The following is a 288,358-nucleotide window of genomic DNA, read 5'->3' as shown; positions in this document are numbered from 1 at the left end:
AAAATAGGAGCATGGCTTCTTTTTTTTTTTTTCCTTTTGTTTTTTTTTTTTTTTTTTATTGAGATTCTGATTTGTTACCTTTTTAGAAAAAAAATCAAAATGTATGAACAAATTCTTTAAACCAGACCTGGGTCTGCAGAGTGATCAAAGGGAATCTAAAGCAGTCATCACCTTAAGTAGTTTATGGTTTTGTTTTGTTTAGAGGATTTTAAATTTGGGCTTAAAATGGTACCAGAGAAAAAGTATAAGCAGCAACCCCCAATAAGCTTGAATCTATAAAGGTAATCCACGACAACTGTAATATAGTCCATTCACAATTTTTTTGTATGAATACAATTTCACAAAGAGTGGGAAAAAAAATGGAAGTTAACAGAGGAAACCAGACCTGGTTTAGGATAAGGTGTTTTACTGGATAAGATGTTTATAATGAATGCAAATTTTGCATTTCATCAATATTAAACTAAGTATTGCTAACCTGTTGTGTATTTGTGTACACCTGAATTAGTGATGATGAACACAGTTTAACTGCCTGCATTTAAACAAAAGCCTCAAAGGCTTGAGAGGGGTACTTAATCTCTGAACAGCAAATTCTGACAGTATTTACTGTGATTCAAAATCACGTGCACTAAAATATCATAGAATCGTTAAGGTTGGAAAGGCCCTTAAGACCATCGAGTCCAACCGTTAACCTAGCACTGCCAAATCCACTGTTAAACCATGTCCTCAAGCACCACGTCTACCCATCTTTTAAATACTTCCAGGGATGGAGACTCAACCACTTCCCTGGGCAGCCTGGTCTAATGCCTGACCACCCTTTCGGTGAAGAATTTTTTCCTAGTACCTAACCTAAGCCTCCCCTGGCGCAGCTTGAGGCCATTTCCTCTCGTCCTATCGCTTGTTACTTGGGAGAAGAGACCGACCCCCACCTGGCTCCAGCCTCCTTTCAGGCAGCTGTAGAGAGTGATAAGGTCTCCCTTCAGCCTCCTCTTCTCCAGACTAAACAGCCCCAGTTCTCTCAGCCTCTCCTAATAAGACTTGTGCTCTAGACCCTTCGCCAACTTCATTGCCCTTCTCTGGCCACGCGCCAGCACCTCGATGTCCTTCTTGGAGTGAGGGGCCCAACACTGAACACAGGATTCGAGGTGCGGCCTCACCAGTGCCGAGTACAGGGGCACTCTCACCTCCCTGGTCCTGCTGGCCACACTATTCCTGATACAAGCCAGGATGCCATTGGCCCTCTTGGCCACCTGGGCACACTGCTGGCTCATGTTCAGGTGGCTGTCAACCAACACCCCCAGGTCCTTTTCCACCAGGCAGCTCTCGAGCCGCTCCTCCTCAAAGGCCCAGGACACAGAAGAGGGGCGACAGAGCCCCGAGGGCCTGGCACTCACCACAGCTCTCGTTCGCAGCGCTGCCAGGAGAATTGGCCAGTTCAGCTGCTTCTTTATCCTTCTCTCCTCCTCTTCTGTAACTCCGGTCACTTAGCTGTCCTCCACCTAAGAGCACCAGGCCCCACTGACCCATCTACCTGAAAGTTTTCACAGGAAAATTGTCTTGCTGCTTTTAATGCACAGTCAATTTTGGTGAATTTTGTGTATTTTTTTCGTCAAAGTTGAGCCAGACAACACTGGAAGAGTCAGGACAAGGACAGTTTTATGGGTACAAGTTCTTCCAACTACTTAATTTGCCTTGCCCTAAGATGATCCCTGTTGCTTATTTTTAGTGAAATTGTCCTGTTTTTCAGGAAGCCAAACTCCTTTATGACTGTTTGGAAGAGTCTGACCAGTCTTCTCAGAAGATCTGTCCTGCTTTGGAAAGCTCATCCGAGCAGCTTTGGGCGTTTCAGTCACAAGAAATCTCTGCCACTAACGGATCTGAAACAGCTCATATATTTGGAGGCTGTTGACATTGCTTTCTTGTGTTACTAGTTTGTTATGGAACCTTAATTTCTTCACCTTGGTATGTTTTAGGTAGCATTTAGTCTTCTGCGTTGGAACCTGTGTGTGAATCAATGGTGACAAACAAATCATGTTCACAAGAGATGCCCATCACAGGATACAGTAAAAGTTCAGTAAATACAACCATGGCAGTATTTTCTCATCTCATGATTTTGCAATAGTAACAACCCATTATACAATAAAGTACATTATATGGTTTTTCCAACTACCTCGTTTGTCTTTTCAGTGCTGAATCTACCACTAGGATCCTGTAAACTCCTCGTCTGTTATATAGCATTTTTTAACCTACGGATTTCAGAGAATTTGCTATAGGAACACAGAAATCACCCTCACTTTACTGACAGGTAAGCACAGGAGAAAAAAGGAAGTGACTTGCCCACACAGCAGCTCAGGGGCTGAGCAAGGTATAGAAACCAAACCTCCTGCCTCCTCCTGCCAGGAAAGGCTGGGCATTGCTTTTGAGATTATGCAGTCAACAGTCCTGAGGAGAAACCTTCCTATGGTAAGTTGTTTATTGACATCTGCTCAACTTTACCTCCTATCCTGTTATACGCAACCTAGATAAGTTAGTTCAACCTTTCAGATGAAATTGCACTGTGCTGTAGGCAGAAACTAAGCACCGCACCAGGAGCGCTCCTCCAGCCCCTTTCATTAGCTTCATGTCTGACTGACTTAAAACATTTGTAACAATTTTCCTGGAATCTTAAAGTTTAATTTGGAAGACAGTCACGGTAAAAACATTCTGCTGGGTACATAATGTGAAAATATGATCGCTAATAAAAGATGCTGATTTACGAGCAAGAAGAGATGACAGCTTCTGCTTTAAAAACAAACGAACAAACAAATCCATCAACAAACACTAATGATTCTACAATGTTTCCACTCAATTTGAATTCATGCTCTGGACTTCACTTGATAGCATGGGACAAAGTGAGTCCTTGCGGCATCATGCCAAATGCGCTTTAAACTCTCCATTAAGTGGTCTGTAAACAATATTTAAAGTTAACCGTATTCCTTATAGATATCAGTCACAACTGCCACTGGAAAGTTTGTTTTATTCTGGGACCAGCAGTGTTGAACACAGAAGTAATTTGCTGCCTCATAGAAGGGAGCGGTGAAGGTTGCCTGGTTCTGAACATCTTGCTAGGAGACCATGCAGAAATGGAGAACGTTATAGACATGAATTTAGCTTTCTTTGTAACTACCGATATCCATTAAAAAAATAACAGATCAAGCTATTATTTATGTCTAGAAATGTCACCAGAATGTGTGACTAAGGACACATTAGAGCGATCACTCTCTATCAATTAGCAGCACGGGAAATATTTTTAGTGTATCCATGTCTGCATTTTTCTGCTTTGGGTAGATAACTTGCCTGATATTACAAAAGACTGCTTGATGAAAGTCTTTACTGAAGGAATCACTAGTGCTGGGAAGTTCAGAAATGATTTTCAGAAACTGAAATCTGATCACAATAAAATCTGCGTTCAGCTCTCAGACAGACAGCGGTAAAATGATGTTTTCATGAAAGCGCTTCTAAGTGGGAAGGAGATCAGGAAGCCATTTGGCAAAACTCACATGCAGGGTTTCAGCAGGGGTCTTCGAAAGAAATAACTCTGTTAAACAAAAGGACCAGAAATGCTGAATTTCACTGTGTGCATTGTCTTAGAAAACAGCCCTTTGTACTTTGAAAAGAACTGCAGTGGACAATGATTAAACTGTGTAACCAGGGGGAGATAGCAGTGAAAACCTTGGGGCATGTATACACCCCGCTGTGCCCACACGATATGACGGCAGAAAGCAAGTCCGCTCTGAGTTGGGAGCTGGGTGACCCTGATAGTGCAACACCACGTCTGAAGCAACCAGCCTTGCGCGGGGGTCAGAGCTGGCTGGCGTCCAGCAGCTCTCCAGCTTCGACACACAGAAACGCCCCCAGCTTGACTTCATGATGAATGGCTAGAAGCTGAAGCTAGACTAATTCAATCTGGAAATACAGCACACGGGTTTTTAGCAGAAGCTGTAATTTTAAATGTGACTCTTAGTCTGGAGAGGGCATCTAAGAGATGACCTCCTGCCTAACCAGCAACCATGGGGCAGATGCAGAATCACGTGGCCTCTTGGAAGACAAGCTGGCTTTTCTACCTTAAGAATTCATGTATATCAAATATGAACTTCATTTTTATCCTTTCACACTGTCCAGAGATGTCAGAAAACAGTTTAATTGCGTAGACTGTCAAGACTCCCTGGGAATTATGTCTATTTTCTCTTTCTCTCTCTCATACAGAATCCATCTTTGCTCTGAATAATTACTGCCAGAGCTGAATCAGAACCTGCCAAAGTTGCAGAAAAGAATCCAACCCTTTTCTGCAAACTTTCAAAGCAAATATGAATTTGCTTTGCTGGGTTTTTTTGGTTGTGTTTTTTTCTTTTTTTTTTTTTTTTTTACATGCACTGTCATTTGATTCTCTTTGAATAACAGCATGAATAAATTCAGTGAAGGCGTGGTACGTAAGAAATCTTTGGGCAGATCCTCATCTAGTATACAACCGGCTTCAGAAAAGCTATGCTCAGTTATATCCTGAAGATGCATCACTGTGAATTTGAAAAGCTCTCTTGGAGATTATTCACCTCATGTGGATGCAACTTTCCCCATCAGCTATCTCATTTTAAGGATTTTGGCTATTGAGTCAGAGGGCAGACAATAGTATGGGATTGAGCCCAAGCTATTAACTCTTCAGTCAGTTTTATTACCGAATCCTGAACTGGACTCCCACAGAGAACCTGTAACACTGTTAGTCAAAGAAAACAGAGCAAAATTTTAAATAATTAGAAATTTGGAAGACAAAATTAAACAGCAGCCCATGATTTGCACATAGAACATTTTTAAAAAACACAAAACCAAAAGGACATTAATTGAAACCTTTAATCCCAACAAAGTGTTCATTCTGAGATAATTACTGCCATAAAATCCTCTGCCACAGAGAGACTGACAAGAAAACCATCTTCAAAAGTTACAGACGTAAGCAGCATGGAACTTGAGAAAAGAGTTGGCAAGGATGAAACCCTACAGAGACGTGAAGAGAAGGAAAGATTTTGGAGGGTATTGAGCGTTTCAGCATAAGTCATCCCTCTGTGAAAACGCGTTAACGCTTAGAAGACTCTGAACCGGGAAAAGGGTAAGGAAGATTTGCTAGCAGAAAGCCAGTTCCTCTTATAAATAAGAAACCAGTGGGTAAAAAAAATGAATAGCAACAAACTGGATCTTGAAAAACAGTTGAGTCAACTGTCAGCAATACAGGTGATTACAACTGAAATCATACAGTTTCTTACTCATGGTGCATGAAGTGCTATAATCTAAACAAAAAAAAAAAAAAAAAAAAGGAAGGTCGTCTGCTGCTGGGATTCCTCCGTTCTTTCCAGCTACAGCAGTTTCTGAGATGCACAACATTAAAACTGTCACTGTCCTTTGCTGCAGTCATGCTTATTTTGGCACTTAGCCAAGGATGATAGCAACTCTTGGAGCAAAGCAACGATGTTCAGTCCTTGCCATAGCCATGCTTCATAAATGTTGGGTTTGGTTTGTATTAGTGGGGAAACGACACGTGCTTTTTAATATGAACAAGGTTGGCCAATATCTTAAATCACTTTCTCACTCTCTATGTGCTGGCTAAGAAGCTTTAGACTGACAAATAAATACACTGGCAAAGATCTCTGAAGTGCTCTTTTCCTCAATAGCAATATTGCTACAAGCCCCCAAGGAGCCGTGTCCATCGGTACAGTATGTTGTGCCAACCGCTGTCCCAGGAAAACGCTCCAGTCCATGCACTATGGTTCTTTCCTACTGCTTACTCCTATATATGTTCAGATAAATATGTCCTTGATCTAAGTTTTTACTGAAAATTCTGTATGGCAAAGGGATATACTCATCATGGATAATTTTGTTGATATATTTTTAAATGTTTTTAACAGTTGCATAGCTAGTCAAACATCTCTATAAACAAATGTAATTGTTGACATTTCGAAACAAAACAATTTGGGCTTTTTTCCCTTTTTTCTCATCGAGTCTAACTTTATACTTTGGAAGACAGATATGTGGTCCTCTAAAAGTTACATTTAGTTGCTGTGAAAAATATTCTTACTCTAGTAAGGCCAAAAATACATACAATATAGAAAATGTTAGCAGATTTTTTTTTCTTTTTTTCATTTTGCTGACTCTCAGTATTCTGAATATTATGCCAAGGTACATGGGTAGGTCCAGAATTTGGTAGTCATTCCCATGAATTTAATGCAAACCACCACACAGCTGCACTGCACATTATAACAAATAATTGCATACATCTTACATACATGGACCCTTTCAGAAGCCTACCTAAAGAGGCAAGGTGTTCAACTACCAGCATTGCTCTGAACATCCATCATGAGGAGGGCTAGGGAACAAAGACAAAAGTTACTTTAAGCCCTAAAGAAAATTCCTTCAGCTTCCTCTGCCACAGGCTTAGAGACATGGAGACTGAGCAGGTAAAATCAGGAGGTAAAACCATTCCCTAGCTTTCATTTCTTACTACTGCTGATGCTGGGGAACTGCCCTGGTTCCCTATCTGCAGACAGTCCTGCTTCTGCTACCCACAGCTCCCCGGGTGTTTCACTGTCCGGGCTGTTCTGCAGAGACAAGGGTTGCAGTCCCAGTCAATATGTGCGTGCATTAGACACAGTGTTCAAGCAGTGTTCAAGTGTCCATGCATCAAGCATTAGATACAGTGTTCAAGCTTGGTTTAATTAGTTTTGTGGAAGTCTCAGTAAACTGGTTTTTAATCAGGCTGCTTGTCTTCATGACCATCCCAGCCTTCCCAGCAGTCAAGGATGAATTGTGACTTTTATACTTAACCTGTGAATAAATCTGCTGAAAGGCCTCTTTGGAAGTTCTCACCAACAGAGCAAGAAGCCATCAGAAATATATATTTTAAAAAGAAAATGAAACGGACTCTTTCAGAGCAGATATTCCTGATTCATATAAGAGTAAATGACAAAACCCCAGAAACAGCCAGACCTATAAGCACAGATCAGAGGAATCGATGTCGCCCTGCCAGCAGTGCCCCAACTTTGCTGCTGGGCTGAGAGAGGGGAAATTCATTTCTCAGATCCCTTGTAACAGGAGAGCTAAGCACAGACTGCATCAGTGAACCCAGAATTGCTTTTGGGAGGCAGTTTCCCTGACATCACCAGTGTTTACATCATCTTTATTTATGTAAGCAATTTATCACTCTCCTGGGGTGCAACTGCTGTCAGTCTGAGCTGGCTTCCAACTAGACCTGCAAGTGAAAGATTCAGTAATGCTCATTACTCAGAGCATCTTACTACCTCCTCAAACTCCTGGGCAAACAAGTCCAAAGTGAGCACAGCTCCCAAGAGTCGAGAGAAAGCAGCCCCCAAACCTGTGGCGAAGGGGACACCTTTCCTTCCTCCCCACGCTGACAAACCAGCCTCCCGCGGACAAGTGATGCTCGCACACACTGCCATCCCCCGGTCCCTCGGGCAGACACCAAACAGGACCCCAGCGTGAATTAAAAGCTGCGAGGAGGCCAATTCAATAAGGACTACGAGCTCTGTGTATATATAATAATTATTTCTTAACTCCTTAGATTCAGGGTGTGAGCATGAGCAGGTCCATGCTTTAAAATAGAATTACTTGCTTCATAAAATAAATCATTTGTATTCAAAGAAGGCATTAGCCAGTACTTACCTTCATGTTCATCACGAACACTTCTTGTATAAGGACACAGCACAGGATGTGTCTTCAGGCTTTTTGGTGCATTTTCTTCCTGGTAAGTTACGCTCTTTTCTGAGAAACGGTGTGAACGACATGCAAGGTACAAATATCCTTCCTTGGTCCCCAACCCGTATAATTCATGAGTCTGCAATATGAAAAGAGCAAGGAAATGAAAGGGTTCTGAAGAGGTCAGAAGATGGCACAAGCTCCTTGGAGATGCTGCCAGGGTAAAGGTGAGAGTCCTTTCAATATCAGATTCATCACTGCCCTTGTTCTGCTACTGCTTTTGACCACGTTAGCTGAAGAACTGTATCTAGCAAGCGAGACGCTTTGCTTTAAGCACAAGAGCAAGCCTCCCCGTACCTGCCATCCACTTAAAGCTCCATGGGGATACGCACACAGTTCGAACAAGACCATGGCCTTTGCAGAGCTGGGCCTCAAGAATCAGCACCATTATGGACTCTCATCACTAGTTATGACTATTAGATGCTTCTACCAAATAATAAACCTGTTTCTGTGTTGGTTTTCCAGCTGAAAATGCAGGGGTTACTTCCTGCTGAACTAAAACTGCTCTGGCCTCAGAATTATCTCATGCAGGGCTTTAAGCACCGTTACAAGTCGGCACATTGAAAGAGCAATAGTTCAGTTCGGTTTCCCTTCAAAGGGGATGCTGTGAAGCCCATAGGAGTGTTCAGTGTGTGATGCAAGAGTTAATAAGCTTTAATAACAATAATAAAAGATTATTTCAGCATATCTGTTGTCCAAAACACACTGGTGCCTCTGGTCGGTTGAGCTTCCAGTACTTTTTAGTTTACTTAAATATGCTAAAATCATCCTAAAATTCACAGACAACAATTCGCTGCTCACCAGAAACACCCACACCAGCAAGTGCTGAGGTATATCTCTTCGAAAACCATCAGAGAGAACTTTTCCTGTCGTAAATTTTCTCTGCTCCTTTCTTCTTCCTACATATACACACAAAAAAGAAGCTACCGTGATCTCTGCTGGTACGCAGGCATGCTGCCAGCAATTTACTGTGGGTTATTGGCACAAGCATCCTCTGATCCTCCAGGTAAATGCAGAAACACTTTACTTTTGTCACTTGAACAGAGGCTACACTTGTTGCAATTTCTGTGCGCATCAAATCTGCTCTCACTGTTTTCTAGAAAGCAAATCTCCCCTTTATTGTAAATAATTAAGAGGCAATCCTTCAACATGGAAATAGACTGAGCTAGACTTGACCACAACCAGCCACCAAGTTTTAAAGCAAACCCTACCTTTCCTGCATTAGATGCAAAATAATGTTTTAAATCGTACTTATTCATGCATTTTTCAAGCATTTCTTACTTGCCAAATCAACACAGATTTCAAATGAGGTGTGGCCTCGTGTTTAATAACAACCCTAGCTCCCACTTCTTATTGCCTTATAAGAAAACTGGATACTCTCGATGTCCTCCTTTCCTTTCCAAATAGCCTGCAGCCATTTCTAAATGACACTAAAAGCCATAACCGAGATTGCTCCTGCTTGGCTGGTGCCTTGGAGCTGCCACTCTTTAAAACCGAATATAAGGAAGGAAAAACCCCAACCCCTTTGGTTCCCGTTGTTTCACTGTGCGAGTGACTGTCCCCCCGGCCTCTGCATTTGCTGATCTCTGCTGCCCTCTCCTGCAGGAGCTGGAAACTCTCCGTCGAGGATTTTAATGAAATAACACGTTATTAAGGCTGTTAATGGTGACTTGGTTTAACCCAGAGGGGATGGGGCAGGAGTTTTAGGATTAGGGAAAACTGAAGGTGAAACGGGAAAGCGCTCATGATACCTTACTGAATGGATTAAGGGACAAAATAATAATAAAAAAATAATAATAATAAATGAAATAATAAGAAATATATCCAGATACTGATGTGTATTTGAAGTCTCTGCTAGGGAGATATCCAGCAAGAGAACAGAAAACTTAAAAGTGGTAAACTTTTTATGTGTATATAAGGAGGTAAACGCTCTGTTGCTCACATGAGAAGCAGAGTAGCTGGTTTTCTGCTTTGACTTTCTACGGTAGCCACAGAGTCAGGCCGAGCGCAGCCCAGCGCCGTGCCCTGGCCTGCCAAGGCAGCCCGGTGCTTGGGGAGCAGGGTGCTCCGCTGTGCTGAGCTCCCCGTCGGGCAGCCACCGCCTCAGAGATTCTCCAGCTACGGCTCAGAAATGAAGCAGCCCGGTCTTCACGCTGCCTTCAGGTGGTGGAAGATGAGTTCTGTAGCTCCTTCGGTTTACAGAAAAAAACATCCATCTTATTCTGCATACAGAATCTGTGGACATCTCTCTCCTCTCCTGCAGAGTCTGAGCTTCTCCTTTCTTTCTCCCCTCCAGTCTCCGCATTTCATCATTCACTGACTTGCACTGTACATGTGGTGCTAAGGGACATGGTTTAGAGGTGGACCAGGCAGTTAGGTTAACGGTTAGCCTTGATGATCTCAGAGGTCCTTTCCAACCTTAATGATTCTATGATTCTACATATTGTGGTTTGGTTTGTTTGGTTTTTTCATTCTGTCTACCTTTTCTGTTATTATTTAACTCATTCAGCATTTCTTTGAGTACAACCTGAGGAATACTAAGAACTAGATTGCCTATGGGATCTTCTTGGGATAATAATTTGTAAGAAAGACTGATTTCACACTCTCTCTTGGGTTTTAAAGCTGAAGTCACATAAGCTACTATCACAAAGCACTGGAATTTCACAGAAACACAAACATTTTAAGAGTTCATCAAAAATGAAAATGTGGTGGAACAGGAAAGAGAAAAATGTACTTTGCAAATAATTTTGTGGCTGAGGAATTTGCCTGCAAAGCAGTCAGAAAGGACAGATTATTTCGGTTCGGTTCAAAGAATGTGTCTTGGCTTTTTGATGAGATGGTTGTGGCATAAAACAATAATAAAACCCCCTGCACATTGGCTTAGTCCTACTGGGAGAAAAAACTGCTACCAGAAAACATCACATCCAGGACCAGGCAATCACTGACAAATTACCTTCCTGCTCTCTTTTCATATTAGCAAGGCTGCTTTTTCTTGCAATGCATTAATCTGCCTTTCAGCTTGCTTTTAATCAAAAACAGGCTTAACTTTGGAGAGTGGAAAAAGAAATCAGATGCTGAGGTAAACCACAGGATAGAACTGGGAGAAACAGTCAGAAAGAAAAGTCTCTTTGGCTTGATAAGTATTTAAGAACTATTTTTCTAGAGGGAAGGGAGAAAGAAAATACTCCATTTTGTTCCAGGTTGGAAAAATGGCTATGCCTGCCTTTTTTTCCCAAATGTAGGAAGAATGAGCTGGTTTGTCCAGTATTTTGCACACGACTGCTCCTATGTAGTTGTGTAACACACAAAAAGCAAAAAAGTCATGTTGATAATTTGCAAAACAGTCCTCTCAGATTGTGGAAATAAAATTTTTGGGTTGTCAGGAATTAAAAACCAAGCAAACAAGTGCTCCAAATTAATCGGTTATTCAATGGGCTAGAGAGGGATTGTGTGCAAGCAACCAGAAGTCAAGATACAGTACTTCAGTTACTGTAGATACCACTTAGAATGTCAGATGCAAGAAATAACTGAAATAAAAACATGGTAAGGTAGAAAAGACTTCAATATTTACAGCTTCATACCTTTTGTTTGTTTGTGTTTTGGGTTCTTTTCCTTTTAATGATTTCCAGCTACTGATGGTACCCACCATGAACATCTGATGTATGCTACCTCCAATGCAAACAATTGCATTGGTAACTTCAAATGCAGGTGTCATAAGTCAATTTTGTAATTCAAAACAAAAACCAAACCCCTCACATATTTCTCTCTCCCCAGAGGTTTCAAATCAAGAGCGCAGTTTCACGTCTGCACAGGCAACCTGAAACCAGACTGCCCAAACTCCAAACCCTCCCATCTGCATTCACCTCTCTGTGCCTTAGTAAGCGTATGGTGAACCAGGCCAGGGAACTGATCCAGCAAAACGTTAATCTAAAAAAACCCCACAAAGACCTTAAAACAAACAAAACCCATTATTTTCCAGCCAGTTCAGCTTCCAGACTTCTTGTGACTCTGCCACATAAGCATCAGCGCAAAGTGAGCGAGAAAACGAGGAGAGGCGCGTGGGTGCAAGGGAGGTGAACACAGGCACGAGAGCACATCATTTACGGATCCAGCTCACCGGGGTCTGACTTGGCCCTGTGCTTGCACGACTACATAGCTCCTGGCTGAGAAGATGGACAGTGCACGCTCCTTTATTCCTGAAAAAGACATTGGACATATAAATTAAGATCAGAACAGAAGATGCATTTGGGGGAGTTCTCCTATCAGTCAAGGGAAAAAGACTAATTAATACTATTTATATTCAAGAGAACTGGCTTATCTGAATTTGTTCAGGAGAAACTGCAGAGTAATGACAGGGTGTTCTTGGCTCAGCGGAGATGTGGATGCTCAGAGAAAGCTTTCTACAGCACGTGGCTTTGGCTTTAGGTTGAAATGCTTCCAGCCAGGGCGGTTCTTGCCAAGTCTCCTCTCTCCAGCCAAAAAGCATGTGCTAACACCACAGCTCACAGCTCAGCCCTGTTTGTCTTCGGCCCCAAACTAGGGAGCAGAGCAACAGATACGTAGCAAGAGAAGCATCAAAAGCCACTGACCTCTTTAATTAGAAAAACCCTGCCTTGTCCTGAGAGGCCCAGAAAAGACTTTCTGATTTTGTTTTCAGTCCGCAAAGGCCAAAAACAATTCAGAAGTTGTAAGGGTGCTTCTGATTATGAGGAAAGATCAAATTATTCTTAAAACATGAACTTATGTCCATCTGACTCTCGACATGCATAATTCTCTGGTTTCAAAGATACTTCCTCTGGCAGGACAAGGAGTGGAAACCCTGGGCAAAAAGGAGTATAAAGCTGCTGTGTTCATAGCTGTGTACTGGTGCCCAGGACGCCTTTATCACCCAGAAATTAATTTGAAACAGCTTCTTCGCAAGTATTTTCTCAGGCAAATGGAATTCTGTTAAAGTGGACAAATAACTTATTATTTATTAAACCATATTTTCCACCCCCAAAGATTCCCAGTTGTTCTCCAAACATTAGGGCCATTGCTTTAATACGTGTCCTCTTGTTCCCAGGGCCATTTTCTTCTGCAACAGAAAGGTGGCTGGTTACCAGACCACCAAGTAGTACACAAGGAAAAAGTTCATCTAGGTGCCACAGGAGAAGAAAACTCATCAAGAAGATTGCATAAAATCTGTTCTGATAAAAAAGGATCAGAAGAGTTTCTTTTAGCCCAGATTATGAGTTTAGGAAAACTTGCGAATCTACAGTGCAACGGCCAGTGTGGAACTTGACTGATGGTCTAAGTCAATGTGCTTTAAGAAGTCTTGTATTTTATAGCTGGAGGTTACGAGTGCTGAACCACCCTCTCTTCTATGTACAAAACGAACCACCACGGTAATGGCAGAGCAGCGTCCTCAGCAGAAACAGAGCATGCCCAGGTGGGGAGAAAGACAAAGAAGCCCATGGTGCTCCCAGGCAGAGCCAGGTTTGCATCGCCTCCTCCTCCTCCTCCTCATCTCCACAGCATAAGACTGGAGCTTTTATTGTCATAGCACCATGCTACAGGTCCAACTTGGCTTAGGAGGCAGTTGCTTTGCTTTATTTACTGCTGCCATTTCTGGGCTTCTGTATCACGGCTTAGTAGTAGGAAGGAAAGGAAAAATGGGAGGGTAGCACAGAGGCTGAGCTAAGACAGAACAGCCTGTTCCCAGGGTCATTTTGCTGCCATTCATCTGTCCATAACTTCGTACTTTGCTCTTCATCTGAAAAACAGCTTCTTTGTAAAAAAAGGAAAAAAAAAGAAAAGAGTACTTTCTCCCAAACATAAGAAAACAACATCAAAAACCACAAAAAACAAAACAACTGTTCAGAGGTGGAGTCCTGGGAACTGGGACTGGAAGATAAGACCAACTTTTTGACATGGTGAATAAGGAGCGCAAGAGCAGAGTGATGTGATCAAAGCTGTGGTCTTGGAAAATGACACCTGCAGCAGCAATCTCGCTAGTTTTCTGTAACACAAGATAATGCTAGGGCTGAAACAAGGGAAAAGAATTACACAGTAAATCCAGACAAGAGATACAGAGCCTGGAGAAGATGCATTATATGGAAACCATCAACAAAACTTCCTGACATAGCTTGGATGTAAAGACTAGATAGTAGTCCTGCAAGTAATATAAAACACCAGATTAATTTCCTGCTTATATAAAGCATTACTAAAGACAGAAACCAAAAAGGGTAAAATAAGATGTGCCTAAATAAGTGGCAGATGTAGAAACTTAGAAAACACAGGTACTTAACAATCACTGTTACCTGGCATACTAAAAAAAAAAAAAAAATCTGTCTCAGCAGCAGAATACCCTGAGTATTTGGAAATGCGCTGAAATGAGTCAATATTTTATTTCTATTTAAGTATTATGCCTCCAAACCTGCATGTGTTATACTGCACTTTGCAGTGAAAATATGTTTAAAACTTGCTCTAACTCCCAGATGATGCAGCGACCATGTTATACAGATTCTCCGCGAGATCCAGGCGACATGCTGCAGAGACATCTCACACCTTCTGTACAGACTGAAATTTGAGATGCCATACCAGAATGAAGAAGACAACCCGAAAGGCTAGCAGTTTCACCAAGAGGGGATTATGAATATTGGAATCATAGAATTGTTTAGGTTGGAAAAGACCCTTAAGATTATCAGGTCCAACCGTTAACCCAGCACTGCCAAGGCCACCACTAAACCATGTCCCTAAGCACCACATCTACGTGGCTTTTAAATACCTCCAGGGGCGGGGACTCCACCGCTTCCCTGGGCAGCCCGTGCCAGTGCCTGACTTTATGCTTTATATTATTATTCATTATACTACCAAGGAACAGCGATCTGTGAAGACATACACTGTACATTTTTTTGAGTCAAGATCCGTGACTGCTTGTTACAGGCTACTGTAAAATTTCATTCACAAACAACAGTGCAAAAACTATTTTCAAAGGGACAACAAAACAATATGATTCATGAGTCCATGGTCGGATTCAAAAAGCAGGCCTCAGAGCAATGAAAGATTGACTCACTAGGGCCATAACTATGAAACAAGTGTCTGAAAAAAATGACCACTCACAAAAAAAAAAAAGCACAAAGACAACCTTTTTGCAAGTGAAATATGTTGCCTGTCATTTTTTATTAGTTACAGCAAGTGAAATAGGAGCCAGACAAGTCTAATATAACTGTATTATCTCCTGCTACTGTAAGGTGAAAAGGAATGACAAAACACTGCTTTTTTTTTATTTTTTAAAAGTACCTCTTGGCATCTGGTTTGAACAATACATAATGCTATCACTCAGTAACCCTCTGGAAAGCAGCCACTGAAATGGAGTTTGTCAGTGGGAACCACACTGAACTACAGTCCTTATTTGCCAAATGAAGTAGCTGTGACAACGACGTGGAAAATAAAGTATTTTCAACTTATGGACCTGAATCCCAGAAAGAAAACCATTAAACTGGGCCAATAGAGTCACTTAGAGGAAGTATTCATATGCTCATGCCTTTACCACCTGCCGAGTTTGGAGTCTAACAGACACCCCTCGCTTCAGCCCCAGCATCTGCTGCCCTGCTCACGAGCCACTCCGTAACGCGGGTGATTGCAATCCCTTCCCATCATCCACGATTCCTCCTTCCGCTGCTGCATTAATAGGGAAGGAGGGGAAAATAGGAAAGTGAAGGGGGAAGTTTAATATGTGAAAGGGGACTGACAATTTCAATGAATACCATGGAAATAAAGCTAGTATCATATAATTGATTATCTCAGGTTTTCAAGCCTGAAATCAAACTCCAATTTTCCTTCCTCCAGCAGGCATCGGGGGGCACCACTTACCTTCTGTAATTGCATTTTTAATATGTTAGCTGGTTCCCTTCTCTGGGTAAATATATTTTTCCTTTTCTTCGAGAATTATTGTGTCCAAGCTGGAAAGCCATCTAACACAAACAAAACAAACAAATAGCAAGTTAAACAACACAAATAAATCTAGAATATTCAAAGAATTAAAAATAAAATCTAGATGTTCTATTTCAGATATATTTACATGTTTTCTATTGTTATTCTGCCAGAGCAGATGGAATCAGAAGGATGAAGTACCAGTTGTAATCCCCCATAAGGTGTACCTACAGCCTACGCCACGATGTTTGTTACATTTTACCCTTTTTAGTATTTCACATTTTAGTTGCCCGGTCATTCCATTCCCAGCTCATTACAACTTCATTTGTTCAGGCGGACTGAGGAGACAGCAAAATAACAGAGAGCTCTGAAAAGTCAATGTTTTCTATTACAGAAGGTTGGAAGCCGCCTGGTAGTTGATTCTTTAAAACAGACTGTATCTATGCATTTCCAGGCTCTCCGCAATGTTTGTTATTGTTAAAATTTGCAGGAAGTAAATCAGTGTCTTCCATTTAAATTGTCAGTATGTCCTTTCCTAGGATCTTTTAATTCCCTACACATAATAAGTACTTGCCAGAAGCAAGGCATTTTTAAAAAGGTAGACCTTGTCTTTTGATCAAAGGAGAAAAATAAAATACTTTACACATGGACAGCAAAGTTTAACCGTATGTATTGCCAACACCTGCCCATCCTTTAGCAGAGCTAGGTTTCAGATCTGCAAAGAAAGTTTGTACACGGGTTCCAGCGAAAATAACTTCAGTGTGCCCAAATCTACCAGCCTGCTTCAAAGAAAATTAATTTCGGATCTTATTAAGGTCCCTCTTCTCCCTTTGAATCAACAGGTATGGACAAAAGGCATTCTGCCTCGGGGGGTAGCTTCCTATTTCTACGAGATCCCACCTACACAAAGCAATGTAGGACATGCCAGCAACTCATGCAAGTAGGTATGAAGGTGGGAACGACTCTGAGTTATTTTTGTAGCTTCTCTTTGGGAAATGAACACATACTGACTTTGCTATTTCATTTTTTACTACAACCTTTGGAGTTCAGTTCCGCTGAACCTCTTTATGAATATACCTGTATTAAATCTGTCACTTTTAAGCAAGATGTTTATGCCTTGAGGATCTGCAAATACAGCATCAGCATCCATCCCTTGATTTTGTTTTGCCATTCTCCCATTCCTACGCTTTAACAAAAGCCTTTTAAATCACTCTTTTCCCCAGACATTAAGAAAAAGGACTTTCAAAGACTTTTCCTCTCCAGTTCGATTTAAGAATTGTCAAGTTCTCCTCCTTTCCCCAATTTCTGTTAGTTTTTCTCATTCTTCTTGGAAACTTATGCTGAGCTTTGATAGCTGTCTTTATTGAGTAAGGAGGCAGAGACTGCTCTTTCTACAGCATCGTCTCTGCGCAGTAAATTGCTGCCGTATCCTCTCACTTATGAATATAGCTCCATGTGCGAAAAATCTTGATAAGGCCTAAGCACACCCAGTTCCAGCCTGTATGTTTTCCTCCTCTCTGATTTTTCTCGCTTAATACAGGAATTTGCGGTGCCCATTTTTACTAGTCCTCATATAGTGGAATGACGAAACAACATGTCATCTTCAGGAAACTATGTTACATGCCAACGCCTTCTAATCTTGGCTCTTTCCTTTTTAATTCTGCTTAACGTTGCTGCCTTGCAGCAAAACCAGAGAAGATATTGAGAAACTATCACAGCTGTGGCTCATATCTTCAGTGTTTAAGTAGGAACCGACCAACTTACTGTCACAAAGTCCCAATTCAAAAATACTAATGCGTCAGTATCAGCATCGTTAAAGAATTTTATGCCACTACTTAGATTGATGGATACGAAATTCTTACCCTGAACTCATTAATGAATTCTCTTACCGGGTTCACATTAATATCAAACTTGTGCTGAATTCTTCTCAGAAAGTAAAAAATAAAATAATTATTAAAAAAAAAAAATAGCCCTTACTCTTTGCCAAGCTGTTATTATTTTACTGCTTACCAGCAACTACATTTTTAGTTGAGCTTTTAGAATAAAATTTTGGGCAGCTAGTGATCATCCAAACCAAGCCTTTTCCCGCTAAAGGATCTGTGATCATCCTTGTTTTCTCTCTCTAGGATCAACTGCTGCAAAACATCATCTCCTAGATTATTTACTCAGACACTGAACACATCGACATTCCAGACCAGGTTTCCTTGATGTATAATATATGCCTCTATAAGGCTGCAAAGTCTCTAAATTGGCAGACTGTTTGCATTTTAATGAAAGTAAATTATAAATAAGTTACAATATAGTGCTAATCATTTTTACACTGCAATACACCAATTTTGTCACTTTCCACAGATTATTCCCCCTGAATCAAATATATGTATATGTGTGTGTATCTATACACACACACACACACACACAATGTAACTACAATTTTGGAGAAGTACATCAGAAACTGACCCAAGTTCGGCAATTTTAGACGCTGATAATCAATATGATTGATTCACAGAGACTGCCTTTATTGTGAGGCACACCATGCTCTAATTAAACTCTAATTAGGGCTTGGTTATACTGAAACTAAGTTGCTAGACTATTTTCTAGACTTTTTATTTACAGCTAGAACAAGTACATCCATTACGATAAAACCAAAATAATTTGGGACTTTAAGAATCACATCAGGAATTGAATAAAAAAAAAACCAACCCCATTTTGATAATTAAGTAGTACCACAAAAGTCCCATGATAATATTTACCATAAGCTTCTCTCAGGTTGTAAAACCAGTAGTTGAATGCGAGCACACAGATCTAGAAAAAAAAAGTCTGCAGGACTGAAGGAGCTTCACACAGCAGGTGTACAAATTTCAGAATGCTTCGCTGAAATGAAGACAGCTTATGCATCCCTGTAGACTCAATCGTATGCATGGGTTTTGTTGGTCATACAAGTCCAAAATGATTCATATAATACAACGAAAGGGGTAACCATCACTAGTTATGCTATAGATGTTCTCCATCTGGAAGTTCTCCATCTAGACAACCCAAATGTCCAAAAAACCTCCTTATTTAGGGACGAAGGACCTGGCCTTTTGCAAATGAATCTCAAAATATCTACCGAGTAATCTGCTCTGATAATCAAACATCATGCTTAATTAATAGAAGACTCGTGTTCAAAGACAGAACGAATAATGAATCTCTATACACTGGCTTGCGAACCCAAGTTCTCTTACCACTTCTTCATTGCCAAGAACGGCCAAACGCAGGCTCCAGAGCTATGGCTGCGTTACAGACTTCGCTGTTGACAGAAGCTTCAAAATGCAAAACCTAGCACATACAGATTCTAAACTTCAGCTGCTACTTGAACTAGTCACAGTGGTTTGAGGAAGGAATTCTCAAAGGGATTGAAGGGGTTAGAATTATATTTATTGGAAACTTTTTAAAATTCATTCAGTTCACTTTCTATGTTCCAAACTCTCAGGTTTGTCCTTCAAACGCACAAGCGAGAAGCTTCTCACATTTCATTCTGTACAAGCCAATTACATGTCAGATATTGATCTGTATTTTTTTAAACAATGTCTAAGCCAAAGTGACAAAAGCACCCTAAGAGCCAAGAGGAAAGTTACGTGAACTAGGAAGGAGAAAAAGACGACTTCACTGACATGGACTTCAGCATTGCTGAATGCATGTCATATTTTTGAGAAGCTGATTATCTACATTGACGTTAAGTGTACCTGCCTGCTAGACAAAACCGAGATGTGCAATGCTTGCTGGCATCAGCTGAGAAGCAAGAAAGTCTTGCATTATTGTCTGCGGGGTAGCGTGAAAACAGAAAGGATGTGTTTTACTTTCATCGCTTATTTCCGTGCTTTTAAAAATCAGAAAGCACAGGCAATGTCCTGCTCTAATTTAACCTGTACAAATTTTATGTTTGCTACTAAAGGTTGGGAATTAATACTGCTCAAACTCAACATTTCATTAGTACTAATATGGAAAATGTGACTAATATGTATAAAGGGTAATCACTTCCTCTACTAAAACCAGCCCTGAGCGTTGTGCCAGTCCAGAAGGAAAAATGACAACAATTACACAATCAGCACTCAATCCCAGTGCAACAGATGACATTTTAAATAAAGACACACAGAGATTTTAGAAGTTTGGTTTTATTATTGTAGTGTGACCACATTATTATCTAAATAAACTTTTCAGTCACTTTTACACTCTATTTTCATCATAAAGGTTTCAATAGGGAATGCCACACAGTAGTCTGCAACCTTCACATTTAAAAGTATATAGAAACATTCAGTATTAAAAGGCCTTTGCAATGTGTTTCTTTTAAAAGAACATTAGATTTATAAATCCAAGTGTATATTAAAGCAGTTTTTTTTCCAGAGACCCATTGACAAACAATTCTACGTGATCTGTCAAAGAACAAGTTTGCGCGTGCTTACGTTAACTCTGCAGTAACCTTGTCTGTGAGTACTGCTACCAAAACCAAGAGCAGGAGTGGCGGAGTGTTGCAGTAGTCAATGTGAGCCAGAATTTAGCCCGTTGTTAATGACAGTTAATTTTGCTCAACTCTGTTGCTCACCAGTTAAAGCTTAAGGCGTATTTCATTGTGTACTTATTTTCCCATGCTAAAGTAACTATATAAGCATTGTTCGTAATACATCGAACAGAAAATATTTTATGGTGTGTGTAAGATGTGGCAAGAAGAAATAAGATACATTGCAGTTAAAACATTTACTTTTCCATTTAGAGCAACGAAACTCACATTTCACAATTTGTATAAAAAACTTCATTATTGAAAAGCCTAACCTTTCAAATTTTATCAGAAATGCTACTTTAGATTTGAATTAAAAGTTTTATGGAATTAAAGAGATATCCCAAAGCTGGTGCTCCTCTAGGAAGGAGCATAGAATACGTATCCACAAATACTTGAACATAAGGGGAATCCAATGGACTATTACTTTAAGTAGACAAGCCCTGAATTACATTCAAATGAGAGATCTTTTATACGATATGATTCTTTTCACTACTGCGTACTAAACTTCGGTAGCTCCAACAAACTGGTAAAAAGAATAATTTTGTTTTTTAGCCAAGACTAATTTTCACATGCCGCAGTCTTCAATTTGCAAGGGCAATTTAACATCAGCATCCACTCCTCGGTTGTAAAATCTCTCAGTCAACCAGTAATAAATAGAAAAGATATATCTGACATAAGAAACAATAATGAAAACAAGTACTTATATACTCAAATACTGGCACAAAAATGAGAAAAGATGTTACTGGTGGCATCCTTAAGTATCTGGCCGATAAGCTGTGTTAGCATAAAAAGTATCTTATTAAAAAGCCAACATTTTGGCTTTCTCTACCTATTGTTAATCACACATTCAAATAACAAACAAGACAATAACTGAGGAGACAGCGTTAGCAGTCTCCTGAATATTCTGCAGGAGCCTACCTTGCTGCTTTTGAGGTAGGATCTTCTCCCATCCTTTGATCCCATGAACCAGTCAACACAAGACAGAATTTAGTCCCTAAGGTGTGCGGGGAGTGCACACTTAAGAATAACACGGAATATAACAATACTTTAATTGAAAAAAAGGACGTTTCATTGATTTTTGGAATGTTAGGAAACTTTCATAAGTAAACATGTTAAAGATTCCATTCCAGACAGTTATGAAAATGATGATACAGTGAACTGATTTAAAATAACAGTAATTTTAAACAGAAATATTGGACTGAGAAAACACAATGTTCCAGGAAAGAACTGTGTGTTTTGTGATCTATATTTATTCTTTAAATATATTTATATTTTTATAGTACAGATTGAATCATTTATACATATAAATACAACAGTAGTGAAGAACTACAAAGATTTGATTATTAGAAGTAAATGGAGTAGACTTTTACACAGGTATAGAACTTCTTCTCCACATTTTAAAATTTGATTTCTGCTACAGTTGAAAAAGTTGGAAATGTTCTTGTATAATTTTATGATAGGCTTCGTTCCCCTCTTGTGAAAGTGAAGACAATGTTAACATAAAAATAAACATAAAACAGTTCTTAATCTTGCCTCCACACACATTTAACAATATTTGCTCAAATCACACATATCAGCTATTACAGTGATTCAAGAGAAAAAATGTATTTTCACACAGTGGAATCTCAGTCTCACAGACAAGCCAAATCTCCTCATAAACATAAAGTTCTTACTCTTGTGTCACCTCATCTTTAGGCTGTTTGAGCTCCATCAGTAACTCTTTACCAGTTTCTCCTGCTTTTGAGGCAAAGAGAATAGCTCCCTGTTTAAAGCCCAGGAGCTTCAAGCTTCTGGCATAATCTGCATACACAGCATGGATCAATTTATGTAAATGAAGCATTAAGGAAAACACAAATAAATAGCAAAATGAAAAAACTCAGAATCTTTTTTCTTTCTCCTCACTCCTTAGCCCTCCCAAGCTGAAAATGCTGAACACTGCTGCCAATTGTGCTAATCCAATATTTTTCAGCGCAAATAAAGACAAAAAAGTTGCTTTAAATTCTACTATTGAATGCATATTAGCATTTATCAGGCAACATGCAGAGTGCTATAAACTAAAACATACATTTCAGATACACATAAGTACCTACCATAATACCATGTCATAACTTGCAAAAGAAATTAAGAAATTGTAAGGTCATACTACAAGATTTGTTCGTTAATTCGAACTGGAGTTATCTACGTAACTTATTAACCTTTAATTTCCTTTGTTTTCACTGTCTCAAAACTGACTCCTTCATAAAGGTCTTCAACCACTAACACAGTATGCTGGTGCATAGAGGGGTTCAACGCAGGATTTTTTCCCTGAGATACAGTGCTTAAAAGATAACTGAACCACTGATTTCACTAGACAGTCTGCAGTAATAATTTCCAAGTTCTGCTAAGACCATTTTATCATTTGTTCTTTTCTCTCCTATGTTTATTTTTTTTCACTTTTAGTTTGTTTTCCAGTTCCACTGGCCTCGCAGAGCATCAGGAGGAGGTAATGTTATAGATTTATGCAAATGACTCCTTTTCACTTGTTTCCTCATACTTCCTTCAAATTACACAACCTGAAAAATAAAAATAGGAACTCCTGTTCCTGTGCAGACTAGTTCATTTAACATTGGCTCACACATACTCACTGTCTATGAGTACACAGATGCAAAAACAGGATTTCGGAAAAAGGATATTTGTATCATCATTAACTTCAAATACCCCGTACTTCAGACAAGCTTCAACAAATAAAGCCGCTCTATCGAAGTACCTCATACTGTTAAATGGAAAAAAAAAAAAAGAATAATCCGTTAGGACAGGAAAATAGAAAAGTATTCCAAGACATTGCATCAAAACACTTGCACACAGGCTTTCTAAAATTTTGTACCTAGGTCTGGAGTGGTAAATCTCTTCTGCACTGAGGGCTGAACAAGGCTTTCAAACACCACCAAGGTTAAACAGTATCACCATTTAGCTGCCACATATTCACACTCTCACATCACACACTGCTCTCAGTTTCCAATGTTGCTCTCCCTTGCTCTCTGCACCTTCATGCTTCGTAGGCCTTGAGTGTTCGCTACATCACAACAGCGCTGAGTGCTTTCCTCATGGCAGTGAATGCTGCTACCCTGCTCCCAGGCGGTACGTAGGAATAAGTCATACTGCTCCCACGTGCTGCCTCCTGCTCCTCTTGCACCCTTTACTCTGGCACTGCCCTCTCCCCAAGCTGCTTACGTCCCCCCCTTCCTCCTTGCACTCAAGGAACTGACATTTGATGCAAAATTTTTGGAAGATGAAGGCTTAACTTACTCAGAAATAATCATAGGTACTATAAATTGTTACTGCTTGGTCAATGGCTTCTAAGAATCTTAAAGCCTGCAGTAAATTTAAGTTCCAGTATATTTCCTAAAATTGCAACAAAAACATCAGTTCCAGCACGCAGAAATGACGCACTCCTGAGGATAAAGTTAATTAAAGAAAAACATGCTAAAAAAGAAACAAATGTCAGAAATCAAACTGCAGACCTCCTCCTTCCCCCTTGACTTCTGTGTCACAAGTGCTTAAATAACAATTTTGGACAAGACAAAATACAGATTGTGCTGTTTCAGCTTTACCTGTGCAACATCTCTGCAACTTTCGTAAAGCATCCAAGTGACAAGAGGACAAGAATGGCTTTAGACTTCTGGTTGACTTGTGGAGAGCAAAGGTGATCTACCCAACGCTTTAACACATCAGCACACTCCTCTGAGTTCAAACGAACCTTTAAGAGATGGGAAAGCCAGTTACAAATTCTTGGCTGCTAATTAAAGAGAGCATTCTGCTTTGGCTTCACTTTTTTCAGTGAGAAACTTTGGACAGCAGTAAAAGCATTTGAAGTTACCAATTTTGTTATAGAAAGTACACTACTAATCCTTTGAACGAATACAATATAAAGAAAAAGAGAAATACACAGATACAAAAAACCTCCACTCTGGTCACTCCACATTTACATGTCATTAACATTATTTTTACCACACGGCTTTACTAAAACCTCAAGTATCAAGACGTTAGAAATCTTTATCCTTTGCTGAAAACTTAAGGACATAGCATCTTTATTTTTCTTACGAGTGGGATTCATCCATTTAGAAAATCTGAGTGTGACTTTTTCCATACTTTCTGCAGGAAACATAACAGAAACTTTACTTGGAGACACTGAAAGATCATCCTTACTGACTCCTGTCCATTACAATATGGAGAATTAATGCCATGTCTTGGTGCTTTTACTGTAATAACGTCTGCATACCGAAACAGAAGTTGGTGCAAATTTATGTGGTTGGTGCTAACTTTAAAATCCACACAGAAGCTACATGAAGCTCAGCACAAAGTCACTTAATTGCCTAATTACTTATCCACTTCCAAGAGTGGTTTTTTGTAGTTTATTATGAGCTCTGTACTGCTGTAGCTATATGCAACTTCACAAATCACTGCTCAGAAATTAGAAAATTGAATATTCTAACCAATTTTAGGCCCCAATCCTGTCACTTGGATGACCAGGGCAGACCTTTGTAGTCAAAAGGCTGAAGAAGAACCTGTCAACACTGACTGAACGGACTGGCTTGTTATAGCTTAACACATGGAAAAGAACTGATGATGATATTTCAAACTGATTTTTCAGTTTTTTAATCTTGGAGAACTTTAGGACCCTTATCAGCCTTCGTACCTCCATAGAGTAAGGAGGTCATTTGTGTTAGCAGACTGAAAATTAAGAAATTCCCTACCTTTGCAAGCCATGCTGCACGATTCCATTCGCCGTAAGTTTGCAAGTAGCGACAGGCATCAGCAGCCTTATCGATCAGACACAGTAACTGCACACCCTCTGGAAAATAAAAAGCACACTATATAATAAGTTAAGCAAAAAAAGAGTTGCTACAGAAGTGTGAGCAGATCTTTCATCCCCAGGAAAAGGATCTCTCTTACATCCTTCTTAGCATATGAAGATGTTGAAAAACCCTAATTTCTACCACCTGGCTCTCCACATAACCGGGTGTCAGTTATCACATCTTTTTCTTGGGCTACAGAGCTTAGAAGGACCTCACAAAAGCTCTCATTTATCTTTGTCCTAAATACAAATGACAAGGAGTTCACTGGACTTCTCATCACAAAGAGATAACGATCTTTGTAAGTGAAATAAACAGATTTCATAAATAATTCTTTATTTCAATTTAATGTTGTCCATAGTGTAATTATTAACAGTGAAGCATTAATTGTCCACAGAGTGGAAAGTATTTTTTCCAGACAAGCACAGACATTTGTACTTTATCTGCACGTCTTCGAATATTTCAGTCAATCATCATATTGTGAACATCTTTTGCATTACACAAAATTAACCTGTACATGTAAGAAAACACACTTTTTGAAACAAGTTCTGAACTGGAAAGGAAACTAAGTCTGTATTTCAACTTCAGTAATAAGAAACCATTTTTTAATTAATTCTTTAATTAGGAAAGTGGAAAATACGTAGTTTTATGTGCTCAGCCTCTTTTAGTGCAAACAACTGCTAAGAGAATTACTCTAGAAATACATTTTCCAATGAAAATGAATCAGAACAAGTTGAGCTTTATAACTGAGTTACTGACCATTTTTGTGTTAACTAGTGTAGGTAGTGCATACTATCACATATGCAACACATAGGATCTATTACAATCTTCTGCTCTCTCAACTCCATCAGCAGCCTTAAGATCAGAACTACCAGCTTATAAGCAAACATAAAATTAAAGTCACATTTTACCTGCGAGCTTTCCATTGGCTATCATGTTGGTTGCTACCAGTTTAATGGTACTTTGAGATGGACCTGATGAAGTGACAGTTGTGACCAAGCAAGCTTTCAGTGAATCGCAGTAATAATGTGCATTCTCTGAACTTGTTTCTAACAATAGTTGTACTGCTCTGTCAGTCTGGCAAGACAAAAAAAAAACATATGAATTTGACCACAAGATATTCCCGTTTAACAAAAGTCTTCATATTTTTACCCTTTTTAAGACATGGAACAAACAACAATGAAAGTTATTCTAAAACAGACTACAAAAATATCTACCAGCATAGTAATAATTAAGGTTCTATTTCAGCAAAACATCCTTAGTAAGGATAGCATTTAAACATCCAACATGAACATAACGTTTATTCACAGCCTAAAATTTCTAGAAGATACCAAAGAAAAGTTTAATTCAGAACATTTATTTCCTTGTTTCCATAATCTTTTGAAGAGTTCTAAAAGAAGACAAGCATTTAAAATAAGCAGAGAAGAAATAAAATTGTAAAGATGCAGAAACTGGCCAGGATCTCAAGGACTGATTAAATACCTGATATTTTAAAACAAAGGTAGAATTCATCCATTTAAAATGTTAGATACAGCGGAGCACCTAACCAATGGGACTCATTATACCGGCGGCAGACACCTGTCTCCGAATCAAACGAATTACTGCAGGCATGTCATCTCTGCCTGTTATTAAAATGAGATGCCTAACTTTTAGAGAGGTCAGTTTGGTGAGGTCAGTCAAGCTGATGGCTTAGATAATTACAGAAATAATGAAAAGCCACATTAAATACATATTGAAATACACTGATTCAATAAACTGGTACTTTTAAACTTCCATAATCTGGCATTTTAAACAGGCTGTCTACTGACAAAATATTTCTGGCATCTTTTACTGGTAACATTTGTTGATGTGCTCAGTGGCATAGAAATCATTTAAGTTCGAGCTACTAACACCAAAGCTATTTTTGGAAATGGATGCAGCACAACCGCATTAGTAGGGAACAGCTCATGATATATACTGTACAAATGCAACAATATTCTTATCAGGGCATCAGTGAGCAGCTCTGTACAGTGTTTCACTGCTCAGTACAGATCTGCCAAAAGCTTAGACATGTCCTTTGTTACCAAAACCGAGAGTACTAAGCGCAGACTTAGTTATCCCAAAGATGTTGTTTTTAAGTTATTTCTGAGAAACTCAAAATGTGATTTTTCTTTTCTAGTCACCATATGGAAAGAAAGATTTTTATAGGGTTCCCAGAAAAATTAAACATTCTGAAGCAGATAATACCAAACATTACCATATACCATGTCATTACATTGATTCTGTAGTGTAATAATGTATTAAGACAGCAAAAACTATCCACTGGGTGAATAAAAGTATGAAATAACACCCATGAGTTAGACAAACCTTTCATTGAATAGGTTAAGTACATAAAATGGACAAGGAAGAAGAACAAAAAATTAAAATATTACCCACAAACCTGGCCCAAGAGAAGAAGCTGATCAGCACATTTCCTGGTATGATCATATGTCGATCTCTTCACCTCCTGGAGATTTACCCTTTCAAGCTGGAATTTCTGCATGAAGAAGGAAAAATATTGTAAACATAAGACTACCTTAAGAAGTAAAAATAAGCATTTAAAAAATATGGAAGTATTTTGGGAGTTCCAAAAATCTCCCTATTTTTGAAATAAGAGGGAGTCTTTTATTCCAGAGTTGTATGTTACTAGTAAAAGGGAAATATGTATGGTGAAAAGCTCTAAGATAAAAAGGTTACAATGCAGAGCTTTTAATGTTCTGATCACATTCTTATTAAATATATTTTTGAACTCTTTGAAATACCTGGAAGTAATAATTTTCACAGAGTATATCATAGCATATATCCAATGGATTAACCAACTGTTCTTGAAGGATAGCTGTGTCTGTTGGTTTTGCAGGCTTTTGCTGGGATAAGCTGTGCAAATAGTGGGCAGCAATAGTCCAGAAATGCAGCTCAGATTCATCCCCATACAGTCTGAGAAGATACAAATCAAGATGTGAAATAAGTTTGTATTTTTTCATATATCACATAAAAATACGACACATTTTAAATATCTTTTTACAAAGACCATGCATTAGTGCGGGCACCACAAGTACTTTGCATTATCAATGGGACAAACTACAAGAAAAGATTAAGGAATGACATTAAGCAAGCTAGGTAAGTAAGAGGTTGGCCAGAAGACTTACAATAGCAATTAAACTCAGTGAAGGTTCAGCATATTAACATGTGGCAATTGATATTTTATTATTATTTTACACTTAATCACTAATATCGTCTTTCTATGACAAGAAAGTTACTAAGTTTGAAAAATATCTTTGAATATAGACAGACTAAAATTAGCTACAGTTTAGGTAGAAGAACAACAGAACAAATACATTTGAAATAAAAACCAGGCCTTCCTCTGTTTGCACATAATCTATTGCGTGTTGTGTGTTCTGAAATACATTTTTGGGCATTGTACAACTAAATGCAATGTAGTTACCAGAACTGCATTTATGAAAGTACCACCAAGACTGAAGGAAGTTCTCTACATCCAGCAAGCAAATAAAACTAAGTGTTTCAGTAAGGTAACATGTCCATTCTCAGTCCTGAAAACACTCTAATACGTGGGTAACAAAGGACTTTAGGAATTGCACTGAGTTAAAGGAGAATTAGCTGAGTACTTAACTTCAGCACATTCATACGCATTAATAGGATCAAGATTTTATTAGGAAACATTTGATATAGTTATCTGAATCTCTACTACCTGGCAACTAGGAGACATCTTTGCAACAGAGTAAAATCCGGATCAAGCAGAAGTTTCTTTATGTCACTGCAAAAAGAGAAAGGCATAAATAATTTGTAAAATGCTGTCCAAGTTTGTTTGTTTTTGAATACAAATAGGATATATCACCTACAAATTGAAAAAAAATCAAACCAAAAAATACACAATTTGTTTTCTGAACTGAGAAAATGCATCTGTCAAAACAACTACACCAGGAAGTATACATCATTTGAAATATAGCTGATCTCAAGGAGCAAGTCACTCTACCAGTTTAAATACAAATAGTGAATCTGTCAGGAATCCCTTATTCTTATAATAAAAGGAACAACCACAAGGGTGTAGACAAAGCTATAAATTAGTCTGCAGTGATTCTGCAAATTACAATACTAATTTAATTACAAATAATAATTTTGCAACTATGTAGTGCCATAGCATAAGAGATCCACATGCATGAATTTAGGTTTTCTACATATGTTTCAGACTGGATAAAAATATGCTAAGTTATCTTTTACATCCTACTAAGTGAAAGGACAAAAGGAAAAGGGAAGAACTTCTGTTTACTAGCTTCAAATATTATTTTCATAGTTTAAATGGAATGTCAAAACCTGTTTTTGGTGTAAGCAGAGCAATGTGCATGAACATTACTCTGGAAGAGTATCTTCAATAAAAGATTTTTAGAATTGTTTGTCTTTTCTTCCTCAGAGCTTAAATATCTCAACTAACATTGGAGTATTTAAGTAGCAGTGTCCAATACAGTCTGGGCCAACATCAAAGAACCAAACACCACCGAGAAGTATTGCATAAAAAAATTACAAATGCTCACTGGTCAATTACAAATTATACACTAACCCTAATCAATATCTTTAAAACTCTTGTTGTCAGCCATTACTACGGTAAGTCAATGTTAAAAATTCAACACTGACTTCCATCACACTTCATATATTCAGAACGGTACATTTTGACTGTTGAGTCAGTATTTAACAAACTACTTTGAGATAGTTTGCTTATTTTAAAAAATATTTTTGAGATTGTATTATGGTTTACTAGAAAACATAGAAATAAAAATTTAAAATCTTCAATGAAATTAATAAAGCACCACCTTTAGGAGTTACATTAAAAAAATTAACCGTTTAAAATAAAAGCTGTCATTACTCAAGCTTATCTTTAGAGAGGCAAAAAGCATTTTTTCTTCATTAAATTGCCTCAAATGTCTTTTTTTTTGCCTTCTCTGAATTCATTAGCTTACTCAAATATTAATAGAAAAATTCTTACTTGGACAATGAATTCAACTGCTCTTGAAGAAGGTTTTTAATATTTTCATTCTCTGGATAATCACTGGATTAAAAAAAAAGAAAAAAGAAAAAGGTTTCCTGTATTACCAAAATGACAGAATTATCTGAAATGGAAGAGTATTACTCGTAGTAGAAAAAAACAAGAACATCTGTGAAACAGTCTTTCATAGTCTTATGGTAAGCCATTCATGCAAGATTCTTTGTCTAGTTACTAATTCCAAAATAGTAATGAACAATTGTTTTCGCTTTCTCTCAACCTCAGAGTCAGTGCCACCCATCCTTCTTTTCTCACTTTTCTTCATTAACCTTGAAAGCAATGAAAATGACAATGCCTAGCCCATCATTATGTGACCACCAACAGTACACAAACACAATGAAGGACACAGAAAGGTGCTCCTACTATGATGTGAACTATGGCTCGCTAAAAGTAAAGACATGCCTGTTAGACTACCAGAATATCACTTTCAGTTACACTTTAGGAACCAACTCTGACTATTCTTACATTAACTTCTTGAACAAAGAGAACACACAGTTGTCCTCCGAAGTAATATAACCTGTAAATGACAGCAAAATATTGCCCGTATCTTAAAGTAGAGAGCAGTTTTCAATAGCCAAGGGCTACTGGAAGTCAAAAGAAACAAAATACTTGACCCTAAAGCTGTTTCTATTTATTAGTTTTAGTAATAAAGAGTGAAGCTATCATCTTTTTGACTATCCCAAAGTGAGAAAACTTATATGTCTAACAGTTATTTGCACAGAAAGACTACTAAAAGATGTAGAATTTAGAAGATAACAATATATTATATAAAGATATATATTTCTCCTTACATGTTTATAACATCTAGAGAATATTTCTCATTCCATGGCTGATGCAACAAGAATGCTTTTAAAGCTAATGAAGCCCTTGGAACAAGCAGATAGGGACACCATGCAGGTTCTGAAACAAAAAGAAAAGATTCATTGTTGAGTGGCTAATGTGCAATAACACTGCGTTCAGTAATCATAAAATGTACCACCTTGTTTGCAAGCACCAGAAGAAAACTATAAATCGCAGGCTTTTTGTATACGCAGCATGGGTTACTAGACATAAAAGCTTATCTTTACACTCAAGCAAAAACGTTTCATAGAAGGTACAGGGTTATCAACCATGCTCAAATGAGGATTTTGGGACATTCCATATTGAATTTAGCCATAGACTCCTGGAATACATTCTACTGGCATTAAGTAGAGCTGTCTATGATGATTATTGCTACTACAAGGACGTACTGGAAAAAGTACATCACGGTACATTTTGGTATAGCTGTATGTTTTAGTTTTACTTTGCAATCGTAGTTTCTACAGTATAATACAAGGATTAATCCCCATCATCCCAAAGGGATGTTGTGAAGTTTAATACACATCTATATTAGCACAGAAATAAGATGAAAATTATAGTACTCTCTGTTGTCATACAAATTTAAAAGTCAGTATGTCTGTATTCAGTACAAGGCTTGGATGCTAAGCAGTAAATGCTACCCAGTGACCCTTGAGTAAAACAAGTACCAACCAGCTATATTACTACACATTCAGCAATTCCCTGTACTTCATATGCACTGGATGATGTAGGAATCTTGTACATGTGATTTTGTAATTAAAAGATTAGCACAGCGTAGAGGCAGGACAGCTAAATCACAGGCAACCTTAACCACGGCGTATCCGAATTTCGGTGTGCTTGGTTTTAGAACATTAATTTTTATAGCTTAATATTACAGAACATTCATTTGATAGTAAAAATAGCTGTGATAAATTATGTGTTTTCTCAAACATCCCACACCACAGCTCCTCACGTCACAATTTTGTTTATTACGTATGTCTTAGTCAGAACCCACAGGTTTTAAGGAAACTGTATGAGTAAAGGCAGGATTGACCAAAAAGACCAAAACAAAAGCAGTTATTTGGAACACCAGTAATAAAAAAATAGAAAAATGTAGCTTAGTTAACTATTTAAATAGCTAAATATTTAAATTCTTAAACATATGGCAAAAAAAGTCAAACAGCACTAATATTACTATTTTAGAGTTCAGTGGGAAAAATCTACTTTGAAAAGCAATGAATCAGTCTACAAACCATCTTAGATACCTGGAAATACCAGAAAAGACTTTTTCACACATTAACAAATGTTTCAAAATTATGTAATGAATAGCAGTCACGTAGGTACTGATACCCAACTGACGTACCAATCCTTTTTAGGTCAACTTGCTAGACATCTGTACAAAAAGGTCTTATTTTGTTAATTTATATTCCAATTAAGATATTAAAAAAGTATAGTTTATTTAGGAGATTTAACTTGTACAAAAAACCATCCACATGCCCTAAGACTAAAAAATTTATCTGCATCTATGAAAACCACTATAGGGACACCTAATCTTCTACATATGACAATTCTGTTCTAACAGAAGTCCCGAACATTTTTATAGTCCACTTTCAAAACGGAATATCTGGCAGCCAACGGCAAAAAAGAAATCAACATACCTATTAAGTCCTGCTCATCCATTCTAAAACACGACGGTTTCATGGACAAGTCTAGAACTCTAATGCACCCATCATCTGATGCCAAGACCACTTTGTCTGACGTGCACCAGTCCACATCCAGGATTCGAAAATTGACGTTTCTTCCACTTCTTAAACTGCTCACCATTTGTACCTTGAAAAGTTGAGTTATTTTTCATTTTTAGTAGGCTCTCCATCACACAGTGTAAGACTCTGTCACACACCCAAGAGGCATACCACAAAATTTCCAATAAAAGGTGAAGTTAGTCATAAATCATTTTAATGATAGTGTCTTCTGGAGCGTAGGGAATTTAGAAATCTTGGAGTAGGGCACATGGTTGCCCTGAAACAACACTTTTTCCCAATTGAGAGCCGAGAAAACATCCTTTTGAGCACAGCTATACAGCTGTCTTTTTGTTATCTTTTCTGACATAAAATTTCTATGGTCAACTGGTGGAAATTTACATTCCCTCTTTAACTCCAGTCCCTGAGCTAGCACACATGCATCAAGGCAGAAGTAAGGTTCTCATTAATTAACTCATGCTCTTCATAAACATATACTTTCTTGATAAATACTGAACTTGTCTAGAAATACATTTAGACAATCTACTAATGTAACATCATGGGAATCGGATGTTTTATTATCCACAAACAATACACAGATAAGCAAAACCTTCTAAACTGCACTTTTAACCACAGGTCAGTAGTTAGACATTTTGTAACCCAATTAACAATTACAATAGTTAATATAAGGAAATATTCATAAAGCCTCCGCTGCAATCAACATTCTGCTGCTTCCTTTCACTTGTTCTAGAGCAAAGCATAGAGTTAGAGAGGTGTAAGCTACAACAGCTCTAGAGCATGATTACTCTTAGGACTGAGAGAATTAGAGGAAAATGTGGAAATATCCGATAACTGGTTATAGGCAAAGGTGAAGTTCTAAGGAGAGGATTATACGGATAATAAGACTGAGACTATAAAATATTTCTACAGATATTCTGAAAGATTTTCAGCTGAAAATGTGAATTAATTTTAAGAATGCTTTCATGTAGGAAACTCTTTCGCTTGTCCCAGAAAAAGAGCACGAACAGCTATAGGGGGAATATCCCATGGCATCAAAACTATTCAAATGTTCTTCAAGGAGAGACTTATGGGATAGTATTCTGCTCTGCCCACAGAATTCACCGTTGTTGGTCATATCTGCTGTGCAACTCCTGTCATCAAGGGAGAGTTTAATATTGCTCAAATTAAGTGCCTGATTTCGGACTTGGTGCTCGCTACAAAGTGAACAGAAAAAAATTAAAATTCCTGTTTCATACCCTCATAACTTGAACTTACTCCTGAGGGCTAAGTTAGAACAGTACAATTATCTTTCCTTCCTCATGGTACTATAATCCCCTGAAAGACCTATGAAGCAAACCCCTGAAGAATTCTGAACATTACTACAGAATTTTTTAATAAGATGAGAAGCTAGACAACGTTAATTAACAAGTGTCTAACTTTCTGGTATTCCCTAACAAATTAAATCCATGCATTGAAGAATACATACTCTTGAATATGCACAGAAGTTAAGAAACCTGTGGTGAAAATACTCTCTTATACATAGATTAAATTCTAAGATTGAGGACCCCCCCCTTAAATTTTCAATGTCTGCCTTAAAAACACTAGAAGAGAATGACAAAGAGTATCTCAGAGACATCGTCAGCTTTATGAGTGAAAGGTACTTTTCATTGATGACAGCTTAAAAATGCTTTATAGGAACTAAAAGTCTTCTGAGAAAAGCCATACAACTTTATTATACAACTGTCAGCAAGAAATCATGACTAAGTAAAACTTAATGCCCGACTCATCCCGATTTTCAGAAGTAATATGTGCATTTTGCGAAGAAGCACATATCAAAACAACAGACGCTTACTTCTTTTGAATCCCAAATTTCTACTCCATCGTTGTACATTGCAAGAAGTTTTTGATTTCCTTTCCCTGGGGCAAAACGTATCTTTTTCACCCAGCTTCGGTGTGTAGGAATCCCCCTAAGAAAAGAATAGCACAAGATTAGTATCAATCTTTCTATACCTGATATTGTGGGTAGTTAAATCCTTTCCGTGAACGTTGCAGATCATATTGTACAGATTGAGGAGAACAATATACACACACACACACACGCACGCATACAAAGATGGCTATCCAAATTATCTTGAAAACTAAAAAGACTAAATGCTTGAAATAAATACTACAATACTTAACATTTTATCAGAAGCCATTGCAGATTTAACATAAGAAAGATATCTAGCTGTTTTAAACACTTTGATAAAAAGTTACTCCATCTGAAAACACAAAAGATGAAATTGTAACACAGTAGGCATTTTCTGAAATTTTATTTCAAAATACTTGCATTTTGCAAACACCCCAGAGGACCTCCTACAGCGAAGAACAAAAATGAAGGGGGAAAAAACATTCTAACACTCATTATCTCATGTTTATCAGACTTAATTTGCATTCATACCTGGATACTCTAGCTTTCAAATCCCAGAAGTTTAAGTTTCCGTCAACGTCTCCAAGAACAAGGATATCCCCTTTCCAGGCAATACATGTAATGCTACCCATACTTCCCTGGAAATATTTAAGCAGCAGAAGAAAATCTTGTGATTAATAGAGCCAAACATAGGAACAAACATTTCAACATTAGTATTTCATTTTCTTTAAATATTATATGACATGACAGACCAAATTCTACTCAGTTAAAACAGAAACAATTCTACTGAATACAAGCATTTATCAAGTCAGTCATATTTGCTTCAATATGCTTCAAAAGATGTTTCCTTGTAAGAAATTTTGGGTTTAAAAGCAATGGAAATCACTTCTCTGTCTCTTGTTGCAAGGAAACACCAACATGACAGACCTCATTAAACATAACACTAGCATATACTAAAGTAGGAAACAAAAATAAAAGAATTCCTATTTATAAGTTCAATTTATCAAAGTCTTCAAGAATAACTAAAAAAAGATTGTTCTTCAGAGTAACTGGGGGAGGTGGGGAATCAAACTTAAAACTCACAAAGAGTTCTCTGGCCCACTCAAGCCGTCCTCATGATGAAAGATAAAATCCCTTGACAGAGCATAGTCATGTTTCAGTAACATCCTCTTTGTTATTCAAGCTTTTTGTATATGCTTTACTAAAATTCTTAAAAATATGTCATGTAATTTATTCAGAAAGCAAGTCAGGGCCTATGAAGATTCTAAATTGTAAAAAAAAAAAAAAAAAAAAAAAAAAATCACGTATTTCAACAGGGTTTTCAACAGAAAAACTAAGATTGTGAAAACAGAATTGCTACTGTTTTTGCAGTTGGAATTTTTATTTCATATTTCAAACTACTGCATTAATGACCACTTTCCACTACAAGGCATATCCCTGATTTTTTTTCTGGCAATCATATCCAAGAAAAAAATAAAAGTATTAACAATATAGAAAATTGGAACTCACATCAGGAGGAATTCTTGCACTGTCTTTTACTGAGTTTCCTTCTACTGTGAGATGATAAACTTGCCCATCAGCACCTGTAAACACAAAGTGCTCTCTGGCAGAAATGTTCTGGCTCAGCTCCGATTTACTTTCAGCTTCCTGTAACAAGCTTTAAAGAAAAAACAGAATGAGACACAAGTATTTCTTTCTGGAAATTAGAATTGCAAGGCAAATTCTCCTCCCCCAGGCAGCACAAAAATGCATATAACCTTCAAAACAATTTATCCAGAAGCAATGGTTAACTCATTTATAAACTTGTGGAAAAGTTCAGGGGCAAGTAAGAGTTTTACTTCAAGAACCAGGTAACTAATGGACTGCTACAGACACACCTGAGAGAAACAGGTACACTGTTTCTCTCATTCAGCAGCAGATCAAAGTTCCACATCTCAAAGCTAAAGGGAGGCCCATAAAGTTGCTTTGCCTGGTACGTACTGAAGAATCAGTTCCAAAATATTCTGTTCTATAGAACAATGGCACACGATGGAAAAACAACAACTGATGCAGAACAGCATGATATCAGAATGAGAAATACCTGATCACAGAAGATTCTACGCTACTAACTTCAGTGTCTGATGCAACCGTCTGCCGGGCCATGGCCTCACGGGCTGCTAACTGCTTCTTCCTTAGGCTTTTTAAATTATGAGAAGGTGACCACTCCTGTGAAAAATTGTCCAGGAAAAATGGAAAAGACAAATGTTTACTCCCTGAATTTACTGGAGATTTTGCTGTTAATTATAATGATTTCAAGGAAAATTGCTTTCTATGGTACCTCCCTCCATCACCCAAGGAGCAGACCAGATTTTTCCACTAGCACCTCCTTTTTTCTTGCCTCTATTTGATGACAGATGAAAACGGAAGAGTGAAAGCACTTATCTGTACACTACAGATCCAGTAACATTTTGCTGCAAAACTGTTCATAGATTTTTATACTGTCTCAACATATTACATTTAATAAATAGTAAGTATCAGATTTTATTCCTTACCAAAGCAGTTGCTGTAGGGAAGTTTTTAGACATTTCTCTGAGCAGAGTGCATGTTCTGACATCCCAGATCTCCAGTGGTTTGTCTTTAAATACTACAGCTAGATACTGCCTAAAACAAGTAAGAATTTACTACATCAAAAGTAATCATTCCATTTCAATCCGAGCATTTTACTTCACACGTGTTGTTTCTATCAGCACTCTGGAAACCCTCAAAAACTAAGAGAAAGCAGAGTAAATTAATTTGTCTCAAATCCCACTCCGAAGCTTGTGATTTCCTTGATTTACTCAGGTGCAAAAGACTGTCTGAAAAAGCATCCTCCTTCAAAGCTAAAAGAATTAGAAATCTCTGTCAGGTACTGCTCAATTACTGTAAAGGAGACAAGGGAAGGAATTCAGAGAAAGCAGCAACACCTCTAATCTAGCCATATTCAGCCCAAATTGATGACTGCACCAGATATCAGAAAGACATACCAAGCCTTTAGGTTGGAGAGATTTTTTTTCTCTACTCCAGGTGCATGTCAGTTCCCTAATCCAGTGATAAATGAACATAAAATCCTCTTACACTAAACCACTTGTCAGTCATGTCTTCAGAGCTTTCATCTGTGGAGCTAGATGAGTAAAACACCTTCAATCTACCACTTTTCACATGTAACTCGAAAATACAGAGAGGCTCTGCAGCTATATGTATTCTTCTCAACTGCATTAATTTCTATTCAAATGAACTATCCTTTCTTGTTCTCACTTAACATTCTAGTCTCTTCATCTAAGCCCATGGATGTTCTTAATTTTTAATGTATTAATAAGACCATTATATGGTTGAACTCTTCCAAATTCTCTGGAACACATACATACTTCCAAAAATATTCCTATGCAAGCTGGAGAACATTAATTTTTTCCTTCCACTGTAAAGAAAAAAACTTCTAAAGTTCAGAGATAATGCCTTATTAAATTCAATGCTACTTTAATTTCATTTATACAGGAAACTAAAGCAATCTCACAGAGTAATACTGTTGTTATTTTTGACCAGGGCCTCCTGTCACAGGCCTGATCTCAAAATAAGCAGGATTTCATGGTGAAAAATCATCCCGCTTTTAATGCCAACCTTCCACTTTTAAGCAAGTCTTAAGTTAGAGAAAGAGGAACTAACTCATAACATAATCAAAGTTGACAGAAACTGTTCAGCACTTTTACTCTCCTTAATATTATCAAAATGTCTGTTCAGTGAACACAATTCTTAAAAGAACTAAAATATTAACAACTGACCTTGCAATGTGATTGGATCCTCAAGTGACAAAGTCAACCACAGAAACATTCACAGCTTTTGCACTTTGAACTAATATCCTAAAGTATTTTTCTCTTGATGCTGTTGTACATTTGTCTATACTCTCTGTGCTTTTTTCCTGGCATTTCTATTATTTTTATTAAGTCGTGAGGATCTGCATGCAGTACAGTAAAATTTATAAACTTCACAAAGCTAATCTACTTACTTCAAATGAGACACCTTTATCATTTCAATAGCTGGCTCGTCATTGCCTCGCTCCCCACGAAATGCAATGCTCCTGCCTGGAACACAACAACATGGGAGAAAACAGAAATAGTTACTAAACTATATGTAAATATAGAAATAGTTTATAAACTATTCTGTTTATAAACAGAAATAGTTTACAAACTAAACTAGAACATCTCCGAGTAACCTGCCTTATCTTACATCACTCTTGTCGTTGTCGAAGTTTTAGTGCATTTCAAAGGACTAAATATAATGTTAACTCTACTGTCCAATGTAATACCTGACTGGCTTCCAGAGCACAACGACTGAAATTGATGCATAATCAGCACTATGTACATACAGAAAGAGAGTTCAGAGAATTATTATTTTCCACTCAAAGCCAATGAGGTATACTCTTGATTCCCCAAGGAGGAAATTCATGAGTACATTTCAGGTTTTGTAACATAAATTAACTCTGCCATAAACTAACATTATATTTAGAAGTCTGAAAGTATTTCCATGCTGAAGTATTAACTCATTCTACATTTAGCAGAACTATTCTTTCTCTCCAGCTAAAAGAATGAACACTGCTGAAAAGCCATAAGAACTTCTAATCTTATCCCCAACAAAATTTTGACCCACCTGTAGGAAGTGTTGCAGAATTAAAGGCGTTACACATATCACTAAAATAAATAATGATTGACAAACACCAGGATATTGCAGCATCTCCTATGCAAGTTTCAAAGACAGTTAGCTTTCAAGGAAAATTCAAGTTTCCAAACTTCAGCCACTCCTGTGGCTACTCATAGCTAAAATACTTATGCCAATTACGTGAATAAATCTAGTTATCAACAACACTAGTTAGAGCTCTCGTGTCAGAGGCCAGCCTGCAGGAAACCTTCCAGATCTATTTCCTTCATTGGTGATCAGACACCATAGGAATTTTTTGCCTTATTGTTGTTCAGAAACATAAATGAGAATTTTGTCAAAGTGTTCATGAAGTAAATACAAATCAGCACAGCCTTCCTAGAACTGAAATAGAAAGTTGGGCTAATTAGTGATGGAAGACCCAACGATCAAACAGTTAAGTAGCTATGCCTTTCTTGTAAGTTTTAAAAGGGGAAAAGTAACATTTTTTTTAAGCAAAACATACATTAAGGTGTCAGGTATTCACATTTACTTGGAACTTGGTTGCCTGCAGAAATACTAAGCCTTTTATCAGTTATATTTATAAACGCTTCAATACTGATTTAGAAGTGAAAAATCAAAATCCCATTTTACCTGAAATTAATTTTTAAAAATGTATCTTTTCTATTTTGATTTTAAACAAATGAACAAAAGACATTATCAGGAAAAAAAATAGAATATTGTTACGTTAAAAGAATAGCCTCTTTGTGCAGCACCCTGTAAATGCAAAAATTGAGACTTTTCCATAAGCTTAATTAAAAAAAAAAATCACTTTATGCTACATAAAGCAATTCAGAATTAGCCATGAGTTACAAGACTCGGGCTCTTCAATTAGAAATTAAATCGCTCCAGGTTTTCCCGTTCAAAAATAATTTAAAAATATTGAAGTGCTTCCTATTTTGGGCTGTCTAATCTTCCAAATTATAACTCCTCATATTGTGCAAATATTGAACTCAATCACAAATATAATTGTCATCCATTATAAGGCCAGAGTGGCTGAAAAACACACACAATCTGACTGTTAGTTTTGCTATCGACTGTATCTTTTTAAAAGTTATTTATTTTTTAACCCTTCCAATTCTTCATAGAAGTATACCCACTTTACATTCAGACACACACTCAAATTCTGGCCATGCGCCTGGCCTACTTTGAAAAATTATCTGTTGCTGATACAAAGCACAATAAATGGTTGAACACTATTTCAGGTGCACATGAAACAATGGGTGTAGACTATGACAAAACACATTTGAAAATGTATGCATTTTGTGAACAAAATATACCACTAATACCCAATACTGTGTGAATGCTTCTAAACCTCCTGCTGACGCATATTCATTCTTTTAATAAATCAAACCACAGACATCTTTGTGAAGGTGTTGTTTCAAGTCTGTCTGTAGAGCAATAGATAGAACACATTACGTGGCTTCACAAGGACAGAAGAGCAGAACCAGTTAAAAATCCTCTTTATTATTTTATTTTGTTGTGACAACAGAAGGAAAAAAAAATGGTAGTAAGAACTTCTATTTGTCACTCCCCAGCAAGTCTGTTAGCCTCTTGTAGAGATTTCTCAGGAAATACTAACCTGTTGGTAGGTCCACCAGCTGCAGCTCATTCCTTACTAGCCCCATATTGTTAGGTGTTGATGTGGCAAAGGAAATAAACCCAGTCAAGCTTATCCACTCAATTCCCCTGTCATCAGAAGAGAGCACACGGAGCATGTTAGCCGAAACATGTGAATGGCTAGAATAGCCTGGACTGAAGTACAGTAATTTTTTTTCATATATGTTCTTCAATTTGAAAACAGCACAGAAGTAATTTTCTACATCCCATGGAAACACTACATTTAAGCATGAAAAGAACCTACGCATTTACAACTATGATGTAAATATAAAGTTACCAAATTAAATGAAAGAGCAGCTTTCTTTTCAGACTACACTGGTTCTTGTTTGGTTAAAGCAAAAATTTCAGTTAGAAACACTGGTAACTTCTGTGAAAATCCCTCACAGATACTCAGCACCAGAGTGGACTAAAATCAGTGGTTTACCAGATGGGAAGAACTATCAAATAACTCCAATTTGCCAGCATAAAGAAAGAGCAAAATACTCATATGGATAATAGGGTGCAGAGATGTGATTCTTTCAGGCCAGAGAGAGGAGAAACAAAGATGATAGAATAAGAGAGGCCCTGTAGAGATTTCAAAGGCTATCACAAAAGAACTGAGCAACCTGATTTTTTTTTTTTCTCTTTTAGATCATGCCAAGGCAGCCACAAACCAAATTACCTTGAAGTCTTGCAAGGATGTAAAGTTACACAGTATATAACATATTGTCAGCACATATGGATTCTAAGCAAATTCTTGAGATATACCACAGGCCACAAGAAGATAGAAAGCGGCACTAGGTGGTACTGTTCCAAATCAAGATAGTCCTCCCGTCCCCATTTCCCACACACACTTTATGCCAGCATAAATAGTTGAGTCCTTTATCTGTGAAATAAATCAAGGAACTAATCTAAAAGAAAATTTAGACTGTTCTAATACATACATATGCCTGAGTTCATTTTAACATGGATAAAAGGATTTAGGTTTTCCTCAACTCCTTCAAACACAGATTACTTAAGAACTATTTCCAGGACAACTAAGTTTTCTGTTACATCAATTGTAAAATCATAGTCTGTTTTGCAAGGATATATGCAAAATGTGAAAAAGATAAATAACAGTATTTATGATTTACTGTCAGTAAATCCAACTCACATTGTATTAAGTAGAAGTTTTCCTAAATGCAATGTAGATGGTGAAAGCAAAAAGCACTTCCATAATATTTTGCACATACAAGCTACAGCCATATTTATCTTTATTTTTTTAGTTCGAGCTTTAAAAAAAAAAAAAAAAAAAAGAAGCTTTATTCCTAAGTCCTCAAGTAAAGTTAAAAATTTAGGACCCAGTCCTTCTCCCACCAGGACCTATGAAAGTTGAACCTATAATTTCAATGGAAATGAGTAGTATCCAATTATTAATTGAAACATATATGTGTGACATTGCAAGTCTTCAAAGGGTCATAAATACAGGGAGCTTTCTGAAATGGAAGAAATATGAATTCAGACACTTTTCTAATTGTTATCTATTATTCTACTATGCTTTTTGGAAAAAGCACAGAATACTTGTAATGGATTGTTATTGCCAGTAGTTATTCACCATTCTCATTCAAAGACCTGAAGCATTTTCTGTACTTCTTTCATCAGCTCAGATTTAACAGGACAAGTCCTTTTTCTTTGCTGCCAGCTGCCCATCTGTCAATACCAATAAAATTCTACAGAAACCCAAGACACTCATAATCAAAAGGAAACCTTAGCTTAGCTAACTGCTTGCACCTGAAACAATATAATTTTTGTTATTGTCATACATGTAAATTGAGAATCTGAAGACAGTGGTTCAAGTTCTAACGAAGGAAACAAGTAATGCCTTCCCTATTGAAATATGTCCATTTGCAAAATTTCCTAATAAAGGACATCTTTGTCTACTAGAATTAAGGGTTACATTCAGCTGTAAACTATTTCTCAGACTGGATCCACTCTTTTAAAATATGAAACTCAGAGATTCTGTACATTCAACTTGTCTCAGTTAGTGCAGGGGTAAGATTCAGTTGTTTTGATTAATATTTCCAATGCAACCACATTACAGAGTGTACTGAAGCGGATAAAACCACAAATGACTCTTCCAGTTGGGAATGGATTGTTTTGACTTTATGACAAGGCAGCTGCTACTCAAATTAATTATAAGAATTTTAAGAAAAAGGTAAAATTGGAAATAAAACCATATCTTAAAGAAAACTGTATTAAAATCTCAATCATATTATCAGAAAATACTCTCAGCCTCAAATTTTATTACTTAAAAAGAATTTTCCTTGTACTTCAAAAGTATTTGTATGGTCTACATGTTCAAAAGTGAACGTCAGCAATGGAACAAATTTTTCCTTTTTAAGAGATAGGTTAAGAAAAAAAAATTACGATTAAGTGCTGAACATGGTACATCCGAGATAATTGTACATCCTGTAATGGAGACTTCTGAATTCCATTCCGAATACACAGGATTTCATTGCAACACTGCTCACGCTTGTCAGGCAATGCGTGTTTACTAACGCACAGAAATAAATCGAGCACACCAACACCCGTATGACAGAAGTGGTAGGTAGTTTTTCATTCATCTTTCTCTACGCGAGGAAAGTTTCTTTAAGGTGGTGATGAATATTTGCAAAGCAGTCTCCCAAAGGGGAGCCAGCTTCAATTCAACTGCTAAAATTTGGATGTAATGCAGTAATTTCCAAGTTTGCCTGCAGGCCGTACCCATTCTTGTTACAGTCAGTGAGATTTTAATTATAAAAATTAAAACTGTTGCAATCTTGAACTTGCTGAACTTCAGCGAAAACAAATGAGAAGCACTGCTCTGGTCATAGTTATCTATCTATCAGAATAAGCGAAAGTAGCAGTGAGAGGCATTGCAAATGCACCACTTCCACTGAGCTCGAAGCTACATTGCAGGCATTTTATTTATGTCTCAAATATATTCTCCTCTGCATTGAAGATGTACTATCATCTCCTATCTTACCACAATAGCTTAGATTGCTCCACTTAAAAGACAGAACAGGTATGAGGCTTAGTCAATTCATGGTTCTTCTAATTCCTCTTGGTAATAAGAATTAATTGCATTTCTTTGTATCCTGAAGGAAGACAGACTGACCTCCTGCTTGCAGCTTCTTTCAGCCAGCACACATGCTATAGTGACCCTTTGTTTTTTCCCCTCACGCACGCTCCTAGCAGCAGCCTGATTGCCTTTTCCTCTCTGTGTGCTCTGAAGCATTTCTGCTGCTTCTTGCCTCAGTCTCCTAATAAAAACCAAATTAAACTCAAAGGAAAAGTATTTACTCACATAATTCTAAATAGTGAAATAGCTAAGTAATAATCACAGACAAAATGAATATTGAAGGTTACTCACAAGGATGAACTATCTTAAATGGAAGAAAGAAAAACAATTCGCCCTACTCCTAACCACAATACAGAACTGCAAAGTTTAAAAATAATTTAAAAAAAAAAAAACAGTATGCGACTATATATGTAGCTTCTAACAAAGAACACTTTAATCTCAAGAAAAAGTCAATTGCTAGCACCTAGACAACTCAGAGGCCACTATTTTAGCACAGCTGATATGTAAAGGACAGTTGCCATTCCAAAGACCTCAGTTTTATTACATTCTTTTCTTAAACTTACAAGGCACTGAAAACTCTGCTGGCCTTGAGTTACAATTTCAGGGTATTATCAATTACATACTAAAATAATGATGTTCCCTAAAGGTGTATTTTCAGTTAAAACTGAAATAGAGGCGTTATCCAATCTATCTTCATTTTACAGGTAAAGTAAGAATTCCCACTGAAAGAGACACTGTTGCACTCCATGAATATTAATTAAAAAAAAAAGCTACTGTGCCTTATTCTACATTGCTTAAAGCACTCCTTTGAACTTGTAAGACTTATGCAGACAGTCACTAAGACCATTAAGAGTGGGACTGAGGAAATTAAAAAAAATATTTAAAAAACTTACCCAGGTAATAGCTTATGACTAAATAAAATTCAGAGTCATTTTAATTTTGTTCTAAAAACACTATTTGTGCAAGGACAGTTCCTAGAAAGACAACGTATTCAAAAGTTGCAAAACCTTTGCAAAGTGAAAAGCCCAAACTAACTAAACTTCCAATAAGCCTAAATAAAAGATAAAGAAATATTTTTTTCAAAAGCATATTTCCTCCTGTCTCCCCGTCTTCTTTTTTTTGTTTGTTTGTTTCTTTAATCTGTGAAATGTTAGTAGTGGTTTTAATTTTGAATTCTATAATTACCTAATGAGAAAAAAAAGCAGTATTCGCTTGTGCTGCATAACAGAACATAAAATGAAAATAATTTTGTAAGTAGTTAATGGTATGAAACAAAAACTCAAATGGTTTAGAACAGAAAGAAAAATTCTATTCTTACAGTGCCTACTAATCACACCATAAACGTAAATATACTTACGTGATTTTGGTGGTAGATTCAAAGCAGGTTTACGTAATGAATTCTTAGAGCTATCTATGCTCAGACACCTGTATTTTTCTTATCTTTTTGTAGAATGAACAGTAAAACGAAGACCTTACACTGATGAAGGCTTCATGCCACAACTCTGGTACAAACTTTTACTAATATTACTACTAAAAATAAATATTTTATTTTCCATGCTTAAATCTGTCTAGAAATATGTATCCAGCAAGCACCATCTTGAATATCTTTGCCTTTAGTTATCCAAAAAGTTATGTCATTGTGTACACAAAAACACACAGTACAACAGCGTTAAAACTTACTCTGATCCTTACTTAGGATTGATAAATACTGAGTCTTTAAAATCTTGTAACGATAAAATTATTTTTACTTCAGTTAGGACTAGAACTGTCTCAATAGTAATTTCAGCCCCAAGGTGGCAAAGTAAATAAATCCTGATGTACAAACCAGAATTATTTCAAAGGACACAACCTGTGAGTCACGACAGTTATATAAATGAGACACTGTAATAAAGTTTCTTGTCCTAAAAAGTCTTCTCTGTACTACAATGCACTAAAGAAACTGGAAGTAGCTGATATGCATCCTAGATCAGCAGGCACAGATACAATTCAAATATTTAGTTCAATGTAATTTTCACTCTAATTTTTACATACTTACTTATGTTACTGCTTATACATAACAAAGATACTGTTAAGGTAGACTACTTAACAGGCAATTTTCTTGAGCATCATTAACAAGGAAAGGAGACACGCACATTGCTGGTACAACATTAGTTAGATGTTTTAACGTTTGTCTCCCAGAAGGATTATAGTAGGAATTAAAATTAAAATTAAAATCTTACCTGACTTCACAGGAATGGATGCTTAACTCTTTGTGTAAGAGTCCACTTGTAAGATGAAACACCAGGACAGAGCCATTACTTGTACCTACAAAGAGTGATTTTAAAAAAAAAAAAAAAAAAAAAAAAAAAAAAGTAGTCTTGTTTTATTCTCCTCTTCCATACTTTAGTGAAAATGCAGGATTTACAGCTATTCATCTCTTTTTTTTTTTTTTAAACACCTGTAACGTATATTTCATAATTTTAGAAAAGGTATTTTGATTTCTAGTGCTTAAACCCCAAATATTAAACCCTGTAAGGTTGCCTGCAGCCAGTGAAATCCATTTGGATCAAGGCATTTTCCTGAACCTACATGTAGAGCCTGTAGAAAGTCTGTTCATTCTTCTTGCATTTTCACAACATACCCAGTAGCAGAAGAAAGGAATGTTTCTTTTTGTTTTGATTACTCAAGGTGAGGAAATGCTTCAAGGAGGAGTATTAACTGTTATCCACCAATAACCCCAGGGAAGAATCATGGGTAGATTTTACCAAATCATTAACGTAATTCTGTTTCCTCAACCCTGAAATAATGACCTCTTTCAAATTACACATCAATAACTTAGTAGCTATTAGCTTCAATCAGATCAAGTACCTTTTGAAACACTGAAAGTTACCATTTTCTATTAGACACTGGGAAGACTTACTTTTCCTTCTCTTTTTTCTTTATACTCATAGCAATTTTATTAAATACAACAACGCATACCTAAAGAGCCATTCAGGTACCTTAAGTCTAGAATGCTGCAGACCTTGCTCTAAATGCACTTTAAACCTACCTATTAGTTTCCTAACTTTTATATTTCACCTGTTTTAACAGCTACAGCTTATATAAAAATCAAAAGTTAAGTTTTAGTAGCATCACATCATGTAATGATAGCTTGCCTCCATTTCAGAGCACAACTATTGATGGTACTTTTAGCTTAGTAATAACAGGAGTATTACGAGAACTGCACACATACGTACATGCATTATTATGGCATTTTCATTACTGGAGTGAGATCCTCCTTGTACGCTGCTGCGTAACATTCACCTTCGCAATCCACCCCCAGCCTGGTCCAAAAACCTAAGGCTCTATAGCACAGGCAACCTTAAGCATAACAAAAAACTCCCAAGTCTGACTTGTGACAGGCACAGCCTTGCCAGGGCAGCCAAGAATCAACTGGTATCTTAGATATACCAAGAGCACATTTGAACGACCCAAATCTGGAGGTGTAATTGTACAACCTATTACAATCTTTAAATTACAGCTGACTGCAGAGAAAGACAGCAGCCTGTGTCAATACATTGTGAAATCCCTCATGTGGTCTGAAAGAGCATGCCAGAAAAATCACATTTAAATAGGATGAACTCAGAGTTAATAAATCAAATAAAGTGCTCACTGGCAACTATTGTAATATCTAGATGAGTTAACTACATTTGTAATAAGACAGAATAGATTCATTCAGGAAAAATAACATGATTTAAGTGTATTTTTAGGTACTTACATCATAACAAAAGTACAGTCTCTGTTAAGTTAATTTAGTTATACTAGGAATGCAGTGCTGCAGAAGTCCCTATTTAGTGATATTTAGAATGAAGAGAGCGCAGCATGTAAAATGCTGAGCATATCAATGGACCAATATAGTAAATGAAGGACAAATACCAGCTAATATACTGCAATTTTTCAGGTAGCAATATTGAAGCCCAATGCAGTAAAAAAAGAATCCAAAGACTATCATGGATGCAAACTAGTACAAGGGTCGCTACTTGTGGTGAGTTACACAGGATGAAAACATAGAATCTTTTTCTGTATTAGTAACTATATTTGTATTTAATCTAGAGTTTAGTATTTTCAGAGCAACCAATAAACTGTTCAAGACACTTACCAACAGCAAGGATTGGCTCATACTGTTTAATGTTTTTTGTTGTAAGAGGTGGGCACATGCGGATAGCAAATGGAGGCAAAGGAAGTCCTGAAAGAAGTCCAGTCAGCAGAAATTTGAGGTGCACTTCTTGCAGAAAAGAACTTTTTAACTGTTCTTCTCCAGCAATTGTGCCTTGCCCTGCTTAAAAACAAAAGCTCTTGTTAGTATTCAATTATAATCTTAGATGTTACAGAAAGTTATCAGACCCAAGAGTTTATAAAATAAAAATTACAAATAACCTAACATATATGTTAGCAATGTTTATTTAAAGAGGCATTCCTTCCTGTTGAACTCTGTATGATAAAACTTTTTGGAAGACTGCACTTCAGCTAATTTCTCCGATATTAGCTTTCTTTCCTAACACTAAGAAGGAAAAAAAAAAAAAAGAAAGGAAGAGGGGGGGAAAAAGTAAGTGCAACCATTTCAGTCTTCCAGAATTCAAGGGTAGTTTCTATTTTTTTTCCTCCTTTTTTTTAAAGTTAGTTACAAATTTTTAAAATTATTAGACCAATTCAAAGACTTATGGAGCTATAACGCCAAACAGTAAAAACTGAGTGCAATCCACTGCTAGAAATATAGTGAATTTGCTCAGATTCAGCAATAAAGTCGGGTACAAAAAAGATATAATTCCACTGCTGTATCCCTTCTGCAGTCAGCTGTACCAGTCCGAGTGATGTGAGGTACAAAATAACAATAGCTATGATGTCAATGACTACAAGAAATACAGATAAGAGAAAAATCATGCCCTAAATGCCATCTTTAAACACATGAGATAAAGTGCAAAAGGACCTCCCACGGTGGTAAGCTGCCTGCACCTAACAATATGGACAACTTTTACCAAACCAAATCCAAATCTGCACCTTTGTATCTCTGAGTAGCACTAGTCGCTTTTCCAATAAAAATTAGTTTTAAAACATAAAGGCAACCATCTTTATGGAACATTTCTCAATACTGAAGTGTTGGTTGCTATCTAGATTTCACAAAGATGGATGTGTCAGATAAATAATCTTCATCTGTTTAAGATTACTTTTTAAAAAAATGAAGGAGTTTTGGCCAAATTCCATTTTAAATTACTTTTTTTTCCTCAGAGAAAATGAACTTCGAACATTGGTCCTCAACATAAAATCCTCAAAAAGATTAATTTGATAATTTCTTTAGCAAACAGGAATTCTTTTCTTTCAGAATTACTACTTCAATTGCACAGAAAATAATTTTAACATATGTAGTTCTTAAGTAAGCTAAGACGTACAATGATTCAAAAATCCTAGAAATGAGTAGCAGTGATACTAGTGGGAGAAATTCTTACCAATCATGTTGTCTAATGAGAGGTCTGGAAGTTTATTTTGGAATGCTCCTACAGGAATTCCACAGAATGAGACTGGGGAATACAAAGGTGACGCACTTGAACTGCTGTAAAAGAAATGAAAACAAGTTCCTAACACAAACTGGATCACCTGTTGACTTAGGTCCTCGATTTCCTTTTTTCCCCAGGTTGTTTTTTCAGTATTCCTACCACTTACTAGTTGCAGAGTATTTTGAGAAGGTTATTCCCAACGTCAACTTCCATGAACAACTCTACCAGGAGATAATGCACACAAAAATGTACAGAATTTAAAATAACTTTCATCTTCCTTACAGAGATATTTACAAGTAACAGAAAAATGGACAGACGTATTCCTTGTTCTGAAGTGTACCTAAGCACTGAATGGAAGCTTTTAAGTATATTGTGTATTTATATATAGAGCTATGTTAATGAATACAGCTAAGGAACCATCATAAATATTTCGACATTTAATAAAAGATTCCCAAACTTGGGGAATGGCTTTTGTTAACCTATATAAACTTCTTATATAGGTTCCAGATGACAAAACCCATAACTAAAGGAATGCCTTTCACCTAACATAGGAAACACAATTGCTTTTGCATATACAAAGCTACAGCAGAAATTTACAGCATTACCTATGTTTACAGTCTTGTGAGATATCTATGCATCAGGTTTTTGTGTTATTTTTTCCCCAGTGACTGGGTTCCAGCGCAATCTCCATCTAAAAGGGACTCAAACAGCCCCTGCAGCCTTGGCAATCATATCTGGCTGGGCTGAGGACAGGTCTATATCATGAGCAAAGACCAAAGGCTACTGACTGCACCCAGCTGTATGTAAAAATGCAGTTTAAGGCATGTACAAAGCCTTTTTTTTTTAAAAAAAAAAAAATCACTTCAACAGACTTCGAATTCAAATTTTAATTAAGACCATCAAGTCCAGCAGGATCAAGAGCTAACGGAGGAAGACACCTTCAAAATCCATTAAAGACTCTGTGCCAACTAGAACTATGCTTTACTTTTCAGTACAATCCAACCACATCCAGAATCCTCTAGGCTCAGTGGTTCTTATATTATTATTACATTTTTCCTGGTTATATAATCATGACAAAAATCAGTGTTTTAGAAATGAGCCTAAGAATCCAAGAAGTAAAACCCAGCAACACATGGATCCTAAACAGCTCTCTTGGATATGCATCACAAAGAATCCATCTAACAGTATTTCTGAGAACACCAAGAATAAAAATATTAAATCATTGATGAACAACAAAAGGATCTATGCTGAAAATCTGGTACTTCTGACAGTTAAAAGTGTACTAAGAATTCTGTTTTTCTTTTATGGCAGTAAGTTATTTATTTTATTCAATAGTACTTTAAAAGTTTATTGCAGCAGAATGACCTTAATACACTGAATGTTTAAAGAACTATACTACTTCATACAGTATTTTTAGAGACTGGTCAAAATCTAAAACTCTAAAGGCTTTGTATATAAGAATATTGTTATACCACTGTATTCCAGCCACCTGCTGTGCAGCCTTATATTGCTCTGTGTCAAATTCACAGAAATTTAACAGAAAACCATTCCCCTACTAAAAATGTAGCTCTTTCCAGACTCATTTTGCAGTCCTTTCATGTGATTGAAAGCGAGGGATTCATTCCTGAAGAAAATTATAGTCTGAAGAAAGCCAAATGAGAAGAAAATGTTCCCCCAAAATAATGTGAATATTCATTCCTAACTTTTGTTTCCTTATTCCAACCACTTAGCACGGAATTATTTTTTTAAAGAAAGAAGAGTAAATACAGTTCCTTCACTTCCGCAAAGCAAGGGAACTAATCTATTTGGATGATCTATTTTGTTCCTCCGCCTTTCATCATACACATGTATAGCACAGGTCACGCTACCATACACACAAGGACATCACTGTTGCTTTTAGAATATAATTAAATACTACATATCACTTGTAAGTGTAACAGATGGAAGCTTTGATAAGAAAAATAAATGCCATTACCTGTTACGCACATTTCTGCCAGAAATACTTGATTTTAATTCCCAGATCATTACCCTGCCATCACTGACTATGAGAGCTGCAGAATTCTCATTCACTGGGCAACACACCATACTGAAGGGTCGAACTGTTTTTGTTACCCTGATTGCATCACACTGACTTCTTAAATCATAAATCAGCTCCTGAACTGGGTCTGGATCTGTAACATCAATGTCCCACAGAGGACAAACAATCAGAATGGAAAACATACTATGTGATCAATCAACAGAGGTAAATTTGCAGAATGATTGAGCTCCTTGGTTGAAATCCACATGCCTCCTGTGCAACAATTAGCAAAAATAATCAGAAACTACATACTGTTGATCTTGCTGTACATAACACAGCTTTGAGAAATTCTCCAAAATGTAACTGTGTCTTTAAAATACCTTACTCCACACGAATCTTGTAAAATCTAAAAAATTACTGTTTCATATCTGGGTAGAAAGTGCATCTGCTCTCCACAATCCAAGACTCATTTGGTTTATTGGTAAACCTGGAAGCAAGTAATGTACCTCACTAGAAATTACCAAATTGCCAAAACCAAACCAAACCAAACAAACAAACTGTAACAAAAAAAATAACTTATTTACATTTACAGAACTATGTTTTCCCTTCTTTTTTCCAGTCTCCTTCATTACATTTAAAAGGCCATTCTTACTAACATTTCCTAAAAAAGACAAAGGTTTAATAATTTAGATTTTAATCTAAATTTAAGCCCATGCCTTAGTTCTAAAATCGATTCTTCCAATTGACCAAATGACTTCCAAAACCTTGTGTTTGCCTGAAAAATATGTTTTTTCTTAACGATAAAAAGAACAAACTAATCATCCTTTATCTAAAACTTTCTTGTATATGTGGCATTCTTGTATATGTGTATATGTTAAGCCACTTCATAATTAAAGTATTATTTAGTGCTAAAAGGATTTTCAGGATATTAGTATCTCACTTTGCACTAAATTTCAGGGAAGTCAGAAACACTTATGGGAGAATGCAGCATAAATTTAAATTTAAACTTAATGTATAAGAAAAAACAAACACTAGAAGGGCTGTAATTCACTATCCCATATGAGGTGTGATGGTTAATATTGGTGTTAAAGTATTAATTAAAATGCCTCAAAGTTCATTTCTGGACATTATTGACACAAAACTTACCTGGCTCTTCATTTGGAGTTCCAGTTATACTGCAGTTAGATCTGCGAACTCTTAAAGTTATACAGCCATTTTCATGTAGGCAAAATAACCCATCACGCTGAAAACAAGGAATTACCTAGGTAAAGAGATACCACATTAAATTAGGTCATGAAAATCTTATCCTTTGCAAAGTACACTGATGTATCCTGATGTATAAGCAAGTCACTAAAAATGTTATCATTAATGTAAAACTTCAATGAATTTCTTTAGCTACAGTACTTGTGACTAAGGAAGTCAATTAATTTGAGAAGCTAATTGAAAGTTTTTGTTTGAATTGTTTGCTGGTTTGGTTTTTCTTTTTTTTTTTTTTTTAAACATTAATGTACTCATATATGTTCTTTTTAGCTTTCACTTTTTAAAAAAACAACTTTCTTTTTTAGTATCAGAATTCATGATTCCAAAAGAATAAAGATGCTTCAATAAGACCTTGGATTAGACTTAGCTGTCTAATTAAGCAAAGGCAGATGCTCAGAGAACTAGTATTAACTTGTGTGTAAGCAGCTTCACCACCAGAGAACAAAATGTCCTTTTTCCACAGCACTATTTCCACACTGGTAACTTTTGTAACACTGCAAAATGAGGTTGGTTTGCTGCAGACTTCAGCAAACTAAATTAAGCAATGCTTGGTTCAGACGACATTTTTCCCCCTGGTGAGCTAACTCCTTTTCATCCTCCAGAACTAATCAAAACACAACTGTCAGTGGGTCATGAACTTACGTATGATCTTAATGAACTATTACAATGATAGAAACCAATCAAATTTTCATTACCTGTAGGAAAGGCACACCTGTTCTTTCAATTGCAATTACACCCACTGTCTGATTCACTTCCAAGTCAAGAATCAAAATTTCTCTGGGATACAATAACAGCATGTAGTTTCTTTTGGAAGGCAAATACGACAACTGAAGACAGTCGTTGAGTGTTACAGATTCAGCACTGCAAAACATCAGATATAATCAAGTTTAGTATCAACAAATACTTCAAAAACAAAATTACCAGTATAAATCTTCCTGCAGCTGCATTTTTTCAAGTATTCCCTATTTTCATCACTAGGGAACGGTACGTTTCCATTTAATTGGTACAGCAGTGCAAAGCATCACTGACCTTTAAAAGACACACACTCTGTTGTCTTTTGTCTAAATACGATTATAGAGTAATTTTTAAAATAATATGTAATTCAAGTGGAACAAGTGTAATTCTTGCACATCTCAAATACAAAGCAATTCAATTATGAACAGTGCTAGCTGCTATGACATTTACTGGTATGCACGGGAAATTACCCTTAAACATACTGCTTACTTCGATTTTTATGTTATTATGCATATTATTTTATTTTGAAATGAACAGAACTAGCCTATCAAGAATATCAGTCTTCAAACTCAAAGAAAGTAGCAAAGAACAGGAATGTTTGTCATGTTGTTGATTGTCAATGGGAGATTGGCTGCAAGGTAAAGAAGTTCATTTGGTACCTGCAATCCAATGAACTGTATTTAAGTCACATTGAAGAAAAACATCCTCATACTGTGCTCAGGTTTGAAGGTCTCTTAACTGATTTAATGTATCATCCCTCTGAGGGGTTTTGTTTGGTTTTAATCTCCTCATTCTACCACACACTAAACCCCCTTTACACTCCTCTTGCACCTCATTCCTTGCTTCAGCAGTATTATTCACCTTTTCTCTGCAATCACTTTCCTGACAATCTCCTGCTCTTCTTCCCTCAAAAGTTTCCCTAAACTAATATAAAACCAGGTAAACCGTTGCTGCTACAATTTTTTCTTCCCCTTTTCCCATTCTACTCTTTTTCAGGGTTTCTGGATGGAAAAGGAGGGAGAAAGAAGACTTATCATATCCTTAGCAATATTCATATATAACTTAAAATGTAATCAGAAGAATGCAAAAAAGATGGTATCTCTGCTGAGTTGCTGTAATTACAGAGCATACACAAGGCTGCAGCAGCATATGTACTGCCTCAGTATTTGCAAACCAGGTGTTCTGTCCGATGCAGCACAAACTAGGCATTACAAAACACAAAATGACAAGATCATGCCCTTTAACTTCATACAAAAAAAAAAAAATCACAATTTCTTAAATGATTATCAGAGGAAGTATCATCAAGGCTTCTCCCCAGCCTGCAATTTAAACACCTTATTAAAACAGAGTATAAATTTCACATCTGCACTAAATTTTGGTGTCAAGTGTTAACTGATAATAAAGTCTGACCAGTTTGTTCTCAAATTGGCTAGACACTTGAGAAATACTTTCATTACTCAAACAGAAAGTACAAAAGGAAAAAAAGAATTACACCACACAAAAGAAAGTGGTCTACAGAATTTCTAATAAAAAAACCCAATATGCAACACCTTCAGTTTTAAAAGGTCAGAAAACAGACAAATGTATAAATTCTAATTTTATTTATACACTATTAACTTACAAAATGCCTCCTGCTGCAGTATCATGTACAATATCAGAATGACAACTCTTCTCAGGTATCAGTACTTACAGAATTTTTATTCTCTTATTATATCCCTTCTCATTCCACAATTGAAATGAATTACGTTAGCCCATTTCCATCTTTTTTTTTCCCCTAAGAAAGATGTTTCTGAATTTACACCTGCATGAAAATCTGTTAGCGAAGGGAGAACATTATGTCATTAACTTCTGTAAAATATGCTGGGATGATATGGCTGTTTTTATGAACAGAACTGGATGAATGACTGTCAGTGTTATATCCTTACATAACGTCCTCATATAGGACACCCAACCATCTGCCTACCCCAATGAATTTTCTTTTTTAAAACTAATTATCTCACAGGCTTTAATGTAATTATATCTATAAAATATACAGGTACACAAAACATTATCTAAGAAGAAATATTTGCAACCTACCTTGGTTTTTCATTACTGATTAAGATTTTTACTTTATCAAGGGCCTTTTTGGCCCCGGTAGCAGCAGCCAGCTTGTTGTGGGAAGGACTGGAATGCGGACTAGAGATGTAAACTTTCTTCCCTGAGCTGGCAGGAGCTTTGGAAGGAGAGAAGTCGGAGATGAACACTATTCCTTCACTGGTGAGCACTGTACCAAGAAAAACAATTTTTATTATAGCAAAATACAATCTGCAACTTGGTTGTGGTGTTCCATTTTAGTGAAATTTTGGTGGGGAGAAATGCTACTAACTTTAGTAATACTGTATTAGGTAGAAAACCCACAATTCTAGACAACAGGCACCTTCTACTGAAAGAGCTGCAGATGGTCCATTACAATTAATTATATCCACAAAACTCAATTTTTCAAAATTAAGTCTGTACTAAAAAAATACTGTGGGGATTACTGGGAGAAACCTCTTGTTTCTTGAGTATAAGAGTTATTCTCTCTCATCGGCTATTTTTCTTTAAGCTTCACAATGCAAACAGAAGGCAGGGTTGCCCACATTGGCTATATCACCATTTTTTGTTCTCATGCAAAGCATGGCTCAAAGAATCATTAACTCACATTATTTATGTTGCAGCATAAAGATTCAGCTAAGCTGTAAAGATGTAGCTAAGATTTTACTACATGTTTATACAAAAAAAAAAGTTCCTTTTTTTAGGTTGAATGGTATGGCAGATAAAAAAAAAAAAAAAAGACAAGCACAAAGCCTGGAAACTGTCTCATTATAGATCAGGAGCAATCAAGCTAAATTAAAGAATAAAATGGTGACTCTCTTATTTCTCTTAATTTCTTTCTGGTAAAATGTCAATAAATCTGCTTTACATCCCCCTGGACACTGGAATTGCTTCTGAAACTGATGCTCACACTCTATTCCTTTAAAAAAAATTCCTTTCTGTTGAAAATACCATTTATTCTTGGTCTACTCATCTCACTGGTTTCTCCCTCAGCACCCATCCTTTTATAGCTTTTTATGTCAGTTCAACAGTGCTCTCTACTTGGCTTCCTCCAGCTCCCTATCTACGTGCCTTCCACCTTCTTTATAAAGCCCCAAATATTTATTTGCAGATCTCTAACTTCTCTACTCATGCCTACTTTTCCCCTCCCCTCACACAATGGCATCTTATTTTAGAAGATTCCACATTGACCAAAGACTCCCCTGTCTTTGTTTTCAGACTTCTTCTTGGCATTAATGACATTATTCTCTCCAATCCATTACTTTAATCTCAATATTAACATCTTAGTTTAACTTTTTTCCTGGTCTACCCATATTCACGTCACACTATTTTATACATGCAAACTTACAAGCTAAGCGTGATGGATCAAAGGGGTCAAATGAAAAAGACAGAATATTTTCAGCGTAACTTTTCTTCCAAAGCTTGGTGCCTGTGTCTGCATTCCACAGTACAATATAGTTAGGTGGATGAACAGCAAGCAGTAAATCCCTAGAAGCATCTTGATTCCACAACCACTGCATGTCTGTGAAAAGAAATAAGGAACAACAAACAGTGAAATTAATTGTCAAAAAAAGTTTGTTCTATTTTAAAACTACTTTTCTTCTGTAATACCTCATCTTTAAAGAAATTAATAGTGACTTGTAAGTGACAAGATGTTTCTACTTCATAATTCTAAAAAATAAGTTCCTTTTACGGCCTGAATTTATGTTTTTAACAAGCAGCAATACACTGGGTTACACACGTCCACACACATGCACAAAACCCACATCAGATCTGAAGAAGCCAGATCTTTTCATCCAGTGAATTCCTACCTGAAACAACATATTGTATTGTACAGAGCCAGTGCAGAGTCAAAATGAAAAGAACCATACAACATCCCAACTAACATCTGCAATGACACCATGAACCATACACCATCCCAAATTAATGTTTGAGATTGTATCAGCATTGGACCTGGAAACAAATGCCTTCTCCACTTCAAATGCTTTTTAACAGAGAGTCTTAAGTTTAAGAGTAAAACGAAACTGACTGTAACACACAACCAAGAATACAAGTACAGTACTTAAATGCTAAGGTCAATCTGAAGAAGTATGGCTGCCAGTCATCACAGCCAGGCACCACTTAAACATTCAAGAAAAAACAGACACAAAAGACTATGTTTTCTGTCAATAAGAACAGAGAGCCACCTCAGTTACTAGAAAGGAGCTGTATTAGAGCTACCTACATGCTCCATGGGGCAGTGTTTTAGACAATAGAATGGGTCAGGCAGGCAATGAAGTCCCCCCGGTCCAGCTCCTACCACTCACTGCACGACCTCACCAAGTCACAGCTTCTCTACAGCATGTTCATACAATGTCATGTTCATAATATGTCGTAACAGCATGTTCATAAGATGTCAAAACAACTTCCTTCCTCAGCCATTCTTCTGTTTTATCAATTCAGCTTTTTCAGAGCTGATAAGTGCTTCTCACTGAGTTTCAGAGGAAAAAAAATGCAGCCATGTGTGTCCTGATCAGTTACACTGTAAGTTAACAAATGGTTAACTCCTTCCCCAGGTGAATGCAGACTTTGGATCAAATAGAGTGCCTCACATGGAAGCACCACTTTTCTCCTTATTGAAACAGTGAGGCTCCAGCTGTTATCCTACAAAGCTCTTGCAGATAACACCCAGAGAACCGGCAGGTCACTCTCTGCTCAGTCTCTGTATTTGCACCATTTTCTACAGGTTTGTACAAGACAGCCAGAAGCCTCAGAAACAGATGGAAAGGAAAAGAAACTGCTTTTGTTAGAGGTAATTGCTGAATCAAATCAGGGACTGAGGACAGAAAAGAATTAAAATTCTGTTGCTTATTAACTTTTTTTCTTGCCCAGCGGATTGGAAAGCCTTCACTAGGTCTGAAAATCTGGAGAAAACTTCAAATGGCATGGTCAAAACTCCACCAGTCAGTAAAACAGTGTCAGGAGTAAATAAAATGCAATTTATAAAACACACACAAAAAAAGAAATAAAACTAATAAAATTAACTGCAGTCAATAGAATAAATTTTCAGTGTCCCACTGTCAGACTTACAATATTGTATCTACTTTCACAGGATTTATAAGAACAGAACGATAACAAAACCCAAACAAGCTAATTTCATAAGTGGGCTTTCATATAATAGAATTCAAAATAAAAAACAGATATAACACAAGCCTCATTACAAGTTTTTAAAATAGTCCAAATAAATTATAAATTATAAATTATTCTTAGAAACTCATTATGGTAGTTTCTCGGCCGGGGAGGAGTGTTCTAAATTTTACTTCAGAAATAATTTGTAGACATATTGCTAGCGTGGACAGCAGTAGCAATAAACAGAAACGCAAAACACGCAGCAGAGCATGTAGATGCTGCTGTACTTGCAGAGCTCTCTCTCCCAGCTAATTCTGAAAGCACCCGTCGGATGCTGGAAGCAGTCCGCTCCCAGCATCAGCTCAGGTACTGGAAGCAGTCCAGCCATAGTAGCGCAGCCACAAAGCTAACCAGATTCCAGTGCTCCAGCCAGCTCCCGGTCAGCTCTGTTAGGAGTGGTTCCGATACACAGAAAAGCGCCTACTACAAGTGATTAGAATGAAAAAAACCAAGTTTTACAATAGCAGGAGAGTACTACTATCAACAACAAACCGCACCAATTAAAGCAATAGAAAAATGATATTGAGAGTGTGATGCAACAAGGAATGAAGTCTAGATCTTTTGATTCCCTTTTTTGAGTTGTAACCACTACCTTAACTTTTTCACTGATGAAGTACAAGATGCTAACTAACAAAAGGGAGCATTTGATGGATGACACCTTACTAACAGATGAGCACAAAAAGAAGGAAGGAAAAAGATGCTATTATTCCTTTCCAATACATTCTCTTAATGGTGTTATACCTGGCCAGTGGTTACATTTGCTGTTCTCTATCCTTCATCAGACCAATTAAGATAGTACTGTCCTCTATGCCAGGCTTCTAGACATTTCTGTCTCTAGCACAAGCAAGTATAAATCTTCCATAGCTTACAACATCATAAATCCATAGCTCCTTTTTCCAGGGTTTTTGTTTGTTTGTTTGGGTTCTTTCTGTGGGCTTTTGTTTGTTTGGTTGGTTTTTGCTTTTGTTTTTACTTCCCCCAGAGACCTGTGAAAGCCCTAAATGAGATAATTTTTTTTTTTTTTCCTAGTAATGGGATAAAGAATCTTCAAACATCCAGCTGCCCACAACTGTTCAGGTAGAGTTTATTGGGTATTTTTCAGACCTTCCCAGCTGTATTGGGCTACCACCCACAGAACAGAAACAAAAGTAGCAAACGCCACCGCTAAACGGTCTTCTCAAATGAAAGCCAGAACCAGTTATTTATACCATCTCAAAATTTCCTCTTTCTCTTGACTGTTTGTATTAATCCTTACCATTTACATCCACTTAGTTACACTTGAAACCTAATTCAAACATGACATACTCAGTTTCAAGACTTCCTACAGCTAACTCCAACTATGTCCGAAACCGTCCTTATGTACAACTGTCTTCTGTGCTACAATTTACACAATATCTTGTCTTTTCTTCATTTCACTTTTCACATCTTACTATTGCTATCAATGCACAGAAAAGCCTCTCTGCTCCTATGAATCAGACAACTGCATAGATGCTCAAAAAAACCTTCTCTCTAGTTACATTGCAAACATATGTTGTAGTGCTAATATATTTGACCAGAAGTAGCTATATAATGAACTATCTAAATAATTGTCAAAGTATATGTGCACAAAATTCTTAACTTACAGCAATGTAATACTGTTAACGTACTACAGCATTATGCATGACATTAACATTCAGGTGCAATGCGAACTGCACTAGATCCCCAATTCAAAAGCAGGAAGATGTACTCGACACTGTAAATACTATTATTTCAATCAATAACGTTAATTAAAATAGATGGTAACTTTTTTTCAGAAGATATTGGAAAATATTACCATAATGAATTAAATCTCACAGCATCCGTCTGGGAGAGGGTAAGTCTTATATTTACACAGAAAATGAGTAGACAAACATAGAGAAGGCTAGTAATCCCAACAGTAAAATTCAATGGCAGAACTGAGCATAGTTTGCAAAACCTCAGTGATGGATTTGTACACAATCCTCCATTAAATAACTTCCACACAAACATCATGCACTATCATTACCTTGAATTGGTTTCGCATGTTCTTGTATTTCGCAACGAGCTGTTCCTGTTGCCACATCCCATACAATTATTTTTCCAGTAACATCAGCAGAAGCTAAACGTAAAGAATACGGAGAGCCAATATTGTGATGGTAATTTTCTTTAGCCCACTTAACCTGAAGATACAGATGAAAAAAGTCAAAGGAGGCAAACATATATAACAAAGACGCCATACTTCATATTTTTCAGATGGATAAACCAGTAATAAACAACTCAACAAAAAAGCATAGTAATAGTTAACGTTAATAACATCTGCGTAAGCATAACTATAAGCTACCATCAGTTTTGCAACATACCTTAAATTTGCACCTGTGCTGCATGACTGCATGGTTGCTATTTTCAAATTACATAAATCAACAATCCTTGTTCCTGAAGGTAACTACAACAATCCATAAATATATGCTATGTATATAAAAAGTTTACTCAAATATTTAGAAGAAACTAAACGGCAACGTTTAAGGTTCTGTGGGCATCTACAAACCTATACCCACTGATTTCCAGACAAATGAAAGTTGAAAATTTACCATTCAACTTTTACACACACTCTAAAACACGTCATTTTCCTCATCTGTCAAATATATTATGGTATTGGGGAGGAAGGACAGTTAGTCTTTCATCTATATGTTTTCTCATGTCAAGCTATTGCTGACATTTGCTATCTTTTTGGTCCTTTTCAGCATGTTGCCACCACTCATTTCCACATACCACCTTCTGGTTTGGGATTTCAAGCTGCATGGGCTTGCAAGTTGGCAATACTTGCGAAAACTACGTGTCTTGAAATTTGAAACATTCTGTCTACAAGTCTTCTGAGATTATACGGAGATAACACTGACTCCTTCCTTATCTATTCAATATGGACTTGTTTTGCTATCTGCTTTAAAGGCGAACTTCTGTCCCTAAGAGAGACTGAAGACACTAACAGAATAAAGAAATCTTAATGCTAAGCTAATGGGAGTTTACGTACTACAAAAATGTTGCTGTAGCTAACTAGCTGTGTGCTGTCACAGTACCTGACAGAAAGGGTGAGGCCAAACACAACACTTTTTGCAGATACTGAAAGCATGACATTAAAAAAATAGAATTATCATTAGGCACCGCTAACTTTGTAACATGAATTAGATTTATAACAGCATTCAGATGACTGTAGCCACCTTTGTGCTACCCCTTTCAGAGGTGTGATCAGGATGCATCTCAAAAGCCTAGCTGAATAAATTAAACAAACATTACACATGCACAGCAAGCAATCTTCAAAGAGCTCCAGCTATAAACCCAAAGTGTGTTTCTACCAGAATAACAAAGAATTCTTGGGAGACTCTCCTCTACCTGCAAATTTCAGTGTCGCAATTCCTGCTTCCCTGCTGTTCAAAAAAATTACCTGCATGTAGCTATGTAGCTATTAAAAAAAAGTAATTATAGAAACCTGCAAAGCTGTTTCTTCCTCAGTTAAAAATGTAATACTTTGAAGCAAATTCCAAGTCTGGAAAGCATCGTTTCCCACGGGACGAGCTGTCACCAAGTTATGAACAACAAAAAGGAGAACTTCACACAATCAGTCTCAACCAGAGCTCATGAGGCTCTCTAACACTGTAAGCCCTCTTTTCTCATTGTAGTCGCACTCCTCCAACAAAGTCCCCACACATGACCTGATCTTCTGCTAAAAGCAATTATTTTCTTACTGTATTGGTCACTGCCTCTCTACCCTGACTTGAAAATATATCAGCGTTGGTCAGAAACAGGAATCAGAGGTGAAGTTTGGGTTTTTTTTCAATTTTCACAATTTATCTCACCTGATTTAAAGAACTTTATTATCACTGTTTATTAACATATCAGAACAGACACAAATGTAATTTCAATCCTCCTATTTTTTGACAGATCAAAAAATTGTGCCTTTAATTACATTTCCTTTCGTAAAAGTACTCTTTCAAGTACTCTTTGTAAAGGTACGAAAAAAAAGTCAGATATAATCCACTCCACACAAAGTTATCAGTCTCCCACAAACACCATATGAACGTACGGACCAATTCTCAGTGAAACCATGACCTATTCCAGACACAGTTATGACAGCCAAAGGCCAGGAAGTATTTAAAGAAAAATAGTTAAACAGACTGCAGAAGGATTATGAAACAATCACTTTTCTCTTTGCTTTTTTATTGCAGGTAGTGGTGTGTTTTGAAATTTTTCAGATCTGAAGCATAGGTTTTGGGAGAGAAGATCCCCTGTAGACTGAGTTGCTGGTGTGAACCTCTACTACAAAGAGTTTGAGTCAGGCATATACAGCAGACTTCTTACAGATCCCCTCCAGCTTATTTACGCTCTTAGCATTTACAAACAAAAAAAGTCAGTTAGGAATTGAAGAAAATTTCTTACAAATGCACATAAAGGTATCTGCAATGATCATGGCCTCATCATAATTTCTCATCTAATGTCTACTTGTTAAAGCAGAACAGAATTTCTCTTCATTCTTCCTCCTCACCAATTAGTCATTTTCTTATGGTCTATTTCTGTTAATAAAGCACTAGAGAGTGGTTTTGAAAAATTATCTCATAAATTATATAAAAACTATTTGGACTTCAGCATTTGGTTTCCTATTGAAATAACGTTACTTCTCAAAGCTAGTGAATGTAACTGAAGCACATTAAAATGCTATCACTACATGGATCAAAAACTAATTTTGCTACAACTTATTACCTAAGCTAAGTGGAAATTTTAAAGCAGTCATCATTATAGCTGCTACCTCTGTACCACTTACATTTTCTATTTTTTACACAATTATAGATATTGGAACTGATTTGTTCATTTTAAAGGGTGGCCTGAAGACAACTGAGGCTAAGTGTATGCTTACCCACACAGGCTGCCAAAAGGCAAGCAAACGTATTGATTCACAGAGTGCCACTTACTCCATGGTTGCTGTCATGTACATACCTTTGCTCTAAGATAGCTGAGAAATAACCTCTCCGTACTTAGAGTCAGGTACATTGCCTCACATTTATCACCAGAGAGATTATTCAGATCAGCAGCACACGCTCTAAGCTGACAGCAATGTTTGGGCAACCCTGACAATCCTCAAAATTCAGTGAAAGATTTGTGCAGCTATACAAACATAGAGTCATAGAATCATAGAATCGTTAAGGTTGGAAAAGACCCTTAAGATCATCAAGTCCAACCGTTAACCCAGCACTGCCAAGGCCACCACTAAACCATGTCCCTAAGCACCACGTCTACCCGGCTTTTAAATACCTCCAGGGATGGGGACTCAACCACTTCCCTGGGCAGCCTGTGCCAGGGCCTGACTGCCCTTTCGGTGAAGAAGCTTTTCCTAATATCCAACCTAAACCTCCCCTGGCGCAGCTTGAGGCCATTTTCTCTCATCCTATTGCTTGTTACTTGGGAGAAGAGACCGATATGCTGGCAGAAATCAGTTTTCGGTCCTTTGTGGCATTTTAGCATTATTTTTAAACATGTCACAGCACACAAGTCTCAAGAAATGCCATAAACTATCTATTTTGAAACCTAACCCTTCTACATTCCTTTTTGCCAGTCAGTTTCAAAATTCTCTCTAATCAAGCAAAATGAATTCCTGAACCTTACAACCATTTTTAAAAGCTACAATGTCATTATCTGTATGGCTCTTAGCCAAGATCTTGTATGGATCTGTATCAGTTTTGCCCTAGCCAGTATTTTCACCCAGGATTTGAACAGTTTATTATTATAAAAAAAAGCGCACTTAATTGGACCCTGTAGCACAGAAATACATTGTACTATACGAAGATATAGAAACACCACCACCTGTGTAACTACTGAATATACTGGAATTTCAAAACCACTCACCAAAAATTTGAAGCTCTTTAGTGTGCAGAAAGACATCATCAGAACATGATGGCTCAGGAGTCAGTAAATTATCAAACCCAAAGACAAAATAATTGTGTTTAATTTTAAAATATCAGAGCGGCCATATCAGATAGAGTATTAGTGTATCTACATGAAGATGGTCTATTTAAAGAAAATCACACACGGGAAAAAAATAGTGTGCAATTTCCAGAAGGCACATTCAAACTTTTTCTTTTACTACAGAAATCACCAAAATCCCCCTATCTAAAAATCTGTTTTTCTTCATAAATTACTGACTGCCTTCTAATACAGCATTTGAGCCAAGGACTATCAAACATTACATCTGCCAGCCAAACATTCCTCTAAACCCTGACTGAATCTGTCATTTTCCACAGTCAAAGAAATGATGTATCAAAGAAATACATCCTGTTCCACACTTGACCCAAAGTCAAACGCTCTGCAATTTCAAGTCAAGGACCTTCAAAGGAAAGTACAGGTACCCGACGCTTAAGTTTAAATTTTAGCCATTTTTTACCGCCAAAATAAATGTTCAGTTTTGTCTGTTATTGTTCCTTTTATACAAGAAAGAACAGGAGTAATAACTTAAAAGTAGCTTTCTAGTCGAATGGTGCACTGGTTACCCCCACAATGGGAAAGATCAGCAAAGGCATCAAAAAAGAGATTCATTTGATATTTTGTAACATTCATTTGAAATTCTGTCATGTTAAGAGCTTTCTTAGAAACATTTCTATGTTCTATAACACTACCAAATGTTTCTATATATTCTATACATTCTCTCTACATCTTCTTTATATTCTATACCTTTTATAAAGGTATACCATCAACCTCAGCTCAAATTTCAGCATGTATGGTTTGATTTAGCTGTAAAAGACATCATGTAAAATACGCATATTTTACAATAGATTTTATGTGAAAATTAAGTGCAATATAATGTCAAATATATACAGCAATTTAGAAAAATAATAAATACACCAGAATCAAGTAATATACCTTAAAACATGTATGTCTCACCTTGACAACACTAGCTTTGTGTCTTTCCAAAACCTGTAAAGTCTGAGCAGTATTGGCATCAACTATCAGCACAATAGAATGACATCCATATGCAATCAAACCTTGCCAGCCCCTAGGAAAGCATATATCATCATCAAACAAGCAAAAAAAACCAAACAGCACTTCACATCAAGAACGAGGCTTTTTTTTGTAAGTTGAGTGCATCCTACTAGACAAAAACATCAAACAGTAGAAACTATTTAATAACATAAAACTCAAAAGCATTATAAAATGCCACTGCCGCACTGTCTGCTGAGCCATTTGCTGCTAGAACCCTAAGCCACCGCAAAGCACTTCTTGGTGTCCATCTATAAAAATCCTCTTCTGTAAATTTAAGACATCACATAGGAACTCATGAAGAGCATTCCCAAATTTTACATATAAGCACACAGGTAAGCAATATATTGCAATTATAAAGTTAATTGCATCTTTTTTTTTTTTTGAGACAAAAAAGGAGTATGTGAACAATGATTACAGTAACAGTGAAAATCTGCTGAGGCCTGTCTGACTTCAGGAGAGGTTAATGAGGCCACCAATGACAATTATAAAGATATAGCGAACCCCAGCAAGTGGAAACAGTCAAAGGAGAAACACAAAGTTTCAAACTAAGAACTTCAATATTCATTGCTTTGCAAGCTGACAAACATAAAGGCCAAAGTTTTCAAAAATCACTTGCCTCAGCTACTTCGTTTTGTTTTCGCTCCCTAAGATTCAGCAGTATTAGGTTAATGCTTTTCAGCACAGCTGGGCGAAGTCACTGCTCAGAAAAATGAGTACAAAACCCAATATACCTACTGGCTTTGTACATCAACTCTCAAAAAAATAACAGAAATAGAAACCAGAAGAAGCTGCTCTGATCTCTACAGTTTGTCGCACCAACGAGACCTCTGCCCAAAGAAGCAAATGTCATTGCCAGAAGGGACTGGCCCATGTTCTTCTGTGACCATGGCTTTGTTCTTGCTTGAGAGCTGAACAGCGGCAACTCCACAGAGCTCCCTGCCTGCGCTCTGCCAGCCTCTCCAGCTAGGAAAGCGGAGAGGACGGGGATGTCAGCAGCTTGCACGGTGCCCAGCAGAAGGAGGCTTGCCTTGGACACAACAGCATACCATGCTCGTCTCCACAAACAAAAAAAAGGACCCGAGTATTTGCGGTGACCACCTTGGCCAAGGCGGCTGGTAACGATTCCCTCGCAGGAGGCCACAGCCAGCCTCCAAAGGGATCCCTACCACCGCTTTACTGCACACCCGGCAGCGGCCGGCGCTGGCTGAGCCTCGGCCCTGGACGCGGGACTCCATGAACGCCCCGGCTGAAAGCGCGGCCCCCAGGGCTGGCGGCGGGCGGGAGGAGGCAGACCCGGGGCGGGCAGCGTGGGGCACGGCCCGCCGCCTTCCCCAGGCACCCAGCCGCGAAGCTCAACCCGCGGCTGGGGAGAGGCGAGGGGGAGGCCCGGGCCACCTCAGCCGCCCCTCCCCGAGCCCGGCAGACCATCCCCGCTCTCCCGCGGCCCGGCCCCTCACCAGTCCGCCGCCCCCCTGTTCGGCGCGCTGAGGGCGCCCGTCAGGGTCCGCGCCGGCAGCTTGATGTTCACCGTGAAGCGCTGCATGGCGAGGCCGGGGAGCGCCGGACCCGGCGGGGCCACCCGAGCGCCGGCAGCCGCTGGCCGAGCGTCCCGCGGCCCTGCCCAGCACCGCCACGGCCGCCGCCGCGCAGGAAGCACCGCCCGGTCCGTGCCGCCGGGGTCCGCCGGGGCCCCGCGGCTCGGGAACGGCAGTTCCGGGGCCGGCCACGCCCGCCACCGCTCGGCGGTCCTGCGCTGGGCCGCGGCGGCCGGCCTGCCCCGCGCCGGGGCCCTCAGCGCGGCGGTTGCCGCCTCCCGCCATCTCCGGCCGCGGTGTCCAGGCCGCCCCGGGGTGCCTCCGGGCAGCCCCAGAACAGCCACCCCCGCCTGGGGAGGCGGGTGCTGCCTCGCCGGCTGTGAATGACACAGCCCGGACGGAAAGCAGGCCGCGGGGGTGGGAGAGGCCCGTCTGCCTGGGCTGAACGGCCCCGGGGAAACTGGGGCTTGTTGGCAGTCTGCGGCTGGGGCACCTGAAGTCACCTCAGCACGCAGAGGGCTCCTGTCAGATCTCCGGGTGCATGAATGCTGCAGGACCCGCTACTAGATCCAGCTGATTTCTTTCACCATGGTCATTTCTGCTCCAAAGTTACCTCTTAAATGGCAAAATGCAACAGTGACAGCCCTCTTGCCGTAACCACTGTGTTGCTGCTCCATCCCTCAATAGCACCATAAGGCAGCAAGTCCTGCCTAATGCAGCCTGTCCTCCAGCCTGTCCCCAAGCCGTCGCTCGTGCTTGGCAAAGCCACCCAGGCTGGCACATCCGCGTCCAAGAACACTGCATTTGCACTGGAGCACACCAGGCTGCAGAGCTTTGAGACACCCAGAGGGTTTTTCTGTGCCACAGCGTTCATAAGATGGCCAGAATCATGTAGCTCCTGGCACGTTACTTGACATGCATGCACTGTTTGGGGGTTTGTTTCTCCTCCAAATAGAGATGGCTAGTAATTGTTTATTTGTTATTTTTCATAGTGAAAAAGATGCCACTAGATGGCCAAAGTTGGCAAGATTGCAATGCCAGCCACACATTTTCGTATTGCCGCAGTGTCACTTTGTCACAGAAGGTGCAATATGTGCTGTTCCTCCTTTTTGTTTTTTTTTCCTTTTCTTTTTAATCACAGTTGAATTTGTGCAAGTGGGAACTCAAGAAACAACCTGCAGCTGATGTCTTTTCCAACTCTCTTCTAAAGAAATCTGCTCATGAAACATAGTACGTTGCTCAATACCATTTTTCGGTCACTTTAATATTGGAACTTCTCAAAACCTCCTTCTCCCAAAATCTCTCTCTTTACCCTTAAAAGCTGAAAAATCATTTTTTTCTAGAAGTAGAGGAATTTTTTGTTCCTTTTTCTTTTCTACCCTTTGAGAACAGTATGATCTACACCTCCAGAGATCAATTTTGCAGGAGCATGGGCAGCAACTAACTTCATTAATTTTAGTTATTTTTTGCTAATTCTGTTTTTTTTTCTCTGTGTCCTTGGACAGCCTGCTGCTATTCATGTCTTCAGAGGGCTTTGGTTGTTTGCTTGGTTTGTTGGATTGGGGTTTTGTGAGAAGGGTGCTTTGGAACTTTTTTTGCACAACCGAGACAGAGGCTCTTCTTGACAATTTTCCATCCATTTTTCTTGACATCAGAAAACCAAGGGGTAAATTAAATGCTTAAAAGAAATAGATACTTCAAGGTAGTTGAAGATAAGGACAAAGGTACCAGCAGAAGGGAAAAAAAGGAGGAAGTGAGGGCTGTGTCGCCAAATGACAGGTTGAAAAATTAAGAATCTAAGAGTGGTGTTCAGGGTCAGATAGCAGGCTGAAAATCAGCGTGCATCAGCCAGACGAATACATACTGACTATTTGTCAGAGGGATAGAGAGGAGATGAGGAAGAGGTGTGTGCACAATGATAAGGATTATTGGAAGAGCTGAAAGGAACAGGAATTTTCTGAGATGTTAGAGTGAAAGAAGAGCTGTGGACTGGCTGAACTACGTGTGATTCCTGGAGTCCATCTGTAGCTACTCACCAACACAGAGGCTGATGCACTGCAAATGGTTGTGAACTAACACCAGAGATGCTAACTTTGTCTTTGAGGTGGTTAACAGTATGCACTCTTTTATATCTGATTTTTCATTTAAATCATTGCTAATCAAGAACGCAAAATACTCATGTCAAGGCACTCAGTCTTGTCATTCATCTGTAAATACAATGATACACTTTTGATTGCTATACAAAATAAATGTCAAACTTTAAGCTGTTTAGCTGCATAGTCAATAATTCTAGTAGACCCACTAAAACCTCTGGGACTAGCAAACGTCCAAGATATGATGCTTAGTGGGAGAGACTTCATTCCAGACAGCTTGGGGTCCAGTTGTCCTCACAAAGTACATATGGAGAATGAGGGTGTAGGTGATCATAAAAAACAATACAGCAAAAACCTTCAGATTAAATAAATAATGAGAACTATGGTTTTACGTAGCTTTCGGCTCATGATTCTAAATAAGTTTTCTGTGACTTTGAACAAGAAAAAGTGGGACCAAGGTAGAGATATGTGCACAGTCTCCCTCTTTTAGGTTTCTCTTTTATATAATAATTACTGCAGGAATAATCCCATGAAAGCTTCCGGGACTTCTTTAATTTCCATGGCCTTAAGGTAGAGCTCCAGAAGCTCCCGGGATCCACCAGTGAGCCACCACAATTCAAGAATGTGCTGTGTTGCATTCCGTTATACAAAACCCACCTTGAAATCAGGGCATGTAACTAATTCATATATGCTATCGGGCAGAGTTATATTTGCCTTACAAATTATGTTGTTATTGCCTTAATGTTATCAGTTCTACTCCATGCATTTAAGACTTTTTAAATTCTCTCCTGGTTAAGTGTCCCTTGTTGAACGGGGGCTGACAGTGAAAACTATGCACAGAACTGACGCCATTCTCTTTATCAGGACTCATGCACAGAGCACGAGACTTGCACAGTTGTCCCTTGCCTTGTACAGCCTCACAGCTATGCGTATTCCTTACACATCCCTAGCTCCGTGCCGTGTCCTCTGCCCTCACGACTGGAACCTCCTCAGACGGCAAACAGCTCATCTGAAACAAGCTGTCCTGCATCTGCAGCTTGAGATCACTGAGTATAAAGGCAGATATGGTACAGCCATGTCCCATCACAGGCTCTGCGTTCAAGGAAGCACTACAGGAAGGCAGTTCCCTTGAGAAGACATGTTCCCCATCACTTGACCTGACATGACACTGTCTTTTCTCAAGAAGACAGCTGAGAGGTCTGCGTTCAGACTCAGCAGAGAATTACATCCTCTTTCAGCAACGCGCTCCTCTCCAACAAAGAATCGTGAGCAATCACATCCTTATTCAGCAAAGCATGCTGTGCAACAAAACGCTTCAGGTATTTCTAAAGCTGCACTAAAGAAAGGGGATGGAAACATCTCAAGGCATCCCTGAATACCGGTGGAATTCAATATGCCCTCCCTTGCTTTGAGTGTTAGTGTGGATAACTTTGTTATTTAAAATCAAGCAAAAAAAAATTTTTTTTGCAAAGGGAATACATCTGAAGTCAAGATTCATTTAATCAGCACCTAGCTCTATGACCCTAATAGGGATCTTTGTATTTCATTTTGTGTTTCCAGAAAAAAGATTAAATCAAAGGTATTGCTGAAAGAGATTCTATTTCTGGGACTTCAGAGTTCTGCTAAAATTAACATAAAAATAAAATCAATATATGAATTTCAGAGTGTGAAGTATTTGGCACCTGGAATCCTATCACCTTTATGCCAAACTAGATGTTTTTGACCAAAGGCTCAACTACTTGTCTCCCTTCCCAAATGTTTTCAGCTCAAAAGCTCAAGAATTATCAGAAATTCTCCTCCAAGTGAGCATGTGTGGTCTGATCCAGAAACTCTCCTCTGTGTGGTCTAATCCAGTTCCACTGAACTTGCTGGATGTGTAAATGTAAACTTTCAAAGGCAGTGGAGCAAACTATGAAGAGAGCTCTAATGACTGCCTGCAGTATCACTTCGTTTTGACTAAGTGTCATCAAAGGAAAAACTTATTAAGCAGCCTGCTGTTTTTCCCCAAAAATAATTTCCTTAGCCTTAAGCATTTCTTTTTTTCCCAGGGTCCAAAAAAATGATGAAATGTAGAACAAATTATTATTTTATTCACAAATTAAACTTAATTTCTATGGTGCCAGTTTTGTTCCATTTCTTTCTGATTTCATCCTAGCCTCAAGTACCCGTGACTGCTCTAATACAGGCACTGAGAGGCTCTGGCCCTTATGTTTCCTTTTGTGTCCTTTCTTTGAATACTTCTGCTGATGAACATTCACCCACCTCCCTGAAATACATTGCTATAACTGAGTTCATGGCTGGGGTAGATTTGCAATCTGCCATTGTTAAAGAGAATTTTCATTAAATTTAACTGTTTGGGTTTCAGGTGTGATTTCAGGAAATCTCATTTAGGGACAGCTATTAAGAGAACAATCCTCTGACCAGCGATGCGCCTCTTGTGTCTGGTAAGAGTGATGCTGGCAGCCTCTGTCAAGGCTTCATTTAGCCCTTTTGGGGCAGAAATCTCACCCCACCTGTGTCTGTTCTCAGTGTACAGCTCAGTATGTGTCTGAGGAGACCTGGAATGAGAGAGGGCACCTGGTCAACGTAAGAAGAGCATGTTGAGCAGAGGACAGGATGAGCTTCCTTCTGCCGTATTGCTGGTGGTTCTGTGTGACTCACACCGCCAGCGGTTGCTGGAGATACTGTGCGTAAAAGCAACGAATTGTGTCCTCTAACTCTTTTAAATGTGGACATCTGTATTTTCCTCTTCTCTCTGGCTTTAGTAGACTTTTGTGAAGGGAAACTCAAAAACTATTTAGGAGTTGGAACCATACAGTGTAATGATGCAGGACCACAATATCAGGGTGGCTTAATCCTCTGAATGAGGGATGAAATGGATCATAAAAGTTTTAAAGCTTTTGTAATAAGATTATTCTGTTACCCAGGCAACATCTCTTCCACGTATTGGTGCCATGAAATAATTAACTGGAATAATCCCGAACAGGTGAATTACTGCTGCATCAACCTTGACTGTCATAATAGTTTGTTAAATATTTTGAAACACAGCATCAGAGAAGTCATAAATAAAACAAAGAGAGGGCTAATGAATAGGACAGAGACCTCAGTCTAATTCTGCCACAAACTTGCCAATCTTTAAATCATGCCACCTTATCTAATGCCGACTGATGCAGTGCTATGCATTAGACAGTACCCAAGGAGAGAGAGTTTATCAGAATCTACATCCCTCTGTCTCGTTTCCCACCCAGTACAAGATAAAGAAGCACTTTTTTCCTTCCACTTTTCTCTCGTCTGTTCAGTTTATGAGGTCTTGAGACAGGATTTGTCTGTTACTCTGCATTTGTACAGCATCTCGTGTGCTCGGAACTCATGGAAGTTCTGAGTTAAATTGCAGCCTAAAGGCTCTACATGAAAATAGTAAGGCAAAAGAATAACAGTGTACCCATCAATCTTTGAATATCCTGTACACTGACAATGTAAAAAAATCTCCTGAGAAATACATCAGATAAACAGACACAGATCTGAAATATGGGTGTAATCACTCACAGACACAAAGAGGGAACAAGAATGCTAATCCCAGATACCCACATGCAATGCCCATTTGATTGATTTGGACTTCAAAAAATAGTTTTTTTCCTATGAACAAAAAGGAAAATTTCCACTAACATAACCCTGAGCTTTTTTAGTGGTGACTAGTGTTAGAGTTCAGACACTGGCTCTTGTGCACACATGGTAAGCATGGAAGTTTTCTGCCTGGGATGCCAGGCACTGTGCAGTAGATATCCATGCCCCTAAATGATCCAGTGAATGGGTAAAAGGAGAGAAGCTTGGAATATTTCAGAGCTTTGGAAACATCCTAGCAATCTGAGAAAGCATTTGGTTACTATTTTATTAGGTATGTACATAAAGTAATATTTTTGTAGCTAATAAGCAATTACCAGCATCGGTGCATTTTACTCTAAGATACAGGGTAAGAGTCACAGTGAAGTGGGGATTTGAAATCTATGTGAAACAGTGCAGTATACTCAAGACTGATAAATCAATCACTGTTCCTGACAACCCGATGTTCCATGACATAAATGTTTAAGGAAGAAGAAATCTCTAAGAAGACATGCTTCATGAAAAAATCATGGAAAATGATGTAAAGACTGATTTTAAGAGCCATCTGCAACTCCATGACTACAGCTAATGAAAATGTGAATGTAGTAATTTATTGAATTTGATAAAGTGTATATTGAGCAATAAAAGTGTCCTCATGTATATTGCATATTAAATGGGTGGAAAAAGTTTTAGTCCATGTTATTAATGTTTTGGATTGTGCATTTTTTTTAAAACTAAATTCAGAAATTCAAATGTCCAGAAACCGTGGTAACCATGTATATCCCATAAAGTGTTACTAATTGCTGCATGCAGTATATCCTGTGCACCAATATTTAGGTTGGATACAGCCCACAAATGATTCTTATGAGAGCATAAACCTTCAGTTATTTCATAATGTATAACATTTTCATTAAATGGTTTTCACATTCTTCAGAAAACTGTTTATTAGGACTTGTCTGATTCCAATGTCCAGTGAAGTTTGGCAGCAGATGTCAAACTATGGCCCTGCTTCAAGGGTTTAGATGGAAGACATCCATGAAAAATCTTGATATGGTGCAAAATAACTGTGTATAATTCAATATGTGACAGTGCAATCTGCATGTGGCAAGGAAACGACGAGCCTAGCATATCAACCACTTGAACCATGATGATTCCTTTACCGGTGTCTCTCCTCCACAAAATGGGATGTGAATTCTGTCATCTGGACTGGTTTATGACTAAGCAATACTGTGGAGCTTTGAGCCTCTGAACCTCTTATAAGCTCAAGGGAAACTAAGGATGCTTAAAGCTTGGTAAGGTAATACAATATAAAGAATCAAATAAAAGGCTAAGATGGCCTGTGGAAGATAAAATCCCTGTTTAAACACAAACAGCATTAGCAAGCAGACAGTGATATTACTTAAAGTAAGGTTTTGTTCACCACATTTGATGGGCCTCCAGTCCTCCTGGCAGTTACTCAGCTGTCAGTTGATACTATGAGTGACCTCTGCTATCACAGGTTATGGATGTATTCCCACCAGTTCCTCTGAGAGGTATCAGTGGCTTTAGGTCGTAGTTTCTCATAAGGCATTACATATTCAATCTCAGTAGCAACTTTGTAATGGCTCATTTTTTTTCTAATAAAATAACTTTTAAGAGTGTTACACAATGTTTTGCTATGGGGTTCAGGTTCTTTGATGAACCTTACTGCTCTTTTTTTGAAAAGCGTCCTGGAAAATGCTCTGATCTCTTTGATGTACTGATACATACTAGGTGGAGGACCAAAGTCTTGCAGGTAAACAGAAGTGAAAAATAGAAGTTCCAGGAAAATTCTGGAAATATGATGCACAAAGCTTCCTTTCCTTTTTACTCGGCACAGTGATGACCTGTGACTCCTCTCTAACTGTGCCGTGATTTCTTTTTTCCTCTGGAGTAATTACAAATTGATCACAAGCAGAAAGAAAAGATACAGTTTTTGGAACACAAGGTGTAAGTGCATCAGAGTTCCCGGTCAACTTGATTTGGGATTTGTCACTTTTCCAGTTCAAATAAAACAAAGAAGGAAACCTAGGAACCAGTCTGTAAGAATTAGAAAACCATGCAGCACTCTGGCAGAACAAAATTATAAACTACGCAATTTGTGTATTAGTAGCAGAACAAAATACCCACATTTGTGACAGTCAGAGAGACTCTAATTCTACACAGGTGCTGGAATTCAAATATTAAATAAACATGTTTAAAAAATCAGCTTCTGAAGTTGGTTCACTGATGATGCTTTACAGGCCACTTCACAGGTTGTGGCTCTTGGGCATGCATAGGAAGGACACTGCTGCGTCCTGGAGGAAGGAACAGCAAATGTCCTTTGAGGTTTGCTTAAAGGATGAAAGAAAACTCTGGAAAAGGGTCTGAAAGCAAACCGGCGTGGTGAACAGCACAGAAGCGTGTCCATGGGAAGCTGTGCCATTTGGATGGCCTCCACCTCATCAGAGGGGAATGCGTCTGTCCGTGCGGCAGACTGGCCAGAGCAGGTAGAAGGCAGCTCTGCAGAAACATCACACTTGTGAGAAGTGGAAAGAAGTGGAAGTTGATAGCAATTAGTTTAAATTAGAGTCTGGGAACCATGGGAAAGAGGGAAATATGTAATCAGTGGAGTGAAGGCAGGTCACAAGAGCTTTTCCTTCAATAAGGCTGACTCCTGCACTGGCTGTTTTTCACATTTTAAACTGCTTTCTCATGCGGCATTAAGTTACTGAAAGAAACCAAGTGATTCTTAGTAGTTTTTCTATGGTGGTGTATTACTGTTCAGATTTCAGGTTTTAAAGAGCTTATGTAAATGTTTCCCATAAGTACAGTAATTATTTGGTCTGACTTTGAAATAGTGCTGAAAAAGCAAGTTTTATGATCACTGATAAAGGTAATGTAGAGGTAAAAATCCTCACAAGACCCATCACATTTGACATATAAAGTGTCCTGTTCTTATAAATGTCTGCAGGGTAGGAAATGGCTTGACTGAAATATCGTATCTATTAATAGACAAATACCATGTATTCATATATATGAAAATCATCCTCTGAAGAGTCCATTTAAAAAAATACTAACATTGTAGTACAGATCAGAGCCCTGCCTCACCAGCTATGAATAAAATGTATTCCTTCACAGTCCTGTTTGAGCTGTATATGCTGGTTTATATTCTGTGGCATCAGCAGTATTCATCTATTTTTCCCCTTCAGTGAAAGTAGGAGAGAAAGTTGTGTCTTTGCTTTATTGGTGATTTTCCAAAATGTTCACATCCTCTTCTTTAAAGACGGTTCTTTAAAATGTAAAATTGTTCTCCCAACATGCAGTGGATGTCAGACAAATAATAATCGCTGCTGTTTTAGTTCATTCTCATATATGTAAGAGGCAGTCTGACTGGCTTCAGCCATGTGATAAATTGACTTCAAGGCCATCCATACTGTGACAACATTCCCATACTTGATTTTCTTTACCTTTCCATTTTTGATTTTTCTCTCTTCAGCACAGAAGAAAAACAAAGGCAGATAAATAAAAAAAAAAAAAACAAAACCAACCCAAAACCACAAAATACACGCATAAAAAAAAACCCAAACAAAAAACTCCAGAAATTGTTCTTAGGAGTTTTATCAGTTAAAGATGACTCATGCCTCAGAAGTATGATCTCTGTTCAAGTGGGAATTACCACAAAATGCAGGACTAAGAAATCTCTGAAATCTATGACTTCTACAAGGATACAGAGTGTTCCAGGCCTCATTAAGCTTACCTGAAATGACCCTATCAGTGTTGAAAAAGTTCAGAAAAGATAAACTACTTGAGATTTTTTTTTTTAACTTCACTCACTGTAGGGTTATAGAGCAGAGCTATAAGAAATGCATGTGGGAACTTAAATTTACAGGGCAATTTATAGAGGAATGCACAAAAGTGTAGTGTTTTTTTTCACACAAGTAATATTTGGAAGCATCTGAAAACTGCTTTTTCAGGACAAACTTATGTGGAAATAATCTTTAAAAGCAACATTGCATAAGGTAATTTAAGAAGTCAGATTTTTACAGAGTGGAATGTGGCTGGGGGATTTAAAATCTATGGCATTAAGTGGGATTTTGTTACTTGTGAAAATGTACCTCTATCTCTTTCTTGCAAAACATTTTCAGATTGTTGCCTTGAAACTCTGCCATAAAGGAGTTGCTATATTCCTGTAATGCAAATACTGGGGATGATTTCAGTTTTCCGTTGTTTCTCCTCTCAAAAGTAGGACTCCCATGAGATCAGGAAGGAAAGAATATATTCAGTGTGAAGCCAGTTCTCTCAGACCATATTTACAATAATATACTTGATGACTGGCATTCTTAATGGGACATAAATTGTGAGAGTAAGAAACTTTATTTCCAAATATTGTTATATGTAACTATTTCTTCTTTTTTTCCTATAAAACAATAAAACAAATTTCACTCTAAGCCAAATCTTCAATTCTGACAGTGCTGAGTGATAAAGAAAGTACTTCTTTCCATTAAAATTACATCTGAACTTTTGCTTCTGTATTGATAACTTCTGTATATATAATCTTAGAGAAAGTACTCATTGTGCTCCATGTTTTTGGGTTGGCACAAAGAAGGACCCCACTCTTGAGATCCCTACCACTGGAGCCTGCCCATCCAGCTTCCAGTTGGATTTCCTAAATTATGAAAGTGCTGACAGTAGGTTGAAGACAAAGCAAAACTGTTTATCTTCCTCTATGGACTAAGGGGATAATTCCCTATGTCAACAAATACACAGTTCACTTATGTCACCTTTTGTCTCACTTTGTGATGCATTTGTCTGCAAACTTTACCAGACCTGGCAAGTTTAGATAAAATATTTTGATAGTTCATTATGCTAAAACTCCCCATATTCTTTATAATGTTTTTTTCCCAGTATCTGCAATATAGAAAGCAAAAATATTCTTTTACTAGGGACATGACATGTATTCATCTTCCCTTGAGAAGGAAGTAATTGAAAATAACTACTGCCAAAATTAGTATAGTTTAAGGACTATCTGTTCCTTCATTCTTAATGGATATCATTTGATAAGTATACGTATTGGTGACCTTGTGGCATCAGTATACTTGAGGGTTTCCGTATGGGAGAAATGACTTTTCCAAGACTGTTAGTGCTCTTGGTGATTGTTGGAAGAAGAATATTTCTTGAACCCACTTCGGGAAAAGCCAGCGAGTTTCAAGGCTTGCTTGTCTGTACTAAACGCACGGTATCTGATGTCATCAAAGCTCCCATCTTCAAAACTTTAATGTGCAGCAGATATAAACAGGTGGCTGCTTGTGGTAGCAATGGAGAGAATTACACTTCTGCATGCTGCCTGTGATGTATATACTCATATACTCATATCTCATATATTTTTAACAAGCAGAAACTCATATACTCATATCTCATATACTTTTAACAAGCAGAGACTACTTCAATCACTTCTCCTCTTTGACAATGTGTACAAAGCATGAAAGAAAGGAAGTTCAATGGATTTGAGAAGCACCAAACTGCAGAGCATACAAATGAAAAAAAAACCCCATCTGTTCATATTTTATCACACATTCTGTTATCTTTTATCAACAATCGAAAAAATATTTGATAAATGAAAATAAATGACATACATATCGGAATGCTTGTGCCTCCTACATACTGTGGGAAAATGATGAGTTCTCTCCAGTCCTGGGATGATGTTTCTCCACATGATGTCATTTGGGATTCATGGAGTGCCCTAACTCTTCAAAGTCAATGGCCTGCATTTCTCTCTGAATGTACTGCTGGCCAAACAAATGGCATCAACCCTGGTTTAAGCAAAGATCAGTTGTATGAATTTTTTGACAAAGTAAAAAGCAGATTATTGCAGTATCAGAATAAGGGTATGATTCCCTAGTCCGCAGAAATGCTCGTGCTCTCTCTCTGCCAAGGAAGCTATCATTCTCATTTCAATAGGGAGCTAGTTCCCTATAGCCTAACATTTCCCTTCGATCATCATTTCTTTACCAAAAAAGACTGATGTCGTGGTCCATAGTTAGAACTTTGCACTCGGAGCTCAACAAGCCAAGCTCCACAACCCAAGGTCTGAAGAAGTTACTGAAGTATCAGACAAGAGACAGCAGGGAAATTCAAAAGATGAAGGACTACAAGAAGGCAATGAAGCAATGCTGATCAACATGACTAAGAGCTCAGCCGCTACCAAACCAGAGGAAACATGAGTCTGTGGTAAACATAACTTTTGCAGGCTAAGTCTTCAGCTACTCTTGAAAGGCTTCCTTCATTTTGTTTCCTATTCCCCTGAAAACTGTTTCTTCCAGCAAATTTGGAATTTCTGCTATGAGAAGAGAAGATCTGATATTCAGTTTTAATACAAATTAAACAGCCACTTTTTCACTGACAAGATCTAAAACTGTGAGCCCAAAGCACCTTTTCCCTGCTTATCAATTCTGTTCCATCTTCATCCGTGTATTTTCATGTTCCTTCTTTTTATCTCTCTTTGCTACATTTTGCGCATACTGGGGAATACAGATGTTTTTCATATAGTGGATTATTGTAGATGAGTTTTCCATGATAAAACAGTTCTCTAGGTCCCTATTCTCCTCAGAAGTCTAAATAAAATATCCCTGATTTGAAGACAGAATGATCAATCTGAATCACATCCCAGACATAAAAGCTTCAGAGCAAAAAATATAAAAAAAAAAATTAAATATTTAGCACGAGTTATACAATATTGAAACCAAAGGAGATTTGAAGTCAGAGTGGTGCTATTTACAAAGCATTCTTGATTTTGATTCCAAAAAATGTTTAACCTTTTAACAAATAATTTCTCAAATAAAACCACAAGTTCCTATATCTAACTTTCTAACTTTTTGTAGAATATACCTCTGAAATTTTAAAATGTACTGCTCAAAACTTCTGACTTGCATTTGGACAGGTTAAAACACATTTTACATTTAAGCTTCTTTTCTTGATAAATATGAGTATTCTGACTTTTTAGGGCTTTCTAATAATAAACCTTTTTTTAATATCAAATATAATACTGAGAGTCCTTGCAGGGTCATTTGCAGCCTAGTGGGAGCCACAGTCCTCCTGTCCCTAGCAATCAGCCTGTCGATGCTTGCTTACCCACCAGTGGGTGCTGAGGTTTCTGCCTCAGAAAGCTCAGGTGCAAAGACCATTCGCTCCATTATCTCTTCAGTAGAACGAGAATTGCTTTCTCTCTGCAAGAGGAAAGGCAGCCAAGGTAGGTTGCCTTCCATCTCCAGGAAAGGAGGAGAAACCTTGCAGAAAGACAGAACGTACTACCACAAGTTAATCCTCCTCTTATTTGGCCTGAATATTAGAACCTTTCGTGCACGCTATGCATGCAATATTGTTGAGCACACAACGTGTGCTATAGAAATTAGGCAGACATAAATCCATAAGATTTTGTATTTGTCAAAATGTTTTAAGTAAATTCCAGAATATTTTAAGTCCCCTGACTTTCCAGGGTATAGAAATGCTGATTGGCAGGTAAAAGTCAACAAATTGGATAGATGCAGATGATTTGCATGGCCAACAGTCATGATTTCTTGCACAATTTTAAGGAAGAAAGCCAGTTTTGAAACATAATCTTGTATTTTGCAGTCCTTTGTGAAGTAATTTAAACACAAGTAATCCCAAAGGCTTGGTTTTTACATGGTATCGACAAGCATGTCTAATCCATTGTGCTACAATTTACTAAGGGATAATTGCTCATTTACAGAGAAAAAAACCCACAAAAAACCTTAGCCATTTTTCCCCCTCTAAATGATATCACGTTTCTTCAATTTTGGCTTTATTTTCCATGTTTTTAAAACTTGGAAGGACTAGTTATGCAACTCAAGAAATTATTTTTGCAACAGATGAGACTAATTATGCTGGCACTGTGAACATTTATGCTGTTCTAGCCCTCGTCATATCCTTATTTATGCATTAAACATTGGACAGTAATTTAACAATTATTTTAGCAAGATTAGAAATTACACAAGGATGGTGGCAGGGAGGAATAAGAAGACAACCAAATAGAAACCCGATTATTTCAGATATTACCATTGGGATCATATAATTAAGTGCATTCCTCATTTCATTACAAAGTTCAATGAAAAGAACAACTGCATTATTCTTAACAGTCAGCAACCTTTTTTTTCCGATTTTCCTGTTGATCTCCTCAGTCCTCAAAAGGGCTACCGGGCAAAATGAGTTCTTGCATCTTTGATTAGGTTGAAAGCAATCTGATTTGCAATTTTTCAATATCTGTTCTCTTCAGTTGAGTGAGTCACTGTCTGAGACACCTTAGTGTACAACAAGATTTAGCAATAGGCAACACTGTCAGATTGCAGATAGGTCACAAAGTGCTAGTAAATATGTGGGAGGTGGAAAAGTGATGGCTTTGCTTGTAAGTAGCTCTGAAGCAGGAACAGAAAAACTGTGCTACCCCTACACTGTGTTTTCCAGTAAAGGAAGCCTTTACTGGTCAAAACTCAGCAGTACCCTAGATACCAACAAGTTTGCCTTTGGTTAATTGTGATTCCTTACATGATACAAAGTGGTAACCACAGTGGCAATTAGTCCTGTTAAGTGTTTGCTGCTGATGTCCATCGGTGTTAGTGGCCTGGTAAGGCATTCACAGGAAGGGATCAACAACAGGCATTTGCTTTAAAAAGAAAAGGTTTATCTTCTTATAATTGAAATAAGAATACTTATGTGTTATAGCGCACTTGACATTCCTCACCACACACCTTCTAAAGGAAAGAAGTATCATGATGCTTATTTTGCTGTAGGAAAAACTGTCTCACGGGAAGATGAAGAGGCTCATCCAGGTCATCAAACAAACTGATGGCACAGCTAGGAAAAATGTGAGTCTCTTATGTCCCAGTCTGATGCCCTATCCATGTTCCCTCAAATAAAAAGATTCACAAACAGCTGGAGCCTGTGTAGCAAAACCTCCTCATTAACTGATGCATTGTGGATTTCATATCAGCTCTTCTTTGAAAAAAATCACTGTTTAGCTGTAAGTAACCCAGGCATTTCCCATAAAAGTACTTGTAACACTGAAACCACTTGCAGCTACTGGGATAACAAAGTGCATCTGTCAAAAGAAAATCCTCATTAATAAAGTATGAGAATTCTGGGTCTTTTACAAAGCCTTAATGTGACACAAAACTCCTTCTCACTGCTTGTGATAATTTTGCCTTTGAAAAGAATGAAGTTTTCTAATGTGAGCTCACATCAGTGGATTTACTGCAAGGATGAATTTGATCTGTTCTTTTCTCTCCTAATAGCAATGAAGAAAGCAGGTGCAATGAGAAGAAATACTTGCAAAAGACACGTGAAAGCAAACACGCTGTTCTAGCTCTTCTGTTTTTTTGCACAGACCGTGGAAGTGGAGCCAGCGCTGTGCAGACTGGGATGTGATCTCTCTTGCCATGCACATTTGGCCAATCACTCTCTCGGTGAAAGGGATGCTGCCTGGAACCAGCATTTGATTCATTTGCTCATGGCTTACCAAAATGCAGCCTACATGTTCATATTTATCATATTAAGTAACTTCAGCCTTGATATTCTGCTGAAAAAATATGAAAGCAGCAAATTAATTTTCAGTGAAAAATTTTGCCTTTTCAACAAAGCTTCCAAATTTCCACAACAGCAACTGGTATGAAACTTGAGGCATTTACATTTTTAATTTTCCCTTGCCATAACTGGTTTTAATTAACAAAAATTACAGTGGCAGTGACTGGCACAGATAGATGCTGGAACTAATTACTAAGATGGCATGAGTTAGGATTTAAAATGCAGATTTAATTTTGGAAAAGAACAATATAAAAAAAAAATCAACCCTGCAGCCTTTATAAAGATAACAGATTGCACCAGTGAGATGACCTCTCTCTTCAACTCACTTACAGGAAAGTGGATTTTGTCAGCGTATTTTCATGCAATACTCTACCATATTTACTGTAGCCTTTCCCAAAGGCAATTGCACATACATTTGCAATTCCTATCCATCTCTTTGATTAAACAATTGAACCCCCTTGTAGCTTTTCTATTTTTACATATTTTGATCCAACTGATCACTATAGGGATATGTTTTCAAAGCTGTCTACAAGCAGGCAAAGGCTTTTGAAATTGTGATTGTACCACCTGGAGTCCTCAAATGCAATGACATCTTCTAATTAACAAATGGTTCTGAGCATATTAAAAACATATCCCCACAAGTTCATGGTTGAGAAAAAAAGACTTAGAAATTAACCTGACTTGGTTCTTGTTATGCTTTATTGCTCTCATGTTCTAATACAGTAAGTTTTTTCCAAAAGTCAAAGAATAGGGAAAAAAAAGACCAGAAATGGGATGCAAAGTGGAAATGGAAAGAAAAAGAACAGAGAAAGGATGAGAGAATGCGATTTCAGTCACATCTAATAGTGATAAATACATGGTTTCCAGAAAGCTAGGTTGAATATGTCTGTTGTTTTCCCCTGCTATATTTTACCCATACAGTCAGCAAGTGGCTGACTATTTTTCTGTGTAATCAGTGTAAATCATTTGGGTAACAGTCCTGTTTTGTGGACTAGCCATCTGTTACTATTTCTTAATACCTTAGAGTTAGAAAGTTTGGATATTAAAGTCTCTTCTTTTTGTTGAGTTTAAATATATATTCTGCTTATATATTTTGCAACACATTGCAAAATGTTAATTTTGTATTCATGATTTTTAATTCATTTTCTGTGTTCCATAGATAACTTTTTTAGTAATGTCCCTTTTAACTCAGTCTTTGAAATAGTTGCTTTTTTAAAGTGCAAGTAGCAGATTCCCCAAATTTCTTCTGTTTCTAGCTATGTTTAAGGTCCATGAGGGACGAAGGGATGTGCTTCATCACACTCTCAAGCCACGAGACTTCTTAGCCCTAAGGCTAAAGACTGGATTAAGTCACAAGTCAGAATGATGGAGACTCCAGACTTTGTTTTGAATGCAAACTAAACCTCTCTCTTCTTAGCACCTCAGAAGAGAGTTTTCTTTAAAATGATGGAAAAGTAGCCAGGATAGCCTTCAGGGCATGAACTATTTTAGAAAGTGTCATTCTAATATTGCCCAAAGCACTAAGAGTAAAGGCTCCCCTCTGGATTAAAGGGCATCTTTGATTAATTTTAACCAATATCTCCATTTCATTACACTGAAAAATATAACATTTAGATTAACACCTATCATTATCATAAGTTTCCCAAAAGTCAGAAATTATGCCAGCAATTTCAAACTTCTGACAATTAACTTTATATTTGAGATATATGTAAAAGCACTAGGTTTAATAAAAAAATTCTAGTCTAGCTGTAAAAGAAGGATGCAATCAGCATGAAGCATGACTTTATGTTCTTTTTGGCTTAGCATGATTTCACCTATTTACTGGGATGCATGAAAGATAATAACCAAAACGTCACCTACTCATTTCAGGTGGAATGTAATCAATGACCTAATGGTAGGTCTCTGGCAGTTCTCAAGTGTCTCTATGGACTTCAGGGACAGAGGAGCTCAGGCTCCTGATCCATAGTGCGGCAAATGTGCATTCGTTCGTTGACCCATTCATATATATCCTGCTATTGCCTAATACTGGGATAGTATTTCCATAAGGACCTTGTGAGAAGGAATTAATCAATGATACTGTGGGGGTGACACATGCATCTAAACTGATCAACAGTGTAAAGCTATAATTGATAGGATTAAGCAATCAAAAGGCGATCAATCTTTTAGACCATAGACAGGTTATATAGTAATGTATTGCAAATTCCAGAGGTTTTCTGAGTAGTTTGGTTCTCTGTCAGTTTGGACTAATAAAACCTACCATTTTTTAAGGAGAGTGAGGAAAATATATTACTTATTATAATACTATCTATTATGAAAAAAATACAGAACATACTTATTCTTACTGTCAGTAAAAGAAATTGCCTTAATTCTACAGACCCTAAATGAAATTGTAGGAAGAAATGACTGTCTGCTCATGAAAACCATCAGGCAGAGGAAACAACCTGCAGCTCACTGTAACAGTACCCCGCAATCTCTTTATTAATATTACTGTTGTAATAATAATGCATATAATAAGTCTTTTCAGCCAGAGAGAATTTGATGAACTGATGCTTACATAGTGTAAAATGATGATCCTCTACTGAAATGAACGCTGAGTCATAGATGAAGTATAAATTAGGTGATTATTGAGAAAGTGGGAAAAGAGAAACAACGGTGGCGTTTTGGACAGACAGAAATTGCTCAGATTTGAGGGATGCTAAGTTTAAGACTCCAGCATGTGCAAAAAGTGAAAACCAATCTTTCTTAACCACAGCCCCCCATGAACTTGACTGATGCCTCACACAAATGAAGACACTTGCTAAATCACGTTAAATCATTGCCTTGGAGCGGGAAGGAGAGTGAAGGGTGCCGCCCCAGACCTGACCCCAGCGTTAATGACAGTATATTTCCCCAGAAGTCACCCGTCACATTTTAACTTCAGAAACTGGCTGCAAATGCCTTGCTCTGCCAGGCAAATTGCACTTTTGGGGTTGAGACAGTCTTTAAGTAGGAGTGTTTATAGCCTTCTCGGTTAGGGACCACTAGGCACTACTGGAGAGCTATAAGACATAGAAGCTTAGGAAGCTCAGGATATCTTTAAAACCACATTTTTTTGCCTAGAAAGTAAATCCCTGTGAAGGATATTTGCTCAGTCAGACATCCTCTCTGCCGGCATCCTCTTCTCCTCTGCAGGCAGAGCTCACAGTGATAATGAGGACTACAGCCAACCCTCTAACTCTCTTTAGGCAAAAAACTGAATTTCCCACTGTTGTGAGATACAGCAGAAACTTGTACCATTCACCCACCCCTTGACTGGAAGAGAAGTAAATTTTCCTTTTGGTTTCCAAGTATTCCCAAACTTCTTTATTTGCCTTAAAGAATCCCCTGTGAAATGGCAGTCTGTACACTCATGTTAGTCTTTGTCATTTCTTGAACACCTGCAATGAGGATAGACATCAACTGGATTATTTTTATATATACAGATATATATTTATATCTGTGTATGGTTACAGATTATATGTTCATATAATACATGTTCATTAAAATGTCATTCCTTACTGACTCTCTTAAGGTGTACAAGTCTGTTCACCAGTGCAAACTCTGCCATTATCTTCATTTATAATTTGCAAAATATTTTAACTTTCACCACAGAGTTGAAAAACAACATCTGTCTGGCAAATTCAGTTGAAACATCCCGTTTTCCTTCCAAGAACCCAGTTCTCTCCTCAAACTGCTGAAGCTGTATTGCAGTGGGGAATAAATTATAGAAAGTGCTAAGAACAGCCAACAGACAGCACCAAAACCTTGCAAGCCCATCCTCTTACAGATGGAGATCTGAAACTCCTCCAAAACAATAAATAGAAACAGCATTCACACTGCAAATTTTAATCATCTCAGAAAACTAACTAATTTCAAGATTTTTGGAGGTGTTTTGCACTGCATTTGCATTTGTTACTATTCCTGAGGAGTAGTTGCTCCCCAGTTGCAATCCACCAATAAAAATCCACTCAGAGACATTGTTGGTAGAATACAGAATTTTGGTTAAGAAAATAAGTTGACTTAAATCAAAATACATTGCTATAGCTCATCGAGTTTGTTTTAATATGCTAATAGAAATTCAGCTGGTGCACAGTGCTTTTTTGTTGTTGTGATTTTCAAACCAAATCAAGCATAAACTTCATAACAGCATATTTAGTTCCTAGTCCGTGTAATTTGCTGAACTTAAAATTTGGGTGAAGAAACTGTACTGAGAACTGCTGCTTTTCATTTCACAAAGGCCTCCTGTAAGACCTTCATAATTTTGTACAGCTCAGGACTGTCAGCCCTGACACTGATGACAGCATGAACAAACCTTGCAAGTGAGGATGATCACGTTCCCACGGAGTGCTGTGCTGCTGCAGCGTGCACCCAGGTGATTTTGTTCCTCTTTTTATCTTTTCCTCTGCTCCTTGCTACCAACTGAAAGAGCAGCTGTTCGGGCTGGTTTGCCTAGTTAAGTGCTCGAATCCACACCTGATTCCTGAATTCAAATGACCTGATTTTCCCACACATTAAAAGATACTGTGTTTGCTTAGTGCCTTTGGAAAACAGACCATCCTGACACAGTGTGTATTTATAGGTCTTCAGTACACAAGTCTGAAAAATGTTGCCTTCCTTCCTTGGCTGAAAACTGGGTTAATTATGAGAAGTATCTGCCAGTCTTGAGAGCACAATTCTGTAGTCCTGTCCATGTGGCACACGTCATTAAAGACATAAAATCCAACAATTTAAATTAGGAAGAATATTAGGGGAAAAGTTATTTAATTAAAACAAGGATTTCAAGAAAAATCTTCTCTCTTTCTTTCTGAGATGAGCTGCTGAAGGTCTCAGGACATTATTTGCAGGACACAGAGGGTAATTCAGGTGAACTGGCTAAGATTCCCTCTCTGTGTCACTACCAGACCAGAGATTCCCAGCCAGTAGGTAGGATGAACGACAACCACCCTAGGCTGGATGCCCCTGCAGTTTGACTTCTGCCACTTCTGATGATCAAAGCAATCAGAGGCCTCACTCTCCAGGTCCCACTCCTGCACTGAGGGCACGAAATACCAAGAAAGCAATGGCACAGGAACAACGACAGCCTACGGTTTTCCTTACTCGAGGTCTGTGCAAACAGGGAACATATGAAGAAGAGATGACGCTGATAAATTAAAACTGTGAACAGTAATGCACACTCTACATAGGGGTGGGCATTTGAAGCCCCCATCTCTTTCTGTTTCCTCTCCTGCAAATTTATAGCACAGTTCAAGGGACAGCTCTCTAAACTGACAACTCCAAAACCCCAGCATTTTGTTTTATAAGGGATGAGCATCAATGTGCAAATAAGTTTTTTAAGTTCTCTAGAAATGCTTCATAACCTTTCAGCAAAAGAACAGTTGTACATCCCCAAGCAGCATGGGCTTCTTTATTAAATTGCTTGGTTGAAGTTTTGGAAAAAATCAATCTATTCCTTCTGAAAGATACTGCATTGACAATTTGGCCAATAACTTGGTGAGCTTCTCTGCTCTGTCATGTCTCAGCTTTGTGCTGGAAGCAATGGTAGAGATGGGAGAAGTCTTCTGTTTAATCTCAACAGACTGAAGACAATACGTACTCAGTGTGTATAGTGCTAGTTTTTTGCTAAACGATCACCAGTTTTAAATTCATTTTAAAAATGGTGACGCAGAATAATTTACATATAAAGAGTATGAATTTAAGATCTCCAATTTCATCCCATGATGTCCAGCAGGTCCTAAATGGTTTCTGGGAAACTTATTTTCTGAAAACATTTGCAAATGCTTTTGAAAGGTAGAATAACCTATTTGTAGGACATCATCCATAAACATGAATGCAAAATGAAAACCTTTGCAGAAGGGACAACATCAGGAAAAAGATTAACAGGTGAAAAATATCATTCAAAATATTGACTAAAACCCATTGGTGATGTACCGATATCTTGAATTTGTATCCACTGTAATTTCATCTCAGTCTGAATATTCAAGAGAAGTCCATTTTTAAAAAACCAAACAGCAGGTTTAGATTTCTGAAACAATTCAGATTCAAACTGAGTTGCAACTTTTTCATGCTTAAGCATTTTATTTTTTATTCTGCTAGCTAGGCAGGAATTCATGGGGTGGGTGGAAAGGCAGGGGTGGCAAGGGGAATTTACTACAGCTAGTATTTCTTTATACAGCCTGCCTCAGGGGACTTCATGGTGCCTGAAATGGTAGAAGACATGTAGAAGCTGCAGCTAATGTACAACATTTTCCAGGTACGCTGTAGCAGTGCCATACTGTGCTATTAACATGTAGAGTAAATGTTAACCAGTTCATTGGGATTACCCTTTCTTTAAATAATGAAAGGAGCTCTTTAATAGCTACTGAAGCAGTCCCAAGGAGCAAATATAGACAGCTCTGCTTAATTAATTCGTATCTTTTCCACTATGAGTCTTAACCTCCCTATAATAAAATGTAATAAGATTAAACTATGCCTTAATTCTTTGCTGAAACATATAGTATTGGTAGAAAGATGCTATTGGAATAAATTGTAGTCCCAAGAGGTTACAAAGTGAAAAAAACAAAACAGAACTACTAGCATGATGATTTTGCTAGAGGGCTATCATCATTTAGGTGCTTATTCCTTTTCTAACCATTTCGTTTCCTCCTTACCAGTGACATGTGTTAAACACACACCGTCCTGAAATGTGGAAGGAGGTTGGGACAGGGTGGGGGGTGGAACTGCAACAGTAAATAATTTATGACAGAAAATTTCCCAGCTTCATGCTGTGGGCAAAATTAGAGTTAGTGGGAAACAAACATCCGTATGGGTAAAATTAAAACTATTTTCCACCACCAAAAAAAACATATGCTGTTGGAGCACTGACAGACGCTGGCAAAGCTTTGTTTCAAAGATGATTATTTTGGCAGGATTTTAATTGTGCCCGTTATCTGTGGGTGTGTGTAGCCTAACAAACCGTATATGATAGCTGCATGAATGTTTCTTGAAAGTCTTCATTAACTGATGACATTAAGCTAATGATAAAATAATGGCCTGTGCAGGACTAATGTTTTTACTGTAATTTAATAACCCAAGAAGAGTATATTTTGGATCACTTTGTTATTTCCTTTAAATAATTTCTAAAACTCAGATTTTTGCTAGGCTATTTTCTTCTCCCAGAATGTCCAGTGAAAGCAAATACCATAGCATCTTGCCTTTCCAGTGTGCAATGTACTGTGCTTTGATAAATAGCTAGTTGTGATGACATTTATGGTAGTAAACCTCATCCATTTTTCAAAAGCCTGAGGCTTGAAGGGGCCTTCCCGCACCAGTTACATGTTCACTTTACAAGCTGCAGTAGAACTGGACCCTGTGAGATGCTGAGTGCCAGAAATTTCCTGAGTGTTTAGAGACAGGCACCAGGGGGACACAAAGCTTTTACAGCATCCTGAGACCATGGGTAGGTATGGAAAAATCCTAGTGCACTCCAGAAACATGAGAAATTCATCCTGCCATAATCTTTGGCTTTCCTCAGCCCTTCCAGAGGCTGTATGTGCCCCACTGATGCTGAGCCTAAGTCTTTCCTTTGAAGTCCAGGAGAGCCAAGCAACCCAAGCTGCAGGGACTGAGACAGGGCAACTTCCCCAAATGTCCACCAGGTCCATAGCTGGGCAAGAAGTAATCAACCTCATCTTCAGTGTCTGCAAGTCTCTCAGCTACCAACCTCTTCATACTCTCTGCCAATGCTTCCTTTAAGCTTTTCTGATCTTCCTAATCCAACAGTCCTCCACCTATCTCTTCCTTATCAAAACAGGCAAAACATTAGACAGACAGTGTCACTGTAACTCCCTTCCATCATTTTCTCATCCCGCTAGCTACCCACTTAGGAGAGCAGTTGGGCCCAGGCTGAATCTTTTTGCATACCCAAGTTTGCCTTGCTGCAGGCTTGGCTTGTTTCAGGGCAGTTTTCTATAAAATACTTCGTTTACAGACCTAGGTAAAGCTCCCTGCCTTGGATGCCCTGGTAGTGAGCTGTAGATAAGTCATTAGAGCTAGATAGAACAAAACAAGTAAAATATTTTCCATGATTCAAGGCATATGCAACGAATTATTCATATACCCTTCACAAGGGTCACAGGACACTGAACGTAGCAAATAATTAAGAACACTTAAAAATAGTAGCTGCGTTTTTCTGGGTAGGCTGAGTACTTTGAATGCATTCACTCTTTGAAGAGAGTCCTTAATTACACGAACTAACTTATGTTTTAAAAAGTAACTGAGTAATCCAGACGTGAAAATTCTGGGATGGTTCAAGGAGGGAATGAACATAAATATAAACGGTTTAAGACAGTCAAAGTCATTCATGCAATATAAGCCAATTTTAGCTCTTACTCAGCTTTTATTGACTCAGTGTGTTCAGTGAGCCAAAGGATGCTCTCAGCTGCCACATGGCAAAGTTGTTAGACTCCACATTTCCAACAAAGCAGAACAAGTTATTGCGATTGACTCCTGTGGGTAGTTTCTCTAATTATATGTCAGAGAAAGATGCAGTAATGACCTAGAATTTGGTAGCAGATATTTATTCCGCTTCCATATCCTGTACAAAAGCTAACTAAATTAGCAGGAAGAATTTCCATTAAGTAATAGGCTCCGTATTCAGATTTTCATATGCTCGTTATCTAAACGTACTGTTTGGAAAAATGATTTATTGCAGGTCAGCCTTTACTTATTCTTATGTATTTGCAGCATGATTTGTTACTTCCCTACTCAAGTGAAACATATGATCACGCAATGCTACAGATTTCTTACAGAAAGATTCACTTTTCTTAGCAGAGCCTGAACATATCAGAGAAGGAAACTCATTCGAATGCTATGCTTCAAATCACAGGGGTGAATGAAGAACATGAATTATTTTACATTACGTCTCAAGAGAGTTATAAATAATGAATCCTCTAACGCAGGGTCTCTGCTATTTCTGTTTTTCACTGTAGGATGATGGCAAAAAACATTTTTCTTCCTATGTATTCTCTCTCTCTCTCACACCACCATCAGAAATTCAGCTTTTGCCTAAATAACAGCAATCATCCTTCCTTATATAATTCTGCTTTTTTCACAGCGAAGATTGTTCTCCACAGTTTGGTGGTGACTGACTGGATCTTTGGTGCCTTTTCCTCAAGATTCCTTGTTAATCCCTAAAGGCATTCTCCAGTGTTCTTTCATCTTCTACCACCTCTTTGATCTTCAGGACTCTTTTCTTTATCTGTTTTGAAGCTTATAAGACAAATTTTCAGAATTAAAGCTGAAACTGCAAAGGACAGCATGGAATAAAAGATGTGTATTGTTAGCTCTGACCATGCTGGAATACAAAGTAAAAAATCTCAACCAAACAAAAATACACTACAGAACAGGACAACAGAAAATAACCTAAGTAGCTGAAATAACACATTACTCCAAACACTGGGATTTTTCTGCTGAGCCGCACTACACATGAGCACTCGCTGCCTGGATATTTTTTGTAGATAGCCCCTCTTTAATGGTATCCAGCTATGATGGGAAACTGTGTCCTTAAATGTCTTTCAACAAAAACGGATCTTAAAGATTGATATCCGTATAGTAAATAAAAGTTTCTAAGAACTTTGCTTGATGAGGAGTTTTTTAAGTTAGTTGCAGTTTGCCATATGATTCAAAGTCTGCCTTGGGAGCTGGCAACATTGATGTTGGAAATGTAAATGCTGTTGGAAGTGCGATCCAATTAATGGAAAGTTCTGTACTCCTTGTTATGGATCAGGAGACAATCAATTGCTGCTCATCAATGGTCTTTTGCTGTTCAGTTCTACAGATGACAAATAAAGTCAAGAGAAGAGGTGTGGAGGAAATAAGTACCACAAGTAAGACAGACAGAAGAGTTGCAGAAAGACTTGGAGAAGGAGGAGAACCCCCTGGAGCAACAGCAGCTACAGGAGAAGAGTTGGAGGGCTGGTAAAGTGCAGAAGACTTACACGTCTGTGAGGCGTAGAGGCAGTATTGGTTTTCCTTTTCCAGCCCAGAAGAAGCCAGAACACAGATCTGTTCATTTACTGTTGTAAGGACTCAGGGCATGGGCTATACCCAAGCTCTCCAAATTGCTAATAACATTTCTGATTATCCAGCCTGAAGCCACTTAAAAAGCCTGATTTTCAGAGGATGAATTTTCTGCATCTTCGGGCCCTCTAATGTCTCTCCGTGTGCAAAAAGCTGAGGCATCCAAACCAGCTGATACACTCTTGGTCAGTTGTCTTTCCTGTTGCTTGCAACAGAAGGGCAAGGAACTCTAAATAGGTGACAGGAGAAATGGCAGGAATTCCAGCAGCTGGGGAGAACAGAGACCTTATTAGAGCCTCACAGAGATAAGGGAGGTGGGGCTCAGCCCTTATCTCTGTCCCGGAGAGGCAAGGAGGCAGTTGGACCAGACGCATCTAAACCAGCCAAGCAAGCCAGTCTCAGAGAAGGGAGGGAACTGGGGCCATTAGGAAGCAGGGAGAGGTATTTGGACAAGAGGGAAGAAGGTGGAAGCTTTTCTGCAGTACGATCTGAAAAGGAGAGTGAATAGCTTGAAGAAAAATTGAGACAGCTTTTGGAAAAGAGGAAGCTAGTGAGCTTTGTTCACTATTTTAGTGGAAAATCCATATGCATATCTGTATGCTTTGTTAGTCTGTCCTCTCACTTTTTTCAGAAACTGGCTGGATGTCCTTTTTCCTTCCGCTGGGCAGAAGGAGAGTCATGCACAGAGGGAAACCCACTGCAGAACAGCACGGCGAAGCTGAACCTGGTGCCTGCGTGACCGCCTGGGCGCCTCTTGGTGCGTGCCCTTCGCTCCCCGCTTTTTTGAATGTTTCCAAACTGGCTGCCTTTTTATACAGTCTGAAAACCTATATTTATAGCTACTCACAGAGAAGTTGGCTACTTCCTAGACTCATAATAAATTGCCTTAGTTAATAACTTTTTTCACAAGAATTATAGCCTCCAATTTATGATAGAGTCATAAAAGCATAACTTGAACTCTGTTGCTTTCACTGTAAAGCAGAGAGATCTGGAAAGATTTAATAATTTATAAGACTTTTTGGACTGTAATAAACAAGATTTTTTTTAATCAACTTTTTATGCTTGGTAGATTAAAAGAATATATATATTCTTTTATACATATATACACACTTTTTATTCATATATGTATGAATGGACATATATGTATGCATGGACTGCAAAACAGTAATATAAAAACATTAAAAAGAATTATAAACTAGACAAAGACAGTGAAAAATATACTTATAGGTTAAGGGATTCTGATAAGCATATTATTAGATTTCGTAATATGATGAGCATCCTAAAATGAGATGTTACAGCAAAATCAATGCTCACTGCTCAGTATGCAAGTGTTTAATATGGAGAAGTAAAACTTGTGAATATCCTAACCAGTTCTCAGCAATATCCCTGTGACTATAATAAATTACACAAAGTCAGTCATGCAGGAAATTACTCAGAGATTGTTATGGATCTCAGTTCTCCAGAATGTCTCTTGTATTAACAAGTAACTATACAGAGGTATCACTAATAAAAGGCACTAGACTGTGAGTTTTGGAAGTAAGAGTTTGCTAGCCATAAGACAAGTACAAAACAGCTACTAATAATGAAACCCATCCCATTTTTCCTCTGATACACCTCAGCTGTCATGTAGAGGGACTACATAAAATGAGCAAGTAATGCAGCTTCCAGTCCTGGGTTCTCTGTGGCGATTGCTCCAGAGTGCTGCTGATTTATTTTATCTGTCTGTGCATGTGTGTAATAATGAAGGGTTGGAAGGTAAGCACATGGTCATCGGTGGCATTTCCTATTTCATAACCAGATATGATGCTCCGCAAACAAGCAGGAATCTCTCTGGAAGCTCACTGTCCCCTTGCACAGCATCTTGCTCTGGACTAGATACTTCCATGGCCACCCCCAGTTTCTCTTTAGAGCTTGGAGGTCAAGGGTGGCCTGCAGTGCGGTGGCCTTTCTGGCATGAGGACCAGAGACATGGTCTTCATGAGACATCTTTGGGAAATTCTGCAGGAGAATGAAGATCAGGCAACTGCAGGTCATGCAATGGACAAACCTACGTGTGAGCTGAATGGATCTGCACAACCTCAATTTTACAGCAGGACAAAACCTGCAGGGATAAAGCCATGATACTGGGCCAGAACTATTTTCATGGTAGGAGTCATACTAACTACTGACAGCCTATGGTAACCTGGGAGGATTAGCTACCACCTTCACTTCTACTCATTGATTTTTTCACGTAGTTTTAGTTCAAATTTAAAAACTCCCCTGATGTAAGTTACAGCCACAGCTAGTTAAAGAAAAGGAGAAAAAGAAAACATCCATGACAGTATTGGGATTTCTTGACATTACTCCCAGGCCTGTCTGTTTGGATAAAATTTGAAATTTAAAAGTAAAATGTTCAGAATATTCAAAAATATTTTCATGTTACAAGCAGACAGGGACATTTTCTGTTACCTAAGAACCTTCCCACAGCCTTCCTAGCTCAGACTTTTTCTCAAAGACGTGCTTTATTTGCTGTCATTTTTACAGGGCTAGCACCAGCACAATTCTCTATGTATCAACACTGATCTCTTTTTCTTTCTCAGTCCAATTATTCAAATCATTAACAGTTAGTACTTAATGAAATTTCTTGCTTCCAACCACATTAGAAGTCAATATCATTTGTCATCCAGGTCAACATTCCGTGCATTTTCTAATTAACAAAACTCATGCCCATAATATCTTAGGTGGAATTCTGCTTAACAGAAATATTGAATATATATTCACTGCAGAGGTAAACACTGACCAACACATTGCTTTTTCCCCAGAGAGGGAAGAAACTCTGACACTTCCAACATAATCAAACTTTGAAGACATCCACATAAAAAAAGTTTGCATTTAGGATTGCTACAGGCAGCAAGGACTGCACAAATGACATCTGAGAAGTGGCAGAAATTGAATATTGAGTTACGTAGCAGAAAGGGAGAAAGCACACACATTTCCACCACCCCTCAGTCTAACATAATATCTATTAGCGTGGTGCTTAACTGAGGCAATTAACCTTGTCCTTGCAGCTATGCCTTTTCACAAAAGCACTTTCATGTCTGCTGGGTTGGGGATGTCATAACACTATACTCATGAGTGGGCTTAAAAGTGCTCATAAAGCACGGGGTGCTCTGTGGTTCATCTGCTTCCCCACTGCAGAGCTGATTTTTTTTACACAGCTTTGACAGCACTGGCGAACTAGCAGTAGGTAGAGTTGTGCCCAATATCTAAAAGCCTACTAAGTTGCTGATGAATGAGCACTTGAGAGCCCATACTATATGTGAGAACAGCCATCATCCATGCCTGGAGTCAGCCTTGCTGGCTGTATGGACAGCAAAGATAGCCTTGTGGCTGCCCTCCTCAAGCAATGTAAGCATACGGTGTTGGACTTTCAAGTCTCAGTTGAGAGTTAAGCAATTAGTGTTTTAAATGAGGCTGATTTTTCTGAATCTGGCTTGCAGAGTAAGCCGCACTAAGAATCAAACACCCAAAAGTATTAGACTTCATCCCCAAAAGATACCAGCTGAGGACCCAGCTCAAGTGAGTCTCATCTGATGCCTACTGAACACATCCATTCACTGTAGAGTGCTTTAGATCAGCTTGTAAATATACATAAAAGAGCTGAGAAATCCTTATTTAGTAAACAGGAAAAAAAATTAAAATATGCTTCTGCATCAAGAAATCAGTACCCACGCAATAGAACACTGGCTACAAACATCCTTACTCCATCAGTCTCAAGCCAGATCCAAACACCGTGATTGTTACAATATTTTAACATGCTACAGCTCTCTTACATACAACATTTATTATAAATACCACCAGTTATTCATAAATGATGTATTTTTGTCATTTCCTCCAGGGCAATTTGCTTAAAACAATGTATTCTTTCAACCTTAAAACATTGTCTTGCTCTGCAGGCTGATGTATTACTTTGTAATTTCAGACACACGTGACCTTTACTACTATAGTTTCCTTTAATCCCTATTACTGTTATTATTTATGCAGCTCCCAATAGCACACAAGACATTTGTTAATATTCTGTGCTTTGAAGTGCTGAATGTAAAACAGGTTACCCATAGGAATTTATTACTTTAGCTTCCTATTTCATCATATCATTATGATATCTGGTATTTTTATAACACGATTCCCTGAATTACAGATTCATGGGGGATTATGTGGCTGTAAAGTAGTTTCCACATAGAATGGCTTTTTCAGGTAATAACTCTTAAAACTCCAGAACTACTGTGATGAGAACTTAAAGGTACCAACCCATGCACAGCATCAATGCCCTGTCTGAGTTGTCATTTTGGTCAGGACTGCAAAGCTGTGGCCGATTCGCAATGGCCAGCCAGCCTTCCTGGCAGCAGGGTTCAGAAACAGAATAGGCCCAGTGGGGAGATTTTTTGTAGTTTGCTGTGGAAGGGCAAGCAGATGGCCCCACCAGACCCAATATGTCAGATTAGTTTTTCAAAGGTACAGCCCAAAGTACAAATACTGATTTACAGAAGTGTCAAAATCATACTCTTTTTCAAACTGGCAACCCAAGTGGGGTCCCCCAGGGATAAATATTGGGGCCAACGCTATTCAATATCTTCCTAAGTGAAATGGATGATGGGATCAAGTGTACACTGATGAAGTTTGCTGATGACACCAAATTGAGTGAGGAAGAAGATGCTCTGGAAGGGAGAGCCACCCTGCAGGAAGATCTGGATAGGCTGGAAGAGTGGGCTAACAAGAACCTTATGAAGTTTAACAAAGACGAGTGTAAGGTCTTGTACCTGGGAAAACATAATCCAGGAGTGCAGCTCAGACTGGGATCCACCTGGCTGGAGAGCAGCTCCGTGGAAAGGGACCTGGGGGTCCTGGTGGACAGGAAGCTCAACATGAGTGAACAGTGTGCTGCTGCGGCCAAGGCGGCCAATAGGATGCTGGGTTGCATCAACAAGGTCATCACCAGCAGAGATAAAGAAGTCATTATCCCTCTCTACTCAGCGCTTGTCAGGCTACACCTGGAATACTGTGTACAGTTCTGGTCCCCGTTATACAAAAAAGATGTGGCCAGGCTGGAGGGGGTCCAGAGAAGGGCCACCAAGATGATCAAGGGTCTGGGAAGCCTGCCGTATGAGGATAGGCTGAGAGAGCTGGGTTTGTTCAGCCTTAAGAAAAGGAGGCTGAGAGGGGATCTCATCACCATGTACCAGTACTTAAAGGGGAGCTACAAAGAAGATGTAGGCTCCCTTTTTACAAGGAGTCACATGGTGAAGACAAGTGGTAACGGGTACAAGATACTCCCAGGGAGATTCCGATTGGACACAAGAGGTAAATTTTTCACAATGAGAACAGTCAATCATTGGAATAATCTTCCCAGGGAAGTGGTTGACTCCGCTATGCTGAACACATTTAAGACTCAGCTGGACATGGTGCTGGGCCATCTTGTCTAGATTGTGCTAGAAAGGTTGGACCAGATGATCCTTGAGGTCCCTTCCAACCTATGATTCTATGATACTTTCAGGCTCCTCTATTTTTGTCTTCTTTGGATCAAAATATTTCTTGCATTCCAACTTTAGTTAATGACTTCACTGGAGAGTCTTTAATAAGAGAATGTCTGCAATCACTTAAATGAAGTTTGAGCCGTTTCCTGAGCCAAATACTACTTCTTACCCACATCAGATACAGTAAGTACACAGGACAGGTCGCATGAGCCTTCGAGCTTACTAGAAGGGAAATGTTTGAGGTCTCTTGGGGCAGCACCACACTCTTTCATGCAACCTGGTCAGGCTGGATGAAGAACAGGCATGAAGCCTTGTCCCTAATTGATATCCTGAGCTGACTTCTTAAGACGGTATGGAGGCTTTAAACCCAACCTATAAGTCTTTTCAGCCACTATTTTGTACAGAAAAATGTGTTGCTCAGGAAATAGCTTCCCCTGGACACTGCTCTTTACATGACTGTCCACGCAGCCCAAGAAGCTCTGTGAGACTTTGGTCATGTTCAAATTCATATCAGACCAAACTAGGAAGCCTGAAGAACACCATTTACTTGTAAGCTCAATATCTGATTCAGGTCAGGTGCTTTCTTTTGCACAGAGTCTGTAGTTTCATTAGCAAGTAGTATCATGAAGTGGGAGACAATCACCAGAGCAGAACGTTTGGTCTGAAGATCTGATGTACTCACTCTACACTTCGCTATGTGTTTTGAACTGGTCTGGTCCAATGGCCTGGACACCCATTAGTGGTAGGAAAGCATCTTCTGATTTAGTTTCTTCATAAAGGATTCAACTGTGAACTCCAAGACCACTCCACAACACAAAAGTGGTGAGGGGGCATAAGTGAGTCGCTCCAAAAGCTCACTCCTGACCTGAACTAAAATGATGATGACCTGCCTATAGAAAAAATGAGCAGCAACTATAGAAAGTTTGCCTTTTGCTGGTAGAGATTGTTCCACTGTTACTAATTTTCTGGACTATTTACTCTACATCAAACTCTCTGAAATGGGAAACATCGATGCATTACAATCTGAGTGAGGGAGAATTGGTTTAACAAAAGGTCAGCCTCAAAGGGTAACTGTCAGCTTTCAGTGAGTGATACTATTAGTGGCCTTTTTCATAGCGGCTGAATGGCATGAGCGGTGCTGCAGATTTGTAATTTTAACAGGACAATCTAACTCCAGCTGTAGTGATTTTTTTTTTTTCTTTTTAAATCTCTTTCTTACTTCCCCCACCCCCCCTATGCTCACTTTCTCCCTGACCTTGGAGAAATCAGCACTGACTGTATCTTTATTTTCTCTCCTTTTAAGAAAGTGGTAATAATACTTATCTAACTACAGCCTTAGCTTTCTGCTGAAAGCCTTGACAAGCAGATATCATAGGGATATGAATATTAAAGAAGAATCACAAGGTAATAAATATAAAAGCTACACTTCCACCATTGACACAGAAGAGTAAGTACCAAAAGTGCTGAAATGCTTGCTATATAGCAAAGAATAATCAAAGAAGAAATTGCTGTTCAGAAGAGCTTCACAGAGCTGATTAGGATGGAGGACTTTCAGATTCCAGTACATTCCATTGACAGAACCAGACAATTTTAAAGTTCCCGCAAGTTAAATCCCTAAATATTGTCTTTGAAGATGTTTCCAGTAATTTTCACTGAAGTAGTGTAAAAAAAAAAAAAAAAAAGCAAGCACAATAGAGGATCTTCGTGTTTACCTGATTGTAAATGGACTTTTATACAAAAAATATTCTCAGTCCTTGTTTCAGCCCCCTGACATTCAGTATGACATGGAACCTCCTAGTGGGAAGTACAACTCCGCATTGTTCAGCTCTGACTAAAATCAAGAATCTTGTACTCCAGCTACGTAGTGATGAGAACTGCCATATTTGCTCTCCTTGACAAATATCCTGGTCCTGTACAGTGCACAACAAACCAACACAGACTGCCTGTCTACCCGCCAACAAGAATCCTTCTTTCTTTTCTGATAGTTAAAGCCAAAGTGTGGGTGTTGCCCTTCCCATGTGAAAAAAGTTGGAGCTGTTTCTGTTACAGCACTCCCCCAGTCTCAAACCTTTCAGAAAGGGGGGTACTTTCCATATGGGTGGTTGTTCAGTAGGGAGCAGCATAGCCAATTTACCATCATTTTTCCTTTGATCATGAAAACATTCCTGAGGAACACACTTGAAATAGGGTTTTTCTTTTTTTTTTTTTTTGGTCACCAGAAATCCCCACAGAAAACACAACCTGATGATGCTTGTGATAGTGTGGCTTAATTTGAACTTCCAGTGCAGAAGGTGTCAAGATGCTTGAGGATAAAGATTGTCATGCAGATAGCCGTAAGCTTAGGATCTCGTCAGCCTCTTTGAGATCTGGGTTTAAGATTTGGGTTCGCCTGTGGGCTACGCAGGGAATATCTGTGGCAGCTTGTCAAACACCACAATCTGACCACATTGGTAAAGACACAACCACATCACATTTCAAATAACACAGTGAAGGACAGGCTGACTGATGCCCAAATTACATACATTAAAAAGAAAGAACAAAGTGGAATGGCTTTTCGCATCACATAGGAATATCTGCAACAAGGTAACTGAGGACAATTGATCACCATAGATGTCTCACAGCCTAAGGTGACATTTATAAAGCAGGTAGAGCTCTCTAAAAGAAGAATCTGATCGACATTTTCACAGGAAAAAAAACCCCTATCACACACCACAAAATTGCTTAGTTTGATACGAGCCCTGGCTTCTACTAGAAGCCATGTATTCACATTACTGACTCATGCGATATCACAAGGAACCAATCCTGAGATGCTCCATCTTGGAAACTTGCTCAGAGACACTTTGTCATTGTTTTCAGTAAAGCCAAGATCAGAACTTTGGTCAGATTTTGAAAATCAAAATAATCACGTCATCACTTCTTCGAGATCAGACCAAAACTGTTTCTTTGATTTTAGGATATCGAGTCTGCATCTGGATCCTTAAGCTTGCTTTGCTACATATCAGACCACCCTTATTCATCAGCCGTATTTTACAGCAGCCAGGAGAAACCTGGATCTAGCTCTAAGAAAGATATACTGTTCTTTTTACAATTAAGGCTAACATATTGAATGCAAAAGATTTCTTCTCCCACACTCTGTACCTGCAACATTATGTTTCAGGCTGTTGGCTAACCAATCCTTACTGGTTTAAAAAAGACAACACAACTGTCATTTGTCCACAATTTCTACAGTTTTTTTTTCCCCTTTTTCCCCTCCTTCCAGGGTAATTTAGAGTCTCAACAGCCGTAATCTCATGAATGGCCTTAACTAGGTGCCACGCAAGTTCCTCTCCATTTGAGGAACTGCTCCTCCTGCTTTGAGGCAGAGAGAGACAGAGATGAAGCGTGCTTTAGATTATAAGGATACCAAAGTATCCTTTAGCTAGAAAATAGTTATCTTCCTTGTTAATCATAGCATAGGACAAATATAAGGACAGAAAATAGAAAAAGGAGGTGGAATTCAAAATAATTTTTAGATTATTGAATGCAGTTTCCATCTAAGATGACCACGATGCATAATGAAAGAACATGGGAGTTACCTGACTGCAAAGAAAGGAGATAAATTAGGTGTAGACAAAACAAAATTAATCACATGGCGGGGGGGCAGTGGGAGAAGAAAAGGACAGAAGGGTGATGCTAGAGTTAGGGGGTGAGAAAAATATAAGTTACATGGACAAAAGCATGCTTAGTAGAGTGCAGAGAGGAAAAGGGAGGGGATCTAGACTGGAAGCCTAAAAATGACCATAAAAAAAAAAATCTCATTAAAGAAGGAAGAGGAAATACTTGAAAGGAAAAATAGCTGCTAAAAGGAGATGAAAATCACAAGAGAAATCATATGTACTTGAAAGATTGTGAAAAGAGATGATGAAATACAGAATGTACAAAAATAGCCTGAGGGAGAAATTAGACTGAAAAAGAGAATTGGAAAGTAAAACAACAGAAAGTGTTCAAGCAGAGAAAAAAAGATCAAACACACGGACAAGGAGAACAGAGTGTGTTGTACTGTTTTATGAAGGGATGAAGCATACTTACCACTTTCAAGGTTTACCGCTTTCTCAGTCTGAAAAGATTAAACTAAACTCGATATAAGCAGTTTCCTGGAGCCTGATCATGGACTCCTGTTTTACAAGGAAGTAATTCCTCCTATTTATTTTTCTATTTCCAGATGTTACCCCTTTCCATTACCTTAATACCAGCCCCACTGAATCCCAAAGCAGCTGACTTCCCAACACCAGCTCCTATTCACAGCATCTGTCTTCATGGAAAACAGCGAAGATAAAATATTGCCCAGATAGAGTTGTTAGCAAAGCATCCATTTCTGGTCTGACTCCCAGCACCACTTGCTGCAAATCTCACTTCACTACCTTCAATTAGGTTTTTGGGCTTTAAGCATTAAAGGGTATGCATGATTTTATTTTCAAATTAATGTGTGGAGTTACTGTAATTAAGCAATAAATAAAATTTAAAAAAAAAAAAAAACAAAACCAACAAGTTTCAGCCTTCACTGGTGCTAGTAAGAACCAGGTGTAGCTGCAGTGGTGTTATTCCAATATCAGATGGCAACTGAAAGCAAGTCACATGCAATTTGTTCTTGACTACCAGACGCAGTGCCAAGGACATATGAAAATAATTGGCTTTAAGGTTTAAAAAGGTACTTTATTTACTTTTAAAGGAATATCTTTGCTTATTTCAAATATTCTTTTTCACTATTTACTTCAAGAAAATAAAAACAGCAGTCTGTTCTTTCACAGACGTGCACAATGTGCAGGGATATTAAACCTGGGGTGATCAAATAGCAGGAGAGTCATAGAAGTACCAAGACAAGGAAAAAGCTGCATTTTAATTACCAGTCATTGGTGATTATCAGTTTAACAATTGTATTTCCTGAAACAGAGATGATTTTCAGCATATCTTGAATGTAAAGAACGAGAGGAAACGGCCTCAAGCTGCACCAGGGGAGGTTTAGGTTAAACATTAGGAAAAACTTCTTCATCGAGAGGGTGGTCAAGCATAGGAACAGGCTGCCCAGGGAAGTGGTTGAGTCTCCATCCCTGGAGGTGTTTAAAGAAAGGATAGATACGGTGCTTGAAGACATGGTATAGATGGACTTGGCAGTGATAGGTTGACGGTTGGACTCGATGACCTTAAGGGTCTTTTCCAACCTTGACGATCCTATGATTCTATGATTCTAAACATGCTGAAGTCTGATGGAGGCCAAAATTGACACAAGCAGGTATAGGAATGCTCTGCCGAGGGATTTTATAATCTGGTGTACATAGATTCAGAACTGTAAATACAATTATTTCATAACTCCTTTACTTGTTAAAATTGATAGCAAAAGAATGCATGAGTTGCTTTATAGCTGCAACACGCAGTGGATCCAATAAATGATATAAAGCAGAGCCATATTTTATGTTCAAGCTTGCATAACATCCTGTATCAAAGAAGTTGTTTGGCATCTTCACAGTCCTCAGACACATGCACACACCTCTGCAAGGAGATATTTTGGACTACTAGATAAATGGAATCGTTAGCAACACACACAAAAATAACCCACAGATGGTTGTAGGCTCATTATGAATAGGGTTTCTGGTTTTTTGTTTGTTTCTTTTTTTTTTCTAAGTTTAAATCCATCAAAGCCAATAAACTGATGGATGTGTCTAAAGCGTTGTTCATAGGAAATATGATTTACTTGATTCTTTATCAGGAAAAAAATAAATAAAAGAAGGGCAGTCATAGTAGGGTTTAGTGGCAGAGTTAAAGCTTTTAGTCTCTCCTGAATCTCCTGCAGGCATCCATTTTTTTAAAAAGCATCTTTTAAGCTGTGTGATTAGGACTTTGGTTTATTTATTCTCTGGGTATCACAGATTTTCCTGTGATGGCTCATTTACTCTAGGAGAATTATTTTCTGGGCTTCAGATATTCCAACCCAGTGTCCACAGCTCATGGTGGGGGACACGGGAAGGAGTTCAATGGTAAAACGGTTTTAGCAGTGCATGGTTCTGTAATCTTAACTACTTCTACAATTTAAAATGGATAAGAAGCAACATTTCCTCTGTACTATAACCCCACTCTTCCAGGGAGGCAGAACAGATTAGTAAATATCCCCTCCCTGACTTTCGGCCATCAGTGCCCCATGGAAACATTGGAGATGGGAGCACAAGGGTTGCCTTTGCTTCACTCTGAGGTAGCCCCACGAGAAGGATGCCATCACAGACATTTTTCAAAGTTCATGTAAAAATATTTTCTCTGATTTAGCTACCAGTGTCTTACTAGCCTGCGCTCTTCATTGCCCTCCGCTGCTTCAAACAGCCACAGTTCCCCAATTTTGATGCAACACAGCAAAGTTTAATCATATCCCGTCCCTGCTGTTCCCCAGTTATTTGGCTCTGGAAAACTATAAACTCACTCTAAGTGACTTTGATATTTTAATTGCATTTGGAATATTTCCCTTCCAATGCGTTCTGACTGTGGCAGAGAAGCCATTCCCATGGCTAATTAATGCATTTACATGCCCCTTGTCATTATGCAGTAAAATATGCTTTTCAGAAAAAGACACGTTCACGGTGGATTACTGGGAATCACTGATAAAGAGCTTTTCCCTTTTTGAACAGCATTGAACAAGCCAAATTCAACATTTCGTACACAGCACTCATAACCACCTTCGAGATTTTCTGAATATTGTTTGATTGCTCCTCATCAGAGTATGTATTTCTATGGTTCATTTTCTCCAAGATATAGCTTTTGTTAATGATGATGGGCTTTCACTTTAAACAAACTGAGAGTTTCCATTCTTGGGTACCAATGCAATTCATTACAAGCTGCCTGTCACAGAAAGCAAATGCTGAGGCTGTGCATGGATGAAATCCAACAGCACACACCTATCTACAACAAAAAGAAAAATGCTCGAGACAAAAAGCCCCGTGTCATTGTCTCAGTCTGTGTTTGTTTGAATAACCATTCACATAGCACTGCCTGAGGCTCCCGTGCCATCATTTTGTAACCCTCTGACAAGGACCATTTGGATTTTTAATGTCTTCCCTATGGAAAGTAATTAAGGCGGATGAAAAACTTTGTGCTGCAATGGTTTGGGGCTTTTCTTTTGCTACTAATTATTTTGATTGAAAAGGAAACCTTTGGTGCAGCTCTTGGTACAGTCAGGTGTTTTATAGCTTTTCCTCTATAGCTGTTCTGAACATTCATATTGTCTGGACTAAGTCCCACAGCTGACGATTGCCATTATACTGCAGGAGAAGCACTTCAGCAGCAAAGGAGAGCTGCCCTGACATTCCTTTCTTTTTGTCTTGCCTGCCTACATCTCCTACCACAGCTCGTGGCTATCTTAGGCAATATTATTGGGAAAGCTAATATAAGGAACCTTTTGGCCAGTTGGAGAGGTCAAAAAATGGAACAGAAATTTTTTTCTTTTTTTAAATACTTCATTGCACTTTCCAGTCACCTGGTTGTCCTTAATATATTGATATATGAATATTAAATTTTCTAAGCAGGGCCTTTCTGTACAGCTATCAGGCTGTTGTTTCCATCCACCAGCCAATTAAAATTAGTCATTTCATCTGACAAAAAATAAAATGCTTTCCAGAAGGTACTGGAAGGAAACAATTAACAGATGATCTTCCATGACTGCTTTTGACAACAGTATACATTTCATTATTGTTTGTCATCTCTTGTCTTCAGTACATAAGCAGAGAACGATTTTCCCAGGGGTACATCTATGTCGGCATGTGGTGCTATACTGACAGGTTCAAATTAGTAGTTGACATGAATTACCATAAAACTTGGCATCTTTCCTCTTCATCACTGAAAAAGAAATTTAATTGAGGAAAGCAGCGGCAGGTGGAATTAAAGCTTGTCCATTTAGAGCTCTAGTGATAAATACTGGAGATTTAGAAAATTAATACTGAGTTTAGAGAAGAGCTAGTGTGGAAGAAGAAAAGATTGGAACAGCAATTGGAGAACCCAGATAATGGAAGAGTCCAGTGTTTTAACTATAGAGATGGGTATGAGACAACAGCAGACAAAGTGCTTGGCTGAAAGCTAAAGACGACTTTTTAGCATGGTGAAAAAGGATGGAAGAAAGACTTGACATTCAAATGGAGAAGAATAAGGTAGGGTAAAATGGTTTAGGCAAAAAATAGCTGGTGAAAAAACATTGACCAAAACTTGGCTGGCAACAGAAAGGATATGAATAGTTTGGATACAAACCATTCATTTTTATTTCAAGAGAGGAAAGATTCTCTATCTCGAAAGCAGGAGGCAAAGTGCTTGGAGATCTGTGCTCATTTCCCTCTTCTGCCATGAGCTTTTTGTGTGCCCTTGAGCCAGCCACTTGTGCCAACATTTTCAAATGCAATTGTCCTAATTAGACCATGACTTTTAGATGGTCCATTGAGCATCCGCAACATCTACAGCAATAGAGACACTTGTAGCAAGGAAAACTCATTAAACCCAGAAAAAACACTGAAGAAATCTACTTTCCTGAGCTATCTGTTAATTAAGAAGATTAGATGCAGAGCTGCAAACAAGCAAACTCTGTCTTTCTTTTTTAGGATTGTTTTAGTTTGTGTGGATGGTAAAACCCTGAAATTTTCCCAAACTTATGCATGCAAATTGAAAAATAAAACTTCAAAAGAAGTTCAAATAGGATTACCCAGGCTAAATCTCATTCTTTAATACTCAGTTCTTTCTTGATACATGTAGAACACTGCCTGTTGATAATGGCTGGGCAGACGGTACACAAACCCTTAGTCTCCAAAAAATCGTGTTAGCACAGCTTCATTTAAGAGGCTAGAAGTGTTTGGTCTGCATTTTCATACCCTAAAACTTAATCTCTTTAACATGGCTAGAAGAAAAACATTTTCCCCTCTGCATTCAGAGTAACTTTCCATGACAAACGCTGCCGAAAAGGTTTAAATAAGTCATGAAGAACTGGTGGGTTTTTTTCCCCTAGCTTGTTCCTTTTTCATATTCCACCAAGCACCTCTGCTACAGAGTTCCCAGATTAAGCTGGGCAAATCATACATGCATTTTCACTGCCCACTCCTCATTTTGTTGGTTCTCAGCTTGGGAGTGAGATTTGCAGAGATGCCACCACTTGCTCTGTACAAAGGTTCCTGGAGGAGTTGTGGGAGTCTCATCTGAGTCACAGCCAGCGCTGCTGAAACCCGCTCTATTGACAAGCAATATCTGCTGCTAAAGGAATGCGTAATGGTAAAGTTTTTCTGTTTATTTCTTGTAAAGGTATAAAATTTATCATGCAGTGAATCTACTTATTGTCTTGTGTGCTTAACACTATCAATTAAGCAAATATCCTGGTCGCTCTTTCTCACATTCTTCTTCACTGTACTTCAGACAGTGCCACTGAGCTGTAGCTTCACATTTCTGTGATCCTTCAGTTTGGCTGAGGATTTCTTTAGCAAATTCTTTCTCACCATTTTCACAGAAGGACTGAAACACTGTGGCCCAAGTCAGATCTTTTTCCTTAGCATAAAACATAAGCCACTTTGCTTTGCTCTTATTTTTTGTTTTGTATTAAGAAAGAGCAACTCAGGCCATTATTGATGAAGATATCAAAGTGCAACTGGCAGGACAAATGGGGTGACTCCACGCCATGTCACACAGACCCACAGTTCCACCATCATTACATTAGACAATTCTCAACAGAAAAGGCACACAGGTTGAACTTTCAGTGCAATGCAGCGCAGGTATTGCAGCCGCACGCTGTCCATGACAACTGAAGGAAGTTAAATGGTGTCATTCCCTTGTAGCGTATCCAAAATCTCATCTTTTAAGTATTGATGTCCTGTATACTTGTCTCAGGGGTGACTGATGAGAATTAGGTAGCTGCCAGTGGTGGCTCAGTTGATAAATTGGTTCACATCTGAGGCACTACACCATGAGATCAGGTGGCCTCAGACTGGCATTGCACTCCTCTTAATTAGCCTGGCAGCTTGCTGGATTAGCTAGTCAGCACGCACAGGAAAGAGAGCCACTTCCCAATGGGAAAGGAAAGGGAAATGTCTGGAAGGACAATACTGAAAATCAGCACAAGAAGGAAACTGGTGGGAACGTCTGCTGAATCAATAGGCAGGCTCAAAAGTAGACCAAGGGAAGCAGATAAGTGAGAGCATGGAGCGTTTTCCATCCTCCATTCCAGTATTTTACCCAAACCGGTCTACTTGCCATTACAAAGGTTTCAGATACTTCTGTTGATAAAACAGCTCTGTAAATCACAATAAAAAGCTTGGTGCAACAGTCAGTGCTATTTTTATGCTTGTAAACTACCTTCAAAAAAAAAAAGTAAATTTTAAGTCAAACCCAGGACGCCAGTGTGGTGAGTTTTACCCTTCTAAAACGGAATGCAATGTGAAAATAGGATGGATCCTTTTGTAGCTCAGTTATTTTATTTTCCTTCTAAGTAATGGCTAATCCAGCCATCATCTGCTGGCTTTCAGGTATGGAGCTCCCCAGCTCTCCTGTGCCAATGACTCCAGCCAGATCATTAACAGCAAAATTGACAGTATGCTCCTCTAACTGGTACTTGGACTTACACCAGAGGAATCCTTATGCCCAATCATGAGTAGCTCACATAATATCAGACAGCTTTAACTTACTTTGTTTCTAATAAAACGTTAGCCATTAAGTCCAATGATGGAAGCCAACTCTGTGTTTTCTCAGCCCACTATTTCTCCTTCGTTTTTTCATTTCATCCATTATCTGTGCTAATATTTTGATTAGAATCAAAACAACTATGTAATAGCTATTATTACATTTTCTACTATAATTATTTCTGACTGCCATAGCCAGGATTTTGATGTCCAAGACACTGTGAGCTATATTCTGACAGTATAATTTCTGTACAAGCCCCTAAGCCTACAATTTTATATAAGGTAAGAGACACTGAAGAGCTGGGGCCAGCCAATAAATAGGGTGTGATCACAGAGTCACTGTTGAGGGTCCTAGAAGAAAACTCCAGAAATTGTGAAGAAAAGAGAAAGAAGAGACAAAGTTAATTGAAGCCATTAACCATGAACCTTTCTGACCAGCCTGAGCTGGCTGATGGCTTTGCAAGAGGTTGGGGTATCGGCCTATTCCCCCTGGCATAGCACTAGCCAGCCACATATTGATTCTTCAGATCCAAATCTACAGCAGCTGTAAAATCACCTATTTCCACCAAGGTGAACACAGCAATCCTTTGGACCCGGCCAGCTTCTCAGCTCCATTACTTTGCTTGCACTCAAGGTAAATACACTCACTGCTCCCGTAATAGCGTACGCAATAATGAATAACAGGGCTTGGCTTGTTTTTTAATCAAATAAGGCTGTCCCCATTAAGCTGAATTGTTTGTATTTCAGTGTAACTGTTTCATTTTACTTTAACGTTTTCCCCATTTAAGATAATTTTACAGATCTTGTTTTCCATTTATTTTCAGTTCCTTAATATTTTCCTTTACCTAGTGAATGGGAATTATCTCAGAGTCCTATAACATCTATGTTCTTCCAGCAATGCTCATTTAGAGGGTACACAAACACTTCCACATGTTGATATTTTGAAATCTGGAGTTAATTACAGTAATTTCTATTCAAACAGGCCTATCAAGAATAAAGCAAGAGGAGGCTGGATTTCTTGGTGTACTGCCTGAAGATGTGCGTTAATTAAAGACATAAGGAGCCTATTTTTTCTTTTTATTGTTTTCTTCTTCAGATATCCTTAGAATACTAAAGCAAAGCAGAGTTCGTAGGAAAATGCAATAACTTTTATTGCACCAACTGGTACATCCAAAAGAAACACACACACACTCTTGGGCACATAAGAGTGAGCGTGGCAGCTGAAGACCAGGTATTTATTTGCCTAGCTGGGGCTGAGTGGCCTCAGTCAAGGACAGCATGGATTTCCTCAGATATCCTCCCAGGCACCAGTCCCCCTCCTAACGGGGAGGGATCGCACAAAGGACAGCAGCAGAGTCCTCCCACAAGGACAGGTGTCAGTCTCCGTCTACCTCCACGTAAGAGGAGTGATGAAGCTCTGCCCACGCTGTGTCCAGCTCTGGGTATATCCATCATGAGTCTCATAGTGGTTTTTTTTCCTGAACAGTTTTTAAGCTACAGAAAGCCCAGGGTGAGTGAAGGCTGATGAATGAATTAGCTCTGACTGTTTCTCCCCACCCCAATACAGGAAAAAGTGCAATGGCAAAGAAATTGCAGAAAGCGTATGTTCAGGAGTAAAACAACCACGAAAACAAAACCCCCCAAAACCCACCCCCAAACCCCCACAAACACAACAACAAATAACCCAAAACAACCACCACCACGGGGTAGAATTTTGACTCTAAGTCCCCAATAGTCCCACTGAGTTCTGAGGCATTAGGAAGACATCTAGGACCAACAAATGTGGCATTTTACCATTCAGAATAATCCCCTGACACTAGAAATAAGAGATTTGAGGCAGCTCATGGCATTGGTGCCACTATGTTTTCACTAGACACTCACTAGCTCTTTCATTGTACACAAACTTGTTGAGCTACTGCAGCTCTCGGTCATTAACTACTAATTAAAAATATTTACTTCACTTTCCAATCTCTTATTTAACATGCCACAGCAGACCTCAGCCATATTGAATAGTCTCACTAGCCATTGCCAGCAAACATTGATTAAACGAAACAACAAGCTCCAGGCTCTGATCTCAGCTGTGTACAGATATCGCTATGCACTCTGCTCAAAAGTGCTCTATCATAGAGGGGCAGGAGCAGATTATATTTTAGAATGAGGATGCAGCAACCCAGAACAAGCATTTGGAAGCATCTGACTCCTCCCAAGTGTTCAGCAAATGCAGAAGCGAGCAGGTATAGTCTCTCAACCTCCCATAGTTTGTAGATGAGAGCAGGCTAGTGAGATATACGGAGGAGGTAGCTCAGGATACAACGCTGTGGTGGGATCTTACTCACACACCCAACACAGAGGCCACAGAATAAGGCATAAATCTGCTGTCTGTGCATTGATGGAAGGAATTTCACAATATCTTATGGGAAGACGATAGGCTGTCCAATCATCCCTGACACTAAAAACATTCCTGTGACTAAGGCATGCCTTCAAGAGCAGGTGTACACGGGCAATCCATACATAACCAATGATAAATTGCTTGACATAGCATGTATTTCAGAAAGACTCTCCCCATAGGTATATGTACCAATATGACCAGAGATTTGAGAGTGCCAATAGTTTCTTTTCCAAGAAGGTTTTTTTTGGGTTGTTTTTTTTTTTCCATTTTATAACCACAACCAAATCATACAGCTCTTTACCTATGTAAAGGGATTGCCAAGCCCACTTGTAAAAAGATGTGCAACCCAGCACAATATTTCCTGGTTATATTAGATCTCAGACAAATCTGTCACCAACCTGAGCTCACAAGTTTCCAATATTCTCATCATACTCAGTGGAAACTAAGATTTTAAGCATGCATTAAGGAGTAACAGTTACACAGATCTTACATCTCAAGAACTTTAAACATCCACATACACACGGAACAGTTAAGGATAAATTTACTTAAACCCTTAAAACCGTGGAAATGTGAAGCATCTGCAACCACATACTAACTTTACTCCAAGGAAAAAATATGCAGAGAAACAAAAATAATTTAAAAAAAATGCTTAATTAGGGCTAGTTTTCCAAGTAGACAATTAAGTTTTCCACTGCTTTTCATTCCTTAGGATTCTTAGAAGAGCTTCATATTCATCACTGAGCAAGCTCAGGTTTTCACTTTAGCTTTTCCCCATTTTGCTCCACAGCTTCTGATCTTATCAGTTGCAAGTGCTGCAGACTTAAATCACATTCAGTATCTGCTGACACCAGTACCCATAATGAGCAAAGCAAAAGTTACAGGATAAGTCGGAATTCCTTGATTTGAAGAAAATAGAAACTCAGTGGGTGTGGGGGATAGAAGTGTTGAAGTGAAGTGTATGGAGAAAAGCAACTTATTTCTTCACAAGTTCATAGAATTTATATAAAGAAAAAAAAATATTTCCTTTTTCTCTGTTCAGTTCTTACACAAGTCACAAGTATAACATTTAAAAATTAATAACTAGCTTATAAAATTTAATTTCCTTTGCCTCTGACAGAACTTTCTTTCCCCCAGAAAATTCACAAGATTCCATAAAAGCAGTTGCAGAAAGGCAGTGTTTTTTAAGCTAACATCAACATACACAATATTAAAACCACTAAGATTTTTTTTCTTTTTTAACATAAGAAAAAGAGTTATTTTTTAACACATGCAGAGCTCAGTAAAAAACCAAATACCATCCCTGATGCTTTCAGATTATGTATATGTGGAATTAAAATGAACTTACATTTTTTTTTCTACTACTGCATCAAAGTTGCGTTTTTAGACACGGCCTTAAAGGAAGCAGGAGGATGTACTATTGTGCTGGTTTCAGCATAAGCAAGAATAGTGCTAAGGCTAATCAAAAGAACATATTTTAAAACAAAACCAAAACAAATCAACCCAACACTAAATTGTTCTAATTAAAGGAAAAAAAAGAAAAACATAAAAAAACACCCCAAAAAACAAATAAACAAATAGAGCTAAGAACTCTTTCCATGTAAACCATATCTTTGAAGAGCAATACCTGCTAAAGAGCTCTTTATATCCCCATTCTGCATGCTCTTTGGCACAGGTGGGCTCCTATTGATTTCAGCTGCCCATTTTCACAGCAGCTGCTTCCTGCACTCCGCATTGCAAGCGTGCCTCTGCTTTGGGAGTTTTTATCCCTCCTTCCTGGGCATGGTTTATGAGCTGTGTGAGAAATTAAGAAATTAAGAGGGGAAAAAAGATGAAATCCTAAATGTAGCTTTCTGTGAATTCACTGCACCACATAGCCAGAACCCAAAAGCCCCTGCCATGATACAGTAAACTATCCAACTTGCATAAACATGGGTATAAGTTATCCCTGTGCTTCCTGCTTTTCCAAAGGAATCAGAAGCACTCAGTTGGGATGTGTTAGGAGAACAAGAGACAGTGTTACAAGTTTTTTAAAAAGAAATCTGGCAAAGCCATATAGCTTTAGATGTAGATTAGTAGGTTATCTGGAGTTCTCCAGCATGTGTCTAGGTCACAGGGAGTTCACTTTTTACTTAGACTAGATTTGGTTTAGTAAATGTTTGCTGTCAAGGGTAGTGTAAAGGTGTAGCGTTCTTATCGCAATTTTGGTGGCTATTTATTTAATGACATGCCAAGATTGGCAGGTGTTTACTGATGGAAATATGTGGGCCAGTGCACCAGTTTCTCTAGAGAGAACCAAGTCTGTGATTAACTAAAATTGGTTTTGAAGTTAATTGTCCAGAGGACCTTCCACTAAACACAGTAAAATTTTCATCTCCATAAAAAAAGTCACTGGCCAGTTGTCACGTGTATAGGTCGTGCGCTTAACACGTATGGCTGCTCCTCCAGGGCACAGTCAGTATCTCTGGAAGGCTTTTGTATTTAACAAATATCCCCTTTCAGCCACTGCTATCTGATTCAATTTTCTTTTGACTGTCTGCCTCTGGGACTTTTTAATTTTCCAGGATGTGGTTTTTCTCTTTCAGCACACTACCACTCATCACAGAGAGCTGCAGTCCATACCTTTGTGTGCAATAAACCTTTAGGGCTGAAGAGGAAAGGCATATAGCTTTCTCTGTGACATTTCATTTCATCAGCTCTGCCAGATCTTTAAATATCCAGAGTACTTAACTCATATTCATAGAGTCCTGCCAGCTCATTAAGGGTCTGTGATTCCCTCATAACCCAGCAGAAGGAATATGTGCTTTGAAAGATCCACTTTCCTCAGTTCTCTGCCAGGTAAGAACAGTTTGCAACAGCTTTCTCAGCTTTTTGTGCAATTCCCCTGCTCTATTAGAGTCAAACATTGCTGCGAGCTGTGGTTCTAGGCTAAAAGTGCTTCCTCTCACTTCCACCATACACAGAGATATTTTTGTACCAGTGGTAGTTTGAAAAAGATTAATTGGGGAAAAAACCTGGCTTCTCAAAGGATTGTGTTCCCCATCATGTGTGTTTGCTTCCAGTCTCTTTTGTAGCCTGCCTGAGATGAAAGTCAGCTGCTGGCAGTACTATTTTGTTGTTAATGCTTGTTTCTTTACTGGCTCTGTCAACACTTTTAGAATATTCAGGTTTTTTTCCCCAATGGAGGGCACTGGTGCAGACTGATCCCCATCAGCCAGCTCACTAGCAGATCTTAAGTCATGCCAGCAATTCTTTAATATCTATTTGTTCCTGCTTATGCCCACAGCAGACACCTCCAAAGTTGTACTATTTTGTTTCATTTATGTTAACTGATTCTCCTAAGCTCCTGTGGCGTATTCAAGAAAACAGTGGGCCACATTTTCCTCTGACTTGCAGGAGGCAGGGAATTAAACAACATGTTCTCACCAAATTTCTTTATTCTTACAGCAGTGATAAATTAATGCTGCTTGCTCCAGTGCAACTCCCTTTCAATCTTTCAGAATTTGAAGGCGGCGAATCCCCATTTCTTCTGAAATAAATACAGATGCATGGCGAATATACTCAGGGCTATCACCTTGGGCTTTTAGCGATGATAAACCTTTGGCAGATGCTGCCATGGGAGTCACATTGCCACTGGCTCCACGGGGCCACCTGAGGTGAAAGTTGGCTTCTTGGATGTCTCCAGCCACGACAGTTTTGAACATCGTGTCTTCTGTTTTACTATTTCAGACAGCTCCATGTTGCCATCAGAAATCTTTTTCACTGGCACAGATGATGACGAATTTCTATTTGGAAAAAGCAAAGCAGTGAGAAGTAGTTTTGGATTTTGTCACATTTTGCACTAGAGCTGGCTAGAAAAATGAAAGAGAAAGGTAAAACAATCTGACCTCAGAAAAGTCAATATTATTGATTCCTGGTCAAACAGGATTTAACTGTGAACACACAAAACCCCGTAATAAACAGGAGCAAAACGCCTGCTTTGTTTTAAATGACAACTTACTAATGCATTATGTGCTGTAGGAAACTGATGTAACAAGATTTGTTGCAAAACCTTATGAAAGTGAAGGTAATATTTAGTTTAATTCAAACTCAGTTATCACACTCCTCTTGTATGCGTGTGTTCACAAGCACCAAAATGTGTGCATCTGGCCAGGGTCACTAGTATGTGACACAGACAGCAAGGTTTATCAATACATACCAATCTTTTAAACCCATTCTATTGTTTCTTCTGGAGCTCTCGCGCATTAACATTTCCATTCATACTTTTATCCAGACCAATTTTAACGTTTCTCGTGTAAACCTCTGTAATGCCATGGTTTTCTCCATTAGTCAGCGCCAAATCATGACAAATAAGCAAGTCACATCTTTGTTCCTGTACTAGCTGTAGAGAATTGAGAAACTCTACCTTTTTCCTGATTTTAACCAAAGACCAAGTGTTCTGTGGCCATAAATCATTGCCAGAATATCTTAGTCCTGCTTGTTTGCTTGGGATGAAGTTTCCTAAACCTAAATGTATTTAAAAATGGATTCCTGCTTTTAAGGCACTGTCATCTTCAGGAAAATTAAGATGTTTTTCCCATTGTACAGTTGTGTTAATAATTTTTGAGTTCTCAAAACACATATAGTATCGTGGCATTTTTCTATCTAAATTGTGAGTCAATGCCATGTAAGTTTGAGCAATTCTTTGCCCTTCACAAAGTCCTCTGACCCCGAACACAGTAGGAACGAAAATCCTATCTTAAAAACCCCAAGGCACTCCAGTAAGTTTGGTACCAGAAGACCCATCCTCCCGCTTGCCATGCATGCTCCTGGCTGCATCACCAAGTCCTTTATCAGCCTCCAGCCCACTGCGCCCACCACTTGATCTCTCAGATGAACAACAGAGGGTGTTCTCACACATATTATGATTGCAACTATGTTAGGTAAAAAAAACAGCAGCCATGACCTGTCCTCTGATATTAGTCACTATGCAGTTTAGTTGGTTAGGCCCTGCATGATTGCTTCTTCCCCATTCTTCCTACAGAATGGGCCTTGATTGCTCTTTGTCTTGAGTTGGAAAGAGTGCTTGGCATTTCCAGCCTGCAACAAGGCTTAGGTCTGAGATGGTCATTTCATTCAGAAGTCCCCTAATGACAGTCATCAAGGGCTTTCAGTGTGACAATCACTTTCTAACATTGAAAATCCAACTTAAATATGTGGGATGTAGAAACAATTACCCAAATTGTCCTAGCCACTGAAGACAGTTTGTCCAGTGGAAAGAAAATGCCTGTTATGGTCAGTAAATGCCTGTTATGGTCAGTGACCTCCCTACCAGGGTTAGTGTTGCACTTCTGAAAGCCCCTGGCAGCATCCCAGTTGAATGGTGTGGGAAGTGGACAGCTCTTCCCAGCCACCAGCACCAAGCCCTGCTGTTTCTTACTGGTCTTCTCTCATGATGCTAACAGCCTCTCTGAGTTTAAAGGGTAAAACAGAAGGGAATGGGAAGAGAAGCTCTCACTATATTTAAAAAGGAAGGACCATGTTCATAAGAAGGCTCTCTCCTACAGATTTGCTGAGAGAAGCACTGCACTGCTTTTCCATACTATGAGAAACTACAGCTTTTGATTAAAAAAGGGGTATCTGGGCAGTCTTATGCTCTTGTTCCCTACCCATCCTTCTGCTGTACGACCATCCGAAGCCACATGGTGATTTAATCTGAGGATAGTCCTGAATACACCTGGGGAAATATGCAATTCTGCATTCTCTGACTCACTAGTCACAAAATACACCTTAAGGTCCCAATCTGGAGTCCTTATTTAAACAAAATACATCATACTATCTTTATGCTTCAGATTTGGAAGGTTTATGGCCTAAAACCAGATGTGCTAGGGTGGGAGTGAATTATTCAGCAATCCACATCTGTTTCAGACACTGGTGGCTCAGCTGTGGCTCTACACTGAACTAGCCTTGAGACTGCAAACAGGAGCTGTAGGTCAAGAAAATGAAACAATTCCACATCTAAGCACATGCTGAAGTTAAATAATTGTCTCAAAATCCATTGCAGCTATTGCATTGAACTTGGATCCAGTAGAGCCATGCTTTAGAGATTTCCTGAACTGGAGCCACGTTTATATGAAAAACTCAGGAGTAAAAATGATCACCAGAAACACATCATTTGTTTGCCAACAATCCTATTTCAATAGAAATAAGTTTAAAAGCAAAACCTCCTCCACGTCTAAAATTTGGATATTATGAGTTTAATATTCCAGATTTGGGAGAGGTCTTCAGAAAAAAGTATTTAAAAATTTCCCACCTGACATAAACTGCGTATTTATTATTTTTTGCATTTTTGTCATTTTGTTTGGATATGGAATTGAAAAACCTAGCGTAAAAAATTTGGAGTGCTTTACACTGTCATTGGCAGTGCAGGAAAAACAGTATTTTCATGATTGACCTTGAAATGGGAAAGCTTAAAGCTAACTCATTTAATTTTATCCTATGTTTATTTCATCGGGTATTACATCAAAATGGGGAGTTAATTTTTCTCTTGGTGATTGAGAAAGCATTCCAGGTAATCAGCAAATCAGACAGGTCTGTCAGGGAGAAACTCTGAGTTCCTCATATTAAACCAGAACAGGCATTTCTGAAGCCCAAGAGGAACATGGGCTGCACTCGGAAAGGAGGATTTGCTATTTGGAACTGACTTGTCAATGATGAGGAGTATGTTATGGTGAAAGAAAATCGATGCAGAGATGGCAGTGGAGCTGAACAGTAAGCAGTTGGTAAATGAACGCCTGTCTCCTTTATAGTCTGATCCCGAAACCTCTTTGATATTTTTTTCTAGGAAATCAGACTGGTTTTATTCTTAATTTGAATCATGATTTCCTCAGGTGCCTACAGATACTAGAAGCATCCACTCACCTTTGAATAAAATACCTAACCTGAAAGTAAAACTACCAACAACGCATGTTGTAGACAGTCAACCTGACGGGTGGATTCCTCACTAGGTTATAACAAATTTATGCCAATGAATTTTTATTGTAAAGTTTTACTATAAGGTGAGCAAAATTATGGTAGTGTTGCCCTCTGTGTTTAACAGAAGCTATTAAAAATAACTCGGTCTTTTGCAAAATCTCACAAATTATGCATCACTTTTGAGAAGATTAAAAACAATCCTGATGCATGAAACTGCTAGCAGTTACATTAACACGAAGACAAAAGTAAAGTTTTAGGTATGAAAGAGGGCAGAGGAAAAAAAAATAAAAAAAACCCAAACCAAACAAAAGAAACCCTACTTGCAAACTTCAGCAGAGGCAGCTGGTTAACGTCATCCAATGCCAAATTCAAATCAGCAATTTTAGCTTCCATTTTTAAGAACCTAATAAAGCTAAACCTCTAATTCTACAGAACATCCCAAGATGTTTTTTATAAATATACTGTGATGAATGAAAAACCCCCTAAACTCAAAGATTTAAATGACTGCATTTATTATGAGAGATAAAAGTATATTCCTCAAAGGAATTCATTAATGTAGTAATGTTACTATCATACTCTGAACTTTAATGGGTCTTTGAGCAAAGAAAGAACCTGATGTTTGGCACTGCTATGTAGATTTTCATCTTTTCAAATAATGTTTTCTTTTGCTGTTAGAAAGGGGAAAAAAGATTGTCCTTTCATGTTATTTTCATTCTGTAGTCATCAGGTTTTGAGCTATGTATATTTAAATGTTCATTATCAGACAGAAAAAGTTAACAGAAATGTCATATTTTTAGAAGTTTATGGAATTGCTGACAAATACCTGATGCTAGCTGGGAGCTCAGTGACTCTCTGTAGTGGTATCCTCCATCTGTCTTCAGCAGGGTAAAATCAACGCCAAGTCATCAACACCATTGATTAGACCATCTTGATGTAGACCTGTGAGGACCTCCTTCACGAGAGAATGAAGGACTAGTTTATTTGTCTGTGACTTTCAGTCTTTTAGCACCTAATGATAGTTCTAAAAGTGAATGTGACTATTGTAACAGAAGCACGCAGCTCCTATGAACTGCAGTAAGGTAGTTTCCAAACAGGTACATATGTACCCTGACTGGCTATATGGGCTATCTTTGACTTGAGAGGTTGTCAGGTGGGGCTGTTAGTCAAAAACCACCATCTGGAGATATCTTCTGCACCCATTGACCTGAAGGATTGCGAAGTTGTTTTTCCAAGTCCTTGAGCCTGGCTGAACTCAGCTGTAGTTTAGCTCAACATAGTGTCTGCCAGCTGAGTCCTATCTTAAAACTTAAGTTAATTTTCAGATATAATCATTTTGCTATACCACAGACATTGTCCTATTCGGGCTTTCATAGACAGTTAATTAGTTTGCACTATTCACCTTGCCCATTAGAATATAGGAGACTGTTTCCAAAATGATCAGTCTGCCCTCTTTTCTATTATTGATCATAACTTTTGACTCTACAGTATATTAAGCCAATGACATTTTGCCCTTGTTCAGTTTTCTTTTTGACACAAGAATGAGAATGATGATAAAAACATGGAAAATAGTCTGGCCATGAAGATTCAAAAGAGCTCACTCTCATTCAAGAAGACAGCACAAAATCTACTCAGAGAGCAAGAGGAAAATGATAATATTTAAGTGTTAGATTATTCTTCTGATGACCTTGGCTAGAGGAAGCTAGTACAGTTCAGCTGTACTGAATAGGCTCTGCCACTTCATTTTGATACCTTTAAACAAAAAGGACAAATACAGGTTCCCCATTTAATAACCCAAATTAAAGTTTACAATAAAATTTTTGGTGTTCAGCTGAAACAGCGTGAATACATATTCAAGTGGAAGCAGACGTGAAGAGTTTCACTCTTAAATTGCATTCTCATAAAGGCCATTTGATCATCATCAGTCTAAAGAGGAAAGCTGACAGTGTACACAGACAGTAGAGCCTTTACCTTCTAGAAGTAATAAAAATGGATAACATGACATTTTTCATAGACCTTTGACTGCTACAAGATATTTGGGAAATAAAATGCAAAACAAGTTCAAACTGCTTAGAGTAGCCGGTTATCAGTGAAAGCTAGATAAATTTTTCTTGCGTGTTTGTTTTCTCCTTTATTTTGGTCTGCTTTTCAGATACAGACATGTTAAAATAAGTTCTTGTTACACAAGAGGTAAAAAAAGAGCATTACCATATTCAATTTCCCAGAAATGTCTATTGTAGCAGTAAAAACAGATGGCACCAGAAACAAATGAACATCAACTATTCTTGAAGTGAAGTATGTCTAATTAGAACAGGTTGTTTTTGATAAGATAATGACTTTTGAAAATTCATCAATTTTTATGCAATAAAAAGAAATTGCAGCAAACATTTTCAATAGCCTGCAATACTTGCATCCAGGCAGAGTTCATTTAATTGGTCTGACAAGGGTTGATCTTGCAAAGGTCTGAGCACTTTTTTATTTCTTGCTGAACTGACAGATAAAGGCACTTGAAACTTTTTCAGAAGCCTGCTGGCAACATACACACCCAACTGAATGGAGCTCAATTTGGTCAAAAGCATGGCTGTAACATTGCAGTACCAAATGCTTTTTTTAACCTATGAGCTGGGCATTTATTGCTGATCATTCTGAAAGACACATACCTACACTGAGTTAGCTTCTGCCCTGGAACTACTACATTTATGCTGAAAATGTAATATAGGACTGTAGATGCTATGGCTGTGGATGCAATTGACTTCTAGCGATCCGGATTTCAAATATCTATTTTTATGTATATATCTCTTTTTCACCTCTATGGAGGCGAGACTTACGGAGTCCATTACCACACGGTTCTGAATAGAGAAAGGGTCGGTACAAGGCAGGACAATAAAACACTACCACACCTGCACCTTGTGTGGAATAGCTGTAACAAGTTTCTCCCTATCTGCCTAGGAGTCTTGTAGGGATTTCCAGAAGATTCTCATTAAATCATTCATATTTGAAAAACACGTTGTTACGCCTATGATTTTTAAAGGTTTCCCTTATCTTTTCTATTATTTTCCTACATTCAGCTCAAAGAGAGCTTGGATTTTCCATGCTTGACATCTCTCTCTCTGCCCTGTTGTAACTACAATCACTTCTCTCTTTGCCTTTTGCTGTGAAATTCCACGATAAAAAACATAAAGGTAGGCCCATACTACATCTAGCTTTCATCATTTTGTCATTCTGTGGGATTTCCAGTGCTTCCCCTCCTGACATCCTCTCTAAAGTCTCCAGGAATAATTGGACAGAAATACCATTGATAACAAATATAGACATTAAGACTTTTTGAATCCCCATGTCTATCCTACGAAGTAGTATTCTTGTTTCTTCTACAAACATTAAAAATCAGACACCTGGAGAAAAGAGATAACACGAATGTTCTCTGGAACAGTCTCCTCCTCTCAAGCACTTCTGAGAATATGCAATTCACATCAAAACCAAGGAGACTTGCAAATTCCTTGTCTCTGGTCACGGACATGAAAGCATGGATGAATATGGACGTTCGCAATTCATCTTAGGTTAATATGCCCACTGTTTTTCAATGAAAACTAAAAGAAAATCACACCACTCTCCCTCCAAAATGGCCCAATATCATTGAATTGACAAAGTTTAATAGGATTTGGCAATTAAGATATAGAAACAGGCACTGGATAAATTGAGGAAGGTCCAGCTTCAGCTTCACACCTCTAAATAATAACTCATAACAGATTACTTCTGAGTGTTTACCCAAGAAATAAAATGTTGTGAATTAAACTCATTTGTTTCTAAGAGAGCAGGAAAATGAAGTACAAATATATTTAACCATAAATAAAGTATTGACACTTTTTCATGTATGCCAAAAGTCTAAGAAGCATTTTGTAGGGGTTGGTCTCCATGCCTCATGAAAGTGTATAAATATTATTTATGATCAGAACATTTAGATACAACTCAAAATTTAGAACATCTGTAATCTGAGATTTTGGGTTGAAACCAACAAAGATATATTTCCAAAATATTGCTCAAGATGATTTTTTAAATACAAAATAAGCAATATCTCTGACGAAGGGAAAGCTCAATGACAGAAAGAGAATTATAAAAAAACCCCACCTATCTCTAACATGGGGTGACATTAATTAGAATTAGAGCTATTATAGTGATGAACCCATACTTGATGTTCAGGAACAGGGTTTTGTCAGTATGAATAGAAAAAGAAAGGAAAGAAGCTTGAAAACATGGAGGCACTAGAGCATTACCATGTAATATGAATATATTAATGTGTGTCAATGAATTTTGTCTAGCTGAAGCATACTCATTTCCATATCACTTACTGGAGATGATTACTTAACATTTTAGTTAATATTCAATGTTAATTAAATAGGCTGGCAGGAGAGACATGGCTCAACATCTTTTGCCTCTTCTCTCTCCTTTATTAAAGCAACTTTGGCCTCAGGACAGTGAAGGATTTTGCTACTTAACACTAGCATCATTAAATATATTAAGCATCATCTCATTAAAGAGACTATGAATTTTCAAATGGTTTTCTATGAAGTTTCCTCAGTCTGCTCCTAAGTACTGCAAGTTATTTCATTACATTCAGTACAACTTGGCTGGAGAAAAGAATATCCATCAGGTTCACATCCAAGATGTTAGAAAGATTCAACCAGAAGTAGTTCTTTGATTTAGACATTTTGCCCCCCTGCTTTGATTTCCCCCCCGCCCCCTTCTGACAAAGGTTTGTATAAGCCATAAAATACTTCACTGATTCCCTAGGCTTACACAAGTCTGGTTCTTTTGTAATTTCTGACAGCTGCAACATTGGCAGCACTGTTGGATTTAATTAACCTGACAAAATGTCTGCTGGCCCTTTCCCTCCAGAAGAGCTTTTGTTCACTGAAGAACACTCAAGTATTAGGACAGGTCTGTGAATTTTGAAGGCTGAAGTTAACTGAAAGATGTCCCTGTCCATATGCATAAACAATAAGGCACCTGATTTACCTGATTGAGAGCGTAGGACCTAGCCAGTTTAAGCTCATGCAAAACATGGTTTATATGAGTAAATATGGCAGCTAATCACAAATCATCCTGCCTAGCTTGGATTCTCTCTACTGAGCTAGACCGTAACAGGCTTCTCTGTAGCCTAGCAGGGTTCACTGAAATATAATACGGTTGGCTGAGATTTTTCACTTTCAGAAAACTCAAATAGCCCATAATGCTTCCACAAAACTGTCCGGGAGCCTGTTGCAGGGACCCCCTGGGTGCTGCTGCTCTATTTGCTCATTCTCTGGATATGCACAATTTTCTTTCTCACTTTCTCACTGAAGCAATATGGGAAAGCTACCTAGATTTTTCCAAAGTACATTGCTAAAAAGGCACTTATGTGCAGACATGACTTTGCCACACAAGCATGGCCATAACAGTAGCATAGAATCATAGAATAGTTTGGGTTGGAAGGAACCTTTGAAGGCCATCTAGTCCAACCCCCCTGCAACGAGCAGGGACATCTTCAACCAGATCAGGTTGCTCAGAGCCCTGTCCCACCTGACCTTGAATGTTTCCAGGGATGGGGCATCTACCACCTCTCTGGGCAACCCATTCCAGTGTTTCACCACCCTCATCGTAAAAAATTTCTTCCTTATATCTAGTCTAAATCTACCCTCTTTTAGTTTAAAACCATTACCCCTTGTCCTATCGCTACTGGCCCTGCTAAAAAGTTTGTTGCCATCTTTCAAATAAACCCCCATCAAGTACTGAAAGACCGCACTAAGGTCTCCTCAGAGCCTTCTCTTCTCCAGGCTGAACAACCCCAGCTCTCTCAGCCTTTCCTCATAGCAGAGGTGTTGAATCCCTCTGATCACTTTTGTGGCCCTCCTCTGGACCTGCTCCAACAGGTCCATGTCCTTCTTGTACTGAGGACCCCAGAGCTGGACGCAGGGGTCCAGGTGGGGTCTCACCAGAGCAGAGTAGAGGGGCAGAATCACCTCCCTTGACTGGCTAGCCACACTTCTTTTGATGCAGCTCAGGATATGGTTGGCCTTCTGGGCTGTGAGCACACATTATTGGTTCATGTCCAGCTTTTCATCCACCAGTACCCCTAAGTCCTTCTCCACAGGGCTACTCTCAATCCCTTCATCTCCCAGCCCGCACTGATACCACGGGTTGCCCCAACCCGGGTGCAGGACCCTGCACTTGGCCTTGTTGAACCTCATGCCCACTTCTTGAGCTTGTCCAGATCCCTCTCAATGGCATCCCATCCCTCAGGCGTGTCAACCACACAACTTGGCTTGGTGTCATCTGCAAACTTGCTGAGGGTGCACTTGATCCACTGTCTATGTCATTGATGAGGTCTTGATGGTATATGATGAGGCATATAGATGAGGTCTTGCTAAGTGTTTTTCTGCTCCAGTCCCTGAAACGATTACTTTGATCTCTGAAGGAATAGGCATGTAACAGTAAATGGGATATGACAGCATCTTTCTTCTCACAACGGGATTCCCTTGCTTACGATCTCTCTCATCCCCTTTTTCTTGGCTCTTGTCTAACAAAAATCTGCAGCTGGGAGGTTCAACATGTTTAATAACAGTGCTTCTAAATTTCAGCTCTCTGGAGCCATGGCTTATAAATGAAAAAATACTGACTAACCCTCCAGATCTCTGCTCAAGGCTACTACCAGTGCCTCTCAGCAGTGCAGGGTATGATGAGAAGGAGCTGCCAAGTCCCATTCCTGGAGAAGCAGGTTCCAACACCAGCGGTCTCTGTGCCAGCCTCCCCCTTTACCTGCACAAGTCATGGTCCCTGCTGGAAAGGCTGGATGAAAACATCAAGAGTCTTGCAGTCCGTCAGCTTCAGGCATGGTGTTTTCTACCTGTTCTTGTGCCCTGGTGTTAATGTGTTGTTCCCATTCTTTCTGCACTGGTTTCATCCTACCTAGATGTGCTTAGAGTGAGGAGCTGGTTTCCCTCACAAAAATAATTTTGTTATGCTCAAAAGGGAAAGCTCTTTTAGGCTTCCCCCATGAATCAAGCTCCTTATTCCTCCTCCTGTTCCAACTCACATTCATCTCTCTTTGCCTATTTTAGTGCCCAGATTTGCACAGGGAACTCCAAATGAGGCCTCGCCGCTGCCTGCTGTAAGACATGAGGATCTCCTCACCTTTACAGTTTATGTGGCTGGATACATACAGGTTTCTTCATCAACTGAACAACAAGGAAAAAACCATCTTGAAGTGCCCTTGGTAATCTAGTAATTAAAATTCAAGATATTGAGATCATGAACAACTGCAGACATGGGAAGAAGGAATCCCACAGCCTTCTGTTTTTCCTTCAGCAATCACATAGCATGGCTTTTGCCTCATAGGAACCAGGCCATTTGAAAGGTGGGCTTATAGCCTCTTCCAGTTATCCCCAGCTGCTACCATGCATTATGAAATCTAGCTTAAAGTGACTCAGCTGAGCTGGGAAGGAAAGTGGCTCTGGGTGGTGGAGTATATCAGTTGGGGCAGTGCATAATGCCACAGGGAAATGTCATCCGACCTCCAAGGAAGCCCTTCTAATGCCAGGAGGAACTGGGAGGATTTAAAGTGATATAAATCGATGATCCAGTTTCTTCCATAAGTAAACACTGGATCTTTCCCTATGGATAACATATGCATTTATAAATCCATGGGAAACAGAACTGAGTGAGTAGTAATACAAGGAGTGCAAATATCATTAAAAAAAAGAGGAAGGATTTTTTTTTAGTTATTTTCACTAGCGTTGTTTTTTTTAACTGACTGTATTACAAGCTTTTGAGAAGAAAGTTTTAAAAGCCCACCTCCCAAAGTCATTCCCAATGCTCGGAGAAGAGCAGGACATTTACCAAGAATAAAATTAATACTGATAGCTTAATTTAACACTGTCCCATCACGCAATCAAGGCTTTCCTTGCCAGTGCTCATTCATTTCCCATCACAGGCAGTACAACCAGCATGGACTTCACGAGCAGGGCTGAATAAACATGGACTTTATAAGCCGGCACTGTATAAGTCAGCCCTCAAAATCTTTTTCTTCTCTGAGCAGCAGCTGTTGCTTTCCTGATGTACATGTATGGGCTCCAGCCAGCAGCCACAGGGCTCTCTGTGCTGGCCACAATGCTGCAGTCTCCCTGACGCTGGTTGCCTGCTGGGCATGTAATGTCAGCCCAGCAGGTCCTCCATACCTTAGGCTTTTCCATTTCTAGCCTCAGTACGTTCCTCAGAATAATTACGTGCTTGAAATGGATTAGAGAATTTCTATACTGGGACTGCCAGAAGTAAATACAAAAATCTGTAGGCACAACTACTTCAGGTGCCCAAGAAATGAAATACGCCAACTGTTCCTTGTCCTGCATCTGGGAGATGGGGACCGTTACATGGTACAAAAGCTGAGCAGAACCATGTTGCTTTGGTTTAGAGCAACTCTTTTAACCCTCTTCATTTTTTTTTCTTTTTTTGTTAAATTTCTTGCTTTAAGATTAAAACTAGAAGTATCTTAACTTGTAAAGGATATTTCCATTTTCATCTTTTGCTGAAGCTATTGTCTACACTACACCTGATTTTGTAACAAATATCTGTCACTCTGAAATCATCTTTTCCAGCAATAATCTACTTAGTAAAATGACTTTGCTGTGCGTGTTTTATTCCCTGGTTGTAGGCTGCCTCAGGTCTTTCTGCCCCTTGTCAAAGGAGTGCTGGGAAATGACTCCATGAGGACACCAAGACCTAAACAGGCACTCAAAGCCCAATGAGAAATATATCACAATCCCTGGAATCTCAGTGTCTTCTTAAGACGCAGTCTCCCCTCCCCAACCTGGATCTTTTCTGCAGCATTAATGTATTTGGATTTATCACTCTCCTGAGTCAGCTGGTATGGACTTGCTTGAGTCCAGACTGTTCAAAACTGGCACCCTGTAAGGCAGGCTGTATCTACACTGCCTGCACTGGGAACAGGTTAAAAATAAGGTGTTCAGTTCTGGAGTCAGACTCTAATTAGAAGCAGCCGTCCTCCAGTGGCTGAAATTGGGAAAGACTGGGAGCACTGAATTAACTGTAAAAAATGCTTTTGAATTCAGTTTTTAAAAATTCTGTCTGCATTGTAGTTTCTTCCTTAGACTTCAATTGAGGTATTTTATTTTCTGCTAGTGGAAAATGTAGACTACTGAGCAACCTGAAAGAAACTCTAAGCTTCTATCTGAATACCACATCTCAAGATCAAGTTCACTGCTAACAAAAACCCAGTGAAGTGATAAGATTTTGAGATAGTTAGAAAAAAATCAGAAAGAAAATCAAGGTGCTGATGGAGCTCTTCACAAGGGAAACTTGTAATCAGGAAAGCACATAGTCAAGACGTATAATCACTCCAAATGTGACAATGTAAAATACCACAGTCTGGTAATGAAAACAGAGATTGCACACATAATGGAAGTTCATCAGCCAAAGAGGGGGATAAGTGGCAGCCTAACTGAATAAATTCAAGACTCTCCAGTGAGATCCAAAAATAATGCATGTACAAAGGTGGATGGGGACTAGAGGTGGGTTGCCTATCACATCCCCCTTGTTTTCAACACTGGAAGAAAAGGTAACATGCAGGGGGGAGCATAAATGGTGGTACGAGGTCAAGAGATGGGGAAGTGATGAGAATGACCTGGTGGTACGCTTTGATCTGGAAAACGGTGTTCCATGAGGTGCTTTAGCCTCGCTAATCTGTGTTTAAACCGGGCATCCCATCATAACAGCAAACATCCACAACAGAAAAACATCTTGCATAAGGGCGAAGACACAAAATTCTCTGGAGCCTCTGTGTCTTCCTTACCCTCAACTAATCATTGAAAAGCACTCCTTGCCAAAGAATCAATTTGATTAAGAAAACTATAAATACAGTGAGAAACTCTTGTATTTTAGCAATTTATGCAAGGGGGTTCCTAAGGTCAAAATGCACATTACCATTTTCTGTTTGCTTTTTATTTCTCATGCAAAAGGAATTTTTTCTGTTACAATTCCTGGACTTCGCTAACCTATTCCCATTATCTTATACATAAATTTTTTTCCACCTTGCTTTATATTCACTGTGAAATCTACCTTGGCGAGCAAAAACATTGTGTGCTACATTTTCTGGTAGAAAAAATGCTGCATTTTGTGAAGAAGCCAGAGACAGTTACCATAAATCTGGGAGCAACAGTTTGCTGTAAGGCCAGGATCCATGTGCCTCTGTGTGATCAGGACTTGCTTTCTGCCCCCAGCTATGGGCCATTCCAGTAATGGGCTGCCCATAGGTCACTGGAATGTTTCAATGATGTCTGCCAAGAAGAGATGGACACTTGGAAGCTCATCCCCATTTTTAGCTTCTCAATAACTGTTCCAATGTGTTGCAAATACTGTGATTAAAATTAATTTTTAAATCAATGCTGGTACCGCAAACTTACCCAAAGATAACTAAGGGTATGGAAAAGACTGAAGAAGAAGGGTCAGAATATGCTGTTCTGTTCTTGTCCTAAGCAGAAACAGATAAAGAGAAGCCAGTGTCTACTGAAAATTGCTTTATTACACTTGTCAGTGAAAATTCTTTGTAGTTTCAGGAGATGCTATCTTTTTTAAGTGCTTCCATAAAGCACACAAAGGGAAGAAAAGCGATGATCCTACTAGCATGGGGCAGATTTGATGCCTGCTCGTGTTTATTCCCCACTTCTTTTGGACTTGGGGTGCTTTTATTTTTTCACAGGTGAAAGAGAACAAAAGCAGGAATGGCAGCATATTTTCCAGACAACACAGGCTTTTTGCGTTTTATTCATTAAAACTTCCATACCTCCTCCTCGCAGCATGGGGATGATTTTTAAGAAATTAGCTGCAAAGGAAAGCTGACAGGCAGCATTCCTCATCACTAGACAGCACGACTGCTAGGATGTAGCAAATTTCATACTCAGCTTGCTTGTCAGCCTTGAGGGGTTTACAGGGACAGATTTTGTTTGTTTAGTTTTCCAAGATGTTAAGCAGAAACAAGAACTCTGAGAGCACCCTGGACTAGCTCATTGTAAGGCTGCATCTGCAGTGAGGCGATAGCATAAAGGAGAAAACAAAGCCGCATCTAATTGTGGGGTGAACAATTACAGTATGGCATGGCCAACAGCATAAATAGATAATAATGTAAGCAGAGTATAATTTCAAATCGGGAAATGGTTTTATTCCATGCTAATCAGCTGCCTCAATCAATTGAGGAAAAATTATGCATGATTGTGTTGCAAAATTCCAAATCCTGCTCTGACCCCCTCTTGCAACTTGGGTTTTTTTGCTGCTATCTGCAAACAGCCACGACTGGCTTTTATTAGAGAAGGAGTTTAGGGGATTCACAAAGAAACAAACCTCTGCATGCAGATGAGTTTGAGTTTTACTTTACTTAGGCCGGTTTTAGATGCTGGAGAAAGGACATGCCTTTATTCCACATAAGCAATAGCCGCAGGAAAGTCTATCAAATTCTGTGAGTGTTCAGAGATCTTTAACAAATCTGTCCTAACTCAGCCAACCCAGTTGCAAAATTGTTTTCTACTCCTTAATTATGGACTAAGCAAAAACCCCTCACTAAACCCATCATTTTTGCAGCTTACCTGTGGGAGTAGCAAATCCCGGACCTGCTTATGTCTGGGATGAAGACGACAAGTTCCACGTTCCTCATAACCATTTCTTCCTTGTCAAAATTTTAGAAGCAGAATGAAGCATCTCTCACAGCCTTACCAACCTGGCTGAGGCATTGGCATTGCTAAGTACGCAGTGACACAACTGTACCGCGCCAATGCAGGAAAGATGTCAAAACATTGGGCCACAAAGATAAGGGCAGGGAAGGTGGCTACAGATCAGTGGCTGGTTTACTCTTGCATTGGTGCCGTACCACCCATACAAAGACCTAGAGAAAGAATTCATTCCTTATACTGAGAAAGAACAAGAGTCATTCTTAAAGAATTCCATTTGAGAGTGAGAAGGATTCTTCCTTGCTTCCAAAAAAGCAGGGAGCCTTTTGCTCCCAGGCCATGCTGCCATATCAGTGTTCAGACAAGACCTTCTCAAAATCCCTTTCACACACATCTTGGCCTAGAGAAGCAGCCTCCAACCCACTGTTACCATCAGACATATGCAAGGACTGAGCAAGAAAGAAACCACGTAGCATGGAAGAATGCAGCAACTCTGGTCTCACAATCCTTATTTTGGTGGGTGCATTACAGTAGACTTGAAAGTTAATTCTGTTGAATGAATTCAACCAGTGTATCTGATTTATTTGTTAATAAACCTCAAATCTAGTAGCTTCACATCTTGCTAAAAAACAGCCTCCAGACATCACTAATAAAAAGTATACCTGAGAATTGCACAAGCAATTTACCAAATATGAAGAAAAGCAATACTCAGCTCTTATAGAAATGCATGATTTTCAGCAAATTCCCGGATCCTCAGTTATATGGAATACCAGGGAACATTACAAAATCAGCAATTAACAACTGGTTTTTAGTACCAAGTGGCTAAAAATGAAGTACTCGTTTCCTTCCAAACAAAAAGTACTCCCCATCAAGTTTTTGGCAAACTAGAGCTCTGAAGTGGCACCTGTCAGTCGTTCCAGTCTGCCTGACACATTTATGTTAAATCAAATATTAAGAGGAGCACCTCAATTGTAAAAATGATAACTTATAAAAATTGCTGAAATTTTAAAAGCATACATAATAGCCACCATATAAAGATACTCGAAGTTATATTCTAATGAATAAGTGTAAAAAAGCAGAGAGATCCTTTTTTTTTTAATGCATTTGTTTGTAAGTTGGATTTCTTCAGCTTTTTATGCAAAAACTCTTCGGTTTGGTTTTGGTGTCTTTTTTTCCTAATTGTCATCTTTGCAGACAGTATCGTGGATGGTGCTAACATTTTACCTATTATTCATCAAAGATTCTGTAATAAGAACTTAGTTCACACTTTTACTGAAGCTATACAGGTCAGGAAAAAAAGCAAGCTTATCTTTGCATAAAGATTTAGGTTTTGCAAGGATAAAGTGCAACAGGGACTTTTACCATGTGATATAAAATAAGCAGTTGAGTGACAGAGACATTAACATGTGTTTGATAACACTTTGAGTTGCAAATTCGGATACTGGACTATTAATTTAAACATGCAAATAAATTTCACCTTTGCATAGTATTAATTCACAATTTAAATTAGCTTTATTTGATCTTATTGGATGTACACGAGATATGCGGTATTTTCCCTGTATACAAAATGCAACCGTATGCTTGCAATGGCAATAATGCTATATGGTCTAAAAAGAAAATCATCACCAAGAACAAGCCCAGGTTCTCCAAGGTAAATTGTGTACTGCATATGGTTCTGCTGAAAAAAACCTGATGTCGACCTGAAACAACACACAAGTCTGCGTCAGCTTGGAGCTGTGGTACATTTTTCTCTAGGAGAAACCTTTGCTTGGTTTAATATTGCGCTTGCTCGGAAAGTCTTGTCACCACTCCCTGCCTTCCTGTCTGTCTTGTAAATTATTGCTGCTGTTAAACACTTCTGCTTAATAGGTTCAAGTTGGAAATACAGACTGCATCCTATCAAGTCCACTGATGAAGTAAACACTGAAATGCCAAGGAAGGAGTTCAGGGAGAGAGGCAAGGGATGGAGTGAGGGAACTGCAATTAATCAGAAATTATTTACCTGGGCTGCCTATACTCACCCTGGACATTTCCTGAAAACACGTATAAAGACTGACTGACTTTGTGAACAAAACTCATCGTGAGAGCAATTATAAGTTGTTCTCCTGGGCAATGTGCCAACTCACAGACCATACTTGAAAGCTATATTGCTGTGCTTAAAGAATATAGGTTCTGAATGTTTTCTTTACAATAACACTTTAGTATATTTAAAAGGTTAAATGTTCTAAGGTGAAATAAAAGCAACCGCTGAGCTACATTTTAATGCATTTTGTAAAAGATAGCGTCCAGCTGCCAAAAAGAACATTACCTGTCCCCTCAGGTTTGTAATAGGATCAGGTATGGTTGGGTCTTTTCAGGCCCAGATTTGTTGCACAGGTGCAGAGTAAATGGGTGCTGTAATTTGCCATGTATGATGTGCAAGGAGATCAGCCGAGGTGACCTTAAGGACGTCTTTCACCCTTCAATTCCCTGGTATAAAAATTTGGGACAACAGAAAGGATACATATAAACCAGAAAAAAAGTTCGCTAAAAGTGAGGTATAAAACGCATTGCCTAGAATGGCAGGGGATGGTGGTAGGTGGAAATAAAAAGGGCAAAATAAATGAAGGCAGGATCTGTATTGTTGAAAATTGCTCAGAGAAGATGAATCAAAACATGGTCAGGTAACTTAGAAGAAAATAGGAAGATAAATTTGATGAACCCTTAGGAGCCCGTCTATTTTTAAATGATGTATCAGACAGCACACCAACCACATTTCAAGATGGCAACAGGAGTCTCTGCTTCCCTCTGTGTGCTCCTCTTTGCACAACTGTCACACACAGAGGTACCAAATTCTTATGTATGTTGGTTAGAGGAGTACTTCTTAAAGATGCTGGTGGCCTTTTCTCTCCACGTATGTCATGACATGTGAGTATTTTCATAAGAACTGGTAGTTGCTACGTGTCAAGAAGGTAAGATCAACTTTCCTGAACGACATTCCTGAGAAACACGTAGTGGAGGTAACAAGCATAATTGCCTGGTGATTCATTACACAATAAAAAAAATTGAGAGAGGGACCCAAATAATAGAAAATCAGGCTCACCACGATACCACGTCTGGTTTCCTAGCCAGCAGTGTTTCATATAGCACCTATCACTCTGCTACTGTGTGATATATATGGGGCTTTTTTGGTAAACAGCTATTTCAGCTCTGTGGTGTGCTTAGCTCCCCATCTTGGTGCAATAGCACATGGTGTCCGTGGGTCTGGCTTCACTTCCAGCCAGGCCTGGGCTCCAGCAAGCAAAGGGGTGCCAGGGCAGGTGGAGGGTGACACCTCGGCCAAAGCCCAGCTTGTTCTGCAGAAGCAACCTCAGAAAGTCCCTTTAGCTGCACCCTAAAGGTCCTGCTCTTCCTGAGTGGAGCCGCGTCCTGAAGCCTCTGCCAGTGATACTCTTCAAGGGTGTTTTAAAAAAGTGACTATTTGAAGACAACTTTAAATTAACTATAAATTCAAAAAATATCTAATTCTTTGAATAATAGTGCATGACCTTTGTCGATGATTTCAAGATAACACAGTATTAACAGAAGAGAATAAGTCTTTGGGAGATTCTTCTTCAAGAAGAGTTAGTAGCTCTAGAAAGTGTGAACTTTTTTTCTGGTTTATATGTATTCTTTCTGTTGTCCCAAATTTTTATACTGTTCCCCATCCAAGAGTTTTCCATACAGTATCATTAGTCTGATGAAGAGGACTTTGAAGAAACTGGTCAGACCCTCATTTCCTGTAATCTTAGGGTAGATTTTGACTCTTGCAAATTAAAAAAAATAATCTGGCACTCCAAGCGAGCTGAAAATAATCCAAGCCGTGTTATCTAAAGGCAAAACCATTTTCTTAAATTTCCAATTAAAGCAAACCAGAAGAAGAAAAAGTCAAGTGTTCAAGGCCTATATCTGGTCATAATTTTTCAGTGTCAATGTAATGGAATTCTCATTAGTACATTGCCCTTGTTTCTTCAAACACTATTTTAGTCACTGACATATCGTTGATTCTTTATTAATATGATAATTGTTTAAAAGGCACTGACAAGGAACAAGAAAAATCAAGGAGCATTAATCACACAGTCTAATTATTTTTTTTTAACACGGTAAATACTCACCGAGTCACAGACTGGTTTTTCTTATCTTGGTCTATAGATATGGGGAGTTGCCAGACCTTAAGGGGGCTGAGGGAGCAGAGGCTGCAGAAGGAAGCGTGGAGGTAAGTGCCGAAGTGCCCGTGGGGAAGGGGAGCATGGGGACCTTGATCTCTGTCCCCACTGAGGGGAAGAACTGCTCTTCCAGGGTGTCAGCAGCCTAGAGCTGCTTGTGTTTTAGTAGCATTTCCTCTCTTTTCCTGTCTTCCCTCTACTCCTCAGCTTTCCCTGCAGGCCCTTTTGCTGATCTTTCTCTCTCTCTGGACCTGACAGCTCAAGTAATTGGTATTTCTACACAGCATCATACATCACTGCTAGATACACCTTCAATGACCTAAACTCTTTGACATCTCTTTGAAGACCTGTGTAAAATGAATCACTGCACTTAGTGTCTAGTAAATAAGTCTGCGCCTTTTATCACTGCCAGAATGGTAGTGTTAATCTGTTATTCCAGGTTAACAGTTAGGACACGCTGATTGTTGTGCAGTCTCATTTCTCTGCCATTATTCTTTTTCATTAAATATATATGGTATTATAAGTCTGGTGGTGTGAGAAGGCACAAACAGAGGCAAAGAGGCCAGCAAGTCAGACCCCTAACATCACTGAGAAACATTCCTATGATGTCTGCTAAGAGATTACGTGCTCGCCAAGCGGGGCTGTGGTAGAGATGGATCAGAGGAGATACACATGGCAAAGCTGGATTCCTCCATTCACTTCCTACAACTGAAGTTTTATTTCTTTTATCCTACTTAAATATACTATCGGTTATCAAATTGAATCTACAGGGGGAATTATCTTCTCTGTAGTTTATCTTTTTCATTTACTTTGCCAAACAAAATGTTCCTTGGTACCAGTTTGTTCAACAGATGCAGTTGCATGGCAGTTTTAAATAGAGCTTAGCAGTCCACAGCTGAGGTAATATCACATTTGAGCTGTTTTCTGTTTCCATTCGATAATTGTTTATCTTTGACTTTTAAAGTCTGTCAGATGTACACATGACTATTGTGAAATCTATTGTGAAGACTGACACACAGAGCTGATAGTCCTGTTTTGAGATCCCTACTTTAACCTTAGCTGGAGTGTGTTACATTGCAGTGTGTTATATTGACTTGTCAGGAAACAATCAAGACCTTTGGCTTTAATGGACACATGGAAGTAGGAAAGTGCAAAAAAAAAAAGTCCTTTCTCATAGCGAAACATCAGATCCAGTAATAAGTAAGACCAAACCAGTGTGGCCAAGCAATGGATGAAAGGGCTCCACTTGTTCCCAAATGCAAACCCTACACTTCCTGAGGTTTGATCAAGTACTCTCTAGTTTCCCTTGGTATCAGGACTATGGATTGAGACATCATGGCACTGTGCTTGTGAAACTAAAGGAAAAGCTCTAGCAATATCACATAAAGCTTTCATGATTTCTGTTTTAGACTGTTGAATATCAGATTTAGGATATGCTTAAGGTTTCTGCAGAAAGTAATTCAAGTGTTCCATATAGGAATTTGAACCTGGCATAATTGTCTATAGAAGTCAGAGATGTGCACATTCTTGGTAACAGGTAACTCCTCTGAAGTCTCTGTTAACTGACTGCAGCACATGTTTTTACTTGCTGGCTGTCAAACTGGAACTATTTTTCTTTTTTTTTTTCTACTTCAGCGAAGAAAAGAGTGAGGGTAAACATAATAGATTTTCAAACATATAAAACATTATTGAAAGAAGAAGAGGTGATTCTCCCTAAGCACACTATAAGACAAGAAGCAACAGTTTTAAATTGTGATGAGGAAGTTCAAGGTAGGGTAAAAGGGAAAGATTAATAATATTGGAGCATGGGAAGAGATTACCAGAGGTGGCTGTGGTGCCTTTGTCACTGAGGGTTTCCAAGAAGATGATGGTCTGTCAGAAAAGATTTACGTAATAGTCTGTTCTGCCTTGGGAGGGAAGATGTAGGCCAGCAGCTTTCAGATGAACATCTGCTGTGACTGTAGCAATGTCAACATGGCTCCCCATTTTAAGGCCTGAAGACAAAATACTTCAGAGGAGAGTCAGTGTTGCCACATGGACGGGCACTGAAACCCCTGGTAGCTCCCATCATTACCGCAGCATCACTGAGCTGCTCACCCAGACCACCTCCTGGATTCCCCGACGCCAGTGAAATCACAGTTCTGTACCATGTCCTAATCTGGCGTGGTCTTATCCGGGGTGGCTGACACGCACGCTAGGACATGATGTTTGCAAAAATACTACCAATTCTGTGAGCACAATTAGTAATTGCTGAAGGCAGCTATGGTCTCCACCACATAGCAGCAGTAGCCTGTAGAATTTCACAATTTATCTCATACCGGAATCACCCTCACCTGGAAAAATTTTCTAATCCTAAATATAAGTGCAAATAATAAGGTCAGAATCTCTTAAGAAGTTATAAGAAACTATAATTCTTCTGTGGGTTTTCCCTAAAGACTGAGAAAGTAAATGGTAACTAATTATACACATCATATTTCTTTGTGCTTATTTGGATCAGTTTTCATATCTGCAGCTAAAATTGTTTTTTATTGATTTTTTTTCATTAAAAATGAAGTTATATGTGACAGGTTTTAAATCAAGAGATAATGATTTAATGTCCCGTTTTAAGGAAATAAAATGGGAAGTAGTAAGTCCTGACATCTCACAATATCTGGTAAAATTGATTAAACATGGACCAGCATTTTCAGAAGTGATTACAGACTCTAAGCACATCATTAGGGAAATCATGCCTAGCATTTTATGAATATCATGCTGCTTCTTCATGTCTAAGGTTGGGTATTTAAAAGTGAGACATATACAAATACCAGTTACTTAGGAGTCGTGTCATGACCCACAAACCTCGGGGGAGCAAGCACAATTGATCTGCAAATCCATATCTCATTTTCAAGGAATGATCCTATAGAAATCCAGTTAAACCTACTATCTGGCAAAACCTACTGTTCCTTTAGAAATAGCACGTACTGGTACCACTGATCGAATTACAGGACAGAAATTTCTCCAGATCAATTATTCATGATCAGTAAAATGTCTTCCAACTGTTTCAAAATACATCTGAAGACAGAGCGGGTGAAAAGGGAAACAGCACCAAGGGGATTGTTAATTTTTTCATATACAGGAAAAATAGAGATGGCTGAACTAAACAGACACTAAAATACAATTGAATGATAAAACATTCTGAATTTTCAATTCTTGTCCACAATTAACTCATCCAAAACAACTAATCGTCCCACATTTGTAACTGTAATAACTTCATTAAAACTGTACTTTTGAATAAAATTACAATTGCAAAGGGTATTTATATAAAGGACAACTTTTGCCCAGTTCTACTGTAGCTTATATTTTGGTCGCCACAATAATGCCCTAGTCAGGCACAATAACATATACCATGGTGAATAGATAACCAATTATATAATTAAGGTATTTAGCTACTCTGAAAGTATCTTTTGTTTCTAAAAGCATCAATGTTGAGCAGGCCATGTTACAGCTAAACTCTCTGCTTTGGAAATCATTCACATCATCTGCTGTATGCTTGACTTTTCACCAGCGTGGTGTTGTTTCTCACGCAATTATTAATAGTTCAATTAAGAGGTAAGCATTTTGGAAGTATGTAAAACGGAAGCATTCCCTATTATTGAAAACTGATCTTATCGCCTACCTGGACTTCATTTCTTCCTTGTAACAGTATCTATGTGTTTGCTCATCCTACAGGCAAACCTTCACAGAATGGATGTCACGTGATTTATCTCCTCGTTCTAAAATGGGAGTAATCACTGCCTACTTCAAAATACAGACGAAGTCTGCGTTTGAGTCTGTGCACTCGTGGAATGGCTATCCTGTTATCTGCTGGATTAGGAGAAAGCCCTGGCTTTGCAAGTACTCTGTGTATTTGATCTGGGTCAGTAGGGTCAGGGCATGCGGTGATGATCTGAATGGTTTTATGCTATTTGTTGTAGAATCATAGAATCATTTAGGTTGGAAAAGACTTTTAAGATCATTGAGTGCAACTGTATGCTCACATTTCTTGCTATAAAAGGTCCATATAGGCAAAACTATAAGGCCATGGGAATGCCAGTTTATGCAGCGAATACCATTCCCTGTTAAGTTTCATGCGTGGCATTTTAAAAAGCAATAGGTTATAATTAGGTGTGTGAACATGAGACACAATAGAAAAGATAAAAGACTGAGTATTAGGTAACAGAACTGGAACACTTAGTAAGTTTGCTTTTTTGAGGATACGTACGACATACCGTCCACAAGACACACAGATTTTTAACTTCAGCTGTGCACAGTTCATCCCTTTGATTCCCTGCTAAATAGCTCTGATGTCACCATAAGATATTTTGGGGCTTTAAGTTAGTAAAGATGATCTTGTTTTGAAAGAGGTTAAAAACAACAGAAAAAGGCAGGCCCTTCGGAATCACAGAACTTCCTTTGCAAAAATATCCATGTCAATACTCATCTTGCTTTTGATTTCTGTTCAGATAATGACATCTCTTCCTCCTACATTTCCCTGACGTTTCAGATGAACTGACAATCTCCTTTCCATCCTAAACTACAGCAAGGTGTTCTATGTCTTGTTAAACAGACAACTTATTCAACACCAGAGATAGTTATATTTTATTAAGAGCTGTAGTAAATGTTATACAATATGCACAGACACAAAATCCTTATACACACTCTTAAATATTTTCTTAAGTATTTTTGGAAACTTCTGGGAGAAGATTTGATATATAGATGTAGATATAAACCATTTTGCTTGCTTGCCACTCTATAAACTATGCATTCAGAATATTTTCAGACTAGCCCCTAAATATAATTTTTAATTATCAGACTAGATTCATAAATGAAAAAAATAGATCTGGAAACATTTGTCTTTGGCTTAAAGCATACTTAGGTAACAGCTTGTGTAAAGAAAAAAGGTAGTGTGGTAATTGCACCGCAGGTAAAGCAACATGCATAATACATTTAGATCTTACTGAATCCAATTACTGAAAAATCCTTCTTACTTTTAGAAACAATAGTTTAGCTGAAAATTCAAAATTTCAAAATGTGGCTATTCCTTTGACATATTTAACCTGAGCTGCCCACATCAAATAAGCAATTACTTTTCTAGATAGAATTTCCTTTGATTAATATTCTCTGGCCTTTTTCGTTAGAATCTTTCAAGTATTTTTAATTAAACAAAAAATCCTAGGTATATGCTTGGCAAATTAAGGTCCTAGTGGTTTGTTTAATTTAGCCTGAGACTAGTTGTTCAGGACAAATAAAAATAGTACAGATTATTAAAACACAGGAGAGACATGAGGGAAAACAACTGGCTAAAGGACGTACGCAGCGTTTCTGAACTTTAACAACAAATATTTTGTTGATAAGGACCTGTCGCGAATGAGCGGTTGGGTCTCTTAAATAATCACTGCCACAGATATTTGTAAATAGTGATTTTAATAGAAATTTATAAAAGGGTGATTTAACAGCGTTCAATGACAAGGTTCACTGTTATTTATTAAATGAATGGAATATATGCAGAGAGAGAGAGAGAGAAAAGGGAATACAAGGTGGGGGGGTGGGTAAAGGAAGCCCTCTCGCTGAGTCACAAGATTCGGAATGGACCACCCTTGCTTTCTAAACTCCTTCTCAGAGAGGAGCCTGCGGCTGGATCCAATCCTACTCTTAGACTCGGTCAACAGTTTATGTCTAAGGATTATATGTATTTAGCAGCAATTTAGGTTTATTCACAATAAGGAGAGAATCACAAGAATTTAGTAGTAACTTATCATTGGTTACTCTAGCATCTGCAAAGTGATTAAATAAAGCTTACTACAGTATTTGTATAATACACACACACAATATCACCTAATAGGCCTAATAAAAGAATACCTCTTAAAATCCCTCCCGAGTTTGATATGCGCAGATAATGATACCCATCAAAAATTCTGCTCGAGTTCAGTGAAATGCTCACTTCAATGATTGCCTCAACGGGTGAAGGGTTGAACCTCAAGGAGCGAAGGGCACTGGAGATCAGCCCAGGTCCTGTTGCCAGGCCTCCGTATGCAAACTGAAGAGTTCGCAGCTCTGAGAGGCATCCCGCTCCAAGGGAGATACTGGCACAGCCTGCTGTGGTCCAGAAGAGCTCAAAGGGTCTCCCGTGGTACCGCTGTTTATAGGGTTGTGAGGTGATTGACTTTAGGCATCAGTAAATTTCCATTCTGGCCACAGCTGCGGTCAGTTATTGCTGAGTTCTCATTAATCTCAGCAAGGCAGGTACGATCCTCCCGTACCGATCCGCCCAAGTTACGATCCACAGTGAGATGTTCCCAGGCTGTCCAGGGGTAACTAATTATGCTGGGTGGGATCAAGGCATTCTTGTTCCCCAGATCAACCATGCAAGAGTGCCTGGTACAAGCAAGGGGCGCCTGGTCGCCAGACTCATTGCTCAGAGGCCAAGCCTTGGCAGGGGTCCCTGTGGTCGTAAGGTGGTCAAGAGGAAGCTGGGGGGGGGGGATACACCACCACAGAACCCATGTTTAGTTATATTTTATTACTCTACGGATACACAAGGAATAACTGCGCTCTAGAAAAAAATTCTGCTGCTTCTTAAAACTGTCTTCTGCCTGTGCAAAGTCCGAATAATAAGAATCCCTGACTGATCTGTGCCTGTACACAGGTAATTGTAGGCACAACGTGGTAGGATGTAGAAAAGGAGTCAGCCTACACTGAACTGAGAAATTAGGTCCTAGGCTCATTCCAGGTTTCACCAGTGCAATTGGAGAACAGTTTTTTATTCTCATGCAGACCCTATTGCAATATAATGTGAGGAATTGATCTGTTCTTCTCCTCTCTAATGGAGGCAAAATTGGAAAATTATGTTCAGGTATTTCCTAGGAAGTGAAGGGAGTCAAGAAAGAGCTATTTAATTGTAAACAACTAGATAGAGAACAGATCTGACAAAGTGGGGCAAGATCATCTTTCCCAACATGGCTGCTAAGGTAATAAGGAGCGCCTTAAACAAGGTCTGTGGGAGATGGAGACCAAAGCCTGAAAAGAAATGGAGCAATGGGGGCCAAGAGGAAATTTCTGTAGGGAAACAGATCCAGAGGTTACAGTAAAATGGCTGGAGTCAATGGACGTGTTTAAGCAAGGGAAATTGCTTCAGGCATTGGGATAAAATTCTTCACAGTGTGAGTGGTTTCGCATTGGAACAGAGCCCAGAGAGGCTTTGAAATCTCCAGCCTTTGAAATACTGAAAACTTGGCTGGACAAGGACCTGAGTTAACTGGATCAAGCTTGAAAATGGATCTAACTTCAAAATTGGCTCTGTCCTGGGTTGGGGAGATTGGAGCAGATGTCCTCTGGATGTTCATTCCAACTTAAATTTGTCTATGATTCTGTGATACGCATCTGAAATTGCTGCATTGAAACTGGGGGATGCGTCTACATGTTTTGAAGAACTTTGAGTACAAGGGCTGTCTATCGACAAAGCCAGTCACTGCTTGAACTATACAGAAATGAAAGCTGAAGAGGAAGGAAGCAGCTCAGAGCTAGGCTGAGATACGATATTGGTGGTAACATGGCAATTTTTTAGTGAGAAACTATACCTTAAGCACCAGAGATGCTGCATTAAGATCCCTAAAATCCAATTGACTTCACTGATGACGGAAAGCTCACACAATGTCTCACAATGGTGGGATAAATGAAGACAATCAGAACAGTGGAATAAAATCCTCATAAACATTCACACCAACACTCCTTAAAAAAAAAAAGTGCCATATGTCTTAAACAAAACATGCTGTATATCTCTAAAGTTGCACATTACTTACTTTAAAGTTACAAGTTATTTTAAGAGAAAATATGTATCAAAATCATTTTTGTCCATGACAGAAATGTCTGTTCTCTCCAAGAATTAATGGAAGCAGCTGAGAAGGAAGGACAGCTGTGAGAAAGACTGAGTAGAGGTGCAGAAAATACAGCCATAATCTGGACCTTGCACTTTGGGGTGTATAGTTGGAACTTGTGTCCACCAGATGAGAAACAAGATATTTCTATAAATAGAAAAAGAAAGTTTTTGAAAGCATTTTTACTGACTTACCTCTACGTCTCCTCATGCCAGTGCCAAGGACATAAACAGGGTAGCTGAGCTCAAATGCATATCGCTTTTTAAAATCCCGCCTTAAGATGAGGGGTAGAAAGATGAAGGAGTAGGAGAGGGCATAAGACATGTAATAAAGGTAGTACATCTAATAAACATTGTCGAGCACACCTAAAGCTTTTTCTTACTTTGCATCATCCTGTATTAAGGCTTCTGAATCTTACAAAGAAAGTGGTCAAGGCAAGTAGAGTTCCTCTGTGGCAGGTGATAGGGTTCATGTTCTTTCTTTCTCTATATTGCTACCTCTGGGTTATTCATCAGAGCTTAACTTTGGTAAATACATCCCCGATACTATTCTTGCCCATGGCCAAAACAACTTTCCTATTAAAGATGGAATAATTTGTTTGGTCGGTCATGTAATTTCAGCAAATGCAATTAACATAAGCAATAATTTTTCTAGTCTGAGCATTGGGAAAGCCCAGCTCCCATAAAAAATAATCAAATTTGTATAATTGTAAGTGCCATTGATACAAGCTGGTTTTACTTTGTTTGTTTTGTTACTTTCTTTACAATATTTGGATTAATGATATTGTGGAAAATTACCACCCATACCATTTAAACTCAAAGCATCTACAAATCCTGATGGTGCTCATAGATTCCATTTTATTTGCTATTTGTGCACCAACTAAACAAAAAACTACATAAAATAGAAAGTGATTATGGTTCTGTTAGAACCACGTACTTCCCCACTGCTGCTCTTTTGATAAATTCTATTTCCCACTCTTTCTATTGGATCAAGCGTTTATAATGTCTAAAGGCTTTTTCATTAACTAGGCTCTCAGCCTGATGGATTCCCCAAGATGTGGTCACTGCATTCAGCTTGGAGAGAATTTTGGAAAGCTGGAGGTATGTATTATTTTTTTGTTTCTTAAGATGTCTGTATGCATTTGCTTGTATTCAAATGTTGAATCAGAGTGACTTTCAATCAGCTCTTAGCTTTGTATTTGTTGCTGAGAGAGGAGAGAATACAAACCAGTTCAATTTGTCACCTCAGAGCAAATGTTAAATCCATGTACAACTTTACTGTTTCACCTATCTAATGCTTTTTCATCCCACCAAAAGATAAAACTTCTGGGCAGAAGTGAGTAATGCTTAAGCTGAGATTTTCAACTAGGAGCCTAAATCTTATGAAATCTCAGAAGACTTTGATATGTTTGACTTTTGACAACTCCAGAATTAAACAGTAATATAAAGGAAATGCTTTCAAGTAAAGATGATGTTTTCAGATACAACACAACATGGAGATAAGTTGCATTTTTGCGTTCATCTGCCAGGCTCCCACCCAGCAGTTAGAAAGAACATTGAGTTCACATAGATGCCGCCAAGGAATAGGTGTAATTGAGAATCTGCTCCCATATTAATTTCCTGATTTATATAATGAAAAGGCTGGAAATAACCAGAATCACCACCTTTCTGATCAAAGACTTCAAAAAGAAGGGCTGCGCCCAGAAGCCAATACTCAGATGTACCTCAGTGACTCTGATGTTTCACTGATGGCTTGAGGTGCTGGCAGAGTCAATAAAATTCTTAAACATATTGACCTATAGAAGGTCTCAATGCTTTGAATTGCATTTCAGCAGTCCAGCAGAATTCATATTGCTTCATTTCAATCCTTTCAGATTTTTAGATATCTGATCTTTTTTGAAAGAGTGATTTGAAATTATTTATCACCAGGCTTTGAGCTTCTTTGAGAGTTCTAGATCTGCAAACTATCTTTTTTATTTTCCCTACCAATGAGTCTGTTCCAGGTTAGTGTAATATTAGTACAAGTCGGTTGAGGATTCATTAAAGAAAAGGAGATTCAGAACACTCATCTGTCACAGGCGTCACGTTTCCAAATGGAAACAGGCTGGGGACATGTCTGCTTGTGTGGCAAGTCTGCCTGTACTGAAGCAATGCCACTTGTGCCTGAACAGCTACTTCTCTTCGACCTTCAGATTAGATTAAGAATAGATAGGACCTAACTGAACTTTTCCCAAAAGTTCATTTCTGTCAAGTCATTCATTAATATAAAAGTGATGACCTTACTTCACCAGAGCCTCAACCATGGAGTTATAAAAACTTCTACTGCTAAAGCAGAAACATTTATCACCCATCCAAGTTTCTGCCTATGACTTCGTGTACTTTCAACAAGATCTGATAAAACAAGGACAGGAAACATTACCTCTAGGAAAGCTCAGAAGAAGGGCATGTTAATTTTATCTATTTACAAGACAATTCTTAGCACTTCCTAATGTGGATGTGGCTAACAATTTCATACTTCTTCAAGATACAGATGATTCTTTTACACTTACATTTCCACTCATGGTCTTTTTTCTATGGTTATATTACTACTGCAACTCAATAATGTACTTAGTTACTAAAAACCATTCTAAAAGAAATATAAATACAGACAAGAAAAAAGGATTTCTCTGTCTAATGAACAGTAAGATCCCAGTAGGCTTTCTAGACATAGAATAGTTCTGTATGTCAGTATAGCCAAAATTTACTTGACTTGTATCAAGTACTTAGACCTAAATTTTCCATGCATTCCTTTCTAAAATGCTCAAGAATTGCAAAAGAGTCAAGAAAAAAAATCCTAGAATTCTGTGTTTTTCAGTTTATTTCTTTAAACAGTGGGATGTGTAGAAAATTTTTACATTTTTGTGTGGTACCCAGATGGATTGATAACCATGGTGAGGAGAGGGAGGACAACGAAGCCAGAAAGATAACGAACTGAGAGATTAAGTTGTATAAGGCTTCAGAGGGACTGCTTCTCAAAATAGGCTTTTAGTGAAAGCCTAACCTTTCAAAATTTTATGTTCATGAAGAAAAAAGAAAAAAAAAGAAAAAAGTTACCAACATCTAATTAGGAAGGATATAACCTGATTTTTGTGAAGAACAAAATGGAATAATGTCACAAGGGAAAGAACCTACAGAGGTGTATTTTAAAGAGTTTCTTTCAGAAACATTAAGAAGGAAAGAAGTTAAAATTAGAGCCAAATAAAATGTCATAGTGATACTAACAGGCCAGGCAGAGTTAAAAAAAAAGTTAGGAAGGCGTGTACACCCATCTTAGGCACTGATTTCCAGGACCAGGTTTTATTTACTGGTACATCCTCCCTCACCATTGCATAAAAGTGACTTTCTGTAAAGAAGTATGACAAAGAGTATCTTCACTGATGCCAATATCTTGCCCAGATCTTCTCACTAGCATCAGCAAGAGTGAAATAAGCAAAATGGAAGTAATTTCTCTCCAAATCAATTTCTTTCTCTGATCTTAAACATTTTAACATTGACAAAGGCAAATGGCTAAGTTAAATGAAGTTTGCAGAGGGATAAGTAATGATGTCAGCCTGTATTTTTTTCGTTTTTTTAGAAAAAAAATAAAACTTTTTTTTTTCCCCCCAAATATCTTTGTGCAGATGGTTTTTTTTCTTAAAGAGCTCCACTTAACCATACTTCTATAATAAGCATTTAGGAATGAAAAGCAACACTCTGGAATTTCCATCAGACTAACATTCTGATATTCTCAACTGGCATTAAACTTTTCTCTCTTATAGGGTCTCTTATTACGTGATTGCTCTTCGGATTTGTGTCTGTTTCTCCTGATGTTCCAGCTGAGCCTGGAGACAGGGCCAACTGCTCTTCTGGCTTTTTACCAAGACAGAGGACCTCACCACAATCTAGAATCAAGTTGACACTTGTCACAGGCTCTTCTCAAGGGGTTGTCTCCACAGAAAATATTTGCTTCCTACATCTTTTTTCCAACTTTCAGTGAATGTACCAGGAAATTAACAGATGGAACAAATGCATCACCTAATTATAGTATTAATATTATGCAAGCACATAAGAACCGGCCATGGTGTGCATGGTGATAAGGCTGAGGAAACACAGTCTTCAGCAAAGAGCGAGCAGGATATGTCTTCAGACATTACTTATCATAATCCGAAGATATGATTGTTTAAAATGCATATAATGTGAAAGATAGCATAGTATCATAGCTACATACATAGAAATATAGAATGCTTTGGGATGGAAGGGACCTTTAAAAGTCAGCTAGTCCATCCCCCAGATGGAGGACAGAGGGCTCATAGGTCAGATATACCGATTCATCTGTAGTGGATTACTTAAAATAAATCGTTTTTTGTGAGTATTCAGTGGGGTTCCTGAGGCACATCAGCCTCACAGAGGTTATAGCATTTGAATGTGGAAATTTGATGCAGGGCCATTACAAAGGCACAGGAGCCCACATACATCGATCAAAGCATGAAGCATGGGGTCTTCAGACTCCATCGTGAATGTGTTTGTGCATATAGGGAGCTTGAATTTCAGTCCACACATATGCATAACTTTTTGCTTGCCACTGAGTGTTGGAAAGGAAAAATTGAAAAAGCAATTAAACGAGAGACTTTCCTTAAATTTACTAAAATTCAGCATCAAACATCCTATATTCCAGCTCCCCTGCTTTCAAGAACAGAATGACCACGTGTGTAGTATTAGGAAGAAATGTAGATGCTTTAGGAGTGTATGTAGCTGTGTATGCTATCCACAAGTTAACAAAGCTCCCAGCTATACCTTCTATTTGCCACATGCTTGGTGCTATGGAGGAGTAACTGGACGCCTGTTTAGCCACTCTTTGGACGGGTTCCCCTGCCAGCTACTCTAATTGTCATTTATTGCCCAGTGCTTTTTAATACGCTGCTCAGGACCAAGGCATTAACACATTGCATCTGTTGGCCAATAATTGCAAGGGATGCCAAGTGCCAAGTCTGAGCTCAACTGCATCTTTTGCTAAAGTACAGAGCCCAGCTTTGCTGGAAGCTGATTTATTGTCACTGGGCAAGGATACAGATCACGCAATTCTCTCCACAATCTGGGCCATCTCATCTTGGGTAACCACACAAGCCATGAGAAAGGGAGATGTGCTTGAACAATACACCTCTAACTGCCAGTATCCCAAGGCTTGTAATACTACACCCACTTCTTTTCATTGCATGCTTTTTGCCTTTACTGACTAATATCAGAAAGAATGTAATTTACCCCCTCTTCATCATACACTTCAATGTACTGAACTTCTGATAATGGACCAAATCTGCTTCCCTCCATTCTGTCACCAGTGGGGCTGTAACCCAGAACATCTGACCCATGCTGAATCTGTTGAATGGAAAGCTTGAGTAAGGATATAAAAGTCACCATATGGGATATGTTGTGATAAGGAAATCATTGTGAGTACATGAAATTTAAAATAACCTGGAGGGTTATAATCTGGTTATTTTCCTCAGTAAATGCTTGAAGCAAAGTTAATTGGCCTGTCTAAATAATTTGACAATACAATTTTGTAGTGCTCAGAAATGTACAGGCAAACATTTACTAAAGAAATTATATTTACCAATAGATGCTTCATATTTACTGGTGCATGCAGAAATCCTCAGGAAAGCGCATCAGCTCTTAATCTTTGATGTTCTAACAAGAACTTTTCCTGCAAAAACTAATCCAAACATTATATTCCAAAGGAGAGACAAAAGGTGGCATAAACAGCGTGGAGGAAGTTAGAACTAGAAAATAACACCAGAATCACTAAGTCCCTGCTTCCAAAATCTAGGCAGTGAGGTAGAGGCAGCAGGCACAGGAGTTGATAAGCACCCTGTAGAGTCACACTCTCACTGCTTATGATCAGACTTGGCCCAAGTATTCTGGGACAAGTTTTTATTTTCTTACAATACTGCATGTTCTGGACAACCAAAAATGATTGCAAAATTGATACACTAGGTCCCAAGTCCTCTGACATCCTAGAGGAATGTTATCATTTACAAAATACTGAAATGGACCATTTTTATTTCTGTTTACATTGCATTTCTCCAGAAAGAATATTTATCAGATGCACACCAGATAATTTGGTTGGCCTGGCTGGCCAGATAGAGCCAGTTCATTTGTAATTAAAAGATCCATTAAACTCTTAAGCAGTTTTTAATCTTTTTACTTGTCTTAGAAATACTTTTTCAATAAACTACTTAAAAGTAGGAATGGATATAATATCCATCTGGATATAATATCTATGTGAGCTCTAAAATAATAGATTGTACTAAAATACAACAAAACAAGGTGATACTCTACAGCATTTTGCCATCACTATTTTTATTGGTTTCTGATACCTTGGATGCTAATTCTGTATTCTTCTCATGATTACATCTGTGTTTGTGGATCTACAACCGAAATATTCTGCTGTGAGAATTGCAGTGATTTATCTTTCCTTCTTCTGTGACATGATGAGGAAGAGAAGAGAGTCTTACAATTTTTCTTCAGAAAACAATTTTACTTGGGCCTCTAACAATCAGTTAAAGTTGTCTTTTATGTTCTAATTTACATTTCACCTTTAACAATGGAAGCTTACAAGTGAGTTTGTTTTGCATAAGCATACAGATAGCTTAAAGAGACTTGTGTAAAACACAGTAAAGACTCTTCAGTTAGGGAATGGCCTCTATCTTATTAATGCTTTATGTTGCATTCTGCCTGCATGCAAAAAAATGTACTTGCTGCCTACTCATTGTAATAGCCACTTAAGCTCAAAAGAAACAAATTAAAAACGTAAAAAGCGGTACTTTTTAGAGCCTTCGGAATTATTTTCATGAGGTGCACGGTGACTCATTGATCTATGTTTTATAGCACTGGGTAGCCCAATATATGTATTTTTAATGATTTGGAAAGTGCTCATAAACTAGTATCCCTATCCTGTAATAGTTCATGACCGCATGTAAAAGGAAGCAGAATCCATTATTTCAAAGGGAGTGTAAGAGAGAAACTTGCTTAGACGTATCTGTATCAGCACTGCCAGTTAAGTCAGAAACTTTTTATTCTGATTTCAAGCTGGTTATATTATTGTGTAAGATATGTTTTTTAGATTCCTGACACTCAGACACCCACAAGAGAATTTAATTCACATAGTACCAAAATTGTTTGGATGTCTTGGGCACATGCAACCAGCTGAAGTTTAATGAGTTACATATATCAGGTGAGCTGCGATAATTGTCCAGGAGCAGATGAAAGCTGAGTCACTTATCACAGGATACAAAACTTCATGCCTACACAGTTAATGTGTCTCGAACGATGAGAGAGAATTTAAGCTTCAGTAACTTGACCATTTATCTGAGTCCAGTCTGTAAGTGTAGGTTTTTTGCATTAGGGCCTGTCCTGCAGTTCTTTCTACAGGATAGTCATCACTGGGGGGGTTAGCACTAATACAATACAGGAACAGGGATAAGAGCTATTTTCCCAAATATGGATGGAGAGATCTAGGCTTTTCATACCTGTCTCTGGCTAAGCTCAGTGGCTGAGCCCCTGTGGGGTGCTATCAATAATTAAGGCTATATAATGCTCCTTTGTGCTGTTTATTTACCAGTTAGACAAATTGTATCTCTTTTATCAGTTGTTATCGATTATCAGGAAATAAGTATTTCTTCCTATTTTTAATGAAGAATAAATAACAAGTTATCTGTGCATTCTAGGGATGAAACTTCGCTACTTTACTAACAGTCTGTTGTTCTGAAGCACAGAGTAAGCTAAAAAAAGCTTGCCCAAAATACCATATATCTGGTTATTTATCTCCTGTGAAGTAGTCTGTATATCTGACCTCATTAACGTGGCATACTAGCCTTTCTCAATATTTCATTGCATGTTTCTTCACATTACCCCTATGATCAGGCTCATGATATTGAACAATTTCTTAATGGAGAACTGAGATAGAGGATACATCTACGTGGTTTATTCTTGGAAAGGTATGAACTTGCTCCACCTGCACTAAAGCCCACTAAATCCAGTATGAGTTAACAAGGCACTAAGGCCAGGCTTAGTGTTGCTAAAGCAGAAACAGCTTACTCATGTCTGCTGGTAGTACAAGTAGATCAAAGCTCAAGTTTACTTGCACTGTAATGAATAGAAACGCTTCAAATCCTAAATTCTCAAGGGGCGTGCAGGCTTTACATCAAGTACTGCAAACCCTAATTTGTAGTACCTGCTACAGAGAGGAATCTACTTCTAAATTAGATATTTTGACCTCGGTTTGCAGTGCCCTGACAAAATTTAGCTGCTAAGGATTGCAGAGCCAGTGATTCATCTAAGTCAACCAGGCTGAGGTCTAAGCTGCCCCTGAAATGGTAAACTCTGGATGTGAGGGGATATTGTGACCAGAGGAGAGCATTATGAGACCTCACTTTTTCCCCCAGTGCTCCATGAACAAAAGGTTAAAACTTTCAGAGAGGAAGCTACAGGAATTTACTTTTGTCTGATCTGGAAAGCAGTCATTTATAACCATACACCTTGGATCAGTTGGATTATAAATCCATAATGCACATATACTGTTACAAGAATGGCTTTCCAAAGCTTTAGGTTAAAAACCTGAAACAACCCTTCTCAGCTGCATCAATATTAGATTTCCCTTCCCCAGGTTCTGCTAAGAACAATGCTTTATCCACAGCGTTACAGATACACAGCTTGCACTTTCTCTCCTACGCACGTCAGACTTTACAGTCACTTTTTTCCAACCTATGTTACTGTATTTCTGCCTCCTAATTTGCCCACAGGGAGAGTCAGGGACCTATAGAATGACTCAAGCTAGTGGATTACAAATCACAAAGGGAAGAAAAGGGTGGAAAAATGACACCTCTGTCCTTGTTTTTCCACCTCCAACTCACTTTGGGTCCCGAGGCAAAGGAGCAGATGCTCTTCACTGACTCACTCCTTCCCCTTGCCAAACAGCTGGAATGAAGGAGAAGCAAATTACATCTCTCCTCAGATGACAGGGAAAGGAAGAGGAAAACTGTTCCATGACTTCTCTTGACTCATTATGGACTGTAAATCACAAATTCTGTCTCCCAGACCAGCATTAGATAATGGTTTAGTCCTAACAAACTCCTCTACTCTGTAGTTTATACCAGTTCCATAATTTTCCACAAGGAGTCAAAGCATCCAGACATTAAAATCATTTTATGGTTTCATAGAGAAGCAGCTTGCAGACATTTCCAGAGGAACAGGAAAAATAAAATCTATTTCCCAGATATTTCTGAAGGTATTTGAAGGAGGCGTTAATGCATCCTTGGTTGATATACTGGGTCACAGTATGAAATAGCAAATTAATTCTGTATCAGAAAATACTTCCGCTTAGATTAATTCTTTTTCATGTAATGTTTACCAAGAAGGATTAAGACCTTTGGAAATATTTGTACTTTGTTTAGACATAGCAGATCATTAGGTACTTCATTAGTCAACACTGAGCAGGGGGGCTGCAAGAAATATCGTATTGTTACCTAGAGATAATACAGTGGAAAAACAAATAAAATTTCTTGAGATTCTTTTGTAATAATTTATACATTTTCCCACTTAGTTTGCATAATTTTATCTTTTGCCTCCTCCATTCCTCAGATGTTAAGATAATAAATAAAAATAATAGTGTCCTCTGTAAGCCCAACAAGGTTTCACATATCTTTTTTTCTCAAAATCAATTAAGAGAAGACAGCAAAATTGGGTCTTTTTTGTGTCACTCAAGGACAGCCAATGAAAGATTATTTATTATTGGATTAAAACACAGGAAAGTTCAGCCCTGTTGTCTTAGGTAAAAGCAAGTAACGCTTTGAAGTTTAAATCCAAACAGACAAATGTTTAAAATCCAAACAGACAAATGGCTGAACACATTTACAGACAGAGAAGTGGAATGCAGAGGCACTTCAAGGTTAAAGAGAGGTCTAAAATAACCTCCAGTACAGCACACTCCAAGGTTCCCATGCTTTCTACCTCCACTGATTGCCCAGGACCTTCCACACCAGAGTCCCTTGCCCAGAATGTGCTGCAGTGTGTTAGAGACCAGGGGGCTGTTACTGGAAATCCTCGCTGGCTACATTTGACCTGTAGATACTATGGTGATGAGAGAACTACAAGAATATATCCATAATATAGCACAGAACAGGAAAAAAGGGAGACATAAGTCAAACAAACCATTCTTAGAGACCCTGTAGCAACCATTAAAAGCACCTGTCTCTCCAGTTTTGGACAGGATCTCATCATTTGTGGAATGAAAAAATCTAAATTTCCATGAAGAGCAGATTTATTTCCCCCCCTCAGAAATAATTCATCCAAATACTACTGTAGTAAAAGAAAGACTTCACTAAAAATAATTCCAGAGGGACTTCTTTGATCAGCTACCTAAATGAACTGCGCGTTGAGCATAACTCCCTCCCAGCCTGCCTACAGTTGTCTTCCTTACAGACCTCTAATAAGCAGCTTAATACTTTGCAACTTCTGTCTCCTTTGTGTCCCAGCTGCCTCCAGAACCTATCCAGATCTTTAGCATTATATTGTCATGGATCATTTTTAACAGTGTAGTTCGTAGTCCTGGCTTTCCCTGCTATATAAATGGAATACTGTCTTCAATGCATCTAGTGATAGAGTTGAGTTTTCTTTATTCTTATGCCTTACCTGCCTCAAAATGAAGAACTGCCTGGTTTCAGATGTTTCTCTACATTCCCTCCATTCTCTGTGTTTAATTTTTTGCGAAGAACTGCCCCTGTTTCCTAAGCAGAAGGTCTACCTTTAACTCTACATCCATCTTCTAAAGTTTCAGCACCATCTTTCTAAAGAATACAGCTGTTATTCGTAAAGGATAACTAGTATAAAAAGTGAATATTCTGCTATTGCTACCATAAATCCGGCTCCATGGAGATTGCGCTAAGACCAGTTTGGCTCCCTTGGCTTTAATCCTTTAACGCCTCGTTTTCTCCATCTTTAAGCAGGACGCAGGAAGGGCAATAACTAGGGGTCCAGAAATAAAGTAATAGGGCTACTTCTAAACCATATCACTACTGTGTAATATGTTGTGCCTGAGTGCTGAATAGAGAATTTTTCTTTCATGAATAATGATAATACCTAGCTCTTACACAATGTTTTGCACCAGTAGAGTTCAAAGTGGTTTATAAAAAAGCAAATAGCAACTGAGGCTAACTCAGATAGCTTGCTTAAAGGAAAGAAGTTTACCTTAAAATATAACAGTAAGATATAAATTAGAATTATGCTACTGAATTTTCACTTTTCCAGGCTCCTAGAAGTTATATATGAGCGTGACGAGCATTTTATGAAAGCTCCAACAGCCAGCTTTCTGTGGCTAAAAAGGGCACTGCTAGCAGAGGAAAATATTTACAAGTACACTTCTTACAAGTCATTTCTGGAATTTGCCCCTCCATCCTTGAAATTTCTTCTCCCTCTATCCCAGGGGCAGAATCTCTTCAAGTCACTTGTTTTCCTTTTTTTTAACCCACAGATGTAAATTGCCATCTCTTTGTTGTATATGCACAAAAATAACAGAAAGAAAAAAGCAATTATTATTGCTCTTCAACTATATTGTTTAGTTCTATCAAGTGTTCTGAGTTGAAGTATGCATGAAAGGCTTTATATAAAACAAATTTGCACACAGTGACACAAACCTTCCCTGAAGGAGTAATTGCCATGCATAAATCAACAGAAACATATCCAAGGTGCAGAGAAACTCAACTAGACTGCTAAGTATCTTCTTTTTAAATTGAAGTAGGATCCGATAGGTTTTCCTGTGGTCTTTGGCTCATTATCCGGTTATCCAAACAGAAGCATAATACCAGCTCACTTGCCAAGTACAGTCTGAAAGCACTCAAGGCTACCCTGCTTCTCAGCTGTCTTTGCACGAATTAAAATCCATGCTGTCATGGAATCAGATGCTATAAAGCAGAAATGATTAAAACTGACAAGTACAAGGGCCTAGTGTTTTTCAGATACAAATCAAACTGATCAAGTTGAGCAACACAGTATTTCCTACCCAGTGCTTCAAAGGCTGCCAGAGCAACGGGGTGGCCAAGTTGGAACAATACTTCCAGCATCCTCCATGCTGAGGATGTGACAGGTCTGCTCTAACTCAGCAGCCAGTCTGGCTTTTCACTGTATTAACAGAGGGCAGAAGTGATACCACAACACTGGCACCATTATAGCCATCACCTGCAGGTTATGACCTTCATATTCAGTGTTGATCGCTGCAGAAGGCACATACTAGTGAACAACTGTGAGGGTAATCTAGGATGTTCAGGTAGGGTTTTACAAAGATTCAATTTCTTGGCACTGCTTATAGAGTGCTTCCTACTCTGTTTTGGGATCCCACTGTCACTAGCAGGTGCCCAGTCTTCCTTCTTGTGTTCTGGGCATGACCTAACCTATAATTCCAAAGTACAATCCAGTGTTTATACACCAAAGTTAATTCATTCTATATTTTTTGTGGTAATCCATTGCAGTGACTTTTCATAATCAAAAGATATTTCACCCTCTCCTCCAACAGCAATAAACACCTTCACCTTCAGTGGAATGCTTTTAAACTTCAGGGTGCAAGCACACCTAATGTGTTACACTGCAATATAAAAAATGGGTGCACCTTCAAAGTGCTGCATTCCTTAACAGCTTCAGTCAAAACAATATTTAGTTTCATGAACTTATCTTACAGGACCTACCTCCTGAAACAGGCTTCATAAGCATATTTGAGATGGCTAGATGCACCTGGTGGTTACACTTTTTATTCAATCAGCAAAGATTAATAACTGAGCCTCAGGGAGTAAATTGCTTATTTTACAGTATCTTTTCTTGAACATATGGCTCATGTAATGGCAGTGATCTATTTTCTCATGCACCAAATTTACTTTTTTGACTTCAACAACCACAAAACCACTTAATCAAAGGAAGTTTAACCCAGAGACCAGGCTATAAGTCAGGAATAAGAGAAAGTAAGTTTTATTGTACTTAAAAGAAAAGGCAGGTTTAATACAGTTATCTGTGTGTCTGGGGAGATTAATGGAGTTTTGCTTGATATTAATTAACTATCATGCAGAAAATTTTCTTTTGCCATAAGTGTGTCAACTATGTGTGTCAGCCAAGTGTATTCTGCAAAGGGAGAGGGTATGTCAGACTAATTTGAAATTTGTCATTTTTAATCTTAAACCCTGCACCGTCGACTCTTATACAAATGGGTTTCTTGTGCACCTTGAGGATTGTCACTCAACAGTGGTCTCTCTGGATAACCCCCTTCACTGTACCTTTTTGGCATGACAGTCCACACAAATGTCTACACGCCCTTCAGTACAGTTAGGGTGAAAGCTTTGTATCTAAATTCAGACAAGAAATGGTTCCACCTTTGAAAGTGCCCATGGTTTCCACAAGTCATTTCACACATGTGGATGCTGAAGTCAGCCATGGATTTATCTTGTATTTACATATCACTAGCTTATACGTACTTTACGCATACTGTCTTATATGAGCAATAGAGCACATCTGCCTGGAGGAAATTCAAGGCACAAAAGCATACATACTTTCCCTCTGTGGCAACCAGATCCCGACTGGGAGAACTGCCATGAATACTTTGCCAGAAAGGGACTGTAATTAGAACCAAGACTGATACACCCAGAATTAACTTGTTAAAAAAAAAAAAATAGAAAAGAAACAGCAGCAATATGAAGAGACTAACTTCTGCTTTTCTAAGTAAAAAGGATGTCTCAAGGAGCTAGCTGTGCTACGGGGAGTCTGTGCAAGAGTAATCGGGGATTTATCAAAGCTTTTAGCTTTAACTTTTAAAGAGAAGATAAAGGCAGACAAGAGAAAAAACACTGATGAGCTGATGAACATGATGGTAGGACCAGAATGGAAGAAAAAGAAGAATTAATGGACAGCTATGGCAGCCTAGAGAAGTAACCTCTACAAGTAATCACGAACTCTGGGAGCTCGATTGTCATCAGATTCAGGTGAAGGGGTGGATATTGCAGAGCAGCCTTTGGGGAGAAAAACAAAAAGTGTAAAGACGAAACAAAAGCATGTCATTGTGAAAATGACATTCAGACTTGGGGTAAGGTCAAGGGACAGAGCGGACCCCAGGTCTCCTCTGTTTCAGTAAGTCACGACCCTCTCCTGTCTAGTGGCATACCAGGAGGCACCGGGATGTAGGAGAGACAGCTATGAAAGCGATAGTAATATAAGTGCACCCAAATCTTGCTAGCATGTCCTGTTCATCTTGTTCTGCTTTTATCATCTGTCAGTGGTTTCCCCACCCATTTCTCTTCTCTAGCCTGTGGCTGCACAGTCTATGTCATTTAACGAACACACAAATACTTCAGAAACAAAAAACAAATAGGAAGACTAGTTACCAGATGCCTCTGCACCATAAAGGTCTCTCTACTCCATTAATTTGCCAGTCTCAGGATTTTGCATACATTAATTAATACACATATTATACTCTCCAGTTCCTACCTGGGCTTCATGACAGCCTTGTAGACTCTTGCAGCCCTACCCACAAATTAAAGCGATTCCACTCAGCCTGTAAGAAACAGCGTGGGTCCAGCAGTTTGTTATACATGCTTTTAAAGCGAAGGGTGAGAGGCTGTCAGGATGAACTGAGGAAGAATAGTCCTTTTGCTTTACTTGTGCTTTTTTCTTGAAATGAGTAGAGAGGAATGTTCAGGATAGATCCATCAGAAATTGGGATCAACAGGAGTTAAATAAGGTTAAATTCCAAGATTATGGATCTTGACCAGCTTTTCCAACAAGGAATCCTCTTTCATTTTCAGTGTTTAAAAGTAGGCTAGTCTTCATCGTAAGACATGAGACAGCTTTATCATGAAGCACTGCCTAGCTAATCACCATAGAATCCTGCTTGTTAGCAGAATGTCAAGTTCAAATCCACATGAAAAATCAGGAATTTTACCCATACACAGCTTAATTAATATAAAAGTTGTTGAGAATAAAATGAATTTTCATTATTAGCAAACTTGGGCATCTTCCAAGGAAGGAAAGAAAATTAAACTTTAGCAAAATAAGTAGAAGTGTACTGGTTTTATTATAGAGCACAGATCACTACAGAAATACTTCTCCTTTTGATGACTCTCTCTGATCTACACATCTTTGGTGTCATGATTAAATTATTGGACTGTAACACAACTTTCCCCCTCCCATTCATTTACGTCGCTCTTTTCAGTTGTAAAATACTTTTCATCTTTTCAAATAGCCTATTTGAAGTGTTTGTGTGCAGCTATTCTGTGAGTTACTGTTTGAGACAGGAAATAGCTGAAGAAAATATTTTCTTTGAAAAACACAGAAACACACAAGGGAAATCAGACTCTTCACAAATAATGATTTAATAAAAATTATGTATTTTGGCCATAACTTCTAGAAATAGATTGTGTCTCCATTTTCTGTACTGTACAGGCTAAACATATTATCACACCTAATTATTAGTTAATAACCATTCACTGAGTAACCCCGGTGTCAATTTTTCTACATACTTGCAGAGACTGCCAAACCTGTTATTCAATCCATTCACATCCTGCAGTATTACGAGATCATGATCACCCAGTTTTCCTCCCATTTACTTCTAGTTTTATCCTAAGTGAATATTTTTAGTCTAATCAGTATCCAATAAATCAAAGCAGTAATTCCATCTCTCATCAGCTCAGGTAAGCCTTCACTTTCAGCATTTAACTGTGCACATCAGAAGAACCACCTATATTTAATATAAGTTTGGGAATGTTTGCCATATGAGGACAGAATATGCTGAGAAACTTTTTTAAAAATGCATGCGGCATTCAACATTAAAAGCACAGAACAACACAGTGTATGTCACTAAATGTTAAAAAAAAAAGGTATAGAAAAGGACACTCTCCTACATGGCCATTTACCAAAAAGTTCATTTATAAGCCGTCAGAGAGAGTAATGACATTCAGTGGGAAGGAGGAACAGACACAGCATAAGTCTCCATCGTCGTAGGACATGCTGAGCAGGTGTTAAGTCCAAAGGTATTACAATTGTTCTGTTAATTAGGTAAGTTATAAATAGTCCCAAGGTTTCACTGAAGGGAGAGTTGGTAAGGCAAATTAGACTGGGAGTTTAGGTCATGTAATATTTTGGTGCTTTGAGGCTTTTAAATTCAAGTGGAAGAGTGTTTTTGATCTGTGCATCGTTGCTGAGAATTGTATTTCTCCTCTGAACAATATAACCAAGATAAAAATATGTTCATTTTTTAAATTTATAGATTTTGATCTATAAACCCTTGTGAATATTTTAATGAAAATTGAAATATTTTGGCTGAAAAAATCTTTTTGTTCAAAAGCCGTTCTGATGGAAATGTATTTGAAGGCTTTTTTTGACTGGCACGCATCGCAGAGAGATTTGAGATAACCACCATAGAGACGGAAACTCTCAAAACCCAGGAGTACGTTGTTAATATCAAAGTTTCATCAACCAATTTAATTAATTGCTGAAGCCAAGTGAAGTAAAACACCGTGCAAAACCAACCTAACTTGTGAAAAGTCATTCACATAGGTGGATTGCCATGCAAGATTGAATCAGAAGGGTGCATTGGCAGCCAGCCAGCTGAGGTAGCCCCTGTGCTGTGGGCAAATGAAATCAGTACAGCTGGCAACCAGACAGGGCTTGGAATTCATTAACAAAATGCGAACTTTGTGCTCTCAAAGACTGCATTGCTCACCACCTGGAGAGAGCATATGAAGGAGAGCTGAAAGCACGCTGAGACCATAACCACTTCTCCCTACCTGCAAGAGAACAAAATTTAGTTCTTTCTTCCCCGAGAAGTCTACCTACTTCTGTCAGGTCACTCAAAGCTAGACTCTAATTACAGAGCTGCTGCTACTAGTAGTGTTAGTAGTTTAAATAATGCCTGAAATTCACTGAGACACAGATTTTAAGGGTACAGTGATATACTTGCCATATACGCAAGAGAAGATGCAGACCTAAGTTAAAGAATGAACTATCTAGCATTGTAAAACTTTGAATGCAGCCAAATTATTATCAAAAATGAAAAAAAAAATCATTGTTTGGAAGCTGTTTTGTAGGGCTTTGAGCATGGCTAGATTCAGAAAGTGCTGAAAAATATCACAGAACTGGACTCATGGGGGGCTGCTGACCACATCCAACTGCGGAATCAAATACAACAGGGTGATTTAGAGATCTGCATCTCTCCGTCTCTCCTCTCTGCACTTTGGCATCTAAAGGTTTATGCCAAAAAACTGCAGAGATTGAAGAACATTTGTTTCCATTGTCTTGCAGCTGTTTGGACTCAAAAGGTTATATAAGCAATTAGACCTTATGATATTTATACAAAATTAAATGACTCAAAGTTTTAGTATTCCCTTCTCCAGATTGTCATTTTTCCATCAGCAGCTCCTTACAGCGCAATTAAGTTGGTGGCAGCTCCGACTGGAGGGATCATGAGATGAACAGTAGTGTTAGTTCTGCGAGAAATCTCAAGGGTTTGTGCTGAGCTGGTGGAATTAGTACAACAAATTACAAGCAATGGCTGTAAATGATCCAAGGAATCCCAGCCTGGAGCATGTAACTGCCTGTGAATTTGCTGAGTGTTTCTGCCTATGGAGACCCTTTAGAGAGTACAAGGCACCACCAGGCTGAGGAGCTGTGGGCTGTAGTCCACATTTCGGCACTGACTTGCTGCATGGCCTCAGGTGAGTCTGTCCACTTTTCTGTGCCTAAGTTTCAGCCTTCATCTTGTCAAATTAGTAAATTATTAAAGAAAGGCTCTTCTCTCCCCTCCCCAATATAAATCACTGAAGTCCTTTCTTGCATGTGACCCTTATTACACATTACATAAATATTCATAATAACTGTTTCCCGTTCACTGGTTAGCTTCCTACTCAATAAACTTGTTTTAATGTTGATTTTTTTCTTAGTCTGTTTAAAGACCAAGATAATGACGGTATAAACAGAAGCACTTTCAGAGCAGAAAGATGTGGTGCTATTCTCCAAACACTTTCCATTTTCCCTTTCATTAACCTTCTGTTGTACAAAACTGCTGCTAAGTCATTTTGTGTGATTTACTGGTGAGACAGAAATGCACCCTTTTCTAATCACTTGGAAAGAGATGATATCCATATTTTTGGAAAGAAGTGCTAATATCCAGACAAGTATGCTATATGCCCAAGTATCTTTCAGTGTTAGGCCATGTTTGTGCAGGAACATTTGCTCCAGAAATTTAACCCTGGCAGAAGGACCAGGCCAGAGATATTCCCATCAGCCTTGCTGGGATGCCAAAACTGAACCCGTGGTCAATGCTGTGGTAGCCAGCTATGAGAGTCCTCAGTCTCCTGCATGAGTTCAGTGTGTTAACTACCTACAAGTCCATTTTTTCTAGTTTCAAGTAACACGGTTACCAAGTGAGCCCATGTTGGAGCTGGTGAAGATTGCTGTTGGTAGACCTGTAGCAACTGCCATGGGCTGGATGGAAACACAATGAGCCCAAACATCATTGAAAAGCTCAGGGTAGTTTGGATATAAGCCCTGGCCATCAGGTTCTGATCTCGAACTTCTTGTTATGGTCTGTCTTTTAGAAAGCCCAGATCTTCCAAATTAAAAACTCTAGTGGGCATCAAGCCTCGCTGCCTTTAGCAATGGATCCGGCAGCACACGGACATCTAACTGCAGTGTTTGGACCATGGCATCATGTCTTTGAAAATCACTTGAAGAGCTATGCTCCAACTCCACTGCAGCTGCTTATACCCACAACCTTTTATACTTCAAGAACATGCAAGAATGTAGAAAAAAGACAAGGTCTGATTTGATTCTGGGGATGTCTGGATTAAAGCTCTGTGAGTTCCTCTTATCTCCCTCACACAAAAGTAGCACAGCCTCTGCAGGTTGGAAAAATCAGAATGATACTCCCATTTGTGGACTTCTTGAAGTATTTGAGTAAATTCCTGAGATCTCATTTCATTTCAAATGTGCTGGTGAATATACTATTCATACCACCAAACTTGCTTTTGCAAGTAACCTTTTGTCCATCTCATGGGTTTTAAATTTTTAATCAAATCACCTGATACAAAGCTACAGCTTAAAGATGACAGAAGGTGAGGTTGGTTCAATCTTTCAACACAAATGAAGATCAAATCTGCACTTGCAACACAAACCCAAAGCCCACCCAGATATTCTGAGCCACTCCATATTTCTTATCAACTTCAACAGGAGTTTCAGGATTTAGCTGTTCCTCATCACTTCTTTCAAAATAAACTTGTAGGTGCAAGGCTTTGAGCCACGTTAGTCAAATCCTTATTAAAAAGGTAGGAAAAAGCTTAACGTGCATGGCTCTGTACTACACAGGTTATTAGGATAAGGCAATAGGAGACAAACTGTAGAAGCCGTTAAAACCGTTTACATCCAACTACAGTAATTCACATCACACAATTGATGACATGAAATGGTTTTGCCTTCCTAAATGATGAATTTAAAAAAAAAAATTATCAGATTTAACTATACAAGAACTACACATCTCTTAGATAATGATGAAAGACAGAACAGAACATTTTAAAATTTCTGTATATCCAAGACAGAAAAAGAATAAGAACTGAGATCTGAAATAAGCAAGTTACAACATGAGACTAAATCCTGGAGAAGTTTAAAAAAATAGTAAGTTTCAAATAAAATATTAGAAAATATTCCTAATTCTGATATCTCTCAGATTGGAAAACTTTCCCAAGAAAAATAGTACAGTCTTTGTTCTGTTAGCAGGATGGACAAAGTTAACTATCTAATGCAGACCTCTGACAGACTATAAGAGATTAGAGGTGAAAAACTATTACTTTAAGTTCAAATTTTCAATAGCCTGAAAATTGAAGGTTCATCTGTTTGTTTTGTACTGGAGTCCCTATCTGCAAGTCCAAAAGAGCTGAGAAGGATTTAATGGTCTATTTGAACATAAGCATGTCATTAGAAGCAAAATTATCCATTTAGAACATGTAAGCAGAGGGTGATAAGGGCCTAAACCATGCACAAGAACTTCAGGTGCATTTTTAAAGCTCCATTATGAAACTGGCTTTCAGCACTTTGTCATTTCCCCGTTCCAACTTTAAATATGCCCTTCTAGAATATTAAAGATGTATTTATTTTGGGCTAAGCATATTAGCTTGAGATACTCATGGATTTGCTGGGCAAATCATCATAGCTCACTGGATACCACTTCTATGAACCACATTATGATGGTGCAGGGCTCTCCCCAAGACCATTTTCCCCATACAACTGTTTCTTCATTTTGTGTAATAGTTCAATATTCCTTTAGTCCAACTTCCCCTTATCAAGTGTATTTATTAAAGCATCAAGATCTTTATAACTACCTTTATTGGCAAGAGGAAATTTTTTGTTCTAGTTAAGCCAGTATAAAACTAATTATCCAGTGCAATTATATAAAATTTTCATTTTATGTTCATCAGTGTTTAGTTCCTTTTATAAAGTTCCCAGTAAGCTAATAATCTTGTGTGTTCTTTCTTCTCTAGAAGAAAGGAACAACCATCCTTCTTGGGGTTACTTTTAAATCCTAATACTGAAAGCCCATATTTTCACACAGGCTACTGCTTTATTGGTCTGTTCAGTGGCAACTCTTTATCAAGCCCTACTGGCACTGAAAACATCAGCAAAACTTGCTTTAAAGGAACCTCCAGAGTGCTGAGCAATCAGACCCTCTGCCAGTAAACCTGACACACCTCCCACCGGGGTTCATGCTCTCTCTTGCTCTTCCTCAGCTATGCATGGACCTACAGCCAAAATTGTCATGCATTTTTATCAAGCTCAAAGCAGCCTCAGGGCTTAGGCTGATTGAAATCAAACATTGGCTGGTGTCTGCTTTGGCAGAGGAGCTTCTCCAGACTTCATCCTTAGAGTCAAGGTCACTTCTCTGCCCTGAGAGACACTGTTACTCCTCCAAAAAGGACAACAAAAACTGTGGAGGGAGTCTGGTACATGGACAACTCTGTAGCTTAGAAGCCAGTGGGCTTGGCTTATGGGCCTTAAGATGGCCCTGTCCAAGTTTTATCACTATGAAGCAGAATAAATCCCACATATTTGCTTTCTTACCTAGTATTTTATATTTTAGTGAGATAAAGCCACGCACACAGTGCTTGATAGTGCGGGCTTCACAACTGACTATTAGGCTAACAATATCCACAAACATTTTGCATACAGACTGTTAAATCAAGATAACTTTTCTTTGGGGTGGATGGTTCCTTTACCCAGTTATCATTCATCATCTGCATCGGAAACACATTGCTGTGAACTGCTGTTCTGTTCACACCCAGAGCAGCAAGGGGCAGCACGTCCCCTCTGCTCAAGGCTGGTGAGCAATGAGAATGGGAATTTGCAACAGGGCTTCACTGCCTGAATGGAGGGGGGTTTTGTCAGCTCAGTGCTGTACAATTCCTTATATTTGAGTTGAGGCTTCGACAGCCACAGTCAATAAGACATTTTTAGAGAGCTTGTAGATAATTAGATTAATGAGTTGACTCTCCTCAAACACATGATTTGCAGTAAGCCTTTCTGCTCATTTCTTTATTGACAGGCACAGTAGTGATATCTATTACACTTCACTCAACCATCAGGTAATACAAACATATTCTTGCAGTCGGACGCAGTCAGAAAGGCCAGGCACACTATCGCAGTAGTACATATATTTTCTGAGACAATTAGCAACCTCAAGCTGGTATTAATCAGGAAGAAATAGGACTCTAACAAAGGACCAAATTATCTCTTGCTGGAGTAGAGTTCTCTGAGGCATGATGTTCACGTAAGGATTGTTTTGTAGAGATTCATCTAACACTTTATCTTTCTATTGGTAATGAGATAAGGCAGTCAATCCTCAGGGTAAAAATCCTGGTTTCTCTGAAGAGCCACCTTGAGAAGCAAGAGAGTTAGAAACAGCAAGTGCCTTATGCAAAGCATCTTATTCACCTCATCCCAGCCCAGCAGCTGGAATTCAGGTTTTTAGCATGGAAACCTCTGTCAGTACCCGTTGGTGAGTCCCGAATAACAGCTAGCAGAAGCAAAGCAAATTAATAAACACACCTCGAGTAGAAGGTAGCAGAAGTAGCAGGCTGGTAGTTAAAGCCTCAGAAGAATGGAAGGAAAAAGGATGTAAATAGCAGAAGATGTAAGTACCCTGCACCTGTGAGCTACAGACACTAACAAATCTAGTCAGAAGACAACTTGTTTTTGACAATATCTGGTTTTGAGGCACTTGCTGTTTTAATGGTATTCAGTTAACTCGGGAACATGAGTTTAAATAATGCAATTCTGTTCCAGGAGTTTGAGGAGCCATGCACTCACATGAAGCATACAAAATATGTGTTTTAAAGGGAGCTGAAAAAACACTGATATTTTCTTCTTTAGGCTGAATGGAAAAATCTTACAACTTTAGCTAAGCAAGTCCTTTCTGGGACCTTACCATGACTGGTATGAGAAAAGCCATGCAGCAATGTAATTGGCCCAGAATTAGCCCCTGCCAAGGCAATTAACACCTGCAAGACAAAGGGACCCGGTCAGTCTCAGCAGACTGGGGACTATAAATGCAATAGAAAAATCAAAATTACTCAGTGAAGAGGTCTAAGCTGAACAGGTGCACAGGGGAAAGAGCTCATTAATAATAGCAGAAGGAACAACCACCAAAAAAAGCAGCAACTGACAGCAGTAGAAGTGTAGAAATCCAAGAACTTGACAAGAGAGTCAGACAAAGCACAAATCCCCAAAACAGAAAAAATGCTGCATAGCTGGCTATCAAAAACGTTAAGGAAAATACTAACTTCTTCCATCAGCTTTTGCAAAGCTGCAAGGCAAAAATCATCTGCTATAGTATGTTGTAAAGCAGCAGATAGAGCAATAGTTAGCTAAAATGTAGAGAGTGAGATTGGGGTTGGGGCACTTATTTTAGAGGAAACCAATCAAACGGAGATACTGCTCTGTAATGAATGTGATATTTTTGGTGAAAAGCAGCAAACTGTTCATACCAGTGATTATCAGTTGGAGAATAGAAGTGCATGACAGTTTTGGATGCTGGTGCCTCCACCAGGATGGTGCGAGATACCTCAGGCAATAGAAAGCAAACAGCCAGAGCATGGCAAGCGAGCTCTCACTAAAATGTGGGACCTAAATGCATATGGGGGGGATGTTTAGTAAACTACGTTGGCTGTTATGTGGATGAAAAGATTGGGTTTGTTAGAAAAGCACAGGAATATAACATCCCATACAAAGAGTAAGGATGGATTCCTAGAGCAGGCAGAGATCAGAGCTGAAAGGATCTGTGTGGTCCATGAACCATATACCCCTCGGCTCTCCTGCTGTGGTGTGTTACCTGGTCATAAGGAGAGGACCTAATCCTTTACATAGAGGCCCAGCAGTTCTGATAGAGATACAGAGGAACCCATCCTGCTGCCTACAAAGGCAAAACTTCTGAGTCAGAATTAAAATATTTAAATGCTACACATGTCTGAGGTTATAGATGGTATCCCCAAAAATAATTTTTAAAAAATATCAAATTTATAGTAGCTGTTTGAGCTACGCGTGGCACCACAGAGACACCAGAAAGAAGCACGGCAAGTAGTGTAACAGTAGGGAGGAGACAAATATGCCAGTAATGTAAGGTAGGGAAGAGCAGCTTTGGAAAAGGCCTGAGCATTAAGCTAAAGCAACAGTGGAAAACTCCTGACAGTTGTCAAAATGCTCCTAAAACAGCACTGCAGCATCTTACCATAGTTGATAAGATGAGAGGAAATGGCCTCAAGTTGCACCAGGGGAGGTTTAGATTGGATATTAGAAAAAATTTCTTCACCGAAAGGACAGTCAGGCATTGGAACAGGCTGCCCAGGGAAGTGGTTGAGTCCCCAGCCCTGGAGGTATTTAAAAGCCATGTAGATGTGGTGCTTAGGGACATGGTTTAGTGGTGGCCTTGGCAGTGCTGGGTTAACGGTTGGACTCAATGATCTTAAGGGTCTTTTCCAACCTAAATGATTCTATAAAGGGGACTGTACCTTCTTAAAGGATTGTGCCCCAAGCCAGATGAAGGATGGCTGACACCTCCTAGAGGGATTCTTGCTGGGAAACTGATTGGTGACAAATTGCACACTGTATTTAACAAGTGACTGCTAATCAGCTTAAGAGCTACCCAAAACTTTAGAAAGTCTTCAGTGCCAGAGAACTGACAGGATGAGAACACATCCCATGCTAGAAATGTTGTTCCTTGCCCTAGAAAGCATAGCTGGACTGTACCTCTGTGAAATAAGGCTTCCTCCAGATTTCCCATGTATAGTTTAAACTGATGTTTTAAATATATTACTCATTATTTACCCAGAACATTAAGACCTGTTGTGTTCCTAACAGTATACTCTCACAAAGAACAACACAGAATAATGCTGTGTAGGGTATTACCTATGTAACCAGGCTGAAGATCCTGAATCTACCCATGTACATCATTGCTAGCCCTCACATTCTCCTATTTATGTGCAAGATTTGCCCAATTCTCCACCAACCTGAGGCATAAATATGATTGAGTATAAATATATGGCAGAATACACAAGTCTTTAGGTATTTGGTATGTGTTGCCTCCTGCAAAAGTATTCATATCAGCACAGGAATTGCTGATAACCACTGTCCCCTGTGGGAGATGTGTCATCCTTTCCAAGAACACAGTGAGCTACCAGGGTAGCGCATGACCAGAAATACCTTATCTAGCTGCAATCCAGCAGGAGCTTAAGATACATGCATATCCTTACCAAAACAGACACATCTCTACTGCAAATCCCTGCTTTTGGGGGGGTTAAATATTTACAGACTTTGCTTAATCAGAAAATTGTAATGAGAACCTTAATGATACCAGGTGGTGAGGTATTTTTATTAGTACCAAGTCTAAATGAATATAAATCTAACAATTTGGTTCATTCTTGCTCCACAATTTGAAGATAGGCTCAGAGATAAGTTATGGGAAAAAGTTACACTTAGCATGTTAAGTCATCAGTGCAGTGGGTAGGTCTCCATCAGGAGCTCCTGCATCCAGAGCCAAAGCCCGCTTAATTTCTTTTTGCTGGGAAAATTACTACCCAAGATGTGTGTCGATTTGCTTGCATGCATTACCAGGTTAATATTGCTGAATTACAGAGTGAAAGAGACCCAAAAAAACCCCATTATGTCCTAGTAGATAAAAATCTGTAGGAAAAAATACAGTAAAAATTCTTCTCAATAGCTTTAGCAATAGGTGCTTGGAAAATTAAACCTGCATTTGTCAGTCAAAGACGACTGTGGCATGGGTGGAAGGAAGGGTGAAAAAAGTTTAAAACCGCTAAAATAAATCTATGATATGTATTTAGCAGCCTTGTTCTTCCAGTAAACCAGAAGACCTAACCTAACTTCCCCTGCAACCTGATCAAAAGGAAATCATTCCAACCTAAGGAACTTCTCTGAAACTTGTCCTTTGGACCATTTTACCTGTCAGAGCCAGAGTCCAGATTCTAAAGCCAGAGACTGTTTCCTCGTTGCAAGTTTAATCATCTACTTACATAGGTTAATGGATTTTGAACAAGAAAAAATACGATTATTTTTCTTTAGCCTGACTTCCCATTAACCTGAGATTTAATTAGAGCATATCTTTTAGAAAGACACACAGATGTGATGTATGGTCTTCAAATACTGATGATGTTACTACTACTTATAATTAACAATCAGAAAGGATTAGGAATAAATCTCTTCATTTCAGAAAGTGGTATCTTATTTCCAGTTTGATTATTTCTGTCTCAGACTTTCTACCACCAGGTCTTGTTCCAAGCTTTGATTTTTACTTTAGATATCCTGCCTTCAGTGCAATAACAGATTGTAGGACCTTTGGTCAGGGGTTGACTATCGACCCTGAACTCTTTTTTTATTTTTTTAAGCCTGTGACCACATAAATTTATCCCTCACAACACTGACATAAGTGCCAACGTGCAGTGTGCCAAATGCATGCTATCCCTGGTAGGAAAGATTTTCCTGCCAGCTTTCTGCATAGGTACATAACTGCAGCTGAGCTGGTGCTTAACCTGCTCTGGAATGCAAGAGCTGCACTATTATAGCGATTAGTACGCCATTGGTCATTAAAATTCATTAGTAAAGATAAATGTAGGTTATTTAGCCAGCTTTCCATGTAATTGATCCATAGTCTTTCTTGGATGTTTCCAGACTTATGCCTTGGTGGATTTAAAATTAAGTATATCATTTATAATGGATAATTCATGACAAATTAACATAGAGGAAATAAAAGCCATTCATACATAAACTGTTGGTAAAAACTCAGGAGGTATGGAAGCACCATTCAGGAAGCCAAAATTTAGAGCTCCTGCCAAAACTCATCTGATGCTATTCGCTGATCAAGAGGCAGAATCCTTGCAAGCAGAAGACATCTGCAGCCAGTCTGCACCAGGGAGCGCTGGGGGTGCAGGCAATGCCGCTCTTCGGGGGTCTTTGGTTTTGCAAAACCTTCCTTCTCCAGAGACATAGGAATGATCTATTTTAATAGCATCATTAAGGCTTTCACTGAATGTTAGACCTTACATAAGCAAGCTACAAAATTTGCTGCCACATGAATGTCTGTCTTTGAACAATTAATTTTGTTTTTATGAAGCAGCTTTCTCTTTAAAATATGCTGTTCTGGTCAACATGTGCAAAGTACTACTGATGTTAACTGGGAGGGTTAACCAGAGAAATGGAACATGCCATGTTCTATGAAATTTAACATACAAGCTAAAAATAAGTTAGAGATGCATAAGTTACAAACAGTGAATCTTTATAAAAGTAGCTGTGCTAACAGCAAGTAGAGAGGTTTCCTGAGTAGAATATCAAAGGCACAAAACTGACTGAGCTGGGGAAGCAAATGCTTCTTTCCAGGAAATCCAATCCCTATTTTGTGATTCATGTTAGCTGATAAATGTTCTCACCTTTAATAGTTATTTGCTTATGCAAATAGTTATTTGATTATGTGTTGGCAATAGCTTCCCCCCCTTAAACACAAGGTAAACAGCAGTTTAACTTGGAGAAATTATATAGTTTACGAGTCAAGGCAGTGTTTTTTATCATGCAGAAATATGGATTAATGTAAGTTTTAATAGGAATTAATAAGATACAGATTTAGCATAATAATACATATGTAAGGTTACTACAGATAACCATCATAGAAAGGACAGTGATAGATGAATTCCTGAAATAAATTAGTAGCAAATTGGATGGTCACCTAAGGATGGCAAATTCACTGCTGAATTGCAGTGGACTCTTTTTTTTTGGCTTCAAGATGTGCAAGGGCATCTTTTGAATGCCCTGAACATTGCTTTGAGTCTTTGGATACAGGACTAAAAACAACTTATTTACTTGGCTCTAACATGGCACAACAAATGAGCTCAGCTCCTTGCAAAACTCCTGGTCCCTGGTTGTTTAAGAGCTTGTACTAACGCGAAGCAAAGCTCTGGATTTGAGGACTGTTGTTGCCTAAACCCCTGGCCTTAAACTGCTTCATATCTTCAGAATATGGATTATTCAAAAGCACCCGTCTCTACTACCAGAAGTGGTACGTTGCTTGAAGTCCTACTTCAAAACCCTTTTGGGGTGCAGGTAAACTGGAGCCGAGTTTTGATTTCTTCATGAAAGGTTAAGCTGAACATCGCCATTACACTCCACGCTGCACTCCAAGAGAGAGCGTTAGAAGAGGCGTGCAGTTTCTTGATGCTCAGGAATACGACAAATTCCCCAAATACTTGTCTACAGTATTGCTTTGGTTTTCTTTTTGGGGGTAAGAAACCTGTCCTGTTTAGTAATCAAAAGGCCATATGACAGTAATGAATTTGGCCTAATGTTTCAGAAATAAAATATTCTACAGTGATTCTTCATGATCTTTAAGATCTTAAAGTTCTCCTCAGAATAAATATAACTAATCCCACACGTTCATCTTTATTCTGCTGAAAATTCCAAACTCTATTGAGTGAAAGTCCCTGAAATATTTTCTTTTGTGTCACGTGTGATGGAAGTAATCCTCACTGCTTTTTTTCCTGTATGTATTTTTATGTGAAGAAAACCTGTACATTTTAGGCTATTTCTAGAAAATTAGACTGGGGTTGCAAAGGAGCCCACCACTTTCCTAGCGCAGGTGTACTCTGACAAGCAGTCCACACTGCCCTGCCTTGTTTCCTGGGTTTGTATTCTCTTTCCATTTCAGACTTTGCCAAATATTTTAAAGGTCCAGGGTCTGATCTCTTGCTGCAGTCGCATTTTATAACACTGCTACACTTTACACAGTGCTCCGATTTTAATTTTGGCCAACAGCTAGAGACACAAAAAGAAGCCAGCTTAGCCATATCCTAAATGGCCTGCAGCTAGGTGCCAGGGAGTCATTACAGTACATCTATCTAACCAAGGACAGACAGATTCATTTGCAAATGAGTGACCCAAATTCAGACTGCATGGTTTGAAAAAAGTTTGCAGGATAATTTGTTAGCATCGTCTGCAGCTTTCCAGATGTTCTTAGCCTGGAACATACACAAAAGCGAAGATCCCAAATATATCAATAAAATGGTTTTGAGACATTTTTCTACTAGAAGGAACGAAGCCTGAAAAATTAAGGCTGTCCTCTAAAAGTAACTTAAATTAATGAATTACTTTGGATCAAGGCCAGGGGCAGAGGAAAAATATCACTGCAGTCCTTCCTGCTTATATCAAGGTGGGTCTCTAATCACTATTACACATAAAGAAAATTATAGGAGCTCTCCCATGGGAAGAGGGATACCTTCCTGGATGCCCAGCCAGTATCCCAGGGAAGACACCTGTAGCCCAGTCTCATACACCATGGTGATAACACATTGGCTCACAGGCTTCCATTCACAGCAGGACTTTGTTTAATAACACTGGTGGCTAATCATGCTGTCACTGCTGTCCTTCACCCATTTAATGAAAGGGCACTCCATGGATACCCACCCAGGGGATGCCACTCCAGCCGAGACACTGCTAATCTCTTATATGGGTAGCTAATGCTTGCAATATTTCATGTTTGTGCACAAAGCCACATTTCTGTGTATTTCACAGGTAATTTGCAATGCTAGATGGAACAATTTAATTTAGTCTTACATTTAAAACACAGCCTATGGAACAGACAAATGCAGGTAAGTAGCCTCTGGAGTTCACTGTAGTCTCGTGGCAAATCAATCTTCTCCTTCATTCACAGGTAACAAATCTCCTGACTTGCTAAGTTGTAAAACAATTAGCTGACATTAATTTGGACCTTACAGAAATGCGGTGGGTCATTATGATTGCTGTGGAGGAAACAGAAATATTTCCAGTTATTTCTTGTAGAGCATGCATGCTCAAGTGCAAGTTGCCTTTGGTCCTTTCTCTCCTGGGAAGGAACGTCTGGTTTGTAGTCCCAGGCTCAAGGTTTATAGCGCACAGCATACAGCTCTTTTCCATACTCCATGGCTTCCCTCATTAAAATAGAAATGAGTCACTATTGCAGGAATGAGGGACTGCATGTAACCATAAACTGTCTATGACAAACAACTACCTGACAAGTGAAGTACGGTCACTGAGCTTTAGAAGGAAAAACAGTCCTCCTTCCACATTACAGTCTCGTGAACTGGAACAAACAGAGTGGATGCAAACCATTTCTACTACATTCCTAGCTGTATTCGGAATAAATTGTCTATGCCCCATCAGGGCATGCTCCATCTATGTTCTGTCTATGCTCCATCTGCTTCAGGATGAGGCTGTTGGATTGCGCCCTTCCACAAGGGATAAAATAGCCCTTCATTGAGGAAGCCTCTGGGGCTCACCACAGCCATTCCCCAGCTCAAACTTTCAAAAAGATAAAGCCTTTGCCTTGAAAGATTGCCTGAATCTCCCTTTTCTACTTAGCAATAAAGATAAGACAGTCAAAATGAAGGCAGCCACTGCTTTCTGCCTGCACAAAAGCAAAATGCTCAGCACAAAGCATCTCAAGTCAGCTGCTGACTTTGTTCCTCTAGCTCAAACCTCTGCTGTGATCCCATTTCACTAAAATACAAAGTGACCCTGAAGCCAGCCACACTTAGGTAACCATAGAGTCATGACACACAGTCATTTAACAGTGAAAAGCCCTCAGTTGTCCAATAAAATAATAAGAAAAGGGAAAAAAAACCAGCCCATGAATAAAACAATCCACCAAACAAAGCAGGGAGTAACCCCATGTTTCACGTCCAAATTCTAAATCAGGATTCTCACTTAGCGCAAAACCTAAGGAAAAGAAAAGCATAATAATATGTATGATCAATAATTAACCTACTTGATTTTAAGTACATGAAATAAAGATTTATTTAATACCCAGCACTTAATAAAAATTTGGATGATCCTAACTAGAACTAGGCATTAAGGCTTAATGACTTAAAATATTCCAGACTTATAGCCTATATAAATACAGGGCTCATACAAGCTTCACAGCTTTTGAAGGCTGCAGTGTAATTTGGATTGCTGTGACGGTGTTAGAATGTCTTTAAGTTTACTCATCACATTCATTTGCCCTGTTCAAGCAGTTACTAGCTTGGCTACCAAGGCAGACACACTGAAACCCATCCTGGGGAAGTTCTGGAAGGGGCACTTCCACCACATTCTGCCATACTGAAGGCAAGTTTGACCATGGACAGCAGCTACATATATGAAAAGCAGGTACTTTTTTTTGAGGTTAATAGCTCTCAGTACCAGCAGGATCAAATCCATGCTGACACTTCAGGAAAAGGGTAGTGGAATTAGGTATTCTTAGAAAAGATGATCATATAGCAAGTATTATATTCAACGCTTGGGAAGGGATATGCATGAGACAACACAGTGAATGGGCTTCCAGCAAAAAAAAAAAAAAGCAGACATCAAAGTGATACCTCTGGAAGGGAGGCGAGTCAGAGGGGTGCTCTTTCAGGCTTTTGCTGTAAAATAACAGGGTGCTATTATGCTCAGTGCCAATAAATGCAATGGCTCTTCTTTAAGTTGATAGTATTGATGTAACTCTAAATAGTCTGAAATATGCATGTCATACTGGATGCATGGCAATATTTTCCTTTGGAGCACACCATGTGAAGGAGGAAGGCATTTTCACTGGACTCATTTAACCACAAAGAAATAGAATAAGAAGTGCCATCTATTCACTTCCTTCTAGGACACCACTTCTGTGGGGATGAACAGCCCTAAACATGAGAAATTATGTCTGTCGACTTAAGCAGCAAACAAACTTTGGTGATGGTAAGCATGGCCCTAAAAAGAATTGTTGCCTAAAAAGACAAACCCTCTTATATCAAATCGGGTTTACATTTCATTGGACAAAACCTGCAAGTCAATAACTTGTAATATTAAATTTCTAATGAGCATTCTGACATCTGGGTACTGTGATCTTGGAAAGGGTTAACTGGTGAGATTCTTTTGCTTTGGCAATTACACTGCTGCATATGAAGAGCTGAGGCTCAGACATTACAGAGCCATGGGGACCTCACAGTACCAAGATGGCAACTTGCTTCTGTAGCATCAAAGACCTTCGCTGTAACAAGCACTGAACAAAGGAAGAAGGGGAAAACAGCCCCTGCCTAGTGGAGTTTACAGGCAGGAGAGCAAAAGGAAAGATGAGAGCTACTTTTATCCCTCAAGCCGTTTCATGTCCTTCATTGGATGCTATCAGGAATAAAAAAAAAAAAATAGCCTTTATAGGTGATTAGAAGTGATTCAACACATGTGTACCCCAGACAACTATCCATCCCACTACCTGCGTTTGCTGTGTAGCGGGAAAGGGTGAAAGATTGTATCAGAGCTCAAGTATCAGTGTGATTAATTAAGATTTGTTGAAATGAAACAGTTTGACTGACCCACTTTTAGATTTCAGGGAAGTTTATCTCATGTAAAGAACCAATTTGAGTCTATGATGACTTGTTTTAGAGCATAAGCATGCCTGCCAACTCACCTTACCATGGACAAATTTATAGAAGATAATGCATAGTACAATGCTAGTATTCGCCAACTATATTTGGCCTCCATTGATTTCAGCAGTGATCAAAGGAAGTCCTATTTCTTAATGACCAATAGTGACATTAATTTCAGTATAAACTCTTCCTTATCAAGTGCACAGGCAGATGTCTGTATTTGTCCTAAACAGAGTCAGGGATTCACTTTGCAGTTGGAGGTTTAAAACCTCCTCTAGAGCAGTCTGAGTGGTCTGTTGACTATAGAGAAAGCCCAGAGCCACTAAGCCTCATTTAAGGACCCAATGTCAGGTGGAGCCTGCCTCAGAGCCCACTTATGTGAGCCAGTTCCAGCTTCTCTGAATAAAATCTGAGCTGCTCAGCTCTGTATCCAGCACTGGTGACAGCAAAAAAGAAACCACCATTGAACTGAAATACTAAGAGCCAGTGCTTTGCAGGAGACTCTCACTTTCTTAAATAATCACCTTTGGGAATCACTGTTTAATAATAGTGAGCAATCGCTGCACACAAAAGATACTGAGAGCCCATTTAAAAAAATGTCACACCTAAAAACTCAGCTTCTAGACATTTTTTCCTGTGTAGTAGCATTAGCTTACAAAACTTAGTGGGATCACTAATGTAAGCAGTTAGAAATGACCCAAAACATAAACACTCAATTTAGCCTGAAGAAAGACACAGTGTGTTTTATGAAAGCACATCACTGGACCATAAAATATCAGTTGTGATGCTACACCGAGGGCAGGGCGAGAAAGGTACACGTGAATCTTTCTCTACTTACCTGAACATTGTATGACTAGCTTCCCCCTTTGAACCTAACCTTTATTCCTTTAACACACTGAGAGGAGTAAATTATACCTCTTGCCCTCCTTTGAAACTACGGGAAAATTCAGTGTGATGGGGAACTGACAGAAAAAGCTTTTAGTCGAGTTCAGCTAACAAGATGTATTTTTGTCCCAGTCTCTCCTAGCAAAGCCATTGAAATTCAGGTCACAGGATTGTTTTAAATCGTATTGTGCCTGTTAGTTCTGGTGTTTAAACAAATTCTTCACTATCTTGATGTACCTCAGTGAATGTCAGCAATTTTACCAGCAAAGATTTAGCAGAGGAAAAGCAAGCTTACGGTCCTTAATGTATGATTTATTTCACTAGGTTCTGAGGATGTTACACCTCATGTACGATTCTGAACATTAATACTAATTACAGCAGTGACTCTAGTTATTTAGTGGATTATCTCAACATAACGAGGCAGTCTTTCTATGATTTACCTTATAAGCACCTTACTTCATTGCTGTGTTAACTACATTATAAATGCTTCTTACTGTATAGCCATTACTAGTGCCACTAAACTAAATAAACCATCCTGTCATGACTATAATTTTACAGGAAGATAGTAGTAGAAGCAATGTGAGTTTCCCCTCTTAATTTTAGCAAGGACAACATAATGGCAAAATATGTACTTACTTGCCTAACAGTTCTGTATAACTCCTTAGAAATGACTATAAGCATTAAATAGATACAGGATCAGAAAACTAGTTGACTTCTTCAGAATAATCATTCCATAAAAGTAAAGCTGGAGGAGATTAATAGTCTTGATTCATTATAAACCAGTACACTTCAAGTTAGACACCAGGCTTTATTTAACAGCTGATAGGAATACGCTTAAGAACACAAAACCTGGTGCTTCTCCATTTATTGAGAGTTAGGAAAAAAATACGAAGCTGAAAAAGTCCACTGGGTGATCAGCTCCAATCCTCCCTGCTGCAGAAACCTTCCACAAACTAAGGGCCATCAAGAAACAAGACCAATTCTCCTGCCCCGCCCCCCCCCATCCATAAAAAGAAGTTGTTCTACAGTTTCACTGCATTAAACCATGCAGTGTTTAAACTTCACAAATTCCCAGCACTCACAACTAATTTATTTCCATTTACCTTGGGAATTCCCAAATAGAATAGAGGCTGTTTTCACCTTTTCATGGAAAAGCATAAACCCACTTACTAGTCATGAGTTCCTGGAGCACCTCTTCTTGCACCACAGGCCAGTGCCCTCTCCTTTTCCTAAGTTTGCCAGCTCTTAAAATGTTGCTGCAGGAGGCTGGGTTTGTTTGTGATTGTGCTTGTTCTCCATTAGCCTGAACAGAATACTCAGATCAGCTGTGCTGTCTCTCATGGGATTAGTAGCACAGGAGTTTTCTTTTAGCATTAAAAAAGAGGGGACTCTAGCTGATGCTAAAAATAAATCGGTCAAAAATTAAAATGGATCTCTTTCCCATCAGAACGATTCACAGAAAGAGAATAGTTGCACTGACATTTTGGGGGAGGTTTCTCAGCCCAGGATAGAATTTATGGTCAAATTAGGAAGGAACAAGTCACCCACTTGCGAATAGCCCTGTTACTATGGGCATTTGCTTGACACGAGTGGCTTGGAAGCCTGGAAGGCGCAAGGGTGGAAATCGTCCTGTCCATATGCTGGCAGAGGGCTTTATACATTGAGCTGTTTAGAGAGATCATACGCTTTTTCCATTAAAATATTCCTAAATGTCTGAGTTTTATTAACATACGGAATTAAAACTATTTTCTAACCCATCACATGCTTGTGAAGTGGAATTCCTCTTTTCCAAACAAGCCTTGGAAATGTGATTTCTAGCCCTTTGTTTCATGAGATTATTTGTTTGAAGAGGCCAGCTCCAATCTTTTTCATGGTCACTGATACAGAGGATGTTTTAAGTTGCTTTATCCTTGTCGGACAACACTGCAGATATGAATTCTAGCACATTCACTCCATAGACAGGCTTACACCTCTTCGATTCGATAGAGTGACATTGCTGTAATGTTCTTTTCCCCTTCCTTTTTTACAGTGTTTTATCGGTTTCAGTAGGAACTTGCATCTGAATCTTGTATTGTGGCTTCAATCTGTTGGACTGGAAATGAAGATGAAATGCAGTTTTGTATACACAAATGCTCTGTTACGCTGATAAGAAATGATGTGCACAGAATACAGACTAATACACTAGTATTGTATATGCAGTCTCTCTGGTAAAGGAGATGGATAGTTATTCAACAGTCAGTTGAGTAACAATAAATCATCTGTAAACATCGCCCTAAATAAAGTGGGGACTCCTTTGTCCTAATGACCCTGATAGAAAGAACTGGATACAAAGCTCAAGGAGAATTTTGACAATAATATGACTCCCGGGAGCCTTCAGTGAGAGTCACCCACTCTGTGCGTCCAGCAAGGGGCAAGGGGCAAGGCTGTTGGGACTAAGAAATCAAACAGTCCCTTGTTTAGATCTCTTCCAGGAATGATGTAATAGGCATGTATCTTAATTAGCATCTCTTCACTCTTCATCATCTGCCTGGTGTCAGAAAGTCACTTTGAGAGAGTAATGCTAACTAGAATAGTGGCCAAATTGGCCTTAGCTATGGTTCTCATACCAAGGGTTCCCATGACGGCAGATTAGTGTCGTCTTTATTTCACAGACTGTTTCCATTCTGCTGCAGTGACCACACGTCAGAAAGCTGGAGGATAGAAATAAGCTTCTAACAGCAGCAGCATCACAGTGCTGGGAACGCAAAATAAGGAGAATTGGAACAAATTATTTTACAAAGATTTTGTATTTCACAGAATAATGCTAACAACATATTTTCATTAGACAGTGGTCTGAAGAAGAGCAACTTTATTAGCTGTGCTCTGCCTCCTCTTGAAGCAGGCACATCAGGATTCATGCTGTCTTAAATGGATGCTAAACTGATACCTGTGCCAGGCCGAGGAGGTTTGATGACAGGATAGACTAAGCTTTTTGTATCTCAGAAGGTGAATGTTTCAAAGTGAAACACTAGCTTGCTGTGAGTGTAACCGTGTTGGCAGGCTGCCTTCTGAAGGCATCATGGAGGAAGGGAGAATTTTCCTGAATCGTTGCCTCCAAACCACACTCTTAAATGTGCACTCAGCAGTCACTCATAGCATCTCGCAGATCAGATGTGTGTTGGCCCAAACTGTAATGTCAAAAATGTGAAGAGCAGGCATTTGCTTCTGCTCCAGCTGTGGATCAGGATAAGAATTCCCTTGAACTTGAGAGCAAAAGTGCATTTGGGCACTTCTCTTTGGCTATTACCCTTTCTCACTGCAACAGTAAGAACTGTAAAAGCCACTTCTTAAAAGTGCCCTGTGGCTTACGAGCGAGAGGTTTTGTGTATCGGACAACGGGAACCCGAGCCCTCCTGTCGGAGCTGGTTTTGATTCAGTTGGGCAGTTCTGTAATGTTATCTAGTCCCTTAAGAGTTGTATTCTGTGTTGTGGGTAAATGCTGCTTATAAGTGCATTAATTAGACTTGGAAGCTTATAAATATTGGTGCTTCTGTTAACCCCAAATACAAAAGCTCCCGCTCTGGGATAAGTGTCTGTGTAAGGGATTAAGCCGGGACAGGTTATTATACATATGTATTTAATTCTTAATATTCCAAGCTATTTTATTCCAGTGGTTTCCTGTTATTAATTTATGTTTAGCCCCAGTATGACTACTGCTACGCAGAGGTCTCAATTTCTCTGTTATTCATATGAAGTGCAAGCATTCCAGATGTTTCCATTCCTGAGTTTTTTCAATATGCAGATCTAAACATACATAGTGTTCGGGCTTGCTTAGGTCAGCGGCAGCAGGGGCTGGGGAGGGAGAGAGACTTTGTTTGCCTGCTCACAGAGCAGGGCTGCCACAGGTTGCATGCAGCTTGGGCAGCTATTTCCATTCTGCATGGTGGGTGCCTGGAGAGCAGCACTGCAGTGCTTAACCCAGTTGCAGTTTGTGATCCTGTGAGCTATTTCACTGGCGTCGATCTACATGAGCAGATCCCTTAGTCTCAGCTTATTTATTTCATTTACATCCAAGAGTGAAAATTAACCCGAGTGTGGAAATAACAGTTGCAAATATTAGGTCAAACTATTCCAGCCTATGAATTAAATCAGTGCCCCAAAGGAGGGGTGTCTGTTGTGTTTATCAAGCTGACTAATGCTGTGACTTCAGAAAAAGGCAGATTTCAAACAGGAACAAGAGAATACACAGCAAAACAACAGAGCAGACGGCTTTAAAGTCCCCTAACGCAGAGAGGACGGAAGAGGGAGAGGAGGGAGACAGACACCATCCAGAAGGTATCTGTAGATGTTAGCAAACGCTTCTCCTCCCATTCCCTTCATCAGTCGAGTAGCTGCTCTGGAGATGAAAAGAACAAAAAGGGACCTGAAGGAGCTCAGAGGATGTGGGGGTCATTAAAAAGCACAGTTATACCTGGGAACAAGAGGCCAAATAAAAGCAAACCGTATATGAACATTGGAATAAAAACCAGAGCCTCCTTGTGCCCAGCCCCATCTACTCCTGGAAATAAACTTGTTTCAGCCCATATGAATTGAGTCTTCATATCAAGTGTTAAAATCTAGTAGGTTGACAGAATAGCAGATGACAGCTGTAAAGCTGCCAGTGAAATTAAGAGCTTTTTTGGCAAACTAACAGAGAAACTCAGTCCAAAGGTTTAAGGTTTACGGAGCTGGTTGAATTGCGTTTCATGCTTGACATTCTGCAATACTCATGAACTGGTCGAATGCATCGCTGTGTTATTTTTATCAAGTCAAAGCACTGAGCGAGGATTTTCCATTTCATGCCCCATTCCTACCTTGCTCCACAGACTGCATAATGCGGGCCACCCCCAAATGCCTCTTGGTTTTCCCTTTGGAAAGTCTTCTCAGAAGCTGGCAGCAAAATAATAACGGGCAGATCTTTACTTCTGTAACTTCAGCATGCATCTATTGCAGCTCAGATGCCTTTAGTATAGTTACCTGGGTTCAAACAAGATTCAAATCTGGCCTGAATGATGATTTCTTGGCTATCTTCGCAAGTTTAAGGAAAAATCCTGTAGCACTCAGCCAACATGCCAGGCATCTGTAAAAGGACTCTCAGTTCAATTTGGTGCATCAGGAATTATCCACCCAGTCTTGTCATTTTAATTGTATACATTTTATACATGTTGAGCAAATTTTAACTTAATGGCAAAATGATGTTTTCTCTCTGTTCAGAGCATGTTCTTGAGCAGGGACTGACGTGCACACCTGTAGAACAGCGAGTTCTCTATATAATAAGCTGTATGAGACAGCGTATGCCACTGGAAACTTTTCATTTAGTTTTAGCCTCTTAGGAGAGCAATGCAGAAGTTCTCCAGAAAGGAACTATTGGCCCTCCTTTTCGTGTTTAAGCTGATGGGAGTTTACTGGAAGCAAGATCCGACCTACAGTGACCAAAGACCAAAATTTCAAATTTTGCTTTGATAGGAAGAGTATCATTGTGAAGTAACTCCCTGCAATACAGCAGTGTTTACACTGGTGTAAGGAAGAGCAGAATTTCTATTTTCTTTCTGTGAATTAATATAAACATAGCGTAACTCTTCAATACAGGACCCGTACTGTATTTGTCCCAGCCGGCACAGCGCTACTGTAAGCGGGAACACTGGTGAGCAGGTAATACAGAAATTTTATAATCGTTGTTAGCTATTGCTTGTGGCAATTCTGACCACATGCCAAACATCAAAAAGCAACAGAAACGTGTCTAACCTTTTCACTCCCATCATCCTGGTGCTGAGTTTTCTAACTCGGAAGTGATATATGTTATCACAAGACAACACAATTGCAGACAAATTAGTGGCAGTATTTTGCTAATTGTACTCCTAGTAATGTAAGAGTGCGAGCAAAAACTCTGTGAAGGCTTTATTCCACCTGCTGAATGTGATGTGCTTAGTGAACCACAGCAGTTCCACTGAAGTCAATGGAATTTTAGTACCATAAAACAAAAAAAAGGCTTTTTTTTTTTTAGTTTATTTTTTTTTTAAATCCATAGTACAGTATATTTTAGTCATGGAAAGAAGGAAGGAAAATGAGGGGTTTTTTTCACGTTAAATAGAAAGCACTTGCTGTATGCACGGGGAAAGAATAAAGGGCCAAATCACACTGAATTGCACACAACAAAATCTGAGAATGAATCAGCATAAATGCTCCAGCTCTATTCCTAACACATTACCCAAGATATGCATTCACTACGGGGACATTTTGCTGACTGGCTCACAACCTCATGCTTTTCTTAGTTTCAGGATATTTCTCCTATGTTCTATTAGACTTTTTTTTTTATTCTTTTCCAGTCTCATCACCTTTGCTATTGTGGCACTCCTAGTATTATTTGAGATATTTGGGACCTGTTGCAGTTTAGCTGGTTGAATATTTCAAAATTTCAACCTTGCAGACTTACACTGTACATTTTCTTGGATGATGAAAGTCGGACAGCATATTTTGGTTAAAGGAGGAAGGCTGTTCCATTTTAGTGGTATCAGTAATGACTTTTGGAACTGCTGTTTAGCAATAATGCAGTCACATTTGGGCTTGGTTTTTTTGTAATACTCCATGTGGTTTATTAATGAAACTTACTCGGTAACTTTTATTCTTCTCAAAAAAATGATAACACACAGATGTACAAACCCACATTCATGTGTTGTTTTATTGGTGCGTTACAACATTACATTTCCTTCACACTGAGAAAGCATGAGATTAAAATACATTGATCCACAAAAATGCCTTCCCTACATTGACTTTCCACTGGTAATTACAGCGCCTACAGATCCCTCCACAAGTTTCACTTCATTAAGTCTTTCATAATTTTAATTACATTTTAATCAAAGCTTTTACATTGTCTATTTTGTGACTTTCAATTTAATTATTCCCATTAAAGTATGTTATTCTTTACTGCTTTGCAAAGTTCACCAATTACTCTTGCAATGTAAGTATTTATGCTGCATTACACTTCATATTCCAACCTTTTAACAGCCACTACTCATTTGCGGGCTGCATAAGCTTTCCCCATCCCAGAGAAGATAGCTTGTTTGTATCAAAAGCCATTAAAATACCGGCAATGTGTACAGCATAATTAGGAGGCCCCACTCATTTTTGAGAATAAGCCAGATCTATATAAAAACATGCAAAATGCTCTATGCATCAGTATTAAACTTCTAATTTTGATTTAAGATTTTTTTAACATTTGCATATAACCTGGAAGACTAGGGTTCCTGCTGAAAGAAAAAGCTAATGGCTAAGCCCTATACAGCGTAAAGACATGACACCCTTACCCTAGGGCTTTCATTAATCCTCCCATATGAAGTAATAGAAAATGATATCCCTGTTACAGAATTCTGTAGGATGGTTTAAAAACTTTATAGAAAGATTAAACCTCCACTAAACTGTGTGGATGTCTAGAATAAGACCTCAGTTACACTAGAGAAGTGTTCTGTCAAATCTAGTGCAAACGCAATACCAGAATAATTTTGCTTTGCTGATGCTAATTTTGTGAACTGGCATATCTACACCAGCAAAAACACAGGTATGTTTGGGTAACCGTCTCTATTCTAGAGCTCAGAATAACGGAACTGTCAGTAAAAAATCCTACCTCTAACTGACGCGGTCAAACTGGTATCAGTTTTCTGAGTAGATCAGGCCTAATTTCTACAGAACTGTCCTGGGTTCATGCCTATTACATTCTGTTTCTTAATGTCACTTCCTATTTAAAATTCCAAATACCATATAAGTTTATATATAGTATGGTTGCATCCTCTTGTACACAATTATTACATTTATTTTTAAAGGGATTCTAATTTACTTGCTTTCTATAAAAATTCAAGTGTTGCCAATCAGGAAGTAGCTCTTCTCAAAAAAATCTACAAAGCTTACCTTTGAGAAAAGTAAATGATGAGCCTTACATAAAGACATTGAGCTGTTTGAATCACAAAATGCCTACAAGGCCAATACATATTCCAACAGGAACACATAAATTATAATAATGGCAGCAGTCTCCTCCAGTCTAAAGCACCGTAATTATGGTCGTTGATCAACGCTATCTTGATCGCTTTAACCAGCAGCTCTGGCTAAGAAATGTTCAACTGCCAAGATGTGGTCTGGAACATTAGCCTGCATTTTCACAGGATATCTAAGAAAAAAAATTCTGGAATCTGACATTCTGCCATCCCAAGGTACATCATTTCACAGGAATGTGATGTATACTGCATAGTGCATACAAAACAAAACAGGATCCTACCAATAATAAATTAATTAAAGTCATACACTTCGTAATCTTCTCCATACCAACAGTGTTTTGATCCAGGTGAGTTTCAATTCAGCTACCAAGCCAACCTTCGCGAACACCATGCTCAAGATGATGAGCTGAAAATGTGGAACGGATCTAGTGGAAAACCGTCTCCAGCATTCCTCTGGATATGTTACAGTACTGGAGACCACCACAAGCATTCATGGTTGTGCGCCCAAAGTCACAAATGAAAATCTTTGCGTTTCTTCAGATCACCAATGCTGCAGTGAGTCACTACACAAGAATGAACATGGCACACCGAGATTCACAGAAAACATTGTGTTTTTTTATCCTCACAGTTTTAGGATTTTTTAAAATCTGTTTTAAAGACTTCAGCTTGTTGAACGTCATGGCTGTTCTTTCATTCTGTTTTGACAGTAATTACTGCAAGAGCTCTCAAAAATTGCTAATGATGTAATACCAAGTCTCTAATCCATCCTATGAACATATATGTTATTGCAAGCTGATAATTTTAACTGTGTGGAATTTCTTGAATGTCAGCATCATCCTGTGGAACTACTAATGCACGAGGCTTGGCTCTTACAAACACTTAACCGTTCAGACCTTTCGGTTGCTTGATCATTAGTAGCTCAGAATGATCTTGTCGAAACTTGACAATTAATACAAAGTTCTACCAGCATGTGGAGATTTTTATGTTAGAAGGCAACAAGATAAACATAAGGATGATGCCCAACTTATCAAATTATATAATGAAATGCCTGCCCACAACAGATGCTGAACATGTGATGGAAAGTGCTGTGTGTACTCATCACCCATCAAAATCAATGAGTGCTGAAGATAACCAGAACTTCCTGGGAGACACTCAGTACTTCAGAAAATCTGTTTCCATATCTACTATATCCTCAACCACATCTTCTTTAAATTACTCTCTTAACCGTTCTCCACATGGGATGGTTTTAATTAATTTTCTTTCCCCCTCCCTCAAGTAGTCTATATGTTTGCAGTAGACTGAAAACAGATAATTCAGTTAAGTCAATATGAACTGAAAATTTAACTTTAAAAGTATGATGATATTATGGCATTAAAAATAAAATATTTCATTTTTATTTATAAAAAGTAAAGAAACAAAAGAAAAAACACATACGGTAAGAAACACTGTGTTAAGAGACCAGTTTGGAGGAAATGTGAGAAGGCTAAAAGTTCATTCTGCACATTTCTTAAAGTCATACAGGACCTTCAGTTATTCCCTCTAGAGGCAGGCCAGTAGCATTATCTGCCGTAGGTCTCTCTTCTTTCTTCACAGAGTTCTGATCTAGCAGGCTGACGTAAGATTTATGACAAGCTGTATTACCCAAAGGAGGGTAGTGTTGTCTGTAGCAAATATAAGCAAAAATGAGGCCAATGATCCCTCCAACGAAAGCATCTAGATAAGAAAAGCAACAAAACCAGAAGTGTGTTACCACGGAAAGGACAGCCAGTAGTGACAACTGTAAGTAAAAGACCTTTGGTTGACCTGGAAGTATTTAATCGAGAAAATGTGAACCTCAAATTTTCATAAAGAATTTGGAGCTGAACACCACAATCACCCAGAATACATAAAATCAGTATTCTTTGAGGGACATCTCCAAAAATGTAGATGGTTGGCTATGTTTCAAGGGATGAACGAGGGAAATAGAATGGTTTCCATGGGGTGTTAAACATTCATGATGTTCCAGCTCACCGCTGACCAGCCTTTAAGGGTAGGGAACCCACGTCGTCTTTCAGTTTGCCATGATTTACAATGACCATCACCAGGTTTTTTATTTATGAACAATACAGTTGAACTATGCTGTTTACAGCATCCAGAGCTCTCCCACTGACAGGTACACCTCGAACTACTGCACTGACTACAGTACAGTGGCCTAAGTACCCCCAGGAAAGATGGCAGCTAAAATGCCAGGTGTACTTTTCACTGGTTTGTATTCCAGAAGGCATTCTCCAATGCAGACAGGGAGCAGGTAGGATGTAGGATGGAAAACTGTCTTCCTTCAGGAAGTGGGCCACTGTAGCTACAACAATTTGTTTCACTTGCAGCTCCTGAAAGGCCCCTGAGAAAGACAGCTGTCAAGAACAATTTCAAGCTGGGTGAATTCTTCCTAAAAGCACCTGAAAGGTCAAAGACTAAGCATGCCTGTTAACTGATATAACATCTTTTGAATATCTTTCTTTGATGCTATTTACTATCCCATACTCCTACCAGAAAATAAAATAAGATAAAATAAAATAAGGCCATTGAATGAGATATTTGCAGCTCTCACCCACTAGCATTTTTAACTTTTCTATGGGAATTGCATAGCACCTGAAGGGTAAGAGGATTTGTTCTGTTGTCAGGTTCTCCTTGCTTCTTGCTAATATACTCGCCTGATCTCGTGTTTCATTTCCAAGCAACCAGGCCAAAACTTCACTGAAAATACACACTGACTTTGAAACCCTCAGATTTGAACACAAACAATAACGAAAGTGAGGCAAAAGGCACTGACTAGAAAATGACTTGACACCATGTTTTATTTTAACAAGGCTCTACTAAGCACCTTATCATCTGTGTATACCTGTGTTTCTGTATTTTACTTTCAGTTACAAAGAAACCACAGTGTAATAAGAATAGTGAGTCGCTAAGTTTAATGACAAAGAAGGGTTAATCAATACAAATTATTTTTGGCTAAAATAGTTAAATACTGAATAAATGCCCTAGTTTGTCAGTCTAGTATATATTGGGACAAAGGTAATGTTGTTCAATTTTCAGTGGGTAATAAATGGCTTGTAATCATCGGAGGAGCGAGATTCTGAAGAGCATTTTAAAAGTAGTAGATAGGGCAAGAAAACCTGAAATATTGGATAAATTTAAGGAATGTGATTATAAGTCGCAGTTGTCTGTTGAGGAAGAGGACTAGACTGAATGACCTAAGAGATCCCTTCTAATCCTATGTTCTCTTCCTATACGCAAAAGGACACAACAAATCTATCACAAACAAATGTAATAGAAACTCAAGTAAGATTTTAAAAGGTGATTGTGTGTACACAGTATTTGCAAGCAGACAGAAGCTTATCCTACTCACACTGGTAGCCGACTGATTTTGTACCGTTCGGACTGTCCCTGTCAAACTGTCATGATACAAAAGGTACCAAGGGCAAGAATTTTCACTATAGTATACTACAGTATCAATCAACTTGTAAAATATTTAGTTATTGTGACAAGATTCATTTTCTATAAACCTGTGTTGGTTACAATTCTCAGATTACCCTCCTTTAACTGTGGTTGATTGAATCCTGTTCCAGCTGCTTTTTTATTTGGCTTAACAATGAGGTCAAGCCTATGATTACTATTTTTAATTATGGAGAAACACCAGATTTCTGCTAGCCCTCTGTAAGTTCCTCGGTATTTCAAGACCTGCTGAAAACTTGCCTAGATAATTTCTTTCAAAACACTTATATGCAAATTATGCAACTCTGGGCCTCAGTTTGGGCACTACAGTAATACAAATTCACTACATGACTTATGCCAAAGATTTCTAGCTTACTGACCTTGACTGGGGGTACTGAGCAAACACACAGGCAGGTATTTTGACTCCTGTTTTTGAAGACAACAATTCTGTGTTTTGTCTGAGCTCATGGTAGCCACAGCTTCCTTTTTTTTTTTTTTTTCCTTTACCCATAAAGGAAAAAGAATATTCTTTCAGTCTCACTATTTATCTTTACTTTTTTCCATACAAAATTTCCACTTATCTCATGAGTGAATTAGCATTTTCAGAGTTATAAGACTATGCAGAGATCTAGGGACTTAAAAGCAGTCAATACATTCCCCGTTGATAATGAAATATCCTAATATTCACCAATACCAACACTAAGGTCTTGAATAATACATTTTCCAGCCAAGCTGAAGGGGGCTCATAAAGTACTCATAATATTAACATTCTGAGCCCACTCAATGTAGGGATACTCCACTGCATCTTTCACCTACAGTATGCTGTCTTGGACATTATATTGATGGTCCTTGTTCATTCCCCACAGCATAGTTAAGACTATCACAAAGCCACCGTAAGTAATTGAACACAATCAGTTGACTCTGCTGAGCATAAAAAGATGAGGGCTGAGCTTCTGTGCTGTGTATTACAGAGAGCCCCTCCCTTGCGAATGCAGTTCTTTCGGGTAAAAGCATAGGTCACCTACAGGGTAATGCCTGCCAGCCCTGTTCTCAGCTTGGGAAAAGCCGAGTTTTCAGCTCCGTCTCCTTAAACTTCAAAGACCAAAATACGAGCCGCTGTAATGGACACAGTCACAACCCCTTGGGTGTCGTTTTCTTCTATCATATATAAAATGCACCATAATAATCTGCCTCCTAGCTCATGTTTCAGTACATAAATAATTCTTACTCTTGGCAAGAGATAGTACAAACTGCAAACGCGTTCAAAACTTGAGAGTAAACCTGTACACTCCCATTCACATTCATTCACGCTCCTCTCTCTAACAGGGAGTCCAAACCAGCCAAGTGTTACTGTTTTAAACCATCTCATTGAGCATGAGGTTCGTAACACTGCTGTCTGTCCTGCCTGCCAGCCTGGCGAGGCACACACCGCACGTTCAGCAGCTTTGTGCTGGAGGCTCTCTCCAACTCCGTGTGTTGGTAGGCAAAGAAGAGTAATGAGCCCTGTAACAAGACAGGGCCTCTGCAGGAAACCAGGAGACTTCTTAAAGAACATGTCAAGGCTAATGGTTGGTGATTAAGCAGCTGTGGGAGAACAAGATGCTGCACGAACACAAAAAAAAGAGCAAGAAAAAGCATGGATGAGTCTTGCTCTGGTATGCTGACTGCCGTATGAGGTAAGACATGCTCGGTGGGACAGAGATATGCTTTATTTAATTGAAACTATGCAGAGGAACCAACAGACTGATATCTTAGAAAACAGGTAAACAATATGTAACCAGTATGAAGCAGATAATTGAAAGGAGCTCTCAGGACCTGGAGGAGAGTATAATTTGCAAGGCTGGCAGTACCATACAAGCAACACCACATAAAGCCAAGATGACCTACATAACAGTATTAGAAATACCAAGTCTGGTATTTCCGATAGGAACATGGGGATAAATAGGGAAAAAGTAATTACAGGATGCTTTACTTAGAAGGAGACATGAGTGGAGAAAGGCAGGTACAAAGGCGGCGAAAAAGAGGGTCAAGAAATGGTAAAAGAAATAACAGATGGTGGGATTTTCTGACAGTGAAAGCGTAGATGCTGACAGACAGTAGTAAACTGACCTGTGGATGCTGGAGGGCAGCCATGTGGACAACCTGCCAGACTCTCTACCAAGGCCATGTCTGAAAGACTCAGTGTGGGTGGGTAAGGCGTGGTATAATTCTGACTTAATAGAATGAAGTCAGAATTGGAACTCAGTAATGTAAGTGTGTAATTAATAAATAGCATAGCCTTCTGTATCAGTTACATCTCACACTTGAATTTTAAAGGACTCTGAGACAACAGTCTTCCTGGGACAGATGCGCTGGTCTGAAGGGTGTTGCATTCCAGAAGTGCCTACCGTGAGGGAAGAGAGGATGCTGAAGCTATGAAGGTCAGTGCTAGTTAATTCAGCCTCACCAAGAAACCTCCTGAAAGGTATCTGCTCTAGTTACGTTGTATTATAACAATGCCTCATTCACATAAGAACGCTCACATAATATGAAGATCCAAAGTTTCCACTGGAAACAATAAGAAATACAATGAAATACAAAAGAAATACAAATCTAATAAAAAAAAGTAGAAAAAAGGTATTTCTATAGCTCACCTTGCCAGTGATGTTTGTAATCACACATACGTGACAGGGCAATCATCATGGCACAGTAGAGTGGGAGAATTGCTGCACAAAGCCGCCAGCTCTTCCCCCGGCCGTTTTCCGTGAAGCAGTGTAACTTTCCAGCTAAGTAGAAGGTGGTAAAGCCAAGGCCTGAAAATGCAACTGATAAAGAAAAACACAGAATTACAGTATTTTGTCATTAACACTGTATGATAGTATCCCTTAAGATCCTTTAAGATCTGACAGCAAGATCCTTCTACTGCAGAGAAGTCTTGGACTTTCTAAGGTGATATTAGGAGCTAAGGTAAGTTGAGAAGACCCATCTGCAAAAAATTGAGGGAGTTCCATAATTTGAATGGTGATTCCTATGTAACCATATAAATGACGCTGTTATGACTTGGTATTTTAAAGGGATGTAGCAAATTGCCTAGGTAGAGAGTTTTTTTGGTTTGTTTTGGTTTTTTTTTTTTTTTAATAAAGCAATCATGATCTTACAAACTTTAAAAAACCACAGTATTTTGAGGGCTGAATGGGAAAAAGTAGTCTCCCACCAGATCCATGACATAGGTATGTTCTCCACAGCAGCAGTGTTATCTATGTAGCAATGTAAGCAATCAGGCAAGTAAACACTGCAACGCAAATTCCTTCTCATAGATACTCAGCTTTCACATAATCTGACATGTCTGCAAATACTGTGGTATCTCTAGACATTCATCTATCCAATAGCAATTCAATTTTTTTTCCTTTAGCAATTTACCTTTTTCCTCTGGGGGAGACATTGGCTGTGGAAAGAATCCCCGATATTATTTGCACATTAAATTAAACATTTAGGCAAATTTTTAACTTGAGTCACAAAAGCTCTTTCATGCTTAACCTTCAGCACTTCTTTCCTGATTTTAGACCTATTCTAAAAAGTTAAGGTTCAAAGCAGAAAAGGATTCAGTCAGTTTGTCCTGCAACTGAATTACATTTAAATGAGATTTTCAGGTTCCATTAACCTGTTTCCATACAACAGGCTCAACTGGCAGTGACGACAGAACTCGGGCACCAAGTTTCTCTACAGAACTTCTTTCCTCGTGCAGCTGTTCACCTTCCAGAGAGATACTGGATGGATTTCTTTTTAAGTGTGTATTTTTAATTTAAAAAAAAAAAAAATTAAATATTTTTTTTGCTGTGGGAAAATTAGTGCTGCAGCTGAACAGGTAGCTCTGTGAAACACATCTTCTATTTTCTCCACAAATGTCACACTCAATTTTGTTCCTGACTGCAGAGATCAAAATAGAATATAAGCATGTAAAGCACAGATAGCAAAACTATAAATATTTATCCAAACATTTGAAATCCTTTTCGTGTCTACCTTTATACTTTTTATCTTTGTGATATCTAAGCACATGGATAAGAGGTAATAGGTCACACTCATAATATAAAATTCTGTTCTAATTCTGCTATCAGTGAATTTAATGGTAAAATCACCATCAGTGCTGGGTCAGACATGCATCTTTTTTCTAATCTCCTGCTAGGGCTTTTCAAATGTTCTCCTCCTCATCTTCCCAAACGCTAGATGTGACAAAGTAATTACTTTGTGTTCTGCTGATAAATCTACGGGATGGTCACTTTTAGCTGACAGTACAATGGAGGGGTTTCATAAGTTTATACTACACAGCTGTTTGAATGCAATTACTGAAGATTTGCATTTCATCTGCAAACACACAAATAAATCACTTCTTTAGGTTGGATGTGGCGGAGCAAGACAGAATGCTGATTAGTCATCAAACCAGTATATCAAATATATTGTTTCCTAGCAGCTTTTTCAACCAGTGCTGATTCTGTACTTGTCAGAAGACAGTGGGAGGCAAACTTTAAAATATAACAAACAATCCGGAATAAATAAAATATTTCTGGCAGACTGTGTTACCTTCTTGTGTACAGACCTTTGACAGTCATCTAGACTTGCTTTACCTTTCAGACTATCTATTGGACAAGAAGAAATCATTTCTTCTGACATTTCTGTCATGGTATTCTTGAAATAAATGTGTTTTCCTAAAGGTAGCATGTCTTACACAGAAACAGGCTGTGAGATGCATAGTCAGAGCACCAGGCTATAGCCACCATGGGGGAAAAAAAATAAAAAAGTAATAATTAAAAAAAAAAAAATCAATCTATGATCCTGACAACATATCTCAGAAAACTGGAATACCCCCCTCCCTTTTCAAACATCCTCTCCAACTCTTAGTACCCAGTGTAGACTGACACACTTAAACCAAAAATAAACATTTCTTCTTCTTTCCAGTGTAGACTTTCTCTTGTGCCTCTCACGTTTGCTAGATGAGCCCCTGGAACATGACAGAAGACAACACCACTCTCTTTTGTGCTCTTCCTGTTGCACTGGATACTTTTTCTGGCATTGTCTTTCATATCAAGGATCTGCAGCTCTTTATAGGGTTCTTTTTTTTTTTTTTTTTGATGGCTAACAACACATATCCGCATCTGTGTGAGCAGACATAGGATTATCCATTCTGCAGGCCTTTAAACTAGAAACGTGTATAAACTTACCTGAGACCACAAGGACAGGGCTCGTCTGCATCATTCCATCTTCCAGTTGAATAACTGGAGTGAGCAAAACTAAATCTGTCTTGGACATTCAGTATCAAGTGCAATTCTGGAATGAATACTTTCAAATACTTCCTCTCAAAAATCAGTTTTATTTTTATATTTCCATTTTCCATCCCAGGTTATTATTTTTCAGATCTTTAGAAGAAGATGAACTGAAATCTGAAGACAGTATTCCCAGGCAGAACCATCAAGTGCTTTATGGCTTCATTTTCAGGCAATCTACAATGCCTAGCAATTAGAGGGCTTAAAGAAATATTGCCCAAACTACAGTGTAGGTGTTCAGTTCACACAGACTCGTATTCAGGATTACGAGCACTTGCCAGGCAGTTTCACTAGCAATTGTCACCGTGGTGGATAGCAGCAGCAGATTTAGCTAAATGGGCTTTAGAGCAAACCTTGTGATATTTTTAAAAAATTATTTCTGCAGAATTTGTTTTTTTCAGGATGTGCCACATTTCCAGAAGGAGGTGCTCATGAATGAATACGGAAGTTCAGTAGGATCTATACTTGCAGTAGACACAAGGGCAGATTTTGCCTTAGATGGTGGATGCGTTCCTCTAAATTGAAGGTCAGGAAGAAAAGAGACTCACAAACACCCCTCCAGGGGAACTTATGCCTAATGCAAGATGGAAAAGTAATATAATGATGCACTAGCTTGTGGCTATGAAACTAATAGTCTGTGGAGCAGCTTTATATTGCAATATTGCAAGATTGACTTCCCCTACCCTGAAGCGTGCACGTCCAGAAAGAACTGCTTGACCCAATAGTCCCAGTGTGTGCAGAGTCAGCAGCAAAGAACATGGAATTAACAGCTAAATGCCCTGGGATGTGGGACTATACATTATAAAGGTAACTATATATTCCAAGATAACTCGATTACTGTGCACTCCAGGTAGGCAACTTCTTTGCTTGATAGCTATATTTTGAAGATGTTGTCAGTCAATAAAATTAAGAAAAACAATTCACTCTTCAAGAAACCTGGGACTATAGGTGATATTCACACAGAAGAGTTGGTCAATCAGTAGAACGTTGTCCTGGTTTTGGCTGGGATACAGTTAATTTTCTTCCTAGTAGCTGGTATAGTGCTGTGTTTTGGATTTAGTATGACAATAATGTGGATAACACACTGATGTGTGGGGGAAGGTGTCTCCCCTGTAAATTGGCTCTCCAAGGAGAAAAGGTACAAAGTGTAATTACTAATAGTTTCCAAGAGATGGCTCCCGAAGTACAGAGATGACTGCAATGCTGAGTACAAATACCAGATCAGTCTCACGACCAGCCATTTTATCCTATCATAAGCCAGCATTACAAAGTACAGCAAAACGATAACCTTGAGCCAGCTCCCAGCAGTGATAAACAGCACAACAGGGAACGAACACTGCAAGTAAGGGGTACATAACACAACCCTGAGAACAAGCACGACAACTTTGAGAGCACATTAATCAACATTGTGACCAGCGACTACCAAACTAATGTAACAAATGTTTGTAATACCTTTGTTCTAATACGCTCTGGTCAGATTTGTCATTATCTCAACCCATCGAGCCCCATGCTGGGTGCCAAAAAGGACTGTCATGGTTTGGCCCCAGCCAGCGACCGAGCACCACACAGCCGCTCGCTCACTCCCCCGCGGTGGGATGGGGGAGAGAACTGGAAGAATAGAAGTAAGAAAACTCTGAAATGAGTCGAGATAAGAACAGTTTAAGACTTGAAATAAAATTTTTAAAAAATAATAAAAGAATATACAAAGCAAGCAACGAAGTGATGCACGATGCCATTACTCACCACCCACCAACTGATGTCCATCCACTTCCCGAGCAGCGGCCCCCCCAGTCAACTTTCCCCCAGCTTTATATACTGAGCACGACATCATACAGTATGGAATAGCCCTTTGGACAGTTTGGGTCAGCTGTCCTGGCTATGCTCCCTCCCAGGTTCTTGTGCATCTCCAGCCTTCTCAGTTGGTAGAGCTTGAGAAGCTGAAAAGTCCTTGATTTAGTGTAAGCACTACTTAGCAACAACTAAAACATCAGTGTGTTATCAACATTATTCTGATCCTAAATTCAAAACACAGCACTGTACCAGCTACTAGGAAGAAAATTAACTCTATCCTAGCTGAAACCAGGACAAACATATTTGAGCAAATTTTTTTCTGCACCAGCTAGAGTCAATATCTCACTGTATCACAGAGAAAATGCACACACACACATCACATGCCCTAATATATTAAATACTTCCTAACATTGTAATAAAAGTTATCATTCTGCAGAAGACGACAGATTCCAAAGAATCAGCAAAGCAACATTCCTCATCTACACAAATACTCCTGCTAAGTTTGTTTCTTCCTAGATCATAAGAAATTAATAATCTGTTTATATAAAGAAGGCAAGAGCAACATATAATACCAACCAGCCCTCTTTGGAGACACTGGCAAAAATGAAAATAAGAAAATGAGTCTGTTAGTTTAAAACAATGTTAACTTAAGACAGATGTTGATGCAAATTTCAGACCAAAATATTTAATTGATTAAGTGTTGGCAGAGGAGAATGGAATGAATCAAACACACGGTATACAGAAATGAGATATTTTAAACAACTGGTGTAGCTAACTCAAATCAAAGTCCTGACACTGCAAGTTGCTCAACACAGGAAAACCTCTCCCAAGACAAGCCACGTGTTCTGTCAGGGCTTGATAAAACGCTGGAGATTTTGTGAACGTACTGAAAGACAGAAAATATTTGCACTGTAGCAGCTCTGAGAGGTCTCAGCTGAGACAAGGTTACCATTATTCCAAGTGCTGTGCAAACACAGAGAGGACACTGTCCCACAAAGCTTAGCAACTACAGATACAAAGGCAAAGGAGGCAAGGTGAAGAGCAGAAGGGATTCGCTCAGTCAAGGATGAAACCTGGCTCCTGGAGAGCCAAGGTCTGTGCCCTAACTACAGGTTTGTGCCGCCTCACTGTTCTCCCTCTGCCTTCTGAAAGTTCTTATGGAACTGTTCTCTAAATAAGGCAGCCATGGTTTCTTAAGAAGTTAATGGAGATGAAGGGAATTTTGGAATGGAAAGGGAAAATTTAAGTCTTACAGGAATAGGTGCTATAAGCTAACTTAAAGGGGATAAAAGACAAAATGAGAGGAAAACACATTAAGCAATATTCGATTTGTCCCCTTATTGTTTACTTCCATTTCCAGGATCTGCTGATAGCATCAGATAATTGGTTTAGGAGCAACAGGGCTATTTAAACACCAGTAAAAATCCGGGATTTGCAAATCTTTGTACCTTTCTGAACAGAATCTGAAGGGATTTGAGATTCGTAGTGCATGTTATGCATGTTTTGTGTTTCTTTAAAGGAATTGCTGGAATTCACACACATTACGTTTTTGCTGTACTTATATGGTTTTATTTCAAACTATTATCTACAAAGAATCTTTAATAATGCATATGCATTCTCCACATAATATTCATCGTACCTAGATAGTCCCTCATTCATGAATAAGCATTAGTTTGTGAAAAAATAAATCAATTTCCGTTCCTTTTTACACCTGTTCTAGCTGCTTTGCTTTTTCATAATGTAGACCTACTGGTTATGTAGACCTGCCAGTCAAAGGTGTCTAATCGATTTTGCTTGCAACGTGGCTATAAACCATTCAGAGACTGTACTGCAAGTTCTGTCATACAACCCAAGCCAGCAGGGCAGTAGAGAAAGCACGTTGTCTCTCTCTCTGCTCATCAAAATGAATTCCCTATTCCTATTCTCAGAATGAGACTTTTGAATACCAGATATACATGGGATCGACCAAGTTGAAGTCACCACTTTAAGTCAGTCCAGTTCACAAAGCATACTGGGGTTTTTCTCTGCAGATAACACTGCTTATTTTGCTTGCTGAATAGGACTGTTCAAAAGTTCACAAAGTTGGCAGCCAGAAAGGACCAGCTGATCTTTTCGTCTGACCTCCTATATATCACACCGTTAAGTATGATCCAGTTAGCCTCAGAATGTGAGTCTGCATAAAGCATAACTTTCAGAGAAATAATCTGAAGATAGAGGAGGAGAATTATCTCAGATGCAGGAGGACTTGTAACACCAACCACTTGGTCAAGTTCTTACTGACAAAACCACGATCAAATTGTAAACCGCTATCATCATGGGCCATCTTCATCTGAGGACCTGATTCAGTAAAACACTTACAATAAGAAGAGAAATATAAACACTGCTATGTAGGCAAAAAATCCGAAAGGCTCTTTTCTTACAAGAAGCGCTGCTGCCAGTTCACAACAATCAAGTAGATTCAGAATTGATGCAAACACTCTGTTACAAGCACCTATTGAAGTATAAGCAAAAGGAAGTATCTGAGTACGTTTATTTACTGTTATAGCAAAGACACAAACAAAATACTTCATAGAAAAAAACATGAAAACCCAGCATGCCTTCTGCCCAAGTACTAAGCTCTCATCCTGCAATTGGATCAAAGGGCATAGAACCGTGTCACCATGGAAAGCCTCCAATGGGATAAAGGCACTCTGTAAAGGTACCAGGTCCAAACCTGGCAGATCTGATGAATGAGCAACCAGTAGAGGGTAGAAAATGGAAGAGCCACCCCCCCCCAGATACCTGTAGACTTCTGTGTGAAGACAAGAAAGTGGTGTTTTGACCTTTACATCCTAATGGTTTAGGAATTACCAACTTAAGAGAGTGCCTTTCACCTTGTTTTGTGTAGGTGGGGTATCTGGAACTGCTAATAGAAGCCACGTTTTAAAACTATACCTTAATGGTACTTGAAGCATGTCAGAAAACAGCTTCCTCTGGGGCATTATCATTATTGGAATAAATAAAACTACATTAAACTCAATCTTTCAGTTTGTTTCTATCACCTTCTTTAAAAAAAAAAAAAAAATCACGGAAGAAATAAAGACAATGATAGCATCTAGAGACTCAGCAACCCCCATCCTGACATCTGATTCTCTCCAGACAGCAGATCTAGGTGAGTTTAAAAACCTATCAGTCTGGACCAAACCGATTACCAAGTGGAAATGCATAAAGTGAGAAACCGTGAACAAGAATCTGATCTAAAGCACCCCAAATAAATTATTCATTAAAAATGTAATTGCTTTTGTGGGTGTTTTCTGGAAATTAAACTACCCCATGAGGATCTTCAGCTTCTCAAGTTTCAATGAACGCTTTGCTAAGCACGCCATACATGTCGTCTTTACACTAAGCAGTTTTTGAGCTGAAGAAAAAATCCTCAACTTATATAAGTGGCAACAAATTACGAAACTGCAAAACAACCATTCAAATGGCCTATGTAACAATCAGAGAAAATGATCCATCTCTTTGTCTGTAATGCTTTCTACTTGCAGTGATTACTGTATATTTTCCAAATGCAAACACATACTATTCATCACTGAAATTGCACAGCAGCCTACTGCAATTTTAGCTGGGGCTACTGGTGAATGTTTTCAGTTTCAGTGCTCAAAGACTGAAATATTTATCTTTCCTGAAGGAAAAAGTATGATACCAAATGGCTGCATAAATTTTAATGCTGAAATTCAATCCAAAGAGGATTTTATAGAAGTACAATTCCCAGAGAATGTTTTGAGCTTATTATCACAGGCAAAATATTTTTTTTTCTCCAAGTAGGACAGTCAATCACCTTCCCTTTGGCTTAGCTTTATTAATTTCTTTTCACAAAGAAAGACAGTTCAGCAGAAGCAACATGAAAAGCGCATCACAAAACACAAATGTATGCAGGGACTTGGGAAACAAAAAGGAGATATCAGAGACAGAGCCACGTTAGAACAAAAATAGACCTACGTTATCTGAAAAGCAAGTAACTAGAGTATTAGTCATTAGGTTCTTTTTGCAGGACTGTCACAGTGAATTCTCATGAACCTTTTTTGTTTTTTCTGACATATTTTATTTTCATGCACCTTTCAAGATACCTCATTACACCTGAAATATCTAAAGTGGTCTCAGGGTGCATCTCACTGCTACCAAAAAATGAGAACTAAGTTCTGATTTGTTCAGTTAATGATGCCATTTACAAAAAGTCCTAGAAGTGAACCTGTTCTGTAGCCTGCTTTGCCATTTCTGTTGATAAAAACCTTGAACAAATCCCCTTTCTCTGAGAATACAATAAAGACAAGCCTAAAAGGGCTCAGATTCTGGAATTACTTTGAAGAGTAGAGGTCAGCACTCATGCACTAATCAAAGCAGCCTTAGTATTAATATAAGCTACAAGAGACTGCCTTGTAAACTCAGCCCTAATCATACAACTGTATCAGACTAGAAAGACATTTTTCTCTGCAAGGTATGGTTTTTAGTCCTTACTTGCTGCCAAGATCTCCATGCTTCTCCATTGCACTTGGTGAAATTAGGTCCAACTAATGAACTTGTATCAGATTTAAACCTAGGACAGAATGACATCAGGATGCAACTGGTCCTTGAGCACACCCGCGATGGTGCTGCTCTAGTGCGGTCCCTGGCTAATGCACTATTCTCCTTACAGGCATCAGGAATACCAAGTGTTGACTGAATTTTTTTTATTAGATCAGATGTGCCTCCCGTTATGAAATAAAGTCCTGATACTATACCTCTAGTTTCTTGAGAAAAAAATTGTTAAAACAGATAAGAGAAAAAAATTGAAAATTGTTAAAACTGAGATAAGAGTTGCCAGGTTAATTCAAACAGGTCAGTACTAATTAAACAGCTACTACCCTGTCAACTACCAATAACCAGAGAATAAATTTCTCTTTAACAAATACAGCATCTAGCCACAAGCTTTAGGTCATCAGCTCTCCAACTCTAATACAAATGACTGTCACTGGGGGATTTATGAGGTCTCTAACTACAAATAATCCCTGTCAAGAGCCATTTTTTCTTTCCAGTTCAAGACTGGAATATACCAAGTCCCACCAATTGGATGAGGGTAACTTCTTGCTTCCTGCTTTGCCATACATATGCCATTGGTAGTATCCTTGATAACGGATCACATCCTGCTCAGCTACTTGTCCTCCCTTTCACCATGTCAAGTATTTGTATCAGTCTTTTGGGATGTGCATTTAATTTAAAATTTGTTTGAAGCGAATTGGTACAAGCAGACAGATGAGCATGTAAAATACAGTTAAAAGACATTTTGAACAGCACCTTGATGGACAGAAACTTTTTACAGTGGAGGATCAGAATGATTCTGCCAGATACAAGATGCAGCATGGTAGGCAGTGTCAAGGAGTTTGCTGGATTATATGAGTGTTAGTACTGCCTGCAAATAATCCCCCTAAATACTTCAAAAGGAAACTAGGGAAACCCCAAGACTATGCACAGCTACAGCAGTGAGGGTTATATAGAAGACCTCTGCTTCTCTTTTCGTGCTGTGAGACCCAGCAGGAATAGGAAAAAGTTATTTATTCCTGGTACATGGCAAAGTGCAATGCAATGAAGCCTGACCTATCTATCCACCACTTGCAAGAGGAACTTATCATTCGGGGTTTTACGTAAAGATGAGGAGTCGGGGGGAAAAAAAGGCAAGTGATCTGAAGCCTTCTTCAACCACACTTTAAGTAGCAAAGTGAACCAGGACACCAAGAGGAGAGTGGCTGCACAGCTACATTATACCGTCAGCGAATTCAACGCTGGGCTCCAAAGTTGTAAAAAAACTCTCTTAGAGAAACTTTTAAATAACTCTCTTGAGAAAAACAGGGACTGGAAAGTCGGTATCTTCATTTCCAATTCAGTCTAGATCCTCTGAGGATAGCAAAAATAAAGTTGCTGTCCGTTCTGGAGTACGCAGTAGAACTGGGATTAATCTCTTTAATCATACATAGAAAAGGAGAAAATATATGACCATATACTACTGTAAAAAAAAAAAAAAAGTTATTGTGTTAAATGCTACAGTGTAAAAGACAATGCATAGACCATGTTTGCTAGGTAGAATAAATACGAATGAGGAACCACTGTTTAATACATGATATCATATCAGTGTAAAAAAAAACGCATATTTTTTTAAATTCAGGAAAAATAGAAAGTCTTTTGGAGATATGCTTGACACACATACATAATCTGAATCTCAAACAGACTAGCAGGATTTGATTTATTATTAGAGTTGGAAAACTAAACTTTAAAGACTTCATCTCACAAGCCCCTCGTGAATTAAAACAGCCTTTTTTATTGAGTACTGAGAGGTAAATATGTCAGAGAAGAGGTAAAAGAATTAAACAGCCATTTCTGAACATACTTACAGTTTGAATTAAGAAGCCAATAAACCCCACAGGAGATTTTTTTTTCCTTGCATATCTAAGAAATCCATTCCTTATTTCCCTGGATTCTTCTTTAAGAGGATGAAATATTTCAGAGAGACACTGCTATACAGCTGTTAATTAAGAGATTTATCTTGAAAATAGGGGAGTAGCAGCAATTACTGCCAAAAACCTGTGGCTTGTAGCTCATCTGTTACTTAAAATGTTCACTTTCAACTGAAGGAAATATGATTATCCTCCATGAAATTACTAGCTAACAGTTCAAATTTAGATACCCAACTATAATTACATGTACTGAGGTAATATTTTATATAAATTATCACAGGATAGCAAACAATTCCATTAAAATTCAATAATTTCTTCACTCTGAAGCACATAAATCATTTCAGTTTTTCAAACAAATGAATGGCTTTTAAAATGTAAAAATCTTTTCCTTTTCACAACTGACTAATTTCAATTATTTAGTGAAAAAGGGGAGGAGGAGCTAGCTGTCCTTTCACTCTAAAGACATAATATTTTCCAGTCTCCTTTTTTCTTTTTTAGTGATACAGCAAGACATACCACAAATACTACATTCATTTAATTAGTGCTTCATCAAACAAATCTGGTGCAAGCATGAACTGCATAATATCATATATATAATATCATATAATATAAAGCTTTGATATCATCTTTGATATCATCAGAGAAGGCAACTCCTTGGGGGTAATGTAATACAATGGTAATGCACTATACAGTGACAAACAACACCGAGTGGAATAGTTAATTGTGGAGATAAAGAGAAAAAATATTATCCCATCAGCCAGTCAACAGCAAAGGCACTATTTCTTTTAAAAACTGTTGTAGTACTCCTCACCTGTCTAAGATGACAACTCACACCAAGGAGACTCCTAGTCTGACTGTCAGAGACTTTATAACTATTTTAGAGAAGGAAAAATAAACAAGAGATTTCTCTCTCCTTCCCCTAAAACCAAGGAGTGGACTGGACAGAAAACTAATTTAGGAGTAATCTTGAGATTGCTTTCTGCCCAAATAAACAGAGATTAGCTAGGAGGAATGGAACACACCCAAACAAATGCAGACACTGGTATGGGAACTAGTTATCAAGACTATAATTGCTAGAGATCAATAGGCATTTCCAAGGTTTGCCATATGACATTTTTTGGTAACGGAATCAAGGCCAGATCCATGGATAGGCACATCCAAATTACACTCCTGCTCCTCATATTTAACTCCTACCCATTACCAACCCTACTGCAAGAGGCATTCTCTCAATACAGTGAAAGTCTCTCTTACATTCAGACTCCAGCCTCCTTGCCATACTAAACAATACCAGAAATTGATATACTATTCTACTGCTTGATAACATAAATATCTTTTAACCCTTGCCTTTAGACTTTTTTGCTCTTTACAGCAACTAGTAGTTCCATTTTTCTAGACAGGGTCTTGCTGTGTTCACCCCCACAAACTTACTGATTTCAAGGAAGCAATGAAGGAAGACAACCAGACCAGAGAAGATGGAGAATAGAACAGAACAGAAGAGAATATTTTCAGTTGGAAGGCACCTACAACGATCATCTCGTCCCACTCCCTGACCGCTTCAGGGCTGACCAAAAGTTAAAGCATGTTATCAAGGGCATTGTCCAAATGCCTCTTAAACACTGAAAGGCACGGGGCATCGACCACCTCTCTAGGAAGCCTGTTGCAGTAAAGAAATGCTTCCTCATGTCCAGTCTAAACCTCCCCTGGCACAGCTTCTTCCCACGCATCCTATCACTGGATACCAGGGAGAAGAGATCAGCAAAGAAGACAGGCTAATACAGTGAAGAATAAAATGGCTAGTCATATGATAGGGAACTTCTTGCATCACTGAGCACCCCCCTCACCAGTTCAAATCATATTTAGTCCTGACTGTCTGTGGAAATGCTATGCTATCAAAAACATCTGGTCAACCATTCTGATTTCTGTTCTCTAATTCCCTCAGTAAGATCATCCAAAGATTTTTCCTTCCTCCCTCCTCCCCCACAAGAAATTTTTTTTAAAAAGACCGCCTATACTATTATCCACTGGCAGTTTCATCCATGAGTCCAACTTACACTGCCTTCCAACATGATCAGAAACTTCCAACATAATCATTTTCCAAAAATTTCTGGCTGTTTAAACAGAATGGAGGAACCCCAGACAGAGGGACTTCTAAAACCATTGTCTTAGAGCAGACTGAAACAAGCAAAAGCTAAAAGTCTCAAGAGAAAATCACCAGGCAGCATTAGTTTTAAAAACATTTTGCATAAACTTTTTTGTGTAGGTTTTGTTAGTTAAAACACTGACTTCATTATTTGCTTAGTCCTCTGCAGAAGGGAGGGAAAAAAATTACCTACTTATCTGTAATAGATGGTGCTTTCTATGTAGAACTGACGGTAATAGCGAAATCCAGTTGAGGCTTTCTGCAGATGTTCTGTAGTTTTCTCTTTCTGGCATAAATAATATGCCTGATTTCCTGCATTTATCTCATAGCTTTTATCTCAAGAGACTTTTAATATCCCCTTGTTTTCAGGAGACCTAAATTAATGCTTTCAGAAATCCTTATGACTGAGATTTCTGCAATTTGATAAATCAGTCAGCCACCTCTCAAGAAAGGTGCCTAGCATTTTAACTTTATAATTCAATTTCAAGGTTTTTATTGATTTATTTTTCTTTTGCTTACAGCAGAATTGTAGTTGATACTGTTGTTTTTATTGAAATAATTCTGGATTGACTCAGGGTTATTTGTATTACAAGAACAGGTACTTATGTGAGTCAGCTCTATCACTCTTGCTGCTCAAAAGGGTTTCAGAGTCAACCAGTAGCATTTGGAGACTGATCACAACTAGCTCTTGTAGAGTGGAACACACACACCCCAACTCAGGAAGGTGACCACCCTCTAGACAGATTTAAAGTCCCCATGGAAACAGAATGGTTAGTTTTACTTCCAAGTAGCTCTAGTCTAGACAGAATGCTCTCATACATATTCTAGTTTACTCCTGTCGTGGGCTCCAAGACAGGAGTGATGTGGAACAGTGCTACAAGAGGGGACTGTCATAACACTGTCTTCAACAGCGTACACCTGATCAGAAAGCCTTACCCTTAGTCTCTACAGACATAGAAAATTACCCTATCAAGATTAACAGCAAGGCTGCTTCTAGCAGTCATTCCTGATGGAACCTGATCAAAATGTTTCACAGCTGATGGGGTTGGGGGAAATTCACACACAAATATCAGCTCCTAGTTCTCAAAACTGGAATTCTGACTAGACCTATGATTCTCTATTTTCTTCTTTGCAGAGCAGGATGAAGGGATTTCCTTCACGAGGCCAGGGTTTGACCTGAAATTAAAGTTAGAAGAGAGCAAAGAAACATGTTTATGCAAGTGAATACAATGAAAACGCATCCAAGCCATGGTTTTCTTGGACTATTTACCTGTGTCTCATATACAGTGCAGTAGCCAAGCTTCTCTTACCTCCCAGGTGCTGCCTAAAACAGCCCACTGTTGAGCTTACCTACCTTAAAGAAAACTCCACACTGAAGGATTCTTACTAAGGAAGAGCTAACAACACACCTGTTTTAGAAACATCTCTACATTTGGTTTGTTCTTACACAGAAATGCTACACAAAACCATACCGAATGGATTCTGGAGTGGGATGTCAGTGCTATGCTGCAATGGCAATTTCAAGGAATCTCAATATTTGCCAGTGGTGTTACAAGACTTCTTTCTTAAAGATAGTCAGAAATTGATGTGCCAGCCTCCTCTGTCTGAGCTGAGTTGATAGCCATCCATTTTCAAATTAGTCTTGAGCTTTCTGACCCGTTTTGCTCCAGAGAAGAGCTGTCACTGCATTTCACAGATGAAAATTGATCTTTAGATCCCTAGTGTAACTCAAAGTCCTTTTAACTGAAAAGGTCAGTCAGAAGAACAATAGTCTTAGCTTTACACGCAGCTAAAGTCTACAATATCACAACAAAGTCTTCTGCAGGGTGTTAAATCAAGCATATACCTTAACCTTAGCTTACTAATTTTACCCGAAAAGTTAAAGTTAGGCAAGAGAAAAGGGAAAATTAGACTGAAAGGTAATTAAGCTTCTTCCCTACACAGATGAAAGCAAACTGAACAGCTATAATAACCAAGAAACAGCAATAACTGCTGGGAAAACTGGTTTGTTGAAGCTAAGCTCAGAGATTTACTCATACTTCCAGCTCACTTTTTAAGTTCAGCTCTCCAGCACTTGAGGACGAACCATGTTAACTCACAGAGTCGTTCATTCTATTCCTCATTAATGACCCAGGATTCAAGATGATTCCATGTTTTTACTTACTCTCCTCTGAAGTCTCACTCTACTCTTCAGTTCCCTGAACGATCTGGTCTCTAGATTAGGAGAAGCAAAAACAAATAAAAGCCCCCACCACCACCTCTTTGGTATCCTATGTGAACCACAAATTACAGTGGACTGTAAGTCAGCAAATCACAGTCCTGAGATCATGAAAGCAACAGGCTTATCTGGTACAATTTCTGATTTTTCATGCAGTCCTTGGTATTGCTAAATAACATGTTAACATGAAGAATCACATTACTTTCAGCTTTTCTTCAAGAAGGTCTGCTGAGTTTTGCTAGGTAGCAGAGAGATATAACACCCCATGCTTCAGTTCTTCTAGTCATTTTAATGAAAAAGGCTTGGTGCTGGGGAGAAGCAAAGAGCTCTTACACGGCTTAGAAGCAAGCCTACTGTTTGCAGAGAAACTGATGGAAAGATAAGGACATGTCCTTTCACCTTAAGATTTGGTATATTCTCAGACAGATAAGTGGTAAGCTTTGACAAAGATGAATAGCATACCTGCATTGCTATATCTTTTCATAAAGACAATAGGCGGGTAAATAGCCACCTTGTTTATCCCAATAATACACATTAGAGCTGCTTGATAAACTGGCACTTGAGCCAGCTTATACTCAAACTCTTGATAGCTTGTGGAAATTAACTGTTGATTCTTTCTAGAAAAAGGCGGGAGCACAGACCTGCAGCAGCCTGCACCTGCTCTGTTCTGGATAAGGGAACTATCTCCTGAGTACTCCCTCTAAAGTTGTATATACTGCCATTCCTGGACAAGATGGGATGCTCTGTAAGGCATGAGGTTGGTAATGCACATGGTCATTCTGCCTGCTGCCACCTGCATTCAATGACAATCATCAAATGCAAATTATATTAGCTTTCCGGTATAGTCCCTTTCATTCTGCTCTTCAGAAGCCTTACTAAAGAGCAGTCTCAAGAAGCTAACACAAGAACTCCAGTTCTGGGAAATATGCCAATGCTGGAGGGAAAAGGTATGCATATTCTAATATCTGTAGGATGTGGGGGCTGACCTTGCTCACGAAGGATGAAATGGTAATGCAGTGAAAAAAGTCAGCTGAGATTCCTCTCTCCTTATTGGAAGATAGGGCTGGGGGACCTCTGCAGAAGAATTTTTCTTATATATTCTTAAGCTTGTTACAACAGATTGAGCAATTACTGCTGTCATTCATAAATGAATCTGGCTACTTAAAGAAGGAAATTACTATTCAGGACTGGTCTGAAGATGTAATCTCATTTATTATGCCAGCAGAAAAGGATAACCGATTACTTTTTTCCTATTGCTCTTTGTACCTCCTTTCTTGGAGACACTATTCTTTCTCCCAACAAATAAGCACAGACAACCTCATATCCAGTACTCTTATAATGTGCATATCCTACTTTTAATATAAACAGAATCTACAATGTGTAACATGCTCCACTGCCAATGTTTTCTTAAAGCTATATTAAAGTGCACAGTAGGTATTAAGATCCTAATTCCTTGGTCACTGATCCCATTAACCCTGTTCGCTGATTACTTCTTTGATGCAGTAATGATGACTATTAATAGATTAGAATTCTCCAGGCAATTCAGTTCTGGCATTGATTTTGATCAGAGCAAGATTATGCCCTGTGCTGGAAATGGACGTTTACCTTGATTTGCAATGAGTTCATACATGCAAAGGCTCATCCTGAATAACAAAACTGTGAAAAATCATTCTTCATGATGTTACAACAGGTTACAACCTTGCAAATTTGGACACTGCTCATGTTGGTTACATTAATAGTGACATATTACTACCTAGGTCTTATTTGTATACAAAATGCAAGTTATTAAAAATATACAGTGAATGGAACTGTTTCTTTCAAATATATTAATTCCTTATAAAAATGGGGTCAAACAATCCATAAAAGTTGAGTGTTTACATATAATTTGCCATCTTGTCTATGAAGACTGTGAGACAAGTGTATGCTATAGCTTGAAAGGCAGAGAAAATTGTCGTCTTCACTTCTAAAAGGCCATTATTCTCTCAAACATGTCAAAACCCCTTCATTCATCAAGGAGGTAATGAAAAAACATATGACATAACAGTAGCTGTTATTGTCCCTACAACCAAATACTCTGATTACATGCTTCATTTCAGATTTCTGATTAAATTCTCTGATTTCTTCAGCTGTATTCAACAGTAATCACTACAACTCTCTTTCAGCCAATACAAAGAAAAAAATAAAAAAAACCAGACCCACACAAGAAATGAGCTCTTGTACAGCACTATGTTAACATTCACTCTGGAAGCTGTACAAATCAAACTGAGATGTTACCACTAAAAAATTTCTTCAAACCTTGATTTTTCCTTGCAAAAAGGAACCTCTGGAATCAATAAAGATTTCTATTAAAAAAAACCCAAACAAACAGTGGCACAATTTAGCCAAAAGTCAACTTTTCAAACTAATTTAAGTAACTAAATTGCAGCTAGAAAAATAAAATCATATAAATATTTTATTTCTTCTACTGCTGGTACAGCACTTTTATACAGAAAATGTTATTTTTTTTATTGATTTTATTCCCATGAATCTATCCAACCCAACATGAAATTGTAAGTTTAATTATCTCCGTGGCCACTGTGTTATTCAACTGATTTTAATTTTTATCAAGTTTGTTTTTCAGTCAGTTGATGTGAAATCCACTAGCATCAATTTGGACCTTTCTATCTGAGATCAATGGCCGCCATGGATCTTCTGAAGTTCAACTCAGGGAAGTGCAAAGTCCTGTTCTAGGGGAAGTACAGCCAGACTCTTCTCAGCGGTACCCAGTAAAAGGAGAAGAGACGATGGGCACAAACTGAAGCACAAGAAATTGCATTTAAACACAAGAAAAAACATTCTCACTATGACAGAAAAAAACATAGGTTTCCCTATGAGAAAAGTTGTGGAATCTCCATATTCAGAAACACGCAAAACTCAACGGGACACAGTGCTGAGGAGCCTGCTCTCACTGACCCTGCTTTGATGATTTCCAGAGGTACCTTCAACCTAACAATTCTGTGAATCAAACTATAAGCTGATACAAACCAGACTGGCAAGTGATTATTCATTTATTCATAGCAGACACATCAACTTCGAGCTGCATATGTGGGTATTCATGACAATCATGGGCTCGATCTGCCACTGACTACCAATACTAAGCAGTACAGGCTCCAAGGAGGTTAACAAGGAGGTGAAATTAAACTCTCACCAAGCTGTTCTTTTTTTTCTTCAGCACAAAGGTATCAAAACCAGTTTCATGCAACATCCTCAAATCTATGCCAGCAATCGCTTAGCTGAAAAACACAGCTTAAATAGTTCTGACCAATTCAGGATTAACACATTTAAAAATAGTCACTAAATAAAGCTGAGACCAAAACTCTGGGAATTGCAATCTGCTTGCAAATGTTTTGAGCAGAATAAGAGTCTAAAGGAGTTATATCATGATGAATTAATCACTTCCTCTAAGAAAGCAAACTGGGTCAAGAATTTGACATTTCATTCACACAGAATTTTTGGTGCTTCTAAATAAAATGTGTTGTGTTACTATTATTTACCCATACTTGCTTGTACAAGGACTTCAGTCATGTCAGCATACAAGATATCTGACTGTCTAGGAGTTTTGGTTTTTTTTAACCTAAACAACCTATTGTACTGAACATTTGAAGCAAGGCTATATTGCAGAGTTGCTACTTTTTTCTAAGAAAGCTTCAGGAGACAATCCAGGTAGAAATCATTTATGGGGAAAGCAGGTCAGAATACAATACTATGGGGTTTGCTCGTGTTGCAGAGCTATATTTACATCAGAACGGTCTATTGCTTGTTGAGCTGAGATACGCAATAGGTCTCTGGGCACATGCTTTCTCTGTACACGATATGGCTTTGGACATTCCTTTAGCAGTTTAATAATAATAAAAATATTTTCTTATAACTACCCAATAAACAGTCAACAAATGTGAAAGAGAAGGCAGGTTATGACAGCAAGAGCCCCACGCTCTGAGATGCTATGCTATGCTCCCCTCAACCCTCTCTACCATCGCAGTTCACAGCATTCATAACCAGACACACGGACACAAGACCGTTCTGGGGCTGGATGCAGTACAGTGATACTCCTGACTGCCAGCTCAGTGGTGTCTAGTTCTTTTACCTTGCTTATCTACTTACTGCTGTGGTAAGTAACATAGGAACATAAGGAAACATTTAAGGTCAGATCTAATCGGAAAGTTGACCCGGTTTTGGCAATGGGTCAAGACTCACTCATTAAACTATATTAACTTAAACACATAATACTTTTGCAGCACTTTTTTTGCCTGCTGTTGGCGGCCTATCCTCATTTATACAGATGAATTCTGGGTCAAAGACTCGGTTAAAATGCCATTGGTCGGGTCTTTCTCCCTCTGATTTGGAGCTCTATACCCAAAACTTGGTATCACCAACTTGGGAAGATGATCTGGATTCATATTTTAAGCCAAAATCTTCACAGCTAAAAGCTTAGGCAGTTAATTTCAGACACCAATTGGAACAAGACTTGGATTTCTATAAATTTGTGCATCTAAAACATGCTTTCCTTGATCACTGTTTCTCCTGTCTTTTGTAGTATCCCTCAGTTTCCACCTCTTCATTCCCTGAACTGCCTGCTACTCTTCCTTCATCATACACACAAAGTATGCTCAACTCCTTCTCCACCTGCAGAAATCTACCTGCAGTCCTGGTAAATGGTGTTTTAAATCAATTACTAGTCAGCATACAAATAGTCTAACAATATCCAGTAGACTGGTGTTCATTCTTGGTCGAAGACTCCATGCGTTCACTGCAAAACTGTAGCTTTTTCCATAAAGATCCTTCAAAGGATCTTACATAAAATTATTTTTTTGGCAGTAGTAATTAAACTATTTGTAACTGACAGTCTCTTTTGTTAAATAAATCAGAAAAAAGTAAAACTCTACTGGATACTAAGGCCAGCCTTTCAGAGATTTCAGGCCTAAGGAATGGAAATCTGCTTCAGTTCATTTGCTCCGCTTCTAGAATTGCTAGACTTTAAATGCCAAGAAACGTATGAACAGGCTTTAAAAGATAGTATCAGTGATAGTCTGATAGCTCCTAAAGCATCATCTTGGTCCTTGTATTAGCTGGCAGTCAGGTCTCTTTGTGCCAGTTCCCACAAATAGCGGGGACAAATAGGGAGACCGTAACTTCTCACCTACTGCTGCTCATTCCAGCACACCATGCATCCCTCCCTCTTCCTCCTCCTCCTATCTAGTTCTACCTCGTAATTCTTTCTGACATGATCAGATGTTTTCCAATGTTTTCAATACCTGGAGAGTCCCACAGTGCAGTACCCCAAAAAAATTATCTCCTGAACTCCTTATTACCATACTCGGTGAGAAAAACAAGCAAATGTGCTACCGATGATATACATAAGTACAGAAAATGAAGTTAACATGACAGCAAAAAAAAAAACAAAAACAAAACAAAACAAATTATGCAGCAAATTACTGGAACACATAGTAAACTGTAATAGTAAACTGTAGCTTAATAGAGGAGAATCATACTGACATGATGAATTCAGAGCAATTTGAAAATTTGAAATGAGGCACCAAGCTCAGAAAAGAAATGTCCAATTAGGTGGCTCAAGATTAGATCAGAGATATTTATCCTAGAGTGAATTCACAAACTGTATAATAACCAGCCTAATTTTAAGCTGCAGGAAAATCCTACTATGCAAGATGCTTAAAATTAATATAAGAACTTTTTTAATTTGTCAGGAATCATCTGTATACAGCAATGAACTGATGTACTGTAAGTGATACAAGAAGCCTTTCCATCTTTAGTGTCTATGAATCTACATGAGGACCTGAAAGACAAAGTCTGTTTCCAGACTGAATTCTCTATGATTTCAGTGTACATGGCTTCCAGGCCAAACCTTCCAAAAACAGACAGAGGATAGCAGATACTCCCAAACTCCATATGCAAACTCTGAACATTTTTTGCATATTAAGGGTTCAAGAATTTAACTGAGCTCTACTGTTCAAAACTGGGGGGGGACACCAAACCAGCAATATTTGATAGAACTAATTTATATTTGTGACATTACCAGGACCATGAAGTGAAAAGAGAATTTGCCCCTTTAGTTCTCCCCCTACCTACAGCCACCTGACAGGTGACATGGCAACATCACAGCTACCTTACTGGTCATATTCTTTTCTTCTCCTCTGCCTCTCTGTCACGACCACCATTTCCTCTAGTGGCATCATCATAGTGTATCAGCTACAGATCTCCTGCAGTTCATTTGTTCTGCTTGTAAAACTGCTGGATTTGAACATGCATCTTTTGCTGCTTTTATTAATGGAGTAAGAACACGGAGGGGTTTAAAACTAAAATCAGCATCAGCTGATAAAGCACTAGTGTGGTTCAAACAAGTCATCATTCTTTGTGAATGGAAGTTCTTAATCAACTGTGATGAGTGACTTGCTGTGCATCTTCTGTCCACCCCAACATCCATGTGATAGGCACCTGCCAGGGATCTGGAAGGCAGTTTACTATCTAACCAGAGACAGACAACAAGTAAACTTAACTTTTTATATCCCCCACTCCTGGAAAATAAAGGTTTAATCTCCTATATAATGAAGGAATGGGCATGTTAATGACTTCATGGATTTTAAAACATTTCCCTGTGCTTAGGAAAAGAACTGAATTTTGACTGGTGTGCAACTGCAATCTGGACTTGTCAGCATCTCTGAAACTTATAATGTACGACACTGATTTAGGAAGAACAGCTACATCTGTTGTCGCTGTGTGCACCTCTCCCAGAACTCTTTTGAGTTCCCAAGGCATTCTTCTCCCTTCTTCCTTTGCAACAAATGTAAGCTGCAACTTACGAACTTTACTTCTGTGCTTTACAGAAACATGAGCTCTCATATCAAAAACATGCTCTGTATTTCTGTCACCTTAATTAAACACATACTTGACATACAGTCTTCTATTCACAAGTAGAATCAGTCTTCCCAGAGTATAAAAAACCCCAATAGTTTGTAGGCTGAACACTTTCCCTGAAGAAATTTAGACATATTCTCAAAACAAAGATATCTGCCCAATTATAGCAATGGTAACTTAAGACTAAAACAAGGACAAGAAAACTGGCTTTCTTCCTCAGGATCCCATGGTAATCATAAAAATTCCAAATTTTGTCATCAAAATAAACTCGGACTCTCTGTCCACATAAATACCAGACAATCGAATACTCGCTGCTTGTAGCCTATATAAAGAATGGCATATTGTGAAATCTTCCTTGAACTAGTAAATGCATAAAACTACTTAAAGTAACAAACAATTGATGTTGAAAAGAACCCTTCCGATTTCTTTTTCAGTTTTTAATCACTGAATATTTGGTCTACCTGGAATTGTTCCACTGGAGCTACACCTGGTATTATAAGCATTTATTTCCCATGCACATAACAACATATTGGGCAATAATTAAACTTAACAAGAGGCTTCTGCATGATGGTAACTTTTCAACAACAAATATTAAGAGTTAGATGATATTGATTTTCAGATAAATAACACTACAGGACTCTAGGTTCATATTTTGTTTGCGGAAAGATCTTGTCAGCCTGATGCAAATATCAAAATGACATCAGTCATGAGATAAAAAGGAAGAAATCAATTACAAAAGGCTTTCTGCCCATCCCATTAGTATAATGTACACCTGCAAATCCAGTGATCTTTTCAGCTACTAGCTATGTATGTGGCTTATCCAATTAACTGTTCTGTGTTCATTCACCATATTTTTCCTCTTATTAATCAGTTTTCATGTGTTGCATTCAGTTAAATACTCTTTATTCATACATTGCATTTTTCAGCAATTGGTATGCTGGGTAATCATTGCACTTATAAATGCCAGACAATAAAAGGTTTATACTGATTTTGGCATAATTTGTTCTGTTTGTTTTATTAAATACACCAAATCATTCTGTCTGTATGCCCATCCAGTTTGTTGTTTGTGTTTTATTTTCCATCTGTTGCTTGCTGCTGCTGTTTGAATCTTGCTGCAAGGAAAGAAAAATGGTGGAGTGTCTTGTACCAGTCCATCAGCAGTAGGATTATGTACTTTCCAGCACTGCAAGGAGTGACCTGAGGAAACAATATATTCTCACTTCTGCTGCACATGAGGAGGTTGAAGTGCGTAAACACTATGCCAAAAAAAAAAAAAAAAATACAGCAAAGGGCAGTTCCCATCCTACTTCACCAAACATGAGAAAAGTATCTTCAGAAACTCATCACAGGGATGGCTGACTTCTTCCACTCCTTACTACAGTCAGCACTTTCAGATGGTGTAACTGGCCTTCAGTCTTTCAGTAACTCCCCCTACTCTCAGGGCCATGTTTGAGACAGACTTGCTCATTATCTGGATAACAAGCTTGCGAAGTACAGCCAGAACAAACCCTGAAGAGTATGCGTGCTTACTCCACATATCTTGAGAGGTTAGGATGCCATGAGGTATCTCCAAGGCAGGCTGCCTAAAGGCTCTCTGCAAGGCAATTCTAGGGAAGGTAACACACAAGAAGGACATAGGCAGGAGGAAGAAATGTTGCATCTGTGATCATCATAAACACAATTATTTCAATGAAGTATGGACATAAAGAAGCTGCATGGTTATCTTCACAGGCAGTAGCTTTAAATAGCATAAAAGAGCCAATGGATTATAGAGCCATGGAAGTACTAAATATGGAAAAAGAGACCTACATTTTGGAAGCATTTTGGTCAGAATAGCTACATATAAACTTGGGACTCAGGAATACCTCTGAGCTACTGAACCCAGGCAGGAATCTTGGCTCCCTACTCCCAAATGTTGGTTCCCTCAAACAAGATATACTGGCAGTTCAACTGGAAAAGAGACAAAATATGCCTCAAACAATCCAGAAGGTCCAGGGACTTCTTTGATCCAGTAGAGCATTCACTGCTGGGTGAATTTCAACGGAGACATTGAATGTTGGGTTGTGCTTGTGTAGATCCTAAACTCAAGTTGCTGTTATAAAAAGTTATCAAGAGAAGTAGTTGCCTAACTTCAACAGTCTCCAGAAAAGGACAGCAAAAGACAGAGCTAGTAGACAGCAGCCTTGAATGAGGTATGCGAACTCAACGTACAGTTTCAGCAGCCTTTGCAGGTAGAGTTCTACTCCTCGTTCAGAGAAGGCAGTAACACCAACACTGTCTTCACGTGGGTCAACCTCCTCTTCTGGTTTGGTACAAAATACCTCAATTGTTTCAGGCAACTATAGTTTGCATCAATCTGCAAGTCACTCTTTGGCTTTACAAAGCAGTTTGTGCTCCATACGTTTTTCTTATTTGTATTACATGCACTCCTTGGCACAGGGAGATGAAAGACATGGTAATTTAAGCCAAGAAAATCATCTGTGCTCTAATAAGGAGAACATACTCTCCTTCAGGGCACAAGTTGACTCTCAAAGTGGAAGACAGGTAGTTCACAACATTTTTATTGAGTACGCAAGGTCAGGTCAGGCCATCTGCAAATGTCAGTACTGTCACTCTTGTTATACATCCACGCACTACATTCTTATACCACAACATTCACAGCACCACAGACTTTCTTGTTAAAGGCCTCATCTTGCATGGATGAGGTTTTAGATCCTGGTATAACAAAGATTTTGATTGACAGTCTGTCCAAGAAATGCTCTAAGAAAAACTGTTTTGAAGCTGAAAATGGCTCTTGACTGAAGCTTCTAACCTCCCTTCACGAGCTGCCTGGCAGCTTTTACTTGTGATTTATTTTCTTCATGTGTTCAAGTGAAGTAGAAAATACCAAACTGTAGTGGGTTACTTGTAACTATCATTCCAAGAGAGTTTATGTCACTCTCATCCTCCCCACTTACATTTCTGCAGCCATGAAAAGGGGTGGTGGTGGGGATGGGACGGGACAGTAACAGAAACAAAAAACCTTTTTTGATGCTGCTTCATGAATTGCACAGCAAACAGAGAAAGGATGACAGAAATCTGAAGAATGGAACTCCTTCATTTTACATAGTAGCAGTCTTATGCTGAAGAAAGGGAGAAAGGAGCCAAGGAAAAAAAAAATCTTGGACTGAGTTTATGGAAGGAAAATTTGCAATTACCTACATGTTAAGAAAGCAGGAAGGACAGCTTTTTAAAACTGAGATAAGAGAACAATTTTTCACAAGGAGCAGGAGGTAGAGGAGGTAGAGTTCATACGTTACACAAAACAAAATACTGAAAATGTAGAATTCTAGCAAAATTTCCGAATGTGAGTTATTATATCCTCAACATTCTCATTGCTTCATAGGTCCAGGAATAGAACCATAGAATTGTTTAGGTTGGAAAATACCTTTAAGATCATCAAGTCCAACTGTTAACCCAGCACTGCCAAGCCCACCACTGAACCATGTCCTTAAGCACCACGTCTACCCATCTTTTAAGTACCTGCAGGGATGGGGAGTCCATCACTTCCCTGGGCAGCCTGTGCCAGGGCCTGACAGCCCTTTCAGTGAAGAAATTTCTCCTAAAGTGAGGAAGTTTTTCCTAAAAAAGGAAGGCAGTATAATGTTGTGTTTCCCATAATATTTTGCTTTTCACTCTTCAGTCCAGTGGGGGATGAAGTAACAGCAAGAAACTAAATTTATTATCAGAACTATAAACTATTCTTGATAAAATAATACTGACAATCCTGGTTATCTAAGTAATTTTGCTACACAGAAGGAGCAGAGGTTAGCATTGTAATTATCCAATTAAAATGGTTTCCTTCTCCATTATGAGACTAAAATATGTACGGATTTTAAGGCTTCAAAACACAGCCTTGTCAGAGACTTAAATATTATAACATGAGGCTTCAAACAGCTAAGTACTTCAAGCAGCTGCAGAATTGCCTCACTCTAGCATATACTTACCAACAGATAAAAATTACTGCATATGTATCTTTTCATTCTTATCATATTGTAATCAAAGAATTTGTAGTGGGAAATATAGTCAACTCAGCCACGTGCTAATATTTCATTAGCCAGTGAAGGAGAAAGCTGTTCTTATAATTTTGATCTAAATACACTGGGCCATCATTCTGCTCCAACTGAATTTTGTGTGAGCAGCAGTAACATAACTCAGTGCTTATAAAACTAATACCAGTTAAAAGTAAAACCCCAGTATGCATTCTATGGCTGCCCCAAACAAACTCAAACAAGGAAAAGGGAACAAGATCAGCTCAGAATTCCATTCATCTCATTACCTGACTTGTTTGCAATACATAACTCTGCACAATTAGAAATTTTGAAGTTATTACTTTAAAAGAAGATCAGAAAAACAAATTCCAGAGATATGACCTACTGGTACTCAATTGGCAGTTGTCGGAAACAGAACAGCACAAGGCAACAAACAATACTGGCCAAAAAAAAAGCAAAAAAGCTCACAGCAATCAAGCTCTTTTACAGATGAAAAGAAGTTTTATTAGACACCTGACATAAAACACTCTAGAAGGCAGCTCCTCAAGACAGAGAAAGGAACCTTTGTAAACATCTGAGCTAATACAACTAATTAAATCAGACATACGAGTTTTCATAAAGCCACCTAAACGTCTGCCAGGATACAGCATTAGTAACTGATCAAACCATCAGACCTAGATTGAGGACCATCTCAAAGCCAAATGGAGTGATAAGTGACTGCTGCCCTAAGACCAGACAAGAAACCACAGAAACTTCAAACTGTGCCCAATTTACCTCTTTTTCCTGCCCACCTGCTCCTCTAAATAAGATACCATTGATACACCTGTGTGCCCACCTGTGTTACATGGTACCTCTGTGCTGTCATCCTGACAGAAAAGTCAGGACATTCTACCTATTCTCCTCTGCTTGCTTGAGCTGGGAACAGAGCTACCATTTACTCCTGCCTGTGCCCAGGCAAAGCAGTCCAGTGGCAGCAGACATCTGAACATGGAAGTATAAGAACCCCTCAGAATCAAGGCCCCCACAGACAAGGATCCCCTCCTTAGCCACAGCCAGCAGTCGATACTGTCAAAAGAGTAAGAAAACAGTGAATGAAAGAATCATCCTTCTACTGGCATATTACATAGCTTCTAGTGCTATAGGGACTTCTTGAACCTCACTTTGTACCCAGTTCATTAGGATGAACAGCACCAACATGATGCAACATGATCTCTGTCTATTCCTTTCTACTCCTTCCGCCTTCAAGCATACAACCTCCCATGAAGAAACCTTAATGATAAAAGCAGTTGAACTGTCTTTATGACTTGAACTTTGGTTTAACAGATCTAGTACTTGAAAGATACTAATTAGATCTTGTCAAAACTATGCAGGTCAATCATGCCTTGCCACATTTCACACTTCAATGAAATATAACAAAATAAATATATACTGTACAGACAAAGGTTGCATACAGAGGTCTGCATTAGGGAACAGATACCCCCTCAGAACCATGCTGTTTTCTTTAATCTTGAATAGTGCTTCACTCTACTAGCAGCCATACTGCTATGGCGCTCAGTGAAGTCAGGTGGTCCTCAAGATAAGGAACGGTCACAGGCTCACAACTTTATTTCCAGAAAGAAATTTCTGGCAGCGCTGACCTAAGACAGAAGCGCAGGACCCTCCAGCAAAAATCACGTTCATAACCTAACAAAAAAAGAGCAATTCCAAAACATTGATAAGACAGCTTTTTATAAAAAAGGCACTGCATTTAAATGAACTTACAGGAAGAGTGGATACTCGGAAAGCTTTTTCTGCCTTCAGACACCAGATCTGGATCACCTGTGCAGTGCATTTCAGAGTTCATTACTCCATCTGGAAAGCAGCGGTAAAAGAAATCGGGACGCGGTCTACAAAAAACACCATGGATATTAAAAATATAAAAGCTGTAGTAACAAATAAACCTCAAAGTGATTATTACATTTACTGCTTATTACATACAGAGTTCATTCCCTCCTGCCTTAACACAGCAACAGACATGCTTCGTTTTCCTTGAATAATCAATTCAAAGTCACTTTTTTTTTTACAGGCAGGCTCTCTCAGGGAAGCTTCCAGTGCAGCATGGAAGCGGGAGTTGTCTCTGAAAACAAACATGCAGGGCTCCTCTTGCCTACAGCAATCAATCTTGCACAGCACTTCCAGTGACAGAGCAAAGTTGCATAGCAACCCCACAAACTTGCACAGGCCCTGCCAACACAGCTAGCCAAGAACAGCACTACAACTTAGGCTACAAGATTGGCACCAGAACAACCATCAAATTCTAATGCCAGCCTTGATGCTGACTCTCTAACTGCATCGAACATAACCCCAAGTTTCTTTTGACCCTGCTCTGAGCTCAATGATAGCATATAGATTTGACTGGTGTCATACTGATCCTGAGCTAATAAACCACGTAGAGAAGCAAGGCGAATGACCACAGCTTCAGGGACAAGCTGACAGAGCAACTAGTTGGCTTGGAGTGCAGGAAAAATGAGCTCATGTCTGCCTGGAGAAGATGGTGCAGACATTCTTAATTACATTTCAAAAGCACTCTTAAAATAAAAGTGCCAAGTACCATTACTGCCAAGGCATCAGCACTGTAGCAGAGAGGGTTCATCAGAAACCAAGCACAAATACTGCTTCCTCAATGCTGCAAAACAAGTGAAGTTGAACAACAAACGCAGCATTGGACTCTATTAAATAGTGCATGAATTCAAGTCAAATATATATTTTTCAGCTGAAATTATTCAAAAAATTTTTATAAAGAGCAAAAAAATACCTAAAATAAATTATTTTCCAGAGAGTTTTGTTTGCTAGTATTTTTCTGAGCCCTTCATTCAAATTTATGCTTCCCTAAAAAAATGGCCTACCTAGGAGTCCACTTATTGCTTAGCTCCAAGGTTTGTTCTGCCACGGATCTGGATGTTACCTGGAAATAGCATTCAGCCATATGCCTCACACAAAATGCAAACACTGGGTTATATAGAGACTCAGCTGATTCCTATTTAATCAGGCTAGTGGCACTGGCACCTACACTCCCACATGCTGTGACTCTTCCCCTCTGTGTTTCCAATTTAATGAACTGATTTCAAGCTCACACCTTTCCTTTCAAGCCCCTCGTTTGTCTGAATCCACCAACTGGTCAAACAAATAACAAAACACAAGGGCATAGATTCCTACCCCAGCTGGATGTCACATAATGAAGTTGCACAACACTTGCACCAGGGAAAGGACAGCTTCAGAGGGGCCCGTTCTAATTCAACGTGCTTTGGAGCAGCAGCTCTCTTCTTATTAAGATGTATTGTATTTGTCAACTCTGTCTTCATTCCTCTTAACAGTTAAAGCCATCATTTATAACATGACAAGACTTACCTTCCCACTATTAATTTAATAGTATTTGTGCAGACTCCATTCAGAGCTAGAGCCAAGGAAACAGCTACAAAACAAAATGAACAAACAGAACAATAATAACCTAAATGCCAAGCTATAAATTGCAGCATTACAGCATTTGATTTACAGACTGAAACCTTTAGTGGACTGAAAACTGAATGATCTTTGCAGTTTTTCTTACTACCCAGGCTAAGGACGGACCCCAGAGTGTGATAATAATCATATGACTGACTTTGTTCTTTTACTCTTGAGAAATCTTATTTCCTTATGCAAAGCCAGTTTTCATATCATGCTATTTGCATAAATCATCAGATTGAAACAACTGTTAGAGAATCAAGTACTGTGTTTATCAGTTTTGTAATTTACTAGATGAAAATCTTAAACTCTTTGGGTCAAGGAGAATTCCTGTATAGGCCTATACTTAAGATATATATACATGTATGTGTGTGTGTGTGTTTACATATGTATATATATGTATATGCACGACCCAATTAAACAGTCCACTTTCAGGCTAAAGAATTGCCTTTTGGCTAAAATTAAAATTGGATGATTTGTTTATTTTTCTTTCAAAAGGATGTGGATGTTTTGACTAAAAATCTTGACATTTTCTCCTTGCATTTGCTCCCAGGGTTAACCAATTTTCCTAATAAAACTGGAATAATAAACAGGAACAATAAACAGGAACTGTTACCCTAGGTATGACAGAATCATCTTCTTTATTTGTAATTGCGTGCCAAGTCCCTAGACTTTCTGAAGAACCTCATCTAAAGCCTGTGGAGATCTCTGCCTTGACTTCAGTGGCGCTTGGATCCATTGCATACACTCCTTTTAGATTAAAATTGATTTAATGTTGCAGTTGACACCATAGCTCCCTGTTACAACACAAGAGCCACTGAATTTTATTTCCCATCAGGAAAAAAAAAACTATCAGGCAAATCTCCGATTTCCAGAGGAACAGTTACAGTAATATAACTTTTGATTATGACAGCTACATGAGCTATTTTCTCATTGGACTGCTGCCCCAGATGCTGTACTTCAGCAGCACTCATCCTGTCTCCATAAAATCTTTGCCTGAGGTTATAATAGATCATAAAAATGTGTGTGTTATAGGATCTATTTTTCTCTAAGTTAAAAAAAAATTAAAAAATGAAGTCCTCCATCAAAGCAAAACCAAGGGTTTTCTCAGACTATAGCAACAGCTGCCAGGAAAAATAAAGTAACAAGTCAATCCTAGAGACACTGATATTGTTCAAAAAAGTCTTCCACTATCAGCACCTATGTTCACAGGGACCACTCAATCCCATGCTCTCTTTTTCCTCTCAATTGTTTTCTCTTAGTTATTTATGGTGATTGCATAGTGAACTGAAATTTTCCACAAAGTCAAATGCATATGACCAGCAGTGTCACAGCACTACATTCTCCTTTTTAAAAAATGGGAGGTGTAGAGATATCTGCTTTCTAAGACACGCAGCAAAGTTTACTCTTCATTGAGCTTTATCTTGATCGTTCACTGCATGCCTGACTGAACCATGCTTTCACTGTCGCATATTCCTTGCAACGGCAATCCAAGTATCAAATAACAGTGTGAATATAAACTGGTAAACAAACTGCATTTGCTCTCATTTTGTTCCCTGTAGGAAAGATTTATACCGCCCACCAAAAATCATATAATCTAGCCAGTAGAGAGAGGTAGGCACTTTCAGGGGAAAGATTAAGGGCACCCACGTTAGGAAGCTCACTACTCCTAACCCTAGATTCACTGAACCACCTTCTTTATATTAATGGCTATATGAGAGGCAAAGCAGTTTCACATCCTTTTAACCTTTGATCTCTTCTATGAATGATGTCTAAAGAAATTCACCTTTTGGGGGACTTCCTGATCATTCATTATGAACATTATGTGGCAGATCTCAGCAAATCAGCAAAGCTCCACCACAGTTAATGAGTCTTCACATCAGCTTTACATCACCAGACACATTAACATACTGAATCATATTAACGTACAGTACACTTGAACATAATTAAGCCACAAGAAGTTCCACATTTATGGCACATACTGAACAGGGGTACCCCGCAGAACAGAATATCAAGGCTGTGGTTTCCTTAAAGTCTGGGTAGCAAGGAGAACACTGGGGAAGCTGGCAAGTTTTCTCCTGGACCTTACAGAGGGAATGATAACAGAAGGCAAGAACAGCAGAAAAAAGGAATGTGTCTTTAGAACAAAAAGGTGAGAATAAGTGATGGAGAAGCTAATCCAAAGCTCCTTTCCTTTCTTAAACAACAGAAAGTAAAACTCAGCACTGTGACTGCATACATTTTCTGAATCAGAGTTATTTCTACTGAATGGACTTATCAGTAAAATATCACTGTAAGACATTTCAGAACTTACTACAACTGACTGGCAGCAGCCAAAACAAAACCAGGATCTCTTCACACTTGTGTTAGAGCAACTGGAGAAAGAACAAACTATGGGAACCCAGACTTGTCTACAAAAAATTTTCACAGGCAGATCCATAATGCCATTTATATCCTATCTAGCTAAGGCAAAGCTGAGTATCACTTTGACCTTACAGTCTAAGGGCCAATAAATTAAAGTGTAAATTAGCCGGTAAACAGAATTCCAGAATTAGGCATATTTCAAACATACTGCCAACAAAAACATTTGCAGTTCTTAGTGCTTCAAAGTATCCTCTGGCAGTGAAAGTGCTTTAGTCCATTTTGGTCTCGCCATATCTATGTAAGAAGGATCTGGGAATATATCACTAGAAGAGTTGAAAAGATAGGCGCAGACAGAATTAGCTGGAACAGTTTAAGACTTACCATCCTCGTAGTCTGCCTGCCTCTCTGCTTGAAGTTGCTGCCTACAGCTGTAGTTAGACCTCACCCATAACACAGCCATAGCAGTTCACAGTCCAGAATTAAGTGTACATCCAGTTCCACTGGTAGTTTAGGATGAAACATCAGCTTGTGAACGGAAGGGCTGAACCATGAGCACGGATTTTGCAATGGGGAACAGTAAACTCCAGAACGTCAGAGAAAACAATGAGAGGAGTAATCTCCTACACTAAGCAGCTGAGTCTCACAGGACTTTCCTGTCAAACCCTTAATTTAGAATAGCTGCAAGTGTAAATAAGAGGTAAGTAATAGATGGGGGGTGACAGAAAAATACACATTTGAACAGTCTCTCAGATAGTCTTGACTTTGCTGATGAAATTCTGGCCCTTGCTAGCTAGATTGTGGAATTAAGGCACAGAATTTGTACATTTAGAAACATACATAAAAACAAAGGCTTTTGTGAGACGGCTTGCAACTATAACTGCACTGAAAACTACCGTAATGGACTGTAACGGAGACGGGTTTTCTTCAAGGCTTATACTACAATTGGAATCAATCTCTGAGAGCTATCACACATTTTCCGTCTTGAAGTATGACATACATTACCTAAGAAAGCCTCTTTAATTTCAGTCTTGTCTGTTCGCCGGATTATTTTCACCACAAAAATGACTGCTAGTGGCGTAAGAAATGAAATTGCCTGTAAGAGATAACAAGTATCATGTGTGAGAGCATCAATTCCTTTTCAGTCCAGCTGATTAATAATTAGTTCCAGTTAGCTCCATTTAAACTGGAAGGCTGGATGATCTTTATCAAACTCCTGACCTTAGGCAAAGTGGGATGATTTGTCTTTGCAACTACAGGGCAACAAATACATTAAAACTGTAATATAACTGTGGGTTATAATGGATTTGCAATTGCCTGGAGCTGCATTTAAAATGTCAGTTTCATAAGAGAAAAGCAACAGTCTATAAAGTCCACAAAATTCATACACTGATCCACACAGATCTCGTACATTTTCCCCACGCTAAGCATTGCTCCAGAAGGCAGCCAATCCAGGCTGTGCTCTCAGTAAGACCCTACTCAACATAACAGACTCCAGCACCAACTTCCTGACATTTTAAAATGCTCTTTATTTTACTTTTTTCTTTTCTTTTTAACTGTCAGTCTTGAATGCATTGAGAAGATCATGTCTTTATGATTCTTCCGTTTACAAGTGTTTGGATGTGGAGCCAACTGCTTGATTTTGTTCAAAAAACAGAAAAACAACACCTGAACATCTGCAAGTATACTCACTGGTTAAGCAGAACCATATTCTTTTATTGTCAGTGCTATAGGACAGGATTCCTCCTACAAGGAACCTGAAATGGCATCTGCACATCAATGCACATACTTGATTTCCACAAAGAGCATCTCCATTATCACAGAGCAAGTTGGACTATGGTTTATGATTCACTGTAAATGTGCTAGTCATCCAAAAAGCATTTGTGCAGTGTCTGTATACTGCAGTCTGTCCTCCCAGAGCAGGTATTTACTGTCTTTTTCCAGAGAGACATATCAGTTTCTCCCAAGCACAATACCAGGGAGTTTTTCATTAGTAGCTTGCCATTGAAACTATAATTTTGTTCCCAACTGGTGCTTCCATCATCCCTTCTGTCTCGGACCTTCAATTGCAGAGGTAAAAGGCAACTTGTAGGAAGGCAGTCCATTTATGCTTCTTGCTGGTTCTGGTCTAAGTTAACCAATTCCTTTCTGGAATCTACAAACTTCTTCAAAAACACATTTGTTCAAAAACAAATCAAGGTCCTTCAAAAGCATTTATTCTCTTGAAGAAAAGTGAAAATTACTGGTTTTTTTAAACAAGGCAAAAATTGAGCTGTATATGGCGCAAGGGGCACCAGGGCTTAAGTAAGTTTATGCTGTCTTTACTGAGGCTGAACAGTGCCTTACTTCTTAAACAGCCCCACTGAAATAAGAAACAGAGACACTGATTCAGGACAGAAATGTTATAACGAAGAGACGTATGGCACTCTTCTTTTTATAATACAGATTAATCTCAGTCGTCGTTTTATGCTTTTAGAATATCTGAGTAGAGAACAACATGAAAATGCACTGCATTTATTATTTTGGTAGTGCATCTTGGACCAGATTCCCCTCATGTGCATCTGCAAAATATTATCTAACTCAGAGAGCCATGCAGATTAAAACAGAGTCTGGACTCTTTTCCCCTTTTTTACATTTAGAAACGTAAGCAGGCACCAGATTTTGTGCAAAAAAGATGCACCATTTCCACTTGAATCTCACACACACTGTAGACAGTAGGGAGGGTTAAGTTAGGATGCCAGTGCCATGTTACTGCTACACAAATGTTCACTTCTCTCTATCCTCAGCAATAGTTTAATTTCTGCATTCAGAGACAAAGAGTGAAATAGAAATGGTTAAAGCAAAACCTAGAATTATTAGTTTCATTCTAAAAAGTAAGGATTGCCACCAGGAAAGAAAAGATGAAAGATACCTGCATTCTGTTCTTGAAGAACATGTAGAAATATAGCCAGGGTGACAGGCTTATACTGGTGGTTTAATGGAGTTAGAAATCTTTTGAACAAGCAGGAGCAGCAGAAAATATCAACAAAGAATGGAATTCAAGTGGCAGCTTGTTCCAAATCACTTCACAATCAATCTTCAGAAATCTGGTAAAACTGCAGATTCACTCATATTTCACAAGCATATGGATTTTTGAGAGAGGTGAAGAACTATTCATGTTTGCAGTACATTGCTGTTCCTTACACAAAAGCATTAGCTGGGAGGTGTTTTTTATTCTGCAGCAAAATGCACATATAAAGAAAGTCTGGCTTGCTAAAGACTCCTTTTCTTTATTTTGCAAAAAGATTCTGTATGGCTCATATCCATAACAGATTTGGCAACAGTCTAGTGAGCAATACTGTCCTCAGATGCACCTCAGTAATGTTTTCTTTTTCACCAGTGAAATATTCCAACATTGCTTTGCTTTTGTGAAACATGGACAAAACATCTCTCATTTATTATTCATCCTGGCAAGCCAGAGATATGCTAAAGTTGCAGGGACTCCCACATACTTCCATGCATTCAAGGGAAGCTGACAGTACCTTACACTTTCCAAGACAAGCAATATCCACTGATAGAGACACAGAACAAGGCTCAGGTCTTTTCAGTCCTTTGTGGCTTGCTTGCTATCCATGCAGAGGTCAGCTTTGTCTAGTTTGGATCTGGATTTGGAGTATTCACAACGTTTCTCTTGAATTCAAAGCTCTCAGCATATCAAATAATCCAGCAGTTCATAAACACGTAGAGACTGCTTTCTGGTAAGCCATAGCTATGCATTTCAGTATCAGAGTACAACACTAGTGGCAAGAAATTCTTTACATAATGAAAGTTTGTGATCAAGGCTAGAGTTGGATTTTTCTTTTTTTAAATTAGTCAGAAAAAACATTTAGAAATTATCTATGTTTCTTAATTTAAGAAGCTGTTCACTGAGTTACTGAGATATCATGGTCTGAGCCAGAAACAGAACACAGACTATACAAAGGTTACTGACTCAGAGCTGCCTGGAAGTTCCACCTGCCATCAAGTATACCAAAAGCCGGCTCTGTGGGAAGTGGTTAACGGGGAAATGTACTACGCTGATACCCCAAACTGCGCTTCCCAGTGGCTACTGCCTAGAAAACAGAGGAAGGACTAATTATTATCCCAACCAGTTTCAAAAACAGTTTCACCACTGCAGCAAACCCCTGTACAATGATTCACTATCAGTCCTTGAACTCTTCAGTTATAAACACAGACCAGACAAACCAAGACAACAAGGTAATGCTCAGCATAGGGAAAAATGGCAGAATTAAACTCAGTCTTTCCTAGCACAACAATGTAATGTTTGGTTTGGGGTTTTTTTGTTTTCACACAGCTGCCTTCCATTCCAGGAAAAACACACGTTTTCACCCATCCAGGCTGAAAAAGTTCTTAACAGAGCTTCTTCTTAATGCACTAGAAACAATATGTTGGTGAATTTAAAACCAGGCCTTCAGCCTCTGTCTTAGAAGACTGGGATATATTGTCACCTTGTAAATAGGAAGTACCCTCAAGTTTTTCCTTACTCAATTAAAAAGTTTCCTTAACTGAAGGCCTGAGCCTTTAAGAAAAAAAAAAAGAAAATACCAAAGACAAATTACCTAGCTGATTTGCACTTATTCTGAATTCAAGCTCTTAATCTGAAAAGTAAAACCCTTGCTTCACTGAAGACACAGGAAAAGATGCTTTGACGTTAAGGGTACTAGGATGTGACCTCGTCTGCCATGTCCATTCCTGCAAAATCTCCACTTTGACTGATGAAGCTTTTGTGAAGACCGACCTACTTGTTTTAATAGCTTGAACTACACCCATAATTTCTTAGCATTTCTGTAGTGGTCTATCTCACTGTACTCTTGTAGTTGTATGTGTAGATTGTTATGATTGTTAATCATGGTTAGTGAAGGTTATCAAACCGATCAATTTTGATAACCAGACAAACCATCAAAATCAGCCAGCCAGTGTGCATGTCAACATGAGCTGTGCTGGGGACAGCCAGAAGAACAGTGACAGCAGAGCAGCTCTATGATATATTAAGTACGCTCCCAATGACATCAGGATGGTTGGCAGAAGCTGAAACAAAGGTTTTGTCCACATAAAAAAAAAAAAAAACCAACCCAAGAAAGTATTTGGAGTCAAATACCTCTGTGCATAACATGCCTAAAACAAATCGGATTTCAAAATGTAAGCCCTTAACCTAATAAGAGCATGGCAAGGTTTTCTCAGGTCACACAACCAGCTAATTGAAAAAGCTTCCCTAATCATTTCTCTAGCATCCCTCTAACTTAACACTAGCTTAAATCTTAAACTGTAAAATCAACATTCCTAAATTCAGTCTCCTGGTCATGCTGCTTTTTAGAAACCCCCCATGATTTCCTACATGTTGCCATTTTGGACATTCCTGGTTTGGAAAACAATTGTCGTTAGAATAAAAGGAACATCCTATACTTCTGAAACGTTTCCTACTGCTGATCAAATGAAAGTGTACATAGTTTACAGCCATCAAATGACCAACAAAACTTCAGTACTTACAAACATAAGACGCGTAGGTATGTTGTCTGATTGCACCAAAGGATTTTTATACAGCCAGATCTCTTCTGGCTGGATAACCCGCTGGAATGGATCCAAAAATTCTGTAAAACTGAAAATAACAACTAAAGATGTATTTTTTTCACAATTTGAAATGATGATCAAAAACCCCAGAAGAGTCCTGCTAATTTAAAACCTCCCCCAAAGTTAATTATGGTATAGCATGCATGAATTATCCTTGTAATACATTGCTATCCTATCTCACTGCTTTTTAATAATACAACTTTCATAAATATACACTTAGGAAAATTATTTTTAAAAGTCTATGTTCTACAACTTTATAAAAGTTCCATAAACTTTACTGTGGAGAATAAATTGTCATTTTATTTTTTGTGGGAAAAGTGTGCAAAGAATATTGTGGGTTTAGAAAAGTCACATGCAGCACAAGTTTTACACTGAAGAAATTATATACCAGCTATCAAATAAAAAAATGTGTTTTTCAAATGTGAAGATCTAGACTTTGAAGTATGACAGTTGTATTTGCAGGATCACAAAGCAGGGAGAAAGAAGCAGCCCAGACAATTCCTTCTACTGATTTAAAGAAGAGATAACTTTGGAGAATATCGCCAAGAGAGACTTACGCCTAAAACAGGATGAGCTCATAGAAACACATTTTTTTCTTTTTTCAGATTCCCAGTATTTTGATTTGGCTCTCAAGCTTAAGAAGGATCTAGCTCTACCAGAAATGTCTCATTCTACCAAAACTGACTGTTTTAATTTCATTCTCGTGTCATTTAGCTCTCTTAAAAAAAAAAAAAAAAAACAAAAAAAAAAAAACAAAGAAAACTAACTAAACAACCAACCAAAAAAACCCCACAGTTTTGTAATTATGTTATTTTGAAATGAAGAGCATCAAAATAACCTGTTGAGGTTACATTGTTATATAGAAAGTAAATTATTTGTGTGGGTATCTTTTGTCCAGCACTGAAAGAGGAAGCAGGAATTGTGATCTTTGACTGTAGTCAGAAATTTCAAAACCTTTTCAGGGCTACATAAATTGTCTCTCTTCATTTAAACCATATTCCTTTTTCCACAAAGTCCTTCACCGCCCTTTAACTCTTCTTAGCTTTGAAGTCGTATCAGATTTCCTGGGAAGTTATGCCCTTACTTTACATTACTCATTTCAGGGCTAGTTTACTAGGACTGAAAGAACAGCTGATGAGAGAAGGCACAGGGACCAGTTTTATGCAGGTTCATCTTACCCAATAAGCTCATGGAGCCAGAACACAGAGTTATAGTGGCCCAAAGCTTTTTTTACTGTAAATTTCCCAAAGCCAAGGGCTTTAAACCCCTCCAAACCCAGGTTTTATACAAGTAACAGCTACAACAATTGACTTTGTAAATAGAAAAAGCTCAAAGCAATTTGTAAAGCAGAGTACAATCAAACCACACATATGCAACTCCCCCCGTGAAGACGAGTCCTCAAATTTAGCCAGGTCAGCAATTTCCTAAACAACAGCAAGCCTTATCTAGTCTTCCGGGCCTCAGGAAATCCTTCTTTTTATCCCTTCTGAGGACTGACCAGCTGTTCTTTGTTTTTTCACTATAGGCTACAGTCTCTGCATTAGCTACAGTCTTCCACGTCCCCAGCAGGCACTGCTACTGACCTCCTTTACCTGAGCACACTCAGACTCCCACTAGACAGAAGGTACCAAACTCTCTGTCTGCTCCAAAGAGCCCAACTGACCTCTTGTTCCTAAATGAAAACAACAAATTCTGAGGACCAAACAAGTCAAACACAGTCTTGCCATTCGTACCGATAGTTATGTTTCCCTTACTGACCTACACGGATAACTAGGTTCTTCCGGAAACTTAAGGACTCTAGTATTGCAAGGAGAATATTTACTATTGTACTCAGCTTCTTCAAATCCAGCATCCAACCCTGCTCTCCAAAGAAGGTGCAAGGTGAATTTCAGAAGTGTCACAACACTTTTGTTTTAGGGTTTTCAAAATTAAATCTTTTTTAAGTTTAAAAAACAATGGCTGGTGCAAGACATGAAAGAGGGGAACATTTCTAAAGAAGACCATTTCCAGGAAATAAAACACTTCATATATGAAAAAGTCATTTACAATTTTTCTCTTCAACTAGAAAAATAAAGGTTGATTTCTAGACAATGGAAGCAACTTTGTTTCCAAATTTCAACTGAGTCCTAAAGTATATTATTTTTACTTTCAGTCTTTAAAGATATTGACGGCAGCTAGAAGCAAGTAACTGCTGGTTGAAAGGGTTCTGTTGCCAAGTAAAGTCACAGGCCTGGGTATGACATCCAACACGTGTCGCCTGGGTATGACATCCAACACTTGTCACCTGGGAGACTTGAACAGAAAAGTTCATAGTTACACTGTCCAGGACTTAACATTTGTTATGAAGATATAACACAGGATCTGTGGCCAGGATGTACTTCACTGCTTTCATCTAAACATAAATAAATAGGTAAGCACATGCATGTCTAGGCATACAAGAAATTAAAGAAGCCAGTTAAGTTTCAGTGACTACATCTTTCTGTCAGTCACATCTTTTCTGACATATTCCCTCAGGTATCTGCTGGTCTGACGACTGTTTTGAGGCAGTTCTCAAAGCACTGGGACTGACGGGTACACCAATGAACGCCCTGAAGCAGAGACATGTTCTTTGACATATCTAGGCCTTGAAGCATTTCTACTAACTGCAAAAACCAAACAAGACACAAATATTTATGCTTCAAGGTCATCACATTATATCTGTGCACCAGTGCATTTTTGGAAAACGCGTCACATTAGACCAGAGATTTAATTAATGTGACATTAAGATACTTGACACTATGAGCGAATGTCAACAGAGTTAAAGGTTTGGGGCTCTTCTTCTTTTGTTTCCTGTCTCCTTGTTATGTAAGGAAACTAAGATTAAAGTATAGTTATCTAAATCTGAGAAATTAAACAAAAATCAAATTCGCAGTTCTCACAGGAATCATACTATGCCACTGCAAAGACGTGCTAAGTCATAACATTTAATTACTTTAAGAGCAAAATAACACATGTGCTAAAGAGAAACTATAATAAATAACATAAATAGTATCTGATTCCAATTGAGGACTGATTTTCTGATTAGTATATACTCGCTATCTTTAAAGTCTTCTAAAGAAAGATTCGTTTCAACAAATCTATCAATGGCAGCAATAATTATTATAATTATTTTATTTAATAACAGCAGTTTTGTATCCACTACATATTAAATCCGATCCTGTATCCATTTCTTCCTTTGACTTGTGTTCTGAATGTCTTCCAAGAACAGTGTTCAGATATGCTGAAACATAATGCAAAAAACCAAAAACAAACAAAAAAAAAACCAAAACAAAAAAACCTGCTGAAACCAGGTAAAATAATTTCAAAATCACTACCGAAAGAGGGAAAAAAAAAATAGATGTAGAAGGAGGTGGCAGATCTTGTCTGTGAACAATGCAGAAATACAAAGTAAACAGTTAAGGGAAAGTGACTATATAAAAAGAAATCTTTTTTTTTTTTTTGTCTTCAGAAAAAGCTCAGCTGCTAATTAAATTTTTATGCCAAGACTCATAAGAGAACAGTTCTTTTTTTGAACCATCACCAATGGCGACTGGATATGAGATTTCACTAGCATGAAGGCAATTCCCTTTGTACTCTATTAAACAATCATGAGGACATACTGGTTTCTAAGCTGCCTGACATTTAGTGATTTATGTTCCTTCGTCCTAACCAAAAGTACAGCCTATTGCTATTCATAAGCCAGCACAAGCTTGTTTAAATGACTAGATGTTATTAGAAATTAATGTAGTCCTTGGATAAAGAAAACTGGTTTCTAGACATTTTCTATTATGGCTGAAAATATAAGCTCAATCATATAACATCCCCTGGTAGCAGTTGGGCTACTTAGGAAGCTTACTTATTAGTACATGAAATTTTAGCATTAGCTTTTTGGCCTTACACTTTCTGCATGTTTACATATTCATCCGACATTTTTAACAGTTTAACACGCAAGATTTTGAACACTTCAGCCTGATAACATATATTTAAGGCATAAAAGGACTTCCATTAACTTCAAGAGCCTTTAACTGTGACTTTCAAAGCAACCTAAGGGAAGCAGGAGCCCTAATTCCATTAAAAACATCAGTGAGGAACAGGCGCCCAAGTGCCTGAGGTTGCTTTGGACATCCCAACATTACTTCCTACAACACTACACTCAGTAAAAATCTTGTTCTCTTTCGAGGACACAAGCACTTCCAGGTTACATTAACTTCATTACCATTTAACAGCATATAGCCCTTTAAGATCATTTCTACGCAAGCACCACATCACAGACTGATCATGGTAAAACTACACAGTACTTTTGTGACAATATGGACTAATAATGTTTTTTTATGAAACCATTCACTGGTAGTGAATGAGTCAAACATTACATAAATATCCTTACAGTCTTTGACCTGTGCTTCCACTGTGGTCTTCATCTCCCATAATTAGCAGCAGGGTATTATTTAGCATCTCACCTTATTGTTTCAAACGCTGCTTGCAGTAGCTACCATTCCCTGGCATTCAACAGCATAAAAATCAAGAAGCAATGACATTTGGAAGTTGCTAAGATCAGAGAAAGAGCAATAAGCAGTACTGCATTGGCAAAGTTGGTAAGGTAGAAACCTTGTTAGAGTAGAAAAGTATGTTCCCAATCTTAGCTACAAGAACAGGACAGGGATAGGATAGATGGGCCCAACATTAGGATTGTGTTGTTGCGTCCCGTTAGCATAAGATACAAACTACCAGCAATGAAATCACGACTAGCATTCACCTTAGAAGCACCTACTAGCGTTACAAGGACTGCTGCTGGCCAATAGCTCCACTTTCAGGGAACAATATGAAATCACACAGGTGAAGACACAGGGGTTTTCATCCTGGCAATCTTGGAGACCTAGACAGCTGCTCCACGAGAAGTGTCCATAGCACACTGGAGGGTTAGAGATTGCTCCCTGGTTTTGAGCATCAACTAAAGGATGTACAAGGCGGGTTTTGTTTGGTTTTTTGGGAGGGTTGGGTTTTTTGCCTTCTGCTTTGTCTCTGAAGTATTTCTCTTCTTCACAGATGCAGGTAAGGGTTGTCCCCAGTAACAAGTGACAATAACTAAGAAAAGAGAGGACAGAGAAGTACATATGGCATGGCATAACATCTGTTGATAAGCAGATCTGTTCCTAAAATAGCTTTGTATGCAGTTCCTCATTTGAGCAAGTAATGAAGAGAGCAGCAAAGCCACAGGCGTTCATGAAACTCTCTTATAAATCACTTCTGAGGGCTTGTGAAAAAAAAGTTTGGCTCTAACTACCATTCCCTGACTGCAGAACTCTGCGGGAGTGAACTCACCGCTGCCTCTCCCACAGAAACAGATTTGCTGTGACTGTGCTATTGGAAGTCCATTCTGCACTTTCTTACATGGATATTTGCTTGAGTATTCCCCAAACCAGGTCTCAAATCTCGTAGTAAAAGTCTTTATAGTGTACCTGCCATGTTAAATTGTGCAATCGGTTGCCCTGACACTAAAACCGCATAGTCACAAGCAGTATCAGTGAAGCCGAAGTTGGTAGGGCTCTGTATAGGTTGGCCTAATTACAGGGTATATACACAATACATAACTTGGTGAGAGATTCTCACACAACTGATTTGCAGCCCCAACATTTTGAATGAAGAGCCATAAAGCAGAACACATCATGGGGCACAACAGCTGTGGAGATAAGAAAATTATATTCTGAAAGACAGAATTTGCTTTAGGGGTTTCCAACAAGTGACCTAGGCTAAACAGAAAGAGCCCAGTGTTTACACTGCTTACTCACATTGCTTTTGCTCACATTTGAATCCAAGACTTCAACTTATCCATTCTGAAACATCCTAATAGTGGGAAAAGGACTCATGTCATGCTATTTGATTATTTGGAGAGAATAACTTATTGTCATGCCATGAGAAAACATAGTCTTGTTTATTCCCTATAGGTAATATTAAGGAAAAAAATGTAACTCTCTAGTGGTTATTTCAGGAACTCCTGCAAAGACAGACAAAATATGAAAAGCTTGAAATGGACTGTGGCTGGAATGCAAAATTAACAGAACTGAAGCAGACAGGACAGTGATGAGGTGAGATAAGAAATAACACCTGTGGTTTATCACCATCATTCTGCTCACCACATGAATGCTGGAGGAGTTCAGTTTCTGAAATGCTGCTGTCTATGCGTATTGTTGTGATGAGATAGCTTTGTGTTAGCTCAGAGGCTAGCATAAGGAAAAAGATCTGAGACATTTAATTTCTGCAGTAATTTGGGAAATCCACAGTTCCTCAGCCATCAAGAAGGGAATTATGTATTGGGGTACAAAAAATATGACCAAGGCCCAATTATTAAGTATGAACTGCAATTTCACCAAGGAAGAAGCTGACATGAATTAAAAATATAATTTCAATAATATAAACTCTAGTTTTCATAGAAAGAGAAACTTTCCCTATAGTTAAGGAACAATACTGGTTATCAAGAGAAGTGATGTTTTCCGCCACTGTTTTACAATGGAAGGTAGGGCAATTCATTCCAGCAAGAAGTGTCAATACCAGTATGAAAGCGAGACTCCTAATGCCGTGGTTTGCCCATTAACTGGACTGGTATTCAAATAAGCCAAGTATGCACTGCTGACAAGCAGTCAAGTAGGAAAGCAACAGCTTCAACTTCAACTTCGCCACAGAAATCAAAAGTAAAGAGTTAAATTCTAAAATATATTAGAATTTATATTGCAGTAGATATTGATTGCATAAGAAGCATGCACATGAGAACAGAAATTAATGTTTTATTGGTTCTTCATAGGCTTTGATGGAAGTGTGTTATTATAACCATCATCTTGTAACTGCAGTAAAACCAATTCATTAAGTAATTCACATTCGCACTAAGAGATACAGAAGCAGCTGTACCAATAAATTATCTCTACCTTTTCAACAGCTAAAAACTTTTATTTCCCAATACAATACCATGCAGTGTATACACCTACCACTTCTGATTAACAATCTATAATCTATAAAAATCTATAAAAATCTATAAAAAGCTATGGAGCTTTATTGGGTTTGAGTGTCCTGCAGGATACAGGGTAGTTAATATTCACCAGCAACACCCTACAAAGATAATTCAGAAGCTGTTTTTACTGCTACAGAAATTAGATCTGATGCCTCTCTTCATTTGCAGTAACCTTCTGTTTGTAGGCAAGTATTTATGAAGACTGAGAGGAGTACTGGCAGAAAGTAAATGGTAAGAAAAATGTTGCAAGAGGCTTTCTTCTTTCAGTCCCTATTCAGTGCCCAACACAGCTCCAGGAATAGTGCAAGTTGATAGCATTTTTTAAATTTCTGTATTTTTGAGAAGCTAGAAAAAAAGCCTTCATACCACTTCCTGAGAACATTTGATATTCTAATCTGAATGTATACAGCTTTCCCTACTTTTAATTCTGTGGGTGCACTTTTATGTAGGGAGGAGCCAAAAGTCAGTGGAATTAAATCTTGAGACTGATAAGGACAAAGGGTGGGAGCAATCTTTTGGGGTTTTTGGTTTGTTTCTGGTTTTGTTTTTTTTTTTTTTTTTTCATTTAGTATCACTGGCAAGTCAAGAACTGGTTCTCAAGGGTAGGTTTAGCTTCAGATGAATCAGTATCATTTGATGTCAAAGATTTCTGAATATTTTAAATCAGCTAGCAATTGCAGTGTTACATTTTATTAACACATATGCCCACATTAGCCCTTCAGATACATGAGAAATCATTTTGATTAAGAAGGGATTGAAAATAAATTCTGATGCAGTTTTAAAAATGTACATATTACTGTAGAGAACTGCTAGTGCAAAACGACGAGATGTCTCAAACAGCCTGGTTGCTACAACCACAATGCAGAGCAATGGTCGCTAGGAGCCAGGACCAGACGGTACCTGGAGCGAGGGTGAGGGAGGGATCCCTGTGGAGACAGGGTGGCCTTGCCTCAGCCCCATCCCCGGGGTCTGTGAAGCATCTTATTCCCCCCCACACACACCTACTGCCTGGGGGACAGTCCTAGTATCACTTCTCTTGGTTTGACTGGTTGCTGATGTAGTTTTCCAATTAGCAAAACTACTAACCACTTGTGCCTTGGGAAAGGAATTTGAGAGGGAGCTAAAAGATATGAAAGTGTTCGTATAAGTAGCGAACTGTGGAAAACTAACAGCTCTAACCCTGAAGAAGAGCTAACAAGCCAATAAAAGGAACATCTTGGCACCAAAGACTGGACAGTGGCCAGAGAAGCATGAAGTTTGATAAAGCTGCAGAAACTGGGTGAGAGGTAAATGCGGCGAGGGGAGATCGTGACCACTGACTCAATTCAGGACCAAAAAGACTTGCCCCCTCACACCTGAAAGGAGCATGCATGCTCATTTACATAGCAAGCAAGGCTAATTTAAATACAGTAAACCAATAGTGTATGAAATGTTAATCACTAACCAATAAGTGTAAACTTAGGCGGATTTATACTAATCATGTAGCCTGATAAACGTGCTGTAGTTTGTATGATGGGATGCTTGATTTGTGGAATTATCCCTGAGCACCCTGCGCAGAGTTGACATATCTATAAGAACCTTCACTTCTCCTCGCTCTTCTTTTTCCCCACCAAATACCCCTGTTGGCGGGACCAACGCTGGATCCAGGACTGGTGATTCTCTTTTCCTTCTCTCTCTCTCTTTCATTCTTCCTAAGGTGATTAAGTTGTTAAAGTTGTTAAATTGTAGTCAAGTACTGCATGGCCTACCTTGACTTTCCATAAAGCCGCATAGCTGGGATAGATATAACTGTGAGAGGGTTGGTGGGTATCGAATATTTGTACTCAATATTTGTCTTTCTAGAAGCCTTCTATTAAAGCTGGTGTTTGTGTACACACCTTGAGTGTTGGCCCACCTTAATCCACACCAAGAGGATTTGCGAACCTTAGTCACTCCTCCCCGCTCCTCCCCAGGTGGGATGTGACAACTACCATGACTGTCGTATTTCCCAGATGTGCGGAAAGAGGAGAGTTGCCAGTATTTTTCTTCAGTCTTCTTCAGGTTTCCTAGATTTGCTTCATATACCCACTGATTTAACAAATAAATAGCTAGGTGTGACTTCTTCCAAAGATGAACAGCCACTCTCTTTACTCTCCTCCTCGCAGCTAGCATTGCACCCCAGTCAGGGTGAGCTGTACTATTACTGGGCCAACAAAGCCAACCATGACGCGAGACAGGTTCTTCAACCAGAATGTGTCTAACTAGATGATGGAGACTGCACCAGTCAGTGTCTCTGAATGATTATTGAGCCACTGGACCCTTCTCTGATACAGCATCTGGGGCTGTATTTGTAAAGGCTTCATCAGCTGTGCCTGAGATTAGGCTCAAGTCTGCTACAGCACATGACTTGAGCCACGTGTACCCATACTGAATATACGAACAGAAACAGGTTAAAACCAGACCCAACCCCTCTGCTCAAATTTTCTCTTCCTTGCTTGGTCCAAATTCAAGAAACAATATGAATTAAATGAATCAGCAAGGAGGCAACAGCTGGGGAGTCTGGGCTCAGTTAAAAGCTCAGATCTTGAACTAACAACAATATATATTCACAACAGGAGTCCTGCAGCTTATGAAATAATACATAAATGATACATAAATGTTCTTAGAATACCTAATACGAAATAGTGAACCAACAATCTTTTCATAATACTGAAAAAAAAAAAAGAGAGAATAGCCTGGAGTTTTAGAACCTAATGTTAATTTCCTTAGTACCTAAATTATACCTCTACTGCTTTCTCAGTCCCTGGCATCTCAGCTCTCTCTGGGTAAGCGTTTTCCTTCCTTTGATATTATTTCAGTCATACTAAACCTAAGAGGAAAGGGAAAGGATTATCCGAGCATGCATGAACAGCACAAGAACAAGCAATTAACACAGCCAGACAGTTGTTCTGGTGCGCCTGAAAGAATCCAAGAACTTCCAGTCCATACATTCGCCATGCTCATGGGCTGAGCACTTTGAATGCAAGTAGCACTAAATATTGCTGAGTATCATTATTGCCACTATGAAGTGACTGAATCTACAAAACTCCCATTTAATGGGGATAAAAATGGGTATCCAGGAATTGAACTACTTAACTAGCTTAGATACAACCTTTTCACCACCTTTTCTTCCTTACAGAAGTGGAATATTTGGAAACGAGCAAAGTGAAAGGAAGAAAGAGGGAACAGTCAGTCATGCTGCATTGCAGCTTCAAACAGAAGAGCAGGAGACAAGAGTGGCTACACTGAAACAGGAAAAAAAAAAACCTGCAAAATGAGTCAAATTGACATATTTTGCCTGGTTTTATATTTTTAAAGCTTTCTTTGACCTAATATTGAAAGCAATCTTTGCACCTTTTACTTTCTGGTCAGCAGAATATAAACTAAACTGTTCTGAAACAAAAACATGTTTATTTTGGCATTTAGCTGCTCCTGAGGTGAAGCAGCAGTTCAGTTCTTGTGATCCCTGCTCACAAGGAGCAGTGGTGCACTTCAAGCACAAGGCAAGCAGGTCAGAGCTGCTACTTATTACAGCAATGTACGATACTTAAGGCGATCCAGTACAGCTGCACTACCGTAACAGTGGTAGTCTTACAGAAATAACAGATACCAACAAGTGAAAACTATTGGCTACTGTTTTCATTGCATTGTCTCTCATTTTAGTTAATAAAAAGCATGATTTATGGTATCAATTTTTGCCTCTGTGCTCTACTTTTATTAAATATACCCTTTCACGTAAGCTATTTCACAAAAGCCATTTCAATGTGCGTGTGTTTGGGCGGAGGGAGAAGAGAGAAAGGAAATCATCAGTATATGAACACTGAGGTAGCCATTAGAAGTTTCAAAGCTGGCAGTTGTACCTTATTCTGAAGTGAAAAACAGAATTCTTCTTTACAGGCTTAAATCACCTAAGCACATATCTGAATAATGAACCAAAACATACTACAGACAGTCAAAATTTTGCTTTTTATGTTTTTTAATGCTTGTTTTTATTACATCTCAAACTGTTTCCAGCCAAACAACTCTCAACAATTCCTTGGACAACTATCCCAGCTTCATAGCAATTTGACAGAGCTGAGCAGTCTGATAGTTTCTTCTGTTTTCCTACCTGTGTGCCACACTCCTATTGACTATAGGTTTGGACCTGAAATGAAAGTCAGGGGTTAAACTCAAAGATGCTGAGCTTCTCCTAGTAACTGAAGTTTTCCCTCTCAGTTATTTCTGTCCATCACTCCTCCAAAATTCCCTTTGTAACTCACTGTTACTTCAATGCTTCTCACTCCTGTCCCTCCTGCGATAGCTCTTTAAGGTCTTGCTTGGAACAAGGTTTAATCAGTTGGAAGTGAGAGCTTGGCCCTAGCAGCTTATTCAGGAGCAATCTCTGAAACACACATTCCTCCATGCCACAGGACCTCATCTCCATTCAGCCACTGCCCCCACACCCAAGCTCTTCAAAAGTCCCATATCAAAAACCTACCACTTCTACACAAGAATTTTTTTTTTTTTTTCACTTACCCAGCTTTTCACCAGAACCTGAATATTACTAGAAGGAACACAACTTGATAATTTGCTGCCAAGTTATTTTTAATCTACAATATGTTTATTATACAAATGTTTATGATTTGTATCCCATTCGCTATACACCACTGTTCCCTTTAAACATATGATGGAGAGACAGAGACATGACCTGGCAAGAGAACCTGTATGGCAATGAAGCCTATCCCCACATAATGCTGTCCCCGAGCGGTACAGGCTGAAGAGAAGTGAGAATTAAGTAGCATCAAACAAATTGTCCACAACCAGAGCTAAGTGCCAAAACACATTCTCAGAGCGTTTTTTCGGACCAAAAACTCAGGAGCTGGTAAGGAAGCGAGAGAGGGGAGAAATACTATGGACCAATCTAGAAGGCTCGATCAAGAGTTTCTTTATGTGAAATTAAAACGTTAATTTTTGGTCAAGCAGGAACATATCATTTTAACCCAAACGGAAATGAAATATTTTGTTTGGGAATCTATCAAACTCATTTTAATCTTAATAAAAAATGCTTTTAAAAATGCAAATTTAAAAAAAAACCAACACTTTTTTGGTCAAGTTATTCACTAAATGCAATACAAATTTACAAGTTATTTTGTTCCAGTTTTTCCTTCACAGTTGCTGTATGCAATGACTTCATTATTCTCTGGGAAAAAAAGAGAGAACTGCATAATGATATTCACAATCAAATCCAAGTATATTAAAATCACTCAATCCAAAAACACTTGTGTGAATAACTACATGTTCCAGAGCATTAATAATGATTTAAAAAAAAAAAAAAAGATACAGTAATGGGGAACAGGAACATCAATTTTAGCATTTTGTAGCACTTGCTAAAGTCCAATAGCAATAGTTACAATAGTTACACTCCTGTAAAGCACCTTGGACACTAGATGAATGAAATTATTAATGGCCTCTCTGTGGGCTATGAGAGTACAGTCAGGCCATTAGATCTGTTCTCCCATTAGTGAAAATTGGCAGCTAATGAAAATACAACACTTGATATCAAATGATACTCTCCTCTGTTGTTTTCAATTTGCAAGGCTTCACAACACTTGGCAGGGTGCCACATATCCTTCAAAGCTGAAATATTTCTGAGCTGACATTTACACCTCCATTATAAATTCTAAAGAAGTAGTAAAACTTTTCACTCAAAATAGAGTAAAATGTTGAACTGCAAGATTGCAGAGTGAAACATTTCACCTAATCTAGGATTTCGTTTTCCCCACAATCTCATAAATGCAGAATATTTAGAACATGGTATCTGGCATGGCAATGCCCTCCAGCCAGAAGAGATCACCAGCTTCTGCTCAGCCTTTGCTAAATTATTCTCCAAGTACCTTCGAATTGGTAATACCATTTCCTTTTCTGCTCACCAACATGAGTCAAAAATCTCTTACAAGAAATTTTACCGTAATGTCGTTCAACCTTTCCCCGCACACTGGGACACTGTGAGGCAGTGTAAACCTCAGTCCACTAAACTGATTCGTGCCAGCTTACAAGGCCACCTAGTCTGTCTCCTCGCAGCCATGCAGCAAAGCAAAACCTTATGTAAAATACTCCCAACATAGTTTAGTGTAACTCGCTTTTTAAAATTTCCATTGGTGGAGATTCTACATATGCCTCAGGCAATCTATCACAGCGCTCAAAAGTCCCTACAATTAGGTTGTATTTTCCCACACTCAGCCTAAGTTTCCCTTGCTACAAGTTTAAAAATCTTTCCTTTCTGTAAAATTCCCAAGGGACATGAAAAGCAGTTTGCCTTCTTCATACATCTTTACAGCAGCTGCTTACATATGAAGATTACTGCCAAGTCTCCGCAGATTTCTCAATTAAACAGCTCAATTATTTCTATCTTTTCTCAGAAAAGTTGTTTTCTGTACCTCTCTTTCTTACCATCTTTCTCAATCCTCCTCAATTCTCTGAAATTCACCTGCATAAATAATCTTAATCGGCCACTTACTATGAAAACATGAGTTGTAAACCCTGTTACTCCAGCCTACAGTAAAATAACTCACATTTATTGCATTTTATCTACATGCAATTTTAATTAAAATTCAGTGGTATTTTAACAAGGAAAATATTTAGCCACTTGCATAGTAAAAGCTAAAAACGTTTTGTAATGCAGAGAAACAAACAAATACAATACCCAGCGACTGTAGCAATCTGATTTACAACAAACAAACATTCCTAATCTAGTTTCTGCAGAATCATATAGATCAGTCACAGTTACTTGCATAGCAGTGACTTGTGGTCCAACGATCACAAGTTTACCATTTACAAGGCAAGGGAAAAGCATGAAGGGAAAAGACCTTAAAATCCATGCAGTTATGAAAAGCTTATTTCAAGCACCACATCTGATGACAACTTTGTCTCTCCTATGAAGGCAATCTAATCGCATCATCTGTAAAGCAGTTATTCTGACTCAGAAACCAGTGAAGTTTTCCTTAATCATTCAAGTGTAAGTCCCTGATGTTCATTAGTGGGTCATGACCAATACTTCAACAAGGGATACATGTATTGGCTTTAGCTTTCTCTCTCTGTCCACCAACCCTTGCCAATATGGATGCAGCACTCAAACGTCCCCTGTTCAGTATCAGTACAGTGCTTACTACAGAAAATAAGTTATGAGACACACTAAATTTAATCCTTAATCCACTTACAGTGTCAATAATTCTGCCAGCTATTTCCAAGTGCTCACTTTTCAAAGTCACCAACAGATTGCGAGACTATAAAGACCTTGGTTTACTGTGCCAGGTATGAGTGCACTCTCAGCAACAAGGCTGTACTTTTTATTAAAGTCTTTGCCATAAGAAACACACTTGTGCAACAGCTTGACTGTGCTTAGATCACAGTATAAAAATCAGGGTTTTTTTAAAGAAAAATTTCGCTTACAGACAGCCTGTCAGTCAGTAACATTCTCCCTATAAAACGTCCTCAATCAGGACACAAAGTGCCAAAGTCAGTGAGCAAATAGGATTCAACACAAAGACACACAAAGTCACCGTTTACTCCTCAAAAATCTGGAACAGATACTTTGGCATTTACAATAGCATTCTTTTTTAGCATGTATTCAGCTGCAAGTTTAGCCATGGACATCAACAGTAAATCCCATCCTATTAACAGGACAATTAGAATTCCTGCCATTAAATCCCCTTTTTCTTTCTTCCCTTGGGACTCAGGGAAGACAAATGAAATAAACTTAGTTCTACGATCTAAATGTATTGACGCAGCAGTCTGCAAAACAGTCTCTCTTTCGCACAGACCAAAGTCTGCACAAAAAAAGACAGGTACGCTTTCTCCTGAATAGCTATTATCAAAGTCAGTAAAATCCTACCCTAGTTTCAATAAACAAAATAAGAAAACAATGCAAACAGAAGCTTCAGCTCAGTGGAATGCCAAGTACCAAGTGTCTCTGTTAGCTTGGCGATATTTCACAGATATTAGGACAGGCACATGGTCGTTTTGTTGCGTGCTTCATATTACACTAGGTATAATAGGTATTTACGGCCTTCTGCTTTTACAGTAACCTCTCAAGGACGCAGAGCTGAGCAAAGTTAAAATTCGGGTTACTTTGTGATATATCAGCTGCATTCAGCGAGTTACAGAAGCTCCATGGCATTCTAATTCTTCCATCACTTCAAAGGTATAACTGACTGCGCTGAGCACTGGAACAAGTCTGTTGCTTGCCACTGGAGCTCAATATGCAACCTTTGATATATGTTCTCAGATCCTAAGCACAACTGAGAGGCTAAGGTCTTTTTTATAGCAGATCTTTCCCTTAACTGTTCATTAACCCTACTCAGTGAAGCAGACTTCAGCCTGAGCCACAAAACTAAATCTTTCCCTCATTTTGGGATCATCTAAATTATGGTTTACAATAGAGTGCCTGTTTTTAAACAGGTTAGTAATCAAACATGTTGATATTCTCGCTTCCTATTACCATTACTACTTGTGAAACTAACACTGAAAGAGTTCTAAGCATATTCAGTGTTCTGTAGGTTTGGCTACTGTCCACATACCTGACAACAAACTATTTATCAACTAAATGAAAAAAGGGTGAGAAAAAGAAGTGTTACTCTGCCTTTCTTGATGAGAAATTAGGGTACAGAGAAGTGAAGCCCAAGACTTAAGATGACAAGCCAAAAATCAGGTTCCAAACAAAGTCAGAATTATGGGATACTCAAATTGAGAATGTAGGACACAAAAACACTAAGAAGCTCATGTGGCCAAATACCTACTTGACTTTGAAACATCCAGCTATAGAGCCTAGGCTCAAAAGGTGCTTTGAAATCTCGGTCCAACTGATTTGTGTAATTTGGCAGCGTTTGTGTCAGCATGAGGAAATAAATCCTAATGCCTCAGACTGGTGATTTCCTCTCAATACTGTTTTGCTTATATTACCTACAGATCTCTGACTGCTCATGACTCTCAGCTCAGCCTATCCTCCAAAAATCCAGTAGGTATGACAGAGAACAGGCAAGCACAAACTGTGAGAAAATACTAAAGCGGAACTGCAGCATTGTGCAATTGCCTCAGCTAATTGATTTTCTGTGCGTGTTAACAAGACAATACACAGTATAATTTCTGAAGGAAAAATATACAGAATATCCAGAAGACCGCCACCTATGACACAGAAAGCTACATGAAAGAGCTTTTCAGCCTAAATCATTTCATGCATATTCATAACTTGATTAAAATCTTAATATTCTAAACTTATAAGAAACCCAACACGCACAGAATCAGCCTTCATTTATTTAAACCAGAGTCTGATCATGGCACACACACACAAAAGATGCCACCATTAGTCAATACTGTACACTCTCACATGTGCAATATATACGTATGTTAGCCTGCAGATAAACATTTATTCCCAAGGGAGGCTGCTAACGAGACTATGCTGTAGGGAAGATATCCAATTACTCTGAATGACATTTAGATTTTAATCACATCACACTCACTGAAGAGCTCGAGGTTTGATGAAGCAATCCTTGAAAGACTGTCTTTTTAATCAATTAGCTCTAAAAACATCAGCGATATGCTGTTGACATGTCATTGGGCTAAATATACTACACCACATGCAAATTCTTCTGTCTTCCTACCAAGACAATGATGTGGTCTTCCAAAACTTCTGAAACAGATGAAAAAGTTTTCCTTGTAGGAGATAACTAAAACAGAACAACACGGATTTTGCTAAGAAACTAAGACATCCCTACTGGCAATTACAGGCTCATTCTGAGCTACCACTCAATTAATTCTTTTTAAGACAGATAAAGAGCATGGTTTTAAGGGCATCACTCCTGTGTAAAAATATCAGACTTGCTCACAAGTCTTTTTACAATTGCCTTAACTGAATAAAACCCAGTCAGTCAAAACAATTTGCTTTCATCAAGCTTTCAGTAAGTGACAAACGTCACTGTCCACACAGAGCAGATGAAAGACTGGCCACGTTTAACATGTCTTAGCGTTAATCAGGCATCTGAAGATGCTCCAGGTCATAGGAATAAGTACAAAATGCAGAAAACGGAGATGCAAGACCCTAATTCAATCATTCTTCAAATTAGTGTTTGATTTTTTCTGTAAACAAAGTACATGTTCACAGTTGTTGTATTATATTAAACAACAGACCATTTCTACTTCTGAGACCTTACGTGAAAAATTTCACTTTAAAAAAAAAAAAATCCAGTTCTGTACTCACAGATATTTTTTAATAAATAAAAAATAAACAAACAAAAATATGAAGTGAGAATTGATTAAAGTCAAGGTTTAATTGAAAAATATTTGAAACTGCATAATGCAGTAACAACGTAATGGTCAAATTATAGCATGAGAATTGTCCTTGTCTGGTAAGCAGCAAACCATCTATGCTCATTAGGTTCAGTTCAGCCCAGTCAAAAGGTGCAAGGCTAAATATTTTGAAAACCATAAATGAATTTGTTAATGTTAAGGAACGGGGAAAAAGCGTAGGGCAGAACAGAAATATCACTATTCTCCTTACAGTTTATAACTTGTGGCTTGAGCGCTATTTTGCTGAGGGTACTCAAAGAACATCTATTTACCTTCCCAGTGAAGTATGCATCAAGCATGTTTTTGACTGCAAACAGTCGCGTTTGGGTTTTGGTTTGTGTTTTTTGTTTTTTTATCTCCTTCTTATGATTTGCAAGCAGCTGTAGTTCTTCTAATAAATCTCTCCTAACTAATCCTTCCCTCAATAGTAGCAAATCCTGAGGGCTAAAATGCCCTTCAGCACAGATCTTTGTTAATGCACAGAAGCTCTAATTTTGATACCTAAACCCATCTTTAGTTGTTAAGTGAACACTTAGCAATTGCTAAGAACACAAAATCTAGAACTGAGTCACTTGTTACAGTTATCCTCATGGATTGCATGTTGAATTCATCCACACCAATACACAGCCATCAAAAATGTGTATTACTCGGAATGGTGTACATTTGCATGACAGAAGAGAAGTATAGATTTTTGCCTTTGGTGGAGTGACTAAAGTTGATAATTATGGCACGCCGGGAGAAAAAAGGTTGCCAGTCTTCAGTATAGAAAATATGGCTCTTGTTGCTGTAAAATACATTCAAATTGGCAATACATTCAATTTCAGCAATCATCAACAGAAGTTTTCACACCTCCATTTTCACGAAGTGACATTTATCACCAAGCAAAACTACAACATGGAATATGCACCTTTTTCTCTTGCATTTTATGGCACAAAATATGCCAGTATATTACTCTGAGTTATATTAATCTGTAAGTTGAAGCTAAAAAGACATCTGGGAGGCACAGATGGTTCACAATTGGCAAGTAACTACGGAACCATTACCTTCAAGGTCAGATTTCTCACACTACGAAGGTTGGTAATGACCCAAAGTCATCAACACCTGTTCAGAACGAACTAATCCTCTTCAGTCCAGGTCCTAGTGGACAAATACCTATGTGGCAGCTGGCATTCACAACAGAGATGATCTCAGACCTAGCCTCAACTCATTGATGTTAATGGCATTCCTTTCTAAGGGAGGTGGGAACAGTACAGCCTTTTCATTCCTAGAAATAGCTTCTGCAGGAGAGCTTACATTGCTACTGCCTGGATTCCAGTCCCAGGGCTTCCAAATTCACCAGTAATTGTTCAAGAGATATTTCAATGAACTCAACACTCCATAAAAATTCTTGCCCTGGCTGTCTACAAAACCACTGAAAACACAGCATTTAAACCTTCATAACACAAAAGTTCCAAAATATGAGTAACTGCCTCTTTGGAAAAACTGAGAGAAATACTGAATACTACTTCAACAGCAAAAGGTTACTTCGGTGTTAAGATTACCTGAATACAAAAGCCATTCTTCTGGTCTAGTTAGAGGTTATATTTTTGCAGCCATTACAAACAAAGTGCAGTTCTTCATAAAACTAAACACCAGCTTGGATGTGAATTTAGAATACTACGTTTGGTACTTTTAGATGTCAATGAATGCTCCAAATGACCTCTTACAATGTCAGAATTATTCCCCAGAATTCCAAGAAAGAAGCAGCTGAGCTATGTGAAAATGTGAAAAGTGCTCGTGTAGTCTTTTGCCATTTGGCATTATGGTGCCTCTACCAAAAACATTTCCTTTAGCCACCCCTCAGTTGATTTGAGAACCACAGAATAAAGAAGAGTGAAAATTACAGAATGTTTTAGAGAGGAAATGAGGACAGAAGACAAGCATAACCTAGAGATTACTGCTTATAATAGGGCATGGTTTACATATCATGGTAATAAGCTATATGAAGAGATCTCTTATTGGATGGTGTAAGTGATGAATTACACAGGCAGTCCTAATGAAGGGAAAGGGTCTGATGCGGCATTAGTTTCCAAGGTCTTTGCTCACCCTGCAATTCCATATATTCCAGAAAAGAGTTCTGTTGAAAGGAACAGGTCTACTTTCAAAGTGAGATGCAAGCAAACTGAAAGGTAGCAAATGTACCTAGCAGGTTTTTGAAGGTATCAAAGCTTATCCTAAAATGAAGAGGATGACACTTACCAAACATGTTGCAAATCAGAAGATTTGCATCAATATTCAAAAGAAACGAGCACTAAGGAAAAATTCAAGTATCGGTAAATTGGGCGAGTTATTCATTAACCGTGAGAGATTCAGAAAGGAATCACATCAAAGCATTCCAGTACCACCAGCTGTAAGTCAGTGTCACGGTTTAATAGATGTCCTACACTGTTACTGCCTGCACCTGTGACCAACAGGATCCACTGTGAAGTAGAAAAACAAGTAAACAGTAGGAGAATCTGATCTGGTTTCTGTGATACTTCAGAGGGATCACAAAGATTGAGAGTACTCATCTTTAAACATTAAACAACTGAAATGCAAACTTAAATGAAGACCGTAACTTTTCATTGTTCAAATGGATGGGGAACACAAACTGCCAGAAAGAAGAAACAGGTACAGCCCTGAGAAGAAAGGGGGAAGCCTACCTGAAGTATACAGAGCAAAATAATACGTAACTGCTTTCTCCTAAAGAAGGCAAGAGCGTTCCTGCAGCGATAGCTGCACATCTTTCAGCACCCAGATTTCCATGACTTTCCTTCCTCCACAGCAGCGTGCGGATGGGCATCTCAAACCCAGCTGCAATACCTCACATCTCAGGTGCAGCCGGAGGTCCCTCCTCGGCTCCAGGCACCGGCGCTGGGGCCCTCCCGCTGCGGGTGCTGCCCCGGAGCTCGCCCAGGGCGGGCTGCCGCCAGCCAGCCGCCGAGGCGCGCTTACAGCCTCGGCGGATGAGACCTTACAGCAAAAACTATAATCGTCCAAACGAAAACACAAGCAGGTGGTTTGTTATTTTTGGTTTGGCTGGGTTTTGCACGCTTCTCTCACAAACTGTAGTTTCTCCGACAAACGTTTCCTTCAGGTCCTCAGTAAAATCCCAGGGTAGGGGGGCTCCCCGCGGCTCCCGCAACGACTCACGCACCCCGGGGAAAAAAATTCCCTGCCGGCAGAGCGGGTGCCCCCCGCACCCGGACGGGGGAACGGCGGCAGCTGCCCCTCGCCCAGGGCTCCCGAGGGGCCCGGCGGCAGCCCGGGGGGCTCCCCCGCCGCCGGAGCCCACCGGCGGGCAGCTCTCCGTCGGTCAGGGGCCGCGGGGCGGTTACCCGCCGCCAGCCCGCTCTGAGGGGCGGCCAACCCCGCTCCCCCACCCCGGCGATCCGACCCCGCGGTGGGGTGCGAGGAAGGACTCGGGAGCCGGAGGGAAGTTGCGGCGGTCCCGGAGGTACCCGCTGGTGCTGTCCCCCCCTCTGCCGCTGTCCGGCGGGTACTCACACGAAGACCCCGAAGAGCAGGACCCGTATGCCGATCTCGATCGCCAGCTCCCGCATGTTGGGGTCCCGGCGGGCTCCGGCAGCCCCGCGGCACCGCCTCTCATTCCCCGCTCGGGGCAGGGTGGGGTGGGTGCACCCGGGGCGACTCCTCCGCCTCACGCCGCCCGCCGGCAGCCCTCCCCGCCGCCCCGGGGGAGGGCGGCCGCGGCGCCGAGCCCGCCGAGGTGCAGCCCCGGCCCCTCCATCCCCGCCTCAGCCTCCGCGGCTGCCCGCGCCTCACGGAGGCGCCGCGTCCCGTCGGCGGCGCGGCCGGGGCTGTGAGGGGAGCGAGGAGCGGCGGAGCCGAGCGCCGGTGACTAACGCGGTGTCTCCCCGAGCGGGGGCCGGGGGATCCTGGGGATTTCCCCTCCCCTCCCCGCCCCCGCGGCGCTGGCGAGCCGCTGCCGCGCCGTCCCGGGGCGGCCCTTCCAGCCGGCCCCGGGCTTCTGCCCCCGCCTAAGGCTGGGGGGGTCCCCGGCGCCCTTTGCTGCCGTATGGGCAAGAAGGGATGCAGAGAGCGCTTCTCCTCTCCCGTTTAATGCCACACTCCACCCATCCGTCGCTGGAAAGGGATTAACCCGTTGCCTGTCAGCGCGAGGGGCTGGCGTTGCGTCGCCGGGAGCTCCCTCACGGCACAGCCTGCAAGATGCTGGATTTCAGACCTCCTGGGTACGGCACGGCTCGGATGAGGAGCTGGGCTGGCGTTTCTGTATTCCTCTCTGATTCGGAACGAAAGACTACGCTACCGAAAAGATACAGAAAACAAAAAAAAAATGGGGGGTAGCACCGCTAGGCACGGATAATAGCGGCTGTTGGTAAAGACTTAAACTGCTGGTCGTTTGTGCAGCATCCCAGACCACCCATGCTGACACCGAGCTCGGCACATGTACGTAATCTTTGCATAAGGGACTAACAGCGTTTGACTGCTTTCTGCAGGGCGTATATAAAAGGCTTTCCACCCATTTAGACATTCATGCCGTTTTAAACCCTACTTCTTCTTGTTAATGCAAATAACCCAGCGCGTCACTCCTGCTTCACTCCGTCAGATTCTGCCCAGTCTGTGATCTTATCGCCTAAATGTGTTTAGTTCAGTGTCAGTTCATTCACAGAGCTGGGTCCAGCTCAGCAAACAGGCAGAGGAGGCAGTTATGTGGGACTGCAGATTGCTGGGATGGGAGAAAGGCAGCAAAACCACCGTGGCCTTGGTTTACTCCTGTGATTCCTCCAGTCCATCCTCCATTCCTCCCAATGGCAAGCTCTGAGCCCCCCTAATCCTTCTATTGCCTTGGCCTAGTTTTGTAGAGTTCATTTAACTTTCTCTCTGCATGGAGAGATTGAATCCTGAACATCTTTATTGTAAGAGAAGTTCAGCCTTAAACCGTGACATGCAGCAAACTAATTCATATTTACATGTATTTAATTATCTGCTTTCTTGTGGCCTTTGAAGGCATGTCCTTCAGGAAAGTGTTCATAGCTATTAATACTGCACATAGTTACAAAGCAAGCATCAGTATTGCAGTAGGGATCCAATTGACTTTACTACATGATTATTGCTAGAGAATTAATGCCAGAGAGGCTTATTAAACCTATCTGCTTAATATATCCACTATGTATCAGGTGGAAGCTTTGAACTCGACTACCATGTAGTAAAACTTTTATTGACCACGTTTGTGAAAGAACAGAGGCACAAGCTTCCATACTAACAACACCTACAGATAACTACACCAGTGCTAGATTTGTTGCAAGGAGGGTGACTGAAGCCCAGAAAACATAGGTGCGTGACTGGCATTGGAGAGAGCACTTTAAATGTTAGTGTTACTTCAATGAGATCTGCCTCCCTTCTATGCCTTGTTTCACTAATTTTCAAGACAGAGCTTGGTCAACTATTTATATTCTGGATTTTAAAAAATGTGATTCTGCTTCAGGAAACAAAGCTAAATTCTGAAATCTCCATATTAAGCTGCTGTTGTTGGTAAAGGACACATCCCCTTCCTTCGAGGACACTCAATTGCTTTGTCTTTGTCAAATACTTGTACTTCCTCCAGTTTGTGCCCCCAGTGACTGAACGTGTATGTACATCGTTGCACAAGAAAAATCTTTGTCTTCGTGAATAGTCTTTCCTTACAGAAATAGCCTCATAACTTGCGTGAATCAAGCCAGTCGCGAAAGGAGGAGCTGCAGGGACTATCAGGTAACGCTGGCAGTCTGTACTGCAGTTACCGGTTCCACACAAACTGTGGAGGAGGCAGGTCACAGAAGTGGGTAAGCTGTGTTTGCCCTGCTTGAGCATCTAGACACCACGTATATACTGTTTAAAGGGGAAACAGTTGCACGCCTTTTCCCCAGTCCTGGAGTTGTATATATCTGTTCAGTTGCGCTGCCTTAGCCTGTGGGTCCTTCAGCCCCTTGGACTTTGCTACCGTACCTTTGCTACTATCCTGCTACAGAAGAGGGGATTTTCTTCACAGATTCGTATTAGTGTTTGGAATCATTCAACTGTTATCAGCAGCGCTAATAAACAATACTATTTAGAAATTAAACAAAATTTGTCCTGCTGCAGCTATCAGCTTACAGTGTTCAGATTCTCCAACATGTATCAGCTGATGGTGATTTATGAAGCATAAATACTTCAGATTGATTTTCGAAACTAGACCCAGCTTGCAGCTAGCTACCGAACAGAACTTGCTTTGACTTTTAAACCAAATATGAGTTAGAGGGATAATTGGCAAGGAACAGATTTCAGGCTACATCGTGGCATGAAGCTACAGCCCTGCAGTAGGAGCAGTGCAGAGTCACTGCGCTGCAGCAGATTCTCAGAGCAAACCACAATGACCCTGGGAACAACCCAGTTTTGTATTCATCCCATCCCTACAACAGGCGTAGCAGGTACTCTCAGTGCTATTCATTTTCTTAGGTGTAACTGCAAAGACGAGAACACTGATCCCACTCCGATGGAGGGAGCTATCAAGCCTTTTAGGTGGCTAGCTAGGCTTCTCAAGTATTTTTCTCTCACAAGGATTAGTCTCTATTTGTACTGACTCCGGCTGGGGAGAAGAATGGAGAAAGCTACTTGAATCCTTTCCTCAACTGTATACTTAGAGGAAAGGCTGAGCCACCTGCAGCCTACTCTTAGTCTATAAAGAGATGTTCACAGGCAGAAACGGCTGCATAGCTGATACGGAGCTTACAGCTGTAACCTGGAGGTTCCAGCTCTTTGCCAATGCAGCAGGATGTGTGAGTGCTTCTTACCTGCCTTGGGGCAAAATCCTACAGCTCGTGGTAAACTGAGTTTAAAAAAGACTGATTTTTCCATCAAAGCAGATAAACTTTATCCTACCAAAAAGCTGTGGAAAACAGCAAACTTGCAGTAAAAGGAACATGACAAAAACCAAAGTGGTAGTAACAACTGAAACTGCAGAAGCTGCTTTTTCTGACTTTCCTAAGAGCTTGTAACTCTTCTGTGATCTTAAGGACAAAAAATACTCACTAGAAATAATGTTGTCTGGTCCATTCTTAGGTCTTGTAGTTGTGGAAGCTCTTAAGTCCATGAAGTTTCATAGGCTGATGATGGCTTTTCTTCTGTGTAAAGGATTCTTAAAAAGGTTACATGAAAGTCTAACTTTTTAGTCTTACATGGCTACATGCACTGGTTAGTCAAAGAAAAATCACAGGTCCAGCCCAAAATGTTTGTTAGAAAACTTCACCATCTCCATCTATGTATTTTTTATGTTTTTGTATCAGAGACAAGTATTACCTATAAAAATTGATGAATCAAGCATTCCCAGGCTGCACAGGTGAAGTAAAAATAATCTGTAAGGATTCACCGGTAGTGTTTCAAAAGATGAAGAAAAACATTTCGATCCCAAGGAATGCATCATCAATCAGAGAATTCATAGGTTTCAGGAAGGAAAGTGATAGCAGGATTAATTTTAAAAGAGAGTATTGTTCAATTATTTCAGAATTCAGATTAATACTTTTAAACAACCTCTGTTCTTCATATCACTGCAAAAATGTAGAAGATTGAAAGTCATATTTAAGCCCTGTTGATGCTGATAGGAATCTTTCTTCTGGTTCAGGATGTTAAAATCTGTCATATATCTCCAAAATGAAGCATAGCAAAATTATCCTGAAAAATTCCTATCATTGTGCTCGTTTAAGAAGTTCCACTTAAAACTAAATTTCACAAAACAGCTCATTGTTATCATTGGTAGAAAACAAAGGATGTTTACTATTAGGACTTTACATTTGTTCACTCTTGAATCATTTGAAGTAGTGATTATGTTCACTCTTGTTAAACTTTTTTTGGCAAAGTACATTTTTCTTTTTTTGTTCTTTCAATGCTTAGTGTTAGTGTCTATGAATATAAATGCAAATACTTTAGTGTATTCTTTACAAAATCACATAAATTAAATTATAATGTCAGCAATTAAAATAAATTTCGAATGGAAGAGCCATTTAGATCCGCAAAGTGTACCTGTTGATTGAAAACATATCAAAATGGAATATCTCCTCTATTTTAAATTGTGTTACTTTCTCCTTTTTTTTTTTCCTTGAAAGAAGAATTTTGTGGATCTAGGCACTTTTCAGAAGTCCAAGTTTTAGTTGTAAGGGTCACATATGTAACGATCAGCACTTGCAAGCTTGGGGCCCATCTGCACAGTGAAACTAGCCTATTTCTTAAGTAAAGGTTTTCTCAGACCTCCTAACTCTGTCTGGGTTAGCAGAATGCTTTGTAAGTTAATTGAGCTGCACTCTGAGTATACCTTACTCATGGTTTAGGTGGCATATGTGTACAGTCAGCTTTTTTACCCAAATGAGGTAGCAAATGGGCAATGACAGTATCAGTGGCCCTGTGCTACTCAACTAATGTACTAAAAGTGGTGTCCCTGGGAGTAAGAGGGATGTCACAGCCCTGCTGAGGCAGTGAGACTGAAGGCTGCGTACAACCCGAGGACAGAAGCACAACTTGAGGACTTCATCCAGTGCAGGCAGGCCCTTTTGTGTGCCTGAACACCTAATGAAAACCAGAGGACTTTGTATAGATTTAGGTGTCTGCCCAAGTCAGTCTCATTGATTCTGTGGTGTCATTACTAACCATGTGAAACTCTTCCATTAAGTTGAACTGGTGTGATCAGTTCACATAAGTCAGTGAACAAGAGCCACAGTTTTTTCTTTTTCTTCCCTGAACTTTTTCCAAAATGTTGTAGTTCCATAGCCCTCTTCTGTCTGTCATTCACTATTTTATGTTACTTAACCTAAACCAAAATGATGAGGAATGAAGAGAATAAGAAATTAGGAACACATATAAGCACAGAATTTATTTCTGAGAAAATCTCTATGTATATGTATGAGTACCTCATGGGAAACTCTTAAATCTGCATAAGTCATTTCTTAATTACTAGAGCTCATTCCAGAAACAACTAGGCTGTATTTTTTGTTGTTAATTTCTATGGTACAAATCACATCTACAGAATGCCTTAGCTGATTGCCCAGAGAAAGACTATGTGACAGGTTTGTACTACATTGGGTGGGTCAGGTCTACACAAATACTTCAGAGCCATGTTACTTAACAGTGAAAAATGGCCATTATTTTGTGTTATTACCAAATTACAGTTATTACCAGTAATTACTGCTATTACTAATGAAATTATGATTCCTTGAGATCTAAAGGATTCCCCAGAAAAGAAAGCCAAACCTAGAATTTTAAGATACCATACAGAAAAATTTGTTTAGAGTATCTGAAACAATCATCCTGTGTATGAACTGAACACCCTCTCTCTTACCCTTTATAACTTTACTGAGGCTTTTTACTGAGTAAATGCCTCGCTGTTAAAGCCATGAAATCACTGGTTGTTATTACCTTATATATAAAGCGGTGTATCTGAAAGCTGAAAACTTTGGTTTATATTTCCTCACGATGACACCGCAACTGTTGAAGCATACTTTCAGGAAGAGCATTTCATTTCAGAAAGTAAGAATTACGCCTCCAGCATATAATAATATCTTACACAGATATTAGATAGGATTTACCATAGCTCAAGTTTAGTGCTACCTCTAAGTGTAGCTCTAAGGTTTTTCATAGGACAAAGCAGGCAGAGCGTTGATTCTTTGTAAACCCATATTAGGAGTTTGGAACAAGCCCTGAAACCAGGCAAGGATCTCACCCCAACACATACATGTGAAATAATTTTGTATGTTTTCAGAATGATTCAATTGATGTTGGCTAAAGCTTGACAATTTTATCAACTGTTCATAGTTCTGATGCAAAATCAGGTACAGCCTGGCAGCCAACTTTCATTTTGGAGTTATTTGCACTCAGGTTTGTCACATGACATAAAACTGATGTGGGTTCAAATCCATTCCGATCATACACTAAGACTTGTCTGGATGAACAGAACTTCCAGTTTCCCATTGCCTAAGTCTGTAGACAACCAGATGATTGAGCAAAACCAGCTGGCCAAACAAGCACTAAAATCAAGCCTGGCATGACAGTTGAGTAGCTTTTTGTTCTTTAGCAACTACAATCTATTAAAAAAAATCTACTTATTCTTTCAAAGATATACATGAAAGGCTATTTTAGCTGTTTTCTTATACTGTCTTTATTTCTGTCAGTATTTTCTTCTTTTACATTTTACTGCTTCTCTTATTCTTCTTCGTGTCTGCTTGACTAATTAAATCTAGGTCACCATGGGGAAAAGCCCTCATTTTCTCTTCCTCTTCTGCACAACATGTATCCGGATTCCCTACACATACTCGCAAAGTTCCCCTGATGTAACTTTGTGTTGATTGACATCTGGAGCGATCAAGACTGAAGTACAGGCAGAACTCTTCGAGGGGAGTGGCAGCTGAGAGCTTGAACTTTAAACTGTCTTTTGCCAGTTTATGTCAGTCAAGAATTTTAGCTCTCTGAATTGGTTAGACTTCTTGGAGTAGTGGAACACTGCCAGCACAAAATAGTGTAATCCAGGAGATTTTATCTATTGCATTTTATAAGTCCATTACAGGTTAGCTTGCTAATTTTGGTAAGTTAATTTTGTATGAGATGTAAAAATTTAATTTGCACCAACGAATTTAATTTGCACCACCCTGTTTCTAGGGCTTAGCAGCAATCTTTGCCTAGTGTAGGACAAATGTCTTCGGGTGCCAAGGGTTCAGAAATCAGTGTATGTCAATGAAAAGACAGACTTTATTCTAATTCTAACCTTCAACAACTTCATAAGGATCGACTAGGGGAAGATGTGTCCTGGTCGTTAGAGAAACCTAAGTAGCACTGCTGGTCTTACTGGAGAGTTTGATCTCTACTGCACACCCAGATGCAGTGCACAGCCCTTGGCTGTAGATTTAGCACTAGAGTAGCTCCAAAGTCATGGATGGTTTTGTTAAGGAAACTAAAGTCAAGACTGAGAACATTTTACTTATTCCATACATGTCTACAGAGATGCATATGGCAGCTGGGAAGTTCCTGTCATCAGTGGACTTGTTTGCTGTGCCATATATACTGCTGCTGCTTTCTTTCCTAAGTACCTATGGGTACTCTGATGGACAAAAGAAACTTCAGAGAACAAAGCTCAAAGGAATTACAAACCTCAATCAGCATGATGTAACCATGCGCATCTTAATTGCCCTAGATATCATATTTAAACATTTATAAAAGCAAATCGTTAACGTTTCTGTTTAGTTACTATACAAGTGCCTACAATTGGCTCACGATTGTGCCTAATTAAACAGTTCTTCTAAACATTAATGTATCAGCCTATTTCAGTAGTTGCCATTTAATGAAATTGTGTCAAGTATATAGTCTGAAAATTGATGAGGCTTGCATGTATGTGCTTGGAGCCATCTTGTGGCCCAGAACTACACTGCAATAAACGTGCCACTGCCCGCCCCGGGGCACAGGCAAACCTGGCCGATACCCACTGCCCCCGGGCATCCCACCCTACCAAGGCAGCGAGTCAGCCCTGCGCACTCCGCTTGCACTGCTTCCAGTGGGATTTGTCTACTGAACCCTGGCTTAGGTCTTTCAAAATATGTCATTTATAACTGTCCTTGACCACGACGGACAGGGACGTATTTTCAGCCGGCACACTATTGCACCTAATAATCAGCATCTCGGTGAAATTCGATGTCTAAATAATTAAATTCATGTATACATGAAATTGATATATTTTATTTATGAGCCAATTGACATTTGCAGCACTGTAGCTTTAGTACTCAATCTACGGTGTATATTGTTGTGGGCTCACATTATTAATGTAATTAAAGTATTAATGCTCATGTAGCAAACTTTGATAAATTCGTCTTTAAGATTTACAATATTTAGTATTCTTGTGCAGCATTTAATAGGAGACTGTGACTTAAAGCAGACATCTGCTGTCCTTAATCCTAAGTAACACTTCATGCCAAGAATGGCCTTATTGACTTCAATGAAATGGTTGTGTAATTACTTTTTTCTTTTTTTTTTTTTTGCTTGTAAATCTAGTAGAAGCTTGCCAAGAGTTGCCACAGTCATTTCAAATGACTTTTGACCCAAAAGGGAACATAATGAAGCAGGATAATTAAATATAAAAGGTAAATGGAAGAAGCACAAACGACGAGTAGTACAAAACAAAATAAAGTGGCCACTTGGACAGAAGTTGCAAAACAAACACTCCAAAGTTTGAATATGGCCTGATGGTTTAGTACTCAGTAACAATAAAGGACCATTTGTTCAGGTTTCACTTGGATTTTTTTGAAACTACTAGCCATTTCATCTGGATTTTGTGTAATAAGGAAGGCAGAATATTGAAGCTACTCAGAGCAGGATTTTGTTCTAACCCAATTCTACTGGAAATAGCCCTGGGAACAGGAAAATGGGATGAGACAGTGTATTAATACAGCTTCAGACTGCATTCCCCTTTAAGCGTGCCATTTGTTGCGTAGCCTTAGGAATCAGACTCTGTAACGGCACACTTGAGTGTGCACAGGGATCTGCATTCCCAGCACTGGAAGAACACTGCGTTCTGGTGACTGTGCTCACTGCAGCGGTATCCGAGAGCTTCAAAAACAATGCATCGGGGGTTTCCCAGCAGGAATCATGTTTCATTGCTATTCTGTGGGCTTCCTCAGCCACTGATCATGTCAGTGATATGCAGGAGGAAAAATAGGATTTTCTGCTAGATGAGAATGAGACCAGTTTCTAAGTTGTAGCTGTGAGCTACTGCAAAAGCAATTTCTAAACCCGGGACTAGGAAACAACACCAGGGACTTTATCCTTTTTAAATTCTGTGATGTTGTGAGTTTGGGTGCATTCACCCACGTTGCGGCAAAAGGAGCAATTTACTTTATCCTCACATCAATGTCTTACCTTATTGAATGCTGAACTGTCCAGTCAACAGCTGCAAAAGTAAAAGAAGGGCTCTTAATTCCACGGCTAATCAGGATATATCAACTATGTTTTGTTAGACACATAACACTGGTCAGAGGAGGACAGAAACATCCTGATTTAGTACCAGTTTCCATGAATGCCACTGAAGGCGAACTGAAATTAGATTGGAATACTTTATGCTACTTGTGCCTGAGGTGACAAAACTTTGTTCCCCAGCTTGAACCCTGGAATTCATGATCCATAACACTTACTTAGTCATAATTTATGTGCTTATTTAAATACAGAAGTCACTGCTGTCTGGCCCATCTAGAGTGATGTAGATTTCTCTCAAATGAAGATAAATGGTTTAATTTGTATCATTTCTGATATACAGTAAAGGATATAGCTTACCAGTAGTCAAGAAGAGGAAGGACAGAGCAAGTGTCGAGGAGTATTACCTTTTAGATGCCTAGAAAATGTATTCATAACTTCATTATTTTATGCAAGGTAGGCTGGGAAAGCCTGAGAGAGCTTGGTGCTTATTTTTACCTGAGCTGCACTGTGACAGCCTCAGTACTTTCTTTGCCTTCTATATTATCTATATTTAAAAAATCAGCAGCTCTGCAACTTGAGTAGGCTAAAGAGCTGAATGGGTGTGTAAGCGTTTGTTAATGCTAATTTTGCACATCTGGCTGTAGTTCCTCAAAGTGAAGGCTGCTAATTAATTAAACACAGTGGCTGAATCCCAGCTTACAACATAAAGCAGTCTGTGTTCCAAACCAGTTTGATCAGCAGCCATTAGTGTTGCCTACCAGGGGAAGTATACACCATTTTTGTAATAATCCTAGAGTTCTGGACATCAGCAGCTCCATGAGTTGGCAAATCTAAATGCACTTCTCTAGGTAAGCCAGAGATTATCATATGTAAGTGGAAAATGGTAATAGTTGTTGATAACAATGAAGTAAAATGATAGGCAGCTGATTTAAATTAGCTCCACTAAGCTTGGTGCTATCCCAGGCTATAGCTACTCTAGGTATGTAATCAATATTGAGGTTTCTTTTTATGAGGCAACTGTGTCTCCTCTTAGAAGCAGAAATAAGCATATTCTGTTGCTGGGCAATTTTCCCTGGGAAAGCCTAAGGCAAATATTTAATATTTATTTGGCTTTTAAAACATATTATGAAATTTTATGTATTGATTTGTAAATAATGATAATGCAGCAAACTAGAGCAAAATCAGTTCATGCATCTTTTACTTTCTACAACTGCAGACAGATTTTAATCAACTAGATCTAAAGAATAAGCTTTTATACTGTTTGATGGTAGAAAACAAGCTGTTTAACGCTACACTATACTAATACTGCTGTGTGTAAATATTGAACTATAGAACTATTTTTGGCAAAAAGATCTCTTTCTGCTGTGCAAATACCTACAAAAGGATCCTATTGTGGATTCAACCACAAATTACACGGTTTTGAAAAGGATATCGATACAAACTAAATGAAGTTGTGGGATTCCTACAGAATTCCATGTTCATTGAAATTAGTTCTGTGTATTTATAACCATCAGTGTGGTACCATGGGAGTAATAATGATTAACTACTTATTGTTGGGCTTTAGGAAAGAACCTAATATTACTCTGAATGTTTAGCCTCCGTGAGCAAAAAACAGAGCATCTTTGTTAGCAATTCAGCCCACAAATATAACGGGCTTTCTGTTAAAGTTTCCAAGGCTTTTAATGGAAGGCTTGACATGTTCTGTGCTCTAATTTGTTCCAGAGGGAATATTTAACTCAACTTCATTGGAAGTGGGGTACAAGAAAGCAGTAGGTACTTACCAGAGTTAAGTCAGAGGCTCTCTCACTGGGCCAGGACTGTAAAGTTGCAAAGATATATATTAGCTAAAATGCTTTAAAATCTTTAGGAATGCATTTAATTAAGCACACTGGAAAAAATCATGTGTAAGCAATAAAGCTCTTTTTTTTTTTTTTTTCTTCTTCTTCCATTAGGTTGACTTCACTGATTATTCTGAGAGATTTTTTTTTCCTTTTACTGAATTTTTTATTTTAAAAAGTGGTATGAATAAAAGAGAATTGCTACTCTTAGAGGAAGATATGAAAAAACAATGTTTTCAAGTGTCTGTTTATACAATTTTTACTTGAATAATTCATCCCTCTTTGGTCCCCCATGTTGTTAATGATAATGTATGAATGTGGTAAGTAATCAGTTATGCTAGATTTGTGTTGAATATGGCAAAAAAGAATACATGAACACATCAGACTGCTTTCTAATTATCAAAATTCTTAAAAGAATTTCCCTTTCTCAAGATCCTCAATCTTCTCATTTTGTCTTCCAATCTTGTAATTTTCTTACTAGTTGGCTATTGGAATTCGTATCATCTTGTCTTGTTTTCTGCTAGTAAAAAATACTGAGTATTTTCTAAACAGTGGACATGAAATATTCATTACTTGTATATACCAAAATAGAAGGCTAACTTTAGTAATAGTAATGAAAAATGCTCATTATTTTTTTTTAGGGGGATCCAAAACTGTAGATCCCCATTTTGCCCAGCATTCCTGACATTTGGACATAGGTTTTTGGACACTGGCATTCCATCCAAGTTTCCTACACTCAGGTGGAATAAATTGAATGAATGAATTCTTGGAGCCAAATAATGAGTTCAATTACCCTTACTTTTTGGTCCTCTGATTTTCTGATTCTCTTTTTCCATATCTTTTCTGATTCTTGCCTTTTTCTCCTCTTCTTCTTCCCCCCCAGTCTTTTTGGTTTCTTTTCCTCCTTCAAAGAATTATGCCTTTTCCCAGCCCCATTTTCTTGCTCCGGATAATCAAAACATATTTACTGGACTGCAGTATAGGTCTTGATGGAGAAAGGGGATAAATTGCCGGCTGATGTTCTAATGCGGGTATTAACATGGTTAATAGGAGTGATCCTTTTCACGCTCAAGAACTGGAATTGGGAGAAGTTTAGATTTATAGTGGTACAAAAATATCAAAGCATTCTCACATCAATATAATCCAAAAATAACCTCGATTTCTCATTATTTCTGAAGTGACTATGACTTGTCCTCCTTTTTGTAATTTTCTGCAAGAGTAAAGAGCAGTTGAAAAGCTATGCCTCTAATTGCTGCTAGAGGCAGTGAAAAAAGAAGTTCTTTACATTTACAGTAGCAAACAAAGGGTTCAGCAGTGTAGTGGAGGAGGCCACTTTTGAACAAGGGAATCAGGTTGTGATTTGTTTCAGCTCTGTTTTCAGTCCATGGATTTGGGCTGAAAATTCCCATCACTTCTTTCAGGACTAGGTCCTTTAGATCCTAGAAAACATTGGGTTTATTATTTCCTTGCTTTTCAAGGAAGCATCTGGATATACCATGAAGTTAACATTTCATGGTATTTTTGTTGTGGTATAAGGGTATAGATATTTATTTTTAATGATATGATATTAGCTGCAGCTTGACAAGATATTCATTGGCATACCGGTGAATCTTCAGTGGTCTCTGAAGTCCTGGCAATATTCCCACTTATTTATTGTGGTTTTATGACACAACAATTGTGTTATTTAATTATTGTGATAATCTGATTAGTGACTCTGAGAAGGGCATTAAAGTTTGTGTTTACCTCATTTAAATTTAAATCTACATGACGAGTGATAAAAAAAGGCATAATCTCAGTTTACTGTAAAGTGGGAAAAGATAGTAATGGAAAGGTGTAGCAAATATCACAGAACAAACATTTTGTATGTATAAAAGGTGCAATTTTTCATCTGCAAGCACTCGTAGGTCATGAACATCAGATATTGGCTCCCAATTTTCCTTTCAGGGAATGAGGGCACAAGTTTACTACAACTGTATGAGCTTCATAGACCTGGCAGAAAGAGAAATCTGTAACTTTGGTTTACCAGGGATAATTTGAGGGGAAAGTGCTGTGCTGGAGCACTTAGTCTTTGAAAAACTGAGACCATGCTACCTGCTGTCTTGGTAGACACTGTAGTAACAGTAATCCAAATTAGCCGAGTTTCAATTTATATCCAAAGCACTTTCAAAAAGTCACGCAGAGCAGGGTTTTTCAAAGAAAGTAAGAGTTCACCAGTTGCCAGCTCTAAAGGTACCAGTGGGGGATCTGAGTCCTCCTTTTGTCCTCCAACAGCAGGTCACAAGACAGGCATACATCTTTGCATCAGACATACGATGGAAAAGAGTCCACAGCACAAGTTTCTGCAAGGGAGAAATTTGTGTTTCTTAATTGTGGCGCAGAGCCACAGCTTCTTTTAAATTTTCAATGTCTTTCAAGCTCTCCGCAGAATCAGAGCAATGCTAAACTGTTGCCAAGATAATAGAAAAGGGAGGCTAAAGCTTTGAGTTTTCCTTCTAGCTAATAAACCTATTATAGCAACTTATTTTGTATCTAGAGACAGAAAATAAAGCTCAGAAAACATTTGAGCAGCCAGTCTGGGTGTTTAAAGTGCCTGGTTCACTCTCTGAAATGCAAAGTGCCTTGAATAAAGAAATAAAAAAAAAAAAAAAGAGGCATCAAAAATCAGGTATTTCTTCAAAAAACTGTAGCTCTGTATAGATGATAATGATACATGTAGATAAAAATGAGAGAGAAAAAAGACTTTAGTTCAGCTCTTGAGATGTAATTGTATATTGCCATTATGCTTTGCAGTTTTAACTGAGTCATCCAGCTCTCTTTTATAAAGCCCCTTCTACAACAGTCTGAAACTTCTGTTGTTCAAGAGATCAGACGTGAACAAAAACATGGTCCTGTGTACAGTGGGCACCTGTTTTACACTGACACCCTGCAGTATTTACATTAACATTTTAAAATTTAGAAGACTCTCTTTACTCAAAATTGAGTTTGCTTCAAAAGAGCTCCAACCTGAAAGAGACAACAAAAAAACATTTAAAGCTCTTTGTTCTTTGAAGAGAATATCAGTTTCAAAGACACACAAAGCCATCACAGTCTAAATTGAGATGAAGCTACCAGTTCCAAACCAAAGCACCACAGCCTCTGGAGTTGTCTTAGCCTTGTAAGAATTACTTGTAATCCTTAAAAGAATTGCATAAACATTAAATAACATACTTGATATTACAGAATTGGGGTTGCGTGGCAAGGTTTTGGTAGTGGGGGGGCTACAGGGGTGGCTTCTGTGAGAAGCTGCTAGAAGCTTCCTCCCTGTCCTATAGAGCCAATGCCAGCCGGCTTCAAGACGGACCCGCCGCTGGCCAAGGCCGAGCCCCTCAGCAGTGGTGATAGTGCCTTTGGGATAACACATTTAAGAAGGGGGGAAAAAACTGCTGCATAACAGCAGCTGGGAGAGAGGAGTGAGAATATGTGAGAGGCACAACTCTGCAGACACCAAAGCCAGGGAAGAAGGAGGGGCAAGAGGTGCTCCAGGCACCAGAGCAGAGATTCCCCCACAGCCCATGGGGAAGCCCATGGTGAGGCAGGCTGTGCCCCTGCAGCCCATGGAGGTTAGCGGTGGAGCAGAGATCCACCTGCAGCCCCTGGAGGACCCCGTGCTGGAGCAGGGGGATGCCCAAAGGAAGCTGTGACCCTGTGGGAAGCCGGCGCTGGAGCAGGCTCCTGGCAGGACCTGTGGAAGAGACCCACGCTGGAGCAGTTCATGAAAAACTGCAGCCCATGGGAAGGACTCATGATGGAGAAGTTCATGGAGGACTGTCTGCCGTGGGAGGGACCCCACACCAGAGCAGGGGAAGAGTGTGAGGAGTCCTCCCCTGAGGAGGAAGGAGCGGCAGAGACAACGTGTGATGAACTGACCCCAACCCCCATTCCCCATCCCCCTGCGCCGCTCGGGGGGAGGAGGTAGAGAAATTAAGAGTGAAGTTAAGCCTGGGAAGAAGGGAGGGGTGGGGGGAAGGTGTTTTAAGATTTATTTTTTATTTCTCATTACCCTACTCTGATTTGATTGGCAATAAATTAAGCTAATTTCCCCAAGTTGACTCGGTTTTGCCCGTGACGGTAATTGGTGAATGATCTCTCCCTGTCCTTATCTCGACCCATGAGCCTTTCGTTATATTTTTCTCTCCCCTGTCCAGCTGAGGAGGGGAGTGATAGAGCGGCTTTGGTGGGCATCTGGCATCCAGCCGGAGTCAACCCATCACAATCATATACACTACTTTGCATATATACTTATTATGAAAGTAATAGCTTAAATTATTGAATGAATCAAACCTTGCCATGCCATATGGGAAAGATATCTATTATTTCATTTAGTGGTATTTACTGCGTAATTTTAAATATATTTCCTGCAACATATCTCTGGTAAAATCTCTTTTGTCACACAGGCTGCCATAGTAAACACTGTAACACCTGCTCTCAAAAGCTTGCATTTTGTATTGCCATCGTTAGGACAAAGGCAGCAGTGATATTCAGTGTTATTTCAACTTATGATTAAAAACCTGGGTTCTTCATTCCCTCCCGTAAGTCCCAAAGATCTGGGTTCTCTCCCTAGTAACCTGTGTGTCTTCAGGCAAGTCGAGTACCTTTAGTGGGAGCCGAGAAACTCCAAGGTGGTGCTGAGTTCTGGGTGACCTTCTCCAGCCAAAAGTTTGAACTGTGAAACACGAACAAAAATATCCCCGTATTTACAAATGCTAAGCAATCTTAGAGCTTGTGTTGCAAGTGGATGTCATTTTTAATAAAAGATAGGATGATAGGTTACATTTAATAGATACGTGAAAATGTAAAGCAGAAGTAAGCTGTCATTTATAGGTGTTCAAAATATCATTGCAGTAAGCATTAATGTTTTGTTTTTAAATTCCTCTGTGTTTCAAAAAACAGTTGAAATGAGCAGGCTGAAAAGTCTCTATCAAAACTGGAAAATGCAGGTTTTAGACTCAATGAATTTCTTCACTGAAAGGATCTAATTTCTGGGAAATCTATTTTTAGTTTCCCTGCAAAGCCAAACAGTAGAAACATTTTGCTTCTCAGGGGAAAAAAAAAAAAAAAAAAGAAAAAAAGCAATAATTTTCCACAGAAACACAGAGTGTCTGATCAGCTTTACTGAAACAGTGATTTCTCTATGAACTACCAGCTTCTTCCCAAGTTGGCAGATCTTGGCATACACATGGAGAATACGGACGGTTTTGCTGCCTGCACAGCAAATGACCTCACGTCTAATGAAAGGAATGTTACAGTGAAACATTCAGCTCTCCTTTCCTTTTCCAACATCCCCCCGCCCTTGCTTCTGTAGGAAGTTGACTTTGCGTGCCAGTAGCAAAGCAGATGGGAGGCTGCCCCTGCAACACGCAGATTTTAAGTCACAGAGTAGTGATAAAAACTCTGAAGGCTGTCATGAAATGAGTAGAATAATGTCCTGCAGAGAGATGGAGTTGCACAAGCCACGTTTTACCTCAGCAAGACTGTGCAGCTCAATGTAGGGATCACTTCAAAAATGAAAGAGGGATGGGAACTTTATGGGATGCTGAAATGATTTTATATTTCCTACAACATTTCTTGAGCAAAAAAGAGAAGCTCAGAAGCTCTCAAACTATTCATTTCAGGATTGGACAGGATTGGAAAATCTTAGGGCTAAGGTGCTGTGCTTTCAGCTGTGATTATATCAGTGGAGCCTCTGAAAAAGAAAAACAAGTTATGTGGTAAACAAAGGGGATCCCAGCAGAGCAAAATCTTACTGTAACATCTGTGCTTACCTTTTAGCTGTTCTGCAGTTCTTTTCATGAAGAACGCCTAGGGGAAAGTTTTGAAAACAGGGCAATATTCTAACCCTTACTAGTATGTGTTGCATATGTATATATGTTAACAGGTAGCGCAACCTATTAGGAGTGGGGTTGTAGCATCAAATGGTGCTGAGGATTTGATGTCTGTTATGTATATTTGGGAGGGTTGCTCCACACTGTACCTAGGCTGGTGCCCTGAACTGAATGCCTGTGAGGGCATTCATTAGATGAGTTTTTATTCATTAGAGGAGTTTCCAGTTTCCAGATTAGGTGGATTAGTTTAGTTTCATCCAAATAAAACTCAGTTTCTGCATTCTGAGACACAATGACATCAACCAAAATGTGGTGAATGGAAATGATCAGGAGATTCTCTCAAAGACCAGGCTCCTGGTGCTAATACACTAATGAAGACGCATCTTCAGACACCAACTGCAATACTGACACCAGGAAATGCTTATGTATTGATTCAGGGTTTCAGGTTCCCAAACCTCAGCAAAGATTCATCGCTCCACTGGAGTGCCTGGCAGGGTTATTCACTGGAGCTGGCTTGGATACATTTCAGACCCTCTTGCTATGACACGATCCTTTGCTGACTCCATCCACTCTTCCGCACAACCCATGCAAGGTACCAGAGAGGGGTACCACAGACAGTCCACCAGAGCTCTTTGTCCAGTCACCAGGCTAACAGCTATCATTCATTCACGTTCTGCTTCCCTGAATCCCTTTTTCTGTATTTCTGTATTGACCAAATCAGAGTGGGAATGCTGAAATAGATGTCTGAAACAGCTGGTGTGACTATTTGAAGACTAAAAAAGAAATGTTTCTCCTTGTTTACATTTGTGCTTCCTATGCTCTGTTTTTATAGTGGTTCACTTCTGGAAGGAGGGTGCCTCTACTAGTGAAGAAGAGTCAAGAAGTAGACCAGGAAATGGGAAGTAAGTCCCAGTACTATATATAGGTTAACTCCTATTTTCCATCTAACCTTATGCAAACACCTTGCTTACTGTGTAGCATTGTAACTGCACCAGAAACTGAGCTGAGTAACAAAAGAGGAAAAAATTTGTAGGGATTTATTTAGATCTCCTGTTGATCAATCCATATCTATTCTACTTAGAATTTAGTAACTACAGATGAGCAGGACCTATACAATCTAAGAAAAGCAAAAGACACCCAGGCATATTGAACAAAATACCTCTGGCTGAGATGCACTTCCATATGGTATGGGAATTTGTAGCACACACTGGCAAGAATCCATCAAAGGGTAACCGACCTGGAAGATCCTACAGCACATTACTGTTGAGCCAGCTGCAAATCATCAGTTCTGGAATCCAGAAGGGAAGCAAATATGCTGTGTGCAACTGATTACCTGGGCCAACATTAAAGCTGAGTTAGGAACAGAACACAACACAAATCTCTAGCATGAAAATCTAACTAAATAAGGACTGGATTTCAGCATCTCATCTCCCGTCAATGTTTGTGATCTTTTATTAACAACAGCCTGGCCCAAACTGGTCAGGAGCCTTCTGAACGATGTACGATCTCAGAGAGACAGCAAACATAATTTAGATGTGGGCTGCAACAGCACAAGGGTAAAATTTTTTATCATCTAGTAATAAAAAAAATCCCAGGAATCTTTGTTTTATGATGATCAGAGACCTGTATGAGAATGAAATATGCAGCAACTACCAAGATTACCTCTTTTGCAAAAGGGAAAATCATTCTCGGCTAGAGAGAGGTTAAAGTGACAAGTCAGAAGTGGCTCAGGAGACAACAGGGAATTTCCCAAAGAGGTTTAACTAAAGCCCTGTGATCCAGGGTCCAAATCCCTGAAAGAAGATGGCAACAAATGCTGCTCTAATGACTTCTAATGCCTATTATATATGGCATCTTCTGTTCGGTCGTGAAACTACGTATGGCAGGTGCAAGCAACACGTGGGGTTTTTAAATTATCTGGATTTGTTCCAAGCAGGAAAAATACATCCTTATTACTTCTTTTTATGAGATCCACCTCTGGTACCTTATGCTTAATGATCAGTGCGATATAAAACATCAGTCACTGCTACAAAAAGGAGCACAAACAAGCCATATTACTCTGCTGATTTATATCTAGTGTGGCTGCAAGAGTAAGCTTCGGAAATGCCTTTTCCTTGCCATATTAGAAGCTACAGATTATAGTAAGCACATTTGCAATATTTACTCTGTGCATCTTGCCTCAAGGCTGTTTGTGTTTTTAGAGGAAAGCCTCTTGCATGTATTCATAACATAATTCCTTATTGAGACCCCTCAGATCTGTGTCAATGAATGGTTTCTTAAGATGTTGCTACTATTTAAAAAAAGGCCTTTGACTTTTCAAATAAGAATAAATTTTAAAAATACATTGAAGAATGCTTTCATTCCATGTTCATGGGACTCAGTGAGATGGGAGGGGAAAAGTTATGTAGGCGTTTTCTCCCTAGTGTTTCTAACCTTTAACATGTTTCAAAATGCACCAGTAAATAAAACAACCTACCTAAAATGCTTTAACAGTTGCTAAAATGTTTCTGTCTTCTTGCCCCCTCCTGCACTAGGCCCACACACATTTTAATGATCTTCCTGGGAAAGTCAGCTGACATATAACAGAAAAGAATGTTCCTTTTATGCTATTTTACAAGACGAATTTCACAGGAAATTCTATGGAGTAGAACTCTTCCCCTAGCATAATTTGCTACTTCGTAAATAATCTTTGTACATACCTAATCCATTTCTATGCTACACTAGTTCAGAGTAAAACCAATCTTGTCTTCATTCAGTGTATTGCACTTCCATATTGTGGCAGATTGGAGATTGTACAGCAGCTAATAAATATAACATTATGACACATAATGCGTTCTATTGTTAGCACTATTTATCAATCCTATTACAAACAGCTCTTAGAGAATAAAATTAAGTCAGCGTTGCTGTCTTATATGTTGTTCATATAATAAGGAACAATCCTGGTCCAGGAAGTTTACATCTATATTGGCAGGTCAGAGAAAAAATGGGAAAGGATTGATTTTACTGATGTCAGGTATAAAAAGGGCCAATCTGGAAGGCATTTTTCATTTAAGTCCTGTTGACTTTCCTAGAAAATGGGATCCTAAAAAAACACTAGCTCTGAATGTTTATCCAAGAATCTGAATTCATCATGGTATTCACATCACCTCAATTTGTCATCTCGTATGTTGTGTAATTTAAGATGGTCATTTACATTCCCTTTATAGTCAATGTAGAGAGAGCAGCACTGTCAGAAAGGAAGCCATCCTGTCTATTTTTGGTACAGATTTTATAATGGGATAAATTGCTTTATGAGATACCTACATATGGTGATATGGTTGAGTATAATGCTATTCAGGAGTATAAAAATAAAGGCAGATGAACAGAAGCTTATTAAAATATTTTAAGACTTTAGTTCTCATGAGGGTTAAAATGCTTTCTAATTTTGTCTTTTTTTGTGATTTCACTTTTGCTTTGTTTTAAGCTAGACTGACAATATTTCTTAGTAAGGCTTAAAAATAATCCCACTGTGAAATATATTTAAAAATATGCATGGATTTTATTCAATGAAGTAATCTAAACCATAAGATCATTAAACTCTAATTACCTATTTACACGTACAAGATATTATATGCTACCTAGTCTCACGAGCTTGGCACTAAGAGTGACATTGCATTTGGAAGAGATATTTCGAGCTGACTTAGAGTGAAAATGCAGTCAAGCCAAGAGACTTCTGGTGTAGCACAGGTTTTAGCAGATCCCAGGCATTATTAGCTATAAGCGTACAAAGGGTAGTTCACAGGTGAAAGGTAACGATTAAATGTTGCTGTAAAAGGAGGTAGAATTTTAAAAGACCTAAAATTCTTTTTGAAGACTGTGCTTGTTGACATCAGCCAATCCCTCCTCTGTCAGGGGCACCGTTTCAGTTTTACATTTTAAGCATTCCCTGCTTCTCATAACTTGTTGCTAAGTTCACAGCCCCTGTTTCTCACCAGGACCCCCAGCTTGCTTCAAATGAACATAAGCCTCCATTTAGGAACTCTTTCTTTCAAAATCAATGCAACATAAATGTGCAGGGGCAGACTTCTGCAAACAACCTGACATTTATTACTCCTTTGGAACATGTTATTTTAGGACCCTTAAATCACAAGGGAAAAAGCAAAATTAAAAATATGTCTCTGCTTTTGACACTGCCTGTCTCCTCGTTCCATTCTCCAAAAATTGCAGCTCCCCGTCTGTAATGTTCAAAATGTTTCCCTAGTTTCCTGACATATTAATTCTTACATTCTGAGTGGCAGTCATGCTGTTTTCAGAGGTTCCGTTCTTGTCTGCCAAAGGCTAAAAATATGTCTGGTCACCAGTGCATCCAAGGTAATCCTATTCATATGTTGATGGTCCTTGAAAAGCCCTTCATTCCAACCTGGCAATGCCTACAAGTTACCTAATTCCCTTCAATTCTGTTTTTCTAGAATAAAAATTTTCCCTTAGTCCTAACAGCATCAAAGTAAATGGGTGAAAGGAGCCAACGTAGCAACATTCAAAAGATGAATGGGTAGAATGAACCGTATCCATCTTTCACAAGAGTAATGCTAAAATTCACCACCCTGTCACATAGCTACTCAAAAATGATGCCACTGGTTTAAAAATAATGAAATTTTTAAGATAGAAGCTTGGATTCTTTTGTATTCACACCACAGGCATCCTTACTTACAAGCAGGGGCTTGTAGACTCTGCCCTACAGTGGAATGGTCCAGCATGGTGCAGTGAGGGGGTAGGGCGGGACACAAACAAGGGCAAGAGAAAAGTTATCTTGATACTGGAATATTAATTCCTGAACCCTAGTGCTCAGTATTTGGCTTTTAATTAAAAAAGAAAATTTTCTGGTGAAATGTGAGAGGGCCCTGAGCATATCCTCTCCCCTCCGGGGGGGCCGGGGCCAGCTTCAGGACAGCACAGCAGAGGGCTGCCCATTCCTGCTGGAAGAGCTCCCAGAGCCCGCTGCAGCCAGCCCCTGTCCCTGGGATATGCTTGATGCTGAGGCCTGGCTTGATCTACAGCCCCTGCCGCACCGCAGCCGCCCTCGCTACACCCCAACGCACTGGGTTCACATAGTAAAGAACAGCTTCACTTACAAACAGCAAGAACGTATTGTATAAAAATGCAATTAAGGATATAGCTCTGAAGAAAAATAGTTGTCTTACACCCATAACTAACTATAATCTCTTAGCTCTGATAAATCGTTACAGAAACTGGCATTAAAAAACTCTGTAGTATCACCAGAATTACACATTGAACTGTCTAAAGGCTCCAAATGGTTTCTTTCTGAAGCACTTGCTCCTCACATATTGGCTTCCCTAGTAGCACCTCAGGTCTACAATCTTACAAAAATCAGTAGTCTTCCACATGTGAGCTTCTGTTCTGTTCATCCTTTTCTTGCCAGGGAGTGAGACTGTGTCAGAAAATATTGGGTTCCCACAAAAATGAACACAGGTCATGAATTATTGAAGAAAAGTATTAATATCTACAGAATGAATAATATATGTTGAGGCAAAGTCTCATTATTTTTCAAGCCTCTTTTGTAACTTGACTCATTAATCCTTGCATGTGAAATTATACTCGTATAATCCTCATTACAATCAACTAAATATTATTTTCACAAATCCAAATGTTAACTCACTTTTTTTGATACTTCAGATTAGCTCCATGGAATGCACTGTAGCAGGAGTCATTAATTTTCCTGGTGGAACAGAGATGGGTTTTGAACATCCCTAAAGTTCTAGACAGAGGACATTTGAAAAACATCACATTTGGATAACTTACATTTGAAAGGTAAAAAGAAATGGAAGATTAGCCAGGGACCCATGACAGTTGATCTAAATTCTTTTTTGGTGTGCAGCAAGTGCTATTGTAGTGATAGGTACCTGGGATAGTGAGAAGATAAAAGGAAATTAGAAAGAGATAGTCTCAGGATGTTAGGAGGTGATAAGGCTGAGCGATAGTACATTTGTTAATAGTGACATTAAGGCTTTTTGCTTTGTCATACACAGCTCTAGAAGCATGACGATGCGACAGCTTCCCAATGCAATCTTTTTGGCTCTTCATAGAGATATAATCCTCCCAGAAAAACTACCATGACTCTGGATTTAAACTTTTGGCAAGAATCCCAGAAAAGAAATTTTGGTAAGGGCCTAAATTATGAAGGTATAGCATCAGCAGATATAGAAACACATTTTTAGAACCGTATGTGCTAGCGTAGCAGAGTGGGGAAGCTGTCACATATGAATATACGTTTGTATCAAACTTTGACCTTCAAATGACATTACAACATCTATTTTCAAGAATTTGTGCTACAATTTGTAGTGTAACTGCAGTTGCCTAGAAGGCAGAAAACAGACCATGAGCAAATTATTCCATGCACAACATCTCCTAGATCTGTGACTGTCTCTCCATAGAACAGAAGTCTGGTTTCAGAAAGGGCTGAGATGGTGCAAGGTGTTTTTCCTCTTGGGAGTGGAACTTTTCAGATACTTCAGGTTGGCACATAAGAGAGGCTGGATCCAGTTATGACAGGTGTTTCTGGAGTGCAGTAATCTGAAAACAGGAAAGAGCAGTTAGGTTTCCATCAACAATAGAAATGTAAACATTTTATTAGAAGGAATTTTTGAAAAATTAGAGTTCACAGAGCGATTTAATTTAGTCTATTTTAAAAGTGAGGATTCTCATGAAAACTCCAGCTGAGGTTTTCCTGATCCATGGTTGGTAGTCGAGACTTCGCAAGAATGCAGATTTGGAGAGTATTTGATACATACGTTGTCAAAGTCAGGTTGGATGAGGCTTTGAGCAACCTGATCTAGTGAAAGATGTCCATGCCCATGGCTGGGGGTTGGACTAGATGATCTTTAAAGGTCCCTTCCAGTCCAAACCATTCTATGGTTCTGTGATTCTATGATTGGGCTAGGTGCCCTAAGGTTAGTCTGCCTTTTGAAGTCTAACAGTTGTTCTAAATTGCTTTCTCATACTCAGGTCTGAAGAAGGCCACATGATGTGGCCACCACAGATCTCTGAAACACAAGTACACATTTCTAAAGTAATCAGCCCGCAAAGGCTGTCCCAAAATTGTCTCAGAAGACAACGACAAGCCAATCTAAGCCTGCTCTGTTACCAAAAGGGACCATCCCATCCTTCCTCTCGCTCCTGCTTCCACATAATTACCCTTAAGTTATTGCTGGTGTTATGTGGCCCACAGGGTAAATTCAGTCATTTCACTATTCCAATGAAAACGAACCATTTAATTTTTGGAGGTTACATTTTTGGTCCAATGATTCACACAGAGCTGCATGAATACTCATACTTGCTCAAAGAAGCAGGAGGGAACTTGCAGCTGGAAGAGGTCAAGTTAGATAACCCCTTGAGACGATGAATTCAGTTATGAAACTGCACCCTGATATTCTCAAAAATTCCTTTTTCTGAATAGTAAATCTTTGAAGTATTCTGCATAATACATAGCAATTTCATATCCACAGAAAATTTCAACTAAATCATTTCTAAAGAACAAGAGATTTTAACACAGAGATTCAATCATTACATCTTTCATTAAAGAAGTGGTAAGATAGTCTGCCCTGTATCACCTCACATCAGAGCCAGCCGTAAAACATCCAGCTGCATATTCCAATTCAGGAAGCATTTCAGTTTTTATGTAGCTTGATTACTGTTAAAAAATGTTATGAAAATGGATAATCTTTGATGGATATACTGGGTGATTTTGTTTGCACAACGACTGTGTAGATTCCCTGGAGGATGATCAAAATAAATAAATGCAAGGACCAATATAGTTTCCTGAAGTGCAGTGAAAAAGTACAAATAATATTTCAAGTAAAATCTTTGCCTCCCTTTTTGTGGATAAAGAAAAATACAATAGTTGCTCCAGCATGCTCAAGATTTCTGTACTCTGAAAACAGCTCTGAAATATCACTTTTCTACTATCAAAGAAAAATTTTAAAATAACTTTTCTTTGTAATTTAGTTAATGTAAGCACAAAATGCTTCCCCCCCCCATTTTTCATAACAAGCTAACTTTGGGTTTGTCTGCTGTCTTTTCTTAAGTATCTAAATTATAAAATGATAAAGTTATTAACTTGCTTTCTGTGGTGTAATAGTGGATCTAAAAAAAAAATTAATAAATTCAACACCATGGTGTTCTAGGCTGGTCCACTTTTGTGTTACTCAAATGAAAGATAAATTTATGTAGTCGACTTAGCGTTCAGTAATGCCACTACCCTGATTTCGTCCCACAAAAATGCAATTGCTTTTTGAGTTGCTAGAAGTCAATGCTCTTCAAATCTAGGCAGTTACCTCTATAACAAACACAACTAATATCCATTAAGTATTATGAAGAAAAGGTAAAAGTGTGTATACACCTTTTGGACATTGAGATATAAAGACACTTTATAGTAATAATGAAATGGAAAGTGAATCGCATAGCCAAAGTTCACTGGCTAAATTCCAGGAGAATATTCTGTATTCTCTATATGGAGCTACCATAACACGTAAGATTAGAACCATATAATTTAATATAATTAAAGTAACTGGAATTGTATTTATTTAAAAATTGTATAGTTTAATAAATTAATATAGATTCAAAGCATTATCATTGTAGACACAAATCAATACACTTTTAGAATGTAGATTTAGTCTTTGTAATTCTTGTCAAGTGACGAGATTGTAAAAAATAAGAAATGAGACCCAAAATAAGAAAGGATAAGTTTTTGTTATTGAAACCAAATCAAAAGCAGACTGCAACAGATCTGTCTATAGCTTTTCTGTATTGCCACACCACAACATGTATAGCACCAACAGAAAAGATTTTTAAGAAGGTGAATTCAATAAAACCCTTTTGATGTCTTCATATGGGAACTCATTGTACTGTTTTAACAGAGGCACACAAAGAATCCCAGCATTATGTTTAGAGCATAGCCAAGTCCTTGAAATACGTGACCTCTGATAATCGTACTGACGTTTGCCTGTTCCCATTTTGAAAAACTCCTCTATAACTTCTGATATATTTTCTGTTTTGTTGAAATGAATGATCCAGCTCTGTAAAGATTTTCTTGTAACATGCACTAGTACAGTAGATATAAATCTCCCTGAATCAAGATAAATGTTTTATATCATCTGTTTCTAAGCTGAAGATTCTTTTGAGAAGTAGCAGGAATCTGGGACTTTTCAGTAGCCATAGCTACTATGTTTTGCCATAGCCCTTTTGGGAGCATTCCCACCTACAGTGTGAATTTTAAGACCTGAATATACTGCTGGTGGTTCCATCTTCATCTATCCCAGTGTCTTCGACTTGATTATGCTCTGCAACTCAGTAAGAATCTATACTTAAATATGTATCTTAATGCCCTTTGGCACCTTGGAGTAAACTTTACAGGCTTTTTTATACTTAAATATGTATCTTAATGCCCTTTGGCACCTTGGAGTAAACTTTACAGGCTTTTTTTTTTTTGTACTTCTCTCTTTTCAACTAATTTGTCAGTTCCACCACAGAGGCTGTCAGGTGCTACATAAAGTACATACATTTTGTGAATTAATATTTATAACGACAGGCAGTGGGATGTGATTTTCATGAAAGAGGTTTCATGCTAAATACAAAGGAGTTGTGTTAAATTGTCCGTCAACAAAGAACTAAGGCATCAAAGAATGACCTTTACTTGTTCATCTATGCCATCAGTCTTAATTCAGAAACCCAGAAATACCCTTAAACAGGATAATTATGTAGTTAACCTCACACATAAATCTTCAGTGTAAAAATTAGGCATATGGGCTGAGTGATATTTTAGCTTTCAGTTTCCATTCTATAGCATTTTGTTAGGCTAACGAGAAGAAATAGAGGAATAGCTTGTAAATTCAGGGGGCGTCATCCTAAGTCCTTGCTTGCAAAAAATCTGTGACAGAAATACCTCACATCACTTGCTGAATTTTGCAAAAATCTGAATACCAGTTTAGCGAAGGCTCATTGTCTGCTTTTGTGCTGTAGGGAGCCTGGGATTGAAGTGTCATGGTAGCGTACGAGTAACCTCAGTCCCCATCTCCCAGCATGTATTCTGGGGTTCCTGTATCCATCTTTGATGAAAGAAGGCTGATTATGCTTCCCTACTAAAATATATTTTCCTGAGAAAAGGGATCCAGAAGCAAATGGGCCTCCTTAAAACAGCGTATAAATGTTGAAGGTCTGTAACGTTTGATGTTTCTACCATGTAATAATGAGGTTGTTGCTTGTGAAGTGACTCCTGAAATACACCTTGCTGCTTCTCAACATGCAGACCACCAAGGGCATGGTGAATGAGCTAAAGCACAGGCTGAGCACCCAAGGAATCCCTGCATGCATAAATGCTGTCAGCTTACAGACTGTTACTTCCTCAATGGCTTATTCAGGGTCATGTCAGTAAAACAGAACTTCACTAATAGAAATCAAAGTGCTGTCCTATGCTGTCATGATTTACAACTTACATTCAGACAAGCCAGCAAGCCACAAAAATAGCTTGAAATCATATCTATTTGCCATCCTTAGGTCTGGTCAGGAACCAATGTGGATTTTTTGCTGTAATTACAAGTTAAAATAAGTTTAAGAATTTGCCCTAAAACTAGCAGAAAACTGTCCTTTCTGAAAGGTTGTGCTGGCAGCCAGGGGCTGGCAGAATACAACTGGAATACATCCACGCAGACCAATGTCACAGGGGCTGCTGTCCCGAGAAGATTCCCTTCCTTTCACAGTATGTCTGGATAATCTTTCTCTCCTGCCCAGTACTTATTCAGTGATTTCCATTTCCGTGTTTGTGCCTTTCCTTCTTGTCCGAAAGGATCTGTCCATCCTTTGTGATCCGATTTGGAAATCATTCCAGAGGTGGGATTTCTAATTACAGGCATGTTATTTTCATATGTGGACATTGCTGCAGCTATTTCTTTCATCTACCTTTCCTCTTCAGTAGACTCTAAGATGTTTACTCTTAACTTAGAAATTCTTAATGAGTTAGTTACAGAGCACTGGACAAACATTAGCTACAGAGTGACTCTAAACTGATGCCTAGTGGAATTGCTTTTCACAGTAAAACACTACACTTTCTCCTTTCATCCCAGAACGAGTAGCATCCTTCCTTCTCCTGCTGAAGCAGTAAAATCAATACAATCGTAATTTCACTGATTATCATGTTCTTGCGATTATGAAAGGCTGCACTCTGTGGAATATCAGAAGAATGTGATGATCAATACAAAGAACTCTGTAAGTAAACACAAAAACGTATACCATTTATCTCATTCAGTGCAAATTCCATTAGATTCTATGGAGATTTGGGGCTCCATCTGCAAATGCAGCCGATTGTGTTTACCTCATGTAGATCTGCTAGCTCCTACTTTCAGACAGCAGATTTAATCAGTGAAAATAAATTACTTAGGAATTAGCTTCACGGGAAAAGCTGGCTCAAGATTTGATCAATTTTATTGTTTCAGAAAGTTCATAAGTGTATCATTTTTCCTCATCAGACACATATCTCAGAGAGATATTAACTGTAATGGAGCAGGTTCAATTATTAATATCTATAAGATGGGCAGGCTTATCACAGTGCAAAATCAGTAAAATAGGTGAGCTATGGAATCTATGGAGGGTCTTTTATCATAATGTACTAGGTAACCTTCATATACATGCCCAAGTGTCTTTGATTAAGAGCTTTCCTTCCCTAGCTTGTGATAAATGCTGGAGTGTTAATATTCATAAGCTTGTTACTGAAGACAGAGAACATGTTCCAAAACAGGAACTGGCCAGTAGCTAGAGACAGAAAACTTTAAGCTTTTGGGAAAAAAAATAAAATAAAAATTGCCCATGAGGGAGAGAAAAGAGAGTTAGTAATAGCAATGCCATTATAAGAGGGTTGTAAAAGCTGTGTAAGAAAAAGATAATTTATTCTAAGACTACTAAATTAAGCAAAGGATGTAACAGGAAAATGGCTTTAGTAGTTGAAGTCTGGGGAGTTCCAGCAGCCCATAATATAAATAGGGACCCAGTCTGTTAAAAAAAGATATCTGCTACAACTATGACATTTCTTCCCTCTGATTTTGTGCAGCAAGTGTCTGTAGCATTAATTAATGTGACAACATGTTGTTTGCCAAAGATTCACACTCTTTTAAAGAGGGCCCTCTAGGCATATTTGGAAAAGTTCCACAAACTGATTGCTGATTTCTCTTGTTATTCCAGAAATAGAGGTAACCTGAGTGCTGACAATCATTGTATTTGGAAAGTAAATTGATTTAGCAAAACAAAACAGAACAGAGAGTGAGAGAGACTGCAGGAAAACAAGGTCTTGGGACCCGAAATGATTGTAAAAAAAAGTCCGCAAGACTTACATTCCATTACTTTGCTCAAACATCTGTATGGTACTTTGCATTTTTTATAGAAAACTGTTAGGGAATAAACATCGACACAAACACCCATATTTTAATGCAAATTTAAATTTTAGAAGCAGACAGAAGAATTACCTACTTATTGTTTTCCATTCTCATGCTTATAACTTAAAAACTTCAGTTACCCAGTTAGACATCAGAAAGAATAACATGGGATATAGGTGATTAATTACACATCAAAACCAAGGAACAAATATCCCTCAGGATATAAACTTCCTGTCTATGCTGTTCAGCTTTTGCCTTTGGGAAAATGAATGCATTTTCAAAGTTTTGAAGTGTTTTTTCCAATGAGCCAATAAAAAAAAATAAATTCAGCAAAAATCTTGCAAGATCAAGCCAATATGAACATTTTGTTGGGCAATAATTTTTATTCTTTAGCAGAACTTGCAGGTAGTATGTAAAGCCCCACCAGACCATATACAGGAAAGATTTACTAGCTAGTAGCTGTAAAACCTTCAACTATACCACTTCAGCTTGGCTCACACCCTGCTCTGTTTAGTCAGCAAGGTAGTAGAGAGAACCTGATTAAGGCAGAAGCTGTTTGCAGCCTCATGATAAATGCTTTGATATCATTCCAAGCAGCTGTGGTAAGCTGAAATAATTAATTGAGGTCATCTCAGTTGTTCACTCTCCAAAAATCAGATTCTGTTCTTTTCTTCATTAGAACATGTCATTTTTTTCTTTATGGGCAGAACTTTTGTGTTATCTATTTAGCTCTTAGCCTCCTCTTGTCCCTGTGCAAGCAGGACAATTCTGGAAAACGAAGGTTGGTGGTGGTTAGCATTTTGAATCACTGCTGCTCTCCCAGCTGTGCAAAACGTCTTATTGCTATTCCACCAGCTACATTTGGCTTTGCATTTCTCTCCTCCTGTGGCTTCCAGAAATCTGAGGTGAGATTCCACATGAAATTCATCCCAAGATCAGAGGGGACCTGTTTTGCTAAAGCCTCATGCAGAGCCTAATGACACCAATGGAAAGATTTATTTTGATTTTGACAGGTGCTGTATTACACCTCCTACCTATCCATAGAGATGTCTCATCTTCCTCTTCCAGCAGATGGTGGCTCAAGAAACAACTTCAACATTACTACTCTCGAAATATCAGGCAAACCTATTCCCACACAAGTTCCAAAATTTGGGAGTTATTCCTCCAAAATAAACTGTTGACTGACTCTTTCCAGTACCAATTCTAACTGCTGGGTCTTATACAATCCATTATATTTCTGTTTTCTTGTCATTATAATGGCTTTTTTATTTTCTGGTCATTATGTATTTATTGTTTGGAAGAAAACACTTTAATCTTTCCTTTCCCTCATTTCTGATAGTTCAGTCATGCTTATCCAGTACAAACTTGATTTAATTTCTTAGCAAGGGCCACAGGGAAATTTAGGAGGTGCCCTTCATTCTACTCTCTTATAATTATGTTTCTAACTCTGTTTTATAAAATAGCTCTTAGGTGCCTTCAGTTTTGGGGCTGTTTTGAATCTGATCAGTGTCTCATTATCTGACATTTTTTAAAACTGCTGAAACAGATAAACTAGCCTAACTTGGAGACTACTCAGTGTGTGTCCAGTAACTTTAAGTAGGAGAAGGTGCGAGGAAATGCATTCAGTTGTGTATCTATTCTGGGATGGATTTATTTTCTTTGAACTTTCTGATACTACTGCTAGCGGAGAATAATCCATACAGATTCAACCATTTATAATAACAATGCTTAACTCCATTGCATCCATCATAAGGACAGTATATACTTGATTGCATAGGCAGAGTGAATGTATAAATTTTCTAATATCTAGAACAGCTAATATGCCCCTTTAGCTGACTGACTGACTATTTTTGTGGTATATGAGGGACGCGGGTATTTTTCTTAAGTTGGCACAAATTTCCAGTCTATGGAACTATCAGTTTTTTCTTTTCTATGTCTTCCCTTTGAACAAAACCTCTTGGAAAAGGGGTCTATTCCCCCTTGATTAGCAAATCCAATTTAGGAGAGTGCACCAGGGCAGAAATTCCTGAAAACTATGTGGCTGTATAGGGAGACAACAAGCATTAGCAGTAAAACCCCTTTGCTTTAAGAAAGAGTTCATTGCTGCCCAAAGGAATTCAAACTATAGAAAAGGGATAAGAAAACCCTCAACAGAAAGCAAATCTAAGCTCTTGAACTTCTCTCTGCTGGACTGATGGAGACTCCTCTTGGTCAGTGCCATGGGGATCCTGAGGAATACATAAGACTGGCATCCCTCAAGTCTCCATTTGGTCACGATACAGATGGGATCACTGTAAATTTTTCATTCTCAAGTGAATGGTCTTTGCTCTCTAGACCTACACAATCTGGTGTGACTCTAAAAATGAGGGAGGAGGCAGGGGAGGGTAAGCCCTTCTCCTGAAGCAGCCATCAAAATTGCCATTTATTTGTTTCCTTTTGTGATACTTTCTGTAATGGTAAATCTCCTACGATGGGAAACTGGACTGAGAACATTATTACATTTTACCTTGAGGCTAATTCATCAGATTAAGAGCACCTACAAAAAAGACAGTAGCTCCTTAACCTACTAACTCCAGTCTTTCTGCAAAATCCAGCTCCAGAAGCAAACCTGAGTGTTAATGACTAGTAGTATGTAAGCACGCACAGTACAGCAGTGAGGTAGTATCTGCTAGGATTTTCAAAGACTGTGTCTTTGCAACTCCTTCAGCAATAAGTGAGTAGTATAGTTTGGCTCATGTTTTCTCCTCTACCTCATCTGATCCAAACTCTCTGACATTGGGAAATTGCAGGTTAAAAAGTAGTAGAGACTTAGGTATATCCTAGTCTTTTCTGCTGGAGCTATTCCATAGCATACCTGATTCAATATTCCCTGCCTCTCTGAGATGCATCTCAGACTCAAATCTCTGCCATGCCCTGAGAGCACTCCAACCTGTAGGCTGTCAACTCAGTTGTGGATATCTTTACTTCATTCCAAAACAGCAAGTACTTAATTGATTTTACAAAACCCTACAGCTATGGCAGATTAAGCCTTCTGCAAAGATTACCTATAGCCCTCTGAGAGAACTTTCCTGGGAGGTAAGGAATGTGATTTAGACCTTATTTTCACATGTGGTAGAGGAAGACCTCCTCTCATACCTCAAAGAGGTGTTTTAACAAATATGCCATATAAGCAAAAGCAAAAGTTCCAACGCCCCTTTACACTACTTAATGAGTAAACCACACAGAAGAAAATTACGTAATTTTCACAATCATGAATGCTAAGAGAGAGAGACTAAAAGCAATGATGTTCCCTTAGTTATGGCCTATACCAGCTAGCTATTGGCAGCTCCCCATTCAAATTGCTACCTTTACCTTTCTGTTAAGCACTTCCAGTCATTGCCCAGGGATCCCAGGAACTCAAGGACTCAGGGCTTTATCAGCCCTTGTCTCCAGCTTTGCAGGACTTCTGCACTTTCTCCCCACGTTCTGATCCTTTACTCTCATGCCACCAGTTATCTCTCCAAGCCTTATCATTCAATTACCCTTCTTTCCCAGATGCTGCACACATTTGGAACAGGAATGCTAGAAAACTACTGGAATTTGCATCCTACAGATAGGCTTACATCAACCCTACAAACCACCCTAACTCAGGCATCAATCCTCAGCTCTTGTTTGACACATATGAGCATGTCATCTCTCCCTTTACTGCAGATTTTCCCATCCTCAAGCAGGATCTTACTGCCTTTCCTAAGAAGTGCAGCAGGACCCAGAGCTACATTTTCCTGTCTCCTACCCTATCATTCTCCATCCTCCCTGCCATGTACCTTCTCTCCAATTATACCCCTTCCCACCTTTTCAGCCAAGTATCGGTAACAACCTTCTACCCATTTCAGTGACACATAGGGAGAGACATGATCAGCCCATGTGCTGTAACTGGTAATTTAGCTGCATATACTGTCTACTCATTTATCTCTACAAGTGAATGGTGAGCCTCAGCAAATCAAGCATGTATTTCAAAATGCTTTTTTTACTCCACCAGGCAAATGAATGAGACAACCCAACCCAATTAGAGCAAAAAAAAAATGCTACCATGTTGCTCGTAACAAAAAACTAGTACTCTTTAATCTCAAAAGAAAGAGGTATCTATGATTAATTCCCCCCTGGTCTTGTCTTCTTCTTTCACTGGAGGCCTATTAAATCTTCTAGCCAAATCTCAAGCTCCTGTGCTGATTCCCACCACCTGGGCCTCTTTGTTTCACCATCTGCTTTTCCACAAAGGACCCAGGCATCCTGTTGAAATGCTATTCTAGCTGCTGCCTTCAGACTGGTTGGAAATCTTCAGAAAGAATTTTCCTGTCTGTCTGGTTGCCAGTAGAAGCCTCCTCAAGTTCCTGCTAATTTATTCATCCAGCACAAAGTGAAACTTCATGTCACACTGGGTCATGAATATCTTCTGAAATTTGAAAATGATTGTGGAAAGGGAATTTTGACAGAGAGCTCTCCTGAGTATGCTCTGACATTTCAAAATCTAGTGGGAATACAGGTACCCAAAACCTGCAAAAAATCCCAGTTCCATAACTACAGACAAATTTGGATCTCTTCCCTGCTCTAAAAATTCTGAGAAGTACAGTTTAATCTGAGTGTGATTTACATCTCTCTCGAGTCTCTTCAGCTTTTTCAGCTTTTATTTAGCAATGCACAGTTTACACCCATTTACAGACATCTCTGGCTTTGGATCAGCAAGACTTTGTTAAGAGGTGATTGAATTTATATTCGTCATGGGAAGCAATTAAGTAAAAGCAAAGCATGATTAAAGACAAAGAGCAAAATACTAAGATGGAAGCAACAGAAACAGAAATAATGCAAATACCCCTGTTCAGTCCCTCGAGTCCTCTTGCCTGTGGCTATACCTCATCTCTTTTTTTTCCCAGGGACTGTGGTTACTCTCCTGTTCTTAGCAAAATCTATACTCACAATTTTATCCTGATGTTAATATATTAAATTGAATGCCAAGAGCACTACAATGTGATAATATGGTATGATATTGCTTTTAATCCCAAATGAATCAATTGCAATTACATAGAACAAAATACCAATCAATTACAACTGTTAGAAAACATAAAATAACATGATTTAGTTTTGCCTTTTCTGTGAGTTAGTCATCTGACTTCATTTTTCATCTTGCACAGTATAGTTTTTCTGTGCCTCGCTGTCTCTAGTGTTAGTGTATTGCTATTTTCACAGCCAGGAAAATCGCAAGACTCATTACTCTCTTGGTTTTTTGCTTGCTTATTAATTTAGTCTAAATTAAGCAAAAGGAATTCTACTGGAGCATCGGTTCAACCTTAGGACCTAAGCTGATCAAAACGTAGAGGTTTCCATCTTTAGGGAAAATTCTGTTGCCAGAATAAAACTTACATTTTTCCAGAATCCAACCCAACAATTTGAATTAGAAATTCAGCTTCTCAGTGAACCTGACATTTGAGAGCATTATTTTAATTGGGTATGTGCAGGGATTTCTACAAAACACTCCCACTGCAGACTGGCTTAAAACTGTGCCCTGCGGCATTTTACAATGAATCTTTTGGACCCTGTTTTGAATTCAGGAAGAGTTCATTAAACCTAAAATGTTTTGAATAAATTTCCAAAAAGATTTCATTCAGGTAGAAATACCTATTAACAGCTCAAAAAAGAAGTACCGTTACTGGAAGTAGCTGGCATACACACATAGCTTCTTTAAGAATTATATTGTCAACTTCACCAGTGTTTTCTAATAAATCAGAGATGTTTTATCATAATCATTAAAAAATGCAATTAAAAAGGTTGAAATGCACTTGCTGATGAAGCAGGAAGAAAGATTTGAAATTTCTTACCAGCAAAACCAGAGTCTTTTTTTGTCAAAACTAAAATTTTCCTTAATACCGAAATCTTAATTAAACCAGTTTTCGGTAGAAATATTTCATGCACTGAAAATCATGGGGATTTTTTAGTAAAAAAAAAAAAAAACAGCAAAAACCAGTCCAGTGAATTTTGAAAACTTTTTAATAAAGTCAATTAAATATTGATTAAATATTGCAAAAGATTTAATGGAAAACAAAATAGAACTCTCCCAAATAGAGACAACTTCAGAATTCTTTTCAGTTTTACCTGAAAAGCTAGCTCCAGCAGTCTATAAACAAAGTTAAATAATTCAATACAATTGATTTTACACACTTCCCACAAAAGCAGGTCAAGATCTAAGTGAAATCCAAGCATGAATGTGGTGTAAACACCCTTGTTCAGGGAGGCATTTACCTAAAATCAAAGGCCATTCCCTGTTACCACTCCTGGGGCTGCACACACACTGGGTCACAAGATGGAACCGAGTTATACCAAATTCTTGCCTGCAGACCTGACATACATCTGCATTGCAACTGGATCAGGCCTTGCTGTAGTACTTGCTGAGATAGCTCATTCATAAAGTATTACACTTATAAGGGTAGAAAACACCTAATAATAAAACCAAACAAATTCCAGAGATAGTGTCCTCATGTGGCATCTTTTGTGGTCTAGCCAGTACCAGTGGAAAGAGAGAGATGGTATCATCTCCCACCTGCCGAAGCCATCGTGCTAGGACTAGTCCCCAATTTGCTATGTACAGTAACCATAGAATCATAGAATCGTTAAGGTTGGAAAAGACCCTTAAGATCATCAACTCCAATCCAGCACTGCCAAGTCCACCATTAAACCATAGCCCTAAGCACCACATCTACATGGCTTTTAAATACCTCCAGGGATGGGGACTCCACCACTTCCCTGGGCAGCCTGGTCCAGTGCCTGACTACTCTTTCAGTGAAGAAGTTTTTCCTAATATCCGACCTAAATCTGCTCTGGTGCAACTTGAGGCCATTTCCTCTCATCCTATCACTTGTTACTTGGGAGAAGAGACCGACCCCCACCTGGCTACAGCCTCATTCAGGTAGTTGTAGAGAGCAATAAGATCCCCCCTCAGAACATCACTATCTACATTGTGCAGCAAGAATTTAAATGAAATAAGTTTTCAGGCAAGTTCTTTCAGTGTGATTAGAGGCAGTGCTGCAGGCATCAGGGGCTGCTGCTACACGACCTGAGCCTATTAGGTATTCCACAGGAATGTAAGGTACTGAGATCCCCTCAGACAGGACTGTCAACTGGAAAGAAAAGGTCCACAAATACTACATGAAATCACGATATAACTTCCCACAGTTAGTTCTAAGTAAAAGAAGGGCCAAGATTTTACATCAGCTGGGCATCACAAAAGAACTCAAGTTATTCTAGATGTAGAACTGAATAGAACTGTTCCTTTCTTCTTCCTCCAACAAGCAGGTGTGGGTCTAGCAAGAATATAAACTCTGATTACTTCTTCCTGTACAAACCTGTCCATAAATATATTGCTACAATGGGGTGGGGTCCTGAAATGAGGGTTTATTTGCCAATGAATAGTACATTCAGATCAATGCAAGTCTCTGTACTGGGGTCTCTTGAATCTGCACAAAGCCTCAGTGGAGTCTGCAAATAAATCCCAGGCTTGAAGGTTTGAGCAGGGGAGAACCCTGCAGCTGGAGACCCTCACCAGGACTTCGATCTAACTTCACATGTCTGACTCTGAGTACTCTTCTCTTTGGAGAATCATTATGATAGTGAGTATCCTCGTTGTTATTACCTGTGATGCAGAACTTCCAAACAAAAGTTAAAAATGTGCCACTGGATTTTATTTTTGGTGGCTTTTGTCACATGCATACATGTTATAATTTTTAAAACTATAGGTTTCAAAACATTGTTAGTAAAACTTAGTTACCATTATTATAAATAGAAAAGAGATTCAGAATTGCATAGGCAACATGACTCAAGTAATTTTGGAAAGGCATAGCCCTGAAATTTGTTCATATACCATTTTGAGAGAGCAATGAAAAATGTGTATGACAGAACAGCTTCAAGATGAAACAGTGCACCTTACTCACTAGTTTTTGACCTACTGCAGTGACTTGGAGTTTAAAAGAATTTTGAAATTGAGAAAATTAAAAACTCTGCCATCTGCAGATGAAAGGCTGATGGGAAATTACATTCTTCTAATTACCTTAAATAGTTTTCATTTGGTATCAGACAGCACTGAACTACATTAAGAAGTCATCACTCCCTTCATAACCCCTAAGAATGGAGGGCTTCTCCCCAAGATTAAGTGGACAAAAGGAAGGTCACTATAGATTCACTACATGGGGAGTAGAGCAGCATAATATCTGGTTGTGGCTAATGCCAGGACAACGTGCTGGAAGTGCTTCTGTCGTACTACTATACTGAATAATGAAACACGTTCATCAGCACTCCTTGCTTTGGGGAACACCAGGGAAGAGTATGCTGATATTTTGAAAATAGCTAGCACTCTGTTTAATATTTTATATATTTATAAAACAAGTAATTAAGCTCTTTTGTAAACGTGCTGTAATAACAATAAAAATACCGTGGAAAGGCACAGGTAATGAGTGTCATCCGTTGCTTGGAACGGGTTGACTCGGTAAGATTTAGCAAGTTGTAGATTAAGGCTCTAGAATTCCCTCAATGTAAAAGCACTGACAGCTCTGTAATTTGTGTCCTAACAGTGAGAAAATGGAACAGTAGCCTTTAAACTCTCGCTCATAGCCACCATTTCCCCTTGTTTTTCAGAAGATCATCTCTAAATATTTCAGGGGTTAGTCACATTCTGTAAACTTTGATTACGTTTTCAGCTAGTAATACGTTCTTGAATATTTGCTGTGCTCGAATGCAACTTAACAGTCAGAGGTATGAAATGGTTTGAAGAGGAGAGACATCTTCAAAACAAAGATCTAACAAAGCTCATTTGAGAAAACAAGGCAGGAGTCTGTGCCTCCCCTGGTCAGGGAATCAGAACTGAATGAATACAGATGCCTCTCTAAATAAAGCTGAATTTACTGGAGAAAAGCTATGGATGGAGCCCCTGAATACTTCCTGGTGTCTGGAAAAAAGTTTGCCTAAATACGATTTAGCAGACGGAGGACGAGATGCAAAAACAGTTGATCCAGAAACACTCCATGCAAACACAGTTGATTAAAAGACATACATAAAATGACAGGCAACTGAATTCATCAAATATTGCCTGGGGTGTGCATCAGTGAGCTGTTAATATTATTTTAAACAGAAGCATCAAGAAGAGAGCGTGCAGAAAATTATAATATATGTATATTAATGTATAATATAACGTATTCGTTAGCATACAGAAAAATAAAATAAGATCACATCTAATTAATCTGTTTAACCTCTAAATGACTAATTAATCTCATTAATATAGTCAACATTTGCTGATAGATAACAGAAACTAACTGCAGTTATTTCCCCTTCTATGTTTAGGAACAGCTGTGAAGTCATAAGAAACAGAAAGTTTTAAAGATCGACTTTTCCCTGTGTTTGTAAATGATATTTCTAAGATGTCTTCACAAAGAAGCAGCTAAGAGCAGCAGTTGTCTGGAAAGTACAGGAAATGAGCCTAGCTTAATGGCAGCACAGATGTAGCAAGTTCAGTTTTCATATGGATTTATTACCTTGTTATTTGGGAGGTCTGGAGCCAAAGATATAGCTTAGAGCTTATAAAAGCAAATTGTTTTTTATACTTTCCTTCTTCTATATATTTAACAGTGATTCTTTAGCTATTTTTCTGTCTATACATCAGTTGTGGTACATTTCCAAATGATTGAAGCCCATGATCTTTTAGTATAGTCCAGTCAGAAGAGAGACATGAATTAGGATTTAACAGCCCTAATCATTATGTAGAGTAGACTCATTCCTGCTGCTGTTTGGTAGTGATTATCAAAAAATATGTCAGAACTCCATTAAAAATCTTGTTTGGTCAGGAATTTAAAAATTAGCCATAAAATGCAGTGGGTATTGAAAGAGGGTATCACAACTCAGCTTAATAAGGTTCCATAAATAAGTATGTACCATGTGAAGACGGCTACCCAATAATTAGCTTTTTCAATAGCAGCTCTGGCCATCTTGAGTACTAATGTCTTTGAAGAGGAACTGTTGAATCTAAGGATGATCTGAAAACTAGATACAGTATCAAACTTTAAATGTATTTTTACACACCAACAATTTCACAAACCTCATTCCAGTTCTCCATTCACTGAGTCATTATAGGAAAAGGACCGCCTTAGGCAAGAGACTTCAAACTAAATCATTTTCACAATTTTTCAACATATTTATCCTCCTCAGAAATGCTGATTTGGCAAAACAGAGGGGAGATGAAAAATTTCACAATTCAAAATACTTTGTAATTATTCCTGTCTTATAATTGTCCCTACAACTGCTTCATGTTCATTGTATGCCTTCAAAAAACCCTTGTTAAAGTTTGGATACTTTTTTATTCTGGGGAGTAAAGAAAGAAGCAAATTCTGTTAGATGAAATCCAAAATTAATACCAAAAATTGCCCTTGATCACTATGATTTAAATACATCCAGTCATTTCGTTATCCCCAGCGGTGTAAGTAATGTCCTACTTTGCTCTGGGTGGAATTAATTCCCACACAGCCTGGGAAGTGATTTGGGATCTCTGAATACGCTATGCCAGATGCAAAAGCCAAAGGCAGATCGCTGTTGTGTCCCCTAAGAATCAGAGGCTAGGGAAATATTCACGTTCCATCAAAATGTTTTTCTTCTGGTGCAAAAAAAAAGCTACTGCAAGATTAAGCTCTTGATATATCAACCCCTTCAATACAAAAAAACTTCAAGCAAGTAATATTATCACTGACTTCAGTGGAACTGTTAGTTGCCTGAATTAATCTAGGAGTTTATATGCTTTTTTGGAGCAAAGTCTTAGAGATTTTTACCTCCTTCTTTCTCTGTATGAAGAAAACCTGGATTAGCTAATGTACCCATGTTCTATTCAAAATACAGCCATTAAGACATTTAAATTAAACATGATCAGTCAGCTCTGATTTAAACCTCAGCATTTGTAGAGTTTTAATTATAGTACAGTATGCGAAACTCATATGCAATTTTGTTAAAGATGCAGTGTTCATTGGCTGTAAGTGTCAAAATCCATGTAATGTATTTTTCTCCTTGTGTAAATACTCCAGGAAGTTAAAACAGTAATTTTGATTAAACAAATAAAATTGTCTCATTATTGATCTCTCATGTAATTAAAACAAAGTGGAACCTCTCTCGTATGAGCAAATCCGTTCTGCTTTCTCCAGTAAGGGAATATTTTGTGCATCTCTCAAATTGTATCAGTTCCAAAGATGAAACTCAGGCAGCTATAGCAAGGCCTAAAGAATCAAAAAGGA

The 288,358-nt window shown here is 38.8% G+C and overlaps 2 protein-coding genes and 1 long non-coding RNA gene across 9 annotated transcripts; all 3 read right to left on the bottom strand.

Annotated features, from left to right (window-relative positions):
• Positions 1-19,834: 19,834 nt before the first annotated feature.
• WDR11 (WD repeat domain 11) lies at positions 19,835-67,450 on the bottom strand. 7 transcript variants are annotated; one of them, XM_087766798.1, is made up of 29 exons: positions 67,250-67,450; positions 65,694-65,805; positions 60,796-60,949; positions 56,953-57,126; positions 55,608-55,794; positions 53,492-53,657; positions 52,683-52,797; positions 51,495-51,690; positions 49,472-49,575; positions 48,127-48,306; positions 46,229-46,313; positions 40,893-40,999; positions 38,625-38,700; positions 37,138-37,246; positions 36,687-36,811; positions 36,116-36,263; positions 35,138-35,244; positions 34,550-34,664; positions 32,617-32,788; positions 30,934-31,042; positions 30,086-30,148; positions 28,796-28,861; positions 27,852-28,023; positions 27,491-27,586; positions 25,983-26,148; positions 24,973-25,070; positions 23,830-23,975; positions 22,912-22,991; positions 19,835-22,066 (listed from the first exon to the last, which is right to left on the bottom strand). In XM_087766798.1, exons 1-29 carry the CDS (start codon positions 67,333-67,335, stop codon positions 21,909-21,911), a joined length of 3,672 nt encoding a protein of 1,223 aa, XP_087622924.1. In that variant the 5' UTR covers positions 67,336-67,450; the 3' UTR covers positions 19,835-21,908. The 7 variants fall into 7 exon arrangements, with proteins under 7 accessions (XP_087622924.1, XP_087622925.1, XP_087622926.1 ...); XM_087766799.1 differs by having other exon boundaries at positions 48,127-48,303; XM_087766800.1 differs by having other exon boundaries at positions 49,472-49,572.
• A 47,353-nt stretch (positions 67,451-114,803) lies between these two features.
• LOC148054874 (uncharacterized) lies at positions 114,804-176,101 on the bottom strand. The gene is made up of 3 exons (XR_015706423.1): positions 176,032-176,101; positions 119,023-119,151; positions 114,804-115,030 (listed from the first exon to the last, which is right to left on the bottom strand). It is a non-coding gene; the product is annotated as an uncharacterized LOC148054874 (long non-coding RNA).
• Positions 176,102-181,540: 5,439 nt separating this feature from the next.
• Positions 181,541-248,250, bottom strand: PLPP4 (phospholipid phosphatase 4). Its single transcript, XM_087765217.1, has 7 exons — positions 247,518-248,250; positions 226,556-226,664; positions 222,035-222,125; positions 218,576-218,639; positions 216,950-217,074; positions 188,969-189,139; positions 181,541-184,577 (listed from the first exon to the last, which is right to left on the bottom strand). The coding sequence occupies exons 1-7, from the start codon at positions 247,571-247,573 to the stop codon at positions 184,378-184,380; spliced, it is 816 nt and encodes a 271-aa protein (XP_087621343.1). The 5' UTR covers positions 247,574-248,250; the 3' UTR covers positions 181,541-184,377.
• Between the last annotated feature and the right edge of the window lie 40,108 nt (positions 248,251-288,358).

Source organism: Nipponia nippon, unplaced genomic scaffold (assembly GCF_047370975.1).
Source record: "Nipponia nippon isolate SJK-2023a ecotype South Korea unplaced genomic scaffold, ASM4737097v1 scaffold_3, whole genome shotgun sequence".
Taxonomy (NCBI): Eukaryota; Metazoa; Chordata; class Aves; order Pelecaniformes; family Threskiornithidae; genus Nipponia; species Nipponia nippon.
Note: the sequence above shows the minus strand (reverse complement) of the source record. Positions and strands in the feature narration are given on the sequence as shown.

Excerpts from the sequence above, each read along its gene's own strand:
- WDR11 (XM_087766798.1), bottom strand. The coding sequence starts at position 67,335 with ATGCAGCGCTTCACGGTGAACATCAAGCTGCCGGCGCGGACCCTGACG. Across the intron at positions 26,149-27,490 it reads AGCTTCTTCTCTTGGGCCAG|ACTGACAGAGCAGTACAACT; the intron begins GTTTGTGGGTAA and ends TTGTCTTGCCAG. Across the intron at positions 25,071-25,982 it reads AGCCAATGGAAAGCTCGCAG|AGGGTGTGCAGTTACTGTGT; the intron begins GTAAAATGTGAC and ends TTTATTTTCCAG.
- PLPP4 (XM_087765217.1), bottom strand. The coding sequence starts at position 247,573 with ATGCGGGAGCTGGCGATCGAGATCGGCATACGGGTCCTGCTCTTCGGG. Across the intron at positions 218,640-222,034 it reads AATTAAAGAGGCTTTCTTAG|CTGTTTCCTTGGCTCTAGCT; the intron begins GTAATGTATGTC and ends TTTGTTTTGTAG. Across the intron at positions 184,578-188,968 it reads TTACAAACATCACTGGCAAG|ATGCTTTCGTTGGAGGGATC; the intron begins GTGAGCTATAGA and ends TTTCTTATCTAG.